The sequence below is a fragment of the Ostrinia furnacalis genome, unplaced genomic scaffold (assembly GCF_004193835.3).
Source record: "Ostrinia furnacalis isolate ACB-3 unplaced genomic scaffold, ASM419383v2 OfSCF5129, whole genome shotgun sequence".
NCBI lineage: Eukaryota > Metazoa > Arthropoda > Insecta > Lepidoptera > Crambidae > Ostrinia > Ostrinia furnacalis.
The window spans coordinates 293,817-582,174 of NW_021135368.1; the positions used below are offsets into that span (position 1 = coordinate 293,817).

General features: G+C 36.1%; 13 protein-coding genes across 27 annotated transcripts in view; 6 read left to right on the forward strand and 7 right to left on the reverse strand.

Annotated features, from left to right (window-relative positions):
* Positions 1–1,000, reverse strand: part of LOC114360719 (glutaryl-CoA dehydrogenase, mitochondrial) — a 1,645-nt gene extending 645 nt beyond the window's left edge. Inside the window, exon 1 of the mRNA XM_028315502.1 lies at positions 1–1,000. This exon is cut by the window's left edge and continues 645 nt beyond it. Coding sequence (XP_028171303.1) covers positions 1–729 — 729 coding nt within the window. The 5' untranslated portion in view covers positions 730–1,000.
* An 8,288-nt stretch (positions 1,001–9,288) lies between these two features.
* LOC114360717 (UDP-glucuronosyltransferase 2B20-like) lies at positions 9,289–14,300 on the reverse strand. The gene is made up of 4 exons (XM_028315500.1): positions 13,890–14,300; positions 12,914–13,512; positions 11,453–11,675; positions 9,289–11,129 (listed from the first exon to the last, which is right to left on the reverse strand). The coding sequence occupies exons 1-4, from the start codon at positions 14,122–14,124 to the stop codon at positions 10,618–10,620; spliced, it is 1,569 nt and encodes a 522-aa protein (XP_028171301.1). The 5' UTR covers positions 14,125–14,300; the 3' UTR covers positions 9,289–10,617.
* A 1,693-nt stretch (positions 14,301–15,993) lies between these two features.
* On the reverse strand, positions 15,994–20,797 carry LOC114360715 (UDP-glucuronosyltransferase-like). Its single transcript, XM_028315499.1, has 4 exons — positions 20,456–20,797; positions 17,578–18,176; positions 17,129–17,351; positions 15,994–16,609 (listed from the first exon to the last, which is right to left on the reverse strand). Exons 1-4 carry the CDS (start codon positions 20,694–20,696, stop codon positions 16,098–16,100), a joined length of 1,575 nt encoding a protein of 524 aa, XP_028171300.1. The 5' UTR covers positions 20,697–20,797; the 3' UTR covers positions 15,994–16,097.
* A 1,560-nt stretch (positions 20,798–22,357) lies between these two features.
* Positions 22,358–129,812, reverse strand: chas (chascon). 2 transcript variants are annotated; one of them, XM_028315458.1, is made up of 12 exons: positions 129,556–129,812; positions 108,886–108,991; positions 94,920–94,956; positions 94,657–94,826; positions 94,144–94,231; positions 92,382–92,572; positions 33,226–33,378; positions 32,729–32,830; positions 32,018–32,168; positions 31,473–31,559; positions 25,681–26,908; positions 22,358–23,975 (listed from the first exon to the last, which is right to left on the reverse strand). In XM_028315458.1, exons 2-12 carry the CDS (start codon positions 108,967–108,969, stop codon positions 22,787–22,789), a joined length of 3,480 nt encoding a protein of 1,159 aa, XP_028171259.1. In that variant the 5' UTR covers positions 108,970–108,991; positions 129,556–129,812; the 3' UTR covers positions 22,358–22,786. The 2 variants fall into 2 exon arrangements, with proteins under 2 accessions (XP_028171259.1, XP_028171258.1); XM_028315457.1 differs by lacking the exons at positions 108,886–108,991; positions 129,556–129,812 and adding an exon at positions 95,276–95,634.
* LOC114360689 (N-terminal Xaa-Pro-Lys N-methyltransferase 1) lies at positions 33,385–35,361 on the forward strand. The gene has a single exon (XM_028315461.1). The coding sequence runs from the start codon at positions 33,502–33,504 to the stop codon at positions 34,186–34,188; it is 687 nt and encodes a 228-aa protein (XP_028171262.1). The 5' UTR covers positions 33,385–33,501; the 3' UTR covers positions 34,189–35,361.
* On the forward strand, positions 72,718–77,206 carry LOC114360688 (THAP domain-containing protein 1-like). Of its 2 annotated transcripts, XM_028315459.1 has the most exons (6): positions 72,742–72,843; positions 74,760–74,952; positions 75,643–75,732; positions 75,841–75,930; positions 76,094–76,126; positions 76,825–77,206. In XM_028315459.1, the coding sequence occupies exons 1-6, from the start codon at positions 72,764–72,766 to the stop codon at positions 77,032–77,034; spliced, it is 696 nt and encodes a 231-aa protein (XP_028171260.1). In that variant the 5' UTR covers positions 72,742–72,763; the 3' UTR covers positions 77,035–77,206. The 2 variants fall into 2 exon arrangements, with proteins under 2 accessions (XP_028171261.1, XP_028171260.1); XM_028315460.1 differs by lacking the exon at positions 75,841–75,930 and having other exon boundaries at positions 72,718–72,843.
* A 12,367-nt stretch (positions 129,813–142,179) lies between the features above and the next one.
* Positions 142,180–150,462, reverse strand: Vkor (Vitamin-K epoxide reductase). Of its 2 annotated transcripts, none has more exons than XM_028315481.1 (4): positions 150,367–150,462; positions 145,828–146,023; positions 145,143–145,240; positions 142,180–142,838 (listed from the first exon to the last, which is right to left on the reverse strand). In XM_028315481.1, the coding sequence occupies exons 2-4, from the start codon at positions 145,992–145,994 to the stop codon at positions 142,636–142,638; spliced, it is 468 nt and encodes a 155-aa protein (XP_028171282.1). In that variant the 5' UTR covers positions 145,995–146,023; positions 150,367–150,462; the 3' UTR covers positions 142,180–142,635. The 2 variants fall into 2 exon arrangements, with proteins under 2 accessions (XP_028171282.1, XP_028171283.1); XM_028315482.1 differs by lacking the exon at positions 150,367–150,462 and adding an exon at positions 148,774–148,905 and having other exon boundaries at positions 142,189–142,838.
* A 66-nt stretch (positions 150,463–150,528) lies between these two features.
* On the forward strand, positions 150,529–211,594 carry tay (tay bridge kinase). 9 transcript variants are annotated; one of them, XM_028315475.1, is made up of 15 exons: positions 150,529–151,168; positions 162,963–163,085; positions 170,573–170,692; positions 172,618–172,644; positions 199,785–199,844; positions 200,012–200,034; positions 200,208–201,634; positions 201,765–201,928; positions 202,434–202,557; positions 202,962–203,152; positions 203,751–203,869; positions 206,010–206,251; positions 207,778–207,909; positions 209,371–209,430; positions 209,581–211,594. In XM_028315475.1, coding segments are annotated over exons 2-15 (3,651 nt in total). In that variant the 5' UTR covers positions 150,529–151,168; positions 162,963–163,083; the 3' UTR covers positions 210,541–211,594. The 9 variants fall into 9 exon arrangements, with proteins under 9 accessions (XP_028171276.1, XP_028171280.1, XP_028171272.1 ...); XM_028315479.1 differs by adding an exon at positions 171,197–171,232 and having other exon boundaries at positions 150,531–151,168; positions 199,785–199,851; positions 200,019–201,634; XM_028315471.1 differs by lacking the exon at positions 150,529–151,168 and adding an exon at positions 171,197–171,232.
* Positions 211,595–214,461: 2,867 nt separating this feature from the next.
* LOC114360702 (NADH-quinone oxidoreductase subunit B 2) lies at positions 214,462–217,833 on the reverse strand. Of its 3 annotated transcripts, none has more exons than XM_028315484.1 (4): positions 217,490–217,599; positions 217,083–217,393; positions 214,930–215,118; positions 214,462–214,712 (listed from the first exon to the last, which is right to left on the reverse strand). In XM_028315484.1, the coding sequence occupies exons 2-4, from the start codon at positions 217,385–217,387 to the stop codon at positions 214,574–214,576; spliced, it is 633 nt and encodes a 210-aa protein (XP_028171285.1). In that variant the 5' UTR covers positions 217,388–217,393; positions 217,490–217,599; the 3' UTR covers positions 214,462–214,573. The 3 variants fall into 3 exon arrangements, with proteins under 3 accessions (XP_028171285.1, XP_028171286.1, XP_028171287.1); XM_028315485.1 differs by lacking the exon at positions 217,490–217,599 and adding an exon at positions 217,725–217,833 and having other exon boundaries at positions 214,498–214,712; XM_028315486.1 differs by having other exon boundaries at positions 214,498–214,712; positions 217,546–217,622.
* A 272-nt stretch (positions 217,834–218,105) lies between these two features.
* On the forward strand, positions 218,106–221,799 carry Rad17 (Rad17 checkpoint clamp loader component). Its single transcript, XM_028315483.1, has 10 exons — positions 218,106–218,321; positions 218,465–218,575; positions 218,783–219,080; positions 219,162–219,327; positions 219,440–219,568; positions 219,651–219,832; positions 220,610–220,768; positions 220,850–221,040; positions 221,449–221,570; positions 221,651–221,799. Exons 1-10 carry the CDS (start codon positions 218,304–218,306, stop codon positions 221,754–221,756), a joined length of 1,482 nt encoding a protein of 493 aa, XP_028171284.1. The 5' UTR covers positions 218,106–218,303; the 3' UTR covers positions 221,757–221,799.
* Positions 221,800–222,372: 573 nt separating this feature from the next.
* LOC114360703 (RNA-binding protein with serine-rich domain 1-A) lies at positions 222,373–227,778 on the reverse strand. The gene is made up of 7 exons (XM_028315487.1): positions 227,667–227,778; positions 227,476–227,586; positions 226,831–226,968; positions 226,377–226,523; positions 225,897–226,138; positions 224,098–224,218; positions 222,373–222,804 (listed from the first exon to the last, which is right to left on the reverse strand). Coding segments are annotated over exons 1-7 (888 nt in total). The 5' UTR covers positions 227,669–227,778; the 3' UTR covers positions 222,373–222,677.
* A 5,166-nt stretch (positions 227,779–232,944) lies between these two features.
* On the forward strand, positions 232,945–240,210 carry LOC114360724 (Allatostatin double C). 2 transcript variants are annotated; one of them, XM_028315509.1, is made up of 5 exons: positions 232,945–233,071; positions 234,233–234,344; positions 236,574–236,723; positions 238,252–238,350; positions 239,882–240,210. In XM_028315509.1, the coding sequence occupies exons 2-5, from the start codon at positions 234,261–234,263 to the stop codon at positions 239,972–239,974; spliced, it is 426 nt and encodes a 141-aa protein (XP_028171310.1). In that variant the 5' UTR covers positions 232,945–233,071; positions 234,233–234,260; the 3' UTR covers positions 239,975–240,210. The 2 variants fall into 2 exon arrangements, with proteins under 2 accessions (XP_028171310.1, XP_028171311.1); XM_028315510.1 differs by lacking the exon at positions 238,252–238,350.
* Positions 240,211–260,704: 20,494 nt separating this feature from the next.
* Positions 260,705–283,669, forward strand: AST-C (allatostatin C). Its single transcript, XM_028315501.1, has 4 exons — positions 260,705–260,787; positions 273,431–273,528; positions 277,363–277,493; positions 282,784–283,669. The coding sequence occupies exons 2-4, from the start codon at positions 273,439–273,441 to the stop codon at positions 282,938–282,940; spliced, it is 378 nt and encodes a 125-aa protein (XP_028171302.1). The 5' UTR covers positions 260,705–260,787; positions 273,431–273,438; the 3' UTR covers positions 282,941–283,669.
* Positions 283,670–288,358: the final 4,689 nt, after the last annotated feature.

Genomic DNA, 288,358 nt, shown 5'->3' on the forward strand with positions numbered 1-288,358 from the left:
AAATTTCCCATGGATTTTGGGCGTGTCCAAACCTTTCTTAACTTGAGATCTTTCCACGATAAAACCTCTGATTTTACCTTCCTCATCCTTTGCCCAGATGACCATTACGTCAGCGATTGGTGCGTTAGTAATCCAAGTTTTAGAACCGGATAGAATGTAGCTTTTTGATTTAGAATCGTACTTAGCTCTGGTGACTAGCCCTCCTGCATCGCTGCCAAAATTGGGTTCAGTGAGCCCAAAGCATCCGACCAACTCGCCTTTAGCCATTTTAGGTAGAAATTTCTGCTTCTGCTCATCGCTGCCGTACATGTTAATTGCTCCCATTGCTAAGCTGCTCTGTACACTCATTGCCGATCTGAACGCTGAGTCTACTCTATCTAGCTCTCTCGTAAGCAGGCCATACGTAACGTATGAAACTCCCGCGCATCCGTAGCCCTTAATGGTGCACCCAAGGACTCCCAACTCACCCATTTCTTTGTAAATTCCCCTATCGAACTTTTCATGTCTGTTCGCTTCTATTATTCTCGGCAATAATTTCTCATTACAATAAGCCCTGAATGAGTCCCTGACCGCCTTTTCATCGTCCAGTAGCTGTCCTTCTAAATTCAATGGATCTTCCCAGTTGAACGCAACTTTGGCATTTCTTACGTTCGTAGTCGATAATGCTCTGATATTGTTGCTATTTTTGTACACAAATGAGAGAATTTTACTATTTACTGACACTGCCATGGTGTATCACTGTATAGCACTATCAATTGAGTCTGGTTGTTTGTGAACTTAAAACACTATCGCTCCTCTGAAATTATCAGTTGTTTACGTAGTTATCACTCGTCCAAATACGTTGTTACATACATTCATGTACAAAGAATATTATGAACTAGATTTTGTGTGACCTTCAGGCACTTTTCCTTTTATTCTTACGGGATATTATGTCACAAATGTTAGAAACACTTAACGTGTGTGCGACTAACCTCGTCAATGACCCAATGACAGCGGTCTAAAAGTATTTGCGGCTATGTTCACAGCACTACGTAATACCTTGTTTGTGCGATGATATCAATGTGGATTCAAAACTTGTGCGCCGATAGAATAAAGGTCAATTTCGCGTGTTATCTCTGACGGCGTATGATTTAAGTATGTTGCTATGTATTCGCGGCATTATCATAATAATAATATTCGTAGTAATGTAATGAAAATCCAATTCAATAAAGTAAAAAGATAAGGAAAATAAGTTAATGTATTTCTACGTGTTACCAAAGAGTGTCTTGAATCTTGATGTTCTTATGTTTCTTCCGAGTTCTCTTTCATGTGTTTTACTTATTTCATTTCCTAATTCGTAAATTACAGTAGTGTAACTTCCAAAATTAAATGCTTCTAAATTTTTCTTTTCAGCATTTGACACCACAAACTACCTTTACAGTAACATTTAATATCCTCATTAAAAACTAGCTCTGCAGTTTAATTTCGTGTAAAAATACCTCTAAACTTTTGTAGGTTAAAACAAAGTTTAAACAGCTTACTCGGTAGAGTATAGTTATTACATACTTACTTTGAAAGCGAACAGAACTTAGTTTTAAGTTTTGGTATAGACCATACTTGTTAAGTCTTGTAACTACATAGTTGTTTTTAGTGTGTATAGGTGTTTTATAAGCCGTATGTTGGAATTAAAGTGCTTAAATCATCATGTACTTATTACCCGACTGCGCCAGAAGGAGGGTTATGTTTTTCGAATGTATGTATGTATGTATGTATGTATGTATTATGTATGTATGTATTTTCTTTGGCACGGCCTACAGCCTAAACGGCGTGACCGATTTTCCATATGACTTACTCTATATTTAACTAAAAATATTGTTCATATTAAACTAAACAACACTGATATCTATGTTATCTTATCATATTGTGCCTCCGTAGATTTTTTATGATAAGATAGCAACATTATTTTGCAATACGAGTATAGTATTAAAAACGTATGCAAACATAAATGAATGTACGTTACTCAAAGTGAAATATTTCACGTTATTTCATTATTACGTTACTGAATATAATAAATATTCTTGAGTGGAACATAAACGGGCAACACGAAGAAACTTCAAACCGCATGCAGGTCCGACCCGCAACAAATTATACGTACATTACTTACACATGTAACGCTGGAAATGTCCGCAACAAAACTGGATCATAGAATACACAGCCGGAGAACTTACATTATTTTTTATCGTGCCTACCGTACTAACTTTCAATAAAATACTGTAGGTATATCAATCTGTATGGATATGTTTCATAGAAAAAAATGCTTTTGTTTCTTTACATGGAATTTTATTTTTTACAGTACATTAAACCAAGTTTATTTATTGCAAAATAGCCTGTATTACAAAGAAATAAGACGCCATTGTGTTTAGCTCAATGTGATCTTTAGAGTAATTACTCCAAAACTATGAGATTTTCAGGAAACGCGCCTTACTGTTTTAATTTACTAGCGCAATTTAACGTTTCTTCACTCAAAACAATAATGCTACCTTTATGGCATTTGAGAATATACCGCAATATCCAATAAGAATGTACCAAGTAAGTACACTGACTCTAATCAATGCAGGAAAAGTTCTTGCGGAAAACTGGTTAATTTTCCCGAAGGAAATTCATTCCACGAAATTAAGAAACACTCGATTTGTTTTTGTTTGAAACAGCAATTTTGTTCAAAGTTTTGAATCACGTGTACAGGTACAAGGTTTTGTGTTCTAGTCACATTTTCTGAGGCTGAGTTGCACCATCTTACTTTAACTTTAACAAACGTCAAAAGTCAGTTCAACTCCGTATAAAAACACCGGTTATTAGCTATGGCTAAAGTAAGTTGGTGCAACTCAGCCTAAGGAGTTTCTTTCCTTAGGTAGGTTACTCTCGTATGTTAGGAGTACAAACAATGAGTTCTGTTCTATTGTTATTCAATGCAGAACGAAACAAAAAATGCATGAAAAAGCGACGCAGTGAGCGAGGATTTAGCCAACGGACGGTATGTCCACTTATTTATGTCCTGGGGCAAATCCAACGCGTCATGAATGCGAACAAGGTTCCAACTGAAGCTGCAGTTTTTCTTTACAATGTTTTTTTAAAGACTAACTAATTGGCTGCGAAGACAAGCGGTGTTAGGAAAAGAAAAAGAAACGGTCGTCAGGAAGCGAAACAACGTTCACTTCTTTAGGTAGGCTCTTTAAATCAGAGCATAGTTATTTTTTTTTCTGTACTCAAAACATTATTTTAAGCGGGCCGTCAGCTCGTATCAAAGTTATTGAAAATTAATTAAAAACCTTTACAGACAAAATAAACAACATGATCGATACATGATTTAAAAAACTTACTTATACGTATGTTCCTACCTATAAGGTTACTTTCATATTTTTTATGCGTAAAAATTTTCAGTTTGGTTATTTTGCTATAGCAACAAAAGGGAAAACTATATTATATTTGGTAACACCATAAAGTCGATGGGAAGACTTCGTTAGGTCTTATCTAAAATTAATCATTCTTCAAACCTGTGTAGCAAAATCTGATTATCTGCAATCACAGTGGATATTGTCACTTACCGCGTCTCCCTCAACAATGTAATACTAGAGGGATGTCTCTAGTGTTGCCATTTTGATGAATTTTCCCCTACATCTGGTTATTTACTCCCTTTCTACGAAAAAAAATAGTATTTACTGATTTTGCCTCTGACAGTTAATCACAAACCGTAAGCTACTTTATTTCTGGAAAAGACACTAACTTACAACATTTATTATGATTGTCATCCCTAACGATTAGGCCAAAATGTCAACCGCACTTTTTTGTCTCAGGGTTTCTCTTGCAGCTCTTATACTCGTACATTACAGGAAGACCTTATTTTAATTTAACTGTCTGAATTAGGGTTCATTCATCTAGGAAACATTCCAATAAATTGATAAAGTGTTTTCGGGTAATATAGAGCAAATAACTGGCAACACTGAATCTCTCCTATAAATTATTCACTTTCTATTTGCATGATAAACGACAGAGCTCGAAGGTGTCACACCTTTAATGGCACTCCTCAACTGTTAACCGTTACCTTTGTCCTGGTCCCTACTGATAAAGGAATACACATTAACCCGCCGACAGCCGACTTGGTGTCGGCGGCTTTGTTCCAAAAGAATCATGTCGGCTACGTGAACCCGCGTCTGTTAGCCTAGGCACAGACCACCGACTTTTTTGGTTGATAGTTGGGACCGATTCTAATTTTATTAGGAATCGACCGATACCAAATCGGTATAATTTGTGCACTTTCATACTCGTACCCATACCTACTGATTAACAGCTAGACCCAACTATTATATCGGCCGACATGAAGTCTGTAGTCTGCGACTAGGCTTACCCAGCGACTTTTGACAACTTGTGAATTCTGTCAAAATTGACAAAATGTCCCTTTTGACATGTCAAAAAATCTCTTTTGACATGTCAAAAGTCGACGGGTCGACGGGACCTGCCCCCCTAGACAAAACGCACTTTTTGATCGAATCGAAAATCGACTCCGTCAAAACTCCATACAAAAAAGGGGCTTTTCGACCACTTTTCGACTGGTTTGCGATTATAATGTGCACTTTGTCTAGACCCACTGTAGACTAATACCTACTCTATCCTTTAGCACTTGTGGGTACACTCTTTAATGGCCCAGTGATTTTTCCCAGTCATATGCTAATGTCAGATTAGCATACATTTCGCTCGTACGTAGTGGCAAAAACGTTGATGGTATTAACAATGCGGTAGACGTAATTCTTTAAAGATTCGCTGAACCGAGGTTTCTATGTGGTAATGAAGAAATAAGTACATAATTAGAGGTACAGATGGTAAACGCTTTTAGACTTTATTTTCTAGCTTAAAGAGCTACATAATGCTGCAGCTCATGTGAAGTTCTCATAAAATAATGAAGGATTAACTAATAGAAAATATAAAACAATAAATGTTTTTTTTATATTCACCTTTTAAGGCTGAGGGCTCTAAATTGCAGAGCTTTATTTCTCAAAGTACGCATATGTAATTTATAAACAAACGCTTTCAATTTTCCCAACCCTCCCTTTCTAACACTTAAACAAACGCCAAGACTGAAATATTTAAAAGTCTAACGGTCGCTGGCACATCTCTAACCGTGTGACGTTTCCAAATTAGGACATCACGGTAACTCCCCCGAAATATAAATGGAATTGTCGTGTAGCTCGCCGCGTTGAGATGCGAGATAATCTGAGTAGTTACACCCTGTCTACTAACTCAAGTTTTGTCGCCACCGGAGGCGGGAAGCGAGTTTCAATGACGGCTTCAAGTAGTTTATAAATATTTAATGCAATTTATGCGCTTTGAGGGAAGTTTGCGAAGCTGTTTTGATAGTAAAAGTGATGTTGGCAAACTGTGACTGAGATATTTCGTTTNGTTAGTTCTTTTTGGAACAGTTTCATTTTTGAAAAATAAGAACCTGGGATTTATCAAACAGTCCTTGAACAAAAGTCCTCTCAGAATGAAAACTTAAGCATGGAATAATATTAATTTATTTCTTAGCATTAGTTTCCAGACACTTGTACCTAGACATGTTATTTTAGCACCTCTTATTCATAGTTTTACCACAAGTTTTCTCATTGAAACTTTGCCCGCAATGTGACTATGGTGATAAAATCATCGATGTTATAATATTCGAACTGTTCGAAGAGACGTGTCATCAGTCAAGATGTAACCTAAGTATACCTACAGATTACATTTTTCTCAGGAGATAAAAAACGAACTAAAATTAAAATTAATATCTTCAAACAGCCAAAAATGACTTGTACCTACATTATAAGAACTTCACTGAATACAATGTTCTTTGAATGTATTATCTGCTAGTCCTTAATATTACCTACTCGTAACATTTACTTCATAGACTTTACTTAACAATTAATTGACTTTACTCAACATAAATAAACGGTAAGTACTCAAGATTGAGCAAACGGCTTCCGAATAATAAAGTAATTTCGCATATGAGCTACTAAAAGTTATTTGGAAAGATAAATGACCTCTCTGCTGAGATCAATAAATCTTCATTAATTATCTTATTCAGCTTTCGTAATTAATTCATTAACAAGTTCAACTCACAAAAGTACAATAGCTCCTTAAAGGCCGTTCTTGGGACTGCTTTTCTAATTTAGAAGTTGGACTGCGAAACAAAATGACTGTTTTAAAAATAATAATTAAATTTAATTGCTTTTACATTAATTCTTAGAACCTTTAGGTATTAGTAGCTTTGCAAAGGGATAGACATGAAAAACTGAATTTTACCTTTTTTATATTACAGGGGGCAAACGAGCAGACGGATCACCTAATGGTAAGTTTTTACCTGGAATATAAAAGTCTATTCTCTGGAATAACAGAATCAAGTTTATAAAAATCAAAACATACCAATACCTTAAAAAGTCCAAACCCCCAATAGGTAATTGAAGCATTTTCTTTTTCATATAAAATACAGTCAGAGTCAAATAATTCGTGAAACCCAAAGTAGCCAAAAAGTTCGCGTCACGCTTCTTTGTTACAATCACAATAAGGTTGTGTGTAACTTTTTGGCCTCTTTGGCTAGCACGAACTATTTGACGATGATACCCAGGTAATTAAGTTACTAATAGAGCAACCAGGGCATTAACCTACACTACAGATACAGTGCAGTGGTACTATACTTACTTGTTTTTAACTACCACGTACAGGCAGATAACAAATGGGCACAATGCAAACTGCAAGCTTCCTCGGTTACTGTAACTCATACAATGCATTATGTGTTATGTGCGTGCACATTATCATTTGTTTTGCATTATGCTAGTTACTGAATAGAAAAAATGGTTATGATAATTTTAAACAAGTTTACTCCAGTCCGACTAATTTACCTTATGGTAATTTAATTTATCGTGTATTTCATTTCATTGCAGAAAAAATCAACGCCAATAGCCGAAGGAAGAGAAAAATAGAAAAAAAGAAAACATGGACACACAAATTACAATTTGAAATGTAAGCAATAAAATATAACATCAGACACCAGACCACGATTAACCATTATTTCCCAATGAGCACTAGCTTTCGCTTTTTTTTATCCAGCAATTTCCATAAATTGTAACAGATTAAAAATGGTGTAGGCCGGCTATCTTCGTCAGCATCTCTCAATGGAAAGTGATGATCAGGCCGAATCGACAACTTCTGAAATTGAAATAATGAAGCTTAATTTGTAACCTATAAATGCAGTCAAAAATATCCCGAGTATCATGTTCCTAAAACGATTCGACTTATTTAAATCACAAACACATACCGGCGTTATAACCAAATACGACACTACACTGCAAACACGGTTTTATTCAAAGCTTCATAAATTCAAAATTGTTTAGTCACCAGGTACACAGAATGGCTTTTGAAAAACATTTTCCATTGAATCCTCGATGCCGTTATGACGTGCCGCTGCGAACTTTTTGCGATGAAAAAGGCTGACCGTAGAGGGACGACTGTTGCGTTACACACAACGTCTGGGCATGCAACGTCGCATTGTTTGGAATTAATGAGTTTCAGGTTTATACTAACATAGTGAAACGTTGGCGGAACGGTTGGATTTGAAGGTACGCTCTTCGTTATTTAGATACAATTTAGACATGAAATAACTGTGACCGCTGAAAACGTGACACTCTTTTGAGATAGATATGACTTGGAGGATTTTATGGGAGAAAAATGAATAATTCTGTTGATATTCAAGCTGTGCATTATTATATTCAGATACTCTTCGGTAAGCCATAAACTTGACTGAAATATCTCAAAAGTATTAAAATTACAACACCAAAAGAATTAGCCTTTTGTCAATCTATGGCTAACGATTTGCTTGTCTTTCTTCGTTATCTAATTAATAGGATTCCATGACGTAGTGTAACATAGGAGAAGACCACACATCGCCTCACTTCATTACCTCGCTCGGATCAAGCCCTTGTTTAGCGCCCGCCGAAATTGTTTCCAAATTAATATGCCGGCTTAAAACATCAGCATTTTCCCCGAAAACAAATGAACTTACACAAGTATAATTGAAGTATCTTACGCAACACCAACTGTTATTATTAATCGCGGATCCGCGTCTCGGAATAATGTTTATTCAAGCAAACACGATACGCCTTATGAAAACGGGGGAGAATTACTGTGACGACGTTTTCGTACTGATTTTCATTTCCCGCTGCGCTTTGGCGTTAATACCGAACGATCCAGAAGTTTTAATTGCAAACTCTTAATGAGGTAGGTGACAGGCTTAAAATAGGCCACTGCCTACTGGCACATAAACAAAATGAACGCAACGGTTTATTAAATCTGAAGAATTTAAGTAGGCACGAGTAGGTAAGAATTTTCATTTCGTAAATATTGGTTCCCATTTTAATATGAAATGAGTTTGCCTGGTGAACAAACAGGGCGAATTTAAAGGAGGCTCTTTTTTAAAAAGCTTAACATATCTTTTGATTATTTTTGTGAGAGATATTTTTTTATGTAAAGTCAACAGAGAATAAAAGTTTTCGTTAAAAATCGCAGTTATTACAACTAAATCGGATTTACAGTGCTTATTTAGATGTGCTGTAGGTACATAAATCGATTGATTCAAAATTGAGTTCTCGCACACTGTGAAAGGTTCATCATTCATCAGAGCAATTCTACGAAGAATTCTCGTGTCAATTTTGCATATCGACTGGTGAGATTCCGTGTAAACCCGAATTTTTGGGTCTAAAACAAAAAGTTTGCTCCGAAAGGCCCGCATTGTCCCGTCGTGCCCGAACCCGTTCCACTGCAGGCTTGTCTCATAAATAAAGCAGGGCTAAAACGTCGCCTGGTGAAACGGTCTATGCGTCCACCGCGAATAATTAGACAAATATTTGAACGAAACAGTGCTGTTTGGACAGCGAGTATGGGCGGGCGCACCGCTTTTGTCCGCCGTGCTTGCGCGGTGACGACACGGCAAGACTTATGAATTCCAAATGCAGCCCTTGAATCCGTCCGTTCGTTTTGTNAGATGCGCCAGTGAGTACTAATCTGCGCGACTTGTGTCACCCCCTGATGCTTGGCACCCGGGGCGGACCGCCCCCACCGCCCCCCCCTTACGCCGCTACTGTCTGTGATACTAATCTTCAATAGCAAATGGGAAACAAGTGGAAAATAGCGTGAAAACTTTTATTTTCAAATACCAGCTTTTACAAGTTAAATTATACTTTATATGGCATATTCCTGCTGAGTAGGAGTAGGTAGCTTTTGCCAACTTTTTACTCGTATAACAAAAACATGAAATTATGAAATGCAGGTGATAAATCATTGTTCCATTGTTGTTCCAAATATCGATTTTTTTCATTGATACTGAAATTCCTATGATATAAATTAGTGGAAATCAATGGATTGGATAAATAGAAGTCTCTACTTATGTAGAGCGTTGTTACTCATACAGAGCATCGATTATACCGTATTCGTTTAGGTACATAATAAATCAGCAGCTGGTCTAGTTAGTTAGATAATTAGATATTTAATCATGACTAGACCATTTTAATAAATTACAGATGAATAGGCCATTTTTCGTGATAATGGGATTAGTAACTTATTGTTTAACAAATTAACGATAGTTGTTTTCACGTTTCATGACGCAGAAGCAAATTATTTCAGAAGTCAAATTTGTCTCTTAAACTAATTTTAATTTTCCAAGAGTTATTGAATTCGTACCAAACCCTTTGATTGTTATCAAACAAATGAGTGAAAAGTCGTTTAATATCTAAATCAAATTGACCTTTATCCTTCGGGTGTGAAGTCAAACAAAAGGCCTGGGTTTCGGGCCCGGAAGGCCACTAAGGCTGAGTTGCACCACCTAACTTTGACCGTAACTTTAACAATAACCGGTGTTTTTTGTATGGAGTTTGACAGATTTTTGACGTTTGTCCAAGTTAAAGTAAGATGGTGCAACCCAGCCTAAGAGTTATAACGAGCCCTCTCATAACTACAATTGTCGTTACGAGGGCAAAGGTTCCCGATTTGAATATTCTAAAGACCTACAATTGCCTTTGTAGAGCCTCTTATTAGTTATACGACGGCCATTAATTATCCAGCCGTAATACCGATTTATTCATACGCAACTAAAATAGTATACATGGAGGCAATTTTCATTTTAAACCCTGCTCGAATGAGTTATGGTTTCACCTGCAAAGGTTTTTAAATGTTAAAATAATTTTCTAATGAGAGAAAAATAATTATCTCCCTTTAACAGTTTAACGGACAGTAAGGTAAGTAAATTAAATTAACACACAGCTGATTTCTATTTATATGCATTAGAATTTATAATAAATGTAATTATAACGTAACGTTGTAGTTATAATTAAATATTCTTTCACAGGAAAAAATATTATGTAGGTATTTAAAAGTTCATTTTATATTCGAATTTAAAAAAACGCCATCTATGAAACTGAAAAAGAACTTTTCTGGCGCTGAAACGCTTTCACATTGTTTTACACTAAGGTTGTTGTTGTTTGCAAGTTAGTTCAGTGCCTTTATGTAAGATGGCTCTTGTGTAGACTGGTACTAATAAAATAAGTAAGTTTGTGATTTTTTTTATTTCGTCTTAATTTTTTTGCTTTTATTAGTACTAGAAGATTGTGCAATTATAATAAGTGCCCGTACAACAATAAAAACAACATACGCACTAACAATAAAGCTCAACAAAAGAAAAGCAAAAACATCAAGCATGTTGTTTGCGAACCAACTCAATTCATGAGCTGGATTTTTTATGAAATCGGCTCCTTTATTTCTTATAACATATTCTATCCAATACATCGCTGTATCTAGAGCTGGCATCGGTCTATCTTTGAACCGTTTAGACATTTCTTGTGCCTTGTTCTTATAAGTATCATCTTTTAGTACTTCATGGAGATTTTTCCTTAGCGTATCCTCATTGATGTCGCGGTACTGTAAGATTTTTCCGAAGCCTAACTTCTGGGCTTGGAGGAGATTGTTGTATTGATCGGCGTAGATAGGCACCCCTATGATAGGAACTCCGTGGAAGATGGCCTCTTGGGTCCCGATGAGACCCCCGTGTGATATAAACACTTTGACGTTTGGATGCGCTGTAACAGAAAAATAAAAAAGTTTTATTTAAAAATGCATTTACCTACCACACTCGATATTTTAAATGGAATTCTGTCGCTTTAATATGTTTAGTTATTTGTCACTGAAAAAAACAGGCAAATTGGAGGCTCTTTTGTAGTGGTACACCCCCGTACAATGTCCTGAAACATTGTAATTATACAAAGCTGACTGACACTTAAAATCACATGATTAGAAGAGCCATTGTTCTTGTTGGTTTTGTAATAAACTAGTTTACATAAAGTACTCACTGACAAATACATTCTAAATTTATGTTCACACATTTAATTACATTCATACTCACATAATACATCCTTTTGTGGGAACCATTTCCGTATCACTACATTATTGGTTTTGATATCAAAATTATCATCTTCCCATTTCCAAAAAACTGTTTGCTTCAGCTCTGAGAATATTTTCACAAACGCAAGTTTCTTTTCAGGGGGCATTTCAGAGCTGCGGACATTTGAACCGAAATTCACGTATACAACCCCATGCTTTGATTCGTCCAGGAGTTTTTGTAGATCCTGAAAAAAAATTGTTTTAGCATTAAAATATCGGAGCTTATTGTACCTCTAGAACGAACCCATTTTGTTGCTGTAATGAATTGATAGCACTTTATACAGGGTGTTTCTTGTAAGGTGTCAAGCCGAAGGCAAGTGATAGGTGAGGACTAGACCTATCGATTTCACCCCCATGNTAAACAATAATATTGTAAAGTTTCATCAAACTCCGTTCAGTGGTTTTTGCGTGAAAGAGTAACAAACATGTTAACATCCAGACATCCATACAAAGTTTCGCATATTAGTAGGATAGGATTACTGTCATATTACAGTCAAAAGGGCGCGTAATCCCCATCGTGCGTTGGTAGCTACTCGCTAATAACCAGCTTCGTGACTTGACGACTTGTGTCATGCCACAAAAGCGGGCGCCTTTTCAACATGCCTCAATTAAACTAAATATGTATGCACCTAAATGTTACATGCAGAATAAAGTAATTCTATTCTATTCTATACTATACTAGCTTTCCGCCCGCGACTTCGCCCGCGTGGAATTTTGTCTGTCACAGAACCACATCATCGCGCGCGTCCCTGTTTCAAAAACCGGGATAAAAACTATCCTATGTCCTTTCCCGGGACTCAAACTATCTCTTCTTTATTTTATCAAATTCAGTTATTTAGGCGTGAAAGCAAGACAGACAGAGTTACTTACGCATTTATAATATTAGTATAGATAGTATAGATTACTGGTCTTATTTATTACACTCTTTTGTAGTTTTTATGTCGTCGTTTATAAGATGCGTAATATTATGTCAGCGTTACGATATGACATTAATTAATTCTAAAGACGTATTGGAAACATGCAAAATCACGATGACAATCGATTATAAAACATTATCAAATAATTATCGCAGAACAGTAGTAATGTTCTAAATAAAGATCCATGAACAAAGCAGTCACATAATACACAACTCATTGGAGTTGATTGATAAATAGCTGTCTATTATACTAAACGCACAGGCAATTTAAACGATAACTCGCAATTTAAGATGTTGCCGAGTCTTTAAAAATGATAAGTTGCTTCAAAATGCCGTAAAAAAATTGTTTATAACATAAGATTATCATGATGATGCAAAAACACGTGCGTAATGCCCTTCAAGATACAAAATTAAATAAATAAATTTTTACGCGGTGTTATGCACATCTTGGGGTTTGATGGGCTAAAAAGGGTGCAAGGAAATAAAAATATAGTTTATATTATTTACCTGAGGTAACTTGCTTGTACTGCGTGTCAGATGTAAACCACCAACCTCCACAATATTCGGAAGGTAAGCAACCGGGCCGTCAAAACTGAAGTGACTGTTAATCAAGATCAACGCAGCATTTCTCTGCAGCTCATACAAACTTGGCACTGGTTGGGGTAAGTTAGGCAAGTACTTCCTCACAAATTCCTCCTGCTTCTCCAAATACCAGTACTTCCACCACACATACTCATAAACTGTGAAGTATAAGTTCCTGAGTCTCCCCCAGAAGCTGGTCGGGTCTTTAACATCCAAGAATTCTGATACGACAGTCGCCAGCTGCAAGGGATTTCGTGATACAATATTGTGCCTCATGCAGTTTCCATATGTTGTGATGAGCACTAGAGGAGCGTTGTACTTATGAGCTAACGTGAACATAGCTTCCTGGAAGAACTGCTCGCTTATCACCAGGTCGAATTTGTTGTCATTTGCCAAGAAATGCTTCACTTGAGGCGACTGTAAAGTCACTTCTGTGTGACCCAACCCTCCACGCCATAAGATGATATCGTGGAATTCTTCTGCCGAGATATCCACCATGGTAAATACGTTTGGACGTTTCATCCCTGTAAAGGTGATATGAAAATATTTAGCTGTATATTTTAAAATTAATTATAAATTATTTAATGTAATAATTTGACAAATATTTATTCATGTGAATAAATTTAATTTAATTAGTGCAGTCAAATAATTTTAATTATGTTAACATTCTATCTTTGCAGTTGAAATAAGTCTTCTGGGTCACAAAAAATATGTTATAACTGAAAATTATAATCTGGAAATAAGCCATTGTCTTTTCTATAAGTAAAATTTATTAATTCTACAGCCACTTCTAAATTAAAGACTGACAATTTTATATTTTGTTGTTCGTTAGAATTTCGTGCAGTACAAAATATATGTATAGTTTCCGTGGTTTAATAATATTAATCCATTTCTAACTTACCTGTTAATTCCCAGATTTCCTTGTCATCCACCATTACCTGATGGTAATTAGTGAGGTTTACGTCTGTTTTATGTCCAGTGATCACGGTTACATTGTGGCCTCTTTTAGCGAGTTCCAAACCAATTGGCTTCAACATAATATAATGAGATCTCGATGTAAACGGCACAACGTACAAGATATTTGCACACTCGGAACATATTGATAGAATAACCACTCCTATGCAATACCACAACATGTTTTATTAATTAAAAAATCCTTTACAACCACTTCCCGGCGACTAACACAGTACCATTCATCCGCGCGAATCAAACCGACTGGCCGCAGTTCAAACAATCATCTATTATAAGAAGCTACGTAAATATGTACTTAGACAGGGATTTTTTATTGCTTATGTAACTTATGTTACATAATTAAAGTACAGTTACAGAAAACATAATAGTATCCACGTTATATCCCTAGAGATCTAGCTATGAAATGGGCTAAAAAGTCACGATAAGCACTTTTAATCTACGAGTAGGTATAAAATTTAACTCACGATACGATCTACAAGTACCTACCTATCTATGATAGTTATTTCCATGATTTAGTAATACATATTAATTATTAGGTACAGATTTTTCCTTATTTTTTCTTTGAAAGGTAGGTATATTATGTTAATAAACGTAAGATGTAAAAGCTAATTAAGTATATATTATATTTACATGCTACGAAGATTACTTCGTAGACGTAGTTTACTAAATACCTCAGTCAAAACTAGTTTTAACTAGGGGAAACACGTTTTACCTAAAAACAGGTTTTAACTGTAACATAAACATCACGTTTTGAATTCACTTGGCAAGGACAAAGCCATGGTATTTCATGTTACTTATTATGGCAAATTGATAGTGTCTAACTTTTTATTTGAGTACAAGACAATTGATATTTACGAGAAACTTTTAAAATTGATGAAAAAGCTCGTACCTATGATAATTTAGCATAATGATGAAAGGTGAGAAATAAAATTGTGTGTGTAATTTAATAATAAACCTAATATTTTAATATTTAAATAATTTAATAAGTTTATTTATTTATTTATTTATTTATTTATTTTATAGAAACCAACAGCGATACATTGAAAATATTAGTTATAAGATTTAGACTGATAGTATAGTTACCCTTTGAAAATCAGGTATATACTTCTTTCTCGAAAACTACGGGACGGATAGATACAATTAATGTTATAGCATAATTATTTTAATGAAATATTATATGAAATATGTTAATCGAAACAGAATAGTGATGGCACGACAGAATCGATTATTATCGCGATTCAGAAATCGATAAATATTATATTTTAAATAATTTATTAAAATCAAAGCCACAAACAAGCAGATTACCAAGTATGTTTTATTGTACATACAATTTTAGACAACTTGGTTTGTAGGATGTTTTTGTAGCATAACAAAACAAGCACCGTTTTTACACACTCATAATAGCACAGCAACACAATATGAGTGGAGCTTTTTATATCGTCTAAAATACAGATTGTATTATATACCTACATTTTGTTGATATTAGTATTTTAGTTTATTATTATAGTTTTGTATATCTTTCCTAGACTAGATTATTATGTCAATATTAGATATTACTATATTTTGCTTCTCATTCAAGCTATGATTGTTTACATAGTATATTGACTGCCTACATTGTTTTCAAAGTAAACTATATCTGTCTGATATAAGATGGTATTTGTGTTCCAGTAATAATATAAAGATTATTAGATACCTAACTAGCTTTTGCCCACGGCTTCTGTGGCGACTGAATTTTGCGTGTGTTTCTAGATATACTTTCATGTCCTATTCCAGATACTAGGTATTAGGATACATAAGTAAGTAAGCACCTTCTTGTAGAAGAGCTCGTAGATTTTATGGGCGCTCATAGTGTGAGTCTTTGCTTTAAGTAAATTACCTACTTATCATCATCATCATTTCAGCCACAGGACGTCCTCATCATAGGCATCCCCCAATGATTTCCAGCCCGGTTGGTCGCGACCTGCATCCAGCACCTTCCTACTCCATGAGGTCGTCGATCCACATTGTGGGTGGACGCCGGTCTACGCTGCGTTTTCCGGTACTTCAATACAAAACCTTGTTGCCCTGCCCATTGCCACTTCAGGTTACTTATAGTTAACTCAAACCTTCAACTTCTCATGAAATAAAACAACGCTAACTAATTTTGCTTTATTTTGCCATTTCTAAAATCTTTTTTGGGTTCAACAAAACCTTTTAACACTCTCAATATCTTCAACGTCACAAATATGAACGAAAGTACAGTGAACAAGATAAAAGCATACACATCCAACATGTTGTATGCTATCCAGCTCATTTCTAGACCTGGATTCTTCATGTAATTTGCTCCTTTATTTCGGATGACGTATTCTATCCAATAAATTGCCGTATCTAATGCACTCATTGGTCTATCTTTGAACCTGATAGACATTTCTTTAGCCTTTACTGTGAAGGATTCACTGGTTAATACTTCGTTAAGCGTCTTTTCAAGTGTATATTCGTTGATGTCATGGAACTGCAGTAGTTTTCCTAAGCCTGCGTGTTGTATTTGCAGTAAATTGTTGAACTGATCGCCGTATATGGGCACGCCTATTATGGGAACGCCGTGGTAGAGGGCTTCTTGGGTTCCAATCAAACCCCCGTGAGATATGAACACCTTTACGTTGGGATGTGCTGAAAATATAAAAGGAAAGTTGTTAATAATATTTACCTATATTTTTAGGTGCAAGTAAAAGAAGTAGTTTCAGCTAAAATCTTTCGTTTTCTATGACTAAATATATATTTTCAAAGGTAGACTAAGGTAACGTCATACAAAACGGACCTCTCGCGTTTTAACAACTCGTAAAAATTATTTCAACCTAGTCATTAGTGGTATAATTTACTCTATTGATGTCAAATAATTACATAATAATACACAGCCTTCAGAAACAAGACAGTTAAAATAATTTTAGAGAAAAAAACTCATCATACATAATTTCAGCCTCAGGACGCTTACTGTTGAACATAGGCCTCCCCCAATGATTTCCACCGGTTGGTAGAGCTACGTAGCCTCCACTCCACTCCAGAACCTTGCGGCCCCATCGGGCATTCAAGCATCCAACAGTTCATTTTAAATGCATTATCAAAATTGCAGATAAACAATCATAGACAATTTTCTATCGATAGATACCACATTTTAAACGCTATGCTTACCTAGCACTTCGTTCTGCGGCAACCATTTTCTTGTTACAACGTTATCAGGCTTATCACTAAGCAGGTCGTCTTCCCATTTCCACAATACAGTCTGTTTTAGTCGTCTAAATACATTGAGGAACGCCTTTCTTTTTTCCTCAGGCAACATGGAGCTCTGAATGTTCGACCCAAAGGTCATGTACACCACACCATTGATTGACTCATCCAAAATTTTCTGCAGGTCCTGTAAGCATGAAGGTACTAGGTTAAACCGTCTGGAATACGTATGTCTGAATAATGTAAATATTTTGTGTAGGTGCACTGAGATGCATACGTTTGATTCTAATGTTCCTAAAGAACTCATGAAGTCTGACCTAGAGGATAGATGATAGGAGAAGGCCGCATGTATCGTCAAATTAAGTAACAACTGAAGCACAAAAATCCTTAGGTATTATCTATGTAAGACTCACCTGAGGAAGTTTTGGAACTCTTGGAGACAAATGAACTCCGCCAATTTCAACAATATTGGGCAGATAAGCAGTGGGTGGATCAAAGCTGAAGTGGCTGTTGATCAAAAACAATGACACATTCTGTTGTATTTCATACAGACTTGGCACTGGCTCTTTTAAATTTGGCACGTACTTCGTGGCCAGTTGATCCATCCTTGGTAAATACCAGAACCTCCACCAAACGTATTCGTATACTGTGAAGTATAAATTCCTCAGTCGTCCAAAGAAACTCCCTGGTTCTGGCACCACTAAAAATTCTGACACTACAGTGGCTAGTTGTAATGGATTTCTAGTAGCAATGTTGTGCCGCATACAATTTCCGTATGATGTGATTAAAACTAAAGGCGCTTCGTACTTATGAGCTAGAATGTACATCGCTTCTTGAAAAAACTGTTCACTGATGACAACATCGAACTTGTGATCAGCTGACAAAAACTCTCTAACTTGTGTGGAGTTTAAAACTACTTCTGTAAGTGTTAGGCCACCGTTCCAGAGGAATCTGTTGTGCCTTTCTTCAGCTGAAAGGTCTACTGAAGTGAAATGGCTCGGCCTTTTACCACCTGAAATAATCGGAGGAAAGTAAATAAAATAATCAGAGACACCCCATTCACTAAAACTAAGGCTGAGAAGCACGATCTAACTTTGACCCTAACTTTAACGATAGCCGGTCTTCCGATTCAAACTCGCACTTTCTTCAAATATTAACTTTATAGTCAAATATTCAATCTAATCTAAATTCACAGTAACGGTAGTTCTGATTATTATGTTACTCATTATCATTATCTTAATACTTTTACTGTCAGGAGTAATATTTACAACTATCTAACCACAGATTAACTTGATTATTGGTGCAATTAATTAATCAAATATGGGTCAATTTTAATCGGTTTATCACATCCTTAGCGTCGCCGCACGTGTAATATAAATAAGTATTTAAACTAAATGATTTACATCATTAAGTACCCATTACTCTAATTAAAAACACATTAACATTCTGAATCATATTTATACTCGTAGTTATAGATTGTATTATCTTGTGTTAACCAAAGACAATTTAAATCTAGTATTATCCAGATTATACCTGCTTCAAAAGCATAATGCCAGAAAATGTACATGTACCTACAGTCACCATAATATGTATACAGGATGGAATTTTGTAATGCCACCTGGAGGGAGTACTCTTAATATGATAGATAGAAAATTTATACTTAAAGAAAACATTCCTTTATTTTTGAAAAGAAAGAGAACTGCATTCAAAGATTTCTGAAAATGTTTCGAAAAACACCACCATACAATTTTCTGTAAATAATTAAAGATTTCATGGATTTCCTTTCATTTGATTTATCAAGTTTATTAGAGAGATTTCATCCTTATACTAAACCCTAAAGATCGATGCAATAAAAATACAGGGTTAAATTTTTAACAGATTAAGTTGGTTCGATTCCGGGGTGTAGCTAGAAAATTTTTGGAAATCTTTGAATGCAGTTCTATATCTTTTAAAAAATAAAGGAATGTTTTCTTTGAGTAAAATTTTTTATCTACAGTACTAAGAGTACTTTAATTCCAGGTGGCATTACAAAATTCCACCATGTGATGCTAATCTGGGTGGCACTGGCAATTGATTGACTAAAAGAGATTGTGATCAATCCTTTAGTACGGGACTATTCCCACTTCTCGTTCCCACGGCTGCAACTTCTGTGTAGCCAGGATCTACAGCTTGACCGCCAATAAAAACCCAACCCAGGTATTTGACCGCAATCGCACCTGGTGTTAAGTGAGATGAGTTCTGAACAGGTTAGTCTAGAAGAAACTTTGTGATCACACAAAAGAATCGTCCGTTACCCTATAAAGCATTTCCAGCAACCAAGACCAGAGTCAATTTCGTTGAGATCAAATTCTTTATTGTTTTCATTACAATATTAGACTTGAATACTTTTACTTTCAAAATGTGATAGTAGGTACTCCGGACAACGACACATCACGCTGAAAATTGTGACATCATTTAAAGTGAATAATGAACTTTTACTACCTAGCTCGCATCAATACTTATGACTATAATTTGTATATTTTAAAGACTGTAAACCCTTGAAATGGAGGGTGATAATAGTGACTGAGTTTCTTGCGCTGCTTCTTCTCAGCACTTGCCCATTTATTGTCCCGAAGCAGTGGTAGGGTTAATACTGGGACGTGTAAAAGTGCTATTTAAAATCCTATTTGCAAAAAGAAATGAGTTTTACAGAGTTTTTTTTACTATTACTTATAATAGTACTATAGTCTGCAATAACAATATGATGTGCTTTCAAAATTACCGCAATAAAAATAATACGTAATGTTGATAAAAACGTATTTTGCAACGCAATTAAAATAAGATAATCATTATGCAACCCAAATATTTACAGTGCAAATGGGTAATTAAATGTTTATTATGTAAACAAAATTAAACATACTACACTTACTATCAACTGCTACATACTTATATTAACCGTTTTAACGCTAAGTAAAGACCACAAAGAATAACTTATAATTGTAATCCCCCCAAAAGTCTCCATTCCTTAGAAGTTGTTTATATTCTAACAATCTTTAAAATCACCCTTAAACAAAAGACAACATTCTTTTGGCTATTCTGCAGTAAATTAGAGAGGATCATGTTCCTGCACTATCATCATCATCATCCATAGGACGTCCACTGCTGAACATAGGCCTTCCCCAAAGTCTTCCAAATTGCACGGTTCGTAGCGGCCTGCATCCAGCGCGTTCCTACTACCTTTATCAGGTCGTCGGTCCATCTCCTGCAGTATAACTAGACTAAATGACCTAACGATAATGATGTTAAACTTACCCATAGCATCCCAAATTTTGTCGTCAACTAAAACTTGATGGTAATTTGACGGCGGATCCGCTTCTTTGAACACTGTTATGACTGTCACATTGTGGCCCCTCCTGGCCAATTCCAAGCCTATGGGCTTCAGCATTATGTACTGTGATTTCCCAATATACGCCATCAGGTACAAAATATTCGCTGACTGGCAGCATATTACTATATTTAAAATTACACACAACTTAAGCACGTCCCGATACATTATTTAGCACTAAGCACTATTGTAAAACACTATCACAAATTCATATTATCGGTTAATTTATATCTGAACCAGTTATCTGGCTCTAGCGGTGCGGAGTAGAAGACAGCAAAACGCAGAATAGTTTTTTTTTCCTTAACACCTAGATTTTAATGACTTTTGTAATTATGATAACCTAAAGTGACCTCAGATGTACAGTTCTCATTCCAGTTGAGCGTGGTTTAAGTATATTATACGTTTATCGTGTGAAAATTCGATTGTGCGTTTAAATGTGTAACGTTTTGCTACATGGCACGATCAGGCGTTGCTAACGGATGCTTAATTTGAATGAATAAAACTTCATTAAGTTTTTGGAAATATTTTTCCATCATGATTTTCAGATACTCATGAAAGAAAAATCTGTTGTCTAATAAGAAAAATAGGATTTACCTAGTTCTTCCACTTTGAGATGTGAATTAAAACAATACGCGTGTACAGGTAACTTATTTAGAGCTACAATAATTTATGTAGAGCTTACAAATATTTTTTTAAATATTTATTATATTAAGTAGGCTTATGTTTTTAAACAATATCATTTTTTTTTACTTGATTAAAACAATAAAGTCTAATAGTTCCGTATATTCAAGACAATAGAGAATCAGTCTAATTTTTTTTCTATGCAGTTTCCATCGTAACATAGGTAAAAAACTGGCTGTTCTGACTAAGCAATCGCCGGTAAGTAATTACTCGTTAGTTGACCTTTAAAAATTATCTGAAACTTACAAAAAGTTCAATGACAGGCGATATGGACACTGATATGCCTATAACCGCGTGGATATTTATATCAGTGACAGATATAATAAATTACCTACGCTTTTTTGATATGCGTTTTGAAATTGTTTAACGCACGTATCAAATTTTTTGATAATCCAACGATTATTTCACAATTTTTAATCCTAATTAATTTTATTTCGTGCTGCAATTTTTAAAATACAAGCAAGAATTTACCTAATAACAATTAAATCTAGATCTACATTAGCGAGCTCTATTATTTTATGTTAAATTGCACGCATTAGGTAAACTGAAAGAGGCGTTGACTTCTCTATTATATCTCAATCTTACCCAAAATAGATTGTCTAATCTTACCAAATGGACTGTCAAACTTTATTAGCTGATAAATCGACGAAGATTTTGCTATATTTGGCCAATAGATACCTACCTATTTAGTTAGATACCAAATTACTAAAATAGACTTAGTCTGGGTTGCACCATCTTACTATAACTTTGACAAACGTCAAAAATCTGTCAAACTCCAGACAAAAAACACCGGTTATCGTCAAAAGTTACGGTCAAAGTTAGGTGGTGCAACTCAGCTTTAATAATAAAATTCTAGGCTAAGTTCATAAATAAGCCGGTTGTATAAGAAGTCATAAATTAATGTTGCCTTGAACTAACATTCGAAATCAGTTTTGATTTCGCGCCTTCCCTCAACGAAATGTTAGAATTGGTAAAAAAAGATAAAATATTTTTAAAGTATTTCTGAGATCACTTTGTAAGTAAAAAATGCGCCAGTTAAGTATATAGGTACCTTTCATATATTTCCTCTTATATTTACCTATATCTGTTTATAGTTACAGCAGTCAGCTTACATCAGAATGATAAGTATTAGAAATAAAACAAAATTATAGTGCGTATTAACACATTACATTTAATTGATACATTCGTTATATTTTTATAAAATATTAATATCATGGGTATCTATGACGTTTTAAACATAGATAAACTTACCTATTTTTATATCGAGGTTGTCAAAAATCAATTTAATATAAGTACATATACGTATAATAACAATTAATTTAAAATTATTACATTGGACGGATTTAGGCCAATATTATTAGAATTAAATTAGTAAAGCTATGACTTTTTACAAAATAACAAAAAGCAGCTTACTTACATCAAATTAACACTTGTTATTTTATTGTAATTTCACGTTAGACAACTTATCTCTAAAGCATACGACTCAGTCTGCATTATGACTCTTTATTCGTATAAGTACTTAATAGAAAAATATGGCATAAGGCGTTTGATAAGTCAGTGTTATTAATTTCAAATGTCTAATAATCTCGAATCTTCTCCAATACTTTATAGTTACTACTTCTCCGCTCTGAGTACAGCGGGGCTGATCCATTCTTGGTTTCGTACGAAAGAGGCGAGGGCCGTATTCCGTTTTCAATGTATTTTATGGACAAGGGATCTTTATAACCTCTGCTTTTAGTTACGGAATTTACTTCTCTTGATTCAATTATTTCCTTTGAACGGCCATCCCTTGAAGGAACAATTTTCTTGCTGACCGTTTCCACTGTGTCTGTGACACTGGGTCGTTCAGGGTCTCCCGATCTCGTTTGGTACCTATATGTCTCAGAATAGTTGTCGCTGCTATTGCTGCCTCGGCGGATCGCAGGAGACTTTAACCTCGTCTCCAAACGAGACACGAAAGGACTAGTTTCTCTGTTTAATGAATCTGTTTTATACAACGGTATCTTTCGCTCCTCCGATATGCGATCTTTGTAATGCGGAGACGGTGTGCCATATCGTGAAGACAACCGGCTGCCATCGGATTCGTCATCGGCGTGTAGGGTCTGGTAGAGTTCAGGTGCCCGTTCTCGTAGACCCTTTAGGAATATTTTCTTCTTGTCAGCTTCCTCGTGGGATTTGTATCCATTCGTATGGCCATTCGTTATCGGTGTGGTCTTGCCGTATCTCGCGCCGAAGAGCCCATCGCGTCTTCGTTCTGTTTCGCGAGACACTGCATCAGCAAGGTCTCGCTGACTCCTGTTGATTATAGACACGATGCCTGGACTCTTCAGTTGCTCCGGCGTCTCATCCAGACGGCTCAAGTGAGGGTTTGATTTATACATGGTTGAGTAGTTCCTGTTCATTCCTGAGACGTAACGCGGGTGTGTCTCCTGTTCGGGTGCTCCCATAGCAAAACTCTTACTCCTGTTGAGAGCCTTGTACGCCCGCGCCGGCTTAGCAGGTCCAGGCGGGTATCCGTTTATTTTACCGTCGGGTGAAGATGACACGTTGTTGGAAATATTCACTGCACTACTGGATCGTTTGTTAGGTGTGAGTTTGTGCCAGTACTTGTTTGAACTGGGCTTTTCGGTGGTTTTCTCTTTGCGTTCGTGCAACTTCCTCGGCAGAGTCTGGGCGCTGCGCGCGTAGTCCTCCTCTGTTTCACTGTTCGGGTTCAGTCGGCTTGTGGAGTGACTGAACCGACCCAAAGTGCTCGAAAACTGGCCCCTGAAAAGTTAAAAATATCACTTAGTTCTTCGCTCACCTAATCACGTTATTGCTGGGTCGTTATGGCTAAATAACCTGGTCCCACGTACGCTCATTGTTCTCTATTGCTGTATCATAAAAACTTGTAATCTCGTCTTTTAGTAATTGGATTCAATGGGGAATCTCGTCCCACACACCTAACGACCGGGTTTTGTTTACGCGCATTAAGATACAGGTAGATATAACATGCCTTTGATCTACAACAATTTAGCATGCCGCAGCGGTGTTCATTTGCGTCTTGATTTATTGTAAAAACAGCTAGATGTGGGCGCGCAATAATTAGACGGGAACAGAAAAGAGCGCTAGAAATACAAAATACAAATACGCCGTGCATTTTAATCTGCAAAGATAATTGTATCATACTAATTTGCATGAGGCGACCGCCAGCTAAGTACACACCTGTTGTTCTCAACATTTCCTTGCAGTGAGTCACAGAGTCTGGTGACAACAAATGCTAGTTAATGAAAGAGCGATCTGAGTCAGTGGCTGGTCTAAATAAGGGCTTCTTTGTAAGAGATATTTATGCCTCTATAAGGAGTCGCCACGGACGGCCGGTTGCAAAAGGCAAGATATGCCGGAAGGTTGGTAGTTGCCGCTTGATTGATGTGACATATTGCGCGGTTTTGATTGGCATTAAGTTAACGATTTATCTTTGTCTTTACCTAGCCATAAGGTTAATAAAATAATGGCAATTCAATTATAATGTGATTGTGATAAAATGATAGACTACCCAAATGTGAGCGATTTCGGTTTATTGGGAATCTAGCCCAACAAAATACTACTTTTTACTAGTTACATTAGTGCTATTGCAAGTTCTTTTAATATGAACAAAGGATTGTATGTATTGCGCAATGAATAGGTAGGTATAAATGTTTAAATCAATATTGTGTATTTTTAATCATATTCTATGGTATATGAACTATGAATCCTATTTTCTTATAAGAACTAGTTTATCAACAAGAATTTCTAACATATAAGATAAGATCAGAAAAATATGGGTTAAATCTAAAGATGGAATAAACTCGCATATCGTTTAGAGGCAGTTGACAAATTAAAACATTAAATTTACTTAGTTATCGGACACTAATAATTATTCCCCTAACACGAAAAACTTACTTTTTGTACCAAATGATATAGAATCATATTCAACAATCAATGTCTAAATATTGAGAAATATAGTAGGTGTATGTCTGTTATACTGGTAATACAACTTAGAGGCATCATCTGAACGCACCATATAAGTTTTGTTCAAATTATCTATTACACCCTGTATACCATTTTGTCTTTAATAAACTAAGTACACCAACAACACGCGTATCTTATACCAACAGAAACGAGCCATTCAATACACACAACATTATATCAACAGCACAATATTTATATTGAGCCCTAGAATATTACCTTAAGCTTATGATAATATTGGAACATGGAACATTAATTAAATTTTATGCCTCTAGCCTCAGTGTAGGCGGAGAACGGCTTCGTTGTACGACAAGATTCTATTTAAGGTCCATTCCGATTTTAATCACAATTCTATATCGATTAACGATTTGTACAACTTTAAAACGTAGTGCGAATGGTGTATTATCTTTTTTGGTATACAATAAAATGTTATGAGGATTGTGATTCGGTGTGGGTGGAATATAAAGGAGCAATGTCAACTTACCGGTCTCGGTGGTCGCGGGCGTCGCCAGCGGCCGCGCGTCTCGAACTGCCCTCGTACTTGTGCTCGCGGCCGTAGATGCTGGGGGCGAAGGGGTCCTCCCCGAGGTAGTAGCGGTGTGGAGGCGCGACCGGCGGCGCCAAGTCTCCACTATACTGCTTGTAAGTCCGCGAGGAGTGCTCCGGCGACGGCGAGCGCGAGTTCCGCCACCGCGCGCGCCTCTCCGCAGACGCCGAGCGAATCTTCCCCACCAACTTCCTGATCGAGTTCCCGATTGCCGAACCCATAGACTTCCGAGCCGGGGACGGGCGGCGACCGCTATCAGCGAAACGAGTTTTCTGATTTTGTTTCCGCTCGTCCCGATCGCGTCTACGAGGTGGGGTGCGATCCCTATCTGAACTGCCGCGACGCTCTCTCGGCGGGGAGTAATCGGGCGGAGGCTCTGTCGCTCCCTCTTCCCTGCTATCACGCGACCGTCCCGAGTTTTCGTTCCGTGACGAACTTCTGTAACCACTGTCGTAACGATGCTCCTCAGACAATCGCTGCTTCAGATGACGTTTTCGCTCAGGTGCTACAGGTCTGTAGTCGTCCTCGACTGACGGCTCGCGGAAGGAGCGGTCGGCTTCTAGTGGACGGAATGGGGAACCACGTGGTGGGCTGTGCATTGTCGACGAAGATACGTAGGCGGAGTCGTCGCGCGAGGGCGGGTGACGGCGGCTGATCGGCGATGACCTCCCTTGAGGCGATTCGCGTTTCCCGTATACGTGTCTAGGGGAGGAGCCGTTTAGCCGGTCGTCGCTGGCATATGGCGAGCGCACCGTCGGAGGTGACGGCGATGAGCTTCGTGGTTCCGGCATCCTGGGTTTACTTGCACGTCTTTGAGACCAATCTGCTACTCCCTTAAAGTATCCCCCTGTCCTGTTCACAGACGCTGGCACACGCTCGTCGGAGGGTGTCGACGATTTTGTTTTTCTTAAAACGCGGTCTCCGTACACTGGCGGCGGTGGCACTGAAGATGACGTTTTCCCGTAGTAGCCCTCGTCGTTAGCTGTTTTGTTCTTGACGTAAAACGTGGGTTCCGGGCGCTTTCCAATTTCTTCGGCAATGGAGTCGTGTGACGATCGGGAGTCGCTGCCGAAGTGGCTCTCGAGCCACTTGGAGGTTTCTTTCTTGCGCGTTTCCTCTTCGATGTCGAAGTCGAGGGGGCGTTTCGTGTAGTCCTTGTCGTGGTCTGAAAGAAGGTTAACACTTGAGGTTTCGGGTATATTAAGTATATTATGGAAATGCGATCGACACGGGCGCCCGCGACGCGCCGCACGCTCGAGTGCCCGCGCGACAGCATCTTAGCGCACACTTGCTATGGCGTAACCGTTCAGTCAATAAGTTTGCCAAACCACTGAAGGTCAATGCGTTGTAAACATCGAGACATCTTTACTTAACCGCGGTGAGACAGTAGCAGAGCAAATTATTCACTGAATATTAATTTTTGGGTCACTATTGCTTTACGATGTGTCTGTATTATACTCGTAGTATTATGTAACATACACACTGTACTAAGCTCTAAGAGAGTCTTGATTGTTGATTACTGATATTCAATACTATTTTTGTCTTTACTAAATTTCGTAATCAGGTTATCCAGTTGCATGAGTGCCATTAAAACAGAATTTATAGAACCGACGTATTTTTAGTTGTATTATGTTGAAATCGAGAGATGAGCACATGAAATCAGATGTGCAATAAAACAAGACAGACAAGTTGAGAAAGTTTACGTGAGCAGAAGTGGGTCCGGGCCATCGCTGCAATCATTAAACGACACACCCTTTTTTGCTCAATAAAATTAAAAACCACCAAAAATACGAAATCTCAAGCAATAGGTGCTCCCGAAGCCATGTTGTTGTGGCCAGCTTAGGTTCTTTTATTTTAATGGTAGCCATCATATCTTAGGATTTGTAAACTATAATTGGATGAGTATAAAAAGAAGAATACTTTCAAATAAAAATTAAACAACCGGAATGTGGTCTCGAATGTAGAATCAAAACATTTGCTTGATGTTATAAATATTTATTTACAAATATGGAAGGACCTCTAGCAAAGAAGTCTTGTCTTTGGTGCGCTTTTATAATTTTATGGTGCATTTATTCATAAGTATAACAAAAAAAACTGTATAATAATTGGCAAACGTATTTTTCAATATTCTCATTGCCAAATCCTGAAACCTTCATAACTCTACTTCATGGCTACCCATAATTCGACAGTTATATTTTCCATCGTATTTTAATTTGCCCTCATTAACAAAGGAATACCTTCAAGTTATGGGTCTGACCATACAAAAGCCGATGTAAATAGAGGATTCCGACACGTCGTGCCAAAGGCGACCTCTCGGTTTGCGTAGGCCCAATGACTAGCCATAACTGGCAATGGACGCTAGTATGAAGTTGTATGTTTATGCTGGCCAGTTTGAATACGCCACAACAATAAAAACAGTTGAATTCTATTTTTTGAAATTAGAACAGCTCTAGCTTTAGGAAACGTACACCTCTAACAGATTTACAAAAAACAGTTGAATTCTATTTTTTTTAATTAGAACAGCTCTAGGTTTAGGAAATGTTACAACTAACTCTGTTTACAAAAAACAGTTGAACTCTGTTATTTGAAATTAGAACAGCTCTAGGTTTTAGAAACGTCGAAAATACAGTACAAGCACCCTTTTATTATGAGAGAAAAAAAATGCTCTTGATGTTCGTTCTTAGCTTTTTTGGTCTAATTTGAGAGGTCGTCAAATCGTCCAAACTAGTTTGTCGCATTTTGCATAGTAAAATAAATGCGAAATTATGTGACTCCCTTCTGTCTAATACCTTTTATTTGGTAGAGATATACAGATCCCTTATATTTGTAGCTAATCCTTAATAAAGTTAATTTTAAATGGATTAACAGACATGTCTGTTTTACCAATTGATTCTGGAGCCAGAATCAATCAGGTATGCGAATTAATTACAGGTGGCAGCCAGTTTCCTTATAAGACACCTCGCTTAGCGCCGTGGGCAGTAAGTACCTGTTCACCTGCAGTGTCTATGGTTAATAGGAGACATAATTAAACAATTAGTTTGATTGGAAAAACACTAGTAACCTAACTGTAGTTTGTAGCTCTAACGAAGCGAATGAGTAATGACCAATGAAGAGTGAGAAACGAGTGTGATAGAACTTCATGAAAATGGTAAAAAAAATAATGAAAAATTCTACGTTCTAATAAAATTTTGCACTATTATCCGCATTAAATTTTTTTTTGCCATGAAAATTGCACGATAACAAGATATAAGTACTTGTCCGTTTCAAAAAAGTAGCATGTTATAAGTTCTATCAGACAGGGTTCGAAAATATCCGATATTTATTATAAATATCAAAATATCGGATATTTATGATATATATCCGATATATATCAACTTTGATAAAATATATATCAATTTTGTATGAAAGCCATATTATTATTTTATTGTATTATTCATGAATACTATTGCATATGTGCTACATAAACATGTTTTTAATGTTTTTAAACCTTAAAATCAGACAAATAAAGCAAAAACATAAAATATTATTTTAAATACGGCAAAATCAACAAAAAAATAAAAATCTTATGTCAAAAAGTACAAATACAGTAACAAATTTTAAAAGTTGATATATATCATCAAAACCGGCTTGATATATATCGGATATATATCCGATATATATCTTGATATATATCCCTTGATATATATCCTCGAACCCTGATCAGAACTTAGCTTGACCGCGAGAACTTTTAGGGAGACCATGGCAATCCTAAAGTTAAACGATTTAAAGTCGTTAGCTGAAAATTCATCATCATCATCATCATTACCTATTTCAGTAGTCTGACGTCCACTACTGAATATAATGCCTCCCCAAAGCCGATTGCAAAATGGTTTCGATGAAGGTAAATATCTAGTATCTTTTCTTCTAAAAATATTCCTAATTCAATGATTGAGAACGACCGTTTTATCGCAATCGATATGCAGAAATAAGCCCCAGCTACGAGTGTAGACTTGATAATATGACAACTATTGTGCATCTATTCAAGGCCCAAGTAAGTTTACAAGTTTGGACCCTGATTTATTTCATACTTGTTTGAGAATTACTGATAACGAAGTCTTTTTCAGGAATAGTAACCGAATAGAAGAAGAAATACCTACATAAATGACGTTATTGTGCTTTCCAAAATTAAGTCATATAATGATAGAGCCGGAAAACTGATTAAGAAGAAGCCTATTTTAAAAAAGCTTTGTGTATTGTCATCATGGTTTCATCATTTAGCCTTAATTTCTTAACAAAATGGTCATTCTGGTCAAGAAAGTTTGCAGTTATTACCAATTTAGGAAACCCTATATTGCGACTATCTTTACAGAGATAGTTGCGTTTGCTTAATTATGCCAGAGGATATGCCTTAACGATTATTGAGAGCGACGCGGAAGGCATCAAGGCCGACACTCAGCACTAAAATGGTCACATTCACGAGACCCATTAACATAATACTCGAATACTGACTAACATTTGAATATTTTAAATATCTCTTCTTATAGCGATGATACTGCGGTCAAATTTTCAAAACCTTTTGAATTTCATCAAACAAGACTAATGCTGAGTTGCACCAACTTACTTTAACTGTAACTTAACATAAATCGGTGTTTTTTGTATGGAGTTTGACAGATTTTTGATGTTTGCTCTAAGTAAATTTAGATAGTAGACGGGCAACATGGAAATCATTGGAGGAGGCCTATGTTGGTTCAGCAGTAGGACGTCCTGTGGCTGAAATGATGATGATGATGATAAATAACTATCTAGGCCTATAAGCTGTGCTATAAGTAAGAATGCAAGTGACAATTTTCTTTAAATTAACTACTTAGTACCTAACTACCTGTCCGAGTTCATCAAAATAACTTTTCAATAAAAAAATTACAATAAAAAGCTCTGAAAAATTTGCCGGTTCGGGTGAATTATTGTAAAATCGCATCTAAGTAGGTACCTATCAGCGTTGCCAGTTTTTTTTTTCGCCAAGTCGGGACTTTGGTACTTTTTGAGTGAAAATAGCGGGATTCTTCCGTCAAAAGCGGGACAAAGTAAAAAAAACGTATATAATCAAAGGTTTTCAAATATTTATCTTTTTATTTGACTTAAAATTACGTTTACGTGACAATAGATAGCAAAAGTAGCCATAGAAAATGTATTTCAACAAAAAAATAATATTTTAAATCAGATTTACTCTATCGTTAAATTCGCCTTTAGAATAAAAAAAGAAAAAAATTAAAAAAGTTTCATTTTTTAGAATAATATGGCGTTTCAAACAACAGTCTGGTGAAGTGAGTGTCTCTCTCCGAAAAGCGGGACAGAGCCTGTCCCGCGCGGGACATTTAAATTTGATTTAAAAATCGGGACGTCCCGCCAAAATCGGGACGTCTGGCAACGCTGGTACCTATGCTACTTACACGAAAATGAGAATATGAATGGATCTTATAATTGACCACTTCTACTGCACATAACACTTGATCGTGTAAAAGTAAAAATAGCGAGACAGTTTTATTTTTAAATTGTCTCGCAATTTTTATTACATTCATGTTTTTTTATAAAATTAAAAATAAGTGGCGACATCTCTCGATTTCAATTAATATTAAGTGTCTTCGCAACGCCATCTAGTGGCGAGTAGTAGAACCACCAGCTAAGTACAACATCGTGCTATAAAAAGCACAACAAAAAAAGCATATCAGAAACGATCTAGTTACACTACTCACCGCTGTGACGAAGACGGCGCTGTCGTCGCATGCGAACGGACAAACTATCCCAATCATCGTCCATGTTTGGTCTGCCTTCCCTCTCAGCTGTGAACAAATAATATAATTTTAGATAGGTACCTTATACTTAAAATATTCAGAATATTATTGAATGTATTGAAAATTAAAAAAAAAACTAAGCAGAACTTGCAAGAAAACGGAAACAACTTTTTACGACTGTTTAATACCGAAAAACAAAGTTAATAAAAAAGTATTATAACAATTTCGTAGATAAATGAAATCATCTAAATAACACAGTTTCAAGGAAGAAGCGCTGTTATTTTTTATTCTATGATTATTACAAAGTAGGTATGTTGTATCTTCTTTGCCTCAAAGGACACCGATTCCTGTATTCGAGACTTTCGAACCACCCCTTGAATAAGTATGGTTTCTTTTTTACACTCTGTGTCCTGCCTCAAAGGACGTCGGTTCCAATAAATTTATAGACCACACTCCGAACCCCTTGAATTATTTATCCATTTTATATAGTATTTTTCAGTTAATACCTTCCTCAGTCCGGGTGCGGGAGTGCAGGTGAGTGGCGACCCGCACGCCTCCCGCCATCAGGTCGGTGCTCCGCTCGAGGTCCACCCGCTTCCTCCGCTCCGTTCCACCAGTCTCTTCCACCACGCTCTCGTTGCTGCGGAGTGATTTGGCCTGATGGAGAAAAAAAAATCTTTTAAGTAGCACAGCTATGGTAAGAGCAGTCTCCTGTCTCCAGTTCGATTATTGAAGTGTTTCAAGTTATCTAAAAAATAACTCTGGACGTCCCACGGGCGTTCACTACAACTGTGGTGTACTCATAAAAAAATCTCATAAAACTCATTTTATTTTTAGGAGGCTTTTAAAAAGCACTTTTACTCGTCCTAGTATTCGTCCTAGCACTAGGCTAGCTTAATCTTAGTGCTTTTCCACCAAAAAATGTGAGTTGTTGGGGCTACTTAATATGTATATGAAAATTTATGAAAAAAACAACACTGCATTTCGTAGTATTTTCATAAGTTTACAAACAAATCATGTTTGTTTTATTATAAAAAAAACTATACATAAAATACTATTACAGGTGTTGAATTAAGGAATATGAATAACTACGAAAATAGGAAAAGAACGTAAGAAGCACCTGTCACATAGCGCCATAACCACCATATTATGTTAAATTAAAGATGATGATAATAACTATCATAATATACAATGAATATTTATAAAATGTTCCTTACTTCTTCTTTAGATAGTTCTTCGTCGCAGAGTCTTTCTTGCTCCTTGGTGTGTCGGGTTTCAGTTACAATGGTCCCATCAGGCCGCAGGGCACGTAACTCCTCCTAAATTAATAAAAATAAAACTAAGTATTAATGCACCAAAAAATGGTTGAGCGAGAGGAGTCTACAAGGAATCAGTGAAGAAAAAAAAGAAGAACATTTCGGTATCTACTTATTGTTTTATCTTAGATTGGTCTTCAGTAAAATTTTAGCTATGGTTAGATAAAAACGGTAAGTACCTATCTGATTTTCAAACCAGTTTTTAAATGGAAACCGTGTTAATTATACCTAGACGCTCAGTGTTCAGTGTCTAATTTTACATTTGGTTGGACTAACACAATAATTAATAGCTGCGAACCGGCCAATCTGGAAATCATTCGGGGAGACCGATGCCGTGATATTCATCAGTGGGCATCCCATGGCTGAAGTAATCTTAAAGTTGACTTTTTGTAACATACCGTATCATCAGTGTTGATGGTGGTGTTGTAAGCAATAGTGTCCCTGATGACTTTAGGCGCACGCGGCACGAGCGCCAACTGATGCTCCGTCTGCACCTTCAGAGCATCGCGGATGTCTTCCTCGGGTGTCTCATTCACGGCCGCAATCAACGCCTGCAACAAAAAGAGACAAAATATATTTTCACAGCTCACTAATAGAAACTCAAAATAGTAATAATACTGGCCGTAAAAACGAAAACACAATGACATGGCACAACCACGTCAACATGAGTTTTCATGACGTTAATAACAACAAACATGACCGAGACGGAGAGAACATTTTACAAGAAAGCCGCAAGTTACTGGGCCAATGTACCGGCGACGATCGACGGAGTACTCGGCGGTTTTGGCCACATATCAGACGCAGACCTCGACGGCTCAAAAGCCTTCCTAACTTACATTTTAAACCTCCCCAAACCGCCAAACACAAAACTGGCTTTGGATTGTGGTGCGGGCATAGGGCGAATTGCCAAAAACCTGCTGATCCCCAAATTTGAGAAGGTAGATTTGGTAGAACAAGACGAAAAGTTCGTTAGCACCGCAAAACAATTGATCGGCGAAGACAATGAGAAACTTGGAACAGTGTACCAAATCGGGCTCCAACAGTTCAAGCCGCAAAAAACTTACGACGTTATCTGGTGCCAATGGGTGCTCGGTCATCTGAACGATTACGATTTAATTGCTTTTTTGGAAAGATGCAGTGAGGCTTTGGCCGAGAACGGTGTTATTGTTATTAAGGAGAATATAACATCTTCTGACGAAATCGAATATGACGATGACGATTCGTCTGTGACACGCCCCGTCGGTTTGATGCAGAAAATATTTGAAGCAGCCAAATTAGAGATAATCAAGACTTCTGTTCAGGACAATTTCCCCGAAGAAATATATCCAGTGCATACATTTGCTTTGGTACCGATGGACTAAAACGGATAATGCAGGAAACATTATATTTTGTAGATAGAGTTACTCGTAAAATAAAGGTATGAACATTGTTTCTGCTATCTTTGATCTTAAAACAAAGTTCTAAATATACATAAGCGTGACCATATGGCATACGTTACCTTCGGACATACACAGCACAATAGACGTCATGTTCTGAACGAGTGAATGTTTATCTTTGATGAAGTGGCGAATCGTGTGCAGAATTCGTGATTGTGTCGTTGAATAAAGTAGGATCTGGGACGTGCTGCGCCGACGCAAATAAGATCACAAGTGCATTCACCGTTTTAGTAGGTACTGTAAGCTTATGAAATACTTACATCATGCTAAGATCTGAACTTTAGAGAATCTTACTGCGACAATTACTGTCGTAAGTTTAAATTATTATAATTGTTGTCTGTCTATTTCGTTTTGTCGGCATTTTCTCAGATAAGTAAATGTTGTTTCATGTCGCATTTAATAGACAGTTTAATGAAAATTTTCTCTGAATGACCTACTCTTGTGTGAGACGTGTAATTTACAAAGGTATATTGTCGTACAGAGATAGATGGATTAGTACGAAAAATTTTATTGCCTTACTAGAGCTTCAAAGCACGTGTCTGAACCACAGTTTACGAGGAAATTCAATGGGATTGAAAGCCGAAGCTTGCAATGATGGCGTATCGTCGATAATTAACGACAGAACGCTCGCTGATGTTCAATCAAAGAACAGTTAGTGATGGATATCGCACCGCAGTTGGTTATTAGGGCCGGGGCGTCAATCTTAGGCCGCGGCTGAGTCTCGCCCAGCAATTCAGAAGAACAGTTACAATCTCAAATTGATGGGGGTTCCAGCTTTTGTCTTGGAATGAGCCGACGTAACCGTTCCTAACATTTTAACGGTGGGCGGTTAGATGCTGTTCCATAGTTAGTTGTCTTAATGCCTGCTCTAAAATGTACTTCACTAATTAGGATTAAACATACAGTCCACTGTTAATAATATAAAACATAATGCGTTGTTGTAATCTGAAATAGATTAAGCTAAAATTAATGTCATTGGAACGCTACTTTAAAGATGCTACAATTGTTTGACCTCAACCGGACCTAAAAGGAAAAACGCAAGGAGAATCAAAAATGTCACGAGCTTTAGATTACGTAACTTATATTCGATGTTATTTGTAGCGATGACCGAATCGAGATAAGAATGTCCCGTTTGGCATTTCGCACGATTGCAAAAACTTCGTTACCCTTTCTGAAAATAATATTTTTTTGGGTGAATATCAAATGGTCAAAGGATACACAATAGTTCTTTATTTAATTGATTACAACTAGAGATTTATGCAAAATTTACGTTAATTGGACTTCAAAAACTTATTTAGGCCCGTTGCATTTGTAAGATTAAACAACTAAATTATGTCATTTCTTACATGATGTAAATTTTTCAGAAATTGAATTCTTAACTCGTTCTATGCCGGTATATTTATTATCTAATAAAACTTTGACACTAACTCGTCGACCTCGGCCTCTCAGACTTTGGTCCAGACAAAAATACGTTAAGACCTGTTGGACACTAAAGATTCCAAGTTTGGGGTCGTCGCCCTCATAAGAACCAGAAGTTCATTTAAATCGCTACAAGGTCATATCTCAAGACAGATCTCAGCGGCATGTTTCATGTATTTTATCATTTCACTTTATTTATTCTTCAACTGGTCCAGTTCCAAGTTTCCAGTATCTTACAGAATTAAAAACAATTTTGCAACACGTTTCGCCCGAAACGTGATAGGTTTCGGTACATTTCAAATTGTCTTTGTTACGCAGTGTTTTTGTGGGCGAACGTGACTGGTATGAAAAGAGATCGTCTTTGCTCGTTTGTGGGTACTCTTCCACGGATCACGCATGCACCCTACTTTTGCTACCGTCGTGACGTGCGCGTGGAGTTCAGACCAGAGACCTCGACTGTAGTTTTCTGTGTTTATGGTTAGGTCAACTGTTCCCTAGCGGTTTTCTTTCATAATTGGTATTTTCATACGTAAAATAGGAGCTGAAAAAAGTTTATACCAAAATCTAAACCACTTATATTTTATGACACGTTGGATCTGACCGAATTTTGGTTATTCTTGTCAAACTAACTTCAGAGTCTATTAGCATCACACAATAGTCTAGAAACCGAGTCACAATACCATTTTCTATGCACGATTACACGCCGAAAGAATTTTAGACACCTATTTTATGTAGTGCTCACCTGTTTTGACTGAAAAAGATTTTACTTGAAAAATGTGAAATAAGTAAAAGTTTGCATGTTAAAAGTGTGTCGGCACGATTCAATTGTCAACACAAAGGATCGAAGCTAAAATAAGACAAGTTACATGTTCTTCAGCCATATGAAACCATACTGTTCTACCTATACGTTAAATAAATAAATATGTCGATATTTCAGTTTGTCCATCCATCACTAACAACTGTCGGCGAACAGAGAGCACGTCCGCTGCGTTTGCGCATATAACGTCAAATTCCGCGACAGTACAGTCGGGTGAGACAGGAACAAATAAGTCTCTGAAGTTCTTACTTTGTTGGCAAACACAAACACGATTAGTGAATGAGAAAATTTAGATTCTATCATACTGGAGTCAGAATTTAAACAAGAGGAAGAAAGACAAGCATTCTATCTATAGTTTAGAGGCTGCCTCTTAATTGAGGGATAGCTAATGTATTGTGTAGGTTAGGGGTAGATATAGATTATTGAAAAAGCTCATTGAGCCGAATCTACGCAGAACCAAAAAAGGACATACGCTAATGCATCTGAGTGTACGCAGCTGTGATGAATATCTTAATAACGCTGTTTCTTTTTGTTTTTGCGATCGGTCTGTTATTACAAGAGCGTGCGAATTTTTTTGTGAAAGGTAACGACGTGTCGATGTTCTTGTCTTTTCATAAATATGCAGGCTCATTTATCTGTTCAATCAGTTGCCGCTTTTGTTTTTCTAATAATAGCTTTTACGGCGTATTCCGTTTATTTTAGTGAAAGCAATACAACAGCACATTAAGTTAATCGGTTGATGGTGCGATTAATTTTAAGGTCATCCCAGTGTTTTTTTCGTAATTATGAAGTTAAAAACATATAAAACATATTAGAATTTCAGGTAAGTAAGCCTAACATCCAATTTATTAAAATAAAATACTAATTGATTAAAATATGTTTGTAAGTAAGTAATGTACTTTCATAAAAGCCCTTATATCCGCCACTGACGGCAAATTCAGTGCCAAGCACTTCAGGCTAAGTTAAACCTTCATAGACCGTCATCATTGGGAATACTTTATAATTTGTAGGTATACTAAAGGTAATAAACCCTTTCCCCATAAATAAACACGTAAACGTCGTGTAATCGAGGTTGGTTAATTAAAACCAGAAATTAGTGGCAGATTTACGGCCGATATGAAAAGAGAAAATTGTGGAAAATTAACAAGGCCTTAAATGGAATTAAGCGCCTTTTCATCGCCATCTTGCATACAAATATCCCCTTACATTTTTGTTCAAATATTACAACGATACTTATTACAACGATATAAGATGCCACAGTATTTTTAACTTGATGTGCCGTCGTCTGTACTTAACACAGTCAGTTATAGATAGTCGGTAATTGATTTGTAATTACCGTATTTTACGTATAATACATAAAAATCGTAAATATTTATGCAATATTTTTTGCATATAAATATGAATAGAATAACTATTTACGATATTTAGCGAATTACGTGTTTGTAATAAATAGTTTTTAGTATGTATCGTTTATCACAATAATTGGCACTAATTCAAATAATATTACAAACAAAAATAAATATTTACCTTAAGAAGGTGTTTTCCATTTTACACGCCTGTTTATTTTAATTCATCTTCACCTGTCTATAAAATTTTACAAGAAGTTTTTGAGAAGAACTTTAGTGCAGGTGTGAGGTATTTAAACATTATGTTAAGTATTTTTGCAATATGTTGTTTGCTATAATCCATGTTTCTAACTACTAAAATAAGTATAAAACTTAAATGAACATGGTTTACCAAAAGTAAGTACAATCGTGATAAAAAAATACTAATGACAGAAATATGCTTTCTTATTCTGCACAAAATACGCGTAAACTCATTTTGGACTTGATGAAAGTTTGTTTATAACAACAATAAACTTATCTTTTCAAAATAAAAGTAACTTCAATTATTAATTAAATTACATTGGTAACATTTGATTTATTATAGAATTCCAACATAGAAAGTGTGGAAAGGATTGCAATTACTCTACGATTTGCTCATTGTAATAACAAAATTACTAGACCTCGAACTTTCTAGGAAAGTACATAACAATGATAATAATATCCATTACAATAACCATGAATGTCTGGCCATTCTATTTCTACATAATATAGGCACACGTCCCAATATATTTCTTGTAACCCACCACTGCTTTGAGATAAAAGTACTAAAAGAAAAAGAAGCGCAATTACTGAGTTTCAGTGACTTTTTTCAGACGAGATTACGCAGTTACAACATTCTAAAGTTTAGAATCTAAACAGTTTCATCTTTTTTTTTTAATAAATACCAACCTTTTTTTATTAAAAGTACCTAATAATTTAATTAGTTTGCTTGTCTGAATTTTCACAGCAAAAGTTTTCAGTACTTATTGATGAAGTTGAAAAATGACTGCGAGTTCTGTGATATTATTTATTTTGTCTCTAGATTATTCAATGACATAATTAAATCTGTTCGTTTTCAATCATACAGTTGGCATGAATGAATGAACTTAAATAGACTCAAAAGTAGGGCATAATTAAAATGTTATCACGCAGGGTTGTAAAGTGATAGTTTATTAAGATTGTGTGAAAACTGGACCTAGGGCATGGTCATAAGACATTACAGATAGTTGTGAAAAGTGGAACGCTTCTGCGATAAATATTTTATTTGCTTTTCATGATGTGGTGTGTCCCAGCGTTGGTTTAGAGCTGTTAGAAAGTAGGGAATTTTATGAGCTTGTACTATTCAATGGAAGTCCTAGCTGTAGTAATATTTTTCTCAACAAACAAAATATAATTGAGGTAGTCAGTCAAATCCCATCAAAACGGTCAAATATGTTTCCGAACCTACGTACTACGTAATAATTTTATGTTAGTGTCCGTGACTTCCACTTGGCATGGGGCACACTGAAAACCAGCGTCGTGGCCTTCCCCACTGTGGGCCACGGCACGGCATATGCTGAGTGGAGTCCCATTGCGATGGGCATCGCTGTCTGTTGCGACAGGATAGCACTGCTCAGTTCGCTTTTTATTTCCTTATAATATTTATGTGTTATTTCTGTCTTTTTTTTCCGTATACGTTCTCTGTCCTTAACTAAGTGATGTTCATCGTAATAAATGTTTCTTTCTTTTTTTACATCACTAAAATGTAAAAAAAAACCTCATGTCTTTTACCAATTTTATTATGATGTGAATGTGTAGAATAAAAATTTCTTCAAAATTATTCGAGTATAAAGTAAATAAAAAACACCATAATAAGAATTGTAAAAACTATACATATTTTAGGACCCAATGTACGTATGCATGGAAGCTCTTGAAGTTTTTAGATTTTTTTGTGTTTTAAATAACCATTTAAACACAAAGCAATTTAAGTTCAACTATATAGTTAGTGATATGTTTACCGCTTAGCCTTGTCTATAGCATCGGTGACTATGTCCCGGCGATTAACCGACTTACAAAATAAGAGCAAATCCCAACTGAAGTCGGCAATAAAATGCACAGTAGGAGAGAACACGACAATCCACTTAGCTCCATGTGACAGCCAGCACTGAGTTACCGACTGTTGGATCAATGTCGTTGCCGACGATTGAAAAAACTACAGTGAAAAAAGTTTGTTAATTTAGTTAACCATTAAGGACCTGCCACACTGGATGCGATCTGCGGCCAGGTCAACAAAGTGAACGCAGCTCGCACCATAATATATGACATTGTCGGTCTGGGCAAAACAATTTGTCAGCGATCGTGACAAGGCAATCTGTCAACAGTACGATTTGCGTAATTAAATATTTTGAATTCGACGTAGGCCTCTATTAGTAAGGGAATAAGGTGCGTAGTTTCCCAAAAAAGTTATCTCTGGTAGGTACTAATTTTTTATGCTGCTATTCATATTTTAATAAAATAATTTGTGTTCAAATCACAGCTCACAACACTTACAAAAACTCATATAAATATTCAGTTATTTATAAAACACATTGTAAACTAATATTTCCATGTCTCTACTAAAGAAAAACAATGCAAAATTCATTCGCATCGTAACTCATTCTCTGGCAAATGGCAAACCTGTTTAGTCCAAGAAACCTAATACTGAATACACTGTTGCATTTTATACAGGTTGATCTAGATTTGAAAACTCTAGGCTGAATCAAAACTCTTTCTCACGAAGCCCAACACCTTACCGAACCGAACCGAAGGACCTTAAACCCAGTTTTTACAAGGTTTACTAAAGAAGGAACTTGTAGCTAAATAACAACGGCGATGACTTTTCCGCCATTTCTTCTTTCAGTCTCTTAATCGAACTATTTTTTTTACAAACTTAGTTACCTACTATTTTACAAAAGCCATCAATACTACAAACGTAGCTACAACGACGGAAATATTTAACCCATAAATCGCTTAACTTGTAAACCATAAAACTGTCCATCTCCGGTTCCGATTGACATTAATCTTGCGGGCACCCTGTATAAAGCAGATGGCACGTTTCCGCACGTCGGACGGACGGTCATTATTTTATTAGGTGTCAACCCTCCGCGAGACTTGTCACGCTAACCGTAGACCAAGCAATTAAATGAAAAACTCACAGCAATAAATTACATCTTACAGAGAAATAGTGTGAATTTTAGATGGCAAAGACTTTTTAGTCGTATCCCAGACGCATTTATCTTGGGATAGGAATAAAATGTTGCCACAACGTTTTCTAAGCGAGAATAATTACGTCCTGTTGATGATTAATATTTTCACACTTTGTGGATAGCCATCTTGAAAGCTTCATTAAATGGGATTAGGTTGAAGTAATGTTATAGTTTGTAATAATAATAATCACATTTTAATCTTCAATGCAGATACATCTCATTAACCGACTTCAAAAAAGGAGGTGGTTCTATGTTCGGCTGTATGTATTTTTTAAGATGTCGTTTTATATTACGCGTCTTTGTTTTGGCTTCATTTTATTTTGCACTTTGTACCTAACCAAACTTCAGACACTCATGCCACAATAAAAAATCAATAATTAGGTAGGTCGCCTAACAAGGCCCATAATTAAAACTCACTCGTCGTTTTCATAATAAGATTTATTACGACAGCTTTTTAAATCAGGAACAGTGAGTGTAAAAGATAGTGCCTATTAGCAACCGGACCTTATTAGGCGTCGCTATCTCACATTTAATACGCTATCTTATCTAACGATGTAAGTATTGGCTAGCTTCCCGCAACACTAGATCCTCCTATCGATATCGGTGGGGATGAGTAATACACGCCACTACACCACGCGTACATAACATTAAAATTAAATGGCGTACTTGCAAAATCTAATAGTTTCTCATAGGCCGCAAAGCCATTAAGTAAATAGATGCGTTATTAACAAGCCTTGTCGTGTTTAGGGTTAACAAAATAGCGAATGAAAATAAGTGGATTTTAAATGAGGAAGAAAATGTTATTGCTCAATTAAAATTTACATTTTAATGGTGATCAATTACAAAACAGCGTTCAGCTGTTTACTCATTACATTGATGGACCCTGTATATAAATATTTACTTACCTGAAAAACATTATTTTTAAAAGAGTCATTGGCATATGCCAATTGTAATAAATTATGTCTAAAATTAAACACAATACAACACAATTTTGAAATTATACTGCTCGCAAAAACTGCTCAAATGTGGAAATCCTACATTTAAAGTATATTTAGTTTATTCCTGTAATAATATTTTACAACACACAAAGTAATGTAAAAAAAAGAAAATAATATGTCCATCTAAATTTCTAAAACGTATAAAAGTTAAAGTAATAAATATTGGAGGCTTGTTTGAATGGTAGGCAGCCGTAGCATCCACCTAACATGTTAGCCCACGCCCGCCATTCGATAGTAAGCAGGATTTCATTCATATCCACAGGTTAAACGCGATATTCTAACTGACAGATACACCTTACCAACCACTAGATAAAATTGATGTTTCCTCTATAACGATTTCTCTTGAAAGTTAAATACGAAATAAAATATCTTGGTAATTTGCAATATTATGTGTACTTTATGACTCATTTAGCGTGAACGTTTCCTTTGCTCATCAGTCTCAAGATTGTTTATGGTAACCATGTTTAACCTACTCGTATACTAATATGGCAATGTTTGTATACAGTTTGTTTGTAGGAGATAATGTGTAGAACCACTGAAGAAATCTGACACACTGAAAAAGCTGTATTTACGACAGTAAATAGTTTGATGTTTTGTATTAACATCACTTTAAACAGAGAAATAAAATTAATTTACCTTGACGTCTTAGTAAGAAACAAGAAGCGTATTCAAAAACTCCAAAAAAAGTGCACTAATTAGTAGAAAAAAAATATGATAAGAAAAACTGAGGAAAACATTGATGTTGACGGAGTCGGTACCAGACTGACAAAAGTGCTATGGTCAAGGTAAGGTATTTCGCACTGACTCTAAAAAATTGAAAATCGGTCCGCGTTTTCGAATAATCGGGGAATACATAAAAAAATATCATACCTAATTGAGAATTTCCTCCTTTTTTGAAGTCTGTTTATAAGAGAAAATGAACTTAACGACCATGCAACTAGGTATTCATCCATCGTGGAATGAATAAAATTCCTAGCCATCATCTGATAAACACAACAATATAGGTACTTCGTGGCAATGGCCGGCCTTGCCAACTCAAGGCAGCGTTTAAATAAAAGGGCAGACTTTAATTTATGCGTGCATTGTAAGTCATTATTGATATATTGCAAGAATAAACACTGAAACTGGAGTTTGTCGTCAGACTTTCCAAAGTATTTAACCTTGTCTCAGAGCAAGGTACATTAAACTCAACTTACACTTAATACAAACAGAATACAGGTAATTAAATACTTGTTAAAAATAATGACTTATGACGTTATTTGTATGTGTCACCGTAAAATTGTGAATTCCGTCAGATTATAATCTGACGTAGTTAAATTACAATCTAACCTAACCCACTGTTAGTTTACAATCTAACGCGTTATATTATAAACTGACAGAGTTCACAATTTCACGTTGACATATGCATGGCTAATTACACTAAATAGGCTTCCAGAAAGTTCCAGATTGATTTTATTACCCATAAAACATCGTAAAGAGGTAATTTTTAAGTAGGAAAGTATGACATTCCTATTCGAAAATAAGGTACTGTGGTACTGCTTTGTCATCTAAAAAGACAGATGGACAGAGTGGAGTCTTAGTAATAGGGTCCCGTTTCTACCCTTTGGGTACGGAACCCTAAAATAAGAAAAACAGTCATAAAACAAACCTATCCTATATGTTTGTAAATTGATGAATGTTGTCAACGCCTATCCAACCCAATAAAACAAAGTAAAAACAAAACACAATCATCAAATCCGGCAACACTAGTGTTGTTCCATAACTCGTGCATACAACGTTATCGATAAATAGCGCCGTCGAGTAGTCATAAACACAATTAACAAAGAATCCAAAAAGCCCGGCGTTTCCTTGGAATGCCGGCACAGGTGGGGTCGGCCACGATTCTGATATCTAACTTGTGCATCGGCCTTGAGGAAGCCGCTTGCTGCTCGAGTAGGGCTACCATGCACTAGTAGTGAATAGGACACTTTAAATAAATAAATATGATATACAAACACACCTTTATGACACCATGTTGTAGCATTGTCATCCAAAGTACGGTTGCCAGTTTATTATATTTTGTTGCAGCGATCTTGCATTTGACATGACAGAGAGTGTCACTTGATTATAGGTACAAAATTTAACCACCAAAACAAATGAAGCTGTAACTTTTTACAATTTTTCAATTCTCAATTCAGTATTTAAAACAAAATGATAATGTAATTTCAAAACTGCGTTCTTTTAATCACCCACACAAGTCCCAAATTAAGGAGGTTAGTACTTAAATGTAGGTGTAATTGGCAAACTTAATGAGCTCATTAGCCAATGTATAAAATACAAACAATGCTGTTTTGAAGATGTAACCATAGTGTTCCATAATAGGTCGAAGCAGAGTTGCTTTACCTACCTATATTGTTCCTTTGATATTAACTAATAAGTAGTACTTGTAAACATTTTTTTACATTTGACTTGACATTCTTAACTTAATAATTTTTACATGTAAAAAAAACTACATAATTATTATTATTGTGTTACAATATAGTAAGTTTCTGCATAAAGCACACCTAAACACTGGCCAATTAAAAAAAGGACTTAAAAAGAAGTCATAATAATCTATGACACTGCGCTGTGTGTTCTAAATTCAAAATGTTAAAAAACCTTTTTTTTTCTTTCTTGGCATTAAAAGAGTTCTAAATTCAAAAACTTTTTTAAAACCCGGTAGTAACCCTATGATGCGCGCGCTGACCTTTCCGCTCGACGCTGCAGCCCGCGTTATTTACGAGCAGCGAGCGCGTGATAAATCTTAGCATCGATGCCGCATCCGCGTTGTCCGCCGCAGTTTCAGCAGCCAGCGAAACGATTTGGCAATCGATTGTCGATACTTTTGTGAGTAATCGATTTTGACAGTGCATAGAAAGCTCGGTTCGTCTAAGGTTAAGGATGTTTCTTGATAATAATTATCCAGAGATCTATTGGTAAGAGAAAGTGTGTAAGAAAGAAATCTTCTGGTGTAGGATTTGATATATGTATTTAAAAATACTAGATCAATTCCTTTTTTTGATTACGCAAAGAAAAAGATTTGGAAACAAAAATGTAAGTAAGTATAATGAATAAATTTATTTTTTATATTTTTTATTTCGCGATTTAAAGTGTAACGAAAATCAATCGATATGTGTCTAAAACTTGACTTCTTAGCACGTATCTAGTAACCCTACACGTGGCGGTCGCCAAGATCTCCTATCACCCCTCAACTTTGTCCCGCTTAATTGTGACAGCGCGATTATCGACAATGAAACATTACCGCACCATTTGCGACCATGATTTATTGTTTCTAAACACGTACAGCCCTATTGAAACATGTTACTAAGCTCCTCCTTCTTGCATTGACTTAGAGGTGAATACCGAAAACAAACTAAGGTATACAGCTGGGAGTTCCACGATAGGGTGACATCGAACCAACGTGTTTAGAAAGGACCTGGCTAAAAGATACGTATCTGATTTATTGAAGCACGTACCGGTTATTAAAATCATGCAAATGACCAGGAACCGTGTAGCTAACCTTTATTAGTGAAGTAACTTGTGCCAGTAAATTGCCGGAACGAAAAGCGATCTTTGTATTGTACAAAGAAGAAATTCCCTTGGCAGATTCTGTGCTTTTGAACCTTTAGGATATCAGCGCAGATTTTAAAAGACCAGCGATCAATAAATAACTCAGTAAATTCTCGACTTCAATAAAATACAACAAACTTTAATACAGATGTTAATTAGTTAATTCAGAGATCCGTTAGACGTTCGTTCAGTATCCATAAAACATGTTTGAAAACGAATTTTCCATCTATTAATACCCATAAATAGAGATTTGAAAGTATAAGACAGCCTTGCAATGCAATCGCCTCTCATATTTTATGAAGCTGAAACCGCCTCAACCGGTCACAGCGTTCCATAGACAAGCTATAAGTCAACTGATCTCGTTTGGAACGTGCAATTTTATCAAACTCGAATAGAAGGGAAACCTCTCATTACTAGTAGCCTACTTATGTTGCGAAGAAAAGAAAATGTTGGGATACGAAGCCGAATAGCAGGAGAAATTACTTGGCCGGACAAGGTGAGCCAGTCGCGGGTATGGCCCGTGAAAGTTATCGCTTACAAGGCACACCGCCGCTTTGATTGGCGAACAAAAACCAGTAATGCTTCCTTGCGATTATTCATAACGGCAATTGAAGTTAACTTGTATTAGCTCCGCAACCGGGGTTGTGCCTCGTGAAACACAAACAAGAACAATATTTACTTACTCGTATATTGTATTTTCGCCAATATTTATGCTTGTTGAAAGCAATGATTATTGGAATATTAAATGGACGGTTACCTATGGAAATACTAATGATGTAATTAGGTATAATCGATTACTATAATAGAAGTAGGTAAAAGTTGCAGCAATTCTGATGTTCTACTCTCTTTACGAAGTTTTTTTTTGTTGTAACGTTTCCAAAGAGTAAATCAAATCAAATTTAACTTTTATTTCATTTATTTTTATAGGCATATACCTAGTAANCAAATTCAACTTTTATAATTATGCTTGCTGTCAGATCGCCGTAACGTGTGTCGTGATTGTTGATCAAAAACATTCCCACAGCGGCGACACAACAAAAACTGAAGAAGGCAAGTCCTTGACAATCGGCTGCCGATGACCGAGATGCAATTGATTAGATTTTAATTTCAAACACTCGACTTTCAATTTTACTATTTAAATTACATCACTTAAGCTTAGATGAGTGATGAAAGAATGAATTCTGACTGGCTGTTTAGATTAGAGCCGAGTTAGGAAGACGATTCATCAATCAAATTGTTTTGCTGCACATTCTTTACTCGAAAGTTACTACTAATTATTTAAATAAGCACTGGTGACTTTAAGTGGTAGCAAAAAATAAAAAACTACCGACTAATATTAATTTGTTTCCTTTTGATTTTATAAGAATGGAACTTTTGCATTTCCAGCGATTCGAATATGAATTTATATTCGAAACGCAACGCGATTGAGCATCGGATACTCACGTACGTTCCAAGAAAACGCTTGGCAATGCAATTTGTTTGAGAATCCCATAGATAAGTCAAGCTTATAGACGCCTCGTTATGGGAACTTTCCACCATGCTATGCCACTTGCACTGTTAGCATCTGCAAAAAGATCTTAACGTATTTTCTCTAGGTATTCGTTAAATTCTTCATAATTCATTTGCGTAAGAACGTGTGTCAAGTAGATTCTACTTCTGCGGTCTTAATCATAAGGGTCACACTTTATGTATGAGTCAATTTCCGTGGGACATGGCTCAATCAAACAGCCGGGTTATAGCGGTTTTCGATTAATTTTATCCTTACAACAACGATATGAATTCGCATGTCCACTATCCAGGTATAAAACAAGAGCTAGCAATGATACTAATTAGAAATTGAGCAATGCACCTGACTTATAAATTGCACCTTCTCATAGGCCTTCATCGAATTTTTACGCAGTTTTACAAAATCCAGATATCTTGAGACATGGGATTTTGACAGGAGTTCCTGCAGAGACACTNTTATTGACTGGACTATTAGAGCGGTTTTCGATTAATTTTGTCCTTACTAGGTACAACGATATGAATTTGCATGTCCACTATCCAGGTATAATAAGAGCGAACAATGATACTAATTAGAAATTGAGCAATGCACCTGACTTATAATTGCACTCTTGTAAAGATCTTCATCGAATTTTCACGCAGTTCTACAAAATCCAGATATTTGAGACATGGAATTTTGACAGGAGTTCCTGCAGAGACACTGTATGCAAATAGTGTTTAAGTAGGTCGAAAGCTTCCTGCATGAGGCATCTGAATGGTGAAGTTATCTGTGAAAAGTCAAACCTCTGGTACCTTGTATATTTAATGTGACATTTGTATTCGATCGTATGCGCCTGGATATGGATTCCACTGGCCGCTACATTATTGCGATGGCATAAATAAAATGAAATTTTAGGCCTCTTACTACTTGTATGATGAATGAATTTAACGATTTAATTTTCCCACATCATAGTGCTATAAAAAAACAAGTTATGATCGAAGTATGATATAATGAAGGTCTTATAACTTCTCATAGTTTAATAGCAATTAACTGTTCTTTATATGATGATCTGGCAGTGATGATTGACAACCAAGCAAAATTAATATAATTAAATATCACGAGATGCATCAAGCGCAACCTCTATTATTATAGGGCGATGTTCACACGCACCTTTCTTTCTTAGCTTTCATAAATAAGAATGTGCGAGAATTCGTACGAATTTATGGAGCTTAAACGCATTAATAACTGTATAATTTCAATTTAAAAAAATAAATAAAGTTTTTTTTAATTTAAGTATGCCTAGGGTATAGTATATTTACAGGGTATAGAAAAAGAGTGTAATAGAATGAAATGATTTCATTATAAAGTAAAAGTAAAAAGCTAAATACTCGTACGTTCTTTATTACAATAAGACACTACGTCATTCATTAAAGCAGTGTCAACTTTTTGCGTGTGACCAATATTATGAGGTTGACCTTTTTTGTCAAGTTAAGACACTGAATCTTATACAGTGGTAATTAGAGCTATTTTGCAGCATAAATGTGCCGTTGACTCCACAATTATTAACGTATATAGCAGCCAAACTAGCTATCAATTTGTCTTAGAAATTGCTCACAGTTAAGAGTAGCGATTATACGCAAAAGCAGTCGATGCGCCAGCGCCTATAACGCTCATAACCGTTGTAAAGGAAACACAATTACTCTACATTACCGTTATGAAGCTAGCTAGTTCACGTACCTACATAGGTATCTTCGTAGATGCGGGTTACTTTAGCCCTAGTGGACTAATTTGACTCAAAAAAGTATTGAAATGTAATCCAACTAAAAATAAATACCCTGTCAAATTATGGCGTTTATCAACATTGCGATGAAGAGGTTGGAAATTAAATCCTCTTTTGTTTGAGCTAAAGTTGCCGCCTTTTAACAAAACATTAACTAAACATATAAGAAGCTCTACCATCACGTATTTCGATTAATAAATAAATTGACTGACAAAAATAGTTTATTATACAAAAGTTATCATGAAATATAGAGCTAGTTTCAAATGTGTTTTCAATACAAAACAAAACGCTTTTTACCCTACTGCTACACAACCGAGTCATTTATTCAAGACATTTAACAAACAACAACAACAGCAATAATGGAGCTAATCGTACAGTAACATGAAACTTAGAGATTAGCTAGCGCATCATATCATGTAAAAAATCTCGACAAAAGATTTACAAATCCCGATAATTAGCTCGCTACAAAAGTAAATAGAGCTTATAATAGCTTCATCAATAAATCCATTCTGAATTTCCCATAATTGTTAAACGTAGAAGGGCATCCAATCACGCATAGAAAACTATGAGACTGATATGACATTACATTCAACAGCTAACATTTTTCTTCGTTTTTATTTTCAGTGTAAACAGTCACGAAATTATGTGCCATTGTCTTAGTGTCTATGTTGATTAACTAAGATTTCACGTAACAAAAGCACTTGACAGTTATACAGGGTGTTTATTAATGAATTTGCATATTGATGCTTTGTGTAGGCTTTTTTTTAATTGTAAACTATACATAAATCAGTGTCATGTCGATTTTATATGACTAGTTGAAGCCTGTGACTCTATTAGCCTGTAAGTTATTATTGAAAAATTTCATCAAAATCCATTTAGCGTAATTCCAATATTGGCGTATAGAGTAACTAAGATACATCATTCACTAAGTTCCTTCATTAAGATATAAAATATACTAATATCTAAAGTTTTATGTGTTAATTTTACTAGAATTACATGTTGCAAAACCATATTTTACAAGGTTTATTTAGCTATCATAGTTACCTAAATTGAAAACCAATAAACATAAAATATCCAAATAAAAAAATCGTTATGAACTTCCTGACCTAGTCAATCGTTTATATCCGTAGAACATAAACAAAATCGTTACAAAACCAATTGAAAATCATTTACTGTACAATAATACATGAATTAATAAAGTTCACACCCTGTATGATATGCTAATTACAAACGAACGGCGAATTCACAAGGAAGCTCTTTTAGAGTAACAGTACTTCCGATTATAAAACCTTGAGAGCAACTCGTGTGTTACCTATTCACCTATTGACGTTTTTTACGATTGTAAAGTGAATCGATTCGTATCATCGCATAATAACGGCATCGAGTAATTGAAAATAATTACTTGTTAATTAATTGATCAAATAATAAACTGTTTTATGAACAGATGTAAGTAATGATGTAAGCAAACTGTTTTTACTTGTTTACTTTCTTGAGTATAATTTTCTTTATTTATTGATCTTGTTAATCTTTAAAGTTATCTAAGTAAGCTTGCTTATGGACCTTGGATCATCATAATGACTAGCTATACGATTGTAAAAGTACATTGTCAATTTAAAACGAGTATCGATTTCGCACTGAATGGGCTTTCGATTACAATCTGAGTTATCGAACCGTGTTCTAACGCGGCATCGATAAACTCCTGCTCATAATGACGCACTTCTATTCGATTTTTATTTATTTTGATAAGCTTATTTATGATCAGCAGATCTTATGGCAGAACGAACAAACTTTCACTTTTCAATTGCGAAATCATTTATTTAAGAATATTAATTTGATACGTTGACAATTTGACGTTCGCGTACACGTAAATTAAATGAATTTGGATATCGCTGGTTACGTAAGTAAAAACAGTAAGTTTGAATTAGGTATGATTAAGTTTCATAAACAATCTGTGTTGAATTAAAATCTTTTAAACATCAGCTTTCTTTCTTCTTTTAAAGTTCAAGCATTATGACTTAAACTAGATTGCAACACCTTAAAGCTTATCATTAACAAGAACAGCATTTGAAAACCTGTGTCATAAAACGCTTTATTTATTCCACTGCGAATGACCTTTCAGAACAAGTTTGCTCAGTGATAAGCAATTAAGATGTCATTAAACCCTATCAAATGGAAAATGGCGGCATACGATTGCAAATTGTAATGGATAATTAAATCTATCAACTTTCTTAACGGTTCACAAGTATACGTGAATGACATGCGCTACTTTTACGCTGTAATTCTTTACTAGTGCGAGCTTCATTTTGCATTCCCACGTGACAGGCTCTGACAATGGCGCGCGCGCAGGTTGCTCACCTTATAGGCTAGGAGACAGGTATAAGTTTCATCTACGCAGAGCGTAACCTTCAACCAACAATAGACATGCATAAATTTAATCTGACTAATCGGATCTTGTTTCGTTTTGAAATCAATAACTAGTTTCATGCTTTTCGGTTTATTTGACGATATCATGAGTAGTTATGGTGTGCAACTCCTGAAATCGAAGTCAATATTTATTTACTGTACCTATTTGTTTTAAATGTAAACATAGCGTTACGAAAACTGCAGTTTCCCAAATATGAATAGGTACATTGACAGGACTTAGTACTTGAGCTTTCATATTCTCCGATCCTATAGTACGATAAATTAACATTTTTACAATTCCTACTAAGTTCATTATTTTAATTTCATTAATGTGTTATTATACTAACTCTAAACCAGAGTTCGATATCTCTTTTAGCAGTCTATATGACCTTATATGTCCCCCGTCTCCAGTCCTATAGCATTGTGTGATGCGCCCGCGCCGCCCCTCTAGCTGTGACGTCGCATAATTAGACTAGCGATCGCATCTGCCGAGCGTCATCTCTTTGTATTGATGTCTCGGCCCTGCACAGTGCAACGCAACAGGGAAGCAAATGTTACAAAGGCACGTTCTCATGGTACGACTTTATTGAGAAATATTTTTTTAATCCTATCGATAGAGCTTGGAGTTCATCTGATTATAATGAAGCTTTTCCTTCAGCGGTAGAAGTCTTATAAGCTGAAAATGTAACAATTTTGACACAGAATACAATTTGACACATTACGTTACTCGATACAAGACAACAATAGAACAATACATAACCTATAGTTCCAATAAAATGGTTTAAAACTGTACAATAGATTATAAAACTTTTTCGGTTTGTTAATAACTAACACTGAATTGTGTGATTGTGTGTCACATCTACGAATCAAGTAATTTCGGTATATTTTATGGTCGTAGTCTCTTTTTAAGATAAAATCAATGTTAATCTAGACATGCCATTTAGGTATTGACAATATTATTATTTGCCTCTCGGTGTCGGCTTCCTCAAAGTGAGAAAACTGCAATACTGAATACACCTTTAGGGTTAGTGCGTACCTACATGCGCTAGGCCTCAATCGACCGTGGGTGGCATTCAGTGAGGACTGAAGACTGATTGACGAGAGCACATTCTATGGGACTTTAATTGGCTCATTATAATCAAATGTCGAAGATGTCTAATTGTTAGAACTAACAATGGTCATTTGAGGTCACGTTTGTGAGCAACTTGAAAATTTCCCAGGGTCTTCCGCATTAAGCAAGTTCTGCTTTTGAAGACGTTGGGCAATGAAATAATGAATTGTAGCGTACAAATATACAATAATTTTCAGCCTTTACTATATTTCGTAACTACTAAACTATAATGAAAGCTAAAGTTTTCGAATGTGTAGAGTTAGGGCGTCTAGAGTTAGAAACTTGCCCCTACATGAGATCTGATAACTTTTTCACAGTGCGAGCCATATCTTATAACACTCATCTTAGCAACATTTTACACGAAAATGAAAACTCTTTAACAATCACAAAATCACATATGAACTGCGAAGGTATTTGCGCAGATAATAACAAAATCTCCATAAATCAAAATCACTTACCCACTATGTTATTTAAACAAGCCGCACGCGTCAGAATACATTAAAAATCGCCCATTGAGTAATCGTTCTCAATGAGTAAAGCCAAAACGGTGCAATGCATGACTAATGTGTGTAAATAGCCGCTATCTGCGCATCGGGGTGTGAGCGGCGTTTTTCCGAACACTGAGCCTAGCCGGCTCGCTTTCGGATCCACTGTGCGTGGCGAAGGGATATGGGTTACCATTGCGTTTATTTGTATCACTCACTTAACGCTTAACCTGCTTTTGTTTACTAGACAATTAAACACGACCCACTCATTTATTAAAAATGCGTTAAAATTTTGGCAGATTATAACGTCGTAACGTCAAGTATAGACTACAGAGAACGTTGTTATAGTTACCTACATTTTCGTAGTCGGTAACTATCTAGTAAAGAATAAAACACGTGATTTTTATTAGAGAAACTCGATTTGCATGATTTATAGACAAAGACTATTGGAGCAGAGTAAAATACGGAATCTCGACATACAAAACAGACGAATGCTAATACGGTACTACGAATTTGCGATGCACGTTACCGTTAAAGATCGACTTGTATGCGTGCGCGCAGGTCTCGGAAACGTAAGTAATCGAAGCATTTACGCGAAGTCCCGCGTATACGCCGAACAAAACACTTGGGTTAAATTAATATGTTTTTTTACAGATTTTATGTATTATATTAATTTAAAATTTAAATTGACCCAGCCTTTGTTTGATTAAAATAATATATTTTAGTGCAGTGACCTAAAATCGAAGACTGGGACAGTCAAATCAATGATCAATTTAAAAATTTTGTAGCCCCTTTTTCTTCGCCTTCGTAACTCTATTGTCTAATATCCAGACAAAAACTAGCCTCAAATAATAAATTGCAGTAATTGTGTAACAGTTATAATAGCAATTTCAATAAACTGTCGTCTAATGGACCTTTCTAAATTACGGTAGATCTAATTATTTGCAAAACAATGAGCCTTGGTCATTTTAGGGTATCTTTAAGATCCGCATTTGTGCAACTGCAAAGAGGATTTAATGTAATCTCATTATACAAATGGGCCCATTCAAAGAGGATAATACCACTTGAATAAGATTTGAACAAATACAAATAACAGATTGCACGAATATCGGCTCTACAACGGTAAAGGTCGTTAAAGCGCTGCATAAAATTTTTAAATGCTGAAGTTTGGTGTCGAGGTCATTCGTCCTAAACAAATGTCAGACAAACTTGGTTTAGAATTCTGAAATGGCTGCTTGGTAGTTCGCGTGACGAGCTACATCGTCTGCTGCAGTTGCAAATTCGAATCCCGCCGTGGGCGGATGATAATGTTTTTATAATCCTTTATCTACCTATGCAGTTGTTATTTCGAAAGGTTGCAAAAAAGTATAATTTAAATATGTTGGCAGCGCAAACTGTAACTTAAATGTGGTTATACATACAAAAGAGAAGATAGTAGCTGTGATAGTCAGAACAATTTAAATAATGTATTAAAGTTGGTGTGTTAGCCAAAACAATTTATTTATTATTCATTGAAATTGTAATATGTAAAATCTTACACAAGGGAACGTAAACATGAAAATTGTTATGATGTGAAATGACGAACGAGCCTTTTGTGGGGAACATTTTCATTACAGAACGTAATGGAAAACCGCGTTTCACGCATGTGAACGTACACTGAGCATAACATAGATTATAATAACGGAAAGTTACAACGATACATACGGCTATAGCACTAAGGCATCATGTACAATTGTACATATTATAGGCATTTGTAACATTAATGTATAGTCTAAAATATTTTTATTTATTTATTTTTATTTTTTTTTATTTATTTATTTGGAAACTCAACAGCTTGGTCGACAATTTACATGTTACAGAATAGTACAGTCGCGGAATGAAAAGGTTCGTCACCTTAGTGTCGGTTTTCGCTTGCACTGTAAGAGTCAAACCTGCCAACATAACCGTGCAAGAAACAGTGCTGCTAACATTTAAATAAATATGACGTTTGCTAACGAATAAGGTTTTGCTTAGTTATTAAATTTTTAGCGTTTAGAGTCGCATCTCAAACTAATTTGAAAATTATAAATAACTTGAAAAAATCGAACTGCCTAAGGCGGGAATTGAACCCACGACCTTCCGCTTGCCGGGCGACTGCTCTTCCAACTGAGCTACTTAGACACTGGATGAACCCGTCGAAATTTTCAAGTGTAATACGCTGTTACAGCCAGCGTTTGTTTCATCAATGTTAAGTATACCTACCCTACATCTAACAGAAATATTGTTGCAAATATTTAACTGTCAGTTAAGATGAAACAGCTCTTTTACATAGTTATTAAATTTTTAGCGTTTAGAGTCGCATCTCAAACTAATTTGAAAATTCGGTACCAGTTGGCATCAATACCCCTCGTATTTTTTTAATGCTCTTGCAGGATTCCTATGTGTCCTATCTGCATTTGCTTCTCCTGGATGGTAAGAAGGGTGTGAGGTTCAGGAGGTACTCCAACGACGCTTATGGAGTGGTTCTCATACATCCAAATGCAGCTATACTTGCAAGGCGTTACAGACTTTGAAGTGGGTTTTTTACTTTGTTTTCAGTTTTTTGTAAAATATACTTATTTTTTATTTCTCAAATAAGAAATAGCTTAAGGTTTTGTAGTAATTTTCATTTAAATAACTAATTTTTACTAACAATTAAACCATTTTTTAGTTTACTACAAAGCTGGCAATGTGCACTTAAAGATACATACTATATTTCCAAAACTACATACCTAAGATTTTTTTTCGTATTTTTTACATGATTTTTACTCGTCCTAAATCCAATATTTATAGTGTAAATCACAAATATTAACCAAAACCGTCTTTGCCAAGTATAGGGTTATATGAAGTTACAATACTGTATGATATTATTACCGTGGCAATGTTACAAAATGTAGTTTTTTTTATTTAATGGATAATGGCAGGTTGAACCAACAAGAAGGTTTTAGTTTATCAATCATAATAATCTTCTTGACAAGTTAAATCGTCAAACAACTTTGATCTGAATAATTTTGAACTTTACTGACAAACAGTTAAAGATTATTTTCTCTAACTTGAGATGATTCTGTAACATAGTTTCAAAAGGTAATATGTGCTCGCGATTAGTTGAAGGAATCAATTTGAAAACTGACGAACCTTTTCATTCCGTGACTGTACATTATATAACTCTAGCCAATTACAGAGTCTCACAGCTAATTTATTACCTATATTATACACCGCACACCGAGTTACGACCAATCTGGGTTATTTTAGCAGAATACATTATTCCTTAATTTTATAAAGCAGAAAATATAAATTATTTTCTATTAATAAATAAACTGTAGCCTTCACATCAACAGTTTGGAGACGACTTCTATGAAACTAATAGTTTAACACCGCTTTAAGTTTATGAAAATACACAGTAAACCCATAGAAGTGCACTTATTGCAATTTCTTGAATGTAAAAACGATATAAAACATTTGAATGGTGATTGCAATTTGTTACGACATCTAGGAGATTTGTAGGCACCTTATCATTTTCATGTTATGCGCCATGAAAACCACATTAGTTTATACATGTATTTTTGTCGCAAAATCGCACCTATTGCAACTACGTTAGAGGGTTAGTGGCTTGAAGTGCTGTCGTCGACCTGAGATAGATTCAAGCTTTAGTATTAATTACAATTAAATTAAATAGACCAAGTTACTCCGTTAGAGTTGAACTGATCGAGAGATTCTTGGTTAGATTTCCAGGCAGGGTATACCCACTTCCACTACTTCTTGTCTTCTTTGTTTGTATTTTTATCGTGTACTTCTTCCGTTGCATTGGTTTAGTTTTGTGTGTCGTACAATGTGTATTTTGTCGAATACTAACAACAATTCTACATTTTTATCGCCTGCCCTAGGTGTTAAGTAACAAACAGAATGGAATGCAATCAACTATTCATAAATATCCAGATATTGCGTACTTTCGTATCACAAAACATAGATTCGAATCTCCATGTGAAACTATCTTGTTTTGATAGTTATCTACAATATACCAAAGTAATTGCTATGACGTAACACACTGTTACTCGAACAAATCTTTTTAATGGAACCAATCAGCCTCTTTCTCTCGTACAGTTAGAAGTATTAATTGATACATAGACCGAATTTAATATATTTGACCTGTACATTCTTCGGATTCTGGGGCTTTCATCAATAGGTCAGTGATGGTTTTATTTTGAGATGTGCCACTTTTGTAAATGTTTGTCGATGAATTGTGATGAAAAAAAATTGTTTATCGCGAAGCTTTTTTAAGCAATAAAGCTTGGGTACCGTTACGAATCACTTTGAATTTAACAAAACGTATCTTTAGTTTGATAAATCCCAAAGTCATCTAATAAAAAGCTACGCACTTAAATGAAAAATTGTGTGTATAAAAAGTGTAGGTAATAGCATGTCGAACAAACAAAAGCATTCATCGATACAGGTATTTCGATTTCGTACGTGATAAATACGCGGGGTTCCTACAAATTAAATATTTGGTTACAGTTAACCTAACAGTTGATTAGAGGTCAGTAACGTGTAACGGTATCACTGAGACGTGATTCTGTAATAGTATATTCGCAACGTGATGTTATGGAAAACCCTAAGTAGCAATAGTATCGTATTTAATTGGTATTTTGCTAAAAAACTTTTATAATTATCATGTTATGATAAAATACATTGCTGATAATTCGCAGGATATTAGCTGCTCTAAGTATTACTTTATGATAGTCCATGCACAACATACATAATAGGTATGTATAGATAGATATGCACGTAGTTCACATCCTTTTGTTTTAGACACTCACATGTTTTGCGTCACCGTGGACAGTGAATGTTGTATTATTTGATCTAATTTCAACATTTCTTCTCAATCAATCAAGTAATTATCAAGTTTGTAATGTGTTTCATAACAAACAATTATCATAAAAATCTCCAATAAACTCGTTTAATCAAGCAATCTATGGTAAGAAATAATAAAACTCATGAGTAATTACTTTCTTCCGTTAATTATAGCTTTACAATAAATGCAACTAATAAATTTTGATAGCTCTATAATTTATTACGCTATCAAATCCGCACAAAAAGTTTGCATGTCTATTAAATTACATAATGAATGCGCTTTCTCTGACCTCCACTTTGTGCACATTTCAATTAGCATCCGAAAAGTAAGTTGCCAACAAATTACTACGTATTCTTTTCTATTTACAAAAGCTTATGTAACTCCGGTTCGACGAAAACGTCTACATGCTATTTACATAAACCGCGAAACTGCTCTGTGCTAGTTTCGTGACCCTATTTGGACACTGATATATTTATAAACATTGAAGAAATGAATTAAGGCTTTTTAAATTTTCATGGTCAAATAGCGATTGAATTAAGTTATCTTAGCAGGAATGATACTAGAACCATGCAACTCTTGATATTGAACATCTATCGTGTTATAGAACCTTTTAGATGTTAAACCGATGTTGCCACAAACACAATATTCAGCAGTATGAAAATAAATAAGAATCCTATAAAAATACAAATAGCCATTAGCAAATAGATATATTATGGTTCTTCAGAAAGCACAATGAAAGATACCTACGTAGAAAAATAACATGTAAAGTAAATTAAGTTATTTTTTCCATAATTTCCGAGAAAGACATAGAACTTGAGAAACCTACAGTTCAGACCTTTCTATAGTACTTTCTCTGATATAACACGGTCACAAAAAATAACCATTGTGTGAGTTCACCTGTTCAGTTGACATGGTCAGATGGCATCATAGCGATTACAGACCGATGAAGAAGATCGAAGACTACAAAAACCAGGAAAGAAAACCATGTGAAAACAGAATTTCTCCATAATTCAATTGAAGTCTCTACGCACCAGTAATAAGGACTACTGTTTTACTACAAGTTCAAAAACCTTTCGTCCAGCAACATTATAAGTAACATGAATTAGCTACTATAACTTAACAAAATGAAATACCGTAACTTTAGATAATGATTCTGACTCGTGAGAATTCAATAATAACCGTCTATTATGCTGGATTAACGGTACAAAATATGAAAGGCTTATGAACGAAAAATATATCAAATTGAGTAGCAAACTCAATCTGTCTGCCCATATCAAATGACCGGACTGAAAATAATAAAAGTACAATCAGCTTTGGGCCTTAATGACCACAAAACGTAGCCGTTCCGATCTATAATCGCAGTATCACAATTGCGTATTCGTTTTTAGCGTTTTGCTATGCGCCTGCGGTTGCCCCCCGCGTAGCAATTGTATAATGTTTTATGCCTGAGACAAATCCCAGTGCGCCGGACAAGGCGGTGAGAAGTGTGCATGTCATGATTTGTTGGAAAGTGTTGAGCATTGTAACTGGTTATGTGTGCAGTTTTGTTTTTTCTCTTGAGAATTACAGTGTCATGACTTGTCATTTGTTACATACGTTAAAAGTTAGTAGGATCTACGTAAAGCCACATTATCTTTTGTCAGAGGAACAGATAAAGTAATTTCTAAGAAAGCCTATGCACATAATTTGAATGCAATTGTCCAAAAAGTTAAAAATTATCAAAGACCCAATTCTACTCTAGCCTGCCAAACCCGTTTAAATCAGCTTAGCGACAAAAACCTCACAAAAATTTTCGAACAAGGATGTCATCGACGTAAAATCTAGTTGCGTACAAGCGAAACGAAAACAATACGGTTACGGTCTAACCACCGATACAGTCGCCGGCTGAAACAAAAGGCGTCGCGGTTAGACCGTGAATGCTCGCTTGATTAGCCCCGCTTGAGATTAGGGAAATGGAGTAAGCTGGTTGGATTAAAGTATAACCATTTACTTTATAATACACCTGCTTTAGAAGTTTAGAACCCTGTGAAACAATATTTGGTAATTCTACTACATGTCCGGGATTACAGGGGTTATGTAATTAAATGACCCGTCACCATCATCATCAGGTTATTGAATCTCCAATGCAGGAGCACGACTATCTCAAATTTAACAGAGGCAAATAATGTATGTAGTAGCTCGCACTAAGCGTTTCGATGACTCTTTTATAATGCGAACAGCTAGGGACTGGAATTCGCTGCCTGCTGCTGTCTTTCCCGAAGACTATAATCCAGGCCTTTTCAAGGCGAGAGTCAATAGGCACTTACAGGGCAGATATGTACCATCCTAGACTGCATCCCACTTAACATCAGGTGCGATTGTGGTCAAATATCTGCCTTGTTATGCATAAAAAACATATTTGGTAATTTGGTTAATGGCCTACTGGCACAAAATAGGCCTATGTACGTATACGAGTTATTGTCCCTTAGTCGCTTTTTAGATCCCTACGATATCTACGGGAAAAGTGGGAATTGTCCTATATTACTCTACTGCAAGGCAAGGGCAAGTCATCAAAACTAAATAACCCTGTCAACCTTTTCAAATACCAACATAAAAATATTGAATTAAACGTTTCAAATGATACTATCAGCGCAAGTGTTACTGGATAGGAATGTATAATTAATGATGCGATGACAGTGAAAGTGACACTTGTTAATCAATCTGAAATGTCTTCCATGATTAAGAATTCAGTTACTTCGTGATTGGAATCAGTGAAATGTTTACATTTAAAAAGTGTCAAGTGTAATCTTTAGTATCATTTAAATTCCAACTTCCCATTTTGGAAATCTTCTCAATATGGAAATTATATTTTTAAAAGCATGCTGGAATTCTTTACATTAATAAGTTTCTGTAATTCATTCTGTAATTTAAGAAATACTACTCTCTTGGCCAAAATATTTTATCAAAAAAGTACAGAAATACAAGGATCTCAGTAAGCATCTATTGCCTATCTCTCAATCAACTTATGCGATAAGTATTACCTATCTTAGTTTGCTCGCTAAATTTCTAAATTATGGACAAGAACATCCACGGCTTAGTTCGATCACTCTTTTATGCGTGATTAATGCGTAAGTAAGTTGTGTAAATAAATGATCTAATCTCTAATCTGTCACCTTAGCTTGAATAATTTGTGACACCAACCATAACGTTTGCTTAACTCCCATAACCAAGGCATAGCTGTAGGCAGTGGTCCAAATTAATTACATTTTGCTAAGGTTGGACACTATGGACAGTTAGCATGCATAATTACAAAATACCTATGTCTGGTATTATTTAGCTGTGGGCTAATATGGTTAAGTAACATAGACAAACGAATCGTGCTCGCATAAGATTTATGATTCCGCTCCTTTTGATTGGCATATGATAAGGCATTATAATTATATGCAATAGGTACTAATACTAGTTCCTTGTGCATTGTGGTTGATTTGAAGCAGGAAGATTAGAGGGAATGTTTCCTTATATTGATAAGAGACACCGATAAATAAATAATAGTGAAAAAGGCCAATGCGTTATGCGACAGTTAATTTTTTATGCGAAGTACATTTGTATAAAATTGCGTTTATTGTGTGTAGCTTTCACTAAATAAATATACAATGTATGTATATCCACAAAGTTAGGAGATCCTATAATTCAGTGGCTATAGTTAATTTCATAACAGTAATTAAGATACTATCACGTTTTCAAATCACCTGCCTACAACCAAACAATGATTGCCTATCTCAAAATAAACAGCGATTTAATTTAACACACCGAAACAACTCTAGATTGGTAATTACCAATAGTAAATACTCTTATAATAGTTACGTAAATAGCTATTAAGTTAAAGGAATGAGTCAATAACGATTCACATACAAGCGGCCATTTGTTACATAACAAGATCGATGTCTGTCCAAGCCTGAACTGAATAGAGAAACAACGATACAACATTGTTTTATCGATAAATTGTCAACCCTAAGTTTAGTATTATAAACTAATGTATTTATGTATGTAATTTTTAAATTTACTTTATGACTAGCTTTCCGCCCGCGGCTTCGCCCGCGTGGAATTTTGTCTGTCACAGAAAAACTTTATCGCGCGCGTCCCTGTTTCAAAAACCGGGATAAAAACTATCCTATGTTCTTTCCCGGGACTCAAACTATCTCTATGCCAAATTTCATCAAAATCGGTTGCGAGGTTTAAGCGGGAAAGCGTAACAGACAGACAGACAGACAGACAGAGTTACTTTCGCATTTATAATATTAGTTGGGATAACAATACATTATTAAAAAATATCATTATTAGACTAAATAATAGTGTCAAGAAAAATGATTTATTTGTAGCATAAAGGCTTTTTATTTGGTATGAATTATAATTACTTTGTAATTTTACTCGGCAATATCAATGCTATTATTTACAAAATTACTACGAGTATTAAGTAATACTTTCTCTCAATCTATCTAAGTACAAAAATGTAGTAACAAAACTAAAAAAAATATCGACGACACCGTTTATTCTTTGCCAAAAATCTATGTTGTGCTTTGAAAGTTAAGTTTTCTGTTGATTTTTCAATGTATTCAAAACTGACTTCGATACTGATAATCTAAATCTATATTTGGTATCGATATTATTTACTATTCGGCCATCTCTAGCAGCTGATAGTATCTCATTCAAGCACTCCTAACACCCACTGCGATGTCAATTCTATTGGAATCACTTTCACGTACGCCTACTTTTTGTAGAACAATATTGGTTTAAGCTTGTATTATGCAAAGTGGGACCTTTGTTCTTCGTCGCACAGAGATGTTACGGGCCATCAAGGATAACTATCAGTTAAGTAATGGATTAGCTAAGCGTGTTAACATCCAATTAATCTGAATAGGTTAACTGATACGACATGTTTTACTTAGGTATTTAGGGCACGAACTTTAATGAGTGATTTTATTGGTGAAATCGCTAGTAACTTAGGGAAATTGCGTGACGCTATTGTTCTGTAATTACTAATAAGTTACTCCAAGGCTCTAAATTGGACTTAATTACACAAAAGGTGTAGGTAGTGGGAACAAGAGGTAGGAATGGTCTCCTAACTGCACTCTACTTACAGCTCTATTTGTTTAGGTTTCTACATTTGACGACTTTAACTCAATTTCCTTGACATTTTTTAATACAAACATTACTAAATCTTTTGTACTTACTTCTACAAAAAGTTGTAAAACCGACAACAATACTACAAATTCTCTAAGGTTTAATCATATCTAGTTCAATTTAGCGCTGTACTTTAAAGAACTCCGTATTATTGGAATGGCACCATACTAAAATGGCGATGTTTATCTTGTCTTATATTCAATATTATGGGAGCGGATTCCCATAACAAGCGACAGCATTATGGATACCGATAATGCGTTATCTTCTTGCTGTCAGTAGGGGGGCTAAGTCTTGGGATAATTTAGGAATGTACTAAGTTATAATGTTTGTCTGTTTATTTATTCCGTTTTCACTCTTAGGCCATAAAGCCTCGCGGTAAGTTAACGGCAAAAAGGTTGTAAGTAATTAATAAAGTTAACACAATTAACTTTACAAAATTGCTTTGAACTTTAAACGAGCCGATCATAATACCACATATTAATTATCTAAACATTTTACTATCACATGATACTCGTAATTGACTATTATTTAGTGTGAGATACTTTCCACTCAGATTACTTTTCCCATCCCAAGGTGAGTAAGAAAATATCGAAAGTCTAATGTATTTCCGTAAAGCTCAAAGAAGTAAGTTAAAAAATAAGTTAATGTGTCAGAATTTTACGTTTTCTTTGTGATATGAGAGATGGAATAAGTATTAGACTCCCCGTAGACATTTAGACGGCCAATAGCACATACTTGTAGTTTGGTCGCCTTTTTATGAAGAATCGACAAAATTAAATAGATACCAAAGCGGTGTGCGGTGTAATGTGCGCACTTCCATGACTGATTAACAGCCCGGCCAAACAAACTATCGGCCGACAAAAAGTCTGCAATCTGCGGGATGTTCCAACTACTTCTAATTGAATTAAGCTAATGTAAGTTAAAGAAATAAACGTATTTTTACCATTCCTTCGTTCGTTTCAGCCAAATGACGTCCACAGCTGGTCAAAGGCCTCCAAAGGACAAAGGTATTTACCATTAAAGAGAGGGAATAAGCTTTAAACAATGTTTATGTGGTCACCCTAATCCTGGCAGGTAATCATGAGCAGCCCGCAGGATGAGTATCAATAAGCACCTCGGGCCTTCGATACATCAGCGATACAATCTGCGCCGGAGTCGCCTCCAACTAAACAGTGCAATTACGTGATACCATTCGCGTAACAATAATTCGTGAGCATTACGCCAAATAATAGCGAAGAAGTAAACGGATTTAACCTTTATGATTACTAGAAGTTATTACAAAAATGTATTAGGCTGAGTTGCACCACCTAACTTTGACGGTAACTACGAGTATAACGATAACCGATGTTTTTTGTATGGATTTTGACAGATTTATGACGTTTATTAAAGTAAAAATAAAATGATGCAACCCAACCTTAGTTATTAGCACATACCGTGCGGACTAACGAGTAGGAATTTCCTAAACAATTGATTGAAAATTGATATTCACGATCTAGATTCTTTTATCAAGGTATGGTTGACCGCATTTTATAGCCAAATGGCTAATGATTGGTATTTAGGCCTGATTCGACCAAACTTTTATCCGAGAATAACTCCTGGTATAAATAGCACATTGACAATTTCAGTACGGGAAATATGTGAAATGAAAATAACGAAGAACTGACGATTTATTCTGATATTAATATCCACCCTTAGTTAAGTTAGTAAATCGTTATTTTATGGCAGGTTGATGTGCTGTTAACTGTACAGTAAAGTACCATATAACTTGAATTAACTCTGTGTTGCAACGGTTTAGAAATCTGACCTCACTCACAACTTAGTAATTTGATTGCAATTATCTTATTCCGGCAGATCGAATTACATAAAGTAACCTATGTACCTGCTCGTATCTCTTTATTGTATGATTTCAATAAAAAAACAAACAAATTGCTGAATCACATAATGTCAGTTAGGCATACGGTACATCGAAAACTTATGAGTCACTCAGTACCTACATTTCAAATAATCTGAAGAATAGCTTCTTTATTAGCAAAAAAACTAAACGAGATCCACAAAAAACCTTTCACAATGAAGAGTACGTATTTGTAATCTACATTGATTTGATATTGATTACAATTAATTGGCTAATTGAACTATGTGTTGTTACTTTAATTATTTTATCTAATACCTACTTATTGGTACAGTGATACTTTTTATAGTTACTTTGCTTTGCTAGTTTTACAAAATAATAGCTTGTCAAGTGTTATACGTATACTTACTATTTTAATACTGATGGTAGAGATTTAATGTGTTAAGGTTCCGTAAATTCTAACCTCAGACAATAATTCTAGAATCTTCTTCTTTAGGAAAAATTGCTTTTATCGTCATCTAAGACCACCCATTTTTATGCAATAAAGTACATTATCTATCTATCCCGATCAATGTCTCCATAAACACGGCAGCAAGAACTTGCTGTAATCCTGTTCCTAATGAGCGGTCCAAGAGAATATTTTAATCTTCCAGCTTGTTTATTAAAGTTTACGTAATCCAGTGACTTCCTCGGTCGGCGACCGGCGTCAAGGTTAGTGCCGCCAAATAACAAAATAACAAGCAATGAGAATAACAACTAATTTAACAACTAATTCCAGATCAATGAATGGAAATTATTTTTCGCCGCGCGCGGAAATGTTACGAGTTCGTTGTTCTGAATGAGCACGCTCGATAATTTAGGTTGTTTTTCTGATAATTGCTGCGAAATAAGCATCGATAGAGCCTTCTTGTATAAAAATTGTATCATACAATTGTAGTGTTGAGTCCTTAGAAAAGCATGCTTATCAATCCGTACCATAAAGTTAATATTCCTTCGGAATAGAGCAACAAAGAATGAGCGAGCGAGATGTCACTATCTGCAACCCTGTGTGATAAAAAGAGATGTGTGATGCTATCATCGTCACGTCAATAGAACCATTTTTGCAAAAGATTTGACAGACAGTGACACATAGAGGCACAAAGAAAATTTTAAATTATAGTTTTTTATAAAAATATCGTAAAATCCTGTTTATTTTTGGAAAATTTGTTTTCTTATATAATGGTGACCTGTTCCGTCCTTGATTGTGATGTACACCAAAGGAATAATCCTGCAAAATATTCATTTCACAGGTAAATTTATTGAAATCGACACCTCCAAACTTTAGCTTTATTTTTGTGAATGCGCTTAGAATTTTAAGCACTAAGTGTGATAATTATGTTCTTTAAACATTAATTTAAGTTGTAAGCAAAGATTTCATGCTCATAATCCAGAATTTATGAATATTTTGTGTAAAGAAATAATTTTCGTTTTACACTAGGGTTGTACCACAATCGATAAATATATTTTCTGCGCTGTTTATCACAGTCACTGCTGATTATGTAGGTACATAAATGGCGTTTGTATGTGAATATAGAAAAGTATTATTTTGTAATTACCTGTTAGTTAATANAACTACTCTATTTTTAGTATTTCTCTTTTTATTATTGTTTTTTCCTTTTACTCGTATTTTCTAAGCCCCCGTGACCATTCTTCTCGATCAACACCTCAAGAGAAGTGGGGATGGCTGAAAACCAGCGCCGTCTAGGGCAAATAGTCCTTGGCAGCACAAGCTGAGCCACCTCCAGTTGCTTCCACCTTTTTAATATAAGTTTTTTTTGTAATTTCTTTTTTGTAAAGCAAGCAATAAACGATTTTTATTATTATTATTATTATCAATGAATGGAAATTATTTTTCGCCGCGCGCGGAAATGTTACGAGTTCGTTGTTCTGAATGAGCACGCTCGATAATTTAGGTTGTTTTTCTGATAATTGCTGCGAAATAAGCATCGATAGAGCCTTCTTGTATAAAAATTGTATCATACAATTGTAGTGTTGAGTCCTTAGAAAAGCATGCTTATCAATCCGTACCTAGGTAATTCCAATGTTGCCCACATGCTTGTCTTTCTCTAAATTTGATACGACGTAATAATTAAATTTATAGAGCTTCATCGACTAACTTAGAGCTTTTAAAGAAACTGAAACATTTACAGCCAACTGAATAATTAGGGCTTCAGGACTATAATAATGTTAAATTATTTAAAGAAGTTCTTTTTCAAAATAAGTATATTAAACCTCTATTTACAACTCTATCTAGCGTCAACTACGCAATTATTACGAAGGCGGTTATCACACTGCGCCGCGCTCCGCCGCGGAGCGCGTGATTTCATTTAAAAAATCCCGCGCGAAGACGCGTTTTCAGTGTGTTGTGCCGCGCGTGTTCTCTATACAAACTGAGGTACTTGCATACAATGATTAAATCTGTCGTCCCGCGTACCGCGGCGGAACGCGACGCAGTGTGATAACCGCCGAACAAACGTCTTCGAACAAATTTCCTTCGTAATCCTAGAAAAGCATGTGTACGAGTTTATCGTTTAGGTTGCGGTCAAGTTCAAACCCGATTTATAATGAAGAAAATCATCATCTCCCATCGCAGCCTCATCTTCGAGGGGCGTAAAATCTCAACAGTTTTTATAGCTAGCGTTGCGTAACGTAATTTCGGTGGCTCGTTAGGTTAGTTCGATCTTATCGGTGTTTTTGCTGGTAGTCGTCTGTTCGCACCGCGTTGTTGCGTCATCGTCCGTCACGATGCCCGACGGTCATTATCACGCTGATTCCATGTTAATGACGGCCGTCATCGATGGAGTGACGACGAATGAAAGTGCAGTGAAGCGGTGAGAAGTTTATTAGGACGTAAGCTGACGGTGAGCTGCTCATCAGTGTTGTAAAACACGGTTAATGTTTTGTATATTATTATGATGAAGTGTTGTAAAACATTGAACAAAAGAGCCACCACCAACTAAAGCGATTAAAGAGTCGCGAGCGCAAGATAAAATTGTAAAAAAATGTTCAAACTTGAATTGACTACAAAGAAATAAGCAGACCAGTGCTCAAAGTGTACAATACCGTTACAGGAGTGTCTAACTAGATTGATTTAATAAATCACTAAGTAACTACTCTATAAAAATGGATGTATCAATTAAACAACCCTATAAATTTGACGATGTTAAGGTTATGTATGTACTAACCCTGTAAATATTGCGATTTCATTATTTGCATGCGTCTATAATTTGAAATTTATTATTTCCTCTGCAATTGCTTGATTTTAGACCAATTAATACATAATTAGTATTTACCCGTTAGTTATCAATTACAATATCATGAAGGCCCGTACTTTTGCATAAATACCAATACAAAACGTATACTTATAACAAAACAGGTATTGCTTATTTTAAACCAAATAAGGGCCAAGTTGATCGAATATTCAAGATAATATTGTAGGTAGTTCACTTCACGATCATGCCATTCACGACTTGATTTAATGTAAATCAAAAGCAGGCCTTAATAATATTGTGTATGTAAGCATTTTACTATGAACACTTTTAGGATCGATCAAAACGAATCCAGGTAATTAAGAACTTAAACTGGAAAATTGGAGGTGCAGTTATGTATGATGAAGTTCAGGATTACAATTTTAATATTACGAGACTTTTAACTATACATTTTGGGTTCGTTCGTTCGTTTCAGCCGAAAGACGTTTTTGGGTACTTTTTCTTAATTTTCCAGCAATTACCACTTAATAACAATGAAATTAAGGAATTAGTAAAAATCACAGGAATTCGCTTTATCTCAAGATCTGATTTCATGAATTTTNTTTTGACGCGTTAAATGGGACCAGGTTGGCATCGCCCCAATCAGAGACATCCTGAAGGGCCAAATTTAAGCGTTCAATTAGGGACTCACGACAAGACTCGACCTCACGCCTGTCGGCTTTTGCGTTGGATATATATTTAATCATAATTAGGCCAAAATCACAGTCAATGATTTCCATCAGCTACTCGTATAACATGAATTGCAACTATTTTAATAAGTAATTAACTAATTATCAACCCCTAGATTCGATCTGAATCATTGACCATGATTTTCTTCACGTCAAGTTAACACAATCTCTGTCAGAGTCCTAATTCTTTGATGAGATATTCGAGTCCTACCTAACAAGAATCTTGGATGAGTTAATCTTTACATCATCATTAACATCTTAATTGGTTCCGTTTCTAATAAAACAGTTCCCATGATCAGCAAATCATCATCTCATCCGCTAACCTCGGTTTAGTAAACAGAAAGTGGTGAAATCCACCGGCATTTATGTTCAAACATGTTAATTACTATTGCCTTGCAATTTCCAATGCATTGGTGAGTCATTGTTACGTAACACACCATGAAATTTTGCCGGTGACATATTTGAATGGGAGTTTTATGAGTCGTTTGAATTGGAAATTATTTTCTGCTCACTGGAAAATTTTCAATCTTTATCGGTGTTATTTGGTAGAGATTGAGGATTGTGGTATACTGTATACCGTATACAAAAGATGTAACTTGGTGACAAAGATTTAAATTACCAAAAACTTACTTTCAAAAGTTTTCTTCTACTTTGCCTTCTTTATCAAACAAAGCATAACTTCTACTATGTAGAAATTTAGACTTAACGTTTAAAAATTGAATAAGTACCTACACTTAACATCTTGGTAGTTGCTCTACATTTACGTTAATTCTCATGATCATCACTCAAACGAGATTCAAACCCACAACCGTAGCTTGTAGACTAGCTACAAGTCCAATATTCAAAAATTGAAATTAAATTCAAAATTTCTGTATTCTCTTATAAGGCACATTTACAGGGGTTGGGAGTCTCCTTTTAAGTTTAAAAAACCTATATTAAGAGACAAACTACTAGATCAGCCGGCTTTCATACATGTAGTAAATTTGGCGTAAGCGCAGTCAGTTATAAGTCGCCATTTGTTCTTATTAGCGGGAGCGACGACTATTTTCAGCCAGCATTAAGTTTTTTAGTCGTACCCACTGCAAACTGACCTCTGGTAGCCCATTCAGCCGTCGGTGGTGTAGTGTGCGTGGACGGGAAGCAGGGATCTTTTAATGGTTGTCGGGAACCCCCGCACCCGCCGCGGCCGGTCTGACGACTTCGCACCAAGAATGCAGCGGAGTTGCAAGTGGTTTGCTTTCGAAACAGCGTACAGAACTACAGACGTCGCAAAGATTTTGTTATTGCCCATTATTAGGTATTACAAAGCGTTTGTTTTGCGTTTACGATGACAACCGCCGTATATGGTCAGAATGCACCGTTGAAATTTAAATGCGTTTGGCGTTTATGGTTTTGGAAGTTTATGTTCTTGAATATAATGCAAAGGTTGTGGAAACTGAAATTAACGGTAAGTGAGTAGTAAAACATTTTGTGTAATACTTTAAAATTACTTAGGACTGATTTACTCCATGAATGAAAATCGATCAGGGATGATACCTGTAACTTACTTCCTCCTAAATATAATTCCATATTTTTACATAAAAGAAATTGATACAAAAAGCCCAAACACAACCTTATAAAACCTACTAAATCTACAAGAATGCAAGAACTATAGCAGGTAGATGATGTGCAACAGGTAGCAAGCTCTAAACATAATCCACAACTTCCTAGAAACTGTAGATAATTTAGCAAAGGGTAGGACAGTTAACTTAGACCCATCCGGCCCTGCCGAGCGCAAATTACACGGCTGCAACTTATGACGGAACATTAGAAATACATTATCAGGAAACTATATTTTAGACTTATTAGATTACTTAAAACTTATAAAAGCTCACCTATTTAAAGTGTCACAATTCTTAAACCAGAACTGCAATATAAATGTCACAAATAACTATTGTTAGCACCATTAAAGCACCGTTCACTAAAGTGTGATAGTTTCGCACTAAAATGTTTCTCGGTCTTCAAAAAAGAGGAGTCCAGTGAGCGGCGCGGTGCGTTCGATCCGAACCGGCCGAGACGCGCTCTCACTGCGCTAGCTCGGCGTGCACTAACTCAAGCAAGGACCGAGGCCGCACACTATCTCCTCGAATAACTTAAAGCTCCTGATAACGCACACCGAGCCATCATCTCGATATTGCGACCTAAGAAAATAAACCTTAAAATTCGCCGCTCGTATTGAAAATTTCAAACTTATTTTTAGTATGAGCGACCGTCGTTTTTTTGCCGCGGACGCGCGGTCGCCAGGCATGCGGTCGATTGATACAATCATGGCGAAAAGTAAAATGGTTCTTAATAAACGACGCACCGCAAGTGCTCTAACTTAACCTTTTTATCGGGAGCTTTAGCTCGGCGGTGAGTTTAAATAAAGTGGTTTCTAAATATAAAACGCCGTATCTCGACACACCATTGGCAGGTGCGAGCCTACGCGTCTCGTTTTTTGCGAGCATCTTCCATTTTTTGTAGCGCTTTTTACTATTTTTTCAAGAGACAATTTTATAATTAAAGCTAGTGCGTTTATCGCTGTTTATCGTCGAGAGAAGTTTTACCGAGAAACTGCGGTCGCTGATATCTGTATCTATCCTATCCCACGGGGCTAGTGCTACAAAATAATAATTTGTTTTTGCCCCTCGCGTGCGTCGAGTTTATATTTTACAAACCGTGAACTTTTTTTAGGCGAGAGACGGGTGGAAATTACTCAAACGGAATACGCGGCAACAGACACGACAAGCGCTCTTGTGAATAATTAATGAAAAATAACTGTTCAAAATTATTACATCGAAAACCGATGTGAAGGAATTCCAGTTTGTTTACATTTGCTTTTCGCTACGGTCGATGCTGCACCGTGTCGTGATTGGATCATTTGCCTTTACAAATCGCAAACTATCGGGGAGGGTAATTACTTTTATTCAGGAAAGATTGTGTAAGGAATACCTACTATGAACCTTAGGTAGAAAACGAGAGAATCTTACAAAGATTTCGTGATAAGATTACGTATACATAAATTAATGAGTACTTATGTTAATTCGTGGAGAATTGGGTTGTCCAAGTGTAGAATAATAAAATGGCGGGCACAATTAAAGTTAACGTTCATTATCACCGTCCCACGGCCTGCGCGGGCGCACTTATGAAACGCAGCGAATGCACACTTTTGGGGTTTGTGGCGCAAGCTACAGGAAAAGTTACACAAAAGATGAACAGTGAACACGATTTTATTAGTTAAATATAGCTGTGCGAAGTAGTAAGGTCTACGTGGTTAGCAAGAGGTCTCTTCAAGTTTATAACCCTATGGGTTCAAGTCCCAGGATAGATTTAAAATACTTTATGCATTTTCCCCCAAGATATTTAAGATTTACTCCATCCGATTGTCCGAAAAATACTATTTTTATTTTAATGTCACATATTGGATTGGAAGCTTTTCAAATGATTACATCAGTTAGCAAATTCATCCATCTTATTTATGAAACAACGTCCTCATAAAAAGTTAAAACCAGCTTCCATAAAAAGCTTTATTGATAAAAAATAGAAGAGCTTTTATAACGCGAAAAGCTTACAATTGTACCAAACGAAATGTTTAAGTCATATCACCTTTTATCTAATCTTCTATTATGTCACTAACCTTTATTTGTGTCACCCTCAGATCATAGAAGGGAATAAAGATAACCTACACTGAACTGTCCCACCAAACACATTGACAGGGGGCGGGCGCCACCATCGTTCAACTATATTATAGTTTCCAACATGGTAAGAATCGGAACCAGCGATCCGGTATTGACGGTGGCGCCCCCTGTCAATGACTTTAGATATGAAACGGGGGCGTGGCGCGTCAGCGCGTGACTCCGCGNCCTCTGCGATACGACCAGAAACGAACATCGCTCGCGAAGCCAGGTTAGTCGCGATTCAGTCGTACTGAGGGAATGTTCTCTGATATTTTTTCATAATGCCGAACTGTTGTGTCGTTACGTGCAATAACAGAAGTGAAACGAAGAACTACAAGAACGATGGAGTCACTTACCACGTGTAAGTATTGCAAATCCATTGGTATTTTGCTTATAAATAAAAAAACTAAACATATTTACGAACAAATTCAGTGCCGTTATCGCAATAGTTAGTGATAAAATTTTACACACGTTCTACATTGACGATTTAGTTCAGCAACCACTTTATGTCATGTTTGACTACTGCGCAATGTATTATAATTCTTTCGATATCCACTGTCTTGTGAAAATACCATGGTACGGCCGCATGTGCCGATCGTCGTAAAATAGTGGAGGGCTCGTGTTCTAATGCGGTTTCCTATTATCGATAAATAGAAGTAGATTAATATTTTCTACTTTTTTGTTTATAAATACGGTTTTTTGTGATCCATGACTAAAATTTAATTGCTTAAGTCTGATTTTTAATTCGACGGAATTTTGACAGCTGTCATTTTTGGACAATTTATTCTGATGTATTAAACCTTTTTTGCTTTGAATTTTTAGAATAAAGTTAATAAAAATATGAAATAGAATAACATCAAGTACAACTTAAAAGTATGAATTATTGTTTGTTTTGTGCATTCAATGTACCTACACTAATATTAATTAATGTACATTTTAGAGATTATACAGGGTATTAGGTAAATGGGTATATGAGGCAATGAGCCGACACTAGCCCGTGTTAACTTAAGCATATAAATGGTATGGTGAAGTCAGAAATTTGATATCATCATTTTATTTTTTTAAATTTTAATACAAAATAAAATTTATAAAATCAGATTTGTATGAAAATTAAAATAATTAAAATGATGATATCATTTTTCTGACTTCACCATAATTAAAAATCAGACTTTAAATTATAATAATATAATATTTAGTGAGAATATTTAATTTTTAGAATGTGCACAAATAAGTATACAATGAAGAATGTTCACTAATTTTGTTTTTTAGCTTTCTGTATTCTCTGTTAAAAATAAAAAATACACGTGAAAGAATTATTTCGATACGTCAATTAGTTTCCAAGATATTGAATTTTAAAGTTGCGGGCGGCGGCCGGCCCGCCATTTTATGCGCGTGACGTCATATTATAGCGACTGGCTCCAATTTGTATGGGTGGAATCTTGCAAGCTGAATATAAGACCCACTTCCGGACCACCGATTAAGCTGAAATTTCGCATACACATGTAATTTAGATGACCATGCAATATTATGATGACATGGAGCTGATCTGATGATGGAGCTGGAAGGTGGCCATAGGAACTCCATAATAAAACGACTTAACTCCATCGAGTTTGGGCTCGTTCGTTTTGTATTGACGAGTACTTCAATTCTGTATAGTAATCAGGGTCTGATGATGGAGCTGGAAGGTACTTTGCAATAAAACGACACAATCGCATCAAGTTTGGATTTGGTACAATTTTAATTTCTGTGATGGGTCTGGGTGTTAATATGTATGTATTTACAAAAAAAAATGTATATAAGTATGTTTATATCCGTTTTCTAGTGAGCGGACACTGTGAATGTACGTCACGCGGGGTCACGTGACCGTCGGCGGGACTCGATATTTAAGCGAACTTTGAATGCCTATAAAATCATAACTACTTGGTATTTTTGAATGAAATAAAAACAAATGTATTTGTATATGTAAAAGCTTGAATGTAACAAAGGTTTCAAGTGATTTTGCATACCTAGTAACATTCTCAATTAGTTTGTATGTCACTTGTTCCTAGAATTTAATTTTTGTTTTGTAGTTTGGACATTAAAATAAGCTAACCTAAAGTTATTATGATCAAGGCTCGGGCGCTTGTTAATTTTTAAAACCATTATAGCCCTAAATTATTATTATTATTTATTATTATTAAATAAAATCGTTATCGTTCCTCGAAACCGGTATTCATAACTTTATTTTTCAGAACAAAGATTTCAAGAATTGATTAAACTACTTTGATCTTATTCCAGATTTCCAAAAAAATCGACTTTTAAAGAAAAATGGATGGACGCCACGGGCAGAGGTCCTAACTGGATTCCTGTCCAAAGAAGCGTGATATGTTCGGATCATTTTCAGGAAAAATGTTTTCAACCTCTTAATAAAAGCCGTAGACTTTTCGACTGGGCAATACCTACTTTGAAGATTTGTCATATTGTTTCATCGGTAAGTTTACCATTTATCAGGAGCTAGGAGTGTGCTTATTATTAAACAGTTTTATTTATTATTCTTCAATTATAACAAAGTTAGCTTTCGTATTCTGTAAAAATAAACAAGCAAAGTCATAAGTGAAGTGGCTAGTAAATTGTTGGTTTGTTGGTTTGTTGGTCGCATTGAAGTTGAAGAAATTTTTTTTTTCTGTATCATTGTAATTTTTCCGATTTTATTTACCATAATAAATGTATTAACATATTAAATATTTATATATTACTCTTTCCATTATTTTTGTAATAGGATTAATTACTTATAATATTAATATCGACACTACACTGTTGCAACACTACGCCTCCTCATAGGGCCAATAAGTGTGAAAGAGAGATACGTAACGTACGTAAGCGTTGTCGCAGTCCCACTAATGCCCCATCGGCAGCGTCTTTGTCACACACAAGTCACAACTATAGTCATACGCAGAGAAGCGCTGGACGCAGGCCGCTACCAATCGAACAACATGGAAAGCATTGTGGGAGGCCTGTGCTGATCTCATGGTTTTGAAGTTACAGTTTTGTAACATTTATATTCGTAATTGTTACTTAGGGCATGAAGCTGAATCATTTTAATAAATATATTTTATTACATTTTACATAAATGTATCTGTTACATTTTATTCGTTTCAATATTATACTCTTATGTTTTTAGGATTGTTCAAAGCCTATGTCTACAGGCTCAAAGGCAAATCAGACTCCCGAATCAAACACTGATAATAATTTAGCGAGGAAAAATAACACAGTAAGTTTCGAAGCTTTTTAATAATTTAATAAATATATTTTATTACATTTTACATAAATTTATCTGTTACATTTTATTCGTTTCAATATTATACTCTTATGTTTTTAGGATTGTTCAAAGTCTATGTCTACAGGCTCAAAGGCAAATCAGACTCCCGAATCAAACACTGATAATAATTTAGCGAGGAATAATATCACAGTAAGTTTTGAAGCTTTTTAATCAATTTTTTAACGAATAAATTGACGGCATTTCAAATAAGTAGTTATTAATAAAAAAGAAAAGCATTTGATAGTCATACACTTCTAATTACTTTACTAAGTTATGCGTTTTTTAGATTTTGAATTTACTTATTTTGTTTCAGCCGGACTTCACTTTCGTGACTTGCGATGATCAGGTACCATTTTAAACCTAGTTTTTATGTAGGTATGGTAGAAGTATAATTATGCTCTTTGACGACTTTGTGTAACTTATTAAAGCATTTTTCAGAGATTAATATTTTCGATGTAGAAAGTAGAACCTAAGGTTCTGTTGAGTTTGTTTTTATTGCGTTCAACTGTACACTTAAGTATTGTTGAATGTTTGAATTCATTACGGCTCTACTTGAGGCCCAAGTAAGGTAACTTGGACTTAATTAAGGATGAGGGAGATAAAATATATGAAAAATGGGCTTAAACTTGACAAAATGTATTTATTAACTTTTAGCAACTCGTAACCAAATACAGAACAACCGCCATGACAGTTAGAGAGAGAAGACGATATCTCTGTCTCACTCGCACCTAGACCATATTACATTGCACATTATTAACTTTTCATAACAGAGGGGGAATAAAGGTAAAGGGAAGCACAAAAGATCTGTCCCCAAACGATTTTACTCACTCGGAAATAAAACTAAAGTTCGTATTTTATTATATTACGATTTTAGTCTTTGAGACACCATACCATAATTTGTTGGTGATATGTATTTGATGCCTCTGACTGCATTTTATGTTTTAGTTCATTTTTACGCAGTTGGGTTTTTTGTTTATTCAATCATTATTTTAATAATTCAGTTTGTTAGAGTTGCGTAGGTATTTATTAATTGTTTTGTTTCAGCAACCGGACGATACTAGCGATATTTTTGAGACAGCCCTAAGATTTGAAATGCGACTGAAAATTGAAAAATATGAAAGCGTGATAAATAAACAGAGGACTAAAATTAGGACGCTTCAGAAGAAAAACCTCCGCTACCAGAAACGAATATCAGAACTTGAAGATAAAATGAAGAAACTCAATGAAAAAAAAGCAAAGAAATCCCTTCTATGATCCGAGGTGTCACCAAAGAATTTGACTGTCAAATATGCGGTGAACTTTCCAACCAACAATAATTAGTGCTTCAAATTATTCCAAACAACACCTAATTGTTACTAGACACGTGCAATTATGCTAAATAATTACATACATAAACAAACTTTTTAATATTTTATTGGTGCCTGTTTTATTAAAGTAGAATTAAATTAAATAGGTAAGGTAAGTTTAATAAGTCCTTTTAAAACATCATCTTACAAAGTTGACAGTTATTCAAACAAAAGAACGCAGACATTCCATTTCTGAACCACTTCAACCGCTTCGCCTCAAATTTTGACAGTTCATGCACAGTGGTTGCGCACAATCATCTCTCCGACAAAGAAAAGAAGAAAGGCAATATAGCGATATCAAAAGAAAGCTAGACTACCGTGACAGTTTCCACGACACATCGGGGTCAGCCATTGTGGCAAGCTCATTGTGAACTCTTTAATTGCACGCATTCAATTAAATTGGTGCTAATTTGAGCATTATAGCCGAGTAAGTTATTATAACAAAAAGTAGAAAACATAAGAAAATCACAGTAGTCTTGTAAGTTTACTTACATTTAAGGCTTTTTAGGTTTATGTAAAGTTCGGTTGATGCAGTATTATCTTTAAGGTACTTAATATACGAGTGTATAAACATGCCAAAAGGTAAGTAGTGGTACTACGAATAATAGAGTCTAAAATAAGCCGCGGATAGACATTCAACTTAGGACAGACAAAGGGCTTCTCAAACAGTTTCTTAATATTTTACCAGTGAACCCAGAAAACATAATACTTAATATTATCTTTCTAAGATTTCTTAACAGTTTTCTGTTTTAGTTTTATTAATTTTCAAAGTTGTCTCTACTATTCAGCAAAGCACCAAAGACCAAACAGAGCATTTTCCTGTTTATTTGATTACAGATTCTATGATTACAGACCATTATTCTCCCTAAGAGAAATGATTTAGGTATTGACCACTGCATGACGTAGATCGATCGCTTCCCCGACGACGGTAAGCGGCTAATGATCGTTATCGTATCGATCGTGGTGGGGATTTATTCTGGTTCTGGGTCGTAAATTATGTGGCTACTAGACCACTGTGGGTGTTGGGCCAACTTATTGCGGCCCTCCGGTTTAGCACTCTGGAAGAATTTTTAAAAATGTTGACAAAAAAAGGTTAGACCATTTACTTTAGAATAAGTAGTAGAGTCTACATTTATTTCGTGTGTTAGTCTTAAGGAATTTATATTTGTTGAATGAGAGTCAATTATTGGTTAAATGGGAAGGAATGCCTCAAGGCACTAGGACCGCCAGTTATTTCTTTTAATGGGAAATAATTAAGAATATCTCACAGTCAAAGCTAATAGGTAATGTTGTTAAATTAATTGCATAACAAATTTTATTACTCAAGATATCAAAAAATAATTCATTACGTACAATACTGGTCAACCTGTGTTACGATATCAAAATTCGTGCTGATAATAATTGTACTCGCAGTAAGTTAGTAATTGCAGATTTTTATCCTTTGAACTGAAAGCGCTGTCATAACATACCTATTACATGTATAAAATTACGTCAATTATTCACCTCTAGACATATTTCACATCAGTTAGATCATTAACTTTACATAATTTTAATCAAGTTTATAAAACCATAAATCATGTCGAGTTGAATCAACTAATCATTCCAAATACCGTTCCAAATCACATAAACTTACCGAAGACCAATTCAAATATTGGTTCACGTACGAAAACGGTTATGGATAATGTTTATTTGATTTGAAAAACACCTCAGCACATAGAATCTTGAACGTTTGGGTCTACAACACAAGTTTTTATGATCCAGTATCATAAAAAATATCACCACGTGTACAGACAATCATCAAGGTAAACAAAGCTATTTTGCAATTTATAGTTTGATGTGCTCTCGTCTGCACATTGTAATTTGAGATCGATTAAAATGGATCATGCTATTATTTAAAATTAGAATTTCCAGTGTACATGTTCAATTAAACATCTTTGCAGATGATATTACATTCGCTGATGTGCGCACACGCAACGACATCAGCAGGTGAGCCTATAATAATTCAAAAAAGCTCTAATGTAATACCAACATTATAAAATTACGAAATTTCATTGCACTAATGACGTCGAACTGATGCTTCGTGCGTTCTCTTTACGTTATAGCGACGCATAATGAAATAATAACCTGACCTAAGCCTCACAAATTAGGGTATTTATCATCGCAGAAATATTTCTTGGAACTGCTCCTAATACGAGGGAACACGTATTGGATAACGAGCATGGTAATGTGATACCAAGAAACAGTTTTGCCACGTTCGAATCGCACAACTACACTCAACATCAAATAAACCGCACCTTCCGCGACGCGAACTTTAAAGATTTTCTTTTGACACTATTATGGTACCCCAACAATATTGGTGTTATTTGTAAGCTCAATAAATATCCTTAAAGAAAAATACATTTCATTTCTAAATAAATGATTAACATATACCATAAATGTGACTTGAAAATAGACCGCACTTTGGGCTCACCTCTGGGATTAATTAGACCAATTTTTATGGTTATAAAACCAAATAAATATCTCACGCACGTGTTCTCTTTAACAGATGGATAGCGATTAATCCCAACTTAACAGTTTTATAGTCATAAAAAATGGCTATAGCGTAACTACCTATTTTTTGAAGAAGTGACTCTGGATCCTTGTAAAGACACATTTTTAAAACCTTTCCTTTAATGAAATGAAGTTTAGAACTAGGCTTTCAAATGGTACCAATGTTGATGGGAAGTGGGCATACGTTTGATAAGTGCTTGTCGCGGGAGGTGCGATTTATTTGATGCCGAGTGTACATTATTTCAGCTAATTTGTTTTCTCGGTCTGTTGGTTTAAGTCGTTTAGATAATAAACTTTGTAAGTTTTATATGTATAGTTAATAGCGGCTCATTTAATTTTGTGTGCTTGGAAAGAGCTGATTTTTTATATTTGAGATTTTCCAATAGTCAATTGGGAGATAAATCTACGGTTTTTTTTGCCACTTGTCGACAATTAAAGTTACGTTCTTGCTTAAAATACTACTAAAGTTACTATTTAACCACTACCCTATGCCTTTGATGCCCCTACACGATGAATGGACGAGCTTAAATTAAGGGGAGTAAGTAAATAAAAAAAATCGTGCTTTGGGACGCTCTTTAGGGAAAGCTCTTTATGTCCAGGAGCAGTGAATTGACATTAGCTGAAATATGATGATGAAGGGACCATCCCTCGCTCCTGTTACTCCATTGTATTTATTTGTAGTAGGTAGGTATACCATTAACAAATTATAAGTAAAATACAAAAATTACAAAATCATTATTCTTTGAACAAAACAGATACAAAATACATTGTTCTAACCCTGCAGATCATCGAAACGTTTCAAGTAGGCAGATCCGAGTAGTTGCGCACAAAATTGCCGCTTAGATCTCGGAAACGGCGATCGGCGCGTACGCACGGCACAAAGGAGCGGGCTGGACGCACAAACTATTGTACATCCTCACGGAATATATTGCCGGGGCACGCTTACGGGAGGCGTGGTTCTAGCACAGCACAGGTGAGCATTTTGCCGCTGCGTTTTTGTGAGATAATAATTTCGAGATTTCTGCTGCTTCCGCTTTGTGATATAATTTTAGATAAGGGATTAACTGTTTAACCCTTTTAAACTATAAAAAACCTTATAAAAACGCTTTTTATTTAAAAGTTAACCAGACATAGACTTCTAGTGTACTAGAAAATTCTTATTGCTTTAATAATATAGCATTTGAAGTGTCACACGCATACGGCATAAATAATTTGCCTTAGCCGTGCAGTGGTTTTCAGGTACTATTTTATTCAATGTTCATTCTTAACTAGGTACCAAAAGAATTAGATCCTGGCCATAATTTTAAATTCAAAGACCGCAAAAGGTAAACACCACTAAACTAAAAAACGATTAGCAATGTTCATGTTAACTACAGCAGTTAGCAAAACGGTTTTAATAGGCTCTACGCATCAAATTCAGCTGAATGCGACCCAGCGAGTCCGTGTGTGTGGTTGCAAGTCAGAGCCTATATTATTAAATAGACCATATCTTGCAATCTGTCGGTCCTGAATGGATAATAACGCAGGTCCAGTCGGCTTTTCTAACGCGAACGCGAGTCCGCCCCTGGCCTGCTAGCCAACGAGGATTTGAACCAGGGATGTTATGGATATCCGTAACCGAAACGGAAACTTTCGGATATCCGAAATAAAAAACTATCCGTAACCGTAACCGGTTCAAAAGTTTCGGCTAGTTTCGGATGTAGGCAGTTTAAATTATTTTTTGTATAGCCATTATAAGTAAAGGCATCAGCCTGATTTACCTTTATAATGCCATCTAGTATAAATTTTAATTTTTTTATTTCTTTTTATTCGATGTAAAGTGTGCGGCCATGAATGAACCGTGTTGGACAACTATTGCATGTTGCATTCTAGTGCACAGATATCCGTAACCGAAACTTTCGGATATCCGAAATAAAAAAAATCAGTAACCGTAAGCGAAACCGGTAGGTATTTAATATTATTCCTATATCCGTAACCGTATCCATAACCGAAACTACATATCCGTAACATCCCTAATTTGAACCCGGAGCTTTAACTTTAACTCTAATTGCTTACATGTTTTTGCGATTCGCCTCAATTCACGACTCGTACGCCAATGGGCGCACAGTAAAAAGTTTTATTGGAACAGGATTAGTTTAGGTCCAGGTTTAATTATATTTGATGGGAGGAAAAGACTGCTTTTAAAACGGAATTAAAGTGAGTTGAGATTAAAATTTAATAAAAATATACTAACTGGATGCATGCATATCAAGCTATTATTTTTATTGCACCATTCATGAAGTTTTATGAATGAAGTAGGTGTTGAATTAAACGAAAGATTTTATTGTAGACTGATGCCCGTTTTCACCATCAATAACTAATTTTTAAGTGACCCCTATGGTAATACATAACAGGCAATTTGTTTTCATAGGGGTCACTTAAAAATTAAGGATTGATGGTGAAAACGGGCGTGAGTCATTTTTAATAGCATCCGTGGCATTACCCGAAGATTAAAAGTACTTCAGCTAGATCATACTTTTTCACTTAACAAAGCTTCAAATGTTAATGATACAAGTGAATAGACATTTCAATACAGCTAGATAAATGTATACATTTGTTTGGAATGATCATTAATTATTCACTTTTAATTAAAAAGTTACATCGATTAGAGCTTAATTGATAAAGTGACAGTCGCAAGGGCAAATGTAACATACATACAAGATTGATAACTGAAATATCACAGTTCACAATAAGTTCTTCAATTAACCACCATCCGTGTTGCAAGGTCTAGGGGTGTCGGATACGGACCATTCATAATATTACTCTACACTGTTTTATCGATAAAATTCTAAATCTAAACTGCAGCTTCGCAAATGCAACGCAACGAACATCGATGACTTTGTTTTAAATGTTTAAAACGAAGTTTTTATTTATTATTTATTTATTATTTATTTATTAGTTATACACCAACAAAGTCGCATACAGTTCTTACATTTTAACATGGTTTTTAACCTAGTGTTTTGTGTAATGTAGCACAGTACAGCAAAATAGGATCTATTGTAACTACAACGAAGCTTTTTTTATTTGTGTCTTCAGATTGGCACTTTGAACAATTTTTGTTAATTAAATTAATTAATAATTGCTGATGCATTCTGTTTGATGACTGACTCTATCTATCTTGATGAATTAATCAATTTTTATGTTAAGGTGTTAAATTAAAAAGTAGTTAATTCAATTGACAGCAATATCAAAGTCACGGAATGCAACAAAATCGTGAGCATTGACTGACACTATCGATGGAAAGTATCGATATGGAATGAAAGCAGTATTTCGGCCATCCTTATTGTGCCGATTCGATAGATTCATCATCTTCACCTGAATGGTACACTAAATTGGCTCGGTCACGCGAATCACCTATTAATCTTATTTTTGCTTTTGTTCTTATCGACCGGAGCTGATGTGAACCGATTTTAGGCATGCTTAGCTATTTGCACTGTTGTATTAATAACTCTCTCTCTTTTATGAATGAGTACTATGACCTCTTTAAAATTAGTAAATCCATTTTTTTTATAAAATCATGGTTTGCAAAAATATAAATAATAATTCTTATGACTTGACTTCTTATTATTTGATACTTATAGACAAACGGCTCTCTTAATAATAAATAATGAAGAGAAAGAAGAATACATGCAACGACATTGATAATGTACAGTTATCTCTTTAAAATCATTTTGGTAAAATAAATTATTAAGCCTTCACTCAAGCTATAATAATTAATAATTGTGATCTAATTAAAGGCATAAATCAACATTTATTGGGTGGTAAGTTCTTGAATTAATACCAATTCCCAATAAAATAGTTACGCAGTCACCAATAAAATGAGAAATCGTGCCTCTTAAGATTTGATAGTTCCTGTCGGCAACAAATTCTTAGACCTGGCCGGTGAGAGGGCAATTATCAAGTTTATTGTTATTTCCGAAGGTAATCAGTAATTAATCACGTAATAATAATTAGGTAACTTACTTTTTTATATTTGAAATTTTTTTAGATATCTCAAGTTCGAAAGTTTAAAAATTCGGGTTTAGTAGGAATCTCAATTTTAGGATAAATTTAGTTAGTATGATGAAATCGTTTCATTAACTAAATAAGCAACTTTCATGTTAACTTTTAGTTCACTAAAAGTATTTCTTTACCTACGCAAATAGTGGCCTTATCGGAATCTTAAAATAAAGGTCAAGGGGACTAGACGCTTCCTGTGTACATTTAATCCGAAACTATAAAAGCTTGATTCAGTTCATACAAAAAAATACCTGTAACTCAAATAACGAGGACTCAATTTTAATTTATCCACTATGTTCTATTGTGTGAAATTATTAAGATACCTACTTAATCATGTTTGTAGGTAGACTAATGTAGAGCAATAACAAAAAAAAAGCTACAGTTCAGTTTCCCATTCTAAAGAGTTGAAACTTTTAGCTGAAACTAACACCCGTATTCACAACCGATGCTTGCTTAAGTGAAGCAGCAAATCGTTGAATAGAGCTCTGTGATATGCATCCACGCGCACTGAGTGACCTTATAGTTTGTGAATTTGGGCGTTAATCATGTAAAGCTATAACTTGAATGCAATACATAGTTATAAGTCATTTCAAATCTATTTCACACAGTATTTGTAAGAGTTGAACCCTTCAGCTTTAACAACGGATACCGAAAGTTAACTTTATGCTTTAACTTTAATTACAACAAAGCGCGTGCGCAATGAAATGAGCCGTTAATACAGATTACGACTGTCTCCACTCCCACTAAAGCACCTATAAACATTGATTTATAGTCCAAATGTTGCATAACATTACACTAATACACTCTAGCTAGATTATATTATGTAGAAGAAAAGTGTAGAGAGGAGACGATAGCACATCGATCGAGGTAAATACTATGGCATCGTAATCTAGTAGTAATAGAGGCTATTCTGCAACAAAAATACGAGTCTAATGTGCTGTCGACGGTACATTTTAGTTTTAATGACACGTTCAATTTATCAAAGCTGAATAATCCTACAAGAAACCTATTTGCGATAAATCTAACTAAACCTGACTCGCCTTATGATAAACAAGTAATGCATAACTATCATAATTATGACAAAACTGTATCACCTAAGTTACTACGACTCGAGTCTATAAATATTAGCCTACTAATAGACATCTGGACTAACACGCACAGAAAATTCATAATCTTTGACAGCGCGCAATGTACTAAAAAGTGGGGGATAATTTTTTGTAACATCACCTTGTAGAGGGTATATCTGAGATTGGATCTAAAGGTGATCACATGAATTCTTGGGCACACCGCTCGGGCTTGTAGATGCTATCTAAACATCTTAAATTATTGTCCGAAGCCTGGCTAGTGGCTACCATCTAGCTATACTAGCTGACTAGCAAATGACCCGACCACGCTTCTGGATGAGCCACATATTTCTTATCGATTTCAAATTTATTCAATGTTGTACTTTAGCGATATTTTATTTTCAGCTCGTTAACATTTTCTGCTTGTGTTTTTAAAAATATAATAAATTGGCAGGGATGTTATGCATGCTATTTGCGGTTGAAACAACCTATCTTTGTTTTGTAACAGATTTGTGCTTATATTTTTATTTGAGCACCATTCATAACCATATTTTATGGTCTTATCTTTATAATAGTCTATCATTTTTATTACCAAAATAACTTGGCGCATATTACCTAGAATGCCAAACGGCCGTTAGACTAATCAAAACCTGTCTCGACCATAGGTCAAGTGTCCACTATGACATCATTTTGACAAAAAGGTTATCCATGTTCATGCACTTCGCAAGTGTGAAACACATTCTGTGGTTCTTGGCATCTGCGTTGAAAGCTCGGCACACCTACTAATGCCGGCAAGATCAAATTACTGGCCAGCCCGTCGAGTGCTTAGAACCTTCGTGCTCAAATTGCGGTAAATAAAAATAATAACATCTCGATAGTGTTTTTTTTTCAATATACTTTTGTAATGGCCAGTGGAATTTTTATTTACGGAGGCGCATTCGATCTCATTTTGTTTTTTATTGACATGTTTTCTATGAAGGTTTGCGAACTATTGAGCAGTTCTTAAAAATACGAACCTCAAAGTACCTAAACAATAATAATACCTAATTGATTGATCGATTGATTAGTTTTCTATAAATAATTAATTCAAACAGGCTTTAACGCGATACGCGGTTAGGTAATACTGAATCCCATCAAAAACAATACTTGTCAAAAAAACCAAGTCTCGCAACTCAGTTGTTCTACGGTAAAAAGTTGTGAGATCCATGTAATACCAAGTCCAGGCCAGGAAATCTTTAACGTTTTACATAAATATATTGACTTGGCCATCGCACTAAATAATTTAATTTACACGTGTTTTCATGCGATGGCCAAGTCAATATATTTATGTAAAACGTTAAAGATTTCCTGGCCTGGACTTGGTATTACATGGATCTCACAACTTTTTACCGTAGAACAACTGAGTTGCGAGACTTGGTTTTTTTGACAAGTATTGTTTTTGATGGGATCTGCATGCTTATCTACTCTATTAAATTATATATGATTTTTTTAAAGATACGAGTATGTCTGTTATAAAGTAAATTATTCTGAACAACAACATTATGAGTTGAAGTATGTTCTTAGTAACAACATTATTAATTAAAACAATATGATCAATGAATGTTATGAAGAAAAAAGATCTGAAAATAAAAATTATGTATTTTAAATGGTTCTTGGTAGTAACAGTATTGATAAAAAAATTATGATCATTAACTGTTATGAGCTCCGATGGTAGTAATAAAAATGTATGAATAAAAAAAGTATGAAAAATAAAATTATGAAGAGAGATTATTATGAACACAAATCGGTAGTAAGACAAAGAATAGGATTTAGAATTTTATGTGAGCCAATATAGAACCAGTCTTCATACAAACGCATCGTCAAGAGTGAGGCAAAAATCTTATAAGTCTCGATTTCATAAAAAAGGAAGTGTATTTGTAGGGCGAACAATTGGGAAATAAATTTTCTTGTTACTGGTAACATTCCCGTATTTAATTTTTGAAAGCCAAATCAAGCAAAATACGCGTCGAATTGTAGTACTTACTTATGAAATGTAACACTGGTCACACCCTTTCACAGCCCAAACCGTCATAATTAATTAAAATTCGTCGGACGTGTTTACCAATTTTTCACTTTGACAGTTCATGTGACGTTTACGGGTGAGCCATTCTGGGTCACTAAAAGCTGCCTCACCTTTCGTGCACTGACTATCTATCTAGGTTTTATTAATCTAAGCGAACCTCAAAGTACCTAAACAATAATAATACCTAATTGATTGATTGATTAGTTTTCTATAAATAATTAATTTAAACAGGCTTTAACGCGATACGCGGTTAGGTAATACTGAAAATTACTGTATCTGCCTGACATTCCTATAAATTGTCATTTCTGCGAAGAAAATCACAAAATAGGAGTGCAAAATTAGAAAAATGTTTAAATTGGAATTCAAAAAAGAAAAATCCAGTTCGTTCTTAGAGCAGGGAATAGTTATCCTCTCATCACTATAATGCCGCCTGCAGCAAATGTCTATATAAACAGAGGAAGGCATCCGCAAGGAATTATTAAGGCAGTTATGTAGCGTTCGAGAGAGGGGCTTAATTAGATCTTCAGCGGTCATTCAGCTACATTAGTTTTATGAATCTACTTTATAAATATAACGAGTCGTACAATGTATTCAATATTAGCAAGTATTAGCTCTATTCGCTTGGACTTAATTAGTTTGGTTCGATTGTAAGAAAAATAGTTAACAACAGGTACTGTCTCTATAAGCTCTGAAAATTATGAACTCTCATTTTGGAGATATAGGCAATAAGTTTATTAATTTACATCACCATCATTTTTGAAAATGACCTAAAAATAATGTTGGAATGGTCTCTATTTATGTGTAAACTCTTTATGTATGAAATATGGTATTTCTTGTTAGTAATACTTATTTAAAACTAGCCCAACCCTAAAATTGGAGGACATTCTAATTACCAAACGAACGTGTCTATCGACCTATACAGAGCATACCAGCACCTCTAGGCTATGATACGATAATTAATTTCAGATCTGTTTATTAACTCGTTGTCAAGACCCAGGCAGACACAGGCACGGAACAGGTTCCAAGGCGAGTGTACCTAAGCTTAGATAATGATATAAACACACTAAGGAGTGGCGCGGGAAAATTTGATCAACCCAGCTTGCAAGGTGCTGCGCGCGAGTGATCGCAATGCCTTAGAAGTTAGAACGCAAACGCAACGGCAGCTTTGCAGCGCTTAAATCGCTTCAAGGTTACACAAATTCGACAATACACTCGGGGTGTTAGGTATAATATACCGGATATTATCCGGTCAAACAATCGTAACCTTGACTGATGCATTGTTGAACTTAAAGCAACATGATTTAGCACTTGAGTGTACTTGTTTGCATTGCGTAGTTACATCTCGTAAGCTCCGTATCAGAATACCTACTACTTATTTTTTTGCTGCTGTCTTTGTTGTCGCCATCGAGATTGAAATTAGATTTGAGATTTAGAGGATTACAAGCAAGATTACTCTATGATATTCTACATGATTGACAAGAAAGCGCTGGTAGCGCAAATATCCTTGCCCACTTGCGACACACCTGAGCCTCGCAAGAAAATATTTTTCCGCTACATAACAAATAAACAAAATATGAATTCTGAAGTTGCGTCTGCAAAAAGCTTAGCGTACACTATTGCCTAATTAAAGACTCTAATTACAAAAAAAAAACAAATGAATTCTGAAGTTGCGTCTGCAAAAAGCGTGCACTACATACACGCAGCGCTTTCAGAGCGATGCAGCGCCCCGCGAGCCGCGTGGGCGAGGCGCCCGCGGCGTCCTATCTCCGTGAACAAATTATAATTTCAAAATCACCATCGATTTATGTGAGCGCTCATCTGAATAAAGCGCTGCCCCATTTTACGCTGTTTATCTTACTGTTGTTTCTCGATAAGAGTGTTTCGCATTTATGCGTCCGCCGTTCGGTTGTCAATTTGTAAGGTACGAGTGAGCATTATTTTATTTCTTATACTTTTTGCTATGGGTTAAATTGGACTCTATTGCGCGTCTCGGTTTGTTATTGTCGAGTAAATACAAAGTTTTAAAGCAAGAGATGATTTGAAACAAACGTTGCGAACTAAATCATGCTGTAGGTACTTTCAAGGGTGCCTACTTCTATTTTATACAAGGTACTGTTAAATACTGTTTGATTTACGAGCACTAATAGGGTATCACTTCCGCGATTTTAGCGTAACAATAGATAAAAAGAATGGAAAATCCATTACCATTCAATGTCATAAGTGTTGTTCACTGAGCCATGACATCTACAAGAAAAAGATGCACTTGAAGTGCGTGCATCAAACAAAGGGAAACAGCAAGCTTGTTGTTACAGTTTTTAAATACCGTACTAAAATATCTTGTGTGAAATCATAACTACATTCTAGACGATTGAATCCTTTGTTACAACAGATTTACTTTGAAAGTTCTACAAACAGTGCAACGCTTTGTCTAAATAAAGACAGATAAAATATCTAAATCTGTATTTTTTACCCGACCGCGCCAGAAGGAGGGTTATTTTTAGATTGATCTTGAATCTTAAGCTTCATAATGTCATTCTTATAATTTAGGTTTCAGACCGAGTTCAGAATGTATTGAAACAGTCTATGTAACATTTTGGCTTTTGTGGTAGAATTATATAACACTGCCGCGCTGCTGGCTGCAGGTCGTCCTTGGTTTTTACACCATTTGTTTGTACAAATGTGTCAATAAAACCATTTTTTTTCTACACATATTTTTGCAAATCTATTATGTTATTGCCAAATAAATATTTCGCTAACAAATCACTTAATAACATTAGTAAGGGCTCATAATTTATTAATGGAAAAAACCGACATAGCGGCGCCCGCGCATGCCATAATTTGGAATATCGTCCAAGTTTTAAAATTTTATAACGACGCACTTTGTTAAAACGTATTTGATATTATCAGGTCTAATTTTATTAATAATTTTAGACTGGTTTTATTAATCTTAGATTACCATGACCTTCAGTTGCCTAACAATTGAAATGTCAAGGGCATTCATGGAGTGTTTGAGTAGTTCCTGAACTAGATCCTTATGATGTATACTTATTACTGTACTTAGTTTAAAAAAATGTTGATAAATCTGTTCTGATTTAGTCAATCCGATGAGCAACAAGGAGGGTTTTCAAGTCCGAATCATTGACAACAGCCTTCTATACATTTTACATAAAATTTTGCCTTACTGAAATCGCTGAAAGAGAACTCAAATGTAATTGAATTGATTTTAGTTAGATATTTTTTTCATCTACATTACAAACATTAGCTACTTTAATGTTATTCAAATCATCAGTCAATTCAATCCCGGAAAATCTATTGCACTTCAAACAATTGCTCAAGCCCCCGGTCTTTCGATTCTACCATTTAAGCGTTGCGTTTAACCGCTGGGTCACATAATTTCGCGCTCGAATTCAAAATGCCAGCCACTTGCCTTCACCTCAGTGTACGACCTCCGCGTACGGAACTAAGCCACCAGAGTACACACCAACTGCACTTGATACAATCATCTGGCCTACATTAATCGTCAGGTACAATATTTGGTGAGGCAATGACAGGAAAGTCGGTGTCAGGAGACGGAAACGCTAAATGTATTAGCAACCACAAGCTTTTTTGGCAATCAAGGTCTGTGTGAAGAATTTTTGTGGTCGCAATAGAAACGACTAGTAAGTACCTAAGTCAGATCTTGAGAAAAAAAATTTTTGATATATTTTTACATAGTCTCACAGATATGCCTTCGAAATACTGTTTTAAGATATCAAGTCATTAGTTCAACCATTGTTGGTGAAAATATGAAACAATAAAGTAATAAGCTCCGCACCTATTTACTAAAGTCTATTGAAAGTGGACGTGCCAAATACCAATTTATACATAACTAGCTGACCCGGCGAACTTTGTTCCGCCTTAATGGCAATAAATAAACAGACTTTTTTTTTAATTTCGAACGGAATAAAAAGTATCCTATGTCCTTCTCCTGGCTCTAAACTACCTCCCTGACAATTTTCAGCTAAATCGGTTCAGCCATTCTTGAGTTATAAGTGGAGTAACTAACACGACTTTCTTTTATATATGTATATAGATTATATCTGACAGCTCATTTCCTATACCTTCGAAATGCTCTTGCAAAGCTATTGATTAATTACAAACTAAATTGGACACACGACACAGTATCTAAACATGATCGATTTTGAAACGTAATAATGTAGCAATAAGTTGTTACGATTACGTTCAAAACCAGCTATTACAGTGAATCAATGTATTGATGTAACGACGTTTTAGAGCACTCCTGTTAATACGATTGTAATAAAGGTACCGTTTTCAATTTCCTTATTGAATTCCAGAACCGTACAAACCAAACCCTCTAACTAAACGAGTTTGTAAGCTGTTCATAGTAAGCGTTTAAAGACACGTATCATTTAGCAACGATAACACTTACTATTGAGAATGATTAGGATTTGAGGTTAAGTATAGAGATAGCCTCGCTTAAAATGTATCCCGGTGCCACAGATATTTTACCATCCGAGGCGGCTCGTTCATATGTATTGCCTTATTATAAAACGCGTGCAGTTAAAAATACTTTATCTAAGTCTAGGAATAGCTCAACAATCTAGACGAGTTACGGGGAGGAACGCAATTCCCAGCCCTCCATTAGCGTCTATCATTCCCTATCTATGGCGAACGAAACCAACCTCTGACAATCAACGCGTCGTCACACCTTATGGCGAGCGATAAGTTCCGTCATGCATACTATGGAGTTAAAAGCATTCGTAAATTGCAAACAACTATTGACCTGACATTGGTTATAGAATTAATGGCTTATAGTTATGATACGTTATAGGTTTTAGTGGAACTCTACATGGAGATCGTGATTCATCCGCACTGAGGAGGCAATATACCTGCGTCTTTCTTGTAAGTCATATAGTTGAAAGTGTTTGATACGGGTTCAACGCACTAAACTGTTTTCTAGATAGTTTGCTGCTAATTTTGTTATTTAGACATTGAAGAATTGGGCGAAATACACGTAAAAAACTAATTTGCATTCAATGGATACGGTAGTATATAATATTGGATAAATGGTTGTCTCTACATGCTAAGTTAGTACGAAAATTAATGTAACAGTAAAACAACCAACAAAATGAGCGGTCAAACTTTCGATGCAATTTAAACCTGAAAATGTTATCATGATTGATTCGACGAAATAAATAAGGCTATCTGTTACATATTAATCAAAATACAATGTTGTAATATCAGTAAATCTGCTGCTAATAACCTGTGTGTAATAATATATAAATAATATGGTAATTATAAATACCTGTATTTTAACTGTCACACTGTGGTTATGTTCTAGGTAACTTCTATGAATCGAACCACAGCATGAACAGTGGTAAGTCCAATTTGTGCTAAAATAAAGAAATGAATAACGAAACAAGTGACTTTACCTATGCATTCAAAATTGAAAATTGTGTTTTAAATTTCGAAAAAAGAGAAAATGTCTTGTCAGCCAGCTCTTTTTGTGTTGCGTAGTTTTATAAAAAAAAAAGTACTCACGTCATGTGTAGTGTCTCCTCGGTGGAACCGTTCTTCGGTCTCTCGGACGTGATCGGTGACGTTTCTAGTGAGGACCCGATGGTCCTTGCTCTCCCGCACCTTCCCATCTGGGTTCGCCACCACGCGTGAGGAGACCAGCACCTTGGTGCCGGCTGGGGCGATCACACCGTCCAGGTCTAAGCCATCGGGTTCTATTAGGTATAAAAGATATCATCATCATCATTTTGTTTGCACTGCACTAAGACGATCTTCTCTAATTTACCAGAAGCAAAAGTATTTGGCTTACACTCCCTATCCTGGACAAACTGATTACATACTTAGGAAGAGTAGGATAGGTAGGACCACCCTCGCAATCTTTCCGGTAATGTCGTAAGATGCGACTTGAGAAATATATTTACAAAATTTAAAAGTAATTTTTAAGTCTCTTAAAAACTTGGTATAACGTGTATATTTGATTGCAAACTAAAATAACTTTAAGGTCATTCAAAATTACCAAATTCTATTAGCACTGACTATTTTTAGTAACCCAGTCAGTTAGCAAGAATCTGTACCAATAAAAAGTTCATCATCATTCATCTTCGCGCTATACTCATTTTTAATTGCATTAGGCTCCCGGAAAACAAACCAAGAACCTTGCGTATAAATTACTTTTTGTTTCATATCTGTTACAAATTGCTTGTCGGGCTTAAAATTACTAATGGCTTTTTAATGATGAAGATAACAACACACAGAAATAAGTATCACACATGATACAAAGCAATATTGACTAATGAGATGGAATGATCCATAAATAAAGGTAGAATTCGGTGTACAGTTAATGTTAACCATTTACATGATTGAACTGCTAATAACCAGTGTTTAACAGTTGAAGTTAATTAGCCGTCACGATTGTTTAATTAACTGAAGTAAGTAGGTAAATACAATATTAACTAAGTATAGATTTATCACATCAGTACCTCTAGTACGAAAAACTTTCGAGTTCGTTTCGTTTGCGTATTCAAAGTGTCATCGAAAAATTTTGTATGAAAAATTAAACAGCGCCCCCTATATTATAGCCGCCCTAGGGGGCGCTGTTTAAATTTTCATACAAAATTTTTCGATGACACTTTGAATACGCAAACGAAACGAACTCGAAAGTTTTTCGTACTAGAGGTACAGCACAGTGTAGTAATACTGTAATGATAAAATTCAACACAAACATTTGTAAGTTGCACCACCTTAACTTTAACCGTAACTGCAACTATAACCGGTGTTTTTGTATGGAATTTGACAGGTTTTTCGTGTTTGTCATAGAGTACAAAAGATTTTTTTTTTGTCGCGGTGGAAATGCTTTGCGCACCGTCACCACTGCCGGGGGACAGGGTGGTGTGTGGGACTCCCGGCGCCCTGACAAAAGTAAAGATGGTGCAACCCCGAGTTAAAGTAAATTCGTCACAACCGTGAATAAATACGTAAATTTTTCACGAGTAATATTGTAGAGACGATGGCCGTTGGGGCAGAAAAGTTCTCGAGTGGCGACCACGGGCTGGAAGACGTAGCGTGGGCAGGCCTCCTACTAGGTGGACCGACGATCTCGTAAAGGTCGCGGGAAGAGCCTGGATGCGGGCAGCGCAGGACCGTGCATTGTGGAAAACCTTGGAGGAGGCCTTTGTCCAGCAGTGGACGTCATTTGGCTGAAACGAACGAACGAACGAACGAATATTGTAAAATGTGATGAATTTTCTTTACTAAGTGACCTAAAAATCAATGTAGATATTATTACCGTCTATCGGAGCTCCTATGGCACCGCCCACCGCACCAGAGATCGCAGCAGGCTCATCCTTAGAGACCGGATCATCGGGTACCCGGTGCTGAAAACATTAAAACTAGTTAAAAAATCTCTCACTGTGTTGATGAATCGTCTTGAAAGACGGTTTGTGATGACTGAAGAAAATCGGAATTTCGGAAGGAAATAAATATTTTTGATATAGGTACTTACCTAGGTTTAGTTTATAAAAAAAATGTGACATAGATTTAAACTATACTTTATACTTTTTAGAATACAAATATTTCTGGAGTTCAGCTAAATAAATATAGGTCTAGGTATTCTTGGGAGTGTTAGGAGTGGGTTCAACACAATAGTCCAGTGTTCGACGGAAATTGAAGTTACCATGATTCAAGAGGACAAACCTGAATTTCAGGAACCATAAGTAGATGCAAATACATAAATAGTCTAAATTAATTTCGTAAGGCAGCAGATTTCAACAGAACCTCTAATAAATCTGATATTGCTTGCCTCAGTTTGCTGCAGATTGGTGGTGTGAGTATCCTCATTGACTGAAGTGGATATCTTGGGCCCGGAGTCCTTCAGGATCCTGCCATCTTCCAGAAGCAGCTCACGCTTGACCCGCGTCGCGATCTGACGAGTCGTCGTCACCTCGCTCGTCTTGCGAGTCACCCATTCTTCTGCAAAATAAAATAAAATATGAATAAGGAAAGCCAATTTATATCTAAATAATAATAATAATTACATAAGGACTTAATAAAATGAGGTCTCACCTTCTTTGGTTGTTGCTATCGTATCCCCAGGCTCTGCCTGCGAACAAAGAAGAATTTCATTGAAAAACTGAGTCATAATTATTTTTCCAGCGTGGAATAATGTCCAATGTGTAGGTAGGTACATAGGTTCCGAATTTTTAACCGACTTCATTATTTTACAAGAATTTTACTTTTCACTTCGTTTAGGAACCTAAATTCAGTTTGATAGTGATGACAAATAAGAAAATGGTGAAAACCTAATTAAAATTTATAAAAACAATTAAATTTTTTTTAATCTGAAAAACTTAATGTTTTCCGACCATCCAACAAAAATGTGACTAGGCTGTTTATTTTGCAATAACAACGCCATCTCTTACCGGGTAGTCAAATCTTTCAAGCGTGCTTTGAACGTGCTCTGACGGTTCGGACATGAAACGAAGTAGTACCCGCGGCCGCCGCTTGATGGCGCCATGATTACCGAGCGGGAAAACTGTCACCATGAAAATACATAAAACACTGCGCTAGGCGGGAAATTTTCACGTTATCACACGTTTGTAAAAAATATCCATTGCACTTTTTATACACTCATTTTTAGTTTTTTCATTAAGTATATTACACTTAACACACACACGCGTCACACATTTAACTGATAGTTATTGATATATTGATGTACTTCATAATATCGCAGGAAATAGTCATTAAATTGAAAATCGTGCGCTCTAACTCCTTGTTGGTAATTGACTGAAGGAAAATGAATAGTTGGCTGTAATATAAGTAATGATTGGTCGGATTATCATTGCGTTTTGGTTTGCGTTACTGTAATAACTCGATGAGTATTCTGATTGTATGCCGAGGCTTCCGCTGGGACCGTAAGTCCGACACAAAGCAAGGGTAGGTACGTAGTACAAAGAACTCTACATAAAACTTTATATACTCAAGAATATAAACAGTAATACTGTATATAAAACTGACTGATTAATTTCTTAAAATCAATAACCTTAGGCAAGCAATTTTAACCGCCCACCGTTACGAGTTTTTTAAAAACGCCGTTGGACACTACATATTCGTTTTATTTCCAAATATTTTCACTTTATTAACATATTTTCCTAGTCAATAAATCTGAGGAATTCAAAGTTATTATTACTAAATTCCACTGAGGCATGCATAAATCACATTTGTTATACAAACTGTAGGAAAGTTTTCCATTTTACGTGCGCTCCCGAGGGGGGAGAAAACCTAAACGTGATTGTTCGACCGATTCCGTTATGTAAGTGTAGGTATTAGTTGCCGGTTTACTATGTGGTTTTTATCGATTTACTGAAGATTAAATGATTTATCGTTTCAAATCGATTTCAAATATTCATTTAGGTATTACAACTTCAACTAAGTGTTACTCTCAGTTATGGCCTGCACAAACTCACGCCCGTATTCACAACATTACTATGAGGTCTCACAGTGCGCGTGGACGCACAGGGGTACACACGAACCAGTCACAGAACTCTATTCAACGCTGTGCGTTCGATTTGTTGCTTCACTTAAGCAAGCATCGTTTGTGAATACGGGCGTCAAAATACCTAAATCAAATAAATAAGCTAAGTAACTTACGATAATTTAAATCAATGATTGATTTCCAAAAAATTAGGTAAATTACTCAGAAGCATTATAATAGTCATTAGTGTCTGTTCATAAGAAATATATTATTTTTNCGACTTAATAGCATAGAATATTGCATAACATTGTATTAGTAAACTTACGAGTATAAAATTCAAATTAATAGCATAGCTACTCGCAAAAAAAAGTGCTTCGGTTAATTAAAAAATGAAGACCCAGCAATTCCACAGCCGTATAACCCTAAAAAGTCAGTCACCTGTTCCACTTGTCACATTGGAACACTCCTCACGCAGTCGTGAGTGACAAATTGTTGCGTTACACGGATTTATCGCCATGATGTCATGTGTTGACGTTATCGGATCAAGCGAGGCACATCTAACGCTAGGGATGCTGAGAATTTACTCTTTACTCCACGAAAAACTTGCGTAATATCAATTTACGCTGGTGTCACCACTGTTGTAGCTGTTGTTATGACATTTATTTTCTATTTCGTGTCACAACCCTACGCCATAGAAGAATTCTTTATTCATTTATAATTTTGATAACACTTTATAATCTAAAGATTTGACTATAAAAGCTTGTGTAAGAGACTGCAAGACTTCATTGTAAAAGCGCTTTTTAAAAGCTTAGGCTGGATTGCACAATTTTACTTTAACTTTAACAAACGTCAAAAATCTATCAAACTCCATACAAAAAACATCGGATATAGTTATATGTAGTTACGGTTAAAGTTAGGTGGGCTACTTAGCCTAAATATACAGTATGTTTGGGATAGGGCTAGCGATAATTTAAGACGATGTTGTGATGTCAATTTTATCGACAAAAATGCCCCCATATGTGGGCCTACCCCCTCCTCTTGGAATGGGGCTTAATTTTTTTGTGACTCTACATAAAAATTGTTTGTATTGCTTATGTGCCCGTCTTACAGATAAATAAAATATTGCATTTGTAATCCAAAAATATGTGTTATTAAAAAAACACAAAATTTAAAAATAATGACCAAAAGACTTAAAAAAAAATAATGAAGAATCGATAAAATTGACATAATAACATCGCCTTAAATTATCACAAGCCCTATCCCAAATACACTGTATAGCAAACAGTAAGTTACTTTCAAGACTTTTTTAAGAGATACCTACTTACTTTTTACTTAGGTATCAAATATAGTGTAAGTAAACCATTTTTAGTTTTGACTTTTCCGACCCAGCATGTGCACATCACTATTGCCGCGAGAGGGCGCCGCAAAAACAGACGACTTGATCGATGGTTGATTGATTGGCATGATGTTCTCTGTGGTGTAGAGAAAAAACTTAACAATGACAAATTATAATCTTCATCTTTGTGTCATGACACAAAGTCACATGTAATAGCTCATGAGCTAAACATATTTTACCTTAACTCTACCACTCAAAAACCATTTTTGCGCGAAATTGTGAACAGCTGCGCCAGATAAAGTTTTTAATCAAAGGAATAAATCTATCTATATTTATAAAAGCGAGAGCTCACTGATTGACTGACTGACTCACTCATCACGAAATCTCAGAAACTACAAGTGCTAGGAGCTTAAATTTTGCAATGTAGGTGTTCACCAAGAACAGATTTTACGAAACTCCACCCCTAAAACGGGATCTACGCGTACGAAGTCGCGGGCTGCCGCTAGTTATTCAATATATTCAAGACTTATACCACAGTCTAAATAAACTGGTGAAGGTTTAAACAAATAGGTAGGTATATTGCGCAGGTATGTTTATGGATCATTTATTCTGAATTGCTTCCGATCAAAAAATAATACTAGTGTTGGATGCCTGATAAGATGTTAAATGCTCTATTAGTGCTCTAAATTACAAAATTATTACACATTATGCGCTCGGCACGATAATTAAAAGCGCACTTTGTAGTTTTGTACACAGTATGCCATCAAAAGGGCGCGACCTTGTAAGCGACACGAGGCCGGTCGTTGTACAAAGTACTGCAAAGCGCGAATGCAGCGATTTAATTTGCATGTGGTAGTGACATTACTAGAATAAATACTCTTAATACGAAAAAAACTTTTGCTATCAGAGATATGGAGGTCACATGCGGTCAAAACTCTTTGGCCAGGCCACTAAGATTTTTTCTTTTTTCTCGTTCAGTTTCGATTGTCTTTTGTTTTTACTTGTAAGGCTGGGTTGCACCATCTTACTTTAACATTGGCAAACGTCAAAAATCTGTCAAACTCCATACAAAAAGCACCGGTTATTGTTACTGTCACGGTTAAAATAAGGTGGTGCAACTCAGCCTAAGTATTGTGAACTAATTCAGTAATGTAGGTACCTATATTTACAATATTTAATAATCATTATGTATTATAAAACCTGGACACAATATTATGTGACAGTCAACAGCACCTCAACCAATAGTTTATTTCTTCTTACATTTTTGTTAATAAGTATAATATTTTGAGATGTTACAGAATTATAGAGATTACCTGATGCTATGTCCACTTTCAAAATGCGGTAAATACACCCCAATATAAAGTAGGCACTAGCTTTACCCATCCAGCTTGATCGGAAGATGATGACAATGATAATGATCTTAATGGTACACAAGCCAAGACATGTCATATCAGTAATTACTAATTATGTTCCCTATACACAAAGGGCGCGCCCTTGCAACCGACGCGAGGCCACTGCAAGCGATGCACACCGATGTGCATCGCTAATCGGGTCACGGCTATCGAACAATTGGCTCAGTTACAGATGAACACAATATACGACGTATCTGCATTATCTTAAAGCTGTTCACTCAGCCTTCACAACCGTGACCACTGAAAATCCGGCCTGAACTAACACAACTGTTTTAAAATAGGGTTATTTTCATCCAAACACATAGAAGGAAATTGTGTGTGTTTTAATTTGTAAAGGACTTCGCTTTCGCAAACGAAACAAGGTTAAATTAAGCTTACATTGTTTGTAAACCATCATTGTAATCGTTCGTTAATATAAAATCACATAGTCCAAACCAATGGTCTGTTTTCCCTATACCCATGCAATAAGGGTCAAAATAGCCATCAGTGTACTTGGCAGTTATAGCCTGGGGCCAGTGCAAAAGCTTTCAATATTACCCGCCCAATTATGCGAGCTATTCAATTAATATCCCAATGTTAAGCGAAACAACGGACCTTGGCTATTAAACACCAGCGCCGCTCGCGGCGGAATCAGGAACTATCTATGTTGCACATCAATTTCGACCACACATCTAGGGCTACCACAAAATAATAATGTCCTGGACAATTTAACAGAGCAACTCAAAATTTCACTTCATATTCTGTAATCATTATGCGTAACGAACGCAAAAGAAGAGAACTACCGAAGAATTACCGCTGATACAACTATTTAATTCAGTTAATAGCAGGCTAACAATGATTCAAACTTTTCAAAATAATATTAGCTCGCTTCAGAATCCGCTGAACGAATTTAAAGTTGTGGATTGAATTAAACCACTGCATGTCTGTTTGCGCTCTACATTTCCAGCTCATAACATTATTTGTGGTTAACCTACATGGTGAGTCTGAAACAATGCGATGTTTTAGGACGGAGTTCACGTACAATACAATATTTAGACGTCCACTAATAGGGAGTATCGCCTTGTATGAACCGTTCACAATGGACGCTATCGGCCCATCTCGCCGGAGTCAGGCCTGATAGGGCCTTCGTCTACATGCTTGCTAGCAATATACACTGTTAAGGTGAAATTCTTGTCAAATAACTGTAAAATTATGTGAGAAAGGCAGAATAAAATATTACAAACACTCTTTAGAGCGTTTTGTAGTCATAAAAGAAGTGCCAAGGACATTACAGTATCAATATGTGGGAAAAATATTCTAGCGTGAACTACAAAAGGTGATGAAATAAGGTGAAAGTGCCTCTATTTCTATTGATCATTTCCATTAGTTAACAGATGCAAACAAATGCAGCGAGCAAAATTAACGCATTCGTAGCGTAGTTAACATAAACGTAGATGCGTAGCGTTTAAAATCGACTACGAATCTGCTACGAGTTTGACGTGTGTCAATCACACGCGCTACATTCATCTACGAAAAATTACGATTGCATCAAACGTTTTTAAGATACCGTTTGTTACCACTTTGTAGTTAATAGATCGTATGATATCTTGTGAAGTAGTGGACAATAGGCCTAATTTAATACACCGGAGGAGGCGTTACAGCCCACAAACATCGGATCATGAGCTGACAAGCTTTTTTCATACAAGTCAATCGGGTACAGCAAACAATATAGAGTGACAAATGGATTTATGCAAGACATGACATAAGAATGAACTGACAGGTTTGGTGGGACGGATCTTCGGTCTGATCGCACATCACGCGTCAATAAGATGAATACATTGTAAAGAATAATGGATCGAGTATCCTTATCATGTATCTACAGCAAACACTTGGGGCAAAGGTTTGAACCCAGGTAAATGAACCTTTATGTATTGCTAAGTAAAGTCCGTCGGTGATCTTACTCTACAAATTCTGACCAATCATTGTTCGTCGCTTTGATGATATAATTTCTCGGAAACTAACAAAACAAAACGTTAAAGAATTTAACACTTATGTTTAACACTTACTGTTTACTTCACAAAAAATAGATTGATGTGATGTAACAAATAATTAAATTACTTATTTTTTTGGCTCGGGTATATTTTGCTAAAAAGATACTGATATTTTTTATTATTAATACATCATCGGTAGTGTAAGGCGATAATTAATGTGACACACCGAACATATTTTTGTAACAGTAAAAAGTTGTTCGATTAACGAGTGTATCTCTTCCGTAAGTATTTGAAACGGCGATTTATTTTGCTTTTTTCTTCCAAAAAAACAAAGTGAAATGGCCGTACGTTCCAGTACCAGTCTAGGCCGAAAATAATATCATTTACAAAACTTGCCCCAAAGGTCGCGTACAAATATGGCCGGGTGGATGACCATAAAAGATAGCGGCAAAACGAAACTGAAATTAGCTCTGCCTTGACTGGCAAAGGTCGAGAACTTGCTCCATTAACTCTGAAGTCATGGGTGGGTATATTTCATTTCATAACTTTATTTAAGTATCAATCGGCACGAACCAACGATCATAAGTATATAATTTTCTTATCAAGATAATTGATTTATGTGTCGAAGCTGAATAATATAATAACTACACATCAATAATAATCATGTTAATCTTTGTGACCCTATTATAGGACCAAGTCGATTCAAGAAGCTTTTTTCTCACTAGATAATATTTCTTTAGGTACCTATTAATTCCCTGTACGAAATATGATCGTTTTATGATATGTAGTTTTACAGGATTAATGAAAAATATGTACACGCATGTACCCACTTAGAGGTACTTGTACTACGGAACCCTTCAAGTGTAGGTAGGATTCGAACTTGGTGTTTTAATGTTGCTATAATTTAGAATCCAATTAGGGAAAAACAAATCGCCGACCAGTATAATTGTATAAATAAAGTGTTCCATTTACAAGCATCAAGCCAATTTCTAGCTTCAAATTTTTCAGAGCGTATTAGTGACTTGTTGGCGGACAACAAATATGGAAAATGAATAAGGAAATAATGATCAAAAGAAATCAATTCAATAATAATAGAATCGTTGACATCGTGGGTGGACGAACTGTTGGCAGTTCGGTTACATATAGGTATTATTTTATTGTTATAATATTTCATACATGTTCATTTTTATTTCGTGATTATTATTTCAAACATCAATCATTAAAAAACAATGATTACGTCTCAACATATTATCCAAAGAGAAACTGATTAGAAAAGAAATCGTGTCACTCAGAATCACAATAACAATAGAGCAGAAGTGCCTAAAATAACTTCAAATCACATACAAAATGCTCGCGTTAATAAAAACGTTTTATCAGTCTCATTAATAAACCAAACCAGTATTAGTTTGACGACTACGACCTTAGCAGGCCCCCCGAGGGCCCCGATACATCTGCTCTTCTTACTTGCTCGCAATCAACTAAATGAGGTTGTGATAGGAACAACATTTAGGTACCTACTTCCCCGTTGTCTAATTGAGATTTTAAATTGAGCGCGCTCAAGCTAAAATTATAAGCCTATAAAATAGGCATACGTAGAAAATGAGCATGCTCAAGCTAAAACCGAGTACCTATTAGTGAATAGTATGTTAGTTCAAGACAGCACGATAGTACAAAACATCAGCCTTAGAAATAAAAACATTAAATATTTATTAATATTCCATATCGTTTGTTATTGTTTATATTGGAAATGGTTTCTATTGCATAACAAAACGGCGTCATTTCTAACCGCGCTCGAAACTGAGAGTTCTGAGGAGTAGTAACTGGCCCATTGACCGGCGGCCGACCCTTCGCGCAAGGCCGTTCACTTGCCGTACTCTACTGCTCCGTCATAGACCAGATATTGGTAGTACAGAATATACAGTCAATAAAAGATGCTTTAACTGGTAGAATACCAGTTGCGGCAATTCTTAACGCGTAAATTTTAACAACCGCAAATTATCAGACATTACGCGTCTGATTAGGACTATAACCACAGCTAGTTAGTATGCTTAATTTCAAAACGTAAAATTCAAGTCTGCAATGTACATTCCGTGAGTTCTGAAAATCGAATTTAGACTTCCAAATTAACGAAATAATTATAGCCCCAAATAACTCTATGTTGGAACTCTACTTATAACTTACTCGCAACTTATTTTTTAAATATCTAGTAATTTCAATCAACACGCCGGACTAACAGCAAAGAATATAGTATGTCATCAACCTCAAACGCTTCACTTTCACAATCCTCAGTATTGAGGAAAAGAGAACTAGTAATTACTTCAAAAAGCGATTTGATAACGAACTCTACATTAAGCACCGCTGTCAGGGTCTGCGGACTTTCTTGCCTAAGATCTACGTTATCCTATATCCTTCTGAATTTAGGTACTCTACTGCATTGAGAGGTGCACTAACCAAAGTACTACCCAACTTTCGAGTACCCTGAACCGGCTTAAACGTACTTATGAATTCAATACTTCTAATCTCTACAAGTAAATTGGTCTTAGAATGATTAAATCTAAATCAAAACTAATGCAACCACTAGCAGAACGATGAAAATATTCGCATACAAAATTAAACGACTAAAGACTAAAAAGTAATCAAAGCTAAGAAAAAAGAATCTCACGATATAAACAATTAAATAAAATGCCTGTACAAATTATCCAGGAAAATAAAAATAATTACCTACAATTAATCGCACATGACGAATGATATAAATCAAATAAATTTCTCTTCGTGTTGCAAAGAATAAATCTAGAAATCAACCAATTACACTAATAATAGTAATGTACCTACTACATATTAATAGCAAAAAGACGAGTTTGCCAATCAAAATTGGGCATATCAAAAAGAAATAAAAATTACTGTTATTAGCGAACATTACATAATTTGATTGATTACATAAAAACCGCGTAAATACTTTAGCGAGGAACGAAGCATGATTTCATTTTAGCTATTCACTAGACTTGTAGAAATCATAAATAGATTAATAGATTTGCCGTAAATCATTCAGAGTTAATGACTTTGGAACTCATAAATATCATTTATTCTCAAGGAAAATCATTCGTTAAAAAAATACAAAAAAAACTGCATTCTCTGAAAGGCACTCAAAATATGATCAAATTCCAGGAATCAGTTCAAATACAATGATCATACAGACATAAAGAAAAATATACCGAATAAACAGTAGAAAGGATAGTCGTCGGACTTGAGTCCGACTCGACTCGTAAAGAAAGTGGTGCTATGTGGAGCGGTGACCGACCGTTTGACCCGGGCAAGGTCGCCGGTGTTTACCACGATGGGCCGGGTCGTGTCGTGTCCACTTGCTAAGACCCTGGCTGTACAAGCCACACACTTTTAGTTGTTTATGTACAGACGATAGGACAGCATACCCCTACACTGTAGCATCTTACGCCCGTATTCACTAACATTACTATGAGGTCTCACAGTGCACGTGGACGCACAGGGTGACACAGGAATCAATCACAGAGCTCTATCCAATGCTGTGCGTTTGATTTGCCGCTTCACCTAGGCAAGCATCGTTTGTGAATACGGGCGTTATACGAATATATCACTGGTTTTTACGCCGTAATTAAAGATGGTAACCAAATTATTTGAGTTTGATGCTAAAAATTATAGTTGATGATTACGAATTAAGATGATGAATCGATAATACAATCTAACATGCAGTTAATGAATTACACATTCATGATTTATGTAATTTCATTTGCGATAAATAAGTAGGTAAATACGTATCAGCTATTATTTAAAATAATAACTAGTTTGCTCCGCATTAGTGAGTGATGATTACTAAAAATGTAGGTTAGTTATTTATCAAACTAAATAAAATCTTGTTTGGACCAATTCTGATTAATTAAGTGAGATTGAAAAATTTCTTAGCACTAATTTTAAAAAGCTGAACCTTGATTAATGTTCCAGCCAATTTAAAAACAGTGGAAACTCTTGCATCATTATTACCAATAACTTATCAAGCAATGTATAAAAATAAGTAGAGCAGACCGGGTGCAGTCTTATACAATTTGGAAGCGGTTATACAGAGCTCGCGGGCTTGTATATTACTTCAAGTCCTCAAGTATGAATCATTGTCCATCTTATACGAAAACTCAATTACGAGTACATTAAGATCTGCCAAGCCGTATTGGACACAATAAAACGACCTTCCCTTTTCAGCGTTATCAAGCTGGCAAGGATCGTGCGCAAACGCATGGCGTCCAGCCCGCAACGGCAACAATGCTTTATAATGTGTTATTGTGCGCATATTATAAATAGACCCGATACGTGTCCGATCAAGCATGCTTTGTTTGATCCACGTAACGTATGCGTATGCGTGCAATGGTTACGTTTGCCCACCTCCTTTTTTTGTTTCAACATTTCCTGGTGGAGTCGATATGATCCTGTCCAGTTTGTATGAAAAAGACACTATTTTGACGAAGCTTATTGTTTGTTAATTATGAAAAACTGTGAATAACGGACTTGTAAACATTTGGCTTTTTGAATAAATAAATAAAATAACATCAGTTAATAATGTTTTCAGAATAATTTTGTTTAGATCTCCAAAATATGACTACTTATACGGTGACCAAAAAAGTTCCTAAGCATACAAATTTAAAACAATCATAACTCGAAACATGGAGGTGATTCGGGAAGCCCTAGTGATGCTACGGCTTGACACTATTTAATCATTTTTGGGACATCCTGTATAATCATAGGTTCCTATTCAAAAGTTCTACAATGACCTACGCAGTCAATCAACATCGTTACACGTACTGAATGCTGTTATTAAATTGAAGTCATAGTATGGTAACTTGGTAACATATCTACAGTTGCTGAGCGACCGCGTCCAGTCGGGTCGGGTGACACGGCCGGTGAGTCAGGCAAGGCGATCCCACTTACAAGGCCCCAAACATACAGGGTGTATAATGATAGACGAAAAATCAAAATAAATCATTATTAAGATTCTTGGGTTCTGTTAAAAATAAAAGATAAATAACTAGTCTAGTAGTTAGCGAACTTGATGATATAAGAATCTTGATTTCGTTGTTCACTCGTAAATGTAGAGACGTCGCCATATCAATCTAAGATATCATCATAACTGTAGCATTCTATGTTGTTGGAATAGGTAATTTTTTAGCCTGATGTACTGGCAACTAAACAAACAGATTCCGAAGTGCCAAAATGATTGAGGCTTATAGGCTCTTCTTGAAAGAATAATCAAAACTGATTGACCTTCAAAATACGCAAATAGAAACAGAATATTTAAAATCATCTCAATCGCTTTGATTTGATCTGCACAACACACCAAATGAAGTCCTTTCATGAATCTTAAAATATTTTTACAAATACGTTTGTAAAACCGCCGCGAAGGGGAATGACCACTTTGACGGAGATATGACATCTGTGTCAATAAAAATGCCACCAACTTCGAAGATATCGAATATCGATTGAACACAGACACAAAAACTCAAGACAAAAACCAACAAGATTTAATGAAAAGCAATTATGTCGAGACCAATTTAAAATTTAAGTAGCCAGAATTATAAATAAACATATCGATTATTTTGTTCGTGTAAAGGTAAATCTTTTTAAAGATAGAGTGAAACTAATAACAGAATGTCGCGGGGTAACTCGTAAAGTAAATCTTAATTTAACGATAGCGACGAGATGTCGTTATCCATTGCTCTATATTCCAAGGGACAACAAGAGTGCTACTCGGATCTATCTCAATCCGAATCCAAGCTTTCGCTGATCGGTTCAGCCATGTGTTACTAGGAGCCCTTTGCCAGCAGCAAGCAGTATAAGTATTATGACTTTCCTCATTACTACGCAGCTACGGCTTACTACCATTTGAGTTCTGTCCCTTTTGGTGAAGAATTTTAAAATCAATTTATATCTACATATCTCCCGACTCTATATAATCTGAAACAGTTTATTCCCTTTGGAATAGAAGAAACTGCTATAACAGGAAAAATCACAAATTCATGTTTGAACGTCTAGTTCATAATAACATTCATAATCATCACTTCATTTTAGCCTTGACTGCAGGAGGGAAACCCTTTCAGGTATTTCCCCACGCTAGAAAAGCATGATTTTTGCATAATCATTTTTACGCCATCCACAGGAAGAATAGAGATTTTGAAGAAAGTATAGACGGTATAAACTAACCAGAAGTCTCCTAGTGAGATTTCTAAGCCCTTTACCATAAAGGACGGCCGCAGCGTAGAAATGCGGTAGTTCGGAATTCACATAACGCTCCCACGACGCAAGGTGAACCGGCTATTCTTAAATCGTCGTTGTACCGAACAGTGAACCTTACGTAACGATCCGACGACAATTACTATGTGTGTACAAAAACCAAGGCACTGTTAATGAGAAAATTCAATGGAAAAACATAGAACATGCACAATAATGACACCATGACACTTCGGTTCTGCAGGGAATTCAGAATTTTATTACGTGTTTTATATTACTTATTCACTTTCCTTTCACATTACATTCAGATTCTGTTTTCACAAAAAAAATACATTTGGTAAGTATTGTCTATTCCTAGTGGATTTGAATAGAGCCCATCCAAAATGTTAATTGTAATGTAGAGACAATTAGTTTAAATGGGTTTTAAAGTCTTTAGTAGTTTTGAGTTAATGACAGGTCAAACGTAATGGTAGCACTTAGTTCAGTTTTGTTTCACCAGTTAAGTTTTGTTGCTCTTTTTTGAGTTTCCCTACGTTTCTAACCACTCTAATTCACCTATCGTGAGAAAAATCGCGCTGAAACATCGGATATTCAATCGACTTTAATTAGATCGTTCTCAATAATATAATCAAGGTCTTCACACAAAGAGAACCGTTTTACTAGATAATGATTTACCGTTTTTCTACTATTGTTAAAAATCGCGTATTAATCGGTTTCGAAAATCGTTTTCGTTTCGTTTATTTCATTTTATCTGCAGAAGACACTGTAAAAATTAACAACACAATTTTTATCACTGTATCACGAACGTGTAATCACTCGAAACTAACACAAAATTTCACACTTTTGTCATTTACACAAAACGTGTACTGCGTCGGATTTGTTCACTTTTTAAATTGCTTTTTTTATACGAATATCGTATCAAATGCATTCGCTAGAAGGCCGGTCCGTCGGATGCTGGGAATCGCGTTACACTACCAAGCTATTGTATGCAGGTGGATTGTACTATACGTCCATTTGGCTTATTATGGCCATTTTCCATTCACGCAGTGGGGCAATAGCAGCGGCGAGTCTGCGTGATGCTGTGCTGAAGGTACGAATAGTTTCGGCAACGTACGCGCAAATCCCGTGTCAAGGCGATAATGAATTAGCATAACAAATCGATGTTGATCGTTAGAGATGCGCCTAAACTAACCGTTTTGAAATTAGAAACGTTTTCACGCATTGTTGTTTCTTCATATAACTGAAACATGAATATTTCACGCCCGATCGTGTTGAAATCAACTGTTGAAACATGCATTGAACAAAATAGTGTTTAAATTAACTAACCATAAAGAATTCAAGCCAAATAATTGCAAAATAACGGAAAATGCACTTTAATTTTGTTTGAGTAACTTCACGGAATTTGAGCAATTATTTTGTCTTAGTACTTACACTGAATTTTTTTATACTACTTAAACGATTGTAGCGATCTGTGGTAGCGATGATATTATCTCATTAGACATTTTTCCACTTTTATAAGAGTATACCACACCTCTACAATTTTGTCAAAGATAAAGACTCAAACTGTGTACAGATAAATCAAATAGGTACTTACAGAAGCAAGTGCTTCTTGGTATGTAGCGGGCTGTAGCGGGGGCGACGCGGGGGGCGTCTCACGGGATAGAGCGGCTGCCGGCATGTCAACACATCACTACACGACACTGTAAATAAATAAAAGAAAATTAATATTTACATACAAAATCATACTGGTTACTACTGAGATCTGTAACTAAAACCGAAGAGAGGAGAATGAATCTGAATAGTTATTTTATGCAGCTTTAAATGTCTAACATGGCTTATGGCTTAATGAACACCTAACAAAATCTCTTTAACAAGGGCTTTTGACTTTTTCACTAGGTAGTTACTCTCATAAATTGAAAAAATTAGATGAAAGTTAGTAAGCATTGGGGAAAAACCTAGATCTTTCAGGTCAAATCCTTACCTAAATCTCACTGAGACTTCAAATATATTAACACCTTCAAAGATTGTTTACGAGAAAGTAACGTTTTCTTTGATTCTTCTGCATCTTATTTATTCTTTCACTATTAACCTCAAGCAATTCAAACTAATCTAAGCCCTATCAACACATTAATATTTCATAATTTCAATCATCGGATTTATCTGTTTAATACGAAACCTGTTTCAAGCCAGTTCCTTCACTTATAAGTTGTTTCTCGTCATAAAAATCTGAATTCATCTCGAAAGAAGGACAGGTGTGTCATAAAGATTTAGATGTGATATGTGAGAGATTGCCTACAAGTGCAAACATCCGATTGTCTTGTAGAAAGTTCGCAGCTTAGAGAAAGGTAAGGTGTGAAAAGCCACGAAGGTTGGTACTCTAATTATATTATCATAATATTTGGACTGTTGGTTCTGAGCAACACTTAATAGAGCTCTATACCAAAATACAATTGACTGTAAGGCACTTGAAAGGTACATACATAGGCATGACATTATCATACTATTAATAGAAATATTTAGGCCAAAACAACAAAAAAAAAACAACAAAAAGTTACCTATTAGGCCGCAATATTATTTTAATTAGACCATCATAATTTTCAAAGAAAACTAGGTATACAAGAAGACAAGGAAAAATTATCTCTTGGCATGAATGAAGTGATACGAACGAATCATGTTAGTTTACGAACCCAGCAAATTCAGACAGTTTCACGTTTTACCGTGCCGTGGTAAAATGGCGTGAGTTGCTTTATGAAAATGTTGGAATGCCAAGTCATTTTTTGATTGAGAGAAGACGAATCTATTCAGCGGTTAGAATAGAGTAAGATAGCAGAAAATATGTATTTTCCTGTGCATGATAAAAATATGCATTTTCTATTTATATTTTTCATAGAGTACACTACGGTCCAGTGGCCCGCACTACGCTACATCGCGTCATCCAGCAATAAAAACAATTTTATCGACACGTCCTACTTACTAACAGTAATCTAACGACATTCAGGTATGTTTTTCACGTGTGTGGTATATTTTATGAGTTATAATGTGATCGTAAGCGTAACCGTGCAGCACAGATTTTATGATAATAGTAAATAAACATTTCTTTTTAATAAAAACATCGAAATATAACCCACCGTTAATGTTAAAGACTCGTATAACTATTTTTAGTATTCTAACTCTTAAAAGGATCGACTGAAATAAGAAATAAATGTCTATGTTCTTTTTAAAGCTAAGCCGCCATAGTTAAATGATAGAATAATGACGAGCGCTATTATTCGTAATTTATGTCGAATAAGCAGGTAATCCCATTCGGAATGTGGGCCACCCACTGTGTAGAGACGCTCAATGGACAAGTATCGAAATAATATCGATAGATTAATGCGTAGCATAAACACTGATAACAAAGGCAGAGGCAAAATCTCAGAGTTACACTTCATTTGCAAAGTGAATTAACGTAATTAAGATTAATGAGATTATCATAGTAGAGTTTGAACGTCTCGATAAGATACGGTTAGCACTCCACCCGTATTTATAAGATTACCATCATTTTACCTCAGTTTACAAACGAATGGATAAACAGAAAAAATATTTAGATCTGGATTACCCAAGCAATTCCAGCATTCAACTCCATTTTACTTGCCAATTACATTTATTTTATCGATACCAACGTTTATCGATAGTTTATCGCCATACAGTGACGATTAGACAGCTTGAAGTTGTAGCGACCATGTTTACAATAATCAGTAGCAGTTATTACGTAATAACGTGGTATTACTGTGGCATTATGAGGCCCGTACAGTTTTATGAGACAGAAAAGGATTGTATGATCGAGAATATAATCGATAAAGGCCCACCTACCTCTATAGGTACTATCATTTCCAATTTAAATTATTTTTATAAAAACAATAACAACTCAGTTACTTTAGATGAAATACTGCACAGCAGTTTGGCAGACAAATACCTATGTGTAAATAATGTATTATTTTATATCTTTTATTAAAAAAAATCCCACATAAACATAGAGGCTATGTAAATCTATAGATGTGCTCTAATTCATAACAATAACTTGAAAGAATTATGTTTTTGTCCCAGATCAAAGAAAAGTAATTTTCGTTGTGTTTTTCATACATACGAGTTTTGAGTTTTGACAGTAATAGAACCTTTAAATTCGTTTGTATAGAGTTTGACAGACTTGAAGTTTGTTAAAGTAGATAGTGCAACCCAGCCTTAATGTGGTCTAATTGCAATCTCCATCGTAATCTTCATCTTTGTCTATAAGTTGGCCAAACATTGGCGTGTTGGCACTTAGCACGACATAGTACGGCGACCTTGGCAAGCGTGGCGTCTATGTGTCGGTTGTTCAAACATTACCATACTGGACGGTACCGTGACTAACCTGGGTTGACACCGTGCGCTGTTATTCTCGACTCCATTTAAGTACACTCCACACAAATAACGAAGAACAATAAAATAACACGACAATCTTACTACGAGACTGTCAGCTGGTCGCTTTAGGAAATCCAATGCCATATATCATATACATATGTATTTTTATTTTATTTTTATTTTACAAGGAAAACAATACTAACTATAAAATACTAATAAACTTATAACCATTAACATGTTTTCACATTTAGAGCCTGAGTAATGCTTGTTTATCAATAAACAAAAATAGAAAAGAAGTTACCAAGCCAAAGTTACCTACTACTAATTAAATTAGGCATGTATTTAAATGATCTTTTTAAATTAGCAAAAACGGCAAATAAAAAAATCTAAATGGTCATCTATTTTAATGATTGATCCTCTTTCTTTGAGACATAAAATAAATTAAATCGATCGATATTTTAATCTCTTTTGAACTACGCAAAAAATTATTGAGATGTAAAAATTATATCTGATCGTTACTTGTTGGTCCTCAAAAATAAAAGAAATGAGCACCAATTATTCAATATTGTGATACTTTTTTAAATAATTCGATTTGTATAAATTATTTTTTGTCTTTATCAAATAATCTTCAAAATAATTATGTTATGGTACTTATTTTTATTAAGTTGTAGTCAAAGGATGGAAACTATTTAAAGGCACTTGATGTTCAAAGATTTATTTTTTTATTAAAAAAGCATACCTACTTAACACGTTCACACTCACACGACGCGTTATCGGGTCGAATTGACCTTAGGTACTGGATGCGTTGGTGCGGGATGGAAATATTCGGTCTTTTCAGTAGTACGAAAGATACATTATTGTTTTGCAATTGTTTCGTCAAACACAGTAAATATTTGGAAAAAAAACCTTATCAGGTCCTTACGACACGATGTCGTACTAAAAGTAAACAAATATCGTTTAGTGCTTTTATCGTGTCTAATCGACCCGTTGACAGATGACTTTATGGTCACTGATCACGGTCGAGATCGGTATACTAAGAGAAAATCAACCTTGCGATTTGAAAAAAAATAAAGAGGTAAAAANAAATAACTAGCTTTCCGCCCGCGGCTTCGCCCGCGTGGAATTTTGTCTGTCACAGAAAAACTTTATCGCGCGCGTCCCTGTTTCAAAAACCGGGATAAAAACTATCCTATGTTCTTTCCCGGGACTCAAACTATCTCTATGCCAAATTTCATCAAAATCGGTTGCGAGGTTTAAGCGGGAAAGCGTAACAGACAGACAGACAGACAGACAGACAGACAGACAGAGTTACTTTCGCATTTATAATATTAGTTGGGATTGGGATTGCTTGAACGGTATGTGCATATTTCAACAATTATAATCAATTTACTGTTATAAGAATTAATAAAAAAAAGCTCTACACAAAAAGCTCATATTCCTATGTGTCCAATCCAACCAAAACTTAATTGGTGTCGGTTTTACGAAGCAATTCATTTAATTTGTGCATCACAGGTTTAGGAAGTGACACGTCGTGCCCAATTTTAGCATTCATATGTCTTGTTCAATTTACATATACACGGAATTCGAAAATCTATTATCACAAACTGGACACTGACCTGAAGGTCACAAACGGTACGTTTGGTGTACAAATAGATATAACGTGATTTTTAACTTTTGTAGAACGATGGAATATTGAAAGATGCGAACTCTTATGAGAGAAAAGGGACTTGGTTTATATGTAGATTTCTCAATACCTGAGTTTAAAGCTTCTGAAAAGCAGTTAATTTAACATAAAATTCGTTTTGAAAACCATTTAACATATACGGTAGTATGTATTTAAAACATGTAGGCAGTGCGTTTGTGTGACAAATAAAATTACAAGAGCTCTCATAAAACCACAAATGAATTGGTAACTTGAAACTAGTCATAACTACATATTTTTTATAAATTAATATTTATTTCTACTCGGTTATTACGTAAAGGTATGTACCGCTATAATCTAGAATTATTTACTAGATAAATACGATTATAAAGCTCAAGGTAATGTAATTACATAAAATGCTGTTTTTGCAACGCTAGCGCCTATTAAGGTCCTGATACAAACAAGACTCCGAGTAACTATTACACCTAACAAAACTGTGAATGAACATTAATTTAGCTAGGTATGTTATTTTAAAACCATTATAAGTTATTTCAAAGCCAATAAGGTTGAAATCTATTTCTGTTGCTCATTGTACAGTACTAAAATAAACATATTCTCGCGTGCACTCCGTGCTACGACTTTAAAGAAGCTTTCGACAATAAGCAATGAACAGCAGGGTTACTCCCAAAAACGTAATCGTAAAAACGAAGTTTGAATGTTGCCATTCCTCTCACGCAAAGCGAGATTCCAGCATGAGCGACAGTGACAGATATACCAAAAACTAAGTAAGCAGAGTTTTAGAATAGCTCCTGCTCTGCTAAGCACCTTTGCCATATAGACATTCCTTGACGTATAATTTCCTACTTGCATTACACTCACGCGCCGACTTACTNGTAAAATAAATCTCGGAGGCGAAAGCAGGATAATTATTTTTGTTTACCAAATATTAAAAGAGTATGTTAAACATAAATATTATGTTACCTTAAATGAAGATCATTCATAATTTATCCGTAGATCAACTAATATAGACCCAATAATTAATATAAAGATAAAATATAATAAAATACATCATTTATTTTTAAAAGTGCACATACAAAAAAGATCAATTAGTTTTTAGAGGATCAAATAATATTGTCCCATTAAATTAAAGCTTAATACAAAAAAAAGCACCTTTCAAGAATGCACATCAAACCAGTCTTTGAAGAGATTTCGTTTAACACTATTTATGCTGGAATTGAATAAATCAATATCGGAATCGCCAGCCATAAGGTTAAAGACATTAGCAGCTCGAATAAAAAATGAGTTCTTCCTGTAATTGCTATTACTATGAGGAACAGAAAGAGTAATGGGTCGTCTTAAAGTCCTGCTAGGAGCACGTAGATTTATTAAAGAAAGGAGATGTGGGGAATCTTACAATATTCCTCAAATCTTTGGAGATCATCTTGCAGTTTCTGGCAGTCATTTGTGTTTTGTATTTGTTTATATATTTTCATATCGTCTGCATATAATAAGTAACTTGAATGTAAAAAACAGCAAGATATATCATTTATGAAAATATTAAACAGTAGAGGGCCAAGCAGTGAACCCTGGGGCACACCAGAAGGCACAGTACACACATATGTAGATAATATCGTCACTTAAATGGCATTGGTTTCACAAGATGTGTTGTTTAAATCGTAGTAACCTATTTAGGGAAATCAACTTTAATAAACAAATGCAAAAAATATTGTTTTTAAATAAATTAAAATTTTGTAGGAACTTAATGCATGGAACGATTCCTACGCATCGAATACTAAATATGTATATCCGGACAATTTTCAAATAATTGAAAATGTATGTGCAATTGTGCATTGTGCAAACTTCGACAATTAAAATCAATTTACTGCTATAACAATTAATAAAAAAAGCTCTACACAAAAAGCTCATAATATTCCTACGTGTCCAATCCAACCAAAAATTTAATTGGTGTCGTTTTTACGAAGCAATTCATTTAATTTGTGCATCACAGGTTTAGGAAGTAACACGTCGTGCCCAATTTTAGCATTCATATGTCTTGTTCAATTTACATATACATGGAATTCGAAAATCTATTATCACAAACTGGACACTGACCTGAAGGTCACAAACGGTATTTTTGGTGTACAAATATAACGTGATTTTTAACTTTTGTAGAACGTTGGAAGACTTAGATGTGAACTCTTATCAGGGAAAAGGGACTTGGTTTATAGATTTCTCAAAACCTGAGTTTAAAGCTCCTGAAAAGTAGTTAATCTTCTTCTTCTTCTTTTCAGCCAAATGACGTCCACTGCTGGACAAATCTATATATATAAAAATGAAACCCGTTTTCCGTTGTCACGACATAACATGAAAACGGCTTGACCGATTTGGCTGATTTTTTTTTGTAGTTTTCTAATACTCTGTACAAGGTTTTTACGGAAAAAAATATAAAGAAAATCTCTACGCTAAGGCGGTACGAAGTTCGCCGGGTCAGCTAGTTTAACATAAAAGTCGTATTGAAAACCCTTTAACACCTAAACGGAGTAGTATGTATTTAAAACATGTACAATTTTAAACAGTAGATACGTTTGTGTGGTAAATAAAATGACAAAAACTTTCGTAAAACCACAAATGAATTAGTAACTTAGATATTAGTGATAACTTAACTTTTATGCACATATTTTTATAAATAAATGTTTATTTCTACTTAGTTATTACGTAAAGGTATATATCGCTATAATCTGGAATTATTTACTAGATAAATACGATTATAAAGCTCAAGGTAACGTAATTACACAAAATGCCGTTTTTGCAACGCTAGCTCCTATTAAGGTTCTGATACAAACAAGACTCCGAGTAACTATTACACCTAACAAAATTGTGAATGAACATTAATTTAGCTATGTTATTTTAAAACCATTATTATCAAAGCCAATAAGGTTGAAATCTATTTCTGTTGCTCATTGTACAGTACTAAAATAAACATATTCTCGCGTGCTACGACTTTAAAGAAGCTTTCGACAATAAGCTAGGAACTCTAGGGTTACTCCCAAAAACGTAATGCGAAGTTCGAATGTTGCCATTCCTCTCACGGAAAGCGAGATTCCAGCATGAGCGACAGTGACAGATACACCGAAAACTAAGTAAGCAGAGTTTCAGAATAGCTCCTGCTCTGCTAGGCACGTTTGCAATAGACATTCCTTGACGTATAATTTCCTACTTGCATTACACTCACGCGCAGACTTACTATAATCCCTTGGAATATCTAATTAACTAAATATAACCATAAACGGGCTGCAATCACGTGCATCTTTGAGTTATATCGACGTAGTTTCCGGAGTTTGAGGCATTATTTAACACCTTATATGGACGTATGTAATATGCAAGCGTGGGTTGGGTTATCAATTCTACATGAACATGAGACGTGATTATATTCTAGTCCTTGGTTGTAATGTTTATGGTTAATATAATAGCGTGAAAAGTGTAGCTTATTAATTACATTTTTGTAAGGACTAACAGTTTTAGAAACATTTTATGTAGGTACGTAGCGTGTGTCTTTCTCCTCTGTATAGTAAAAATACGCCAAATTCAAATATTTCCCATTAGCCCCAAAACCAGCGTTTGACCAACATAAAACTACTGACTATGATGACTGTCCATAATCTGACATGATTATTATTGGTACGAATCGATACGATACGGCATCATTAAAGTCAGCCAAAAAGCATATTTATTTTACATTAACATCGAAATTATATCCAGAATGGGCGCTGTCCTCCATACACGACTTGGCCAAGAGTGCGCGAGTCTGAGTCACCAAGCGACGCGTGCGCATCTAAGGAAACTTGAAAGCTTTCTTTGTGGATTGCGATATGTTTGACATACATGGACACAGGTATTTCTGGCGGCATCAATTTGGAAGAGTGGCTTCGATTGTCTTATAATCAATTAATAAATCTTTATTAACCTGTCCTTTTCTGACATAGATGTAAGATTAATAAAGTGCTGATTACTGAACAATAATTAAAATCAAACATGCATGTAATAGTTTTTGTGTTTGCTATTTAATTATTTCGAAAGTTGTGCTTAATCATTGTGTAGATCTTTTCATCATCTTGATTGCATTATTATTTACGAATTGTTAAATACATAGTTTAAACAAAACAATCTGCAAATCATTGAGATATTTATTGACAAACTACTCGTATGTAGCTTAATACGAGTATAAGGTTTAAAAATATTATCTACTGAACTAAATTTGTAGACTCCACGCGATATTACAACCTAATACTCATCATAGATCCTTTGGAAATGTGCCAATGCATGTACAGTTAACCAAAGTCAGACTTTAGATTGTTTCTGCAATGTCGCTCTTATTACCACTACAGACATGGTGTCTAGCTTAACGTGCCGTTACCTGTTCATATGAAGTTATGGTAACTTAATGCTTGTCAACAGACGGAAGCACGTGACCCCATTACCGACCGGGACCAACTGTACCAATTGCATTTACTTTTAAATAGTGTCGGTACTGCATATGCTTATTGATTTACAAGACTGTTTGTGGATGTTTCAAAATCATTGTACCTAATTAAGGTAATCATTTAGGTGCAATTTAGAATTATCAATCTGATATACCTAGGTACAGCTACCATCTTTAGAGCTATAAAGTCGACTCTACCAAATGCTTAGACTATGCCAGAGACAAAAACCAACTCAAGCAGATAATTACAGCTCATAGGAGAGTTTGGGAACTGGAAAACCAATTTGTTTAGGTAATTACCTACTTTTTATTAATTTCATGATTATAATATAACTCCATCGCTATCTTAACCTGAGACTGGTATTTTATTGGTAATTTTAAACGCGAATATTACATATGATGTGGTTTTATTAATTGTAAAACAACTTCTTACGCGCATACTTAAAAGTAATTTCGAAATGAGGATTGCCGGCTTTCCGCTAAGTTGTTTACCTGCCTCATAATAAATATGACTACAATTTATGTAACCTAGAATTAACAAACAAGTTTCCAGTAACTCAACAATTTGCAACTGTTATGAAGAAACCTTAAAAATAAGTACTCACAACTCCGAAGGATAACCTATAAATTCTTCAACTTTACAATTTCCAAGTGATTGCACTCACTTCACAAGTTTACGAGTATGAACATCGGATTTCACAATGAGTGTTCAGGTGTTGCATCAATTATGGACCAGACTGTCCCACGACTGGCGGGATACTCCGAAAAACGTTACCCAAAGTTTTAAATTCTTATATCTCTCTCACGCACAGCGAGATGCCAGCACGAGCGAAAATGACAGATAGATCTGAAACCACGTAAACAGCATTTCAGAGTAGCCCCTGCTGGTTCTCACTTCCCACCGTGCGTAGGAGTGACTACCGAACGTGCGATTGCGCAAACCGAATGGTATCCTCCCGTAAACGCAACGTTAATTGCACGATTCGACTAACTAATTAACCGTGAAGGCTGAACGTTCTGTTTAATTTTGTACCGATTTTAAACAGCTTAAACGAATTATGTTATTACGAGTTTATCCGAATGCAAATTGATGGTCGGGAGTTGATATGTTAAAGAGATTGTTGATTCCAATTGAGAACTTCATTTACCTACGCAGTTCAAAGGTCGTCGATGCAATCGTTAGATTCATTGATGACTGCTTCATAACACTTTCCATATGGTAAGTACATTGGTCAGTTGGTTTGGTATACAACTTTACAACACCTTTCATGTATTGCGCAGTGGTTTGAACTCTTGAATCAATCACGCTAAAATAATAATCATATAGACAAATTGATATCTTAAGATGACTGATTGATTTATATCCAATTGAAGCTGAATAGATATTGAAATGANCGAAGTGATCATAATAAATATGCAATATTGGGCGTTGACCGACCTGAAGCATATTGGTGGCGCAATTGTGGCGCTTAAAAGATAAATCGGCATTCATCTACACCTCTAATTACGTATGCCGACTCAACATTCGTAAGTGCCCGATCAGTTTTCGAAATCTCGCCAAACTCGTCGATATCAGATTCTCAATCGATAAATTATTCATGAGCATTCGATCGCACAATAGGGTTTGCGGAATCAATATTTATGGACACTGGTATGAGAAAAAAATCGAAACGAGATACAGGATTGGGCGCTCTGCCCAAATTAGAGAACCCTCTAGTGGGGAACACGAAAAACCTGATTCCATGACTAAATTTAGTAGGTTTAACTATGTTAATTGGCAAGAAAGAACCTGTTGTTTGACGGGACAATACCATGGCCCCTGGACAAATATTTAGATAATGAGCCCAAAGAGATGGTCAACGTAAATATTCGGGTCAAGTTGATTGATGAGGCTCTTATTTTGTCCATATTTTGCTGTTGTATTTAAATCATTGTTAATGAAGATGTAAATTTCCCTAAAAAGTTAGATAACTAATGTTAAAGATTAGCATAATGGCGTCAAGCGCTTTAAATAAATCAAACAATACTCATTTGTAACTTGTATATCTAAATATATTTCACTCCAAAAAGTTTAACAATGAAAAAGTACAGTAACCGGTGCCAAACATTGCTGCAGTAAGTATTAGTTATTCACAGTCTAATGACACGTTAAACTCGAACAATGAAACCACAATAACAACGAGTGATATGCAGAGTGGGTGTCATCTTTTTTGCATCCAGTAACTGATTGCAAAGTGGGACAATTATGAATAAAATTTACAGCGGTAATGTGGCTCCTATAAATATGTACCGGACCAGTTGAACTAGTTTTGTTCTCAGTAATAAATCGCTACATCCTTCTGTGGTTTTGTCCAATCACTCAGTTGTATGAGTGCAGCCTCACGACTCTATTGTATGCATCCACCTGATGCGTTTTGCGTGTGGTCCTCAATGAACAACCATTATGCTTATGTAATTCGTGTTCTCGGTGAGCTGTTTTGTTTTACTTAGGGACAGAAGTACCTTCTTTGAGGTTTTATAATGTGCATAATTTTACCACAATGTACGAGTATAATCGAATTGGTTTTTTAACTAGTGGCATAGAAAATTAAATAAGTGTCTGACTTGTCAATTACCTAGGGTTAGCCATTCAATATGAGTAGGTACTTATTATTAATACAAAATAACACATAATAATTTTGCCTTCATTTGTTTGATTCAGATATGCGCGTGTGAACATCTGCCAGTAGAGAGGATATCAAGAAACCAGTCGCCATCATTCATCAATAATAAAGATATAAACATACGTACGAGTATATAGGTACGTACGAGTATAATACGTTGCATATCGTTTTTCATAGTTTATTTCCTAACACAAAGTATGTACAAACGACTAACTTTCATAACATTCTCTGTCAATTTCCCCGTCCAAGTTATTAAGATCATAATTTTATAAAGATGAGTCATTACCTCTTAAAGCAACCATTCTCAAACTATAATCCCACTGCGCTGGGCTGGTTGGGTGAAGGGTCTACGTCTGACATTTGGTCCCTTGGTTACATAACTCGAACCTCGTGACCCGTTCATCTGCCTGTCATTATCTTGTCAGTGCCGCACCACAATCGTCATCGCCGCTGCCGGTAAATTATCAGAAAATATTCTGTTTGACAATGAGCTTAATCTAAATTCTTCACGGATTAGATCGAATACCTGTCGCTTGACGAAATCTTTCTACGATCTCCAAAGATGAAGTACCTACCTTACTTCTTGTGTTGTCTATACACAGTATTTGGATTAGAAATTCAGCCGCACGAAAATAAAATGACTCGTTTATATTCATGTTCTCGTAATTTTCACACAACAATACCTACTTACCTAAATTATGAAATGCTACAACAAAGTCTATTCTTGGATGGCTGAGCATTTATTAATTGCATACAGGTATGGCCGGATGCCTGACTTCGTTAGCCTATGTATTATTATAACAACCAGTAAAGTTTTACCAAAATCCGTGAAATGATACTGTTTCAGGAAGAAATTATCACGAGTACGTCGATCGTTTGCGGTTATAATATTCAAAGGAATTTCCTTAAACATACCTACTACTACACAATGCAAACATTTAAAATAGTTTATTCTAATTTCATGAGATTTTTTGTTGAGTTCCTCATGGTTTATTTACAAATACTCGAGCCATTTTAAATCGCTAAACATTCCTTAAAAGTTTCGTCATGCTATTATGCAAACATTTTGACAAGTAGAGTCGTCATGTCGTATCTATTAATACACACAAAACCAGCCTAATTTGACCTCCCTTATGCTTAAACTTATTAACACAAAGCGTTACTTCGCGGTTCTATTTAAAGTAGCCTTTAAACATTTAAGACCGCCGTGGGAAAGACTTTGAAAAAGACAGATACCATTTGTTTGTATCGGTTTTCTGACCTACTTAATGGTCAATGGTGAGTATGTAGGTCAGTAGTACTATAGAATAAGAACTAGTACTTCGGTACTTTTCGGTAAACCTTGGTATTATGTAGTACGAACACATAAACGGGAATTCACAATAAAAATAACTTAAGTCCTAACAGCAACTAATTCCTTGATTATTATGACCAAAATGCTCATGAAAAAAACTATGTAGGTATACCAATATTAAACACGAATGAATGAATATAAGAATACTTAAGTATATGTAATTGTTTGTTCTGAATGTTACATTTTCAGGCCTGAAATATGATCCAACTTTGATAATTTTTGTATAGAAATAAGTAGAAGAACAATCTCGAAGGACAAAATAGTTACATGAATTAAGCTAGTGGCAGAAGCTTTTTATCAACTTTCGTGTTACATTTGTAACTGTACCTTAATCGACGAACGTAAAAGGCAAGATTACAACCAATTGAAACTGATTATGTCACAAATGCTTTTATAATTAATTTTTCATTATAAAGTAAAAAGTTCAAGGAACTCCGTTAATTATATCAATAAAAACGATAAGACCAAACAAAGAGAATCGTGTATGGTCACATCGTCCTTTGTTGTCTCACATACAAATGTGATCAATTTATTTAAGTCTCCCGAAACTTAAATGCTATTTTTTCTGTTATCAGTGACTCAGACCAATGTAATGGGAATTCATTGCCTGAGCTTTTTGTTTTGTAAATCGGATATAATTTAACTTGTCTTCCTTGGTCAGCCATGTCGATTCAGTAAAACGAACGGTAGCTTTATTCAAGCTTCAAGTAAATCCGCCTTTAAATATTTATACTTCTAAGATTTAATGACTTTAATTGACTAACCTCATTACGACTTAGGTCACCTGTTTGTAATTCCTGTGACATTCCGTCATTGCCTTGTCAACATCGGCCTCCGTGTCGTGGAGATCTAATCCTTAATGGGTAATGTTTAAGATGTGTTTATGTTTGTGCGTGGAATTCGCGAAAAGCGTGGGTATTCTTAGGGGTCATAGTCGCAGGCGCAGCCTCGACACTGGTGCGTGACGCGCGACGAGTGTCGGACGCGAATGGTGCGTGATGCGAATATAGAACTCTGACACCTCAATGCCAAGTTAATACACGTATCCTTCATTTCTTATTCAAAAGTCTGCATCCAAAGCATGGGACTTTTCGATTCAAGGTAACACGTATGGGCCTTACAAATGACAGAATGGTACTACCTACGTGTAGTTATGATGTACGAGGTACAGTGAGAACTATATGATTCTAGAGTGTTCGTTTAACTCGATCTCTTCGACTCAATCTATAAGAATTTTTTGTAGAGTATAAGTACTCCAAAAAAATATTGTCTAGACCCTTTAGAAAGTTACACATAATACGATAGCTATAGAGGTGTCGTGACACCGTGATTGTGACATAATATGATGCGATACGAAATATCTTTTGCAGAAATGTATAAAATATCTTAAGTTAAGAGTCGATTAACTACATGATGTAGTAGCTTTACATTACCCTGATAACGTAAACACCTACAAAACTACATATTTGTTAAACACAAAAGACATCATCATAAACAATTTGGCCATATTATTATGTATGAAATAACACACAAAAGCAGTCAAGAATATTACGCAAAAATATGCTATTATGGAACATCGATCGAATCGAGTCCAAATGAGTGGGTTGAGTCCATAACCCTCAGATTACATCGACAGTGCGCCATTATAAACCAAGAATGATCAGGGAGTCCATTGAAATTAAGTAACAAATTCTTGAAAGCGGTTTAAAATTATCGAATTTCCCGAATCCAGTAGTACCTATGTACTATAATTTTGGTACCATCAATTATTTAATTTTGCTCCGCGTACTGAGTAACAAGAACTCGTTCGAGTAACAGTGAGTTAATGTTTAGTGGTACCGTCGTCAACGTTGTATTTTAAGTAGGGTAGATAGATCAGTCCCAGATATACCCACAGCCATTTGCTTCAGTTTATCCGTGATCATGGCGCTTTTGACAGCTGGGTGCGCATGAGTAGCGCAGCAGCAAAAACAAAGACAAGGCTACAGCGCGGTCGTCTGATTGACGAAGGTCCTACCTACAATTATTAACCAGATTTTTTAAATTGACCAGTCATGTTGCCAAGTCTATTTTACTGTGACACGTAAACAAATGCTCCAAATACGAGTAGTATAAAGCTAACAACGAATCTAGTCTAGTCAATCTAGTGAAGGTCGCTGGAAGCCCCTGGATGCGGGCAGCGCAGGATCGGTCATTGTGAAAATCCAAACGTCCAGTATTGAACGTGCTTTGGTTGAAACGTGAAAGCTAAGCTACTATACTAACCATAATGGTTGTTGTCACCAACGAAGGTATCAATTACCTACCGTCATTTTTAATGTTTACTCTGCTTACCGCAAAGGCAGCAGCAATTATTTGATATGCCAAAATGTGTAAACAAGTCAAGTAAAGATCTTGAAACTGCCGACCACATTCTTATTCGGTTTGTCACCAACTTGTGATTATGAACTGTTTTGGGCATGATCACATTTTATTTATAAGATTATCTCAATCCACTACGACCTGCTGGTGTCGATATTATCAGTGGGGTGGTCCTTCAGCAACAAGGAAAGATGCCATACTACTCCATCAACTCCATGCAGTACGTATTGAGGGTAATCTGAGATCGGGCTCAGTGGCATTCGTTAATGGGAGGCCTAAGTGTTGCAGTAGATTAAGGTAAGTTTGCTCTACGATCTACGATTAGTACTACAATCATCTTATGATAATAAATAAAACTCATAGAATTTAATAGTGTCCTACCTAAATTACTATAACCTATAAAGTTAATGTACACAAGAATAGGTCCACAGGATAATCGTCCTACAATACACTTAAATACCTAAGGGCTAAAGTGTTATTGGCTCACTGTAATCACGTCGCCTCGGCCTGGCGCGGAATGCGAACGCCAACAAACCTATTCCAGATTGTAAATAATTAACATACAGGCCATTTTGTGGCTAATTTACAACCTATTAAGATACTGTAGCTTGCGTTTTATTAAGTTATAAGTAGCGTTGATGAACTTAATTTATGTCTTTCAGGTTTAACTTTGTTCTTTGAGATGCAGTTTTATTACGCACTGTTTTTACTTACTTAGGTACCTAAATGCTTGAACTGACTATGTTTTAAATACAATGATCTTTTATTTATTTAGAAGATACAATAAGATTCACTATTTATGTAAAATAATACTAAACGTGTAATTATAATTATACACACACCGTTTATAATTTGTAGAAGTGTTTTCAGAAAAATATTTGTTTGAATTTAAATAAAATGAAGGTGAAATGCAAATTAGTAACTGATGGTGTATTAAATTACGAGTACAATAAGTATAGTTAATAAGTTCCCAAAAAATCGTGCAGACTCATGTAAGTACACACATAGAAGGAAAACTATACGCTTCGTTTGCACTTTGTAGGAGATTTGTCGGTCAAAATATTTGACTCCAAATTAGACGGAGGCGGAATGTATAAAAACACAACAATACTGTAATAAAATTAAATACAGATTGATGTTTATAGATAAGTTCATAGTACAGACTCTTACATTGTTGTCCAATCCGTAATTAATGTAAATGAATAATACAAAATCGTTTAGATAAATTGTTTTCTTTATAGTATAGGTAATATCTTAAAGAAATCTGTTGTCCCTCACCACATTATACAAAGAAGTAATTCATTCACTATTTTCAATTTGTCTCTACAAATGAAAAGGCAAATACGTAGTATTCTATCAGATCAACGAGCATTGATGTATTTCGGCCTGTTAAATATGAAATGAAATATTATGTTAAATACACCGCGTATCTTACGATCAAAAACACTTTATTTCTACCAGTGGCATGTATGGCATCATATTCCTAACATAATAAAATACTTCGCAATTTAATTATTGTCACTGTTTGTTTATGTTTTTCGCGACATAAAGTGACAAAAGAGCTTTACTACACTTCCCAGGTTCGATCTATCTGTTACTAAAATCAAATGATCTTTGTTTAAAAGGTTAGGGCGTGAAAACATAACAAACTAAACAACCAGATTTACATTCGCGTGTATAATATTTATAGTAGACAATATTGTAATTCTTGGAACATTGTTTATTTACTTCATACTCCTAATTTATTGTCGATATTGAACATTACTTGTCTCCATAGAGTTCAAAGAACTATAATCCCCAGTAAATACATGTTTCTTGGTATTTGTATTGTCATTGTACAATCGTTTGGTAACAGGTAACTAAACAGTCAGTCGTAGTCACATAGCTTTACCTGGAAGCGAGGCTTATCACGCGCGGATATGACTAAGGTAAACCAAGTGACAAGTATAGTTTTTGCCCAAATTAGCCCAGTCCGGCTCTACCAAAGCTCAACTGCGAAACGATGAGTTTAACGGATGCTTGGGTTAATCACGGGTTTTTATAATACGATTGGCTAATTCGTTCTGCGGAAAAAAAAACTGTTTATGCAACTTTGCATTGAATAATAACAGAATTACTCACTGTTATGGACCAATATAGTAAATACAATGCATTTTAGATCCAGTGTGTCTTCGCTTATTATTATTATTACCTACCTGTATACTACAACCCAGTTAAATTTTTATTACATTTGAGCACAATAATACTCGTAATAACGATTATAAATAAATCATAGAGTAGTAATAGCCTATAAAATCTTATCATAAATTGCTCAGAGAAACTTAACTCGGCCAAAAAAAGATAATGTCTTTACAACAGCTCTATCTCAATAATATGAAGTCTCATAAAAATAACTAAAGGTAAATTAAATTAGAGCGCAATTCTCACTATAAATAAACTTTAACGACTGTATTACTTAATGAAGCTTTTGATATTTATGATTGAGATTTTATAATACAAGGTAAAATACCAAACACTTATTTTTTGCCCACAGAAACTTGTTTCAAAATTCAAGTATCGAGATGTTTAATTTAAAATTAACTTTAGCTCGTGTTCGACAGTTAATGAGTTGTAAATAACATTAATTTATCAAGTCATAAACCGGCAAACCAGTTAAGAAAAATGGCGGCCATAACAAACTTTATTTAATGTGTTTATGGCGGTCCCTAATTCACAGTGCCTCTACCATGAGTTTACCTACCGAGCATCTCGCTATCGAGGGCGTAAAAAAATGTATGGCAAATTGTACAGCGCCTCTAGCGGTTAGTAGCTGAACCACAGCAAAACTAAAAACACTACCATGAGTTCATCTCAAATCGTTAGGTAAAAAACCTATCTAAATGAATACGATAGCGACTAAAGTTTTTATTTAGTTTCATACAAATAACTTACCATGAGTTGCAATTTTCAAAGACGTCATCGAAAAATACCTTAGCTGTCACAGTAACGTAACTCACTGGCTTATTGACACGTGAAAAGCAAAATAAAATTGTGGTTTTAGGTCATTTTCGAAGATGTCTAGCTGTGCTGTGAAAATGTGTGCGGGTTTCCACCAAAGCTGTGCGAGGAAAATGTGTCGTACGAGAATGTGTAGCATTTGAAAATGCTCATTAGTGTTGTACAGCCTGAGCCTTTTCTACCAGAGATGTGCTGACCGAGGCGAGGTAAATGAAGCGATTCTATTGGTTCTTTACAAACACATCCTTCGCTACGCATCCTCGCACATCTCTGGTGGAAACGCAGCCTTACGAGATCATGATAGAAAGCTAATCCGACAATGAATATGTATTTTCATAAGTTGAAATTTACTTTTGTTTTTAATCAGTCTGTGTATTATGTATTAGGTTTTGTGAAATAAATAGTCAATAAATATTAATAATTTTATTTTCAACTAGCTTTTGCCCGTGGCTTCGTCCGCGTGAAATTTAGTTTGTCACAGATCGTCATAATTATAGTCTATATGTTAATCTGGGTTATAAACAATAATACTGTAAAGTTTCATCAAAATCCGTTTAGTAGTTTTTGCGTGAAAGAGTAACAAACATCCAGACATCCAAACTTTCGCATTTTTAATATTAAGTAGGATATTAGTATGTAGGTATTAGGTATTGACTTAATTATTATTACTGACGAGATTGCTACCATGTATGTTTAGTGACCATGAAAGATTAAAACAATATAATNCATTACTAAGTTTAAGAGTAATAGTAATTTGACTCATGTATTATACATTTCTTAACCAGTAAAAATTCCTTAGAAGAAAATATGAAAAGTGACTTTAGATGAAGTACCTAATTGCTTGCTTCTGAAATATATTGTGGTAACGACAGACAACTACGGAACCCTACACTGCGCGTGGCACGACACGCACTTGGCCAATTTTTTACGCAATAGTGATGCCGATGACGTTTTTTTTTAATATCGAATTTTCTTAATTTCGACATTTATTCTGCATCTTTAGTGTTCACAAATGCAGATGGAGGCATTTTTAGTTTAATTTGATTAGACGGTTTAGAATAAATTGTCATTATCATCATAAAAAAATCTACTTCAATAACCCAGTTTTCTGGCAATTTTACTCTATTTCTTGCGGGAAAAATTACGTGATATTTTTCGAAACCCCCCCTCTCCCCCACGTGAGATTTAGTGAGGTTTTCGTTGACCCCCTCCCCCCCCTAAAAGTCTCACGTAATTTATGGACGCCCCCTAATGTGTTGTACTGTAAGTACCTACATTTTCTAGTCCTTTTGATTCTTAGGAGACTTTGAGACTTGAAAAGTACTAATTACCTAGAAATTAATTAAACTAGAAAAAAAATCACAGTAAACCCATTTTAGTTATGATGATGCTTATGCCTAAGTTATTTCAAATGCCTAACTACGTGACGTGCCTGAACTGCTAGAGAGCTGCCTGAATCCTGTGATAAGGAATATTGTAGCACAAACATTGTTACAGCGTAACGCCGTAAACCCTCTATAAAATGTTTTAATCTTAAATGTTGTTACTTTATTGATGCAGTTTCTAAAAATTCCTTTTTATTATAAATATAATCTGATTTGACCTTGAAACATAAATAATGTGATGAGGTCTTAGATATAGCACGTGTTCTTAGATTCTGATACAAGTATCCTTAATTTACTTGGTTTTTACGACACCGGCCTATAAAACTCTTCAATGTCGTTAAATTCTCTAACCTTCTCACACAGGAAATAATTACTGCAAATAATTATGCAAATATGTATGATAATTCGGTTTGTCCAACCTTCCAGTATGGCCACTTACTTCTTAACTATGAGGGGACACCTACATGCGTCAACAGAATTTGCATTACTTATGAGTTATGTCATTGTTATCCAAAAGTGCCGGAAAAAAGGCAAGCAAACAAACATTTGAGTATTTATGACATCATTCAGGCGTATTCTCAATCAAATATTTGGTCACATTTTATTTTGGAAGGTCATAGGTAAAATAACTTATTATTGATAGTGCTTACTTGATTTGCATATGTGATCATCAAAGTGCGAATAAATATTACTTATGTAAGTTTTAAAATTATTAATATTGTACAAAATGAAAACATTGCATGAAAAGCCTATCTTATCGAAAGCTTCTGTGGAGCTTTGCGCGGGAAAAGTTTAAATAAGTTAAGCAATTTCCTAGGCTCATAACATTACCTACATATTACTATGTATCACTAAAACATTAACTTTAAAAAATTACTCAAATCCATGTAATTTCGGTTTCGTAAAAGTTTTTCAAAAATCTTCTACAATTACAATAATATGTTACACAACATTATTCCAAATTATAATTGCAAAATATTATGAGAAAAACACTTCACTAACCTCTGAATATGAACTATCAGCCTTCAGGCTGAATGACACTGAAGGATGCACGTGTTTGTTTACTTTAACTTCCAGCCACTGAAACACCTGTTAATCACTAAACTTCGGTCGATAAATTATTAAACTATATGGCACAGTCACACACACTTTAAATCTCGGATACGTCAACTTTTCATTCAGAAAAGCGAGAAAAATGTAACGGAAATAGTTTAGTGACGGAGTGGTAGGCACACGCGGTCACGAGAGAGACAGAAGACTAAACTATGTTATGGCTCGGAAACGCCGCGCGTGCGCTGGAGTGGGGCGAGGATCAACATGGAAAACCGCGTCCACGCAACCTCAGGCGGCGACCAAATTTATTTTATTCAAATTATAACCGACTATGTAACTAAAGTCCATTTCACGTAAGTCTCTAAGTCCTTATCTCAAACTGGTTTGCGTTTAGAAAATAAATTAGTGAAGTGAAGTCATCTCGAGGATCTAACGACGCGCGACGTCCGCTCCTTACGATTTAAATGGATGTTAGAGTTAACGAGTTGTAGGTAAATACTGAATCATCATTAAATATAGACTCGATTTCCTCAATACGCTGAGATTGTAAAGATATATCGTATTGATGTGGAATGTGTCATTGCTACGGCTATGACTTGTAAAGTAGTAGAAATACCTATAATAGCTACAGATGTTTCTGTACGTCATGCACACTATACATAGTCATTACTGCGCGTCGCCGACAATGTCAAGCGAAGAATTAAATTAAATACCTACATAAAGTAATTCCAACTTTATTTACGCTGTACGGAAGCATATTTAAATAGCTAGTTAATATGAGTAATAAACCAAACAGGTAATAAAATAGATAAATTATGAAGTTTCTAAAGTATCAATAGGTAAAATTTCGAAGTTCGTAAATCTGCCTTATTATCCAACGTAGCATTCTCTAAGCGACTATTATTATTTGTTAATTATTAGATATTATTGATTTAACATTGCATATGAATTATGTTTAATAGTGGTAACCCAAAAACTATAGGAAGATAACCAAATCTCATCACAAACCGCATATCAGCCCGACATTATTGATGATCAATCGAATAATACTGAAAACTGAAAATCACTTAAACAAATAAATTGTTTTACATATAAGTTTGTTTGCAATATGTTTTTTACCTCATCTCCTCGCATCTGCACATTTATGAAGTTGCTGAAATATACCTGAGCTTGAAATATCTATCACTGAAGCATGCAGTTTCAAAGAGGCTAATTTCACATTTTACCATACAATAGCCTTTATAAAACTGTTAATGTCTCTTGCATTCCAATAACATTAATGCAGTTCCCTGAGGATAAGCGTATGCAGCGCAAAAACGTTTAGAAGCGAGGTATGTAATCTAGAGCCCCCTCGACAAATCGGTGGGAGGACCGGCTAGACAGGGCTGGCAAAACTTATTTTGATTCAGAAATGAAACTTTATTATGAAACCTCTTGCTGAACCAGAGTTCGATGAGGAATATCTTTGCCGATAAAACATTGTGAGCTGAGAATCTTTCTCTCCGATATGTAATTAAATCTGCATGCCTGTGTTGGCAATTGTAATAAAGCACTAAATATATGTAGGTATACTAAAAAAACACAATTCAAACTTGTAAGTAGTTTTTAAAGTCTAACACAACCAATAAAAATATAAAATTATTGTTGAGGTACAGTTAAGAAGAGGAAAATTCTCATTTTAAAGAGGAAAATTTTCAGACATTATGGCATAGTAATTTCAGTGTTTTAGGTTTATACTTTAAACTACGATCAGTGTGATCAACCCTGGCTACCCATACCCGATCTTGTTTATTATCGCCGGACCCAGATGCATGTCAATGATGCGTAGGCGCAGCAGACACCACCGATGTCATAATCCAGGTGCTGCCAATAAAGTGATCCGCGATACAATCTGCTTTAAGCTACCTCTTTTATCTGACATTTTGTCACATAGGTGCATTAGGTGGGATTCTACAACAAAGTGAAACAAAAAAAGGTACATACCTATATTTCTCAGAAGTCGCACTTGGTTTCAAGCAGCAGTATTTATTTATTATCGAAATTGAACAACGTCTATGATGTACATTACATACAGCATTGGATATGGTATCCTGAAATAAAGTTACATGTACGAGTACGTACTTTAAAGAAGCATTTAGAAAAAATGTTTTCCTATACAGTCCTGTCTTTATCATATTATAAGTGTACGTTAAAAGGAACTGATGGGACTTAATAAATCTTATTATTATGACTCTACCACGAAATATACGTGTAAAAGTGCTTTTAAAGCCTCCTTGCACAAAGAAAATAAGTTTTTTGAGTTTTTATATTTGAAAAGATAACTCTCTGATCTCCCTGAGTCTTACGAGAATTATTGGTTATGTCTTATTTTATCGTGTAATGATCGCGTATGTTAGTCACAACCAAGTGTCAGTCTTTTCGAGACACCAATGGCACCATAGATTAATCCAACCAGTTTTACGAAAAATAAAGAGCATACTTTTTAAATTATTAAATGTCACACAGAAATCAATAGAGCTAGTGTGAATTGGGGTTAATATTAGAAAATTATTATCAATGCACGAATTTATTTATGTAGGCGATCACACCAACGCTCCAAAATACGTGGTGTAGGTAAGGACATTAATAACTCACTATGACGTGGGCGAAACAAGATTGGGCCAAATAATTAACTTAGTATCTATTCAGATTAATTGTAAACTGTTCACAGAATAATGAAGGAAATAACGTCATATCGTATGTACTAAGCCTATGTAGTTGAATAAAATTATTTTCTCCCTAATCAAATCAAATCACTTTTATTTCAATACTAACTTTAATTCAATAGAAAATGGGCGTTTTTCCATTCGCGAATGCAAAAGCGACGAAAGCTCTTGACAAACTAATATATGCAAAATCTGATATTCTAATAAGACAATCATACAAATAAACCTATAGATGTTTTAATTATCATCATTTAATTGTCGTAATGTAGTGTCTAAGTAATCATAATTAAGAAGTAGTAGTAACTATTATAATCTATATTACTTATAATAAATCTGTAGAGAGGTCAATTCTGTACATGAAATATATTTTCAAAATAACTATCAGGGGGTGATTAGTGATCGATACTGATGCCAAAAATGCAATCAGTAAAATTTTTGTCTGTCTGTCTGTCTGTATGTTCCTTATAGAAACAAAAACTACTCGACGGATTTTAACGAAACTTGGTACAATTCTTCTTCATACTCCTAGGCAGGTTATAGGATACTTAGGTATTCCCACGGGAACGGGAATTAGCGGGAAAATCCATTTGTATGAAAAATCCAAACCGCTTAAGTTAGACCCTTGAAATTTGGCATGCAGGTACCTTAGTAAACTTAAAGCTTAGTTGAAACAGGATATTGCAAAATTCCCACGGGAACGGGAGTTACCGGGAAAAAACATTTGTATGAAAAATCTAAACCGCTTACGTTAGACGCTTGAAATTTGGCATGCAGGTACCTTAGTAAACTTGAAGCTTAGTTACAACAGGATATTACAAAATTCCCACGGGAACGGGAGTTAGTGGGAAAAAACATTTGTATGTAAAAATCTAAACCGCGTAAGATAGACTCTTGAAATTTGGCATGCAGGTATCTTAGTAAACTTAAAGCTTAGTTACAACAGGATATTGCAAAATTCCCACGGGATCGGGAGTTAGCGGGAAAAAACATTTGTATGAAAAAATCTAAACCGCGTAAGATAGACGCTTGAAATTTGGCATGCAGGTATCTTAGTAAACTTAAAGCTTAGTTACAACAGGATATTGCAAAATTCCCACGGGAACGGGAGTTAGCGGGAAAAAATAATGTATGAAAAAATCTGAACCGCGTAAGATAGATGAAGGGGGGGTAAAACGAGATCCACGCGTACGAAGTCGCGGGCGGCCGCTAGTTACTAATAAGATTACCTTCAGTTAATATGAGTAAGTCATACCTAATCAGAACAGCATAAAAAGGATGGAAAAATACTCGCTGATTCAAAGTAAACTTTAGTAAATATTTTATGATGACTGATCGTGGAATAAACACAGGATTTGATCTAAAGTGAACCATCGGTCACAACAAAGCCTGACATTACCTGCGGTGGCCGGGAGTCACCAGTGAGTCAGTAAGGCTCCGCGCATACGGCCACCTACCACAGCCACCGGCGACTGGCGACAAGCTGTTAACATGATTTTTAATTTAACGTTTTGTAAGGAAATGTGGCGAGTAGTGTCCACTAGCGACTCAGTGTCCACGACACAAGCCGGTGCCACTTTTGTGGGCACGATGAAAATGCCTACAACTTTATTAGACTGTAACGTCACATTTTCACGGTATATTCAGATCCAAAAACTGGGGTATTCTACTCTTGAGTGATTTTATCGGTTGTATCGGTGTACCGGCGAGGCCATTAAATACAAATCTATCAAAATCTATAAAATTGTAGCGCTCTCCAGCAACCACCATCGTCATCTTTGCACAGTACCAAAGGAAGTGGCGCGTGCGTGACAGCCATCAGTGGCTGTGACCGGGTGATCCGTTTACGCCGAGCCTTACTGCTAGCTATGGTCATTTCGCGGCGTCCTGCCAATCTTGATGATCTGTTGCCAGCGATAAGCATGAGAAAACATTTCATTTGCAATTTAACGATGCGCGTGTACATTTCCATGCTGATGAGAGGATATGATATTTTTAATGAAATGCTGAGCCGAGCCCAAGTAAAATATGTAAACTCTATATTTACTTAAGATTTTTATCTAATTCTTCAACATAGTAAGCAGCCGTAAGTTTCAAAGAAACCATTTTATTTTGCATCGAAGTTAGTACTAAAATGTTGTGTTTTGAACTGCGTGCAAAATAACTATAAATAAAATAAATATTTTATTTATTAGCAAATAAAATCACGAATACTGTAAGGAGGTAGGAACCATGTCTAATAAATAAGTAATGATTACAATGCCAAATACCTCTATCTAATTGCGCATGCTGATGATTCACAATAAAAAACTTAATTTTGGCACACGATCCGAGGTCTACCACCTACTGGGGTGTGGGTGGTATTTTTACACCCACACTGATACTATAGATTGTTTATAACAATATAATTTAACTTTTGAGTCATGCTTTTGGCAAAAAAGACGGGTCAAGTGCGAGTTATATTAATGTTCAGGTGGTTTTGCAAATTATAGTCGTATTACACGCATATTTCAGTAAAAACATTCCATGAACCCGTATAATTTTAAATAGATACTGAAAAAGTATATGTATAGTTACCTACTATTATTTCTATTCACTTAACGTTTCCAAATATCTCAAATTTCAAATTTCACATCTTTAAAGTATACAAAGTTTGTGTCAAGAAAACCTTTTCTGTGATCTTCTTTTTTCACAAGTCTTACGGAACCCTAAAAGCTAGCATTGTTTAGGATCTATTATTCGGTTCATGAAAACAGACATTGAACCTATCCATCGTGTCGACTTACCGCCAACATACGTAATTAATATTTATTTACTACATATTACAGTACTACTGAAATACAGAATACTGAAGTTCTTTGGTCACGTCTCTAGAAATGAGAACTCGATGGAGATATCAGGGCCAGGTGGAAGGCAAGAGAGCACGCAGTCGATCGCCAATCCGCTGGATAGACGCCATCACAAAGGCTACTGAGTCCACCATGGTTCTGTGCACTCGCTTTAACCGTCAGAAATGGAAGCACATCGCCAGGAGAGCTACCCTCGGAGATGATATCGAACACCCCACCGTGTACCTCGTCAGTGCAACCACGACCACTCTGACAAGAGTGCCCGACTAAGAAGAGAGCAGTTATTAGTCACTAAAACTATGATTTAGTAGGGATTTATTAATAAAAAAGTTCGTTAGCCTTTTGTACATTTTCACGAAATGTAATGACCAATTGAATTTAATGCAGACTAAAACAAACAGTAAAAGATGTAGAGTCTATTTAGGACACTCAATGCCAAATATGCCTGCACCACTTGGGGACAATAAAATTGTTTAATACTGATACCGATTAATTCTCACTTTTGCTGTTTTTTTCACGAAGATTAAATACGTTCTCGTGAATTTTCAAAAATAATGCATTTTTTATTAAACCATCCCACCCGTTCTCTACCTTTAACAAATCAAACCATTGATGAATTCATTTGAATTATAAACGCTGATAAATTAGTGGTAATAATTAATCGACGCGCAAAGACACCCACGCAACTGAACGGTCGAACTTCAATGACCTTTTATCATTAATTATTGTTAAACGGCATAAAATTACAGTTAACTGGCTAGTAATTACCACCATTATAGATACATCATCGGTTACCCGCAGCCTCTGGGCAAATAGTGTTCTTTTGTTGCGCCACGTTCGACCACTTGGTATATTGGATGGTTAAATAATTCTTGTAGCTATTATGCTATTACATCGTAGTCCTTATCGTTTTGTGAACAGAGACGAAATTCGTAAGTTGTGTAACGTTGTAGTTGCACATACCTACGGATAAATGATATTTATCGGTTATTGTGCTGATGTTTGGTCAGCTGACGAAAGTGAGAACTTGACAGCACACACTTGTAGATACGTGGCGAACTGAAGCTGTCGGATTTTGTAACCTTTGCATTATTGAAATAATATTTAATTTATTAGTCTGTAATCATTATCATTTATAAAATATGAGAAAAATTTTTTTTGATATCTTTTAAGTTTTTCTTCCTTGTGTGTGAACAAGGAAGACATCTATTTATTTTTTTCAACAACGATTTTATACCCTACGTTTTATGTCTCCCAAATAATACTTAAAAGTTGTCAAAAACAAAAGAAGTGCTAACATCCAGAAACCAGAAATACCGAAGTTTTTAATTAAGTGTAACTACAAATCGTTGTTTACACGTGACATAAGCGGTTATCGGTGTTACAAATGTTACAATAACAAACTACCATGATTCGGTAATCCAGCTGTAAGCGTTGTAATGATCAAGCGCACGCAATGCGTTAATAACCGTCTTCCTGATCATCAATCCGAGACATTTGCCGTCAGCAAGCTTCGATAGCAATTAACATCATGTAGGTAATCATCAACTTGTATTAAAGTTCATGGTTTGATCAATAATGTAAATACAATTACTTAAAATTGCTACTTGAGTAGTTACTTATTTTGTGAAGATTTTGAAATGCTTTAATTGTTGCCTTAATACAGCTGAGTATTGTAATTATTTCTTATTTATAAACATGTGTTCATCTGTCTCTACAGGGTGTTAGGTAAATAGGTATGTTAGGTAAATAAGTATATGAGCCGACACTAGCCCATGTTAACATAATAATATGCATATAAATGGTATTGTGAAGTCGGAAAATTGATATTATCATTTTAATTATGTATTTTAATTTTCATACAAATCTGATTTTATAAATTTTATTTTGTATGAACATTTAAAAAATTTAAATGATGATATCAAATTTCTGACTTCACCATACCATTTATATGCATAATTATGTTAACATGGGCTAGTGTCCTGTACCTAACACCCTGTATACTCTATACTTAAATATTCATAAATAAAAGAAGAAAAAGTTCCACTTATAAGTTCATCACAGCGAAAGGCTTAAAAATCAGCTAAAAAATTTTTAGTATCCATAAATCTCTAGTCAACAGAACGTACTACTCACAAGGTAAGGAAAGTTCGTAGAGCCTTATAAGCTCAGGTAGCATAGTGTTAAGTGGCCGGCTACCAAAACAGATTTCTGAAAAAGGCCAAGGCCTATCTGAGCACAATCACGTCGCCTACGGGCGCCAATTATAGTTTATTAGGTTTTCGCAGTCTGTTTTCATGTTTGAAATAGCAGCATAGTGGTCACACAAGGACATACTAAACAGTAGTTGTAGAAATTGTGTAGGTACTACAGTTTGTGCTAATCACAGAAAACAACGCTTAAAACTATGGTGAAGTAAATCCGAGAATTTTATTTGAGACGAATAAAAATGAAGGAGAATTTTGTGAACCCCTATCCACCACGAGTTTACGGTTATTATCCAAGTCCTAGTAAGATAGACATGAGTTAACCATAAAATAAGCATGAAAAGTACAGGCTACTATAATGCAAAGGCTGACCACGCGTGCCCAATGCGAATTAATGGAGGTACGTGACGATCCTTTCGTTCTGATGTAATCGAGCTGACCTCTGACTGGGGTTAACTCATTTAAGTGCCTTTAAATGTGTGTGTAAATGAATAACTTAATAAATTCTATAGTTTTGGTATTTTGAAATTTTCACCCTTCCATTCAAGCGTTGTTTTGGACTACAAACTTAAACATATTTATCCCGTCGCCCTATTTTCTTTCCTCTTATCAGCCATTGTTATCCACAGGTCAACATAGACCTTTCTCTATACACTAGACTTTTCTTTTCCAACAGCTGCTTTACTTTTATCGTCACATCTTGCTGCAGGGCGTCTCACGCTCCGCAAGACACCACTAACCGACAGAGAACAAAGGTAATCGATATTGCCCAAAGGATCAACAAGTTGAGGTGGCAGTGGGCTGGTCACAGTTGCCGTAGTACTGAAATACAGAATATGATGGCTGATACGACAAGTGCCTGAGATTTTCCCTGAAAATTCTGACCTAAAAATGATCTTCGGTAGATACTCGTAGCGCTAAACAATGAGTTTACAATTTTATATTAAAACAAATAGACCAACATTGTTTTGCGATTTTATGCCCAACTCTCAACATTTATGGAGTGGACTATAAAATTATAGCCCTTTTGTTTCCTAATAAAAACAATGTGACGTTGCGCGCTACAACGATGTGACAATTATTACAGGACATAGGTACAATATTAAATCAATTACCCACATTGAATTTATGCATTGNCATCTCATATATTACTCCAACCCAAAATAAGTAGCTAAGGCATTTGTGTTATGGAAATCGGGAACGACGAACCACAACACACCCAAACTAGAGACAATGTGAAAAGATAGTTTTCTATATTGTCCCGGCCGGGAATCGAACCCGGGACCTCAGGATGGGCCCGGCACACCTTGAAAACCGGTGTGTGCGCCTCTCCGCCACGGAGGTTGTCAAAAATGTTACCTAAATGTAAAATAAAATAAAATATTAAAACTTTATTTTCTCAATATTCCCATATAAGAGAGAAAAAAGAAATGCACGGAAATTCATTGGATATTAGTATGTATCATCTGTGATAGGTTTCGTTTGTGTCCGCTACTTTTCGAAAAGTGGGGCAAAAAGTTCCCAATGTCATTTTCCACGTGAGTCAATTTGGAAACCGCGCGCAGCGGATGAAAATAATTAAATATGGAAAAAAAAGTTTTGTTTTCTTTACGTAAATCAATTAAGTTGCTGATTCTGAGTCGATCCTGAAAATTTAAATACTGATACAAAAATCACCCTGTATGTTAAAACAAGTAAACCAACATTGTTTTGCGATTTTATGCCCAACTCTCAACATTTATGGAGTGGACATAATAAATTGTAGTCCTTTTGTTTCTTAATAAAAACAACGTGACGCTGCGCGCTACGATGTGACAATTATTACAGGACATACAATATTAAATCAATTACCCACATTGAATTAATGCATTGTAGTCCATAGCGAAAATAATTACAACAAACCCGTTACCAATTAGAAGACGACAGTTTTTGCTATAAATCAAAAAAAGATTAATTTAACGACCATTTGATTTACATGCATCGTAATTGTTGGCAATTAAGTCTCTCTATTTATGGGTATCGGCCATATTATTTAGAACTCTTGTTAATCTTCGTAGAGCTATTAAAACTACACGTATATGAGTAATTAATACGTGTTTAGCTTATATGGAAGGTGGAATGCATTGGTTGATTTGTATAATAGATATCCAGCTAGATTGGGTCTAGTCCGGTATTACCATACTGGCGTTGTAAACAAGTCAACAGTGACAGCAAATTGGAGTTCAGCTGCGGCTGGTAAAAAGGCAAAAATGAGAAAGCTACAGTATTACACGGGCCATTAAGTTGAACTTGCTGTATTCTTATGCACAATAATTGAAAACTTGATCGATTTCACGGTCACATGGTGTTAATATTCACTTAAACAATAGGCGCAGTGATCTCATTACATCCCACGCTCGTAACAACAAATATGACATAAATATCATTGAATTCTTAAGTTGCTCCTACCGTATGCATCCTAATATAGTCTGTCATAGTTGATATTAACTGTACGAAGGTCGTAGAACATGGTTAAGAATTAAAGATTTAATCTTACGCAGAATAATGTCAATTCATCCAAATTCTTACAGCCAAAATACTTAAAAAATATGCTGCAAATTGAAAACACAATATGAATCCCAACTAATATTATAAATGCGAAAGTAACTCTGTCTGTCTGTCTGTCTGTTACGCTTTCCCGCTTAAACCTCGCAACCGATTTTGATGAAATTTGGCATAGAGATAGTTTGAGTCCCGGGAAAGAACATAGGATAGTTTTTATCCCGGTTTTTGAAACAGGGACGCGCGCGATAAAGTTTTTCTGTGACAGACAAAATTCCACGCGGGCGAAGCCGCGGGCGGAAAGCTAGTTAGATTATATTCGTAAAATAATATTGTAATATTGAGATAATATTACATTAATTTAATTTTATATAATATTGAGATAATATTACATTAATTTAATTTTGTTTTTACGAATCTAATGTAACCCGTAATAGTCCTACTCGTATTAGGTGCGACGTGGGACGCAACATGACCATAGAAGTTTCCTAAAATGTTCAATAAGCTTACTATAGCTATGACTAGTGGGACAGGTGCTCTATTTGATTTAATATCCATTTTATTAAAAGTTAAAAGTTATCAAGAATTATTGGTTATAACATTTTTGTTAATTAGTTTTTCATCGGCGTTACGGTATTGTAGAGTCGTTCTTGTTAAGTATACTCATAAAACTTAATCAAATGAAAAATTTAATAAAGCGGCTATCTATTTCGGTAGTTACAAAACAATTACATAAGTCCAGCGTTACATAAGCGTGGGATATTCGGCGATGGCTGAGCCATTCATGCATACCTCGCATATTTATTGTTCTCACTCCCACATTGTCAAGTTTACGGCCGAAATCGCGGAGGTAATGTTATGAAGTGCGTTATTTAATAAGAACGTTAAACGTTAGTAATTATTTGTTTAAAAAAATATAGGATTTACACGTTTTCTATCATGTTATTTTTGTCAAATTCATAGGTATGTGTTTGTAATAGGGATTTACCGCCTCCGAATAAATTACAAACGAGTTAAGAGATGTAGTTAGTAACTATAATCTCAAATTAGAATAAATAATGAAGTTAATGTAAACTTATTTCTAGTGCCATGCTCTAAAATAACTGCCTACTTATTCAATGCCATATTCGTTGTTAATTTATAAAATTACTTGCAAAAGGCCTATCCAACTTGGACCTACGTCCATTCTTGTTTTTGAATAGCTCGTAACTGTACTTGCCCACTCTTACAATTGCAAGACTAATCGCGGTAGGATCGCAGGACATTTCGCGTTGGCGTGAATGCATGACTGATATGGACATCACGTCCTCGGCAAGAGTTGATACGCAATAAAGGCTTGACGAGGAAATGCCGGCTAAAGCTTTTATGGGGCAACAACGCTAGCAATTTCTGCCCTTATACAGTGCCTGTTTGTAATGGAGGGAATGAGTCAAATAAATAGCACATTCAGAAAAATAGTAATACATTAAATAAATAATAATACATATCTAATAAAATATATTATCTAACGCTCCTATAACGTTAGTAAAATCATTTTATTGAATAGCAAGTATTTAAGGAAATATTTTGCTTTTGTGAAAATAGGTACTTTAGCGACAGAAAATAATTAAATTAAAATTTTAAAGAGATCAGTGCTTTTCTCAAACAGCGCCATCTAGGAAATATAAATTATTACTTAGTATTTCTACTCAACGCTAGATGGCAGTGTGCCTTGAAATGAACAGCGACATCTATCAGAGTAATAAATAAACTTGTTGTTTGATTTCAAAGATAGATGGCGCTACCTATTATATTAGTTTCAAAAACCGTCGCTAGATGGTAGCACACTGAACTTTTTAATATTTCATAGGAGTATTTCTAACAATCTCTCCCAGTAATTTCACTGGTATTCAACCTAAACGATACACACAACACTTATCACATTTTGAAAGAAAGAAAGAAAAAAGTTTGTTGTTGTTGTTTTATTTCTATGATTTTAATAGATTTTAATATAATAAAAAAAAAATTAAAAAAAAATGTTTATTCCCAATAAATCTTAATACAAAATATTCTTATAACTAGCGGCTTCTGCACTAAGCATAGCTTGTATCGCAGTAGCCTTTTTAAGTTTTTACATATGTATTGATATCTTTACTTTGAGGTCTGGGAACACAAATTCAGGTAATTTATTACTGTAGTATGTCAGTACTTAGGGTACACAGACAAACTCGAAAAATTTCATTCCTGTTATTAGTTTCATTTAAGAATCGGGTTATCATAATAAAACTCATCGTGGCACCAACAACAAAATATTTATTTAACAAAGATAGATTTAATAATTTCAATCATATAAACTTAAAAAAATATACCCCATGAGTTCGTAAATAAAGGCGCGTGCGCACGGGTGACTTTTTTGTCGCCAAGGCAGTATTCTGTGTTATCCGTGATACATAGTATAATAAATTATTAACTGTTTCTTTTAAACATTTTTAAAGATAAAAATAGAGACATATCTACTGCACCCTACTGCCAGAGTGACAAAAATCACCCGCGCGCGCCATAATTATTGTGACATAAAAATCTATAAAACTAGCATAAGTGTAGGAGGTAGATAAATTCAGATAATTTTTTTAACCCGTTTTAGCTACCGTAAAAAATATATAAAAATGAGTACCGCTTTAAGACACCAATTTATTCATAAATGCAATTTTATATTATTATTTTACAATTTTAAGTTTAATGCATCTTTGTTTACTTATTTTTAACAGTTAGAAATTTGTTTTTCTTGTAAACAAATGAGAACAACATGGCATTGATAAAATAAGTCGACACACAAACGATGCAGAAATCGTGGAGGACAAAGGCAAGCAGATACGCCAAGTACACACTCGATAAACACGATGCGAAAGCCAATAGAAGTTGCAACCGGGCCACTCCTACATGATCGTAAGTACCTGAAACAAACAAACTTTTGCGTTGGAATATGCATTAAGCAATTTATCTTCTATCTGTGCCCGTAACTTAAAAAGATTTAGGACGCTATTTGGATCAAATATGTAATTGCTCAATAATGAATAATAAATAAAAATAAAATAAATAAAACTTCGTGCGAGTGGAAATCATTTTACCAGTTAAGTGGTCTAGTCCACCGATACCTAGTATCTATTTCAGACAACATCCAGTATAGGTCAAGCTACATCTAGCTAGGATCTCTATTCATCTGACACTTTATGACACTAATTTGTTCCTTAAACAGTCATTAATTAATTACATTATGCTGTTAGAGCTCTTATGAAGCAATTGCTAAATTAACCAGAAGCACTTAATAAATGTCAATAATGTATCTCGTTAACTATCAACAAAATAACTAGGTTAAACAAAGCTCCGCTGTTAACAAACGCTGGAAATATCGATATGAGGTATCGGGATTAAATTATGAAACTAAATATTGAACGGATTATGAACCGTCGAGTTACAGAGCGGATCAAACGGCGGTTGCGGCTTATTTCAATATCGGACTGAAATAACACAATGGCCACTAACAATCCGAACCGTTTACGAGCGTGTTCCATGGAATTAACATTTTAGCGGAGCAATAAAAGATCACGCAAACCTTCTGCATATTCTAAACAGCGAACGTTTTATTGGAATCAAATGTTATTACGACTTTAAAGACCATATAAAGACAATAAATGCTGTTATTTTGTTGTAGTGCATAAATAAAAAAATAAAACAGGTGTACCATAATTTTGATTTTATTTAAGCTATGCGTCTTTTTAACGACTCCCGTTACTAAGTATCTACTTAGATAAAATTATTTTATAGAAGTATATGTATACTATCGGGTCTAAATAATTACGAACACAAAACTAATTTGCAACAAATACTTGCAAATTAAAAAACACATTACGTCATTCGGAGATGTTGTAATACACGAGAAAACAAAGTAAGCAACTGTAAGTACCTACGTACAATTTGCAAATAGAATCGAACTTGTAAATTACATTCACATGTTTGAATCGTACCGACATTTCGCACTTCTCAAGAGTACAAATGTTAGCCTATTACGATAACAGTTATTCAGCTCGTGAGCTACCAAATAAGCGTAGAGGTGTAAGCTATAGGAGTTTCGCAATATTTTTCTCGTGGTGCAGTCACGACGGCCACGACTCGCAATGATGTGCGAATTGCAATTTAGAAACTAGGGTTGCTTTCACGGCAACTAGGTACTTAGGTAGTACATAGTTATTTTCTTTAAATACTTAGGTACCTTTTCCATTATCAAGTAATTCTAAGTGTGCTTAAAGTCTGAAACTAGGTTAAATAAGTCATCGTAACACAAAAGATAATTTAATTTACCATCTAACTCTACATTTTGAGAAATCTTACTCAAAGGATTTATACATAACTCTTTCTTGCTGTTTGACGAACGATGTACCTACTTACCGCAGTTGTCTAGAAACTTATGCAGCTGTAGAAACTAAACTTTTCGAAGTGCTTGCAGTTAAAAAGTTTTGTACCTTACTCAGACGGCAGCCAGTATTTTTTATTAGAGTGCGTCTTAATAATACTGCACAGATGGAATTTTGGATTCCTTCTTTTGTGTATTTTTTTTTGTACATATTTTATACCTTTTAATATAAAATTTTGATATTGCTTGCATACTATTGTAACAGCCCTAAGAGTGCGGTGTGCAGTAATGCGGTGTCGTTTATTGGCATTGCAATTTGTAATCGCCTTTATAAGACACATAGTAAAGGATAATCTCTTACTAAATTCGCGGCAAAATTGAAGAACATGCCTAATTTACATGATTATATTATTATTAAGTCTTAAAACACATTCGTAATAATATCATTTTAACATTCGTGTAAGTAAACACATGAAACATACTTTTAAGTGTTTATGACTCGAAGTTTTGTTTTTTATCAGAAAAATAATAATAGATAAGGTATGTGTAACTTTTTTAAATAAATATAGTTATGCAATGCAACTGTTATCTCGTTGCAGCAATAATACCTAATATTTGCAGAATTCCTATTCTTAACTCTACCTACTATCAAATTCGTTCAATGCAGCCGATTTATCTAAAGCATTGCATAGGGACTTTCATGTATTTAAGTTGTATAGGTAGGTACCTAGTCTTCTTTATTTCTCTTTGTTTTTAGACCTTACATTATTTTTAGATCTTATTTTACTATAAATATAGAACTTACTTTGTAACATAGACTTATTTCAAAATCAACAAACCAACTCACCTAAGAATATCATCAGACAATAGAACATTATTCCGTAAATGCAATTCGGTACTTCCAGCGCAGACTCTTTTGGAATGATCCCAAATCCCTTAGAATACCTGCGAAAAAAAATAAGCCGAATACAAAGAGCCCAGTAGATTAAAACTCATAACCGAGCTGTAAAGGTTTTTTAAAAAAGGTGTTGCTCCCATCTACAAAACCGTACAAAATACTCGTAGTAACAACTTCTGGGCCATAAAATTAATATTTATGAACTTATTCTTGTACTAAATTCAAACGAACTAAAGCAATTTTAAGACGAAACGTTTGCGGGAGCCAAAAATCCTTGTACCTACACGTAGTAATATCAGAGTTCTATACAACAGTTGTTTAAAATGTAAATTAACGTCTGTATTAAATTTTCTTTCACAACTTAGAGCAGACTTTTTTGGAGCGAGCTTATGAAGGCAGGATTACATAATCCATAAAGGCTTGCGGTGTTTGCCTTTGAAATGCATATTTTATGAGGAAAGCTGGCGCGAACAATATCTGCATGAAGTGACTCTTTATCGAGTTTCAGGTAAAATGTAGAGTCATCTCTTGATAAGTTTTCGAACATTTACTACCTAGGTATACTTTTTGTTTGAATAGGCGGTTTTACAGTAAAATTTAGACGATCTACTTAGGTTCTTATTTAAATACTAACTCTGAAGTCAAGACTCTGGAACAGCTGGCATACTCCGAGAAGTCACACATGGCTTTGTACCCCGGCCGGGCCTCGGCTGCCATCTCTACATAGAGGGCGTAGGTAGACACCAGCACGCCCATGATCCCTGCTGCTATGATAGCTCGGCTGTAACCCTTAGTCGACATCTTAAAGTATTTTCCAAATATGAGGCAACCTGAAATTAAATAATATTATTAATAAAAGCTCTGTTAACTCACATTATGCATCTTCATCATCAGAACAGAGCAGCATTTCCTACCTAGCAGGGATAGCATGTAAATAACTCGTAATATCAAAAGAATCAAACATTTAATTACACATAAATAAAAAGCACTGTTTAATCTGCAATGTAATTAAGTCAGCGGTAATTGTTTAAGAATCTACAGCGAGCAGCGATTTTAAGTTTTCATTCTACCACGTTCTTATTTAATTATTATTGAGACATTTTTCTCATGAAAGCTTCGGTCGGTTTTCCATCCTTTGTAAAATAAATTTTCTCGTTTAGTCTAGAAGTTTGTTTTTGTTCGAGTAAATACTTATATCTTCATTTGATACTTAACATTCAACTTAACACTTAATACTTAGGCAAAGCGCAATTAATACAAAGGCTTAGCAAAGCGCATCCGCATTTATGAATAATTAGATAGATTTAGATTCAACAAATAAAGTTGTGAGTCCGTAAACTCACTCAATAAAGCTCTTGCTTGTATCAGCACTTATAATATGTATTTACGACGAAGTACTCTAACTTATAACAAATCGATAACGATCGAGTAAGTAATAGAGCTTCCAAAGCAGATTTAAAAAACTGAATCCGACATGATTGCCCTCTCGAATGGAAGCTTCTCGGAAACATGCATGCAATGTGTGCTTACGAGTTATTACTTTATTTATACTGAAACGCCACTTACAGCAATAATCCTAAGCTTAGAGCGAGCTTAATATCTGTATATTGCGTCGGTTGAATGTGAAAATGGTATAAGAGAAAATCTGCCAACTACTTCATCATAATCATAACTTATCATTAATATTAAAAGTGTCTGGTCACCGATGAAGTCCGAGATATTTATAAAAAGGCTGCTATACAAGTGTAATCAGTATTAGTTAGCTTTCCCAGTTTTCCCGGTACTAAAAGTAAGTAGAGCGTCTGTGTTATTATTTTAGTTTTCTATTCCATTATTAAATATTACGTTTCCGCTATGTCAATTTGTTTTGACCAACATCCACATGTCAGTACAAAAATTAAAAAAAGTCCCTTATGAATGTTTTATCCGCGATATAATTCCAGTGCTTTTGTATTCGGAACCAATGTATGAATGTTATGATTATTGCCTTTCATACTAAAGACCATAATTATGTGATATCTACGTACTACTACTATTTTTATAAAGTTTCTATGGATGTACCTACCTATCTCTAATGCGCCACGTATTTAATAGGGGAAACCTATGAAATCTAGATCTAATGACTTGCCTACTGTTTCGACGTNCCTACATAATAGAGTTTTCCGACACTTAAGCTATGTGTGTGTACTATGAAATTGTTAAAGGTAAGTAGATTACTTAATTCGACAATGGACCACGCCTGTACAACATTGTACAGTAGGATATAACAAAGGATTTCATTTTAATTAATAACTTTACTGTAAAACACCACCTTGTAGAGATAGCAAACAAATACCAAATTACCAAACGTAAATGACTTTCAATATTAAATTATTACGAAATTGCTCATGGATATTACAACGCGATTAATTATGCATTACCTACTAATTAAAACATCGAAATGGAATTATTGTGAATATTGGAAAATTAACGCGCAGTAAACAGAATTCACACAAAGCTCGTCAATTTACATTTAAAACGTTCGGACATTCAATTTAAGTTAATAATGATTTTACAGCGCTAGCCAGATATTGTTTATTAATTTCTGTTGATACTGCTTTTACACGATCTGTCCAAATGGAATTTACTGCACAATTAATGAATTCTCTGCTTCGTGGTTTATTAAAAACAATACATCGGCAGATAGTTAAAAAACTTATTACTGGAAAGAGATGTTGACAAATGACTGTTTCATTGGTATTTATTGATTATAGATGCAGTAAATAACGATTGTTTATGAAACTTGATGCCAGCATTTTTGTTATTCAGTTCTAATCCACAAATTATAACATGTTAAATCTTATTTTCAAATCNTCCAAAGATAATATAATCCTAACACAAATCACTTCGCACGCTCTCTCTATAAATCAATTTTATTTTGAAGGGGAGCCGTACGTTCGTAGACAGCCCACAAAGAAAAAAAAGTATGTATAAAAAGTCGCTCAGCGCCTACCTACTTCGTTACCCACCCCTTCGTGTACACTCGGCATTTGCTGTTTAAAATTAAAAAGAAAACAAACAGCTAGCTCGCGGTCTCCGTTTTATTAGCACATGCCAGTAAAAATAATCGTATTAGCACTCGACGCCGTCCAAACATTGCAATGCACTAATAGGGTACTATTATACTTATGGTAGTTTTGTTTATGACCGTAACTTTAATAAAGCTTACTTTTATTAGCTTTTGACCGGCGTGGTCCCACCAATTTTGGTTTTGCTTCATAATAAAAATTCTTGAGACATTTGGGAAAAGTTTCTTGCCTATAAGCGTTAATTAAGAATTTTAATTTTATAAATAATTCAGAAATAATTATAGTCCTTAAAACTAAAACCGAAAGAAAAAAAAAAGACAAAAAGCCCTACGGCAGAATAAATTAAATTAGATTGTGCAGTAAGTTCTTTACATACGAGTAACTAGGCACTTATTAAATGGAAACGTGGTAACTGTAATCGTGCTTTTATCGGTCGGAAATTTTAATCAAGTACAAAGCTGCTTACACATACTTTATAATATTATTACACTTAAAAGTAATAAACATCTCACCTTTAACACCGTGTGGAACTTATTGATAAAATAAATGCTGAGTGATACGAGGAACGCGTCTATTGATTAATTACTTTAGCGCTGATAAGAACTTAATTACCGTAAAGGTGGTGCACACACACGTTCATTCTGGAAGATTCTGCGCTCTACTGATCTTATTTGTCCTCACGTCCTACGCAGATTTTACCGAATTATTTATTCATGATCGATAGCTAAGAGATAAGTGAGATGGTGGAAAGATGTGTTCATGAGTTCACCACATTAGTCCAAGTCACTGCACCTGTTTGTAACAATATTGTTACTAACTCTTAATTTATACCTACACTTCCTGTTCGTCATGCAACTCTTTAAAACAAATCTTCTAAATTTTAATTTTGTATCATTTGAATACATTCAGTAATGGAAGTTTAGTAATTAAATATCAGCTTTGGTTCGTTCTTTTCATTCAATTAAATGATGTCCACTGCTGGACAACACCCACCCGACCCGTCACAGAAATTAAAATTCATCATTTCAATTTTGCCCGACCGGGAATAGAATCCGGGCCCTCTTAGCATAATAGTCAGTTTCTAAATAAACCACTACAGCAAACAGTCGACTTTATTATTATTATGAACGCATGTAACTTTTATTATTCAAAATTCGTTCCGTACTTTTGCGTGATAGAATAACAAACAGTCGCACATAAATTAGCGCCAAATTAAGCGGAAATTAATTAAATCTCTCTATTATACCTACCACATGAGCTGAGCAAAGCATGATTTGGTAAAAAATTAGGTACAGCACACGAGATGTGCTGTATAAGGTAAAATTAATATGAAACTAGACTTAAGTTAATCAAACTAATTAATGCCCAATTATTCAAAACATTTCCTATGTTTAAATTATGTTACATAACATCCAGTCTAATCTGTGTCATTAAGTAAGGCACCTATGTACTACGTGGTATTTAATTATGCGTAATTAAATATTATTTATCTTCCTTGCAATGAACTTGTGTGTGTAACTTACATACACATACTTTTTAAAATATTTTTTAGAAACATTATTATGTCCATCCATTTAATAATAGCTGTGCCTACACTGGTAATTTAATTATTATATCAATCAATAATGACGATGACTGTATTGATATGATTTGATTCCGCTAGAAGTTAAATTTTTGTGACCCACTGATTCAAGAGTGAAATTACCTAAATATTAAACACATGAACGTATCTACATACTTCAACAATTAAATTTTAAAATAATTGAACGCAACTTTATACTAAATGTCAGATTCAATCCGTTCAAACTTCATTTCATAGAAATCAAAATGCTCTTTTCTGTAATTTTTGATGCACTGTGTCATTTTTCGTACTCGCAGTGTACTTTGACACCAACGAACACAGGCGCAGCTGGAAAACATACTTTAAAACGAGAACAAAGTCATCACAATACGGTGCCAACATAAGAATTTAAACTCAGCAATATTTTATCTCTAAAACAATTTTATTTTTCTTAAAATACAAGTACTTTACTTATTTTAATTAAATGCACGATATTTTAATACTTTAATGAAGTTATTTTACTTTAAATAAAAAATCTACTTACCTAAATAAAACTACGGGCAATCCTGAATTGAACGATGATAAAACGAGACGGCGTTATTTGTTAGAGCAGTAAGAGCGAGCGCCACATTGCCAATGACGCCCCATATCGCGGAATGTAGGTTTCGTTGTGTTGGTAGCACTGGTTTAGTTCACCATCGCGACCGCAACGTAGCGTTAGCGTCGTGCAACACCTTTCATTGTATTGACTATTGACTGATTCTGAACACTGAGAATAATGTATAAAGTTAATTTATCATATTATTGCCTTAGTTCTTGTTGAAATCTATCTTACTATGTTTTAGTTTAAGTGTAATCATGCCTCCGTTTACGAGAATGTGAAAGAAGACAGCCAGTCGGGTGCTACGCGGCCATTTTACTTGCAATGCGGCAACGGTGTACGATCCGCCATTGGAAACGGCCTGTGTCTTTTTCTGTGTGCAAGATTTTTATTTTGTCGAATATCGTGGCATAGAAACAACGGATAACCATGTGTGATAAAAGTGTTGTGCGGACTTTTGTGTAGTGAAGCACGGTGGTCGGGTGATTCGAATAATGTGCGAACGATGGAAAACGAAGTGAAGCAGCGCAATCAGAGAAATAGGCGAAGGGAGCGGGCACAGCGCATGCAAGCACAGCGAGAGAGCAAAGTTAAGGATGGGGACAGTGGCGAGGACGAGTCTCCGGCGAGAGAGAAGCCGCCTCGTCCTCCGGCCAGGCGGAAGAAGTCGCGGGAGCCGCTGGGAGAAGAGGATATCATTGATGGTTTCGCCATAATGGCATTTCGCACCTACGAAGATCTAGAGGTGAGCAGTAACCGTAGCACTACCAGCATGCAGTTATTTAAACGATTATTATTACATTGTAGACCGTATTACCACATCCCATAAACTATGTTGTTTACAATATCCTATTATTGTGTAGTCCCGTTGAACGGCATCAATATCAGACTCATTTAAGAAAAAACGGGAAAGATTATGTTCATTATAATTATGCACCATTCAAGCCAAGGTTATTTCGAAACGAAATCCGAAGAGTAGGTGTTATTACTTTACTGCACAGCATGTTACATAGTACCTACCTAGTACGGTAAACGTACATAACTTACTAATACCTAATTAGATTCTATGAATTATAGTGCTTTCATATATTTAATTACGCTTTGAAGTTAGTTTCTTCTTTACTTAATACCTACTCATTACAAAAACGGCGCTCTATAATCGCTTTGGACGTCGCCTCGGAAGTGCATTGACCCATCGAATGAACCCTGAGCAAATGGCTTAAAAAATCAGTGATAATAATAATGAATTATATTATTTTTCTGTGTGAAACTAATAGTATGTTATTAGTAAATTAAGCAGCACTTCCTAGTTACACGTTAGTATTATGTGCGGTAGGTATTGTTAGCGCGTATTGTATAGGTATTATGTAGTGAGCAGCTGACGACGGGCGCGCCGAGCGCGGGCCGCTCGCCGCACCGAGTGCAGTCGCGGTCTCCCACAAAGTGTAAATTTGGTCTAAGTGGCTTTCGCTCGTTTGTGCTCATTTATTGCTCCGTCCTCAAATGGCAATATGTTGTGCACGTTGAAGTCTCGTATGTGCACAATAAAACTACATTCTGCGCTATCGTTTTAAATTATGGCGACAGGCTTGCCGTTTGTGGCTCGTTGGTGCGGCGGTCGCGTATATTATAGGTCCGAACAGGTTCCTTTGCTCCTATTTAATTCACAACATGCGGTCTGCAACGCTTATGCAATTTCTATTTACTTACAATGGCTGAAAGTTAATTTCTACGCGAAACAGGTTTTTTGTAGCAATGACGACATATGGTGACTGATGAATTGAATGGCGTAAATAAACTAAAGTTACTATCATCCACAGACCACAGAGTAGCTTCACCAAAATGTGGTGGTGTGTGGGTCTACTACACACATTTTAGTTTCGTTGATTAACTGGTGATTTAAGTAACAATGCAAAATATTTATGCAGCCTAATAAATAATCACATCCACTCGACTTTGGTCCTACTTACTTACTTCAAAGTAATCTGAGAACAGAGATTAAGCTTCTAGGAGTAGCAGATAGGTGTAAAACGGTGATACGACAAGAAATATTATAGTTCTCCACTAATTAAGCCTTTATGTTTCAAAAATAATGAGGTTCGGCGTAAAAACAGGAAAAGTAGGTTGGTATGTTATTATGAAACTGTAAAATAGTTACTCTAAAAAGTATATTTATTTTATGAATAAATAAAATACGCAAGTGATTCATAAAATACAAAATACATATTTATGAAACAGTTATTTTTCGTCCATAGTTTGTTTTGTAGTATTTATTCCAATACAATAATTTTAGCTATGTAGTATAGTATTCCATACAATAATTTAGCTATGTTCCTTAAACTGTATCCTTGTTGTATGATTATTTCTTTGCCTTATAATCAGATAAATCAGTGTTAGTACACAAACACAGTGAAGCATAACGTAGCCCCGCCATTTGACACCCGCGGGGCTGTGAACACTATCGGCAGTATTTTATTTACGGTGTTTGACGTTTTTCCCACGGTGCATTCGTCCATCCGTGTCTCTTCCGCTCGGTGACCAGTGACCACTCTAAAATAATACTTTTCATAATACAATAATTTTACAGTTAAAATAATAATTATGTAATTTAATAAACGCGATAAACAGCGTTATTCTTAGCTTATCCAAAATACCGCGTTATGACGCTGTACGAAAAAAATAATAAAGTATGCTCAACTTAATTTGAAAAGTTTGACAAGGCCCCTTCTACCTGATAAGCGTCCGAAAAAGATTGGATGTGGCATTTAGAAGTTAGCGAGCGTGAAATATTGCGGACATCAGATTTTGGAGCAGTGAATCCAAAATGAATAATATTTTTACCTATCTTGTATCCTGTTATAAAGAAGTTAAGGTTAGATACAAGTCTTACTACTAAACAAATAGGATTAACTTTTATTAACACGATTTACGAAAAGAATCTTTACAAAGTAGCTAAGATAAATATTGTGTAAAATAAAACGCATCTATCCAAAACGCCGCAATATAAAATATGGAACGGCTAGCGAAACAATTTCACATAATGTAGAGACTCGAAGATCAACGATTAAGTGTGTAAATAAACCACCCTAGACACCAGACACCCCTATGACTATGGCCCATTCCGTCGGCTTCTCCCCAGAGCACGTTGTTAGCACGTCGTGACATAAATACTTACCTGACCTAACTTTAAACCACTTCGTTTCGCTTCTACTACAGTTACTTTCCGAATTTTATTACGCCACTTAGATTTTCAACGCCCAAGTAGGCGTCGAAAGTTGAAGAGTTATGAGTAATACTTTTGCGCTACATTTAGGAAGTACTCAAAGTTTGAAACTGTCAGATGTTTTACTTTATATACTCAATCAATATTATGTTTCGGTTTTCATTTTTTGCTTCTCACTTCAGGAACTAACGCAACTTGTAATCGTGGTTGGTACAGGTACAGGCACACACATGTAATTACAATGACGATAACTGCGTATGCGTAATATAAATATTTATTGAAATAACAAAGTTGCATATCTATTCTAATTTGAGGTGGATTAAGTATTTAAATTTATTTAAAAACTTTACTTTCAATAATAAAAAAAGAATTAAATTGAGATCACACGATCAGCTAATGATGCACAAAAGACGCTACATTTTCCTTATTTTCATCCATATAAATTTACTTACGTACAGACATAAAATACGATCTTATTACAAAACACGTGGAGAAAATAATGGAATATTTACATACGGGAAATCTCTCTGTCACCAGAGCTTCAACTAACACTTCTGTCTGGTGCATTTACTCAAAGAATATTGTAGAAAATTTGCTTTTGTCTTGGCGGTTACGCTCGCCTCGCCCGCCGGGGCCGCACTTTCGCCCGCAGGGTAAAGTTTTGTTTACCATATGGTTTAAAACACGTTCTTCTGGCTTTGGGTCTTTAAAAAAAACTTGCTGTCGGTAAGGATTATATTTTTAAGCTGAATATTTGCTCATCTACTTAGAGTTTCAAAAAACAAATCTCTTTCTCATTAAAAATAAATGACGAACAGGCAATTTTTATCCTCGCTAATTACCTGTACCTATTTGATTAATTAAAAGATAATGTTTGTTTGACGAACTAATGAGTGTTGTTCTTTTTCAAAGGATAGTTAAATAACCTTTTTTCACTTTAAACTTCAGAATTAATTTGCTTTTCAATCAGTTAAAAAAACAAAACTTAATAAGTTCTTGAAATGTAGAGCACACATTTCAGTCAACTACTGTACACACTACATAATAAATTGCATGGAAGAAAATCTAGTTTATACTTACTTGTCTACACCGTTTTATTGACTTTTATTTCTTATTCCACCACATCCCGCTCCATTTTCCTTGGCGCCGGAGTTAAGCTTCGATGTTCAATGCATTTGACAGCAATATTTACTTGAGGCGGATCTTTACCGCTATCGTGAACTCCGCTTCCTTTGATAAAGTCCCTGCAAATGCGAACTTGCTTAGCTGGTTGGAAAACTTCTTACCGTAATTGATTTACCTGAAAAATAGCAAGAAGCGACTGTAACATTGTTTTATTTTTTATAGGTCAATCTTCCTTTATTTTGGAAGTGGTGTTCACGATACAATGTTTTGTATATCTGCAGTTTGAATTGCATCCAATGATCATCATGATCAATCAATCGATATTCGTCTTGTAAGAATTACTCCCGAGATTATCCATGTTCCATAAAGCTATGGTCTATTTAACTGACTCGCAACAAATACTTGGGTTACACTGTGTAACTTAACTTACACATACAAATCTAAGCAAAGGAATAAAAAGATTTACGAATCAATTTAAGCTTGCAGTCCATATCCAATTGATTACTTTTTAAATTCAAAATAAACCATATTCGACCATAATATCTACGCTAAATACTTGGCATAAAGTGCTTGCAAAATGCTACCAAAATATTTATGTACACACTAATGGATAACAACAACAAATAAATCCTTCAGTGGCAAAGAAAAAAATACCTACTTACAAAAAGACGAAATACAAATAATGATCTTGTTATTGCCAATAAAAGGTATCTCAGTCATAATAATAACTGAAGAAATAGATTCGGGGGAGAAACCTATTCAAGAATATTCTGCAAACCAAGTTATTCGGTTTCCAATTCAGATGGGGTGAAAATGATTACAAAGCCCTTCAAATAGCACTTTATCGTTATCGAATTCTGATTACCTACCCATTATGGTTGTTTTAAATTCTGATAATATGCCGCTTCTTTATTGAATAAAATCATTTGTTTTATTCTTTCCATTACGAATTACATATTACGGACTATGCAGTAGCATTAATACTATTTTGTTTGATAACGAACAATATTAACATCGTTGAGGATAAAGTGCTTCGTATTACGAAATGTACCGATATAATCTATAAATGTAGGCATATATAATCAATTCGTGTTTTAATAAATAAAATAGTACATTGATCCTCGGAACAAGGCACTACAATAAGATTTGTTTACCTACGTTTTTATTAAATTTTATAAGTAAGGTTGCAGATCGTAGTAGAGTCGTGGTAACCTATATTTTGGCCTGTAATTAAAACATAGGTAACTAAGAAAAAAAAAACTCGTTTTAACAAATAAAAGAATCTTATTGCCGTTCTGATTTTACTGTTAAATGTATTACCCACTTCAGAAGCTCGTTACAAGATGTGCCAAGTGCCCCAAGTGGCGAAAATCGCGATGTCGGTGGAGAGCGGCGCCCGACGTCAGGGATAGGTTGTGGGGCGCTCGCGGCGTATCTCGGCGATCTGCCCACGATCGACCGAGGTGCCCTCTACTCCTCGGCCATCGCGATCAAACAATCTGATGAGAGCCCCTCAGAATTAAATGTGAACATGTCCCAGTAGCCGTCTCCCTTCCATACTCAATTCTCAATGACGTGACGAGAGAGCACTCAACAACCTCTTATCGGATTTAACGTTTTTTAAGCGTAACTAATATCATACAACGTTTCGACCTCTTATCGCCGGAGGCAATAATAATAGCATTGTGTTTTTACAACGAAAGGGAAACGTTACTAATTCGCTACATACATACTATGAAGTAAGATGTTTTGATTTAACAAAAGCTAATGTAATTTTTTATGATTTTAGGAAATATCGATGTTATTAATTTACTGCATTTCTTATCCTATTTCGTGAATATGTAGAGATCCTTGTTACATTTTTCAATGGAAATTAGACAGGGTACAACATAATATTTGTAAAATTTTCTATGCAATCCTTATGGCCTCAATAACATCTTCAATTTTATTTTTATCACTCGAAATCTAATTTTGTTCTAGAAATCTACTTCTGTAATATATTTCTGCTATCACAACATTTCTTCTAATATATCAGGCGGCCTTAATATATTATTTGATTCACGAAGAAGTAACTGCATATTAGCGAACATTAGTGTTCGTTGCGGGGACATAACATAAACATTAGTAATATTACTCCATTAAAGTTGAATACTCGCCGAGCCGCTGCAAATTTTACCGAGAAGTTAGCGGCAAGTATTATGGATTATAAAATTAAGCATTTCCGTTCCTATACCGTATATCTTTCTATGAATAGTAATTATTGTTTTTAAAAATACATTTATTAAAACGATAAATATTAATAAGTCTATTAGCGACGTTATTAACGTCTCTGTTACGACGCCACCACTCTCGCGTCTAATATTCAAGATATTGAATGATTGACAGTGAAAGTTATGTTTAAAGCTAGTATACGTCCTTATTACAGCGGAGGCATAATTGCATAACCATCAGCTAGCAGTAGCAGCTAGTTTTAAAGTTAATTCAATCATTATTCCGGCCGCGAATCTAGTCTCACGAGAATTAACTGCAGTTCCGAGGAATGTTAAATAATTGCCTCATTTTACTTACGGCTACCGCTATTGAATTAGAAATTATTCTAACTTAGCCTTTAATAGTCACGATTTAAACAAATTATACATGTTTGTATTTCGTTATTAATAGTCAGATGATATGGATACTTAACGCCCGTAAACATATTATGATGTTGGTGTTAAATACAGATGTAACAATTAATTAATAATTAATGCATTTACTAATCTTTAATTTATTAATTTCGAAACACCTAGAGTTAATATTTTGATCGAATGTGTGATAATATGAGTTTGTTTAGGCCAATATAAAGAAAACTGAAAGTGTTTACAAGTAACATTACGTAGGTATATTATTATTATTGGAAATACTTTCATTTCTGACACGCTACGATTTTAGTTAATAATATACTTACAATACTACAACACACTTGTGTATTATTGCTACGTTAAGTTTGTTGTAAAAATTAAATTCAGTTTATTTGAATGTAGTTTTTAGGCTATTNGTCTCTTACTTAAAACAATAGCCTAACTATTGTTTTAAGTAAGAGACAAGAGTTAAACTTTTAAATATTTCGGCACCAAAACAAAACATTAGTTATAAGAAAATAGTAATTGTATTCATGGAACGCAGACGTTCAGAATACGACGTTTGTTTTTCATTTAGTCTCACCAAAATTTATTCATTTTACAAAATCACTCAGTCAAAATATTAACTTGGCCGACATGTACCAAACTAAATAGAAAAAACCTTAGCGCATAAAACTATTGAAAAGTTGAAAAGTAGTTTTAACGCTGGCATGTTGGAGCAAATGTTTGTGTGGATACAGCCTTACCCCCACCGCGTGGGGTGGGCGAGGAGACAGGTAATCGGTTCGTGACACGCGACGAGCGCCGCGACAGCCGTTTACAAACATTTCGATTACGTCCCTCATATTTGTTTCCACGCGCCACTATTTTTCCCTCGCTCAATTAAATTGTAAGTTGTCATGAGACTTACTTAATTGCTTTTACGTTTTCTTCGCTCTATGATTTATGGTCGACTTTAAGTATTAATCTACTTTGAGAACTTTCAGAAGCTTTTATTGGAAAAGTATTTTTAGAACTGTGGACTAAATGAATGAATAATTGTTGTAATTATTATTACCACAAAATAAATAATGGTTGTTATTACTGACAACTGTGTTGTATTGTAAGCTCTTGAGTGTATTTTTTGCTTTACCTGCAAGCAGTTAAACTGGCCTTTATAAGACTCTTTTGTTGATAAGTTTTTGTCAAGAGTTTTTGCTGTGCGCCGACAGAAGTATTGTTTTTTATAATGCTTTTTTGCTATCTTGTTTCTGAACTTTAATTTTCTCATGCTTGCCATAATTGTTTTTGAATAACATTTGTTTCTTCTGTTTTCCATTTTTTTATTTTATAATGTTCATTAAGAGTCTTTTTAGGTTAATAAAGTTATAACGGGTTAGTAGTAGTTTCGCACGATTTTCCTTCGCACGAATGTGCGAAACGTCCCCTTTCAATAATATGTTTTTTAGTAGGCGTTTCGCCCGGATGTATTAAAAGTATTCAAATCGCGTGCGAATCGACTCTTTTTTGAACTAGTAGTATGCGATTACTAGTTCTCAAAGGGGTCGATTCGCACCCGTTTTTATTACTTTTGATAAAACCGGGCGAAACGCGTACTAAAAAAAAATATTATTGAAAGGGGACGTTTCGCACATTCGTGCGAAACTGTTATAACGATACAGCACTTGACGGCTGTAATATTTTAAAGAATGAATACATATTACAATATACTAATTTATATTTATGAGATGCTATAACTATGACAGTAACAGTTATACTATCACGTCAGATTAATGCGCAGGCAAATTAATTTAACCGCTCTGAGATCACTTGGTGCAGGATAATCGTTCATTACTATGCAGTTCAGTGTTCTAATCCTCAGCGCGCTAACCTCGCTAGCTTGTCTGATGACTTAATTAATGACCCGCCGTGTCGTTAATTAAACAGCTCAGGCAAATTGAAGTTCACGCCTGCGCCTGCGGCTGCCTCCAGATTAAAAACAAAATGCAATTTGGAACGCGTCGTCCTCGTTCAAACTTTACTGGGATTTTAGCTCACATTACCGGCTGTAGAGCGTTAATTCCATAAATAATAGGACAGGCGTAACGATAAAGAACATAGGTAATGTGGAATGCAGTACAGGACTACAGGTACAATGGCTAAACAGAAACAGTTAATTCATTCAGTTGTTGTTTATAAAATATGACAACTAAATTCATAGTATTTTTCTGTGTAAGTTATTGTTGATAANATTACAGCATTAATTGCATACTAATCAAGCATTGGATGATTATAAATTAGTCGAAGGGATTCTGCTGAATCACTGAGGTCATTGAATGCCCTTGCATTCCGTTGTAATAACGGAGATTCACATAGCCGCTGCATTAAATGTTTCCGTATTGAAGCGATATAGAGTGGACTTATAATGACAAATTGCTTGAACAACCTATTATGACGTTATTACTCTTATAATAGTGGTATCAATGCTGTCACATTAGTGATTAATTCGTTGTTGGTGAAGCAATTACACCAAATGACCGACCGTTGTCGGCGGGCCGAGCGCCGAGGTGTGACCACTTTGTGGCGTAGGTAGACGATTATTACCTCGCGGCCCACTGAGTTATTGACCGATGCTAATTATTTGACGGCGTCTTGTAAACATACGTCGTGAGGTTATACCGCGATAATATGTTAATCGATTCACTTAAAGTCACGACTCATTCCTACAGCAATAATTGCCTTTTCTGTTAATTGTACAACATTGATTTGTTTGCCCTTAATCTAGTTGGGTGGTGTCCTTCAATAAAGTTAATGAGGCGCATGTTACAGTCAAAACAATGTTATGCACCTAGAATTAGTTTCCTTTTTCCTACGGGACGCTGCCCGCCCACCGAGCCACGCGCCGTCGGCAGAAAAATAGCTCGCCAGATTCTGTGAATTCGTGATAACTTTTTTATGAGACTGAAATGAATTGTATAAATATAATATAAATATAAATCTTCGGTGAAAATCACATAAACTCGAGAGAATTTGCTTTCGTCGCAGTCCGAAAGTGATTTATTCGTTGTTTCCTTTTATTTATTTCGGCAGTCATATTCTCTGTTGTTTTTAGTAATGGGTTTTGTATTTGTTTGTATGCTATTGTAACAATAAGGTATCAAAAAAGATGGTGACGAACAAATTGTAATTTTGTAATTGTAATATCCGAATAATAAAGCTTTCGATTGTAATCAAAAGCAACGCATCAAATAATTATTTAATGCGTGCATGTTATTTTAGACCGGAAACTCGTGTTCACACAAAGTTCTTCCGTGAATAATACTGAACAAAATTGTATTTTTTAACATCTTTCCTGAGCGGCATGCTTTTATTTCACCTCTTGTCTATTAATATGTCGTTAATGTTTACAAATCGTGTGAGTTATCGCTTGTGCGGCGCGGGACATGGTTTATTGTTATTATTTATTCACATTAGGCGGCGGTCACGGCAACACGTGTACTGGCACGGGCCACTTAACTCCTGATTGTATCTTACTAATTTGTTTAGTCAATAACATTTTCGCCTTGATCTATTGCCCTTTTCCGATTACGCTTTCCATCTTTATATGCCTTGACTGTCATGTTACTTACTCTATTGTTTATGAACGCGATTTCGTGAAAATGCATGGTGATTATCGTTTTGTTTTATTTTTTGAAACCTCCCAGTCATAAAACTGTTCAAGTTCCTTTTATTTGATAGCCCTCTCGATCGATTGATAAATCGAGCATTTAGCTGATTGAATATTTGTCAAAGGTACCGGAATCAGTTTTTATTGCACGATCTTACAAGCGGCAGCATCTGCCGTTTAGTTCAGTCACCGTGTCGGTGGCATGGAATATCGCATAATGGTTATGGTAATGGCACCCCTGTTCATCCCCGGGGCGTTGAGCCACCCCGCGCCCTCGCCCCAAGCGAACGCTGGACATTTTTTTGTACTGATTCAAAAATGTGTCAGTGGGGACCCTTGTTTGCGCTACTCCCTTGGTGGTCACGTGTTATCATCACCCCTCTAAAATTTAATTGGGATCTTTTAAGCCAACCGGCTACTGATTGTAGGGTAAAAGGTTGAAATCTATTTTCCGGATCCATCAGGCTTAACCACTTATTAAATCATGTTTACATTTTTATCAGATTTGTTTCTTTTCTTTTATGATTCTTTATTAAAGATACGTCTACTTAGGTAAAGAGGTTTTTTTCTGTGGCTTTATTAGAATAAAGCTCCGAGGTGTGTGTTGCTATTTGAGGTAAATTACATTTTTGTTTCACCAAGAAAATATCCTCATGCGTGAAACGTTGGCATTTACGTCAGGCCTGATTTTTTATTCATTATGTAATGTTATTTTACTTTTTAATGTCAATGTGTATCATTTAGTACCAAATAAATATTTTTTCTTTCTTTCTTTCTTTCTTTCTTTCTTTATTTCGGCTAAACACCACTTACTTGATGAGGGTGAGGGTTGTGTTCCTATGATTACGCAATTTCGGCGTTGTCACGTAAAATGGCTCGTTAAAGTCTCTTGAGTGCGCAAGACTTAACGAAACCTCGATACAATAGAATTAATTACGTTGCTGAGCATTGTATGTAATAAGAATTTCAATTGTTGACACCGTGAAGAAATTGAATCTATTTTATTTATTAAAACTACAATTTTAAAAGAAACTTAACATCCGCATTATAAAAAAATATGTAATATGTTATAATTTAATAAGGTGCAAAACTTGTTTTGAAAGTTTCGTTGTATTTTATTAAAAAAAAAAGTTTCATGAGTAACACCACTTCACTCAGTTAAATTAGTTTCCTTAATCCCCGACTTATCTCTAGCGTGTTTACAAGATTCAATCGCTATAAATATTATAACATGAAAGACAAGCTTAAGTAAGTATTAATTAGTGGTATTATTTAGTATTAATTGACAAACATTTCACTGAATTTTAAATATTTGTATCTGTTTAGTGTTTACCGATTGATTTATTGATATAAGACTTTCTTTCAACGAAGTTATTTATTGCTGGCGAATGTTTCTTTATCTAGTCAAGTAGTCGGCGAGGTTTACAAGTTCTTTACGGCTCCGTAACATGCAAAGCTCCTAAACGAGAAGCTAGTTAGGTACTTAGTACGTTCTCGCGTCTCGAGTCTCATGCATAGTCAGCCAAACGGACGGGACTAAGTATGATTAAGTGGGACCATAATATCACAAACTTAGACTGGAAAATTCGTGCGGTTCTCAACGACCCTAGAATGCTAGCAAGTTTATAGTGGAAGTAGATGAGTTAGTCGGCCGCCACTCTCAGTTCATTTAGCTAAATTATCGTGTTGCTGAAGAAATCGTTTCGAGACGGGATGAAAATGTAGAGACATTTCTCACGTTTCTAACAGCTTATTCCCTCTGGTCTTTACAAATGCATTTAACTGCGATGTTTACAGCTAAATTAAATGTGAAGTAACTGTAGTAGCTGTTTAATGTTCATCTTAATTTATCTCATTCCCTGTGCTCTAGTAGGATATTAAAACATTTTGAGGCATAATTTTAATATCATTTCTTTGTTGTTTACAGGCTGCAGTAAAATGTGCTTCTTCACCTCGTACCAACGCGCTGTCAACAAAGCCTCGGCTGCCATTGGCAGCTTTGGCGGCAGACGCGGCACGCATACACCCGCCAAACAACGTCAACTCTCATGTAAGTATCGTAGAATGAGTCAAACACTCACATTAAGAGAGCATGCTTTAGAAAATTAAGTTAGCTATCAAAAGTAATTAAAACAGGAAAATACACTATCAAATAAATCACCAATGACATAAAGGAAATCAGACGTTATTTTTCCATTCTCAGCCTTTGTATAGAAAATAAGGTTATTCCTAAAGTTGCATATTGTCACCAATCTCGAAAATGAAGAAAATGAATTAAGAGTACTTAAGTATATTTCCAAAATAATGCTTTTAAAGCACCCGTAACAGACTGTCGTGATGTTCAGTCGGTAAATATTTGCGTGTCTGGATGGAGGCGTAACAAAAACGTTCCACCGCACGTTCCATCAGTACTAAACGTTAATGCGCCGGGTGATCTCACACGTCTAAATGCAGCTAGTCTAAATCCGTGAGCCATCGCCGTACCTACCTCTTCCGGGCTTTGCTTTCTCGCATAAAATGTACGCAAACTGCCAGTCGGTTGTCAACGCGCCTCGGCTCATCTCTGAACAGGCTGCTAAAACAACACGCGTGAAATCAAACTGTTTGCTCATCTCGAGCCGTTTACCGCAAACCATGAACCGCTTTAGAACAAAGACGAAAGTAATCAATCCCTCATTTTAACAAACACAAGAGCTTAAAGAGTTAATTATGGAACCAATTATACCTAGTACCGGCCATCATTATTGCTGGAATTATTTATAGGGATTATAATTTCTCGCGAAACATGGATTTAAACGCAATCAGTGAACTGGTACATACACATATTTACCGCAAATGCATTTAATTTTCAATTATACCAGTTCGATCATTAGCTGCGTGAATGCTTAAACTGTATAAACAGTTGACTGTAAACTTTAAAACAACAAAACTGAGTATTTCCGCAAGTGTCCTTTTAATAGTTAGCGAGTTAAAAGTAGAACTTAACTGTGAAGTATTCTGAACAAGCGGGTCGTTGTTTTAATACGACTCCTTGATTGCGGCGAAAGTAGTAAGACGGAAGTGAATCACAATGCACTCGGATCTCGCAAAGCCGGCGAGGACGAGATGCGGATAGCCGGAGCGTGCACTCGACGCGATATTAAAGCAAAATGCGGGAGAGCACGACTCGAGGTGGTGCCGTTATTTATCCTCTGCCTTTTAAAATTTTCGCAAAACCTTAAACGCAAAGAGTTTTTACAAAACGACGTCGTAGCCTATTATAGGATTGATTTGTGAATTATTTTAATGTTCAGACTGCTTCATACAGTCCCATTTAAAATTATCAAGTCAAAACACTAGTGCAATTATTTTCAATTTGTTATTCAGTATGGCCGTAGAGAGCTTTAAAATTCCTCCGAGAAAGAACTCTGTTCGAGCGATATGAATCTAAATTTTTTATGCATAAATATCTTTATTATTTACATTATGCACGCTCTGACCTAGTCATGCTCAGAATCTAATTTCCTCTTTTCACCATGCACAAGGTTAATATTTAAATTATAGCATGTTGTAAATTAGATTTTTATTAATTTCAAGCTTTTATAAATAACTTTGCGATCTAACAAATCAGATAACGTCTATCCTCATCGGATCATCGGATTACGGAGATTGTAAAATTAGAATAAGAATAAGAATAATAAGAATAAACTTCTTCCTATCACATCGCGGAATTATTAAACGAGCGGCGGACCGTGTGCGGCCAGCGGATTTCAGTCCAATATTGGCCGTCATGAAAGCTTTATTTGGTTAACACGTCGCCTATGGCGCGGCATCCTCTGACATTAATTCACTTTTTCAAGCCGGATATTTTTAGCTTCGATGTTTTTTCAGCTCTGAAAAACCATTGAAAAACGGAAACCTTATAAACTCACTCACATGCCTGCGTGCAAATATTAGTTAAAGAAAATTCTACAGAATATTTTCAAACAGATTTCATTCCTTATTCATTTTTATTGAGATTTGGATAGCGAAAGGAAGCATACATGAAAACTTTTATGTAAACATTCTCTTTAGATCGCACCTGCTCACTAAAATATGACACCATCCTCCCTCTGTATTACTTTATCGCCCGTTTTATATCTCTCTTCTCATCACAAACTCGTAAAAGGAAATCGGAAGATGTTAAGAATATCCAAAATATAATATTATTCGCTTGAGCAGTTCTGTTTTGTGAAGTGTACGCTCAACTCTAAATAGGTTCACATTTCTTCCCAATGCGAAAGGAGCACTCTTGGCGGAATGCGAGCAGTTTACCCTCTGTGCTCCCCCGTGCATTTCGACAGTTCGCCGCCAGCCAAGATATGTCGCAATCCCATCCAATTTGCCTCCCGCCGCTCCTACTGCTCGAATAAAGCGGAAAATCTTGCTCCGACGACGAAAGAATAAATTATGCCGACTTCAATATCAAACGGTCTAACCGAAGAGCACATGTGTTCAATGTTTACTTGTATCTACCTCAATTGCAAATCGATGCTGGTGTTCAAAAGCAATTTAATTTGTTTTCTATCGAGCTTTCATCTTTTGAAAGCTTAATGATAGAATTGTATTCTTGTTGTAAGAACTATTTATTAGTCTAAACAAATAAATAAATTTTGACTTTGACTTTGTTACCTCGTGTTATTCGAAAGTCTGTTTGAAATGAAAGGTGAGCACTGAGCCACAACTGAGCATAGAGCTAAGCTTTAACATCAAACCTAAAGCTGTGAGGCGTGGCGTTCACTTACTTCCCACTCTTGTTCGGCACTTGTTCGGTATGGTATGGATTCCTTACATTCACCAACTGAATCGCACCTTAAACAATATAAGGCAAGGAATGAGCACGATCGTTTGGCACGCGCTGGGAGCCCGCCGCCACTGCGGTGTCGGCTAATAGCTCTTCGCAGATTCAATTTGCCGTCGAATAGAATATAGCCTCCCGGTGCGCCGTACGCGATCATTAAGTTACGCCCTCGTCTCCAGGAGCGGGTGAAATTCGCTTCAAACATCTACCGCAACTAATTCAAGAAGCAGATACTGCTCGGGAGTTCTATTCAAATATTATGAACCATTTTAATAATCATGCAACTGACTTAATATTTGCTGTGATTTCGTAAAGTAAAATTACATAGAACAGTATATAGAATTTTCGCCGGCGACGGTGTTGAAAAAAATATGTTTACTTATACGTTGATTGCTACCTTGCTATAAAAGTGGTTGTGGTAAACACAGATTGCTTTCGACAGAAGCCGCATCCTTATTGTGTCTGCGGAAAAGCTGGCGTGTCGCCACAGAACCGACACTGCTGCCGCCGCCAAATGTTTTTTATTCCTCTGCTCGGGCCGATATTGCCGTTTGCTTACGTCTCCCTAGACTTACATGTCTATAGAGCGGGAAACGCCACCCTCCTCGGTGACCAGACAGACGGACCTCCGAGGTCTTTTATTTTTACCTGTCCCATTGAAATATCGCTTAGTGTTTTGTTGGTAGATTTGTTTGCCATTTATTGTTGGAGATCAACAAAAGTAAAATTATTACGTACTGGGTGAACATCACTTCTTGGTCTTTGTACGTTACGTTTTGTTAAATGTTTATAATTATGAACATTTTCAATTTGCATATTAATGTACAAAATTGTTACCTGCTCTGTGAACTATTGATATTGTTCATTGAGGGTAGGCTAATTGAAATGAAAGCAATACGCAGCTCCCATTAAATTCTCTTTGTTCTCAGTAAATGAAATTCATTAATATTATGAACTTTCGAATCGCTATCGTTTCGAATAAATTCACTTATTTGTTAATTAATACTGCCTGTAATTATAAAATAGTATTCATTCACTACGACGAAAATGAAGTGAACGCAATGTTGATAGTAATGAATACTTTATTTATTGCTCGGTACCTATACGTACTTGCGTGCAACCAAATCGACTATGACAAATTGCTTCATAAAATCAGGACTGGTGAAATAAATTTATATTGGAAACGTTGATAAACTACATTATTCGTAATACAGTACGGCCATGTAATACAAGAGGGCGCTACAAGTAGTCGAACGTCTTGCTCGTAGCTTCTGTGGAAAATCCTAAAACCGCGATAAAAGAAATCCTTGAGTTCTTAGCACAACACATTTCAGTACATGTAACTTCGTTTTAAAACAACTGAAAAAAATTGTTAACATTTCCAAAGAAATAAAGAATTATTTAAAAGCATTTCATAATAATAAACTTCACGCATAACAACCGGTAAATTATCGTGTTTAGTTACAATACGTGTTGTGAAATTAGCGTAGCCAACTGAAGTTTGTAGGTACGCAAATGACATTATTTACTACACGTAGTGTTGATACTCAGTACTAACTATGTAGTCTGCATGCAGTCGTGACGGAGGCACTAATGCAATAATGCTTAGTTTACCATGTGTTGCACTTAAGTAGTAGTAACTAATTTTTGCATCATCTTTGATAATTGTAAATCTTTTTCCATTTTTATTTGTGCATGTGTTTTTAATAAAAGTAAGATCTTCAAGAGGAAACTAGATACTTTAAGCTGCCAAAACAGACATATCATATGCCAAGATGTGCAGGTTATTAGTAAGAGTGTTTAACTCACAATTTTATTTTGCTGTCCCCAAATTAGCCCCTTCTAAGGAACTAGTAACCAAAACAAAATTTTTGGTCATAGGAAAGCGAGACATAAGGCAGCATACCTACTAATTGATAATCGGTACGAGAACGTGACCAGTGGTACGCTGTGGAAATGTTAATTCAATCACAGTTCCATTCGTTCGACGTTGCAGCACCATATTAATCCGAGAGCGGTCTGTCGCGAAATTCCATTTGGAAATGCCGCGAGCTAACGTCGCTTGATGTTGGAGCTGAATCAGATTGATCTACTGTGATTGTATGCGCTCAGTTTACGGGAATACCTGACATTTATTTTTGGAATCCGTATTCCGGTATAGCTCACCCCTCCAATTCATCATTTTAAAAATTCATTCCTGCTTAAAAATTCATCGAACGGAAGAATTAACCTCTCCTCGGTAATTACACATTCCCGGTTCATGTTAACCATAGTAATTCAGTGCCCAGTAATTAGAACAAGGCTCTGGCATCGCTGACAACTTCCAACAAGGGAGTAACGTGCCATGACATAAATAAATTATGCAACGCGCCACTTAACGCCACCGCACCCTGTCTGCCACCTCGCTGCCGCGCTCCTCGCCGCGATCTACGTCTCTAACGATACTGATAAATAATCGCCTAGATTGCGCCACTTATCTCCTCCCGTAAGATTTATCACCGGTTGTAAATAAATAAGCGATAGGAACACTGAAATCTTAACATAAACTAACCGGATAGACTGGCCGGTGCGCGGCGCTGCAATATACAGATAATTGCGGTACATAAATGTCTTTGATTGCATGAAAATTATCATTCCACACCGTATCGATATTCAGCTTCTTTCGCATGGAGTATACCTGTATTCATGAAAAATGTAATTGAATGATTTATCTGGTCGGTCACGTTTCGTTGCCATATGGAGTTCTCATGAATAAGTAATGTTCGGCCGCGGTCGTTGTTTCAATTAGCGGTTGTGTCGCCAGTCGGGCACGCCGCACGACCGCCCCCGCCCGCCTGTGCTCCGACATCGAGCAACCCGCCAGCAGCGCTATTGTCATAAAGGAACGATTCACTGGCCCGCACAATGCACCACGATGACCCAATATTAGCCACTGATGTGACAAAAAACAATTTGATGATAATAGCCACCGATAATATCAAGTTCTATAAAAATCCAATTACAGCTTTTGCCTAAAATAATTGTATGTAGAACTTTAATAAAACTTTTGAAATGAGTAAACATTTCATGACTTCTACAGAATCATTAAAAAAAAACTTAATAAAAACAACTAGCATCTGACTGCCAGTCGTCGCGGAGACGTTTGTAGTTTGCCTCTGAAATGTATTTAGGCGGTGGGACAAAGCTCATTAGCAAGCGTCCCGTATTTGGCGAGAAAGTCCCACGAAAGTCCATTATAATTGGAGCGAACTGTAATGAGCGAAAGTAATTATGTGGTAACATCCGGCCTTACAACCCTGCGCGGCACAACCCGTGCCGGATTAGAGGGATCTTGCTCGCCTACACGCCACGGATTAAATTGATATGTGCGACTCCGATCCACTCGTTTATCTATGTAAAGGGTCGGAAAGCGATCCCTTTTATTAGAAACGGGGACATAATCGTACGCGTATGTCTTATTGTAGTCTATTAGAGGGTTACGGAAGCATTCAACTTTTATTGTCTCTTCAAGTCGTCTACTTATGATGACAGCATAACAGGGGATTGTTATTGTGTCTTTATAGAGTTACAACTGCGGCACTCTCCCGAAAAAAAGACATTACTTAATTCACTTTAAAAGAAGCTCAACATTCAATGCAAGCGTGATAAAATCGCTGTTTAAGTGTGCGGATCGCAGGGCTTTTCGAGATTTGGTTCCGGTCGACGACCACTCCCGGAACCAACGCCATTTATTTAAATCTAAACTGGCTTCGAATAATGGCCCCTACCAGTCATAGAGCGACTTGACCGGAATTTTTAAATTGTTGGGCCATGCCGAGTCGCACGTTTTGTAATGGAATCAAGACTCTATTTTATAGACATGCATCGGTATTTGGCAATGTAAGTACGACATGTTAAAACTATCAAAACATTATTTAAAAATAGAGACTCGACCTGTGTAAATAAAATACTTAAAGCACACCATAAAAATGTGCTACGTTGCGGCATACTAATAAAAATGGATTTAGCTAGGTAGCAAATATGCTAGGTACGAAGTAGTTATTAAAATTCATGACAGCATCAATGATAGATACTTCAACATCTAAATCACAGATTACCTAATAGCTCTTACGTCTGAATGTTGAATTATTGATATAATCATTCACATAAATTTGACTTGTCTTGTGATTCATTTTTATTATCCATAAAATGAATGCCAAATCAAATTGGACGCGAAGTTCTCTCAAGTAATAATAACGTGGAAGTTCATTGAGCGAGGGCGGTGGGAGAGTTATCCATTTACAGAGAAGTTATACTCGTTTTATTTTCCTTTACCCGTCCAAAGAGCGCTCATCGCTGAGCATCACAGCCGCTTCCCCCGCTTGAGCGCTCCGTTCGAACCCTACCGTAAAATAGACGCGAAATGTGATAAATGGAAAACTCTTTTTATTGTCGGGCCCCGGGCATGTTACGTTATGGGTCGGCTCTTTTCGCCCCGCTCGCCCTTACTTTCCCAGCCTGTCTTATCAAGTTTTCTTATATCCTAGTTACCGCTCAATTTTGGGAGCCCTGTGTAAAAGCTTTTTCTCATCTTTTGTCTATTGCAATAGAATTTGACTTAAGTAAGCACTACGCGCTCCTAACAATTCTTTACCTACAACGAAGAGTTTGGATACATTACGTGTAGGTATTCGCGTAAAAAAATTACTAAATAATGGTGTATTTATTTCCTTTCGTAGGGCATTACGCTGCTTCAAGACGCTGGCACGTCGGATGATAGTGGACGGGCATCAGAAAGGCTCACGGGGAGTTCGGTCGCACCTCGCGATCCTGACTCTTCCCGTGATCGCCTTAGCGACGTAAGTGCCGCTTACATTTTATTTCATACTCTTCGATAGTATTATCACCTATCACAAACCCTTCTTCAAAAATAAAAGCTTTAGCTTTAACTGGACCTATGATGACGAATGTTTGTAACTAAGACGAAATGTGCTTTTTGACACTTACTGTGCATTAAACTGCCTTTCAGTTATTTCTGTATTCATTCATTTAAAAAAAAATCAATGTTATGTCATACCCCAATCCCTGACACACTGAGGTGCATGTGTTAAAATGTCACTTAATGTTGTATTTATTTGTAATGGTTGTTAGATAGAAAAACAACGCGCAAGAATGTTGTCTTCTATTTCGTTGCTACTTTTCCCGCCTCACCCGTCGGTCTATTTGAAGCAGATTATAATAATCTGTTCGAATATAATGTTTGTTTACTTACAAAACAAATCTTGACTCGAGGGCAAGGCGGGATAGTCTTCACCTCCCTAGTCACTCCACTCATGTGTTCGCTTTCTCTCTCCTGCCTACAGGCCAGTAGCCGCTGTAGTTCCGGAAAAGGCTATATCGTGAGTATACTCATTGTTGTCCTTGTCTAGAGTGCGACTTCCTCCGGCATGTCTCCCACGACCGCTTACTCTCTCTTGAACGTCAGGCACTGCATGGCCCGGATTTTGTTTATTCTTCATATTAACATTATAACTGTCTATAGGTGATTTGTGTAATGGCTATAATTTTCGATTACCGTGTGCAAATTTACTCTGATCACGAAACACACAGACCCTGTTCGATATTCGGCGCGTATCGCAGCTAAATCACGAGATTTGTCGAGGCGGTGCCGCTCCGTACTACATAAAATTACCTGAGCCCGCCCTGAATACTTCATGTTCTGTATTTATTTGAAATTGTAATATCTCAGCCGGATCCCTTGTTGTTTCCCTCGGCGCGAACTTGCCTCGTAAATATCTTGTAACGTATTCGTCGATTTATGATACGATGATAGTCTTTTTCTCCCACATGAATTGGACATTGCTTTAGATTGTTTACGGTATTATAATGTTTTATCCATGAGCATATTTGATATGAACAAATTACTTTCCTGTGTATGTTTATCTCTCCTTATCATGTCAGTTTTTTCGGTGTGATAAGAAGAGTATTTCTTTATTACAACTTGGACCTCATGTTAGTTTTCAAAATTTGCAGTAAGCGGTATTCCATTTATTACTTATTATTTACCTACATATTTCAAATTGTTTGTCTATTGTATAGATAGTTTAAACTAATTATGTTTTTAATTAAGTCGATGAAATCTAAAATCTATTCGTGCGAAGAACATAATTCAGACATTTTTTTAAAATACACTTTACCTGTAAGAATTCGAGATTGGTGTACAGTTGAATGCATTTTTATTAATTTGTCTTGCTAAATCTCTTGTAATTTTACAGCAGTAATAAAAATATATGAACACAAATCAACGTATAATTATAACACGACAGAAGTCAGTCCACATAATTAATAACAAAGACTTAAGACGGATGTGAATAGTATTTTACAATTACATATTGCGATTCTTCTACTTGTCTAATTTTTCGGCATTATAAAATAATAAACATTTATCTTTGATCTGACTCAGTTCGAAAATAATCGGCCTTTGAAACTGAGCATGCGACATCTGTCGGTCGTACTTTATGAGCATATAAAACATTTAAAAAGTATGATACAAGTAGTCGTTCAAAAGCTTGGAATTACATGAATTTTGCTTCACCCGGTGTGGGCCCATTAATTTATCAACTTGCATTATCACTAGAAACAATAATAACATTATACAGATCTAACATTTTAGCGATTTATTCATCGTAGTTAATTGCATGCAAATGATGATGCAAATACTTATACTTACCATTTTTATCGAATGTGTTCAATTTAATTAATCTGTGGCTTTCTTCTTTTGCAGTGTGATAGTGAAGGCGACGACGATAAGGCAAGTATTTTTATCAAATTAGTATTACTTTGCTTCTCATGCAGGCATTGTTTAAAGATTTGCGTCATAAGTTCAAAAATATACAAGTTCAAAGTGCAAAATTCTTCAATCTCTAATATCAGCGGTATGTTTCCCACACGATATACGATTCGCGTAAATTAATTAAAGCCAGTCCCCGACTCCTCGGCTCTTTGTGAGTTGGAAAAGTTGAAACAGAGCGTTGGAAATAAATGTCCGTGTAATGTAAGTGGCGAAGTTGTTCGTTCCCGGTTTATTACCGACCGGACTAGCTCGCAGTCGCAGTGATTAATCTCGCGGGGGAGACGCGCTGTCCTCCGCACCTGTTTACAAATTGTTTAGTTAGCCTAGTCTATCTCTAATTGGATTGTATCTGCCCGTGCGCTTAACAGCTCGAAACGTTCATTAAACGGATCTATTATCTACGGGCATCTGCCTCGTTTATTGCTATTTATTGTATTGCTGCTGAATACGCTTAGTAATTTACTGATTCCTAACGAATGGTTGTTCATTTTATGTAGGTAATGTATAACTTATACATCGCAAATAATCATTAACTTTCATGTAGAGTTATTTAATTATTCTCAGTGAGTATTCTTTATATCATATTTTTTATTCCGATTATTATGAGCCTCGGATTTTTAAAACTAATATTTGTTACAAAAGGCAACTGCTGGTTTAATATGGATTTAGCTAGAGATAAAATGAACACGGTTGAAGTGTACGAATAGGAGTCTCTTTGTGCTCGGACTGTACACGCTGGAGGGGGGCTTAACTAACTCGTCAACAGGTTGTGAAATGCGAGTCAAAAGCCGCCGGAGTTGAGCTTGCAGCGCTCTGGCGCGTGCAGCAAAGAGCTCTGATTACGCGCTGCCCCTCTGTTCCTTAATTACTAGATTGGCGCAGTCTGCAAGTGCCCGTAATTAAATACATTACACCGCCTTTGCCGTGCCTAACAACTTGAAAGTCGACGCTAAACCTAGATGATTTTCTTACCGTATATGTCACAGTACTCATTATGTAAATAACTAGCTACACTTACAAGTTCTAGTAATTGAAATAAGTGCCCTCACTATAAAGAGATGATAGAGTATTAATAAGAAGTGATAAAAGTGCAGTCTTAAGCAAACTTGAGTACAATCACTGGCAGCAGTCGTGCAAATCCAAAAGCTTTAAAGACTGATAGCATTGTTCGGGAGCACCCGCAACCCGAGCTCGTCCACGTTCCCCTTAATCTAATTATCTGGCCGCTTCGCTGCCGACTCCGTCTGAAACACCCCACCCTCTATCTCACAATTTCTCCCCGCCGAGAAAACGTTTAAGTATAAAAGTATTTTATTAAGCAATCCATCCCGCAATGTTGAATGGAATACCAGATTTTAAATGAGTTTCAGACGTCAAAGTTTTCGTATGTAAATGCTTTTACCTTACTCGCTATGGATAAGGAAATTGTGCCTCGCATCTCGTGGGAAATCGCGATAAACTCCGCAATAATTTTACATTTCACGCGTTAGTACCAAAACCAAAGATCAGACAGCTAAACGAGATTAGAGGCGTCTTTGATGATAAACACGTTAATATAATGGTAATTCTGTATCGTTAGGCGCTTTGGATATGCTTACGCTTATTTTAATTACCATGTCGGTTCTGTCGGTGACTTGAAATAATAATGGTGATAATGTTATAACAATATTGTTTAGGTTTTCCCCGAAATGTTATCCCGTTTGTACACCGCTACACGCCTCTGTAGTTTGATAAATTTACAAATGTTTAATAGAACATTGATCCTTAAATATAATTGAATTAGAAGTTGAGTAGCACAATAATGCCAGTAAATGGATATCTGAGGAGGAAATCAGTCTCAGCTCCGCTGTTATACCGTAGTCGATTAATTAAATTACTCCGGGAGAGCTTGGCGAGAGGCGCTGAGCGATTCGCAACTACCTAGAGTTGAGCGGAAGCGGGCAATCCTGACTTGTTAGAGATAATTTAAACTCCCAAGGAATTTCACCTACACGTATTTCGCCGTTAAACAAGATCACTTGCATTGCCTCTGCATAGTTTTCGACGATATTTTCCAGCTGTCGAAAGTCAGTGAATTGCTCTTTTGATCGTCACTCGTCAGTGTACTACGTTCGTAATATCCTTTAAAGTGCAAACGTGTGAGCTACAGCTCGCTACATTCAGAGAGCGCTACACTAACTCGATCCTATTCCACTTGGGCTATTTGCACTCCGGGTTCAATTATGCCTCCACTTTGATATGCAAATCCGGTCGCTTTCGGCTAATTACGTAGACGCTTCCGTTGCACTGCACTTGACAACGTCAACCTGGCGTGTTTCACATTGGATTACTTACCATAATAACCAAAACATCAGTCATTTTTTGCATTTGTGATAAGTTACTTTAGTATTTGTGTCTGAAAACTTGTACATATTCTTACTTACTATTCAATGTTAAATGTCACCGTTTTTTTCAGAGCTTCACAAACCAAAATTGGTGCCGGAAATAGTGTAATACTTTGTCATTTCCGTAAGATTTGTTTATGCAAATTAAGCACGAACCGTCTTTTGCATATTGCATTGATGTGGCACTCTGAAAACAGTGGTGTTTATGAATAGTAAAACATGAATCTCGGCAAACTTCCCGGGCACAGTAAACTCTGTTATTAGCTTAGCAGTAACGGGAGTCAGCAACTGGCAATGCAGCCACTCAAACGTCCCACCCCTGAGTAGGGCTATCTTCTAAGTAAATTTTAGTATTCGCTGGCATAATATTTGCACAAGCATTTCAATCTGTACTCAATTTTAAAAGCCGTCTACGAAGTTTGTGGAACCTGCCTACTAGGCCAGTAGAATTAAACACAAAAATTGATTAAATCGNTACACAAAGACTGCTTTTCTCTGTTCAGCCCACAATTTGGTCTTACTATATTATGTAAAAACTTAACTTGTTCAGCTAGTTCTATTTTAGTACAACGCTGCTTTTGTAACAGGCTGCATGCAAACAAAAATGATAAACATCCAAACGGTAACCCTTACCGCAGCCGCATTCTGTCCGAGGCCCGGGAAGCGCACTCGTAACTCGCAGCTTACGGCGAGTGCAACTAGCATGCCCACGTTATTTATTGGACTCGCCGCGATAACAGCGCACGCGTCATTATAACACCTCGCTTTAAGCTCTCTCGACGCCATAACTTTATCGCGCATTTTTCCTGCGTAAACACGCATTAGTAAACACGTATATATTTTCAAGAGCTTTTTAAAATGCTAAAAGCTTCGGGGCTTGGTGACTTTTAAACGCTTGACATGTGATTTTTCTTCGCTTGAGATAATTCGTAGTATAGAACTGACTCTACCATCTGACTGTGTGGGTAATAACATGGCGGGTATATTCTAGATAAATCTGTCCGATTAAGCATATTTTTCGATATTTGACCCGGATTGAAGGTTGTGTGTAAATGCTCATCATCATTCATCTGGTAGGCATATCACTTCTGGTCGATTAGAGCGGGGGCGGCGGGAGCACAATCTGTGCGCATTCGGCGCCCAGGGTTAGGGGGAGGCTCCTCGCGGCACATTAATAAGCTCATGAATACTGATCGGGTGCCAAGCCCCTATCAACACCGGCTAGTGCTACACACAATTTTATGTCGAACATTGTAAAAAAAAATCAACAACATTACAGAAGCAAATATCATTTTATTCACAAACAATTCTTCTCTACATAAAAGGGATACAAAATGAAATAAAAGATTGAAATTTTAAAAATGTAGTGTCAGTACTAACAAGAAAAATTACAACCTCGGCTAAAATATTTTCCAAAGCTGCAATGTCGGGCGCCTCTTGCTTGGCAAGGTTTACCTTACGTAAACCTGCCTCGGTTAATTGAAAGAGCTTCTTTCGTTTGGCGTAATATTTTATGGCACGGAGTCTGTCGGCCGCGCCGCGGTGGAAGTATTTCTTCTCTCTCAAACACGCACTAATTTTCCCGTAGCACCCTCTCACTCCACTGGCGCTTACGACTCTTTATAGAACTCGTTTCGAAAGCAACAAGAAAATAATTTAATCTACTTCACGGAATCGGAATATAAATTTGTTTTCAACATTATCTTAATCGCTACTTCTATTTTATCATCTTTCGGTGTTGGCTTATTTCTCGGAATGGTATTCTTTTTGTTTCATTTCTTTCAAATGAAAAAATCTTATTTGGATAAAAGTTAAATTAGCATTCATACGATTTTGGAGTAGCTTTTATATCTTCGTTCGTATTTAATATAACAATGATTACCCAAAGGATAACGACGTAGACATAGATGCGTTGTTTGTATTATTGTACAAGTTAAGAGGGTATAATAATTAGCGTTAAAGTCAGAGGGTCGAGTGTGTGGTATAGCGTACCCACGTGAACCGCAATAAATCGCTCGCACCCACGGGCCACGACGCTGCGGCACGCAAGATAAGGGACACCGCAACACCATTAACTACTACAATGTCACAGCTCCACCGATCAACCGCGTAAACCCTCCCACGACACGCTTTATGACTTCTCGCACCTACTAACTAGCGCTTTAATCCAATACTGTTGGCGCTAACTGCTACGGTATCGTCGTACAACTTGTTTTGGTTTACCTAAGCATCCCATAAACCACAAGTAGATATGAACAATTATAATAAACTAACATAACTACGTGATTAACATAATGTTTCTGGAATGTTCCACTTTTGTCTTGTAAACGAGCATAAAGTGAAAGAACAAATTGCGAGTTTCCCCAGTATTTTCCTCGCTCGGAAAAATATATGTTTTATTAAAGCTCGGCATTTCCGAGAGCGAGGCAACCCTCTTGGCGGGTGGCGCCGGGCGCGGGGATGGGGCCGCGGCGGCACGCCAGTGTATAACAGACAGTAGAGGGATATAAAACATATTTACGCGCCTATAAAGTACTCTCGTACGCTCGCTCTCCACCATTTTCTTTTGTTCCTCGCTCGCAGCCAATGATAATGCTTTCTCCCGTTCGGTTAAACTTATTTCTCCGCCGTCTTATCTGGCTTTTCTTCGGCACTTTTATTTATAACCGAAGTGGTGAAATGTAACAACGTGAAATAAACGATTACGGTATCCTTTTGCCTTTTGACACTTTGTCTTTTTGTTGCGGTGTCGTGTGGTTGCTTTACGTGAATGTTTGATTTACTAAGTTAGGGATTGAGTTATTGTGGCACTCTGTTTTGTTACGAATAATAAAACTTTATCAGTTGATAGTCATAATAATCTGAAAATTGTGTTTTACAAATTATTATGAGCTTTGTGATTCTTGGAGCTTTCAAAAGCCCGTTAACCTTTAAATATTTTACAGTTAATCTGAAGATCTGAAAATTAGCGTTTAATATTATTTATTTGGCGGAAACCAATATATTTTTCACGAATTTCATGGCTGGAGAGCTTTCGGGCCGCTTCCACGTAAAATGGAATTAGCCATAAAACTTTTCAAAAGAGGGATTTCCGAAAACGTGGAATTTTCAGTTCCAGCAAAATAAATTGAACAGTTCAGGCGTGAGTGAACGAGCATACAATCCAAACATTTCTTCAAACTTCCAAATATTAAATCGGATGAAAGACGTAAACTGCTCTGCTTTGCTCTAGGTTTTTTCTTTGTTTATGTTCAAACATAACTAAGAATGTACTACTAATAAAGCTGTCTTGCAGCTCTATTTAAAAGAAGTCAATGCATTTTCTTTTTTATAAAACTAATACAAAAATTTGAATGATCCATCCACCACAAAAACTGTAATATTTCATTTGCTCGGAGTGGTTTAATATCAAATTGAGCGCCACGATAAGTACTGGATTGCTGTAGTAAAAAGTCAAGGACGTACTTAACGCTTTTTAGAGCGAGTAGAACGGAAACCAGAGCGTTAACAGCAAAGCGAGGAGCGTCTTAATCTTGTGCGACAGTACGGCTCGGAGCTGAAACTCCTTGCGTAGGTGAGAGGGTGTAATAACAAGAGGACGGGATCGTCTCCGCCCGCCGCGCCTCCTCCCGTCATCCCGTCGTCGCCCGCAGGCTTACCCGCTTGCAAACTTCTACGGAGATTCGTATTACTCCACTCTTGAGCTCTACTCTAACCGGCTTGACTCGCATAAAACCTAACACGCCACGATGCAAACTGAACCTTAAACACACACGCTTACAACTTCAGCTTATTGTTTACGAGATATTTAGCTGTTTGTGTCCTTTAAGTGAAATATTTAGTCTTACGAACCGGGACAGGATAGCAGAATGGTCCACAGCTCCATTTAAAGAAGAATGCTTCCGTTGCATTCACGAGATAATCTCTCGTTTATTTGACTCGCAAAAGTCCTATGCTTTTTGTAGATGACACAAACATTGTGAGAGCTAAAAACATTGTTGCCACTTTCGCAGCGTGTAGGACAAAGGCGCGACGTCAAAGGGCCGTAATTATCCGTAGGCGGGCGAGTGTTAGCACTCGACGCCGAGGTCGAGATATCTCTCGACGGATCAGCAGCTCACTGGGATGCACTCTGCGATTCCGTTTGTCAGTGCACAGTGCGCCCGGTTGCGGTCTGAGCTCTCGCTCTGATAAACGCATGTCAACGTGCCTTGAATACGGAGCGCATTTAACCACTGTGGCAGCTCAGGCTCAGTGCACAACATGCCTTGAGGATTTACGAAATGAAACCCTGTCCATGCTTAAGCCGATCGATTGCACGCGGCTTTGGATATTAATTGATGGAGTTGTTTCAAGTAGGATTTACGTCAATCATTTACGTTGAAGCTTCTGATTTACTAGTTAACTCTGTCGCTACTGCGCGAATATCACAAGTTTTGGATAAGACCAGCATAAAAACATGTAAGGACACTTATCTTTAGAAAAACAGTTATTATAAAAATATTCAATTTTATTCTTTACTAGCTGACCCAGCGAACTCTGTTCCGCCTTAAAGGCAATAAATAAGCCATCGCAATTTTTCCTTATTTGCTCACCGTTTAGACCTACCCTGGACTACGACAAACATTTTAAAACCAAAATCAGCTCAATTCATTCGGCTAATATCCTCTTGATAAATAACAGTAATATTAAAAGGGCCTCTAACGATAATTTTCTTCATAAAAGATGTTAACTAAAAATATCCAGCAAGAAATATCACGACATAGGCGGGCATAGAATAAATTAAATCAGCATTAGATATGAAATATTTAAAGCATGTAATAGGTTTGGTAATGATGATGGAGGGCGGGCGGCGCATGCGACGCGATATGTAGATAAGCCAGCCGGCTATTTGCACATCGTCGTCGACCGCGCGCGCGACCCGGGCCCGTAATTAGCCGCCCGCAAAGTTAGCCGGAATGTTACACGAACACCCCACGATTCCACCGATACACATACCGTACATAATTTATACAAGTCCCAACGGGCGGCAGGCTTTGTTCGTTTTGCTCCAGCCACTTAAATAGCATTTTCACCGAGGGAACAAGCGAGTCATTTACTGAAAAAATGCTCCGTCGGACGATCTCTGTTCCGGAGAAGGAATGGACCGCTTTTTATACTAATCTGACTGGACCGCGCTGAATTAGAGTCAATAAGGCATTGCTCTACTTATTCGAGAGCTTCAAAACTAACTCGTGTTCTTAACCAGACTCATTACATGTTTGTATAAACAACTTTGTTCAAACTTGAACGTATGGTATTTATTTACCATCCGGATAGTTGAACAACAAGTTGAGGTTTTGTGGGCAGCACCCGCCACCCGAGCAGGTGTTAGTGCAAAGTTGTTGGCGAGCGTGCCGTCCCTCACTGATTACTTCTCGACTTCCGATTGCCTCTTTCTTAGTTTCGATTGCCTCGAGTATCATTGCACGTTTTCCTATTAGCAAAAAGGTTTTATTCACTCTCAGGTTTGTGATCACGAACAAGGGTCGGTTTCGGTTGCTTGTTAAACGTAAAAGGATCTGTTCTGTAATGTTTGTTTTTTCTTTTGTGTACGGGTGCCTGTTGTCGAAGTTTGATTTTAAGTAGCATTAACAAAGATTTGAAAAGGTTTTGTTTGGCTGTTTTTGTTGCCTTTTTATTAAAACGATACAATGATTGGGTACTTGTGTGTGGTATCTTATTATTGTATTGTTGACAAATTATGCAGCTTTATTTATAAGCAATTCAACCATACTAAATAATTATCTGCCATTCCGTAACTTCTACCGCTCTGGTGTCATTAATTATTCGCGGACCTTGCGACAACAACCAATTTATATATTCCGTCTGGAGTGAAATTGCAGGGGATTATTATAAAGTAATCTAAGTTAGGCGACCCGCAGTGAGGGAGTTGACAGGTGTTTGAGTACACCGCTTGAGTCGTTCCGCATTCAACCCGCAAAGTGTAAGACGGACTCGGTGGAGCGTGTGGTTTCGGGAGCTCTTTGAACTTGCCCATTAATTGCACACTACGATGTGATTATCTTGCCTTATTTAATCTGCCGATACTGACGCTAACCGGCTGCTTTAAAAAGAAGCTGATTTAATTTTATTGTTGTTATAAATATTTAACACTACTGCGCTATGATAGATATCTATTTACTGGCTTATTAAACATAGAGCTAGTTATACGAATCCATGTAAAAATATTTTTACCATTCTGTACAATTTGCTCATAATCCGTATTTTTCGTTGTATATTTATGTGATACGGTCATGTTTTATTTATCAATATTTTGTAGTCTAAATCTAGTTAGACTAACATTCTATAAATAAAATCAGTAACATCGATTAAATCATTACATTACAACTTTCAAATAATTACATATTATTATATTACCGTAAAGTTTATGATGCATACTTCTTAGACACGCAATCATAAAATCGTCTAACTAAATAACAATCGTCCGTTGAAGTAAGTGCAATAAATGCATTCAGTAATTATAGTCCCGCTCCTTAACTGGCAGAATCTAGTAAAAAGTAAACGGTTTCAGTCTTGGCTACAGGGCTGACTAGCTGTTAATGGCGGCTTAACTCGTCGTAATAATAGGCTGTGTAAATAAAGCACGGTATCGTATGAAAGTCGCAAGTGTCCCGAAGCCGTCTGCCAGTCGGTCTCTAATTGGTTATCGGCGCACGCCTCGCACCTCGGCCGTCGCCGTCACTTCGCTCCTGTCATAATAAATAAGTAATCTGTCCGGTAATGCTTCCCAGTCTGCGCACGCTCTATAATTTACTCCATCATTTCACATTGGTCAGCTACGGATTTTTATGTTGTCTATCGTGATTGGAAAAGGAGTTAAGAACTATTTCAAGCTTTTTAAACTCGTTTAACCACACGTTTTCAGGGTTAACAAATATAAAAAGGCATAATTTCTTATGTACATTTTAAATTGCATGCTTGAAGTGATTAGTAAAACATGCACATAAAATGGTGCATTTAAATTCATTCTGTGAGTTAATTAATTTAAATGAAGTTGGCTAATTTAAAATTATCTGAATATTTATTTCAATTAGACTTTAGTTGCACTTAGTGACGTTCATTTTATTGATTTAAAACTTATTTGCACTTTGAATAGAGCACTAAAGACGAACTTAATTCCATAATATGGAATTAAATGATATTCTCTCCCAGTCCACCTTAATTAATTTTCTATAATATCGTAAAGATCATAACCAGAGCGGTTGATCTAATTCAATTAGTTGTCGAAAATGCATAAAGATATTAAAATGGGCTTTTAATGGATATCGGAGCGAGCGGAACCGGTTCTGGAGGCGCAAGCGATCATGTAATATCGGCGGAGAACATTCCCGCGAGCTCATTGAAGAGGTTTTTGTCCCCTTCTCATGTTTATCTTTTTGCCGTACTGCTATTGAACCGGAGCCTATCGCTTACATCGCCACCTTGTGTATCGAATTATCGAATATATTAAGCGAGCGGGTTACCTGTCTACTTTCCATATCTATAATCTCAATTAAGGTGTCCTTGCTGTAATGTGCTAGCCATTTTATACCTACCTTTTCATAATTTTAAAGTGCGTATCTGAATAACTGAATTTGAAATATTAACTATTACAGTACCTTAGAGCACTTCTGGAGATGGGCCACCCTAAATGTACGTGAATTAGTCTGATCCTCAGCTATTCCAACTGCTGCTACCGGCAAACCTTGGGTATATTTCCAATCCAGAGGATGTCCTAAGACTGACTGTCTCACTTGCCTTTTGCTATACCGATTACTTCATTTCGGATAACTTCAGGAATACCGAGAAAATTCATCGTCAGCGTTCTTAGCTTACTGTTTATTTATTTCATCAAAATTGTACAAATTAATTGTAACTGAATTATGTGCGTCAATCCTCACTTCGGTATCCGTAAATGTCGGTAAATTAAACCTGGGCTTTTTCTTTGAGTGTGGCGATAAATAACTTTCCTTATCGATGCTGACACGCCGCTATCGCTCCCATCTCCTCCGACACCTACGCCTACGAACACAACTGCCATTTAAGGCAATTTGTCGCCACCAAATTGTTAATCCACAACATGTTTCTAATCCGATTACTATTTGGTTTACTGTTTCGTCAAATTAAATAGCTATTAACAACTCCATGTCTGTTTCTAATTTTGTTTTATGACTGCTCGTAAACTGTACGCGAATAACGTGTAAGAAGACAGATCATTATTTTATATGGACCCTAAAGTACTATTCTACGGCACTTTAGCGTTCGTCGTGTTGGATTATTCCCCTCTTTATACCCGCGAGAGATGCGTCGACCACTTTGTTGTTTTATACTTCGTCTCGCAGCGACTTTATGCATCGCCTCATTGCTCTTGGTCGTTTCGCTTAGTTTCCCCTCTATTTTAGACTCACGTTACTATGTAAATTTATTTTCGAACAAGCGATCCGTTAGCGACTATCTATCCTCGGTCCCTGCCTTCTACTCGACTGTGAAAAAGGCACTGTAAAACAGAGAAAATTGCTTGTTTCAAATCATGAAAGCTCTTAAATTTGAATAAGCGATCTTTTTATATCAAGAAGCTTATGAATAATAAAACATGAATCTTGATTTGCTCCGTACTCTACTAAGCTGATGCACTGATGGAAATTACATCTAAATCTTAAAAACTCTTCCACCACTTTTATCAAAAGAAACCCCTAAACTGAAATATACCGCTTCCCTCCGAAATCATCTTACTTAACAATTTAGAATCATCGTTCCATTTGCGACTACAGAATAATGAAACCGACAAATCCTATTCAGTGTGTAAATAAATAAAGTCCTAAGTCGCATAAACAGAGCAATTTGTTTGATTATTCGGCACAAGCAACGGCCATTGTGAGAAACGTAGTAATAACGCGAACCAAAGTCGGCGCCCTCGACAAACGCTCAGAAACAAACTACATTTTTATACAGGGAGCAAACAAAATGAGTTAGCGGTACCGTTGCGTCGCTTTCCCTGTATTCCTAGCGAGAGAGCTCGAAAATTCGCTTTAATACCTTTGTTCTACAGCGCTTTACAGCTCTCATGTTGCTCGGAAATATTTTCAGAGCTCAGATTTACTTTATGTGTGAATATTTTCCGCTTCATTCTTTTAGAGATTGAGTAGGTACAATATAGCTTTACGTTATTTATTCGTTTCAGGAAACAGATTATTTTCAGACCGTGTGTCTTTTGTATGCTTTGAATAAAAAGCAAATAAACACTGGCATAGAAGTATTTAAGGGGATTGTATTATATTATCATTATTATTATCAAAACCTCTTTTAATACGCCTGATATACGAGTAGTAAGTAGTTATCCGTTTAGTGATCTTAGGTTTACGATACACTGAAGTCTGAACATAATGAAATTAAACTTTCATAATACACTGTCACACACCAGTTTAATTAGCACCTGTGTTAACAGAAATCATAATAACATTAACCATAAAGTCTGCAAACAAAAGGCAAATTAATGAATTCAATAAATCAAGTTCACTAAGTGTTAAAAGATGGGCATGATCATTTTCATTGTGAAATTAAATAAAATAGGTAGAAATTCCCGGTCGAGTTTATTCATTACTTTCCGCCGCAGGCAGGGGTGGTAACCCACCCCACTCCACTCGCTTTATGGATATAACCTCGACAAAATACCCCTAAAATTGCAGTGTTTTTATTACGTTCCCTCTTTATCTTTTTCGGTTTGTTGCTCGTTTTTTATGACGTTATTTTTATTAACGGAATTAGGTATGTAATAGTCAAATCTAAGTTGATGACGATGACAACAACCACTTTCTACTTGATTTTTGCTCTCTATAGTTTCTAAGGGCATGGGTTTCCAACTTAACCAATCATATAACAACCAAGGTAAATTGCTGCCTACTGGGTCTTATTGCCTATTAGACAATAGGCTGTTGTTGTTTTTAATAGAATGTTAAAAAATTTGAAAAAAATTGGCATCCTCATTTACCAAAACGCTTGAGTATCCAGATAAATCACCATAGAGTTTGTATTTCCTCTCTAAATCCTCAAATAAGCAAAGTATTGTGATCCCATAGGATAAATAATGCTCATCCAAAAAGACGAGAAGCAGTAGCACATGTTCCGATGGACAGACCTCCGACATGCTCGAGGGCGAGAGTTTAAAATACGATGTAGATAAAATACAAGTTGCCGGTAGTCGTGTCGGCAGCTCCCCGAACAACTTGTAATTAATTATGGCTTATTATGACGCTCACTTTTGTTTATCTTTGATTATAAACTCTACTTTTTATCGTGCTTGTAGCATACTCTACAAGTTTATTAGTCGAATAAATAAAATGCTGATATTTATTTGATTTGAATTAATATGTTTCTTTTCCTACATTTCAAAGCTCAGTCATAAAAACTGCTGTCTACTAGTATTTTGCCTACATTTATAAACTATTGCTAATCACCACTTAAAACAGTTAGCGATGACACATTGAAATATCTGGTGTGATTTTTCTGTATCATTAAATGAAAACATTGTTTAGATGCCAAATAGTTTGCGAGAGCGATAAAACAAAGCGGCTGGCAAACAACCAAGTCGCGCCGTGCGACACGAGTGGATGGGCGCGCGATTTGCGACACGAACGCTGGCTGCGGCCGCTGCGCATCGCACCTAGGGTATGCNAATCGCACCGCAACCGCGCGACGCTCTTGCGCGAATCGTGCGATGCGACCGCGTGCTTAGCGCAGATTTGCACGGATACATTTTAAATGGAGCCGACAGATCGCTATTACACTCCCTTTGAGAGCACGGAATGCGTTATGTATGACGCGCAATTCAATTTCATGCACAAAGCTCGCGTCGAAACTCTGCCTCTTTGACCGAATCCACTTATGTAATATCGCTTTGTTGCCGTGAGTTTCAAGTTAACAACCTATGCGAGTTGATATTTGGAAACAGATGGCATGATGATGACACGTCCGCTCGCTACAAGTGTCGGAATACGAAAAGTCAATTGCATAAATGCGTGCCAAATGTTTGACATCTTGTCTTTGCAATGTTTATGACTTTCTACTGTAAAAATGTGACGCGTTAGAGATTTAATGCAACCAGCGCGTGACATGTGACAGATAAATCGCATGTCAGCAAGTAGTTTGGTCGTGGTAGGAACAGGATTGTTGGCAAAGTGTGCGCACATGCCGCGGAATGTCGAGACCTGTCCACCTGGCTCGTGGCTCGTGGGCGCGCTCGTCACCGGCCACCCTTTGATGTCAGCCCGGAACGCGCCGATGATACAAGCAACTGATAAATAAACAAAAACAACACGAGCCGGAATGCAATTAACCTACATAATTAAGTGTTGCCGCTAATTGTTTTCTCTACTCTGTATTGTATTGACTGCGTTACGTGTATTCACACATCAGTTGTCAGTACACAGCAGGCTGATTCACAATTCGATTTATTTATACTGTGGCCTAAATGCCGGTTTTATTTTACTAATATACAGGGTGTTACTTTGCATTCTTGCCATATTTACAGAGGTTACTATATTACTGATACTGAACACAAATCCGTAAAAAAATGATGCCCGAAAAAAATTTTTTTTTAACTTGATTATTTTAATTTATCGACAATCTGTTAAACACACCACTAATTTATCGTAACGCATGCACATCACTTGTTGGCGATGGCGATGGAGACTTTTTTACTTTTTATTGTATTTTTAAATATCTATTGCAATCGATTGTCTTTAAAATGTCTTTTTGACACTTGTAAAAAATTGAGAAATCCATCAATCACAAATCACGTTATAAATAATACAAAAATGTCTGAAGCGTATTCAAACAACGAATAATTTAATCAAAATGGTGCTTGGAGTGTCTGCAAGACGTCTTAGACGAAATGCTTGATGACGTACCCTTAGCGTTACACCAAATGCTCTACTACCAGCAGGATGGTGCTCCCCCACAATAAGGACGTCAAGTGCGCGAATAATACGTTTGGTCAGTAGTGGATTGGACGAGGGGTCCAGTAGCTTGGCCACCACGATCCTCGGACCTGACACCAATGGATTTTTGGAGTGACTTAAAACGACTGGTATGCGCAGAAGAGATAAACAGTGTAAACGCGTTACATGAAAGGATTGTTTTAGTGAAACTGTGAGACAAAACGTTTATGTGTTGCGAAAACTAAAGCGAAAAACCTACGCTTCGCCGTGCTAGACTGTGCCTTCATCAGAACGGAGGACACTTTGAACACTTGCTTCGCAGTACGTAAACTTTGTAAGTAGGAACTTATAAATAAATAATTAATTGTGAATAAGGTGATTTCATTTCATACTTAATTTATTAATTTGTAAAAATAGGGTACAATGTTATAAATTAATTAAAACCCTAATAATTATTACGTATTTTTGACGGTCCTAAGCCCGTAAAGTAGAAAGGAAAATCTGAAATCAACTGAAGAGTATTTTAAAATAATTATTATGACTGGATAAAAAGGCTGGTACCCAGAGCCATAAAACAACAGATTATTAAGAACTAGGCCACGCCCACTAGGTTTATTTCACTTGCACCTGTAGAACGTGCGAGACAAAATTGGTTTATTCCAATTTGTACTGAAAAACCAAATTTACTAAAATCTTAGTGTACTTTCTTTATGTGAGTCTCTTGTTTATCTTAAATAATAGGTATTGTTCCCTACTTTTATCTCTGTGAATATGGCAAGAATGCAAAGTAACACGGTGTATTTTAAACCTTGCATCATTAACTTTTAGCAGCCTTACAAAGCGTAAATTATATCTTAAAGCCAAAAACAGCTCGTAATACATAACAAATATAAAAGCTCTTATTGTAATTTCCCACATGATGTGAGACCAAAACCTGCACGTACAAATTTAGAAGTATATTTAGTGCGGCGGGTTAAGTTTATTAATTAATTAAAGCCGGAGTAGGTGAGGCTCGATTAGCAGAATAAATTGCGCTTGCGGTGGACTCAATCCCGGCGCGCCGCGCTCGCGACAACAAAGCGATCGCCCTCGTCCGCCGTAATGCTAACTCATTATTTATTCACATCTATAACGAGATTGTCAGTGCTGTGCACCCTGCACCAACCGCTCCTCCAAACCCGCTTATTTCGTCTCGTTACTCGACGACCGACGCTATATTTGCTTCCACTAGCTATTTTTACTCGAATTATACTTTTTGCCGCGCAAGTTCTAAAGTTATTATGGTTTCCTTTTAAGCTCTCTTTAAAATTACGAAACTTGTTCGACTCGATGCGTCTTGCTGCTTTGATGCACTTTAATAGTGGTAAAGTGGCTTTGATAAATGAAATTACTCATTCTTTAAAAATATGCTGTAGGTAAGCGACGTCTGTAAATTAGTGTGATTCAATTCAAGACCTTTTAAAAGATGAATGTGAACTAGTGGACACAAAATGTAGAGACTCTCCCATCTTATATTTTGCTTTCATACTTATTTGTTCCTATTTCTATGATAACATAACTAATAGTACTTTACCAGTAGGTATCAAATTTATAGTGAACAGGCGATAAAAAGATGTTCCCACTAAACACGTTGTAAAATCGTCACATTGCACTCGCAAAAAGCCACATGAAAACAATGTTACACTAGAGAATTTTTATTCAAAAGATATGAAAAGCGGCAGAGCACTTGCAAACGGCTAGATAATGCCGTCAGATACTCGGCGCAGTCGTTGAAAATTTTATGTCGCCTCTCGCTGCATCCTCGACTGCATCACCCCCCCCGCATCCGTAATTCTGCACCCTCTTTAAGTGCTGTTGCCATCGACTTGTGTTATGCAATATTCATATGCTCGCGGTTATTACCTTACATTAATTTCGTAATTTGCTTGTGGATGTAGTTTAAATATTTACACCATACGTTTAAATTTATGTAGAGTCTGTAATAGATTTGTAAAATAAATGTACCCGACAGTTCAAAAATTTTCAACTTGATATAGCATGTTACAGCCATTTTCGAAAACTTTAAAAGCTGAACAAATTCCTTCAAATCTGTCGCGCACGCTAAGTGAGATTACTACAGCTTTGTAGAGCGCGAGAGCAGCGGGCTCCCTTTGTGCCGTTGACGCTCCTCCATTTTTCCGCCTTCCCTCACTTCTTTGCCACAAATACTGATTGCGACTCGCACGCCGCACTATTATGGTGAACCTATGGTACTTCATAGCTCTTTTTATTCAAATGTTTGTGTGACAGCTGTAACGGGCGTTAGATTTGAATACAATAAGGTAGAACGTATTTTAGGTATATCTCTATTCATTAATGCTGACCCCGAGTCTTGACAAAAAGTTTACTAACTTTTTATCGATTTCTTAGCACATGTCGTTTATTTTCCTACTAAAATTCCTAAAAAAACTAAAAGCGATACTTATTTATTTATAAAAAACTTAAAAACAATATTTTGTTTTTGGTAGGTCCCCAAATCTCCTCAACGGAACAGAAAATGTGACTGCATCATCCTCATTACAATTCAACCTTTGTAGACACGAGTCAGAAATACATTAGTATGTCTTTTGCGTTACTCGTTGCCTTTTTGTTTGTGGGTACATGTATGCTCTCAGTCATTCGTAAGTGACACTTTCGGGTGCTTTCTCTTTTTGTAGACATTTAAAGTATAATTTAACCAATACTACATTTCCAGAGGGTATGTTTATATGTGAAAGCTTATACAATATACATTTACATAAAACGCCGCCGCAATATTTGCAAAATGAACGCAAGCAATACAAAAACGCAATCCAACAATACGTTTACCACAAATTGAATGAGGCTCGAAATAAATCCTGCGGTCGTTGTCTGACTCCCAATATCTCCCTTTCGTATTTCACCCCTGTTTGGCAATTCAGCTGACAAAAATTGTCCAAACGTTCCAATATTTGTACACTTTCCTCTTACCATTATCGAGTGCTTCAATATGACAACAAATGCCTAATAGTTTAATTGACCGATCAATTAATGTGTATGGAAAATATGGATAATATGTATTATGTATGTTTTGTTGCTTCAGTGACTCTACCTAACATTTTATTAGGTACTTTAACCAAAATCGAAAAAGTGCCGAAAAAAAAAAAAAAAAAAAAAACATTTGTTTTATATTTTGGTCTATTAAATTCATCTTAATGGCATTTATTTCTTATAGTCGTCATCATTAATTGGAATAATTAGAATTCCCAGGTCATAGATTCTTCTACAAGTACTTAGTCAGTTCCTCTACTGATTTGAGGGTGGAAAGCCCAGCACTGTAGTGTATCGTGTTAATTACTTTAGTCACTCCACAGGCGGGATGGTTAACAAATCTTGTCGTTACTTAATTTCAATGAAAGACTGACGACGCTGTTTGGATAATAAATTATTATGCCTTTGAGCGTTCTTAACGGGCGACTAAATCGATAAGCGTCGTTTTTATTGCATCATTAACAAGCAACGCGAGGGCGAGCCGATTTCAATCTGCGTAATCAACGCCGGGAGCACCTACCTGTATTGTATTGCGCTCAACGAAACCTAATTGGTGCTAGAAATATTAAAAGTACTACGACATCGTAACTCGGCTCATTGTTGACATAACAAATCTATAAAAGCCATGCACGCCATGCCGACGAAACTAGTTGCACCATTAATCATATTTCTGGATTCTAGGTCAGCGAAAAAATATGTATGAAACTGTGCAAATTAAATGCATATAAAATAACGTACACAATAAAATACAGACGGTACAATGGAATTGCCAGAATTGTTTCAATTTAAAATAATAGCTTTACATAGCTGTACGTGAAAAATCATATTTTATTTATTAGTTTTAAAAATTCCCCACTCATTTTTATTGCTTTTGCTACCGAAAGTGGGAAAACGAGAGAAAAAAATAAACAGTGCACTGACGCTCGCTAGCATATTTCCGGCTCGCTGCCGCTCGGAACGTTTCAATTTTACAAAATAACTTTTACTCTCCAACTCCTGACAAACGATCAACTCTGTGTTTTAGTTTCAAAATTAAAATCAATTGAAGTCCTCCGCTGTGGCTGTCTGCCTTGAATTGTGTGCGACTGTATCAACACAAAGGTACTTAAGGATTTTAATACGGTTTTCAATCATTAATAAATAAACATTTCGTGGCAAAAGATAATTTATTTATTTAATGAATGACAATCTTAGCTCTAACATTACAGGTTACCCCAATGCGATAATGTACACAAATAGTCAAATATAATTTAAACTAAATAAATATTTAAGCCCTTGTGTAATTTATTTTCTTAATTTATATTAAGTAGGTATATCGATAAATATTAAAATATACGTTACCTTGGGATGAGTTGATTAAGTTTAAACAGATCTGCTATCAATTTACTGCCTTAATTAATTTTAATGTTATCAAATTTCCCTTAAAATGACGGCGCGATACGGTTCTGGAATACTAATTTCATATCCAATATTCAGTTCGACTCGTGATGCCTCCTTAATACAACTAATTGGCTGTTAACATAAGATTAACACGATTAAATTCAAATGGATTACGGCTGTTTCAATGCCAAGTAAAATAATACCACTTCCATGCTCAACCGAGTTTAATTGGTAATTACTGAAAACTTCAAAGCATCTCATAACACAGAAGTGAAGTGAATCTTCTTTTTGAAATCGGATGAAATTATGTTAAATGCTAATAAATAAAACGAGATTATCCTGTTTTAAAATGTACATCGTATTTTCGCGCTCGTACAAAAAGATCTCGCAAGAGAGTTCTTACAGCAAAATATCGAGTCTTGTAAACGTCGAGCCCGAGCTCTTGAGCTCTCTTTGATCCGGGACTTTTTGTCACTGTTTGTACAAAAAGATTCATATCGTTTTAATTTCCCCTCGGTATTACACGTTAATATTTTACGTGAGATCACAATTCGTCGCAGAATAATCAGCTCCTCTTTGGAAAAAATCACATAAATTCGCTCTTTGTATTTGTGAAGATTCTTATAGACGTGTAGAGTCTGTCTCCGAAGACAGGGCAGGATTTATCTTGCTATCTCTACCGCTTCACTGTTACCCTCCGAAAATAAGGGGTTGTCTTTTATCCGATCTTTTTTTCCTTTCTGAATAAACGATTCCAAATTAATATTTCTGTAGGGAGCGTTTTTATTGCCATTCTTTTGTAATTCTATTGTTCATTTATTGCACATATGATTTATTTCAAGACGGTTGTTGTGTTTCGTTACTTGAACGTTACTTTTTGTTTTATAAATTATGGAGGATGTTTTCTTATCTTTGCTCGCGTGTGTAATACAGATTTCTGTAAAAAAGAGCCTATGTTCGGTACTAAAATNACAGACAGACAGACAGACAGACAGACAGAGTTACTTTCGCATTTATAATATTAGTTGGGATGGAGGATGTTTTCTTATCTTTGCTCGCGTGTGTAATACAGATTTCTGTAAAAAAGAGCCTATGTTCGGTACTAAAATAAAGTAGCTTTTTTCAGTAATAAAAATCGTATCAATGTAAGAAATACTATCGTACATTCTTGCAATCACTATTTAATATTAATTATTTATTAATGTGCTGACAGAGGTAAATAAAGGATTAGCTTATGTTTGAATTGTTTAACGAACGTAAGGCCAGTGTTGGTTTTGTAATTAATTTAGTGGGGGCAACAAAGAGCCGATGTTTGCGCAAACGTAACTGAACGTGGCCTGTTTACTGCTCGCCCAGCTTGTAATGGTTACCGTACAACGGCTGCATTTATCGCAGTCGTAAAGCAATAAGTTATAAAACGAATATAAATAAATCGCTTTATGACGCTTTTACTGCTTTTCACAAATGTGTTATTGCTACAAACGGACGCTGCCAATAGTATACATGCTTATAAATGGAAACACATTATGAGTAACGGCCAACTTATAAGTTTTGATAGAGATGTTGACCTTTCTTTCTTTAGCAAATGAAACACGTAGGCTGATTATGCCTATTAACGACGACTGTTATAAATATCAGCACTCCAATGTTAATAATTTAGCCTTTTGGAATATTGAAATAATCAAATAGCTTGTTAGCATTTCACAATCATTAGTGTTTTATTGTTAGCTGTTAATTATGTCTTAATAACTCGCGGCGCTGCGGGCGCTCTACGCAGCCCACTTGAAAATTGAAACGCTCAGATATTTTACATAATATTCATTACCAGTTTGTTCAGAACAGCCACCGTTTATTGCTGTTATTTATTGCTCACTATAATGTGAATTGGATGAAATATTTTATCTAGAATTTGATATTGACATGTATTTTAGGATTTGCTCTGTGAGTAAATCGCGACCTGCGACTAAGGTTACTACTAAGTTGAGCAAAAAAAAAATTTGGGTAAAACAAATCAAATGAAGTCCAAATCTCTAAAATTTTAATACACGTACATTTAAACTTTAAACACTACACATTAAATTATTCGGTAGAGACTTTTAAAATACTTTAACAACAGATCGCCCAGTTACAAGCCTTGTTTGATGACTTTCGCGTTTAGCCATATCAGGCACATCGCTCTACATGTATTAGCTTTCAAAATCCGTTGCATCAAGAAATACTCAACAAGGCGTTTCGTTGGGCGGGCGGCGCGTGCGCGAGAGGGGGCCGGCGGCAGCGGGCGACGACCGCGCGGCGCGGCACTCTCGCCACGGCCGCTGGGCCGGTCACTGCGTTATTCGTCTCTATCGCATTCTTTGTCTTTACGATCGTCCCGCGATCTTTCGTTATTTTTGTTTCGCGCGAACACGCTTGCGGACCCGGTCGACCTGGATTACAGTGCACTAGGATTGCAGTGTATGACATCTGGATACATACAAACATACGAAAAAGTGAACAACAACAGTTTTGTGACCATTTGTATTCAATAAACAAAAGTGTTACATTTTGTTGTGAACGTTGCTGAGTGTGCGCATATTGCCTGTGTTGAATGTTTATGTGGGACTGTCGCTACTGCTACGAAAGTGAAATAGTTTTAATACAGGAAAAAAGTTAGTTACCATAGTGAGGATCAAAGATTCGCCTAAAAGCAATGCTGAAGGTAACAACAAGAAAGAAAGCAAGAAAAAAAGTTCAAAACAAAAGACGGAGAATACCGCTACGGTGACAAACAAAAATGAAAAAACCTCCAGTGCCCCAAAAGGAGATAAGGAGGTTCAGAAGCGATCACCAGCGAAACCTCAGTCAGAACAACAGGTACTGGCAAAAGTATAGTTTCTGGTTGTATTACACCTACTTTTTATTTTGAAATGTACCTAACGCATGTCGGACTATAACCAAGAACAATTTCTCAATATGAAGTTCCTTGTTTATCCTACCAACCAAAAAGGTTAGAATTAAAATTGACAAACTGTCTGATTATTTGGCGAGCTTATGAATCTTATCAATGTGCATTTGTGCAACCTAACCTAGTCGGGATAAAGTTGTGCATACGTTCTATTGACTCAAATCCTCCTGTCACGGATCCTGAAAATGCGAATTTGGCTGAACCCGGCATAGCCATTTTTGAGCACGTGTCTTCCCGGCTCCTGCTGTCAGAGTTATGAAAATTATATTCTGTCTAGTAGTCGATTATTTTATAATCAAAATTTATGCGTGATACATGCCAAATATGTATATTACATCTAATTAAATCACACAGATACCTATTTAAATCATGTTAAACATAACTTTGCCAAGCGTGTTTCATAAAAATTAAGAGGTCAATGTATTTATCTATACTAATATTATAAATGCGAAAGTAACTCTGTCTGTCTATCTCGCTTTCACGCCTAAACCACTGAACCGATTTTGATTAAATTTGGCATAGAGAAATACCACTGGTATTAGATGTTGGGATTGGATCGGAATAGATCGATAGTTTGAATCCCGATAAAGGACATAGGATAGTTTTTATCCCGGTTTTTGAGACAGGGACGCGCGCGATAAAGTTTTTCTGTGACACAAAATTCCACGCGGTCGAAGCCGCGGGCGGAATGCTAGTTATTTAATATTTTTGAAAAAGAGCTTAAACAGGTACTAGTTTCATGGAAGTTTGTGCTACCTCTCTCTAAATGTGAAATAAACTAGAGCATTACGACAAAGCACATTGACTGATACGCTTGTGTACACACTGTGGATACAGGTACCATTGTAGATCGTAAAGGAGTATAATTTACACGTACTCACATTAAAAAGTAATGGAATCATTATAGCGCTCGGTCACGATACATATCCGAAACGCAACACGCGTCGCTTTTACTGCTAATACACTACAATTCAGTTCCAATGTTTATGGAGGCAATGCAAACGGCGTAATAGTTTCTATTCTAACACCCGGTTGTTAACTTTATTTTTATTACACGTCATATCTGGGTAAATAAGCGCTTTTCAACTGTTGCTAGAAGGTTTTAGCTGCGTTAAAGCAAATAACACATAACAATCCATTATATTCATTCACTTACGAAGTTTACTCGTATGTTGCAAAGCAACATTACTTCACATTTCAGTAAGAAAATTATATTTCTGCAAATATTATAAAACTAGTAAACTCACTTGAACTGTACGTATTGATTAATCACATAATAAAAACTATTTTTTTATTTCCAATCAATATGCTTAGAAACAATATAAGTACATAACTGATAAATAGTATGTAATCTGAAAAACCCCAAAACAAATTGATTAATCATGATAAATTATTGATATTTTTTATTCCATTCATTATTTTACGATAAATTAAAATCTATTGGTAGATAAATTAAACTATATTTTAAACCTGCCATATTTTGCTATTCTTAACATAATGCTGTCGATACATAAATGTTATTTATGATAATTTTATGTAAGCTACGGAGTTATCCGTTAATTCTATTAAAATATACACGAAGCCGGTCCAAGTAAGTAATTATGAATATTATAAGCAATTAATCTGATAAGATTATCGTAGGTATCGTTAATTCTTAAAATTATAGACTAATTAGGTAGATATTTAGTTCTCACGACTGCCGTGATAATACAAGATAAATATCTACAGCCATCGCCTCTACAATTACATACGCGCTATCAATATAAAAGAAAAATGAGGAAAATTTTAAATGTGTATGTATATCATCTGCCGTGAAATATGCACGAACTAGAAACTTCAACGCGTTAGACAACATTAAAATTATGTTTCTGTTGTCGACATTGCGAACTCCACTCGAGAAAATAAAATATCGTTTTGTCATGTTCTTATGTCACCATGATGTCAACGTGGAACAAAAAATTCAGGTCATGATAATACATATTATAATCGCGACCCAAACTTTAAATAATAAAGAAAATATTTATGTAATTTCCTAACTATTCATAAACTTAATTATACGTATGTGAATTTAAGAATACAATTATTATTTTTTGCATGCATAGTTTGTCTGATGTAAAAAGCAAAATAATTTTGTTTAGTTAATTGTTAGTTATCAACAGTATAATAAAATCATTAATCATAATTACTTATTCCGTTTAGTGAGATGCCTAACTGACTGACGACTGAATGTTAAAACGGAATTCTACTAATATATTACAGTAGCGCCATAAATAATTCATGACATACGACGAAGCTGATGTGATAATATACTCACATGACTTCACGCATTATTATAACCCCTTACACAAACCTCGAAATATGATGTTGCTATTTGATAGTACTTTATTTTATTTATTAGGACAACCAACAAGACAAACACGCATACATGAAATTACTATAACTAAAACTACTTATCTTCAGTATTGTTAGAAGTAAACTACATCTGTGATCTGGCTAGTGTCAAACGACTAGTGAAAAAGAGATTTTAATTAAATTTGTGTAGTTAATTTAATAACCCAGTTTTTGTAACAGAAAAACCTGCCTTGTTACAAAATCACCGCGGGCTATGATCGGGACGTCGTCGTTTGAACTTTACTTCTGGACGAAAGTCTCCTTGAATTTTAAGACCGATCCTATTAAAAGTTTGTGGGAGTATTAGAATTTCGAATGAGGGGCGAAAAGCTATCACGCCATTTTTTCCGGATCTCCCCGCTTCTCTACGGGGTGGACGCGGAGGTGGGCCCCGAGGCGCGGATCTCGAGATTATGCTTCGCTATCTGTTTTGAATTCGTAATTTCAACATAATTAATTCTGAATTTTTTAACTTAATTTATTTTAAAGTTATTAACTGCTACTAAATGCTCAGACATAAATAAGAATGGCACAAAGCTGTTACGACGGAAATCCCAAATAATTTTATTACCAACAGAACTGTAAAATGCTTTACATTCTCATGAATAATGGCCTGAACCGAAATACTACTAGTCAAAGCCTATGTTGTTTTGAAAATAAACGTTTTGTTTTGTGTTAATATTCTTAGTCTTATTTTGACACCGTTGACTAATGCGGTCGTTTATTTTTATAGCTAGATTATTTATTTAGAGACGTGCGTTTCTGGTCGGAGGTGGGCTCAAACGTACTATTATTACTTGCCGACACGACATCAGTCATCGCGCTAATATCTCACTGATTATTATCCATTTTATGTAACGATGTTTTGACCTGCTGCCAACACACATTGGCGATGATTGACTTCTCCTATTTTCTGTGCGGAAACGGTAGCCCCCTCCAAGTCCTCGTTAAAAAAGTAGCACTTGTTAACAAAATGATTCAGTTACATGATACTCAATGTAATCTTGTCAGGTAACGTCTGTTATCAAAAGAAAAAAAACATTCCGTGTCCGCGGCACCTTTGAATGTCCTTTATGCATCGTGGACCGGACGCGAAGCCGCCGCTTGGTCGGCACGCGCGGTCCATACTTGATTTATCACTCCATTGTTGCGGAGCGACGACCCACCCCCACCGGATAAGGCTAAACATTCAATTGCCGGAACGCTCCCAAAACGATTTGTTCCTTCAATACGATCGATTGACTATTTCATCCGGTCACTTCGGTATTTCGATTCCTGAATTTGATTGTTTGATCCAATCTGTTAGACAGTAATCAATCACCTTTACGAGTAACTTCAAACTATATCTACTCTAAACATTATTACTCACTGAAAGCAAAACAAAGTTTTACACTTTTAACATTCAAAATAGAATTAGGTACTTTAAAACAAAATATGTGACAGCACCTTGGCCTCAGTCCGGTTAGGATTGGAGAGACAATGCTACTTAAACTGCTCGTCGTAAACGGTGCGGTTCCCCGGCTAGTTTTATTGAGCTATTCTCTCGCTCGCTCGTAAATATTTCCAAGTAATTACTTACCATTCCCCTTCAAACACTTGGGAGTCTATTGCAGTAAAATGAATAAAAAAATACTCTGCTTCTTGCTTTCTCGCGTTAATTTTTTTCCTCCTTTGTCAAGATATATTGCTATCGAGGAATGTTAATTGTGCATACGTTACACGTGTAGTGTTTGTTTTTACATTTTACATCACTCGTTTATAACATCCAAGACTTCAAGAGTATTTAGGAATTATTGAAAACATTTTACTGAAATAGTTCGTTTCTTTGTAGTGACACCAATATGTCAACGCTTCCTTGTTACGGGTACCTACCTACTAGTATGTTGTTTCCTACGTTTCATTTGAACACCTATTAGTCAACACTTTGACGTGTGACCCTCGGGTTTCGACAAATGTTAGCAACTTGTCATAACGTTGTTAACTGCCATGATGGATAATGGATCAATCTGTCATGATTGAGGATAATAGGTTTGATAAACTAAGCTTTGGTTATCAAGGCTTTTATATTTATTAGCATGAAATTTTTGGTAGATCGGACCACGGCTACATTATGGGGAAACATGGAAAACTTTTTTACCCTTCGCCCTCTTTTTCCTGTAATCTTATTCTTGTAAACAAATGTACAAATGGGAAAGTATCATCACGGAATGAATAGTGAAGTCATTTATTTTATTTTCGATGTTACACTTTACACAGTATTTTATTTAAGCGCTATTCGGTGCTAATTTGTAATTAACACAATAATGGCAACACTAATCGATTAATCGCACTGTTATATTTACGACTGTTTCCATTTGCAGACGATCATTAAGTATTCACCCTCCGCCCGCAGTGTATATTATCTACGAAGCGCATTTACGATTTAATGAACCTATCGAGAACTTATTAGTAAAGCCTTCACATTCTGCTAACACTTATAACTATAAGAATGATGGCATCCCACTATAGTTCGGTTATAATTCTCTTTGGCAATGGTTTATGTGTCGGACGCGATTTCATCTTCCATCTGTTGAATACTAAAAACCTGTGGGTGGTTATTGTGTTAGGTTTGAACAATAGACACATACCTATTTAGAATGTTAATAAGTACACAATACAAGCCGGTCGGTACTGCCGGTACTATACACGATTTACAGTTAAAAAATTTCACGCTCATCAATATTTTAAACATATTCAAGTGTCATTAATGTACAAAAGCATACCGCAAAGCTATTTTGAATTTATCTATCCGGCCCCTTGCTTTGTAGAAAATATTATTTCTTTACATTGAACATGGTCACAAATTCTTAATAATATGTATGTATGCTATGATATTGGTAAATCTATTGAAATAAATACAAAAAGTTCAAGCTACAGCTCTGATCAAAATCTCCAGAAATAAGCTTAACTAAAAATATTTTTTCTTTGTTTCAGGCGAGTCCAGAGAGCAGTAGAAATGCCTCACCAAGATATCATGACGCGTCCATGGATGATGTAAGTGGTTTATTAATTTATTGTTATTATGCAATTATTATTCATTAATTTCTTCATAGTAATTGGAATTTTCGCAAGATATTTTTTATCAATGTGAAATAACATAATATGAATTAGATACCGCCAGGAAATGACATTCCTTGATGCCCGTCTTCATCACGTTTCAGGCGTCAGACGCAGGTTCTTTGTTCCGGGTGGCGGGCGCGGGCGGTGGTGGCGGCGGCAAAAACGAACTGGTGGCGCGGGGCGGCAGCGGCGGCGCGCTAGCCCTGTCGCGCGCGCCGGTCGGCGGCAGCGCCAGCCCCGCGCCCGCGCCGCTCCCCCAGCCCGCGCCCTCGCCGGCGCCCGCCGCCTTGCCGCCGCCCGCGCTTCCACCGCCGCCGTTCCGGGCCGACACGCCGCTGAGGCCCAACGGTGCTCACATACCCGCGATCGATGGTCAGGCCGCCACGCAAATACCGGCGCGGCCGGTCGGCGCCGCCGGGCCCGACACGCCCGAACGTCCCGCGAGCAACAACAAGCTGCAGCCCGGCGCCCGCGCCGCTGCCGACAGCCCGACGCCGGCGCCGCCCGCGCCTCCGGCTCCGTCGCCGCTCTTCCCCTCGCATTCAGCGTATCAGTCGCACGCCGCAGCGGCGATGCCCGACTACCGGCTCACGAACCACGAGACGCGGACCGGGCCGCCGGAGCAGCCGCCGGCGCCGCTGGACCTGATCGCTCACCACGCGGCGCGGCCGCCGCCCGGCGCGCCCGCCTCAGCGCAGGCGGCGCATCCTAGTCTTCAGAGTCGAGTGCCCCACTCGCAGCCTCACCCCTTGATGCCCGGCCACGACGTCCGAAACGCGGCGACGGCGGCCCCGGCTCACACCTCCGTTCCTACCTCCTATTCCAACCGCGTCAATGGAGTGCCTCAAAGTGTCCCTCCGCATTCGCTCTCCACGCCGCCCTCCAACACCAGCTGTCTTCCTATTCAATCCATGCCCGGACGGGCCATTTCTCCGGCCGCGCCCACCTCTCGCCCCTATCCAACTCCGTCGATCGGGTCTAGTCATATAAACACAAGTATGAGTTCCAATATTCACGGTCATCCGATGCCTTATCAGAGCCAGCCGAGCTTACAGAAACATTCCGTTCAGTCGGCGTACACGAATAGGCCTCCGCATCTCGCACCGTTCAGTGTTGCGAGCCACCTAACGTCCAGTCATATTCAATCTTCGACGTCGAGCCAAACGACTGTTGCGCAAATAAGCCACCCTCTTAGTAGCCATTCCATTTTGAACCATACGAGCCATCTCTCTATGAGTAACTCCAGTCCGCTGATGGCAACGTCTACACCAAACCATATCGGTCCGCCTCTTTCTTTGTCTTCTACCACTAGTACAATTTCAAGTTACACCACGAGCCTTAAACACCCAGGTCTAAGTATGCCGCCTCATGCGGCTCCCCTGGCGCCCCCTGCGTCCATACACACACCAATTAATCACGTGGAAACAACACCCGCTGTCAGTATCGCTCCTGCGATAATTCCTCCCGTGTCTAGTAGTAGTAATAGTACCCATACGTTAGCTCCCCCTGTAGTAGATTCTAGGCAACCTGTCGTGTCTTCGAGTGAACTGCCGTCTCGGACTGAAAGTCCTGCGGTCAGTTCAACTCTCGCTTCTAATGGATTCCCGCCTCCCGTTGTCTATTCTGGAACTACTTACCCGCCACTCTACGCGCCTTATGCCACCACACTTCAACACAGTCCCTACCTCCCACCCGCAGCGGCTTCCCCAAGGAACACAGATACGGTGAGCTTTTATTTTTTTATGACATAATTTAATTTTCCTTTACTTAATCACCCATGTATTAATATTATGTAGTTCTTTAATGTGCTGCAAATTTAAAAAGAAAATTAAATATTCTTTTCTTTTTTTTCAGCGAACAAGTTTATCAGCATCGCCTCTTGTGGCGCCGAAGACGCCGAAAGGCGTGCGACCGCACACTCCGGGCTCTACCGGCGGCGCTGGCTCCGCCCCTGCGCACGCGCCGCTCTCCTACTCGCCCCGCGGACACAGCCCTAATAGGGAACGAGAAAGTTTCAGGTTAGTACTCCGACTGCTCCACTTGCAAACTCCTTATTATTCATCACTCATTAACATTTCCGACAGGCATCGAAAGACGGTATGATTTACAGATTGCTATTGTTTCAATTTGATTGACACTCCAATGACATGTTCAAGGAAAAATATCCGATCTTGAAAGTTTTACATGAACTAAAAACATTGACAGCTTCTTTCGTCCATTGAGGAATAACTTATATTTTCACTCTTAATACTGATGAGTGATGACAGTCCTATTATCAGATACATGACACAATTCACAATTTCTAATTGGAAAATTCTTAAATTCGAGTTTTTAGGCATTGTGTGAAATGATAACAAATTCGAATCGCAATTGCATTAAAAATTTTGTGCATCAGCGCTGTGCTTCAGCAAACGGCAAACAATATTACATAGATTCAGATTGCAAACAAGACAGAAATAAAATTGAAAGGGTTGGGAGCCGCTGATGTATTGGGACGGTAGTAAAAACCCAGCTTGATTCCAGCAGCAACATCAGCAGTCTGTCGCGCAGCACGTCCGCATCGGCCGCGAGCGCGCCGGCGCCGCAGCAGTCGCACGCGCCCGCGCTCGTCGCGCCGCTGTCCGCGCCGCTCGCCGCGCCGCTCGCGGTCAGTCTCTTACTCTATACTCTAGCTGGCGTCGCCTGCGCTGTAACGAACGGTGCGTTGCATCGCCGTTTATTTAACGCTTGACCACTGAACACTGGATAACCTTGTTACAAAAATAAATTCTTTCCCGGAATGGAAAGATTAAAAAAACGACCCATGTTTTATAATGTTTAGACTTTTTCAATATTGCTTTCAAGCTTTTTTTGTAATAAGGTTTAACTTTTTTAATATCACAGATTTTAAAAACTGACACTTTTGTGTTGAAAAAATCTTCGTTTCTTAGTCCTGCACTGCATGAGTGATCATTGAAATAGTGCGGAACAGGAAAAAACGATCAGTCAGTTTTAGATATATCAAGTTCATAGCTAATCATAAATTAAAAATACCGTTACCATTGTTTTCAGGCACCTTTGTCATCAGGGCTGAGCGCGCCTCTCAGCAGTTCCCTAGTCCCACCGCTGGGCGCTCCGCTGGCGGCGCCCACGCCCACGCCGGCTGCGCCCACGCCCACTCACCTGACGCATTCCCTCGCGCCGGTGCCCACGGTGCCAAGCATCAGCTCCAGTGCCAAACCGCCCGCCCACTGGGGGGTAACGTGAGTATACGATCGGATACAGCTACTGTTTGACATTGATGTATGTCAATGTCAAACAATTATCGCCTTTTTACGTGCAAATTGTTGTTCAATATTTTTTTCATTACTACATACTACAAAGTTGAAGCAAGTCGAAACGATTTAAACTTTGTTTCACTTAGAATAGGCGCACACCGTTGATTTTTCGTCGGCCGATAGTTTAGTCGGGCAGTTAATCAGTATGGGCATGTATGGGAGTGCGCACACTACGCCGATTCAATTTGGCCGATTCTTCATACAAATTAAAATCGGGCACAACTATCGGCCAACTAAAAATCAACGGTGTGCGCCTACTCTTAGGCGAGTAATATATTACTTCGACTCAAAGATTTGCAACAAGCTTGACTAACATAAGTTTTCCTATTCGACAAACATATCTACTAGAGTTTACAAAGGCCAAAAGTTGTAAGATATGGCTATGATTATGCTGGGCATGTTCTTTCAAGCAAGGCATGTCATAGAATAGAATGAATTTGCATTAAAAGGGGTAACAATAATAGCCATTTAACAGTTTAGGAAGTTCTTTTACACGGTTATGTGATGGGCATGTTCCTTTCAGCAGGCCCGCAGGCCCGGAGCGATCGAGCAGCGGGTTCGCGCCTGCGCCGCCGTTGTTCGGCGCGCCGCTCGCGCCGCCTAACCCTAACCCCTTCTCGGCGGAGTCGCTCTTCCAATCTAGTGAGTATTATACATTGTTATGGCGAGGTTACATTATGCCGAAAATTGATCGAGACTTCGGCTAAGTTGCACCACCTAACTATAACGATAGCCGGTGCTTTTTGTATGGAGTTTGACAGACTTTTGTTACAGTAAGAATGTGCAACCCAGCCATAGTGTAAAGACGCACTTCAGTTAGTTTCGCCGTGAATCCGTTCATATTTCGTTGTACGTGCTCGGGCTTCTTGGTCAATTTCCCGCGTAGTGTAACTAAGTCATTATACGAGATACGATAAGCTCAATACATTATTTGACAACCAAGAACCATACATAGATGCTAAAACTAAATAAGAGAGAATAACCATGATGACTCGTCGCACAATGTAATTTAATATGGTCTACATTTCAAAGATAACTTAAACAATAATTACATTTTTACTACATAACTCATAATTTGAATTGCCCTTCACTAAATCAACCAATATTGCTATAGTCTTTGGATATTTATGAGACAAGGAATATTTACACCTACTAAATTATTTTTACAACCTTTGTTTCCATGACCTCTTCACGTGTCTACACGTGTTGCAAATTAGCATTTGTATTCGCATTGCCTTGATAATTGAAACAGTCCCAAGTCCCAACTCCTAATAGAAAGATAAATAAATATGAGCTGTCTCTTTTTATCACAACTAAGAGCTCTTACACACGAGCAGCACATTGACGACAGCAAAGGCGACCGCAGTCGCCGTCACTTGTCGGCAGCTAGCCGTCGACGTGCCCGCAGCAAGCTGTCGACGAGTCGACAGCTTGCTGTTGACAAAATGCTGTTCGTGGGTAAGAACCCTTAGGGAATTGCTAAAAAATTAGTGCTGTCAAAAACAATGAAATAATATGGAACTCGAATTTAGAAGGCTACCATAATAAAACATTAAAAAATAGAGCATGGGCGTCGGTGTGTGTAGTCTCGTTCTCTATTCAATAACATTTCTTAAACCCACAATGACCGGTTCTTTCTCTTTCGTCGACGACGACGGGTAAATGCAACAACAGTGTTTCTTCAATGAAATCCATTTTCAACTGGCTGGCTCCTGTACAAAGACGTACGCCGACACGGTCGTCGCAGCAAGCTGTCGACTCGTCGACGGCAGACGTCGACGTGTCGACAGCTTGCTGCGGGTACGTCGACGGCTAGCTGCCGACAAGTGACGGCGACTGCGGTCGCCTTTGCTGTCGTCAATGTGCTGCTCGTGTGTAAGAGCTCTAAAGCAGTCAATTGAAATTGTCAAAACGTTTATTAGCTAGCCCGTTTTCACCATCATTCCCTAATTTTTAAGTGACTCCTATGGTAACACATTACAGGAATTTTGTTTTTATAAGCATCACTAAAAAATTAAGAAGAAAACGGGCATATGACTCCTTGAAACCTTTTTCGGTAATTGGTTGAAGGATAATAAACTTAGGACTGATTTTTCAATCGTCAGATATCTTTTAATTGAAGAATAAACTTGACATATCTCCCATACTGAAATTGTCAATGTGCAAAATTATCCTTCAGTTAAAAGTCAGCCCTTATTATCCAAACGCCAAATAAAACGATTCATAAAACACACCACTGGCTGGTTTTAGAGTCACACTGACGCACGCTGACCGTCAGCGATGACAGCCGAAATGTATGGAGCGTCGGCGCCGAGCGATCAGCGTCACTCAGAAACGTTCCCTTCAATGAGGGTTTTCGCGAATGAAAAATCCGCCAGATGGCAATACGTAGATGCGAGGTCCAAATGCTGCATGATTATTTATTTTTGACATGACATTGACAGATATGTCAAAATCCACCAATCACGCAGCAGTCAGACCCCACATCCACGTCCCGCCATCTAGCGGATCTTTCAGTCGCGAAAACCCTCATTATACAAGGTGTTATGTAAATGGGTATATGAGCCGACACTAGCCCATGTTAACATGGGCATATAAATGGTATGGTGAAGTCAGAAATTTGATATCATCATTTTATTTTTTTTAATTTTCATACAAAATCCGATTTGTATGAAAATTAAAATAATGAAAATATTATAATAATATTGATCTGTCAGCGCCGACGATCAGCGAGCGGTGAGCGCGATTCTAAAACCCGCCTAAAACTCGTGCCTCTCCCCAGGCCCGGGCGCAGACCTGCTGCGGCGCGAGCTCGACAACCGTTTCCTGGCGGCGGCGGGCGCGGCGGGCGGCGTGCGCACCGAGCTGCACCACCACCAGCACCAGCACACGCACGTGCACCAGCACCCGCCGCACGCGCCCCACCAGCCCCACCAGCCCCACCCGCCCCACGCGCCCCATGCGCCCCACGCGCCGCCGCCGCCCCACCCGCATCACCAGCTGTTAGTGCCGCATGCGCCACTCGTGAGTTCTTTTTGTCTTTTCGAAAATGAATGTGTTATGCAGCGACACAAAACAACATCAAGAAGATAACACAAAAAACTAATTTATGCATTTACTAGCTTTCCGCCCGCGGCTTCGCCCGCGTGGAATTTTGTCTGTCACAGAAAAACTATTGCGCGCGTCCCTGTTTCAAAAACCGGGATAAAAACTATCCTATGTCCTTTCCCGGGACTCGAAACTATCTCTATGCCAAATTTCATCAAAATGGGTTCAGTGGTTTAGGCGTGAAAACGAGACAGACAGAGTTACTTTGGCATTTATAATATTAGTATAGATAGAAACCAACAGAGATACATAAAAAATATTAGTTATTACATTTAAACTGATAGTATAGCCAAAAATAGGGTTTTCCCTCTTTATAAAAGTATTATTATTGTTGTTGAAAAAAAAAGGAGTAATAGATATTTAAAAATTAAAATTTTCAAAATTTTACTGTGAATTGCGTCATCAACAAGCCCGGACAAAGCTCTTCAAAAGTGTGAAACAGAAATCAATGGTTTCTAAGTGCCTTAATGACGTCCCTTTTAACTGTCAATGTAGTCTTCTAAAGTATGAAGTGTATGAGATCCATCACAAAAACTATGTATTATGTTTTGTTTCGTATTCACATAAAAATACTTCAAATGTTAAAGGCATTGTTAGTTATTTGACCTTGTGTTTGGTGCGTGCAAAGTAATATCAATACGCAGCCCGTGAAATTGGTGGTATGTTAACATGCTCAGAGACTTAAATAAGAAATGTGGCCTTCCATGACCTACTTTACAACGTGTATGTGACAATTTTAATGGCACTTGTTGGCCCACTTACACAAATTGAATCATATTTTATATACAGGTAGATTTCTAATTGCTTGAAATAATATTTATGTAATTCCAATGTGTACTTGGACAGGCTTGTTCTAGAGTTTTAATTAAGTTTAGGCTGAAGACTATTATAGAACTAATTGGTGAAAGCGATAAAACAATTTAGCGGTGCCTTTTTAAATTGTAATTTTAACAGTTTGATGGCAATTAGTTTAAAAGTATTGACATGCAATTAGATACTTCGTTATCCGTACGCACGCTGATGGGTTATTTATTTGTTTTTTTTTGTGATTCGAAAGTAGACTTGTGTGTGCTACTAAAACGATGATAAATAATTATGCTGTTTCTTCATTGTTAATTACTTTACACCTCGATACGATGAATAAATGGGTCGAATCATACTTTTTATCAGAGCACCAATTAACTAGAACTTCGTAAAGAGATAGATTAGAACAGTAGTAAATACTGTACAAATAGGTAATTCACTCGTCTCTAATCAATAAATATAAAATGGGTTGTCAAAACGCGATTTCCCCTCATAGATTTTAGAAAGCGATAGGAACTTACAGTATCATTTTACAGTTAATTGAGAACTAAATGGGTTATCCAAGGTAAATAACAGTGAATCGAGGCAACTATTAATTTATATATCTAAGAAACTAACCAACTATATTCGTGTTTCAGTTCAAAGACATGGGCAAGATGCCGTCGCTATACCGCACGGGGCTAGGGCTCGGCTACCCGTACTCGTCCAGCCTGCTGCATCCCGCGGCGCCCTATGTGCCGCCCGCGCCGCTGTCCAGCTACGCGCCTAAGGTACGACTTGACTGGATATCACCTTTAACTATCCACAATACAGGGTGGAAACGATAAGTGATCTCACTCGATTATTTCTAAACTAATCTATATATATAAAAATGAAACCCGTTTCGCGTTGTCACGGCATCACGTGTGAACGGCTGAACCGATTTCGATAATTCTTTTTTTTAAATGTTTGTGGAAGTCCAAGGATGGTTCTTACGGAAAAAAAGATTAAGAAAATCTCTACGCTAAGGCGGTACGAAGTTCGCCGGATCAGCTAGTACAAGATATAAAAAAACTAGTTACTGATCCTGAAAGTGCTTCATTAGCTCTATCAAACGATGTCAATAATAGGTTACAGAATAAACTGGCTCTATATGAAAATTCAATGTTTGCAGCTTCCATACATTTGGTACAGCCACATAATATTAAAAACTACAGAAGATATCGTAAAACTGGTTACTGATCCTCACTTGACTGATTACTGAGATCACTTATCATTTCCACCCTGTACAATTACACTAATAAAAACAAAACTACAATTATACTACTTGAGGTAAAGTCAACGTCAAATAGTTCGCGACACCCAAAGTAGCCAAAAAGTTCGCAATAATTTGTTACAATTGGAATAAGGTTGTATTGTCAACTTTTTGGCAACTTTGGGTGTTACGAACTATTTGACACTGCCTGTGCCTTCCTAACTGAGGCCCGGTTCCCACCAATGTGGACAGGAGGGGAGATCTGTTTCAACCACTAATCAGACTTCGTTAATTCCACTAAACCTCTCCTCTAAGCTTTGGTTCGGAAATCTAACGTTAATAAAAATCTTATACCAACAATAATGTAATCCAACCAGGTGCCACGAATTAATAAGTAATTTACAATAACTATACTACAACACGATTCAAACTCGTGATAATGTGGTGTGGAACTCTATTCAACAGCTTACAGATTTAAGCTTGGATTAGATTGTTCTATTCGTGCCAGCTTGTTGTATTTATCATCTCGTCTTTTTCTCTCTTTCTCTTCATGTAAAATTTGTTAAAATTAGGGGGTTCCTTCGCCTTCGCCTAAATTTATGAGCATAGAGCGCGTTGAAGGACTTCTAACTGATATCTATCCTGTTATGTCTGATTAGTAGATATAGCAATGTAGACTTAGAATTCATTGTCCCATCATTTTATGACAATATTTAGTTCTAATACTATATTTTTGTGAGTCAGCTAAATTGAATTCAGGTATTCTTGCATGAGGTCTTATAATTTCTAATACAATATCGCNATATTTTAAAAAATAATGCAACTTCCTGCAATTTTACTTAGTTGACTTCAATATTAATGGTTATAGCTAATTCATTCTGTGTAAAAAAATCTTGCTCTCTCATGTTACTTTAACTTAGACTGTCTAGCTTTTAGCTTATAATACCTATGTTTTATGTTGCACTTTCATTAACCCTGCAACGCATCATGTTAACAGCCCGTAGTGTCAGCAGCAAGCGACTCCGCCACTAAACCACCACCACGCCCCGCTACCGCGGTAGGTTTCCTCTTCAGCATTAAGTCCGTAATGCATGCCCATTATTGAATTATTAATATTTTGTTAAACTATTAAACGGATCGATCGAATTTAAATCATAGCAGTCGCGAGACGAGACAAACGATAACAACAAACATTTCGTCACCACAGAAAACCGGAAAATGGAACGCCATGCACGTCAGGATCGCGTGGGAGATCTACAACCACCAGCAGAAGGAGAAGTCGGGGACGAGCACCGCGCCCGGCGCCGCCGCCGACAAGGAGAAGCTGCGCGCCTTCCCCGCGCCCGCGCCGCCGCCGCCCGCCTACCGCTCGCCCTACGACCTGCCGCCCGCGCCCTACCTGCACCACCCGCACCTCGGCGTGCGCTACGACGAGCGCGCCGGGCTCGTGGGCGCGCCGCCCGCGCCCGACCGCCTGCGCGTCTCCGGCGTGTCGCCCTTCGGCCGCTACGCGCCCGCCTTCCCCGCCGCGCCCGCCTTCCCGCTGCCCTACGGCCGCGACCTGGCGCTGTCCTCCTCGCTGCACGCCGTGCACCACCCGCCGCTGCCGCTGCACGACGCCTGGCGCCCGCGCGCGCCCGTCTCCGCCGCCGCCGCCGCCGAGGCGCGCCGCGAGCACGAGGAGCGCGAGCGCGCGCGCCGCGAGCGGGACGAGCGCGAGCGCCGGGACCGCGACGAGCGCGAGCGCCGCAAGGCCCGCGAGCGGGAGCGCGACCTGGAGCGCGCGCGCACGCGCTCGCCGCTGCGCAACGGCGCGCCCGAGCCCGAGCGCAAGGACGAGCGCAAGGAGCCGCCACGGCCGCCGCCCGCGCTGCCGGCGTACGCGCCGCCGCCGTGGGACCCGTACCGGCCGTTCGACCCGCTGCAGCACATGCGCTTCGCGCCGCTGGTGGAGGCGGCCATCCGCGCGGAGGAGGACCGCGCCAAGATGCTGAGCGCGTACGCGCACCACCAGCAGCTGAAGGCGGGCCCGCTGCTGCACCGCGGGCTGCACGCGGGGCTGCCGCTGGCGCACGGCGCGCTGTCGCACGCGCCGCTGGCGCCGCCGCTGGCGCCGCTGGCCCCGCTGGCGCCGCTGGACCTGCTCAAGAAGGAGGAGCCGCGATGATAGCGCCCGCCGCGAGCGCCGTCTCCGTCTGTACATAGAGTAGTGTAAACGACGTCGCGAGTGAGAGTACGACTAAAGTAATGTATATCGTTTCGCATTATCGGTTTAGAGAATTATTTATTGTAAGTCGCTCGCCGCACGACGCTCGCTAGTCTGCCCGGGCGCGGCATGTGCAATATCGGCGAGGACTGGGCGCGTCGCCGCCGGCCTGTACACTACTGCTTGTTTATTTACTTGAAAATATCTATCGAGTTGTTATTGTGACCATTATTAGTTAATTATACATCAAATTGCTGATTATGTGAAGGATAGGATTATCAGAATCGCTATCGATATAATTATACATATTTATATATACTTATAAATAAATGTAAATATTAGTATGTAAATTAGTGTTATAATATAGAATTGGTTTATTTAACGTCAATACAAAAGAAAAATCCCATAAATTATTATTGTATCGGGAGTTATAATTTACACTTCCGTTAAAAATCTCATAATGGTTTTTCGATTGTACCAGTGGAGTTTTATTTATTTATTTATACTCCTTAAATAGTGAAAGTGATCAGTTAAACTAAAAGAATACAATCTGTTATAAATAGTGGTTGATATTTCATTTTAATGCATTTAAAGTATGTGATATTATTGTAACATGAAATACATTTTGTCTGACTTCAAAGTAGTGTCTGTTGTCAAGTATTATAGATCTAATTATTACGACAGTATGTTGAAATTTTAATAAAAAATATCCGTATATTAGCTACATTTATTTTAAAATGTGAGCAATAAAAATCTAAAATTAACTAAGTTTGGCTATTGATTTAAAAAGTTGTTATTTACTCTTATGTGCCATTAAATTCCTATTGAAACCGTTGAGTCAGACAAAATTGAATTAGAATCAGTTGTAATAAGGCACATCAAGATGATTGTCATTTAAATCTCGAAAAGGATGTCAGAAAATTGTATCATAGTTTACAAAATCATTCTGTATACTAAAAGGTAATGAAAGCTTGGTGCGATTCAGAAAATACCATTAAAACTTTTGATTTTTATACCAATAAGATTTTTTTTCACATCCATTCCCTTCGTTAGTTACGTTTATCTTAGGGGTTGCATCGTGAGAACGTTTTAGCGCCCACCAGTTGGCGCCAACACGGTAATCCGTGGCGCCAATGTAGAGTAGGGTCAATTTCATTTGCTAGTGGCGCCAACTGGTGAGCGCTAAAATGATCTCTGAAGCAGTAGGAAGAAAATTGAATTTGCACTCTCCAGGATGGCACCACTGTACACACACGACCACACGTTAACTATCCATTTCCGTTTTTGCTCTCGCTCTCATCAAAAGGTGATTCTTTGCAATAGAACGAGATGACATGACAGTTAACACTGTTGCCGATGGACGATGGTACAGTAGGGTCATGTCAATCGCCAGTGGTACAGTCAGCGTCAAATAGTTCGTGACACCCAGTGGCCAAAAAGTTGACAACACTAGTTCACAACCTTAGGCCCCGGCATAACACGGACCGCTTGAAGCAGTCAGGGTCGACAGCTTCAAGCTGCGACTGCAGTGCACAGTGAACTGCTGAGTTCTATAGACGCACATACACGAACCGCTCGAGCAGTTGCAACTGATTCGGGCGGTCGACAGCACGGTGAATTTTCATCGTGCGGTCAAGCAGTCTCCAGCCATACACTGACTGCTCGAGCTGTCGACAGCTCTCGCGCAGTTACCTCCGCCCACTTTCTTCATTCCACGGCGCGCGCGCTTGTGATTTGTTGAGCAGTTATCACTGGCAGCTTTAAGCTGTTAACTCTTGACTGCAAGAGCGGTCCGTGTATGTTGATCACTGACTAACTGCTCGAGCTGTCCGTGTATTGCCGGCCTAAGAATGTTCAAAACTCCTGGAAAACTTTCCAAGACTCCCAAATGACTGGACAATTAGGAGTAGTGTTTGGGGGTTCACCACAATAGATACACTCGCGAGCAAAACTATGGAATCACTTACATGAAGTTGTTTCCACGCGATCTTGTGTACTAACGAATTTGTAAGTAACAAAAAAAGTGGCACCATTTTAAAGATTAAACTTTTACCTTTAAATTGATATCAAATTCATTTAAATCACACCGGTATTTAAAAAGATATCCCGGCTGATGTGAAGAAGTAAGGAAAATGATATGTATCAACTGTTTTATACGTCGCGAGTTGCGGCCTACTTACCCCCTACAAAAACACGAGTTTTCGGATTTTTGCTTTCACACGTTGATCCATACACATCTCCGCTTTTTTGACACTTTACCTGGGATTCTACACCTTCAGAAGCAGCACAAATCGTTGCACTATTGCAAGAAGGGCTCAGCCAGCGGGCTGTCGCACGTCAGCTCCACATAAGCCAGTCCTGGGTTTCGAAAGTTTTAAGACGCTTTCGGGAGACTGGTGGCTTTATCCCGAGACCAAGTTCTGAACAGCGCCGGTGCATATCGCAGAGGGATGACCGTTTTTTCATGTCAACCTCTCTATGAAATCATCATTTGAGTGGTATCGACGTCCAGCAAGAGCTCAGAAATGTTCGTAGGATAGCTGTTAGCGTGTGGACAGCTCGTCTAAGATATAAGCTATAGAATTTGACTCCAAAAAGGCCTGCCACAGGCTCGAAACTGACGGCAGGTCACCGACGAGCACGCTTTCAATTAACTCGCACTTATTTTGATGGGTAGGCGAGTAATGGAGGCGAGTTTTGTTCTCCGATGAATGCAGACTGTGTTTGCAGTGCAGCAGTTGAAGAGGTCGGGTCTATAGGCAGCCTGGGGAGCGATTTGTGCAGTGCTGGTTCGCTGAAACAGTGGCTTATGGGGGTGGCTTGCTCGACTTCCCATCGAGATGTGTACGAGCAAATTGAAAGTTTGCTTATCGGTGACCTACCGTCAGTTTCGAGCCTGTGGCAGGCCTGTTTGGAGTCAAATTCTATTGCTTATATCTTAGACGAGCTGTCCACACGCTAACAGCTATCCTACGAACATTTCTGAGCTCTTGCTAGACGTCGATACCAGTTAAATGACGATTTCATAGAGAGGTTGACATGAAAAAACGGTCATCCTTCTGCGATGTGCACTGGCACTGTTCAGAACTTGGTCTCGGGATAAAGCCACTAGTCTCCTGAAAGCGTCTTAAAACTTTCGAAACCCAGGACTGGCTTATGTGGAGCTGACATGCGACAGCCCGCTGGCTGAGCCCTTCTTGCATAGTGCAAGGATTTGTGCTGCTTCTGAAGGTGTAGAATCCCAGCTAAAGTGTCAAAAGAAGCTGAGATGTGTATGGATCAACGTGTGAAAGCAAAAATCTGAAAACACGTGCTTTTATAGGGGGTAAATGGGCCGCAACTCGCGACGTATCAAACAGTTGATACATGTCTTTTTCCTTACTTCTTCACATCAGCCGCGATATCTTTTTAAATAGAGGTGTGATTTAAATGAATTTGGTATCAATTTAAAGGTAAAAGTTTATTCTTTAAAATGGTGCCACTTTTTTTGTTACTAACAAATTCGTTAGTACACAAGATCGCGTGGAAACAACTTCATGTAAGTGATTCCATAGTTTTGCTCGCGAGTGTAGTTTGAAATAGGTAGTCTGGATATACAAAGGCGCATTATCTCCTAAAGACGTTATGCATCCTTATAAAGAATTTAGAAAAAACTCAGATTTGGTCGAAAGAACAAAAAATGGCTATTACAGCCAAACTGGAGTTTATTAATTAATTGTTCCAAGCTCATCACAACTTTTCTAAACATGTGCTTATCTTAGTATCAAGTGACGTAAGGAATCTTATGGTCCCCTCATACTATGAGTGTCATGTGGTGCATAAATTGTTGCCTACTATTATAGCATAAGTAAAAGCTATTTTAGACATAAAATAAAACAGTAGTGATGCTTAAATTACATTATATTTCTATTGCTTTAGGGATATTGAGACATTACTAATATAAATAATGAAAGAAGAGCTACTCATTTTACTTGATTTATTTCCATTTGAATTATTACTTCCTGTACCAGATTTGTATAGTCTTCATTCTTTTGACCTTTTTCTGTAGTTGGAGAACACCATAAAGCAAAGCTTCAGCTGTTGGTGGACAGCCTGGTACATAAATATCAACTGGTACGATTCGATCACAACCCCTGAAACAAATGTACAGAAATTATATTTCGAGTAGCAAAGCAGTAGTCAAAGAATAATAAGTCTTATTTTCAATATCCAGGATATGTTTTTTTGAAGCCAAGGCTGTGGACATAACAACATGGTACTTTTCTATCAAACTTAGTTTATTTTTTTTTATTTGAGAAACTGATCAGAATCTTGTCTAATGGGTTGGGTAAAAGGAAGAAAGTGGCTTACCTTACAACTGAATAAGAGTAATGATAGTAACCACCACCATTTGCACAGCTACCCATAGATATAACCCATCGTGGATCAGGCATTTGGTCATATACTTTTCTGAGAGCAGGAGCCATTTTGTTGGTAAGTGTGCCAGCAACAATCATTACATCTGATTGACGGGGAGATGCACGGAAAACTACACCATATCTGTAAAAAATGTATACTTTGTATTTCAGTCTTCATCACATGTTGCTTTATTCGCATTGGGGTTTGGGTGTGTGAAATAATAGCAGTACTCATATTTTTCACACACAATACTGGCTACATATCAAATATGGACCTTTACATAATAAATAATTAGTTGGAGCCTCTATTTGTAGTACTCAAAATCAATAATATCACAATAATAGTATCACAGTCCTAGTGTTTTTCTTGCAATGCCTATAAAATTAAGGTTCTAGCCAGCGTTGCCAGACGTCCCGATTTTGGCGGGACGTCCCGATTTTCAGAGAGAGACACTTACTTCACCAAACTATTGTTTGAAACGCCATATTATTCTAACCCTTTCGGACCGCTCCAATACAATTGTGCGGGTTACAAAATCGAGATTATCTCATTAGTTTTACATCGGAAGTGGATGGGCTGAGTATCGTACGATTGTGCGGGATGCGTCCTATCACCTCACGTGCAAATTTTGTCCGAAGCGCAGTTGGTGAGCAGGTTACAACCTGAGCCCCGATTACGGTAACTTTTAACGTCAACAATCCAGACACGCTTCTCGATTCTGCGATACGATTGGTCAAAACAGCTGACGTACGCTGTTGAACGACTGAACGACCAATCGTATCGCAGAATCGAGAAGCGTGTCTGGATTGTTGACGTTAAAAGTTACCGTAATCGGGGCTCAGTACAGTTCATGACTGATTGCGCTCCCCGACTTGGCGAAAGAAAGTACCTACTATGGTTTTATTTTGTAATTGTAGTAATATACAAGTTATTGATTAGACAAATAGTTAAAAATAGCATCTTTTTGTGATAACAGTAACTACTTGTAAGCAAAGGCTTTGGCGTAACGGCCTAACGAACTTTACTGACACAATTGTATCGACGTGGGCCCTACAATACCTTATGCGTATTTGAAGTTTCTCATAATTATTAATTTTTCATGGTTTCCGCACCATGTTTCCGATCTTAAACGACGCTACTATCGCAGAGATGCTCAATGCATCTGGGGATGAGAGCGATGACAACGACAAAAGCTAGTTTCGGCTACTTCAGATAAACTACTCCTCTTCTTCTGATGAAGGCTCAGACAATCATGACGATACATACCTCTGAGTATGCAAGCGGCATAGCAGACAAGCTCTTCAATTGTCAACATCTTCCAGGAGATGCTGTTCATGTTCCAGGAGATATTAAAACTCCATAGTAATATTTCGAGCCCTATATTTACTGTTGAGCTCATGGAACAGATGTTTTTGCCCACAAATCAATATTAAATGGCAAATACTGGTATACAAATCAAATCTGTTTATTTCTTACTGGTTATAAATACGTTTTTCGGAATACATGCCATTGATAAAATTTCCAAAACCCTTACAATATTGACCCTCACAATTGTACGTGGGAAGTGAAGGGCCCAGTTTGATACAATTGTTGGTATATGAATTTTCCAAGATGGCGGCGGAAAATCTGGAAAATTATACCATATTCGTAATCTGCGGCCCTAAATTACCTAAAATTCACGTTCAAAATTACAAATTTCTTTCTAGTTTAAGCGCGGGTCCGAAAGGGCTAAAGAATAAAACATTTTTAATTTTATTCTTTTTTTATTCTAGACGAATTTAATGATAGAGTAAATCTGATTTAAAATATTATTTTTTTGTTAAATATATAGCAAAAGTAGCCATAGAAAAAGTTTCTATGGCTACTTTTGCTATATATTGTCACGTAAACGTAATTTTAAGTCAAATAAAAAGATAAATATTTGAAAACCTTTGATTGTATACGTTTTTTTACTATGTCCCGCTTCTGACGGAAGAGTCCCGCTATTTTCACTCAAAAAGTATCAAAGTCCCGACTTGGCGAAAAAAAAAACTGACAACGCTGGTTCTAGCACTAGTTGTGTTTACTTTAGAACTTAGATTTAAGTGTTTGTACTTACTACCCACCTGTCCATGTCGTAACGTGGAGCAGCAAAGTGCATCATCTCTACGGCACAACAAGCAAGCCCAAAGGTCATAGGCCACATAGAACCTTTTCTTCCCCAATTCAGTAAATCATCAAGACGCGCAACAGCATATTCAGCCATATTTGTGGCATCTTGAAAAGGAGAGTACAAGCGCTTTTCGTTGGGCTTTGGTGCAGGCAAATGTGTTTGCCTCACTTGATCTAATACCGGGGCAAATGCTCCTTTCTTTAACACCGAGAGCGCAGTGCTAGGAACCGCAGCTCCTAAGGTTTTGATTGCCAACATTTTAACCTGCAAGAAAATTTAAGTCAATAATAACAACTGCGTATGTTTTAATAAAATTATTTACCAGGTATTCACAAAACACAATTTAGAAGAGACACTTACAAACTTACACTTGCATTTAAGGGGAAGAAAATGATTAAAATACACTTAAAACTTACGGCAAAACGTATTTGTAAAATTTACGTAATTGTGAGGACATTTACGAAGATATTTTTTTATTTGACACATACAATACAAACTACAGTAAATTATTTTAATAAACAACCAGTGAACTATTACAATACGTTTATGAATAATTAAATTGATTTATTAAAGCTTTGAAAATAATTAAAATTACCTTGCAATATGCCAAAGTTTATCAGATCCTACAAAATTTTACTATCGTCACAAACAGTCACAAAAGCATGTCTACAATCTGTGCACAAAAAGGAAAGGCCCTATTGACCTTCTTAAAAGATTTCATACAAGATCGACACATTCTGGCAAAATTTTCATGCCAACTACCTATCTAAAGCGTGCTCGGTAAATACACGATTTGGAAAAGAAACATGACTGCAATAAAGGAAGCTTTTTAGAATATCTCGAGTAAAAAAACATACGGCCATGCTCTTTTCCCAAATCGTGTGTATGTGCCAAGCACGTTTATTTTATAGGTATGCCCGGCCCATGGTATTTAATGAATGACTGACATCTGCATTCTGCTGTCCTGTCAAGCAAGAGATGTCATTTTTGACAATAATCAGCTGTGGTGAAGTGTGGTGTTGTTGTTGCACAGCAGGTTGTTTGTTTGTTGGTTTCTGTGCCTCGTCCTCAGCCCGTGCTTTGTGCGTCAACCACGATTTGCGTTCAAACAACTCAAATAATAGCTAACAAAACAATAAAAAAAACACGACAATCGTATTTCCATAAGACTGATATGTCCAATTTGAAAAAGGTAAGTAGGTACATACATTTAATAAAATGACCTCTTGTTTGTGTATTAAGTACAAAATATTCTGTGATTAAAACTCAATGTAGCAGATAGGAGTGTTGTTAATCTGATATGCACTTGCTTCCTTAAAACATTTTCATTTACAGGAACGAAAGTGGTTCAAGCCTACATTTGATTTCGATGAAAATGAGCCACCTCAGCGTAAGAAACCTCGCAAAGAAACTTCAAAATCATCCCAATCACCTTCGAAAAATGTGGTAAGACATAAGTTTGCTGAATCATTGTAATCAATAAGTTGCACTGCAGACAGTTTACTTCACAGATATGGATTATCCATATCTGGTTTACTTACATCACTTGACCCTTGTAGTACAAGTTAATTCTTCTACTTGCAGTAGAATTTTTGAAATATGGCGTTACATATACATTTTAAAATTTAATAAATTCGTTTTATTTTGCTGCAGAACACTTTCATTTCAACTACTAACAACAATACCAACTTATTGCAAGTGAACCACAAAGATTGGATGAAAAACTTTGATCCAGTATTACCTGAAGATTTGGCTGTTCACAATAAAAAAGTACAAGAAGTCGAAGAGTGGCTAAGAGCTGCTTGTGCCCATAATAACAGTGATGTGTTACTTCTAACTGGTCCTGTGGGTTGTGGGAAAACAATAACTGTCCATACTATAGCAAAGAAAAATAATATTAAAGTAACAGAATGGATAACTCCTCTTGATATTGATATACCTTCAGACAATGGTTTGTGATAATATTAATAATGATAAACAACATTTAAATTATCAACTACCTAAACACTACTCTGATGTATTTATTTTTCAGGAGAATTTGAATACAGAGAGAAGCAGTCCACAAAGTTTCTAGACTTCATTATTAATGCTGCCAATTTTACGTCTCTATTAGATAATAATCAGAATAAGCTAGTTTTGGTAGAGGACTTTCCAAACACATTTTTAAGAACTCCTACAGAATTCTCAGATGTACTCCTGTAAGTCATATAAGAAATTTTATTTACAGAATTATTTAAAATTTGTTTGGATGCTGCTTCTGTAAGTAGTAAGTTTTTCTCATCTCATAATCATGAAATTATTTTCTTTCAGGCAATATAAACACAGAGCGAAGTCACCTCTAGTGCTGATATGTTCTGAATCCCATACAGATGGCAAAAATACTTCAATCAGTTTATTTACACCAAGTCTTAAAGAACAATTTCAAATCAATCATATATCGTAAGTATACAAGTTAACATACTAATTTATGACTTAAAATTGATCAACATCTTTCCACTTTAACTTAATATTTATATTTTAGGTTCAACAGTGTCTCGGTGACAGGATTAAGGTCAGCTCTTAAAAGAGTGTCAGAAATAATAAGCAAAAAGTACACTTCAGTTTACAATGTACCAACAGCAGACATGATTGAGTGTGTAGTCAACTCTTCAGCTGGAGATGTCAGATCTGCAGTTTTAAATTTACATTTTGCATCTCTAAAAGGTAATGAAAATTAATAAAACAGAATTAAATATATTATAATAAATAAATATCCTTGGACATTTTACACTGCGCCGCTAGCCCCAAACTAAGCAAAGCTTGTACTATGGGTACTAGACAACGGATATAAACATACTTAAATACTTTTTTTTTGTGAATACATACATATTATACATAGAAAACACCCAGACCCGTCACAGAAATTAAAATTCATCATTTCAATTTCTGCTCGGCCGGGAATCGAACCCGGGACCTCTCGGCATAGTAGTCCGTTCTGAACCACTACACCAAACGGCCGACGAAATATAGAATGCCTACTCTTTCAATCTCCATTGGGTTTTAGTCCAGTCATTTAAGCTTAAATTAGGTAAGAATCTCGGAATTAGAGATACCCAGCTGTAAGTCTGTAAATACTTGTATATTGACACCCTAAAAGTTGTCTCAAAACCTACATATGGTAGGGTGTAAGCAACTATTAAATTTTAAGGTCAAAGGTCACAAAAATCGGTTTTTTGCGCTTTTTTTGGAAATATCTCATTTCCTATGGGTTTTTTGCTATTTGTATTTATTATCAATATTGTAGAATACTAAATTCTCTACAAATTTTGTTTAAAAACTTTTTTTATACGGTGAACCGTTTTCGAGATAGAGGGCGGAGAGCGCGCGGTCACTGCATCACTTCAGGTCAACTTAAGCGGTTTAGGTTTTTCATACAAAAGGATTTTCCNGTTCATATGTACAGTGAAGTAAACTAATTAATGAATTAATTTTATTTTACAGGAAGTAGTTGTAAGTTAGAAACTAGCATGATTATTGAGAAGGAAAGTAAAAGTAAAGCACCTAAGAAGAAAAAAACAGCTTCCAGTAAATTTATGTCCTTGGGCAAAGACCAAACAGTAAGCATTTTACATGGTGTTGGAAGAGTGTTAAATCCTAAAGGTAACAAGAAAAATATCTCATGTATGAAGTATTTTTCAATACCAATTTTCCAAATGTCTAATCATTTACCTTTTATTTCAGTTGTTGTAGATAACGGTAAACAACGGCTGTCTCATTCACCGTGCGACGTTGTTGAGCAGTTCTTGAGCAATCCAATTTCGTTTGTTAATTTCCTAGAAGAAAACTACCTACCGCACTTTTCCAGCGCAGATCAGGTGGAAAAAGCTGCATCTATTCTCAGTGATTCTGACTACATGCTTGCTGAGTGGAGGGTATAGTATTTTTTTTTTTCTTGAATTTTGTAGAATTCGATAAAAGTAGAAATTATATTCTAACTATATCATTGTTGTTTATCAAAATCCGTCCAGTAGTTTTGTGTAAAGTTAAGTACATAATTATGTTCTCAAACAATAAATGTAAACAACCAGTTGAGTGTATTGCTTGTGGGTTGTTTGTGTATGCTTCACTACATCATTTCTTCAGTCTCATTCTTTATGCAGTGGACTCCAGGCGACACTTTGGTATTCTTTGATCGGTCTACTCCACTTTGATCACCCATGGATGAATGAATTCTTATCTATGGGTGATCAAAGGACACCAAGTGTCGCTTGGAATCCACTTTAATCACCTGGGTGATCAAAGTGGGATAAACCTTCAATATCACTTTTGTTTGTTTACAGGAAAAGATGTGTCAAGAATATGGCTTATACACAGCAGTAGCTGGGCTAATGTTGGCCAACAAAAATCCAGTGTCTGCTTGGAATCCAGTCAGAGGACCAAAGAATATGAAAATTCAGTATCCGTAAGTCATATCTTTCAAAGAATTCTGTTTGATTGGCATATTTAATTGGAAATTAACATGTATATTTGTATGATTTTCAGAACACATCAAGAATTTCCTTCATTAGATCAAAACTTTCTTCATAAAGGAAAAGTGTTGGTTACAGACTATCAAACATACTGTAAGATTATTGGTGATAAAACATAATTTTGTTAAGCATTTTCTATTGTTATTATTTATAGTGTAAAATGTTTTTGAAATAGATTCTTCAAAGTAACTACATGTGTTTTTATGCTTATTAGAATAACTTAAATATGAATATTAATTATAATAATAAAGGGGACAGGATTTTGTGATCTGGGATTGAAATAAAAAGATAAAGTTATCATTACAATTATTTATTAACAAAGTCAGTGTCCATAAGACTACAAATGGAATCGTGTGACGTTTACAAAGCACTTCACTGTTCGGTCTATCGCCGGACTCGCGTCCGCGTCACTCCGCACCACTCAGTTCCCGTTTTGCAAGCTTTTATAACAAGAAACATCTCGTTAGATCACGGTATTCAACATCTCTTTAGATCACGGTATTCGGGTTAGGCTAGATGACAAAATTTCAATTTTCTGTCTGTGTGACAGATAATTTAAAAATTTTAGACACGTATTTTTAATTTTGGTTTTCATAATTAATAATAACAGTGCTACATCGAGTTGAAATGGCGCGTTACGTCACGCCTATGTAGATTTTTTACTTAGAAGTGACGTCACGCGACATTTCAACTCAATATAAAATTCTGTAATAATTATTCGATTATGAAAAAAATAAAAAATACGTGTCCAATATTTTTTTATTATCTGTCCGACGGACTAAATAGAATTTCGATTTCATTGCGCAGTCATCATCCTCTACAAAAGTATACTCACCTGGCCAAAGCGCTAAGTACTAAGTTTAGGAAACGGGGGTCGGTCATACTTACCTCCCGTGGTTTCCGGAACGTGTAACGTGTATGTGTGTGAGCGTGAGTGCGTGAGGTGTAGTGTGTAGCGTGTGCGGCGGGGGCTGGAACGTGTAACGTGTATGTGTGTGTGCGTGAGTGCGTGAGGTGTAGTGTAGCGTGTGCGGCGGGGCTTAGCGGGAAGAGGAGGAGGAGGACCTGGACCTGCGGCGGCGCGGCGCGGCGCGCGGGGAGCGCGAGCGCGAGCGGCGGCGGCGCGGCGGCGAGCGGCGGCGCGGCGGCGGGCTGCGCCGCCGGTACCTGCACAACAAAAAAATAATAATATCCTTGGACATTTTTACACTGCGCCGCTAGCCCCAAACTAAGCAAAGCTTGTACTATGGGTACTAGAAAATGGATATAAACAATTAAACATACATCAATACTTTTTGTTTGTAAATACAGACATATTATATATAGAAAACACCCAGACCCGTCACAGAAATTAAAATTCATCATTTCAATTTCTGCCCGACCGGGAATCAGTTCAGCAGGACGTCCAATGGCTGAGATGNGAACACATTAGCACCATCCTTGAGGCGTAGCGTAGTGTGTTTACATCAAACGCATTCGATATCGACTGCGTTAATAAATATATGAGGGCTTATTGAAAGTTTACATCAAACGTCGTCACTAGCAAGCGCGTAAAAAATATAATGAAGATTTTAGTTCTTGAAAGTTTCCGCTAGGGGCGCTGCATAATCCGTCTATAGTTCCAAAATACTGAACTGTCCTATCCATGACATTGACAGTGGGGCGCCACCGTCAATACCGGAGTTTCCGCTAGGGGCGCTACATAATCCGTCTATAGTTCCAAAATACTGAACTGTCCTATCCATGACATTGACAGCGGGGCGCCACCGTCAATACCGGATCGCTGGTTCCGATTTTTGCCATGTTGAAAACCATATAGTTGAACGATGGTAGCGCCCCCCTGTCATTGAGTTTGGTGGGACAGTTCAACGTGGGTCATCTATATTTTAATTGTCACTTTTTTACGCAGTAGATAACACGAATGCGTTTGACGTAATTACACACTATGCCCCCTTGTCTATTGATAATACGGCTGGGCCCATCTTGAAGAATTCGAGTCTAAAATTAAATTCGTAAATAGTAAGACACAATATCTTGTGCAGACCCAAGCCTAGGCGTAGTGCACGTCGATCCATTGGGATTTTTTGTCCTTTACCTTTATTCCCTATCATCTGCAAAAATCCTATCCAGAACACACTAAATGGTAACACAAGAACTAAAATGTGTGACAGCAAAAACAAAATAAATAAAATTGCAATTTGGTAACGCAAAATCCGACGCGTAGGCGCATAGCCTAGACTACTGGGGGAATCATTCACATTATAGACATTTTTTATTTAAAACGTACTAAAAAATATTTAAAACATGTCACGGGCGTCAGTCAAGCCGTTTATGCAATACCCCTAGTATTGCTTATACGCCCTTATGGCTTGACGCCCGCGATGTATGTTAAGAAGATAGGCTTTTTCAATTAGCACGAACTTAAAAGCCTATTTATGAAACTTAAAGCAGTTTATTTACCGTGGCGGCGAGTGGCGACGAGGCGGCGCGTGTCGCGGCGGCGGCGGGCGCGGCGACGGCCGGCGCGGCCGCGACGGCACCAGCACGGGCGCCGCCGTGATCTCCTGCCCGTCGATTTGACCTGGCGATAATCAAACATCTATATATACAGTGTGAGTCACGTTAAAGTGTACATATGAAAATAGATGAAACTAGACCTATTTTTATCGACAAAAAAGAGGTCAAAAAAATTTTGAGATTTTTTTTAAATATTTTATAGAATTTTTTTTCTTCAAATTACTTATTGTAAAGAAAACGTAATAACTTTTAAACTAAGCGGCATATCCTGATAAAATAAAAACAGTAATAATGCTAAATAACAGGCGATCCTAAAAAAATACATAAAATACACAAAAAAGGCCAACAAATAATAAAAAATGATACTTTTTGAAAAAAATCTGCTTTTAAATTCGTGTTTTTTTGATTATTTGATAAATTTCTCCAAAAAATGCCCCTATAACCGGTGGTTTTTATTATGTTGTATTATTTTCTATCGTATTACCTTTGTAAAACCAAAAATCGCATGTCTCTATCCCTATCACAACATTTGCTATGATCGTTTGAACAAAGGCCTGCCACAACATTATTCTCCGCTACAGGTAGAGACAATTTTAATTTTAACTAAAATGCTTATTTTACTTCAAAATCTTTTGTTTTTATTTGAAATCTAACTTGTCTTTATCAAAATTACAAATCTAGAGCCATTTTCAGTTTCGTTGTTAATGAAGCATTGAATGGCGCACCCGGAGAGGCTTAGTTCAAACGATCATTGCAAACGTTGTGATAGGGATAGAGACATGCGATTTTTGGTTTCACGAAGGTAATACGATAGAAAATAATACAACGTAATAAAAACCACCGGTTATAGGGGCATTTTTTGGAGAAATTTATCAAATAATAAAAAAAACACGAATTTATAAGCAGATTTTTTTCAAAAAGTATCATTTTTTAATATTTGTTGGCCTTTTTTGTGTATTTTATGTATTTTTTTAGGATCGCCTGTTATTTAGCATTATTACTGTTTTTATTTTATCAGGATTATATTATTATACCGCTTAGTTTAAAAGTTATTACGTTTTCTTTACAATAAGTAATTTGAAGAAAAAAAATTCTATAAAAAAATTCAAAATTTTTTTGACCTCTTTTTTGTCGATAAAAATAGGTCTAGTTTCATCTATTTTCATATGTACACTTTAACGTGACTCACACTGTATAAAAGAAAGTCGTGTTAGTTACACCACATATAACTCAAGAACGGCTGAACCGATTTAGCTGAAAATTGTCAGGGAGGAATTTAGAGCCAGGAGAAGGACATAGGATACTTTATATCCCGTTCGAAATTAAAAAAAAGTCTGCTTATTTATTGCCATTAAGGCGTAAAGCTAGTATTAAATAAAGCTTTTTACAACAGATACCAGCGAAACTTCTTAAAAATAGTTGCAGTTTCACACTTCCACATTCCACATCCGAAAGAAATGTTACAAAACAAAATGTCCTGGAAAGGCAACTTAGCAATAGTTGTCAATACCAAGAATGTAATGTTGGGTTATGATGTGTAAAAAGCAAAAACCCTGCACATCTTAAAGGAGAGTTTTGAGTGGGACTAAAAAAATGCTTTTTTAACCAGACATTATTATGCTGAGATTCCAGACAACAATGTGAAAGTCATTGTCTCATGCCTCATTAGGATGACCTAATCAGTACTTAGGCGTACAAAGGTTAAAATAAATATTATTATACTGCAGTTATTGTCTACATACCTCCATCCATGTGCTTCATGGCATTTTCTGCTTCATCCGGATTAGTGAACTCCACATATGCATGTCCACGTCCATTATGTGGATGCAGTCTGTCCATAGGGAACTCCACAGTTTTCACTGTGCCGTAAGTTGAGAATATTTCATGTATATGGTCTCTTGTTACATTTAGCGTCAAACGACCAATGTGTATACGTGTAGGGCGTGGTGGCGGTGAGCGTTCACGTTTCTTTCTGCCCGGAGACCTGGAAAGTTATTTTTATAAGATTAGATGGGTTGAATAAATTCAAAAGCATATACATTTGAAATGGTTAATAACTGCGTATCTGTTAAATCATGTTGTCTTGGAACAATATTTAATTAAAGATAAATAGAAACTGCAACCAATTTGACAACACAGATAAAGACAACCATAGCATGAGGGAAAAGACACTTATTGAATAAATAATTATTAAATTGATTCAATTAAGCTGTCATAATTACCTTTCATGTTTGTCCTTGCTCTTGGCATCATTAGATGGTGCTGATATTTTCTTTTTGTCATTCAATGGTGAGCGATCCCTTAGCTTTTCCCTGTCCTTGTCAGGTTCCCCGCGGCGATCCTTGAGTGGACTTTTGTGTGGAGATAGCCTAAAAATTTATAAACATAGGAGCTTACATATTATCAGAGTTCTAATGTTGACACATACAAAATTATATTATTACACAGAAAAGATTAATTTTATACTTAGTTCGAGTCAAGATAAATTAAGAGCTTAAAAATCTGTGATTTATATTTTATAAATTAGACATTTTACAATTGACTGAAACAACACCTAATTTGGTAATAATATAGTTTAATCCCCACAGGGACCAGTCGGGTTGGGGAATTTATTTATTTATTGGTTAAATAACTGAAACATAAAAATATAGTATGAAACACTTGAATGGTACGTACTTCTTCTTCAACCTGGAGCGATCGTTGTTGCTGCTGCTGGAACTCGATGAGCTGGACGACGACGACGAGCGCGACGAGCTGCCTGAGCTGCTTGATGACGAGCGCGACGAAGACCGCGAGGAACTACTCTCCGATGAGCTGTGATTGATACAATAAAGAACATAGCATGATAATTAATCGATGAAATGGTGAGATTTCCGATACACCCCAAAACTATTACGCCTAGTGTCATGACGGGCACATAGTTCAATAGTGGTGATCGAATATGATTTAGGCGAAACTGTAAAAATATTTGAAAGAAATAATTTTTTTACATAAATTTGTGTACAATTCTTCTTGATAATATAATGTGAAAGTGTATGACTCATGAATAAATCGTTTGTGAAGTTTATTGTTTACACATTACTAAATCATAGAATTAACAATAGGATATAATTAAAAATAAAAAAAAACATAAAACCCATAATAATATAGAGTTAAAACAGAAATCGCTATTGTTGGACTATTAGTGAAGTAAGGGATAAACAAATCAATATGATAATACCACGGTACAGGATAGTAGCAGCTCGACGGTAATGGCTGTACGCGGTATAACCTATACGTGGTGTTTTAGACTTGATTTCATAATAAAACTTAGATAATTACCTGCCACTGGTATCGCTACTACTTGATCCCGAGTCTCCTTTCTTCTTTTTTGCCTCCTTTGGCTTCTTTTTATCCTTATCCGATGTCGCAGTAGGCGACTTATTCCGAGCCCTGGAATAAGATAATTTAACAATTATTGTAACTTCACAACACGGAAATAACACCATTTTTATATTGAACACGACATTTACATTTTAAACTCTTTTCTTGTAACAAATACGTATTAAATTATATCTTTTAATACAATACAAGTCTTGCGGCGTCCTTTTTCGCGAGCGAGCGAGCATTATAAAACCATAGACAAATCCTTAGCTCGTTACGTCATTTTTGACAGCAACACAGTACTACCAACACACCGAAAAAAAAATAGGGTTGTGCCGTTGAGTGAGCAGTGCCCACTTAATCACACTAAATTGCAATCGTAATATAATCGTATCATTTTCTTATTTTAAACATGGTTTAGTAAAAAGTGAATGTTTTTCAGTGATAACTCCGAAGACTCATGAATCTAGACTTATAAAAATGTGTAAGATAAAAAGATCTATATTACAAATTTCGAAACGATATTTGCGTGTTGAACTTTTATTGCATTTAATTCAAGTTCGGCAAATATACAGGGTGGAAACGATAAGTGATCTCACTCGATTATTTCTAAACTATACAAGATATCAAAAAACTAGTTACTAATCCTGAAAGTGCTTCATGAGCTCTATTCAACGGTACTAATAATAGGTTACATAATAAACTGGATCTATCCGAAAATTCAATGTTTCCAGTTTCCATACATTTGGTAAATTCACATTATTTTAAAAACTACACATGATATCGTAAAACTGATTACTGATTCTTAAAGTGCTTCACAAGCTCTATCCAATGGTATCAATAATAGGTTACAGAATAAACTGGATCTACCAGAATTATTTTAATGTTTCCTAAATTTCAATGTTTCCTTCTTCCATACATTTAGCCTACTACTACCACAGTCATGACACTCATCTCTTGACAATATTATAGCAAGTAAAAAGCCTAAAAACCAATGTTTTCCAAGAATAATTTTAAATAAGAATACAATTTACGAGTTTATTTTAAGAGCTTATTATTCAATAAAAAAAAATACACTTCTAATATTGTGTGTCTGGCATAATTTTAGTATGGAGGCTGGAAACATTGAATTTTCAGATAGATCCAGTTTATTCTGTAACCTATTATTGGTAACATTTGAAAGAGCTTATGAAGCACTTTCAGGATCAGTAACCAGTTTTTCAATATCTTGTATAGTTTAGAAATAATTGAATGAGATCACTTAACGTTTCCACCCTGTATACCAACTTTGTGGCATTAAAGTACTTAACTACAATAAATATGATGCTTAAATTGTGTAAGCACTTACGAACGCAAATTACCAGAAGTTATTTGTTTAATTTGCTTCAGACTTGCAGCCTAATACAAAAATAGGAGAACTACTTAGAAGTTACAATATTGTATTTTTATTTACCTATTTATTATGTATAAACGCAAACCGTGAAAGACAAGAAACTATGCAAGAAACCCTAGAAACTTTACAAGAAACAAATACTTAATTTTTGTTTTACAACCTTTTTAGTCTTCATAGATTTAAAAACCTTCCACACTACTTGTTTTTTCGCGCGCTTTATAGCTATAGCCAACATTATAAAAAATAGCCCGCGTTTTATTCGTGTTGCTGAAAAGTCGCCAATGTATAGAAAATGAGTAATTTTTTATTTACCTAGTAGGTATAACAATCTGTGATGAACAATAAACATTATTGAATTGATATTATTGCGATGGAAAAAAAAACTTTCTCCAATGTGTCCATAACACACAGGGAATGTGTAGTAAGTGTAATTTGATTCTGTTCATAATAGTAAAATAGAATAATTATAATTAATTGTGCCTACACATTATGTGTAACACTACACATACCTAACAAAGGTTCGTTGAAATACGTATAAATCAACAGAGTTGTGTATTGGCCTAATGAATGATATCCCTTCTTTACATACCTACTTAGTTGGTTATCTAGGTGTGACCAGATTAATATTCATATACGAGTAGAATACTAGTATATGAATACTTACGTACTAACTAATTTGTATTTCCCAAATAACAGGTCATGAGTCAAATCTGTTGGTGTGGCTGGTGTGGCGCCGCGGGCACGGGTATACTTAGCTGTCTAATCAGCCTCCCTTCAAATGTTTATGCAACAAATACTTAAAGTTGTACAATTTTAGAAGCCTTGCACGAAGCAGGTGCAAGAAGCTAACCGGCTAGGTAAATATTTATGTAAATAATGTAAAACACTAAAGTAAGATAAATACTTAATATATTTTTTAAGAAAGCTTGAATATTCATGATAATTTAAGTTCTTTGTAAGTAGGTACGAGCGACTCCAATTATTTGGTTGGTAGAGAAGTATGTAATTTTCAGAACTGACGGCCGATGGGGCAACAAGGTTCTGGAATGGAGGCCGCGTACCGGAAAACGCAGCGTGGTACGTCCACCTACAAGGTGGACCGACGACATCGTAAAGGTAGCAGGGAAGCGCTGGACACAGACCGCTACCAATCGATCAACATGGAAAGCATTGGGGGAGGCCTATGTTCAGCAGTGGCTGAAATGATGATGATGATGATGAATATTGAGGACACTTGCAATCCTCTTAAGTAGGTACATAGGTACGGACATAATATAGTTTTGACGCTGGTTTTTATATTCTTGGGCATTTATAGTATGCGCCATTTAGTCCCAAACTAAGCAAAGCTTTTATTATGGGTACTATGTACTTTCATTTATAAACCACCCAGAACAATACAAATATCTAGATATCATGCACACAAATGTTTTATTATGGGAAAATCGAACTCGCGACCTCTATAGAATGGTTCCCTAGTCAGGTGCGCGAACCGCTACGCGAAAAGGCCGTTGATTTATAACTTACCAGCCTTCTGTATCTTGATCCATTGTTGCAATTACTATGTTGGGTTTGTAACCAACATAGTAATTAACATAACTATCTCAATTAACGTTAACAATCTTCTAATGTTAAAAGTCAAAGCGTGATACAATTTAAAAGTTTTTAACCAAAACAAAGATCTTTAAGTTTATCCTTCTACAGGATGTCCTGACGTTATTAGCACATGCTAATAATAACATTAATTTTGAATGGCGTCTAAAGTACTTCATAAACCTAGGTACCTACTATTAACTATTTGAGGAAAGTTGATTGAAACAACATACAATGCTCGTTAATAGGGTACAATCACCGTAAATGTGCAACCTGTATCACCACTTACTCGCAAGCACAAGAATTACTGGCAAGAACAGAAAATCACTCGTCACAGGCAGCGGTTGAGTGGCCGAAATGATATCCATAAGCACCATGCTGCGCGACACAGCCGCCGCATTACCACCACTGGGCCGCGCTTGTCGCTTTACGACGGCCCTCCCGGCCCTCACCGACCTTTTCGCTTCCTATAAACTGAAATAACTACGTCACACACCACTCAACTCCAAGAATTACCCAGTCAACTTCGTCCTTGCTTAGGCATTACGTTTTAAGGACAAAGTGTTAAACAATAAACTGGTTACATTGACGCCCGTCACTAATAGAACTCTCTAAAGAGGGATAAAAGGAAAGCTTTGTTACATTTTCAAATACCTACATACTATACTTTCTTTTCATAAGTATCTTAAATATTTTAAAATCAAAGTAGCAGTAATAAAACGATATAAAACGCATTTGTTTTACGATTACATAGCAATCTTGCTGTGTCGCTAGGGGTGCATTATGTTACTTAAAATCTTCCCTTCTCTTCTTTAGGTATTACTTACAATGAAAAGTTGGGCAACAACTAATATAATTTCATCACGACTCTACTTTTGAAATAACAAGCAGGTAATTAGGTATGTACTTTCATAATAGGAATTAGGATCCTAACTCTCGCACTTAGCCTAGGCGCAGACCACCGATTTTTAGTTGGCCGATAGTTGGATATCGGGCTGTTGATCAGTATGGAGATGTATGAAAGTGCGCACATTACACCGATTTGGTATCGGCCGATTCTTCATACAAATAAGAATCGGGCCCAACTATCGGCCAACCAAAAGTCGGTGGTCTGCGCCTAGGCTTACAGTTATTCTCAATAAGGCACATGACACAAAATATTTTGTAATTTACTACAGCGAAATAGATAACAAAGGGTTATAAGTTTATTTTACTAGGCATCTAATGAGGGAAACATGTCTATTCACACGGTATTACTTACCCACGCATGTCGGCCTGATTGTTCTAATCCTTGATAGCGGACATTTATGGTTTTATATTAGCTATGAAAGTTCATAAAGTATTTTATAGATAGTCAGCTTAATATCACCGCGCGTGGAAAACATCAAATATTTATACATTTCATTGGTAACGCTACCTACGAGTAATGGAACTGCAAAAACTGTTTTTTACAGTTCCAATTGATGCAGTCACAGACCACAGTATGTGCTTCCTATTTATTGGCTATAAAAATGTATTGTTACATTAAGACCATAAAAGGTTTTATGAGAAGAAATATTTAACCTAACAGCTTTAGGTGACAAGATAACGCCCCGAAAATATATATTAATTTCCACCACGTTTTCTTGATATAAAGAAGAGTGGGTTAGCTACTTGTACCTACTAAAATAGGTATTAAATAGGCCGAATTCGCATGCGGCTAGTTTAATGGCGCAACCCACGTGTGTACTTCGATTTGTGGGTGTATGTCATTGTGAGGATAAAAAATGGTTTTATAATCACTCAAGCCTGTAGCAAGTGAAAGTTTGGAGCTTCAATGGGCAGTGGGCACAGCAGGGATGCCGCCCTCCCGTCTAAAAATTGTTAGAATGAACTTTTATCAAAATGGTTTGCATGTGTAAGATAAAATTAAACTAAAAATGATTCTAAGTATTCGGGTCAAATCATTATACCTTCAGGGTGGTCGTTTAAAATCTTAAAAGTGGTGGATCTTACGTTTAACCTATTTTCTGACGATTTTCTACGGGATATAACTTGAGAATATTAATTTATTGGCTGTTAAGCCTTTGAAAGTGCCTTAGCTCACGTACTTATTAGGTACATATTTTAGGTTTCAGTATTGCTATTTTGGTAATATTATGGTACCTAAGCTAGAAATATCTCGAATTTATTATTAGCCTTTAAAAATTAATACATTTTATAGGTTTTAAAAAATAAAGCTTCTCTTCAGTCTCTCTCTATCCTATACAAACTTTACTCTATCACTTGAATTTAAATTGCAAAAAGAGTTTTCATTTCATTATTTAGATGATAAATATTTATAAGTTGCACGACCGTGTTATTGTATTGTTATTTCATGAACAAAACTTACGTCAAGTATCGGTGGAAGGCTAGCACATGTTGGGCGGCAAGTATAAAGGCTAGGGCGGATCGCCGCCCGCCCTAAACATCCTTCAGTATTCGCGCGCGAAACTACTCTCCAGAACTCAGGTCAAATTATTAGTTTGAAATAAATTAGAAAAGTGCATTTTAATATCGAAATTGAAATCGTGAATTTTGTAATTATATTTGGTAAGTTAAAAAAAATAATGGTGGTTATATGTATTATTTCTTAGTCTTTTTTAATTAATTATTTTGGTTAATATAATATATGCTTAGTTAATTTACGTTTTTACAAGAAATTCAAGATTAAATTCAAATTAAAATATTTAAATAAGTTCTGCAATATTACAAAATGTAGATGACAATAATGATAGGAACCAATTTCTTAAATTTCAATCATCTCTTCCAATCTCAGTTCCCTTTAGGATTAATTAAGATAAATATAGAGATTTATTTAAAGTACTAGCGGCCGCCCGCGACTTCGTACGCGTGAATCCCGTTTTTCCCGCTAATTCCCGTTCCCGTGGGAATTTCGGGAATTCCTTTCTTAGTGCACCTCTACGGTACCTAAGCTACGTCCCTTCCAAATTTCAAGTGCCTACGTTTAGCCGTTTAGGCTGTTCGTTGATCTGTCAGTCAGTCAGTCAGTTTCTCCTTTTATATATTTAGATTATGTTTAAGTTTTTAGCAGGAAGAATAATGCGATTGTTTTCTTTCTCCGAGATAAGTAATCTGTCATCTGTCTGTTGATAGGGCAAGGCTTATAGGATGAAAGGAAATAGACACACTCAATTCTCTAAATCCCTTAAAATGTTATACGAGTATCATTTTAACAGTAAATGTGTAGGTATATTGGAACCTGCGTTATACGTATTCGAATCATTTATTGCGTTTCAAGTTATTGGACAGTGCTTATAACTCGTTTCAAACATAAATATAAAAAATGCCAATTTAAAAGTAAAGTTTCGTTCTCTAAAAGTACACAACATAAAAAATAGCACATTCCTATTTCTGTAGTCCTATTAGAGACTTTTTATTCCACATAGTATATCACACATGATCGATAGTCACAAAAAAACAGTAAGTTTAAATGTTACAATAATTGAGAAGTTATTCCTACAAGCCTTTAGCTATAATTGTTAATTATTGCAACATAGGAGATAAACTTAATTGAAGTGGTATCCTTCAGCATGCTGTTTTCCCGGCCGAGGACATATCGAGATTAGCTAATGTTTTAGACCACTTTATAAACCTTTCTTTTAAAAGCATAGAAGTGTTTACGTATAGAATTTTGTAGATTTTAGTATGTCTTTTATATCAGGCAGATTAATCACCAATGTACATTCACAGCTGCTGATCGTGTGATGTTCAAAGGAAGATGATGTGTCGGCCCGTCCCTCTGATGTTGGTGGCGCTTACCACCGCGCTCGCCGCCCCCGCCACTATGTATGATGACTATCCAGTAAGTACAATAAGTAGCCTGTTTCTGAATTCTAAAAATCTCAGGGCATAATACATGGTTTTTTTTACCTTTATCCTTTAGGAAATGAAGGTGCCTACACTTTTATACAGGGTGTTAGGCAAATGGGTATATGAGCCGACACTAGCCCATGTTAACATATGCATATAACTGGTATGGTGAAGTCAGAAATTTGATATCATCATTTTAATTTTTTAATTGTTCATACAAAATAAAATTTATAAAATCAGATTTGTATGAAAATTAAAATAATTAAAATGATGATATCAGTTTTCTGACTTCATGCATAAGTATGTTAACATGGGCTAGTGTCGGCTCATATACCCATTTACCTAACACCCTGTATACCTACTTGGCGGCTTAACTGGACACGCTACTAGTATATTTACGAATAATGATTAGTTAGTCTTGTTAGTATATAGTTTGTATACTTTCAGGTTAAAATAAGGATGAATAATTGTTATTCATTTAAAACGTACCTACCTATACAGGGTGTTAGGTAAATGGGTATATGAGCCGACACTAGCCCATGTTAACATGGTCATATAAATGGTATGGTGAAGTCAGAAAATTGATATCATCATTTTAATTTTTTTAATTTTCATACAAAATAAATTTTATAAAATCCGATTTGTATGAAAATAAAAATAATTAAAATGAAGATATCAATTTTCTGACTTCACCATACCATTTATATGACCATGTTAACATGGGCTAGTGTCGGCTCATATACCCATTTACCTAACACCCTGTATATTCCTGTTAAGCCCGTAAGTCAAACTTACCCAAATGCCAACGAACTAGGCATCAATGTTAAATCTAATAAACCCGATATGTAAATATTCTGTTATTTCACGTGTTTAGGACAGACGGACGTTGTTATGATGGCTTACTGAAACTTTGTGGAACTCCGCAGAACTTCTATAGTTGTAATCTCTGCGTTGCCCACGCTTTATTCCTAAATGAAAGTATCGCACCCTATCCAAACGACCATAGTTCGTCAATTCACCATTTCTTAAGATTGTGGCTAAGTAGGTAGGCACTCCGTAACACGAGGCCCATATTTTTTTGACTCTATTCGTTTTTTGTCCAATTTCACGAGCTAAAGTGACAACCAGTTTAGAGGATAATATGAAGTTTGATGAAAGTTTAAAGAAAATAAATAATGATTTTTTGATTTGCTCAATTTCCAAAAAAAAAATACATTTTCTTAGTAGGAACCAGTGTAGAGGTCAGGGACCAATAACACAACTTAGGGAATTGGCACGTGTTACAGCATGTGCGAGAGACGCATGTTTGTTTAGGAAACTAAGCATATATTTAAAAGTTGTGGTTTAATATCTTATTAATAGGGAAAACGTGACGATGGTAGTAGAGCTAGGTACTTTCTTATTGTCTACTCTGTTTTTAACTTTTGTGGTTATTCACCCCTACGGCCCTTGAATATCTTTTTATGGTCACACATAGGCATACTAAGGCCCGTATTCACAAACGATGCTTGGTTAAGTGAAGCAGCAAATCGAACGCACGGCGTTGAATAGAGCTCTATGATTGGTTCGTGTGTCACCCTGTGCGTCCACGCGCACTGTGAGACCTCATAGTAATGTTTGTGAATACGGGCGTAAGATATTGTTGATAAGTAGGCGTAAGATGTTGGAGCAATATCGGCATTGGACAAACATTAGATTTATCGTAACCTCCTAGTTCTTCTTTTGTTCAGTACCTACCCAACGCCAACAAGACCAATTGTGTGAATCATATTAAGTACCTTAATAAAATTAAAAGTAAGATTATTTTGTGGATAAGAACACTCAAAGACCAAAACAAACGCCATGCAGCGCAGATGGCATAATAATGACCTCTTCATTCGTGATAATCTTAATGGCAGTGACGTTATGACCTCTTATGAGACGGGCCTAGAAACAGTGAACTTGTTGCAGAAAATATTGCGAGACATCAAATAATTATTTGTGACACCAACTAGAAAAAGCTATCTTTACGAAATTGAATATGTACTCGTATGCGTACAACAGTTTTGTTTTAAATAAATAAAGAATTATGGTTATAAATGTTTAATGGGTTATTGAAATAAATCCATTCATTGTTTATTTTAAGGAAATCTTTGTTTCATTATCATGCGTGTTACGACTCGCGTACCCACTATTATTAAAACATCATCGACATACCTACCTATATTTTCTTCTTTCACAGGTAGTAGTCCCACAGAAGAGAGCAGCCCTAGTGTTGGACAGACTCCTGATCGCGCTACAGAAGGCTCTACACGACAGCCCGCCGCGCTACGAGCGGCCGATCGTAGAAGGGCCCCGCACTGCAGCGTTGCGCATCGCCGATGATGAAATGGTGAATATTACAAAAATCATAAATCTTTATCTGTCATGATATTTTTCAATTGTTTATTATTAAGTACTGTCTTCTTCTTGTCCTTCTTTCGTTCTGGTCTTTTTGCTTTTATAATATTTTATCCCTGACACCTTAAAATATTTTTGAGAAACTACAACTCAAAATTAAAATGGTTCAATGATTGATACCATACTTAATCTAATCATAATTAAATAAACATAATGATATTACAATATTCACTTGTTGTAGAGCTTGTAAGGCAAATAGACCAAAGAAATCTATTGAAGTGAACTCGAAGTTTGTTTTTATATGGTTACTACGACCTCCTCATTTATGAAGCTTATTTGGTTGCATTCAATATTTGCAATATAGAGGTTGTAGAGACAGGTTGGCGAAAACAGAGAATTGTTAGTACAATAGGTAGTACAGTTATAAAACCAGAGGCGTTTCCAGAAAATTTTGAAATAACACTAGCCACTGTAATTCAGATAGGGACAATGACATTTCCCATTGACCAATAAAAAATAAAAATCATTTAGTATTATCAAACAATGCAGTCCATATTTTGGTTAGTAACAATGATCTTAGAAGTATGTAGGTAGGTTAAACTACGAACTGACACGAAATAACGATAAACCGTTACTGACAAAACGGCGCGTAGTCCACGTCGTGCGTTGGTACCCGCTGAAAACCAGCTTCCTGACTTGACGACTTGCCTTTTCAGCATCCCTCAATAAAATTAAATATGTATACGCACCTAAATGTTGCTACATGCTGAATAAAGTAACTCTTTGTTAGTGAAATAAAAACTAAATAAAAGCCTACATCCTACATTTTCAGGAAAAAAGCACGATGAGTTTATTGGTATTTTTTTTGCCAACATGTTCCTTAAATGCTTTATATTTTTATTTGGCTACCTCCTAATGCTATACCTAAGCCTCAAGTATACGACTAAACTCACAAACTCACATTTTATCCATTTCACATTAATAAAACTTTCGTTTTCAAAGGTAGCATATTTTTTCGGTAAGTTTGGGAAAATAAAATTTGGATTCACATCGCAGCAACTTTAATCTGTTTGTTAATAAGTAAGAGCCAGCAGTGATGTTAAGTGTGCGCATAAGCTGAGACGCAGACGATTTAGCAGTAACTATTCTTTCTATAATCCAGAAAACGATCGAGTGCCTGCCTAAACCTGAATTAAAGATCAGTGCGTTTTATACCCTCTACCCTTTTTTTAAAGATTATTAGTAATTTGTTATTACACAAATTACTAATACTCCCGTTAGCTCCTGTACTAAGCTATATGTGCTTGTATCAGAGTGAGCTCACCACAATAGTCGAGCGGCGGCGGGGACCGAACCCGCATTCCCCGGATCACGAATCGGCCAGTTCGACCCCTTCACCGTTCGGCTATCGTGGCTTCACATTTGCATTCACTCTGGGATCATATTTTCTTGATGCTCTTCTTTCTGATTATTGTCGCCTCTCGCTTGCCTGTGAGCTTACGCCGATGGTCGCTTTGCAGACCGGGGCCAGCGCAGGCGACGAGCGCAATGAGTGGTTGGGGCCCGAGGATCTGCGCGTTGCGCCGCTGCGTGTGCCCGCACACGACTACAGCGATATGGTAATTATTGTTGGAAATGAGAAATTAAACACCACCCTTCCTTTTTCCCCTACCACCCATCGCCAGCATTAAACTTAGGCTTAGGCGGACTGTCACGATCACCGGATAAACTAAGGGCGCTTTCGAATTGGGCGTTTTTAACGGACGTTTATCGTTCGTTCGAAAATTGTATGACAACAGCTTTGCAATAAAAATGTCAATCACCTACCAACAGTTATAGTGCGCGGTCTTCCAAACGCACGACTACGTCCGTTTCAAAACGCCTAATTTGGAAGCGCCCTAACTTATGGTACTGTGCCCGCCAGAACGATGCGTCTCGCTTCCCTTGATTGATATTTATGTTGCATAGTTGCCTTATATGCAGCGTTCTGAACGAATTCGGGTGTCTGTTATCAGTAGTCCCTTATAAATAAGAAATTAAATTTTAAGATATCCAGTTACATTGGTCACGGAGAAATTGGTATTTTTAGGTTAGACTGAGTTGCACCTTAACCTTACTATAACCATAAAACCGGTGTTTTTGTTTGAGTTTGACAGACTTTTAACGTTCATTATAGTCAAAGTAAGATGGTGCAACCCAGCCTTAGTGTGAAAAACTTAATAAGCCGCTGAAAAGGTCATAGATGAAAAGAATGTACCTAGTTACATTTAATTTATGAGTTACTACAGCAACGATGGCATGGTAACCGGAGCAGGCATTGTAATAAATGGCGCGAGAATACTAGCGATAATCACTTTGAGTAAGATTATGTTTTTTAAAACATCTTTATTCTGCAGAACGAAAAGTGATTCTCATTTAGGTAAATTCTGACGAAATAAAATTGGTGGTCAATAGTAGGTAATAGTAATTTGAAATTTATAACAACGGGGTTTGTTGAGTTGCGTGATATCTATGATGATTAGGGTTGCCGCCAGATTATTGACAGTTTGACGGACACGCATTCTGATTGAATACATATGATAGGCATTACCATTTCATAAAAATATGTCATATTCCCGAAATAGACGAATACTTACATAGGTAATGTAAAGTTATAAGTTTGATCAATTTTAAATTGCAATTTTATATTTGTTAGGTCAATGTACCATCTATACAAAGAATAATTGATTTGATAAATTGCTTAAAGAGCCCCGTAGTTCAGGCAGAGTAGAATAGGCCCACCTATATGCTGTAAGGCCTCGCCAACCCAATCTCGCCAGCGCAGAGATGGGTCGGCCAAATCCTTGATTCGCCTGTAGTCAATTAGAGTACTCCTACAGTAAAGACTAACGCCCGTATTCACAAACATTACTATGAGGTCTCACAGTGCGCGTAGACGCACAGGGTGACACACGAACCAATCACAGAGCTCTATTCAACGCTGTGCGTCCGATTTGCTGCTTCACTTAAGCAAGTATCGTTTGTGAATACGGGCGTAAATGACCTGATGATGAGTTTCTTCTACAAACCAGCCTGCAAATTCAGGTAAATTAGAGTTTTACAGTGGAAACTAAACGACTTGTTTGATGAATTAAAATTGTTTGTTGATAGACCGGCTTGCAAAGACGCGGGCAGTCCGGCGGCGCGCCCGGCGTCCGAGGCAGGGTGCTGCGGTGCTACTTCAACGCCATCACCTGCTTCTAACACACGTCCAAGTGTAGTTCCTACTTTATATTCATTATTGTATTTACCAATAAACATGTATTGCAAAGAGACGTATAGTGTTTATGTAACTTTTTCATCGGAGATTAAATGTTATTTACGTATACTCTGTATTTGACATACCAAATTATACAAATAAATTACAGTTAAGGTAAGAGTTCATTTCTATCCTTCTATCCGATATAAAGTTAAAAAAAAAACACGAGCGAGATGATGAAAATTATATTACCTAACACCACATCTCCATTACTATTAATTTATGAATAAGGTTACGTTTTATTATTGTTGTTATTAAAATGTTTCGCCACTTAATAATGTTTTATTCGCCATATTTGTTTGCTTAATCAGGCCTGTTCATCTCCGCGAGTTTACATCGAAAACAAAACACGCACGATGGCCCACCTACAGGATACTATTCGACAAGACCTCACATACGAGCGAACATTGACTCACGCACGCGTATTCTTGTGTATGATGGAAGAAAATGGTGTAATAAATACTGTGCAGTATTTAGCTGCCTAAATAATAATAAAAACACAGAATGTACTTTTTTAAGTTGCCTCAAGACACTGAGAGGTAAATAAGTAGTTAATATTATTCATGATAATTCATGCTAAATAATGTATTTCCTCCGCCATTTTCCGCAGTTTGGCACCTCACGTCACATCATTTTACCAAAGTCAGCCCTATAGCTTCGGCGCAGTGCCGATCACTGACGTTTGTCAACAAAATGGTGCTTGACTCTTGAGACAGGCTAAATTACACCATATTGTTAATGACATTGAGCATACATTTTTTTAAATACCTTCGCGAAGTAAAACTTCTGTACGTAGTACTTATTATTATTCTGTGGTATAATTCAATGAATTCATTCGTTGCAACATTTTATGTGACACAATGTTGATCGTGCGATACAATATCCGGCTTCCCTCTCACAAATGTAGGAAATCAAAGCGGATGTTAGTTACGGTGTGCAAGCACGACATATTTTCAATTTTAAAGCTTTTAATAAAAAGTTCTTTAAATGCAAAGCAATTACGAAGTAAGACAAAAAAGTAATGATGAATATTATTACGACCCAGAGATGCATGATAAAAATCCAAGATTCGCAGTTAAATTAGAAAGTTAACATTGATGAAAACGACATTAAATTCATGTGAAAATTTACGTAATTATGTACATTTTTTTATCGGAATAAAAACAGCATCAAAATGTCGTTAAATATTAAAATCCTTTATTTTATCTAGACGTAGATACACGAACTTTAACAAGTAAATAAATAACGACATAAAGTCATAGTTTGTTAAAATAGGGGTTGATTTAGTAGATCCTAAGATATATTTTACACTTAACGCGTATCTTACGGAGATATACAACAAAGCGAAGTTTCTCTATAAATAATGAGTGCTCGTTTACCATAGCATATATTATGATTTCTACCTAGCTGTTGCTTTAGGTCCGGTAATGAAAATTCATGAAGGGAACTTTGTTATTATAAATATTATTAAATACCTGTACCCCTGAAGCCACATGATACTAATATTAGACACAACATACAACAAGTTTAATGTTATTGTTGATTGATACCTAAGCTATAAATTAAGGAAATGGAATATTAATTATAAACTTTTTTATTTATTTACTTTAGTTCTGTGTCAGTAAACAGGTCAGAATGCTTACATGTAATTTCCGTGTATACCTACAATCAAATTCAATAAAAAGTAACGTATCTACCTAGTTAGGAAAGTTTGGCTTAATAACAAAAGGAAAGTTTATAGAGTCAGTCAGAATAACTATCGTAGAGATATTTTTATTTTTACGAATAATAATAAAAATACAGGAAGGTTCTCATTTATTTGCGCGTGTGTTCCATATGCTTTTCGAAATGAAAAAGGTACAACGTTACGCCGACCGGTGGCTCTGTACCCTGATATTATGATACAACTGTCTCGTATCCTATATTTTCAGTAATTTTTCAGAATAATATTTTTGTAAAGTGATATATATTTTTTTGGAATACAAGCCTGTCTACACCAGAATTTTATTCTGCTTGTTTTTAAGATAGGGTGGTTATAGCGGACAGTTTTGCTTGGTACTCGCAGTCACAGAATGTAAGTTTCAGCATTACGGACAGATGGCAGTATGTAATACTCGAATATTTGAAATACGTAATATCGTCATACCATCAAGTAAAAGGATAGAAAAGCATGGAGAGAACATATTATGCCTTTTTTTATGAGGTTAGAGCTTTAGAGTTGTAGCATGTAGAATTAGAAGCTTTGCTCTACCTGAGATCTGATAAAGCATTGGATGTATCATATTGATGACGTGTCTATGCGCCCTGAAAAGCGCCTACTTATTATAAAGAATTTGTTTTCCATTTTTCTTGTATTTTTCATACCAACTTATCTATTAATCATTCAGTTAATAAACCATTTTTATAATTACAGAGTTCAATTATAAAAATATCGTAAAGCCAGTTTACAACCAATTTTAGAATGTTCTAAAAATAGATAAAACGGGATCACCTGGGATCACTCGTAATCAAATCCACGTGCGCAAATGTTTCAGCATTCTTACTTTGTATGTGATAAGCCATGGATAAAATTAAAAACTCAGTTTCCCGTTGATTTTCTCATAAATCAATGCAAATTTTCGTTAAATTATTCATCACTGGAGTATCGATTTTCAAATAGGCATTTTAATGGAGGCCTCTTTGTGTAGGACAATGTGGTAATCTGCAAGTTGTCACGCGGCCGCGCGGCTCGACAGGCTTTCTGCGCGAACAAAAGTGGTCGGCGGAACAGCGCAGGCACAGAGCCATTCTATTGGACACGCCTTTTATTTGAAAACTTATAAAGAAACGGTTTGTTGCATACCTAAATGGATACTGGGAAGTACGCAGAAAGAGTTAGGCTGAGTTGCACCACCTAACTTTGACCGTAAGTATGACGATAACCGGTGTTTTTTGTATGGAGTTTGACAGATTTTTGACGTTTGTCAAAGTTAAAGTAAGATGGTGCAACCCACCCTTAATGTGCAAAAAAATTGGTTACAATAATAAATTAAACAGATGATTCCAACATTCAAATGGAAAGAAAGCCACTTAGTTAATCGAACGAATTAATGAAATGGAAAATAAAACATTTCAAGTTTCAGAATCAAGTTGATTAATAAATACTATGTTGAATTTGAAAACGAATGAATACGAACGAAGGTTCATTAATTATTTCGCACTAGAAAGTAACTGTACAGTAAATAATTTGGTCTCGGCTGTACTAAAGGAAAACTCGGTGAATAGCTAATTACAGGCCAAAATAGCTGCAGCTAGACGAAATTGTAGTCTACGCTTGCATTTTCAACTAGCGTGTAACTCTATACGAGTACTGTACTTAATAATTAACCTCATGATAATAATTGCTTTAGTTACAACTGTTTAAATGGGAATTGACAACATTTATATTACGAGTATGTCTAATATATTCCACGCTAAAACGTGTTAAGTAAGATAAACTAATGACGTACCTTCTTCAGGAGATTGATTAGGGTATTTCATCTCAGGAATCGTGTTCCAATTTATATCATATATTTAGTATATTAATGTAGATGTTCAAAACCAAAAATAATATACAACATTGTTGGCAAGTCTTCCTAATGTATTCATCCTAATAGAATTACGTACAGTGATTGATTAGTACCCACATCCACACCCTCAGTGTAAAAGTTTGGAGAAAAGAATTGACAGTAATGGGTTTTTCATTAGCACATAAAGCCTTCAAATAAGTAAGATAATGTACTTACTTATATCCATTTTCTAAGTTTGCCTTTGTACCGTAATCGGTGCGTGTTATATCTAACATTTTTGGCTCTATCAAGAGATTGTAGCAACCTCGTAGGCGTCTGACAAGACTCAATCGAACCGACATAATAATTAATAATTCTCGTTTGTCTATTTCGGGATTGATATTTAAATGTGCGCTATATAAATAGCCTTCTTTCCTTCCCAATAATGCTAAAGATGATACACTAGGTACTTATTTAGCAAAAGGTTGCTGATGAATGGCGACTTTAAGTATGCTAGGAATGATCTCTTCTTTCCGAATCAAACCAAAAGTAGCAGTTTATTTGAAAGTTATATTCCTATAGTACTTTTACTTTAGGAAACTTTGTCAGCAAGCGATACCTACTGTTATAAAAAGCCTAATTGCATGAATTCAACTAGTCTAACTAGAATTATCTTTGAAGAACAGACCTAATATAATATACAAGATAAATGAGGCAAGCCCTGAAATACGAAAAAAGCATTTAGTTTCGTTAGATATTTGAAACTTTCCCAGTCACGATCCTGGAGCAGTAGTTGACAGTTTGTGGGAAGAAGTTCCTCGATTATGCCTTTTGTATGGTGCCCAAATCAAGGATAATAAGGTTAATTAATGGCGATGTTACTCGTATGAAAGAGAGGCTGGTGCGTGACGCTACACCAACGCGAATATGAATAAAGTCTTGAATAGACAGCTGCAGTAATTTATATTTTAAAAATATAAATTATGGAGCTCAAAATAAATGCAATTTAAATTAAATTTGGGTTCAGTACGCCTCCTGCTGAAAATATTACAACTATTTTTATTTAAAATTAAATAAAAATCGTCTGTACCTACAGAGTTAAAACGTACAAACGCTGGTCTTAATGCCCTGCCACGTTCCTTAGCAGTCCTATTTAAATTAATTTAAAAAGTCTCAAATGTGTACGCAGCTTTAATCTGACCTTTGTAGTTCGTAACATGTAACAAAGTTGTACCACAGTATATATATGAGCTAAAGCAGTACGGAAACTTAGCCCTTTCGGCGAGTTAAATACCTACACTTCAACTGAGTGTTAGGGTTGGCACTCTTAATCTTTATAAAATTAATAAGGTTCTTACTTACTTATTTATTAAAACGTTTATTTAGGTTTTTTAATTATCAAATACCTAATGGAATAAATTAATTGACTAAGTAGTTAACAAAAAAATAAAACGTTAATTAGGTTCTATAATGATCCAATACATAATCGAATAAATTGATTAAGTACTTTATTAGATGCCGGTAGAAGATCTATTCTCATAAAATAAAATATCGGATACTTACTTTCACATACCTATTGCCTCATTTTAAATACAGTTCATCACTTAGTAAAAAAGCACGCGGAGCAAATTACTTTATCAAATAGAACACATCAATTTTTAAAAAGCGTAATTACGTAATTTACAAAATCAGATGTAAGCACTTTATTTAAAAAGTAATATTTAATCATTTTTACAATTCAGAATTATTACGAAGTTTAAAAAATGAAAGTTCTGGTTTTGTAGATGCTGAGTTCAAGCAGCCGTATACTACGCAATACACTCGTGGCATGTTTTTAAAAATACAGCGGACAGCGCATGCAATAAAATTATTATTAACAACACAACGCGCGCGACACTCGCGACGGATGGACTGCGAGGTTCGCTTAGAGCTCGTGTAAAGCGTGCGTCTGTGTGCGTGAGTCTGATTTCGAGCGTTTGTATGAAGCTTCCGTACTGTTTAATTTATCTACTGTGGTTGTACCGTGCATTTATCAACTTTTAGGGTTATTATATCGCTCTATAAGTCAATTTGAAATAATTTGTAACATTAATAACATTATGAAACATACATAACAATATTCATTCCCTGGTTTACCCTCTCTGGAATAGAATCTATTATTATTCAAATTGTTTAGGTAAGTAATGCTATTCCAATTGGCTATGTCGTAACAAACATCTGTCTGGAAGTGCTAATTAAGGTATACCTTTTATAACTAACAAGTTGGATGACATAATGAGAGCATTTACTATCAATTGCTTGTTAAATGTCTCCTGAAATTTCAGTCGACTGCTCTGTTCTGCACAAAGTGCAATTTGCAAACGCTAAGTTTGTTTGCTGTCTAGCCTTCGAACTCCGGAAAATATGATTAACGTAGTTCCTACTTCTGCGTAATAATAAAATTCGATTGTAGGTCGTGGTAGATTTAATTCAATTTAAATTTTAAGTAGGCCTACCTGTAAACTTTGATGATTACCTTATTAATGATCAAAAATGCACAGTCAAAGGTTTTTGCGAATCAGAAACTAATTCATGAGTTTAAGCTGTAAAATATTTAGAAGACACTACTTATTTTTCATTTATACAACCGCTAAAGGACTTGTCTTTAGATTCTCAAACTTATTCATTTGGTTAATTTGTGATACTTAAATCCTATCTCTACCTACGACTCATTCACCATTCATTATAAGCCCTCATGCAAGCTCAGCGGAGTAATTCCGCAGCGTTCACAAATTGTGCTTGCTCCTGGTGTGATCTGCCTAAACAGGCTGGGTGCGAGTGGCGTCCCGCTGGCATGCCAAATATAATCAGGCCAAGGGCACCTTCCCGTCATTTGATGGTGTTTGTTGTGGCACTTTCACGTGGATATAATTTTGCAAAATATTACTAAAAAATTTTCTTCCCCATCTTAATTTCACACATATTCAGAAATGAATCCTTTCTTCTACGACCGTCGCATTTCTGACTCAATAGCCATTGGGAAAATCGTGTAAAGTAAATATTAAAGCAAATTTTTTTTCTAGATGTTTTCGTGGTTTAAGATTATTTAGACAATTAATACTGGTAGTTTATGCAGGATAAAAGATTTTGATTTCAGCCATGAGGATTATGTTCCTGCAAAAATATGATTTACTGGAACATAACAAACAATAATATGGAATTTCCCAAAATACACGAAGATATTTACGAGAGTTCGCGCACGTGTTTTGTTTCCACATTTACATAATCCGATTGTTCTGGAGATAGTGATCACAAGGCAGGTGTTACTGTAAGGAACGTTGACTAAATGTTAATGATACTCATGTTAGTATATGTCATATATAGTTTGTTATGTATTCCAAAGGTGTTTATCAATGTAGAAGCATATACCATTGATGAAAATTAAATGTAACTCGTATAGTTATGTCTGGTAGTTTCTTGTATGCTATGTATAATTAATACGAATGCGAATGTAATAAAGATACAAAACACCTGCAATTATACAAGTAGATACCTACTTTCGTGTGAAATGATGAGTTAGAAAAGGGTAAATCTTAATGCCCAAAGCCAAACCTAAATCTTGATCGGATACCATCAGCAGATACATTTCTTTCTTTCTTTGCTAGTACCTACTACAAAGGATTTAAAAGCAGACAAACAAAAACCGGACATCCGGAAAACTGAAAGTTCAGTAAACATTCGCTGTGATTTCTAGGAACTGGTCGGATTACCATCGTTTATTCAGCTAACGAGGAAAAGCTCGCGTAATTTCAGTGCAATTGAGAATGTAACGAAACGTGAATACCATTGCCTTTGATGTTCGTCAGTTGTTACAGACTACTCGTATAAGAGAGAAATTAGTAAACTTTTATTCTCATTTCTAAGTACTACCTTACTTATTGGTTTTAATTTTAGGCTAGTATTCTGAAACAAGAATTAAAACTCGCTCTGGGCTCGAGGTATAAATAAAACTGTTCATTGGTATAATGGTGTGGTACAGTTATTATAGGCAGTTTCTACTCCGTTCTGTAATTTAGTCATTTTATTTCGTAAATGAATATAGTCCTATAGTAAGTAGGTACTAAGGTATATGAAAGTACTAAATCAGTTAAATTATGTATATCGTATTACCGCTATGTTTTATTAATAACAGAAACCTCGCCGAACAAACAAACCACAGGAGGTCAATAAAAATTGCCGACATCAAAAAGCCCCATTTATGTATTTGATTGCCATAAAATATTATTTCATTATATAATGTGATTTGTTCCTTTTTATGTTACCTACTTATGTTTATCCTATCAAAAACATTTTCATGTACAATGTTATCAAGACTAACCGTAATGGCTCGAATCTCGCACTACGAAAATAACTAAATCTCATATATGTATGTATAGCCAAGCTTCTATACTCTACACGCCCTAACTATACACTTTAGTAAATTTCAGCTTTTTAGTGACTAACTAGCCATATTTTTTTTAATTACCATTATTTTGCAAGACAAGGTTCATTAGATTGTAATTAATTTATGGCGTAAGCTCAGTTACGAGACGACCAGCGAATCGGTTATCAATTATCCAGGTAAGGGAACCTGTAAGGGCGACACTGGATCGCAGCGCTGATTGAGTGAGGCGATACTGCGTCGCTGCACCGTGCAACGTGACGCTTTAGGCCACGGCTACACAGACCTAGACAGGACAGGGTAAAAAAGGTTTTTTTTTGTGGTCTCTGGTAAGTGCAAGTGATTGGTCTTTGAAGGATGGTAAACGGACACCATACTTTGTAGAATCTGGATTAGATCTGAGTTCTTGCAAAAAAATAAGGCGGTCGTGTACCGCCTTATTTTTTTGACACGAAAACTATAACCTATAATGATGTGGAGATAAGTATTGTCCATCTTTAAATTCCTAACAACAGTGCTTCTTTCTCAAGAGGTCACATAATTACTAAGGTCTAACTCTGGTATAATAAAATGCAATAGATAAATTGAAAGAAAAGAAAACTCCGAAAAATGACAAAAGTGTGATTTTTTACATTATGGGTAGAGCTGCAATAAAAACGAGAAGTTATAATGGAAATGGTTAAGTGATAAGAAACTAATGTCTTACGCATGTTACGGAAAGATTTGCGGCTTTGACCCAAGTAATTTAACATTCTTTCTGTAAATCACTTGAGTCCTTTTGCGTGCGATGTGTCCTACAGGGCAGTGCGAACTGAATAAAAAGTAGTAAAACTTTTAATCAGACCCGAAACTACTTAATATTCGCAGCAGTTTATGTAACCTTTTGTATTTTCTTTCCTGCAGTGTAGATGAGTAAATGACACACGTAGATACATTAAAATAAAAAAAAAACTTACGGATAAACGGAAAGCTAAGAGAGCCTCCTATTCTATGGACTAGGTACTAACGTATAATAAAACTTTGATGAATCAAAAATAAATCTCCCATCATATAATGTGTACAAAAACGGCTCTAAATCCAGTATTACGTTACGAGCACAAGGGTATGTTACAAAAATATAACGGCCCAATTAAAATTTTCCATTGGCAAATAGGTACCTGGTGACGTGTTATTTGGTGCGTACGAACAAATATATTTGTTGTTTGATTTAGTTATTCCGACTAACACGTTTGTGAATAATACTACAGAAAATTGTAATGTTGGTTTGTGAACATAATACCGCTTTGTTTAATCGTAGGGAACTACTTTAACGACTGTAGGCTAGGGTAGCTACAGGAAATCGTACATATTGACAATGTTTTGTGTTTTGTAGAAAAGTCTTGATTGCCGCTTCTAATGCAACGTTTTGTAATTCTGCTCTAGGTACTTATACTCGCAGCTGTAATACAATATGATTATAATAGTTCGCACATTCTAAAAACTTCAAAATAATTTTCTTCACAGAAATTAAAGGCTGTGGGCTTATCTAGTATGTTATCATAATTACTGTGTAATGCCCAAGGGGTGTCAGTTTAAACAAGTTCCATTGCGTGCCAATGCTTCTGGATTGGGTTTCTGCCAAACCTAAATATTCGACCTTCGTTTCGTAATTGACTCCAATCCCAATGGGAAACTTTGATTATCCTTTTCTTTGAAGACAGCTGAGGTGTTTGATCAATAGGATCGGTTGCCAATTCGTTTGGATAACTAACTAGATGATTTCTGAGTAGTGCTTTGATACCTTTTGAGTGGACGATTAACGAGTTAATAATTAGGAGTGAGGAGGATAAATGGTGAAATATTAATCATACATTAAAGCTGAAATATTTAGACATCATTACTTTCTTTTACGATAAAGATGTACGCATGTTATGTTTTTCATTAGTGTGCGAAATGCGATAAAACCGCGAACCCTAATCGACATCTCCCAGAAATCCCACCAATAATATTGGCTGTTAACGTTTTCAACGGGAACGCGAGGAGATCCCGTCCACGCACATATTAAACACAATTTCAGTTACAATAAGTAACTTATATTGTAAAAATACGATCACTGCACATATTTAGCATCGGCAACTTGTACCTTTAAATTTTTTTCTACAGCGAAATCTGAAGTAGAACCACTTGTTTTATCGAAGTACTAAATTGATTTCGAAAATTCTTTCACACGTGCTACATTATTCCAAGTGTCATATTTTTCCACAACATAGTGAAATTCATATGGCAGAAGCCGTAAACAATAGCTAGTTGGTGTTATACAGACTCTACCTAAAGCACTTACTTGTAATGATTTTCAGTGATAAATAATATCTATAGTACTGATTTATCGATATTGGTTTTGAAAATTGAAGAATATCTGCGATTGTCGAGACGAAGCGGGTAAATGTTGAAGCAAGTGTGAAGATTGCCATAGCAACGCCGCGCTCGCACATCGCTGCTCGCGCCCTACCCACACGATGCATATTATGCGATCCGCCCGCCCTCGACGTAGCTTAGATAACCGCACGAGTGCCTTTACACTTCCAATGCTATACTCTACCTGTAGCGTTATTTTTAATTTCGTTATATAGTTATCAATAAACACGACTGAAAATGATCATACATTTTTAAGAGGCATTTAATATCTCCTGAAAAAGTGAAAAAGGTAGGTAGTTCAATTCTAGCTTCTTTCAATAGAAAGCTAATATTACACGGCTACATTTGAATCTTATGATCAAGAACAGTATTGAAAAATACAAAAACGAACAGGAGTAAAGGCGGATGTCAAATGTTACAGCAGCTAACTCATATATTGAATCCTGAACGTAATAAAGATTCTTATGATGGGCAAAGAAAATACGTAATACTAAGTTAAAATTCTGTGCTAATAGCACCAAAGAGCCATAAAAAAGTAGATATAAATCACTTTTTTCAATCAACATTTCAATTTAAATGACACTAATTATTAAATATTGTATTAAGTTATATCACAACAGCATTCGAGCGTCATTTTTATTGTTTTGGAATGGGTATGAATTAGGTATGTCTTATCTAGCGAGATCAGTCTGTAATAATTTAAGTACTGTATATTTCTAAGTTAAAAATTCTTGGTGTTATATTTTCCTTTGCCCTATAGCACCCAATTTAGAAAATTTTGTATAACCATAAATTAAATACTAGTACCTAATCTAAAACTGAAAAGCTTAGGGTATTGTAGAGATTTCAACTGAAATGATCCGTGAGAAGATTAGACATTGTGATAGTCTCGTTTCATCGTAGATTTCTACCTTCGCTTTATTCCGGTGACTGAATTTGAGTCAAATTGAAATTCTATTTTCAAGGAGCTCCTGCATCTCGCGCACATTTATGAGTATAGATCGTAGGTAATACGCAACAAATAGAAATGTAAAAAATATAAGAAAGTTAAATTCCGTAGTTTCATTCTTTTAATTAAATAATGCAACATTCTGAATTTGCATTCATAATGTCGATTGAACTTTTTTTTATATTTGAAATGCTCGTTGGCTCCTCTGTGGTACATTTATGTAGAGATTTTATATTCCCAATAATAAAAATCCTGTTTCACCTCATCAGCTATTCCTTTGTAATCAGCACCAGACATACTAATCAAGCGATACTAAATTCAAAGTTCAATAGATTTCCAATTTGGCTTACCTACTTATTATTCTAAAGCGTTACGGTATTCGGATTTTTGTTACAATAATAATATACGGGTACTTCTCATTTACACTCAAATTTGATGGTCACACAATAATAGTTCATAAACGGTATAAGTTAGAACAATAACTTTGAAATCAGATGATAAAATATCTATTTAGCTACATACAAAATAAATTTTATCGTAAAAAAAGCAAAAATAATACGAAAAAATCACATGAAACGATAAAAAACGGGGTCATTTTTCGCGTTCTCATCGTGTCACACCTTCGGTTTCAATGAAACATTTGGTTACTGCATTCACAATTTTCATTCAATTTGTGTGTAGCATATACTAAAATCATCGTAATTAAATATAGGTACTTTCCACACAATAGTCAAAAAAACATCTTCTTATAATTATTTTGAATTGAGAAAGCGAAATACGTTGGTCACACGATTTTAGGTACCTAAAATTTTGAGTAATAATACAAGATTGCCGTTAAACCGAACACCAGCAACCAATCACAGCGTTCTATTCGGTTAACGTCAGTCGTGCTTCGATTAGTGGGGAAGTGAGCTAGGTCGATCGTAGCTCCGCGAAAAAAATACGTAGCTTTTTGTGATTATCCATAGACATACCGTCGCTTGCTTGAACAATATTTTCTACCTCTAAAATTTAAACAATTTAATTGAAACTTTGCCATTGAAAACTTAACATGTTAGACTTATTTGTGTAGTATTCAACTTGGACCGTTAAATTCAAATTTAAGGATAATTCATAAAAAACTAAAATTTTCGACACCTTCGTGGCATCACCTTCGTGGTGTTTTATACACGAAGGTGATTTTAGGCCACGAAAGTGATTTCTTGCTTTGGTTTATTTTAAAATATAGTGACTGGTGTTTATGTTTTTACAATATTTTAATAACTAATAAATTATACGTGGTACCTAAGTAGAGATCAGTACATCAATAAATGAATAAGGCCTCGTATTTTTGTTGTCTGTCTGTATGACTGTATGTATGTCTGTATATGTGACTGTGTATCTGTTTGTAAGATAAATTTAATCTGAAGTTTGAGTTAAAAGTTGTACAACAAAAATACGAGGCCTTCTGGCCTAAATAAAAAATATATTTTTGTTGAGGGACTGATAATCAGTTAGAGTTCTTTTTTATTGAGGTACTGATAATCCGTTTTTTGTTTCTTTTAGCATTTCAGAATGCCACCAGTGTCACCCTTAAAACCAATTGCGTAGAATCTTGTAACTTAGTAGGTGACGTAATCGGTAAAATTTTATTTTGTATTTAAGTAGGTACCTATTTATATTATGTTATTGCTATTTATCTATGAAAATAAGACAAAATATATGTTTTATAAACACTTACGATTCATTTACAGTAGGAAAGTTTGAAAAAATTATTGCTGTGAAGTACAGAATCACTTTCGTGGCATCAAAAAATTCAAAACGTTAAAGCTTCCAAACGAGACTCACTATTTGCCTGATTTACTGGGAATACAATCTTCACATCAAGCGCTACAATTTTTGTTTACAAAAAGATGAAATAAGTTAGAAATAAAATTCGCCACGAAGGTGACGATGAGAACCGTGGCGATGAGAAATACCCATACATTTCTGATAAATATGTAAATTTTTAAATAGACCACCTTCACCTTTGCTCTTAATGAAAGTTAAAAAAAAAGCTATTGAAATAAAAATTACCCTCACTCAACCACCAAGCTTCCCTTAGTTTGGCAGCAATGAGGAGCAATACGGATGATTATAATTACAACTCCTACTCTATACTCATATCAAGGGTGCCATAAAGGCGTGTATTATGATGAATGTAGAGGGAACGTAAACCTCCTTGCGGTGAAACGGCATCAAGCTGTGTAGTTTTAGATGTGTGCACCCTTTTAAAGCACTTAGTAAAACCCATTATAAATTATTGCGGTTGCTGTTTGTAACTGTTAGTGCTTTGTTTTATTGCTGTACAGACAAATAAGTGCTGTGTGAGTTGTAAAATACATTAGAGATATTTTTTACAATTACCTACTTTTAATAAAAATATTGAATTAGGTTTAAACTAACTAGTAGAAAAGCAATACATACTAGGAATATAATACCTGAATCTACATTACATGAATATGTGCCTACTTATTAGGTTTCATATCATGAGCTTTTATTACTTCACATAGATTCTTGCAGGAAACAATCTGCTTTACTTCATATTTTCAATAACCGTTACAAACATAGTGTGTAGGTATACCTTACTATATACTTATTACGTATTCAATATACGCAACGTGTAGGTATCATAAAAGTAATCTTAGAGAGAATTTCACGTAACGCCGAACAGCAAATTCTTGTGGTTGTAGTTAACTTCGTAATTCCAATAGATAAAATACTTTTAATGCATTATACATATAAGACGCTTTTGATCAACGTCAGGAAAAGAGAAATAAGGAAACTCAAGAATCTCAATGTTTACCAAAAAAGTTCCCTAAACTAACACAGACCCGTATTTAGAAATGACACTAAAGTATGAAGCTGTTTATTATTTAAAACTTAACATAAAAAAAATTAAAAATGGTATCTTAAATGGCATTTTCTCACAGTCAACATTTCGGGAAAACAAAACTTAAGGTAAGGAGTGCGTTTAAATTTATAGTTTTGTAGGTAAGAGTAGATTAAATGCTCCAAATTTTAACGTTCAGCCACTTCACTTTACTGCATGTAATTTGGTGCCAAATAAAAAACTTTTCTTTCTTTCTTTCGCTAATTTTAATTTATGCTCGAGATTTGAATGTTGAGCTTCGTTTTGCAGTGTGTCATTAGGTAATCTTCAATGATCTAACAGGTAGGTGAGCGTTAGAATTGTGTGCCGAAAATTCCGAACACTACTCCTTCACATCTCTACTCCCACTTCTACATAACGTTCATAATTTTGTACTTATTTGTAAGTGCTTTTTGTACCTACATTTTTATTACACTGACAATAAAAGTATATTCTAACTAATGTCGCACCCTACCATAATGGTATAAAAATATGAATAATGGGCCAGTAAATAAAATAAAATATATTAATGAGAGTGTAAAGACAGTGTTAGTTATGTCTTTTCCAATTTTATACAACATTCGTAGGCTGCAATGCTTTTAGTCTAACATCTTTCAGGTGTGTTTAAAATAGTATCTAATAGGTATGTTTCCTTTCAAAATTGACTCTTTTTCACTGGATCCCAATTTGGTATCAAACAAGGAATCTCTGAGTCTAGAGAGATAAATGCTAATCATTCGACCATAGAGTCGTTACGACGTAGAGTGTATGGCAATATCATGTTTCCACAAACCCATTACTAAATATGACATAGACAAATTTTATAATGCTTTGTCAGTGAGTTTAGTGAAGGACCTCAAGTAAATTCACAACCCGTTAAACATGGGTTTATAGGAATTTTCTGAAGTATTTACAGGAATTTTCGATTTTTCCGAAGAATTGGTACTTATGTAATTTGTTACCTAGCAACGTAATTTTTTGGTAATAAGCTGTATTTAATCAAAAATTTAAACAAGGCCCGTATTATGTCAACATTAAATCTGTGATTGGTCAATTTTCAATATATAGACAAATCACAGATCTAAATATATTCTTGAGTGTAGATTGATACTTTAGCGTTTACGTGCGTACGGAGCTTAGGCTTTCACTTCTATCTACATTTCACTTACCGATCCGTAGTTTATCTCCAATCACTTGACATTGTAGTCAAACTAAGATCTACGCTTGTGGAAAATTCATCAGAACGTATTAAGATGTTGATGTTTGAATAACACGCAAACTTTGCCTTATAGACAAGCGCAGAGCAATGAACTACCAGTCATTTCTTGTAAAAGGTTCGTTACCTTTCAAGTCGGTAATCTCATCGGTTGGACGATTATTCTTCGAAATGATGTAGATGTTTACAGAGTTTACATTATAAATGAGTGCTTAATTCGTGTTAAGTTCAAACGTATTTGAATCAAAAGCTTAATATATTTTTAACAGGATAATTAGTCTGATATTATCACATCACATATGTATAATACGGAATAAAAATTAAAATCTGATATTTTAGTATAGATCTCGGCTCTAGCTAACAGAAGGATAATGGAAATAGTAAGTCCAACAGATAGCCTATAACGACATATTAAATAAATATAGCCTTCAATGTGGCACGTGTATCGCTCAGGCACTGAAGACCACATGAAATGGATTAAAACGCAAACCAATCAGCTCGTGGTTGACTCAAAGGATATTTTTTCATCTTAAACCTGGGTGTACCTTCATTATCGAACGTCCGGGGTACTTGACAGCAAACGATGTCCGGCTTGCGAGCGATAAATTTTACTTTTACTCAAATTAATTTACTTTGTATCTTAAGATTTATATTTAAATTCAAATTTCATTTTAACGAACCCACTAAAACAAAAACAGTCATTGCAAAAATTCTGACGTAATATCTGTATACCTTAGTAAATTGGAATTTTAGGGTATTCTTTTCGAATAAATGAGAAAAACCAATACACCGAAGTAGGTAATTTAATTTAAATGCAAATTATCCTTTTTGCAAAAATACAAAGATACAACACCAAAAAATGTAACCTTCCCTTTCCGGTAAAACAATTTTATATTTTATGCATAATTTCCGGTTTCATGAATTTGTAAGCACAAGTTACATTCTGAGAAACGTTAATGCCGTGGTTTTGGTTATAAAGTAATAAGGATGTGAGGATGTAAGTACCTCTATCTATAAATATGTATGAAAAATTAAACAGCGCCCCCTATATTATAGCCGCCCTAGGGGGCGCTGTTTAATTTTTCATACAAAATTTTTCGATGGCACTTTGAATACGCAAACGAAACGAACTCGAAAGTTTTTCGTAATAGAGGTACTGATAGTTTAAATTTAAAAATGTAGTTTACAGAACCGTCATGACTAAGCAGAGCAACTTCTCCGCGTAGAAGTCGAAAATCGTATGCGCCTATTAATTTTTAAATTCGAAAGTTTGTGAGTAACTATGGATGCAGGATGTATGTATGTTTGTTACATTGTGACGCTTTCACGCAAAAGCTGCTGACCGAATTTTAATGATACTTGTATCGCGGCAAAACATTTGTATAGACTAACTTTGGTGGCGACGCGGGCTACAAAAGCTATATATGTATAGATTTAATATGTTATCACTCAAACAAAATGGCAATTGCGTTCTTCAGCCGTATCGGAAGTGACGAGGATTGGTAGCTCTTTGACCCACGTAGTCGTTGACGTTTTTACGACGCAGTTACATGGAATTTTCCGGCATAAAACGATGTAATAAAAAAAACATATCGATACCTNGATCGACATCAGATAGAATTGACATGTCCTAGTACTGGCTGGGGATCTATGAATAATTTTAGTGAGGCAAGAATTTATGATCTACATTGTTAATTACAAATCGCATCAAGTAACGCTTGCCTCTTCCTTCATACAAAATAACATTATTTCAAAATAGCTGTATGTACCTATAATGCCTACGTACGAAATTAATTGTACCGACTCGTTGGCCTAAAAACGTTGGCGTATCGTATTATGGTGTTTTTAGCTTTGCGAGTCAGGAATTAGTAAAAATATCAAGCTTAAAAATGATATAAGTACAATATACATGTACATACAATGTACAGCTTGCAAGATCGCAGACAACTCTTGGATAATATACTTCTGCACAAGATCATAAACGGCGCGGTGGACTGTCCAAAGTTGTTGGAATCCATCAACCTAAATGTTCAAGTTACCTCGACGCAAACAAGATACGTACCCTTTTTTGTGCAGGGTTCCAAGAGCAACCTGGGTCACCATGCCACCATGAATAGGCTTCAGAGGCAATATAATAGGTACAGCAAGGAGGGAGATATAGATATCTTTTCTGACTCGCTGGGGAAATTTAAGAAAAAAATACAACTCTCATTTGCACATGTGTCCGTTTAGCCAAGATCTGCCAGTTAAATTTGAGGTTTAAAATTGTTCTGAATAGAAATAAATTAAATTGAATATTGTGTCAAAATCAGCTGTACGTTTATGTTTCACATTCTGTCAAAGTCCACTTTTGCATGCCGTGGCAGCCTGTAATTAAGATAGTACCTAGTCCTAAGACAAAATTATGTATGTAAACCCCTTTGCTTGAATTTGTGCCTGTCTTGTTGGTTGTCCTAATTAAATAAATAAATATAAAAATTACAGATATAAACAATTTACTTAGACGAGAGTCAGCATAAAAGATTTATTATTATTTTTAATTTCACAAATGTGAATGTTTAGTTGTAAATAAAAATGTCAATAAACTTGTATCGCGTACTACAAAATTTCGTCAAGACATGTGCTCCACTCTACTGTACTGCAAAAACAATTAACAGATAAATATTCATTATATTCGGAATCTATTAACATAATAATCTTAATACGCACGTACGAGTATGTTACACAGTATATTATTTATTCGTAATACAGCAATCTGCTACCGTATTTGCCGTAAGTGTTATTATCCCCATCAGTCAATCGTAGTATCAGTCTGTAACACATTTTCCATGAAATTAATCACACAAGTGATTGTGCAAACGATGAGGGATTACTGGAAGCAATAATATTGCTTATATTTGTCATCGTTATCTAAATTGTTTGCTGAAGCTAATCGTCCGCCATTCGTATCCTGGTTGTTACTAAAATTATCTTGACGGTGATATGGTCCAAAACTGTTGATCTATTGTTAACATACAAGCTGGTTAATGGACTAACCTTGTATTAATGTCAGTTTAGGAAGTAAGCTAATAAAAAAGTATGAACTTCCATAGCAGGTACATACATAAATGTAATTTCAGCCTACATAGAATAAAATGTAAAAGACGGGTTGCATTAAAAAATCTGAAAATATGATTCAAAATACAGGGTGCAAGAGACAGATCCTTACAGATCGCAAAAAGAAATATCAAAAATATAGATTTATATCCAAACCTATCACCAAACTCTATAATTCACGTCAACATACATACTCGTATTATGCGTCGGCCGTTTGGTGTAGTGGTTCAGAGCGGACTACTATGCCGAGAGGTCCCGGGTTCGATTCCCGGCCGGGCAGAAATTGAAATGATGAATTTTAATTTCTGTGACGGGTCTGGGTGTTACTATGTATAATATGTATGTATTTAAAAAAAAAAGTATATAAGTAGTATATCCGTTAAGCTAGCAACACAAGCATTAAGTTGCTTAATTTGGGGCTAGCTGGCGCTGTGTGAAATTGTCCAAAGATTTATTTATTTATTTATTTATTATGGTGCCAAAGTGACTTACAATGCCCAGTTTATGAGTTCGGTCATAAAAAGTTAATGTACTTACTGTCACCAACCGTATTTGCATTACTACGCTAGGACACTCCAAGGAAAATTAAAAATATTGTCTTAAAACGCGGGAACAGCGTGATTTTTCTGAATTATCTTAGAATAATAGTCTTAATTAGAGTTAATTAGAGGTAACACGGTCCCTTTTACCCTACATTTATTTTTTATTCGTTGTGTCAACATGAAAAATATTTTCACAAAAATTTACGCGTGAATCCGTGTGTGCTTCAAATAGCTCAAAATGCTGCATGAATTTGGATGTGCTGTGCCTGCTGTGTGACCTAATTGTATGCATTGTCATGCTTCCCACATACGAAACAGTTCCTGAAGGTCTGACCACACGTTGTTTTACAATACAAATGTATGAGCATTCGAGTTCACCTTGATAGAAAATAGTACCTATAAACTTCTACTTTTGCACTAATGTAAGGATGTAAAATTATTATTAAAGCTGAACTAAATTGATAAATATCTTATTTGAAAATAGCGATGTAATATTTCGTATTGTGATAATTTAAGTAGGTAGCTCGGTTTACTACAATGAAGATGGTTAAATGTAAGCGCGGGCGTCAAATTTAGTTTGTCACATGAAGACCGACTTAATTGACACTTTTCGTAATTTGGTCAATTAACTCATGTTTACATACCTAATGTGTAAATAATAATACTGTAAAGTTTAATCAAAATCCATTCAATAGTTTTTGTGTGACAGGATAACTAACATCCATCCGTCGATTCTTTCACATTTCGAATATAAAGTAGGAAGTAGGTATGGAAGATAGAAATGAGATTAAACTAACACAGCTCGATGCTAACTAAGGAAAGCTCGGAAACTTAACGCATATAAAGTTGAACAAATAAAATGTTTCTACTTTGTTTGTATACAAAGATTATTGTATCTACGTGGACAAGATAAACATATTTCGTAATTTTCATTCTGATCGACATTATTTTTTAGAAAATTAAAGGTTTAAAAAATACTTATCTCAAATTAATATCACATCAAAGTAACAGAACATAAGGCTTTTTTTTCATTTTCACAACAATGCCTTACCTAAATAGAAAATCTAAATGAAGGGAAAGCTTAAAAAGTCTCCGTATAAGTACACGTTTTGCCGGTAAAATGTATAATATTCTGCCGATATGACCTATAAATTTAATGTAATGTAAAACAATATGTTGGGCGCATTCATTATTTTCTTTTTGTTGGAAAACAAATTCTTTATAAACTAAGTATTCTGCATTTTTATTTTACATCGTGTGATACCTACCTAACCCTATTTTTTGTAAGAAATCGATAAAGAAGTATATTTTAATGACTCATTTATTGTAACCGAAATTTTAACATAACGATTACTGACGGGAATTTTTTAAATGAATGTGACCAAAAGTACTCGTAACTTTTATATAAGTAAATAAACATAAATAAAATGCTTTGAAATATTAACGCAACGTTTACGGTAGCGTTTATAACGCCTCAATAATATTGCTACGAATTTCGTAGCACGTAGCACGTAACGCGTAGGGCGGGCGTAGCGGGGTTTCGTAGAAGCCGTCAGCGTCACCTACGCGCTACGGAGTCTATAGCTCGCTGAGGCTCGCGCGGTCAGGTATATAAGCAGCGGCGGTCCATACAACCGCTCATTTGCTTTCGAAAAGCATCAGCAGAGGGCACAGAAGCTTAGCTGAGCTGTCAGAGACTTCGCGCTTTCACAACCACAAATAAGGTAAGGTATAAGTCATTATTTTATTATTTTATAAAGAAAATAAACACATAAACATTAATTTCAAAAAATTAAGATATCTTATTTTATTCATAAGGTGCAAGGTGGTTTAAATGAAAAGAGCTTTCAAGTTATTACATTTAATTTGAAAAAATGTTGGTAACGATATTACTTATTGTATTTCTACCAATATAGGTAAATACTAATGTCAGTTGTTAAAGTAAAATTTATAGAAATCAGAACTTTTTAATCGTCTATGATTGACTTTTATGCTCTTCTAGCTAAACCTTTTTCAAATAAGTTGACGTGCGCTTTTTTCGCCAAGTCACGGCAATATTGATATTTAATTAATTAACTTCTTAGTCATAGGTGAGGCAAATATGAAGAGTATATTTACTAATTTCCGCAGTACCCTTGACTCAACAGAATTGGCGGTCATTGCCAATAAGGCCTGTACGAACAGCTACTTATTTTATTTGATACCAACGCTATGAAAGTATCATCATTTAATAAAAAAAATCTTGATATTTGGTTATTTACACATAATGTGATTAGTGTGTGTGTTTTNTTTTGAGTCATGATTTTTATCGGCAGAAAAACAAATTTAAAACCGATTTCTTAAATACCTCAAAATTTTATATTACTCATTTACTAATGAAAACGTCATGATCCTAAATACACATTAATAAATTAGGTCCCTTGGGTGATTCTGCCGCCATACCACTCCAAACTTATACGCAGGATGTCCGGAGCATGTTTAATGCGTTTGCGGGGCTACTTGTTGAGTGAAACTCAAGTGGACTAGTCTAGCTCTAACACAAACTTTCTCGCTACTTTAGATTGTGTTTTATTTTCAACAACCAATCAATATTACTTATTCATACTCTTATCTTGTAACCACCAGATCTTCCTTATATGACCTCATTCTAAGAAGTTGTTCGTTTTACGTGACAGTTAGGAGAAACTTTTAGGTCGAACCATTTGGATACCAAACTGTGTTTCGATCAATAAATTCTATAAAAACTTCTTTGTGTAAACAAATTGGGACAAAAGATTTTGATTTAAAAAAGTATTTTTAAGTATGTTTATATCCGTTGTCTAGTGCCCAAAGCTTTTCAAATTCAAATTCAAATTCAAAACGTTTATTTGCTAAAAACACAGTAATACAGGGTGACAATATTAAATAGGATCATGTGTTTAGTCTGATCGCGACGTGCAAAAATTATAGGATTCAATAATATAAAATTCACAACATTTTTTAAATTGAAACTACGAAACTGTGTGTTAAGAAATATTGTTTCTTCCTATATTGCGGCCATTCTCAGATGAGCTAGTTTTTGCGTGTCCGGGCTGTTAAATCGTTAAAAATGACAAATTAGAGACATGCAAGTATTTTTATATGTTACTTAATAACCCTATCCAGTTGTGCATTAAATCATAGGCCTCTATTTCAAGTATTTGTGACTAAATTAATTTCATGAACCTCTGTTCTCTAATTACCGTGACGCGTCCGCACACCGACTTAATGTTAAAAGTTGGCTGTAATTTTTATGTCGTATAGATTTGGTTTACTCCATTCAACATTTTAAAGAGTAGAAAAGATTGTCTTATGCATAGCAAAATATCTATTCAATAGAACCATTCTGTAAATAATTAGAATTAAAAAACTGCTTGTCCGAGCGAAAGTCCTAATTCCCGTAACGTTTTCTGTTTTTGGGCACACAAGCCTAAATAATAATATTTGACACATCATTTACGCGCGCGGCGCGAGCCCTTAGTTAGTTCTAAGACATGTTAGCAAGTAGACGTCTATTGCGTTGGCGTACCGTCGATGAATTGCGTAAGAGTATAATTACCATATCTTTGGTTTTCAATTTTTCTATTTACCATGTCCTTATTTTTATAGTAGATTTTTAAAGGTAGATCCACGTTGTTAATTTAAATAGAATCAGTACTCTGGCCTCCATACGTTGTAGTAAGACAGTATTTGCTTACCCTGCAGATTTTGGAAATTTTGAAGAAAAACTATCGTTTTATAATTTCCATGTACTAATTACCATATATTTATAATCACCGTTGTATGAAATTATTACCTACAAATTGCACTCACGATTGAATCAGGATGATGATAAAATATGAAATATACCTAGACTTTCGTATAACAACTTTACGGACTTTTCTTCCAATCTGACATCAAAATTTTGAAAAGCGTTCGAGTAACCTCAAAATAGATTCGATTTCATGACGAATGTTCAGCTTCAGTTGCTGCATGGTTGTTGGATTTTAGAGTATATTTTAACCCATAAGGTAAACCCACAAAAAGAAGTTAGCTGGAGTGAAATCGGGGCTTCCTGATGGCCAGGAGATGTCACCCCTGAGTGAAACATGTCTTTAACCAGATATTTATTTTCACTATTAATATCATTAAAATTAACATGTTAAATCATTAATTAATTCTAATATAATACCATTGAAATCTAGCCATATTACCTTTGCCCTAAGAAGATGAATTGTCCAACAGTAACACCTACCTGGCGTGATCACATTAAGAACAAAAGGGAACAAATGAACAGACAATGGGCATTTTCAAGACGAGAGTGTATAGGCACTTTGTACCATCCTAGACTGCATCCTACCTGCTTTGTTATGCATATAAAAAACTTCGTGATATGCAATGGATACTGGGCAGAAGTAACTTGGAGAACAAACTATATACAAATGCATCCTAAGACCCATGTAGACATATGGCATTGACTTAGCCTGGCAAATATAGAAATACTTTAACGTTTTCAAAATAAAGTATTAAAAATCTTGAGCTGTGCACCTTGGTTTACAAAGTCCACTGAAGTGATACCAAACGTCAAAGGGGGTGTAGAAAATTCCTGTAAAGCTTACAAACAAAGACTAGACCGTCATGAAATCTATTTGCTACATCCCTTCTAAATTCTGAGAGTTTTGCATTCAGGCTCAGGAGAAAGCGAAAAGCGTCAATCTGAAAACTTATTGGTAAAAGAATCGAGGTAACAAATCATGGGATATGCAGAGCTGGAACTGTCATTATTACAAATTCAATTTAATCTGATAATGTGTGATCGCTGATCGCAGATATATTAAAAAGAGGAAAAAACGCTGATATCATTAATTAATTTTTCGATATATGCATAATATCCGAAAAGTCAAATTTGTGAGACCTCCCGATCCATTATCTGTATCCATCGTTTGTACCACATTTAAAGCAAATAAACGATGATTCAGATTCTGATTCAGCTAAATGCTCTCATTTAAAATGTGACACGTAGCCCCTTCTTGCTGAAACAGTTGCAGTATACTGAAAATATCCTGAACAATAAATAGTAGAAATAGTGTTTTTCTTTTTGCAAAGGGCTATTAAGAGTACCTACAGCGTTTTTTATGACGCTATATATTTGTGTACAGCAATCAATGCAAGATGTTGTTTTTTGCTATTTTACGTATCTTTTCTAATTACCGTTAGATTAAGTACTAGCCTTATCTAATTACCGTGACCAGAAAATTTTTGGGTCTCATTTACGCGAAAACCACTTTGAATAATTTGACGCCTATACGATACTTAAATTCGTACTTTTCATGTGTTTGATATTTAAATGAGTTTAAGTCAATTAAGCCAAATTTCAAAAATGATATGGTAATTAGGCTGAGAACGCCTAATCGTGAGAATGACCGATTGAGATTTATAAATAATGGAAAGCATCTCTAATCCATTAATTATAATTTTTAATGACTTGCTTCAGCCACAAACATGCGGAAAGCCTCATAGTAAACAAAAATCGAATCAAATACATACGCAACGTATTGAACTTTTTGAACTCGTTTCAAATATAAATAAAATCATCTGAAAACACGAACCAACCGATTGCAAAGGCAGTGTTAATCCAATTTACATTTGGAAAGTAATTTATACGGTATTTACTCAAATGTTAGATGGGAAAAGATACACTCAAACGAATTACGTTCAGAGCAAGACTTCAAAGTTTGTCACACATACACTCGCATGTATACTCGGTACACATATCAAGTATCAAATACTTTCCGGCAATGATTACTGATTTGAGATGATTAAAAAAAATCTTTATTTGATTGAAACAAAAAATATACCTAATTTATGAGTAAGCCCTTACTTTGCTTGTCTTTATTAAGTACTTATACCATTTTGTAAACGAATAAAATCAGTGAAGAATCTACATTACACTAATAGATTACATTGTCTTATAGACGTAAAGTATTTATTTGGCAATAGTAAGCCTTCGCCTAAGTTCAATATTAAGTTAAGTAATATTTAAGTGAAAGTTACTTAGTAGAGTCGAAAATTTACCGCGATCAACCACAGCACTCTAACACTAATGCGTTAAAATGCGTTATAGTAAATAAATAATTAGTAAAATTACAACATTAAAAAGACGTAGGTACTTAACTTATTAAAAGGTAGCGCTTTACTAAGTTATCGAAGATAAGCTACTTATTGCGGTCAGCAGGAAGGTATCCATTTCCAAGCTCATTCCCTATTGGAACTCCTTTGTAGCTAATATATTTCTGGCTAACAAATGGTTATTACATTTATTGAAATTTAGGAAAAATGATATGCAACCAAAAAAGTACGGGAGGCTCGAATTCTAAAAGTAAGTATAGGGTGCCAAATACATATTTCATTTGAAGCTAAGGTTCCGATGTCAATAAAGATTCGACAGGACGTTGGTTCGATCCCTTTCGATCGCTTGACTTTTGCGTTGGTTATACACTATATTACCACAAAATACATTATACTTGTTTCCATGAATATTGTAACTACGTGGACCTATGTATGAACCTTTCAGGACTCGCGGAAGTTGTTTTTAATTACTTGACAAGAGTATACGAGTATTACTTATTTCAGGCAAATACAGTCACTGAAACGTATAATTAACACGATCAAAACATAAAAAAGCAATATGGCAACTAGTAAATTCATATAGCAAGTAGTTACTCATAAATGCATTATTGAGAATATTAATTAGCCGTTAAACGGCAAGGCTAACTTTATTAATAATAACTAAAAGTTAGTTCACTGGGAGTCTACTGCTCTTTCAAACAAGCATGAAATATGCAGTAAACTTAGATTTCAATCTCCATTGAATAAGCTGCAATCTCTAAAGACTAAATATTATAAATTCTGAAGCTTATTTAAATAACACTGAATGGTTCTCAATTACAACAGAAATTATTATTACTCTCATTGAAAATGAACTCCAATGAAAATAGTAGCTCCACGTAAAATATTGTACACTCGAAACATAGTCAAGTATTTTAATTTAATAGTTAATTTTCAAATGTACCTACTAGTATCTATACAACATAGGTAGGTACTTCATCTTCTAGATCATATCGTACATGTCTTTGCAACTCTGAAGTTTAAAGTAAAAGCTCTGAAAAACTTCTAAAAGCCCTGACAGAGAACAAAGAGCCTTGTACAATTTTACAGTAGGAAACCTGTATTTTAACATTCCTTAAACTCTATTTAAAATAATGGCAACTGAAGAATAGGAAACAATTCATTATACTAAACAGCTTTTAACATTGGTTGCGAAGTAAGCAATGTTACACCACGTCATTAGCGATCTATTTGAGAACGCATTGAATGGACGCATATTTGACGTTAACTTGGTTACCTTGCGATCTGTTTCGCTCTCTAGTTCTAAATGTAACGCAAAATTGTTTGTGACGGTTTGGTTTGGAGTTCAAAACTCTCCTACTCCTTTAGAAAAAATATATAAATATGTTACCTAGTTTGATTCCGTATATGTATAACTTAAAAGGTACCAAGCATACTCCAGGCCAGAAAGTTGTAACCAATAAATAAAAATACAACATAGTAAAGACCTAAATAAACTTTCATGACGGTAAAGAAAACGAAATAATATAAATTCAACGCCACAAAAAAGGAGCCTTATTCGGAACAACAATATTAAATCGGCACTTACAAAGTCAATAATGTGTTAAAATCGTGGGACAGACGTGTTTTTCTTTATTTCATTGAATTTGTTACGGCCTAAAATAGCACTATGTTCTAAAGTTTAGGCTTAAATTTTAATTTATGGAGGTACCGAACGGTAAAATATTTATGTTAACGAGTATCCTATAATTTTTACAGCACATTGAATATGTATAATTTACGCCCAATAAATATGAATAGAAAAGTGAAATTTAAGGCAGATTTTCTTCTACACTAAAATATTTATAGTTTATGCCAGAATGATATATCGATTGTTACTTCCTTGCTTTCTCTGCTTCGTTCGGTTTAGTAAAGTTATCCACAACTTATAAAATGTAGCTATAGGTATTTCAAGAGATTATGTAAACTTATTGTGGTGTTATGCGCCTTGTTTGCAATAGTTCTTTTTGTCTGTTCGAAGTCTTATTAAAGAAAAATCAAGGAAATCAAAACGAACTAGTTGGGTAAGAAGGCTCTATCTCATCATCATCATCATCATCATCATCATCTCAACCATAGGACGTCCACTGCTGAACATAGGCCTCCCCCAATGCTTTCCATGTTGCCCGGTTGATAGCGGCCTGCGTCCAGCGCTTTCCTGCTACCTTTATGACGTCGTCGGTCCACTTTGTGGGTGAACGTCCCACGCTGCGTTTTCCGCTCTACCTAAAGAGGTATTAAAATCAGATAGGAACTCTAAAAGCATAACGAGATTGAAAATCCAATGAGCTTTGTCACTTTGATAATAATCAATTTTTGTTAAAGCCACTTGTAATTAGTTGTTTTAACTTCAGAACTTGAACCTACGGTAAAGTTTGTCCCATTAAAAAACGTTGCATCAAGATGGAGTAGTTTGAGCGAGACGGGTATTACTTTATGCATCCAATTCGTTCGGCTGATCGCCTTTGCATATTAATAGTGTGTACCCCGCCCCTTACATATTATGAAAGCGTGTCATGTCTGCCGCGTGTCAGGCTAACGCGTGTTCGATGAAGACGCTGACAAGTGAAATAAAATTGTATCCTCTTATATCGACGAGAGAAAGCTTAACAGATTACATACAATTTTCTGAAATCGCACTTAAAGATCTTTTGCAAGATTGTAAGAATAATGAGCCCAGTAAAGGTTGCTATGAATCACATAATTAATGTAAACAGTGTGTCTACCATGAGTTTACGTTAGGTGTGCTCGCTAGCGAAAACGTCAAAAATCTCTATGGAGATTTTGTTTCTTGAAAGTAGCCGCTAGGGGCGCTGCACAATATGTCATACAATTAATGTCATTTTTTTACGCAGTCGCTAGTGAGCACACGTAACGTAAACTCATGGTAAGCACACAGTTCTAATTAACCTCGTTACGTGTCTGTCTGTCAGTCAAAAGTGTCTACCTACTAGGAGGTAGTTTGTAATTAGTTCTTGCGGAATTCTTTGGCAACTGAATCGTCTTTTTCGGAACACTTACAATTTGCTAAAGTTTACTTATTAATAAAGAACTAATATTTTAGTAAATACCAACCTAGTTAAAATAATTTTGTTAAGCTAATTTATTATCATAATTGAGAATTCTTTTGTTATTCAACACACAAAACTTGATTTTGAGGAATGCTTTATAATGTCACCAACACAGATTCTGTTTCTGAATACTGATTCAAACATTAGGCACTTTTTGTGTTTAAAATACTGTCGCGACGAGTCGACAATGTATACTTATTAGAGATAAATAATCTAATACCTACTCCAAATTTTGTACAATATATTTGAAATCAATTATTTCCGCTATAATATCAGTTTTCCATAAATGGGATATTGGAAAGTGGAAACGTTACGGCGTTAGGAATTTGTATTTCACTAAAGTACTCGTAGTAATATTTCAATATGAAAGTAGCCCTATTGTTAAACTTTTCCGACATCCTGAATCAATGTCCTGAGTCCCCGACCCTTGGTCAATTGGTTTGGGTAAACACGTATAAATAACAGCTCGTATATCAAATTATTGTCAAGGCGATTCTTAACCCTGAGGCATGATTCGCGAGTTTTATACACAGTCCGCTGGGACCTCGTGAAGATATACAACGATGAAAGCCCACAGCTTTACCTCCTACATTCAACGTTTTGGAAGTGTAAATATAACAGTAAATGGGATATTCCTGTTGGGAAAATTATTAGAAAGAAAACTTTTGATTGATGTTGGATTGATGAATGATGATTAAACATATTTATGTTATGTACGTATGTATGTATAGCAGAAAAAAAAGGTTTTAACAAATGTTTGACCTTTATCATTTTGAATAATTTTTAAATCAGCTATGTTACACAGTAACTTATTTTATAATACTAATTCTTTTGGTTATTATGAGTTTTTTTGAATTTTGAATACCTACCTACCTATAATATAAAATATGGTCTGATAAACTCCTTGAATTTAGTAAACCAGGCTCCGATAATATGTGGAAGCTTTCAAAAGTGTTTTAAATGAAGATAGAATATTTACGAACAAAAATATGAATGATAAACTACAGAAGTCAGAAAAAGCACAAAGGAGCTTAATGAAATTAATACTGAAATTAATTGTTATAAGCAATAATTTATTTCCGAGAACAATAAATTTTAAATAAGTTAGATAAAAGTAGCTCTATTTACGAGTATAGTTCCAAAATATAGTTCCAAAATACTGAACTGTCCTATCGATGACATTGACAGCGGGGCGCCACCGTCAATACCGAATGGCTGGTTCCGATTTTTGCCATGTTGGAAACCATAAAGTTGAACGATGGTAGCGCCCCCCTGTCATTGAGTTTGGCGGGACAGTTCAGCGTGGGTCATCTATACTGAACTGTCCTATGCATGACATTGACAGTGGGACGCCACCGTCAATACCGGATCGCTGGTTCCGATTTTTGCCATGTAGTTGAACGATGGTAGCGCCCCCCTGTCATTGAGTTTGGTGGGACAGTTCAGCGTGGGTCATCTATATAAGGCGATCCGACCGTTGATGTTGCTTAATCCTCGATCGGGCCCACTAGAGTGAGCCCGCCGTAGGCTGGACTTTGGTCCAACACCGCGGTGGGCAATCCTCTAGTTGGGTTCGCCACTGATCGGGCGCCTTATGCGCTCGATACGGCCCGATCGCGAACGTCGGTCTGCGACCGACGCGGACGAGCCTGGGCTTCGCTAAGCGAAGCCCACACTCGGCCTCGTCGGCACGCGCACCGACGATCGCCAAACGGCTAGAGTACCTTCTGTACTCGCCACTCTGCCCGGTGAAGCTGGAAAAGCTCCTCAAGCTACCAGCGCGCGTCCCTTCAAAAAAAAAAAAAAAAAAAAATGTTGCTTAATTTAGAAACTACGTGTCAATCATAACAGGCGCACCTCTGACGCCTACTCGCAATAATAACTAAACACAAAGCAGTCATTATTGTTGATTATGGCGTATGATTCGAGGAATTGACTGCCACAAACATATTCTCTATATCCAACTATTGGCAAAGTACGAGTAAACCAACAAACAATACGCGTCGCCATCATTGAGGCTCTATACTCGTAAAAACCCCATTAACGTTAATTAATTAATACTCTGACAAAACAAAACTCACAAACCCTTGCTAAGGACTGCCAGTTAATTTCTGGTACCGAATGAGTCTTCCGTCTATTGTTATTAAAATTTCAAATACAAATAAAATAACCCTAGACATACTCTCAACTGAAATTCAACATCCTGAACCTTTTGACTCGTACTCACGAGAGTTTTGTATAAAATAAGGGAATCAAATTGAATAATTAAGGCAAATTTCGGAATAAGTATGTGCACTAAAAGGTTGCGAATTATGAAGATCTTTTCCGAATATCTACACAACTCTGGGGAATTTGCTTACTGAAATTTTAATAAATCAATGAGATCTTGTTTTTCCTAATACGTCGTTGATAAAATTAGTCAATAAAATACACGTACCTAATAAGTAACAAAAACATTATGTGTGCCTACCATGAGTTTACGTTAGGTGTGCTCGCTAGCGACTGCGTAAAAAAATGACATTTAAATGTATGACATATTGTGCAGCGCCCCTAGCGGCTACTTTCAAGAAATAAAATCTTCATATAATTTTTTGACGTATTCGCTAGCGAGCTCACCTAACGTAAACTCATGGTAGGCACACAGGTCCTAGTAAAAGTATAATTTAGGCTCTCGCATGACCCAGTACCTAACAAACCTTAAACTTACCGTCCAGAAATATAGAATACTAGCTTTCCGCCCGCGGCTTCGCCCGCGTGGAATTTTGTCTGTCACAGAAAAACTTTATCGCGCGCGTCCCTGTTTCAAAAACCGGGATAAAAACTATCCTATGTTCTTTCCCGGGACTCAAACTATCTCTATGCCAAATTTCATCAAAATCGGTTGCGAGGTTTAAGCGGGAAAGCGTAACAGACAGACAGACAGACAGACAGACAGACAGACAGACAGACAGAGTTACTTTCGCATTTATAATATTAAGTTGGGATTTGATCTTGTAGTTTTATCTGTAGACATTATAATAATATTTTCCAACAATGAAGCGGCTCAGTTGAGTAGATTGATAATTCAATTATATTAGCTCTAAAAAGCATTCAGTAAAAACACATTTTAACAAAGAGTTAAAGGGTTAGTTAAATACAACATTTGAGATGAGGCATCCCAACTATCCCAACTAATATTATAAATGCGAAAGTAACTCTGTCTGTCTGTCTGTCTGTCTGTCTGTCTGTCTGTCTGTCTGTTACGCTTTCCCGCTTAAACCTCGCAACCGATTTTGATGAAATTTGGCATAGAGATAGTTTGAGTCCCGGGAAAGAACATAGGATAGTTTTTATACCGGTTTTTGAAACAGGGACGCGCGCGATAAAGTTTTTCTGTGACAGACAAAATTCCACGCGGGCGAAGCCGCGGGCGGAAAGCTAGTNTGAGGCATTCTATAAATATTTATAAAAATACTCACTAAGCGATCACATTAATTTCAAGTTTAAATGAATTTTACAAACGGTATTCTAAGCTTGTTTTCCTGTGTTCAGTAATTTATTTTGCCGTGTAAATGACACCTTGACACCGCCAAAGGAGATGTGGCGAAATAAAACCATGCGGGGGTCGTTGCGCCTGTCGCCAGCAGGGCCTGGCCCCCGCGAATGTCCACATAAGGCCTTACGCACGACATTTATTGAGTCACACGCACGTGTTCCCTTGACTTTTGTTTGAACCTGTAAGTGTTAGCATCGGGTTCACTTGTATAAATGGTTCAGCAGCAGCAGAACGACCCTTGGATCAGGAGTCCATGGTACTGAAATCTTTAGACTACTTATTGCCTGTTTTCACCATCAATGCCTATTTTTAAGTGACCCATAGGGTAACACATAGTGGGAATTTTGTTTTCATAGGGGTCACTTAAAAATTAGGGATTGATGGTGAAAACGGGCATATGTCACTTTATTTTAGTTCAACATAGCGCGTGTTATGTAATGCCACAATCGCGAAATCTTATGCGTAGTACGTATACATCGATGATATTTTGTATGTAAATAATTCAAAACAAAACTCTTTTTTTCTCTTAACTCCTAAGGGATAGATTTCAGTGCGCTTCGGTTTACACATTAGTACAGGCCTGAGGATCAAAATGCACTTTGTGTTGATTCTGGGCAACACTTGGTCCAGACCCTGGCACTATCCTTTCACTTAGATGTTGCTCGCTTCATAAGTGAACAATTCCATTTGTCAAATTTTTGTAGCTTAATTATTTTAGTGCTTTATATTAAAATGACCTCATTAAAGTTAAGATCTACAAGCGGTTAATTAAACTTAAATTTTAAAAAGCGGTTCGTGACGTCAATGCGTGAGCCAAAGGGTTCGGACGGGTCCATGTAATCAAAAGGCAACTAAACGGGTTACCAACACACCAATTAAGTTATTAAGTTGATATTAGACGATTAGAATATGTTATTACAGGATTAACTATTACAAATAGGTATTGTTATGAGTGTCATTTCTAAAATTACATGGGAATTAAGAGATTGTTTAATCGTAAATTCCCGGTCAGCGTGGGGAGTTTAGGCAAAATCCTCAATTTGTCTCTGCTAAATTGAGAGGGTTGTGCTCCTTCAGTGGAGACCAAATGAACTGATGACGTTAAATGATGATGATCGTAGAGCTTTTTATAAAAGTTTATTTTTGACAAACAAGAGCCAAAATTACATTTTATATTTACATAATTAGTCCATTTCTTCTCGACCGGTGTATTAACAAAAACATTCAGGTCCTAGTAAAAGTATAATTTAGACTCTCGCATGACCCAGTACCTAACAGACCTTAAACTTACCGTCCAGAAATAAAGAATATTTATATTTACATAATTAGTCCATTTCTTCTCGACGGGTGTATTAACCCGTTTATATTTCACGAGACTTAATTTTTCTTTCTCCTTATTAACCGTTTTTATGTTTCAGCTAATGAAATTATAGTCAAGTAGGCATAACCCTTAAACCTACAAAAAAGAATTATGAAGATACTTTCAGCGCGTAAACGGTGTTTTAAGTTTTTTTTAATGAAGAACATGGCTTGGTTTTTAGGGTTACACAAAAGGTGTTGCGAGGGTCCGCCGTTAATATCAATTTGTTTTTACAGCCGCCACAATGAAAGTCTCCGCGCCCTACACTACCAGCGCCGTGTTGATGATAGCCACCCTCGCATTGCTGTTTGTGTCAGTTTTCGCTGCCCCTATGGTAAGAGCTAAAACTTATTAAGTGAGTATATCTGGCAACGCACAAACCGTGTTATGCCAAATAAGAGAAAAAAGTAAAAAAAACTACATTAAAAAAGTTCTTTTTTCAATTTTTTTTTTCGCTACTTTCTTCGTCACCTGCTTTATTCAAGGAATATTCGGCTGTTCTAAATAGATTAAAACCTTTTTTAAACACAGTTATGCAAACGTATTTCACGATGACACATTAATTTATAGACGAGAAGAAGTTCTAAGCGTGCCTGTCTGTCTTAGTTTGCAACTCTTTGTCTATTTACCTTATTGGCAGCACAATAAAATTGTCTTCAGCAGCTGTTTGCCTTTTCTTTAAGCAGGCTGATGGAAAGAAGATCTAGTTACCTACTGAGAAAAAAACAGAACATAATACAAATTGAACTAAATAAATCGACCATTCAACATAGTTTTTTTTAGTAATATAAAACATCCAGTAAGTACTTAGCGTGATCGAATCAGAAATGAGGAGAAATATGCTTTTTTTGGTTCAAAGTAGTCATGTCACTAGGACGCATAGTTTCCGAGGATTAAGCGAAAAACCGAAAAGTGGCACCTTTAAACTCCCCGCCGGCTCAAGGGCTAAGGGCGGGGACTTTTGCTATGTTCACCTCCTAACTAGTCTAAATAAAGTCCTGAAGTCAGAAATTGTGTTCTACAGTTTTCCATCTATAATGCTTTATTGACTGGACTATAAATAGATAAAAACTTTTTGATAATGAACTGTTGTAAATAAACACAGTTATGCAAACGTATTTCACGATGTCACATTAATTTAAAGATGAGAAGAAGTTCTAAGCGTCCTGTCTGTCTTAGTTTGCAACTCTTTGTCTATGTACCTCATTGGCAGCACAATAAAATTGTCTTCAGCAGCTGTTTGCCTTTTCTTTATACAGGATGATGGAAAGAAGGTCTAGTTACCTAGTGAGAAAAAAACAGAACATAATACAAATTGAACTAAATAAATCGACCATTCTACATAGTTTTTTTTTTGTAATATAAAACATCCAGTAAGTACTAAGTACGTAAGCCACAACTAAAAATATTTTCAATCAATCAATCAATTGTTTATTGAGTTTATAACAAAAATAAATAGAAAATGTAAACTATAATACACATGTAATTTTGGTAACTTAATTAGTTGTTGAAAATAATTCGGCTGGTAAAAGGCTGTTGTTGATTAATTATCTGGTTGACCGAAATTAGCATTTCAAACAAATTCAGTGGCTTAGAACAATGCGTTAAATAGAGTCACTCTGTATATTAACTATTCAACGCCAAAATACTTAGGTCGCTAGTGCCTCAGTGACCTTAGTGACACTCTTAATTAAATACAGAGTTGTGAAAAATCTTTCATGACCTGCTCAACTTTCTTTCATGTCGACCGACTATTATTAATCATAGGTTTTATCAACAGTCAATGTAGTTACTTAATAATTAATTACATATGCTGATATGCTCTTTCATCAGGTTTTTTTTTATTTTGTTGAAATATTTAGTAAACGAGGCGAATGCTACTTGACTTTTGTGAGCAACATAAATTAACTGAAAGTATGTAGGTACATTGAGCTTGAGAAAATAAATTAAAATGTATGATGGTAAGGGTAATTAATTAATGATATTAAGATAATTAAAACAAGTTTCTTTAGATTTCATACTAACTTTTCTTTATAGCTATGATTTAGAGTAGGTATTGAAGAAACGGGGAAATGTATTACCATATTTAACAAAATACCAAACAACCTTGTCGAATTGCCAATAAACAAATTTAAGATACATATAAAAAATACCCTTATGTCCAAAGGGTACTACAAGGTTCGAGACTACACTCGCGAGCAAAAGTATGGAATCACTTACATGAAGTTGTTTCCACGCGATCTTGTGTACTAACGAATGTGTTAGTAACAAAAAAAGTGACACCATTTTAAAGACTAAACTTTTAACTTTAAATTGATACCAAATTCATTTAAATCACACCAGTATTTAAAAAGATATCCCGGCTGAAATGAAGAAGTAAGGAAAAAGACATGTATCAATTGTTTGATACGTCGCGAGTTGCGGCCTATTTACGCCCTATAAAAGCACGTGTTTTCGGATTTTTGCTTTCACACATTAATCCATACACATCTTCGCTTCTTTTGACACTTTACCTGGGATTCTACACCTTCAGAAGCAGCACAAATCGTTGCAATATTGCAAGAAGGGCTCAGCCAGTGGGCTGTCGCACGTCAGCTCCACATAAGCCAGTCCTGGGTTTCGAAAGTTCTAAGACGCTTTCGGGAGACTGGTGGCTTTATCCCGAGACCAAGTTCTGAACAGCGCCGGTGCACATCGCAGAGGGATGACCGTTTTTTCATGTCAACCTCTCTATGAAATCGTCATTTGACTGGTATCGACGTCCAGCAAGAGCTCAGAAATGTTCGTAGGATAGCTGTTAGTAAGTGGACAGTTCGTCTAAGATATAAGCTATAGAATTTGACTCCAAAAAGGCCTGCCACAGGGTCGAAACTGACGGCAGGTCACCGATAAGCACGCTTTCAATTTGCTCTAACACATCTCTATGGGAAGTCGATGCAAGCCACCCCCATAAGTCACTGTTTCAGCGAACCAGCACTGCACAAATCGCTCCCTAGGCCGCCTAGAGACCCGACCTCTTCGACTGCTGCACTGCAAACACAGTCTGCATTCATCGGAGAACAAAACTCGCCTCCATTACTCGCCTTCCCATCAAAATAAGTGCGAGCTAATTGAAAGCGTGCTTATNAGTACCTGGATGCAAGCGGCGCAGGACCGGTCTTTGTGGAAATCCTTGGGGGAGGCCTTTGTCCAGCAGTGGACGTCTTTCGGCTGAAACGAACGAACGAACGAACGAAGTACTTACGTAAGCCACAACTAAAAATATTTTCAATCAATCAATCAATCATGCTGAGTGGATACCTTTTCAGTATCATTGTAATTACCTTCTCATTAAATAATGTTAAGTATTGCAAGTGTATTGTCGATGATACTGAATAAACATTTTTTCTTTCTTTCTTTCTTTCTTCTTTCAATTGTTTATTGAGTTTATAACAAAAATAAATAGAAAATGTAAACTAATAATACACATGTATTTTGGTAACTTAATTAGTTGCTGAAAATAATTCGACTGGTAAAAGACTGTTGTTGATTAATTGTCTGGTTGACCGAAATTAGCATTTCAAACAAATTCAGTGGCTTAGAACAATGCGTTAAATAGAGTCGCTCTGTATATTAACTATTCAACGCCAAAATACGTAGGTAGCTAGTGCCTCAGTGACCTTAGTGACACTCTTAATTAAATACAGAGTTGTGAAAAATCTTTTATACTCGTAACCTGCTCAACTTTCTTTCACGTCTACAGACTATTATTAATCATAGGTTTTATCAATAGTCAGTGTAATTACTTAATAATTAATTATATGTGCTCTTTCATCTGGTTTTTTTGATTTTGTTGAAATATTTAGTAAACGAGGCGAATGCTACTTGACTCTTGTGAGCAACATAAATTAACAGAAAGTATATTGAGCTTGAGAAAATAAATTAAAATGTATAATGGTAAGGGTAATTAATTAACTAATAAGATTTTATACTAACTTTTCTTTATAGCTATGATTTAGAGCATTTAGCAGGTATTGAAGAAACGGTTTCTTTTTCTATTTTCTATACCCTTTAGTACTTTTTCTCGTTTATCGAAGACTATGTCGAACAACTCGAACTCTTTTCATTTTCGATTATGAATCTCTCACATAATTTATTTTCCGGCTTCAAAAATATATTTTCATAACAGGAATCAGAGGAAGAGCAATCAGAAAATTCTTTGGTCCGTGCGGATAACGACGGAGGCCTGTCAGCCCCCTGGGACGCCATCGACGCCGCGGCACTACGCAAGCTCCTCATGCAACTCGACGCTGAAGACAGGTAAAAAAACATACAACAATACTTTCTTCAATAACAACAGACTGTCCTGAGAGAAACTCGCAATCTTCCGCTAAGTTTGTCAACGTTTAGAAGAGACGTGGTAAAAATCTCCCAAAAAAAAACCGAGAAATTACTAAGGAAACTGTAAGCCTAACCAGCCCAAACTCTAGTTCTACAAAAGCCAAGTACTTAGACCATAAAAAACTATGTTTTTGTTTTTATTGTGTGTACTCAATCTGTACACCTATAGATGAACAAAATTCTAACTTACTGATTCTTCCTTCACCGCGCCTACAAAACTCGTAGGATGTTGCTTTCGAGCGGGCTCCCTTCGATGAGCTAACAATAGGGTAAGAGAATGAAATAAATAAGAAGGAAAAGAAAACTACAAATACTTATTTCGAACTTTAAGATTTGTTTCGATTTATTTTTGCCTTTCTATGGATCCATTACTTGCAAATTCGCAATGTTATCAAGTTACATATCTCATCAACTATTCAACATATCGAACGCCAACTCAGTACATGAAAACCCTATTACACCTTATCGATGCCCTTATCTGGCTTGTCATCCCCATAATCTTTGAAACTGTCTCAAAATAGGATTCCTGTTATTAGATAATTGTGGCTGTGTCATATAGAGTCGGTAGTTAGGTATACTTAGTGCAAAATTTAGTAACCTTATTTAAAACACGTAATACATATTATGTATTTCTAGAAACAGTTACAGGAAAAAGATCTCGATTCGAATTTGAATACTTTTAACAAAAACCGCCAGAAGATTGTTAAACTAAACTGACCATTGATGTACTTAAAATAAGCTGTCTTTAGGTTCTTATTGTTTCATTATATTTTAGTCAAAAGTTGCTTTGAGAAACCTTTTTCAAGAACAATGGAGCGTGTACTTTATTGGTTTGGACAAACCATTTTTAATTAGCTCCTTTTATATTATAAAAAAATGCTTAAACTAATAGGTCTGGAACCGCTGATCCGATTCTGAAATTTTTCTGAACAAGGTCCTCGTACATTTTCAGATGGAATTAGTTTGCTTGCTAACAATACCGCGAAAAACAACAAAAGCTATTTTCTTTTGTCTTAAACGAATCTCATTTTTTGACTACACTGCCCACTTTTACGTCGCAAAGTTCTTTTTCAGAGTTCCGTAGGTAACTAAGCCAAAGTACCCTTTTCTAAGAGTCCAATGTCTGACCATTTTACCGTCTGTCTACTTATGTAAAAATATTAAGTAGAGACTTGAAATTTTCACACAATGGCCGATATGAGAAAAAATAAACATAAATGTGTTCATGGGTATTTTTACGGAACCCTTAATATGAAAATCTGATTCGCACTGGGACTGATTCATACGTAGGTATTACACGTAATTTCTTGTGTTACACATAAAGTAAATGTATCCATTAGCTTTCTTTACGCAGATTGGAAAGAGTGATCCCACAGATAAACCAATTTACAGCAGAATGCTTCTAAAGACTCGATGACATAAAGTAACAAACGTATGTTAAGACGGTTTTAACGGACGACGGTAAGGTTGTTACCGTTAGAACTTCTACTTAGCTAATACTGGAGGTGACACCTACTTACATGTACAGTCCGATTATACCCTCCACGCAGCCGGCGAGAACTTATAAACCGATCCTGATTTTGCTAACAACTAAACTTTAGATTGTTTTTGTTAAAGAAGTTTCACGTCTGTAAGTTATTTGAATATTATTCTACTTGTATATTACTACAAAACGTCTTCTCTATGCACGACTTTACACAGTTTTATCTACTTATCATCCAGTATACAGATAGTTGAGCTTCTTACACATATAGGCGAGAGCTAGATTTAGGTTGGATTTTGTTAATAAGCATTTTAGTTCAAGACTTAATTTTGGATGCGTTTATCAATGTGCACTAAGTCCCTTGGCTCATACCAGCTTACTACAAAATCGCACGCTTGGGGTGTAGCTTGGGGCAACTAACTGCATTTGTTACAACGGTTTAACTGCTGGTATTAGTACATTATATGGTATTATATGGCTTGTTAGTTTCCTCTGGAAACCCTGCTTTAACGAAATTACAAATGATTATTCTTTCACGAAGGTAGGTTTAATATGCTTCTAAATAACTTATTTGGAGTTACTTTATTTACGTATTTTTTATTTTTAACCACAAAACGGTGTCAAAAACACTTACTGAATATCCTCCCTCTATTTAGATCTGTTAAAAATACAAAATTTTATAAACTGAATCATTCATAGACTGAAATTGATATTATATTCAATATCTTCGATATTATATTCGTAGCAATGCAGCTACATTGCTCGCTACGAGATTGTACTCGTAGCTACGAGATGCTACGAAATTCGCTACGTTTCGTAGCACAGTCATTTTATTTACAATCTGTAGTAATATTTACTGAGATATTGCGACGAAGAACCACTATATTACCTACTGGCTGGATCCTTAAAGTACAAAAAAGGATACGAAGGGTCACCCAAAATCAAATCATCCCTTAAGAGGTACGCATAGGTATAAAAGTGAAGAGATTACCCTTGCATGCATTCACTCGCCGACTTTTATGAAGTTGAAACTTCAAATAGATTATTAAGTTATCAAAATAAATATTTTAGGCTACTTATAATAATTTGTAATGAAAAAATATTACACCAACATTCCCCAAACACCACTTGTTTATTTCCAAGTGCGTATTAACAAATAGCTACGGCATTCGTAACCAATTTTAGTAAATTGTACATAGTGCAGTTAATAATACCTGTAAGTACAGTGGTGGGAGCCCGAGTTGACAGTAGCGAAGCTGACACCTCGGTTAAACTGGCTCTGTGATTAGCTCCGGAGCCGGAGGTGGCACAATTACAAACTAACTAGACAGTGTGCCTTGTGCCTTACTTTCAGCCTAATTTATCTGTCTACCTACTGGACAGTTTATTTATCTTAGTTGGGAAACTGCCGAACTTGAATAATTGGTGACGTGTCTATCGTTTTACCTTATTTAACCAGTCATTTAGAGTCCTAGTCTACAGCTATGTTCTACTTTTCTATTCACTAGGGAGAAAAAACTTTACGAAAATCTACATAATAAATGGCGACACAAGTATTTCAGAACTGTATACAATAAAATACCCACGGTGTCTTAAGTGCAGCTATAAACTTGTAAGGGTAAAAGTTTTATGGGATCGACAACATAAAACAAAAGGGTTTTCAGTCACTTTAAGAAAGCACTCTAACGAAGGCTAAGCCGCTCTTTGTTTGGTACATGCAGATACAGAGAATATGCGATATTCGCAGAATCCAGTTTCTATTTTGTGGATAGATGCAAAATTAGAAAAGAACTTTTATTTGGTTTCGTATAAAGATTTTATAGGTTACAGCGAAATCGGAATCATTAAACTTGTGATTATCATGAAAATAAACATTTAAAGAATCCAAAAACTAAGACTGTGCTACTAGATATATGTCACGTGAGATTACAATCACAAAGCTTGAAATATTGTTACGTTTGAGATAGTGTACATGAAAGCTTTCTTGATTACGATCCATGTACCTGTGTACCAACTTTCGCCAACTAGGGAAGGTACCTTCGTAGAAAATGTCGATCAAATTACTAACATTATAATAATAATTATTAAATACGTATAATAGCTATACAAATTCATATTCGTAGTAAAACTAAAGCACGATTGGTTCCATAATTAACTTACAAGGGCCGGGAACATTCGAGGCCGTTGTACGGATTGCAAACTACGTGCGATTTCAATTTTAACGAGTTTCATTCGGGTTTGTTCCGCTATGCTCATAGTTCATAAATTTAAACGTGTCCTTTGATAAATAATAACTTTGGTGCGGAGCTTTTAATTAATTTTCTACATAAACATATTTTGTTTTTGACATTCAATAATGAGTCAGGTGTACCATCAGATGCATTAAAGGTATGAATTCACCTGATAAAACCACTTCTAGGGAAGACTACCGTGATTCCTACAGCTTAATATTTTTAAATTAGCCTTTAACCAAGATAATTAAAATACACAAGTAAAAATACTACAATGGAATTTTCGCATAAATAGATAATTATAATGATATTATGACTATTTATTATTAAAAATAGATAAAATATTACGAAGGTACTCGTATGTAACACTCGGACAACAAAGTAGAACAATCCTTCATTTGCACGGTGCTGTGTAGTAGCGAAAGCGCTATACTCATGTTTTTATTGCACAACATGTTACCTAATTCAAACTAATTAAGGTAAAGTTCAGCTTTTTAGTTTCCTTTCCTCTAATTTGCTTACACTCTAGATTTATCTATATCTATACTTATAACAAATCTGTAGAGAGGTCAATTCTGTACATGAAATATATTTTCAAAATAACTATCAGGGGGTGATTAGTGATCGATACTGATGCCAAAAATGCAATCAGTAAAATTTTTGTCTGTCTGTCTGTCTGTATGTTCCTTATAGAAACAAAAACTACTCAAAAACTAACCGCTTAAGTTAGACGCTTGAAATTTGGCATGCAGGTATCTTAGTAAAATTAAAGCTTATTTACAACAGGATATTGCAAAATTCCCACGGGAACGGGAGTTAGCGGGAAAAAACATTTGTATGAAAAAATCTAAACCGCTTAAGTTAGACGCTTGAAATTTGGCATGCAGGTATTTTAGTAAACTTAAAGCTTAGTTACAACAGGATATTGCAAAATTCCCACGGGAACGGGAGTTAGCGGGAAAAACATTTGTATGAAAATATCTAAACCCCGTAAGATACATGAAGGGGGTAAAACGGGATCCACGCGTACGAAGTCTGGGCGGCTGCTAGTATTAAATATAATGGCAGCCAATTCGTTTAACTCACGAATCAGTGAATAAAAATACATGAAGTGAAATCAGAACCCTTCAAATTATTTGCGGTGCATAATCTGTATTGTAGCCGCTACATCATTATCAGGTCGTTTAGTTTTCATTACAGAAGCACCCTCTAATTAACCAGAGGCAAATACACACTACACACTGTGGCCAGGTTGGGGAAGCCTGATACATTATAAGTACAATGTAAAGTCCGCTCCAATCCGCGCAGAAGCTTTCAATGTTTCTATCAAATTGAGTCAAATATGTAACGATAATGAATCTATTAATTTATTTCTTGAAATGACACAAGGACACAGACTCTGATTGAGTCCATTTTAGTTTTATTATTTCACTCTTTCAACGCGAATGCTCTACATAATGTTGTAATGGTAGTTTTACTATTTCAATGTCTCCAGGATGAGCCGCGTGAGCCGCTCGTGGCCACAGGCGGAGCCGCGCGGCTGGGGCCTGCGGACGCTGGACGGGCGGCTGGCGCGCCCCTGGCGGGCCGACAAGCGCCAGGTGCGCTTCCGCCAGTGCTACTTCAACCCCATCTCGTGCTTCCGCAAGTGAACGCCTCGACGACCCCAGCTCACTCCACAATAGCGGATTGTTTTCGTTCAGCTAGTCAGGACTGCAATTGATTCCTCAACCTTGTTCTTCAATAAACTTAGTGCTTGGTTATTTTCTACTTATTGAAACTAGCAATAATCATGCGACAGTTCAACAATTTCAATTCGCAACACAAAGATCTCTTATTTTATAATCGGTAATTAAGTTTCTTATACCAATATGTGTATTAATTGTGTAAATAAATTGACTTAAAACTCTACCCAAGAAATTTTCTCTACTCAACCTCATGAAAGACTTCTCTCGCTTAACAATTAAAGTATTTGTGTAGGGTTTAAATTATGATAATAAGTAATATTACTCAANAATAGTAAGTAATCTTACTCTACGACACGTACATATTTGTATAGACCTAATTAGACTCACGGTTAGTTATTATAGAGTTTCACGCTATACTTTCACTTATATTCAATACAATTTTCCAGTTCAAGAAGTTCATTTTTGTTACACGAATTAACTATTTAACTGCCTTATAAGTATTTTTAATTTTAATATCAGTTTCTGTAAGTACTAAAAGAAAAGAAAATATTTTATTAATCTAATGTTATGTATAACTAGCACACATCCTAGAAAATGTAGTAAAATATATTATAATAAACGTCGTAAAGTATTATCATACCATAATACCTAAAAAATAGATGATGATATGGATTGTCATTATAGATAAGCGTTATAACGTTTAAAGACATTGATTTAAACGAAGTTATCAATGAATAAAACTAATTGTTTGTCTAAATCTGTAGTTTTATTTATTCCCAGAAGAAAACCAAAAAAAGGTAGTACACGACTGATACACAACTTGAACCTAATTTTGTTGAAGAGTTATATTAACTACTACGAGTATGTTTAAATGTTTTCGCTCAATTTCTTTTTAAGACAATTACACCAAATAAGGGTTTAAAGGTTTAATTTTTCTAATCCTAAACAAATTCATTTGTCGAAACACCGTTCTACGATGTTTAGTGGTCTCACTTAGCGGTCTGCCATTATTAAATTAGATTTTCTGAAATGAAGAGAGTTTATCTTACTACTACCTACGAGAATTAATCTAGGTAAATTAGGTAATCTCCATATAATCACGAGGTAAACTAGGTAGTGCTCCATAATCATTGCAACAAGATCTATTTTGGAATATTTTTATATTTAAAAGTAAGGCAATGTAAGGAAATAAAGAATAAGAGAGAATACCGCATTCTTATTCTCCGACGACTTACCACTTGAAGTACGCTTTGTCGACCTCTTACATCTTACAGTCGTTGCAGAAGGCTTTGTTCAGCTGACGGAATAGTTCCTCCAATAGACTATGACATAGTAAGTATGTATTTATTCTTGCAAAAATAAGCTCATTCTAATATGGACACCGAATAGTCTATTTACCTGTCATTGAGTGAGTTAATTCAGTCTGATGGATGGATAGTAGTGGATTAGGTAGGGATAGATTTTAAAGTGACAAATAATTTAGGTTTAATGGCAATGCTACTAGGTCTTTGGGCACTATTACAGATGACAGCGCTTGGGTTGACATTATTTTTATCTTGTAAATAATACTATGTAGTTTATTATGGATATATTTAACCGACTTCGAGAAAAGGAGGTTTTCAATCTTTTTTTAATTATAAGGTTCCTGTTGTACAGACACTGCTTCCTGATATCTTTCTGATCCATTAATAGCAATGTGATCTCATGCCACTAACGATAATTGCAAATATTGTGCAACGAAGCTTGCAAGCTAGCTGATTCAATAGATAGTTGGTAGGTACTTAAATTGTGACGAGAGCTTTCAAAGACATGTGTGTATTTCCGCTGGAAGATTTCCTTTGATATTTGGCATTTCTTGAACTCACATTTTTAAGTAGAGTAGATACATACACCTGCACATATTATGAGAGAATACAAAAATATACAGGTATGTTAAGTAGATAGATCTTTATTGCGAAGAATTACTATTTCATACTGACATAGGTACAATACCTAAAACTTTTTAGATTAAAATGCGATATAGGTAAATACGAAACTAAAATTGATTAATTTAAAAACAATTTATCTTGCACCGTTTTACTATAAATGCAAATGATCCAATCACCTTGGGTAACCAGCATAAAAGGCAGGATAACATTAGCAACACAAATGGCGCCATTGAGCCAGTTAGTAAAACCAGTAAGCCACCGAATACAGATTACGCGAACGGCTGCAAAATTACGCGTGAACCTTGAAGAAATCCCTAAGGAAACGTGGTTACGTATATGCAATTTTAATATTACTATCTTTACCTTATTTAAGTGGATACTTATCCTAAAAATACAATATCCCTTAACGTCCTTAGCCTACTAAATGACTGATTGATTGGTAGGCTTTAGGTAGAGCCGTCATTTTGTTGTAAAAATACTTACTGTAAATCAAAACTTTTAGGGTATTACATGTCCCAGAGGTGGATGTGTTTTGTCCCACAAGATAACCACAGGAAGTGAATATCAAAGCGCCATAAACATAAAAAACATATCCCCTGTTTCTTTTCCCGTAATGAAGTTAATGGAGACTCAAGGTTAGTGGCGCGTTCCCCATAACAGTATAAACTATAGTAATGTGGGCCCTTTGAGAGTTAATCTTATTTTGCACGACGAAGGACCATGCATCTATACGTGTTTATTTGCTTTCAATATAAATAAAAAATAAGGCTTTAAGTTAAAACTTTAAATAGTCCCTGTGAAGCTTTTACAGCATAGTACGTTATTACCAGATGATTGTGATGTATTTTTTTATTAGTCGGGTAAGTAGGTTTGTAATAGATATTATTTCTGCAACAATATCTAAAATAGCTAAAATAATCCTGGATTTATGTTACTAAACTCATTAGCCAAAGTCGGCCAAGAAAACTTGCTAATGAATAGCTCTTTCAGATTTCATGACTGAAAATAATGTTCATTGTTATTGAATTAACACTCCATGCTTTTACCGGTCCGAGGGGCGATGGCTTAATTTCCTGTGTATTGGTTAATGGTGATAAATAGTTATATAGTTTCGACATTATTTATTTAAGTAGGTACCTAACAGGTATTGGTAATTAATGTATTTAATTAAAAAGGGTTTGAAGTTAAAATTAACTCTACACTTTCTGTTCAATGAAAAACATACATACACTCGAAAACATAACCCTCCTTCTGGCGCAGTCGGGTAAATATAAGCCAAAAATATGATAAGTTAAACCATTTTAAGATTTTTTCAGTCCGACGATCTTTAATTTAAGCTAACCATAATGATTTATGGTGTGTGTGGACGCACGTGAGCTCAAACGGTTGGTTGATTGATAGGTACTTTTATTACTAACTAGCGGCCGCCCGCGACTTCGTACGCGTGGACTCCGTTTTACCCTTAGGGGTGAAGTTTCGAGTTTTTCAGGGTTTACCCGGAAATTATTCAAACTTTTCTCGCTGTAAAAACCATCCTTGGACTTCAACAAACATTTAAAAAAAAGAATTGGTAAAATTGGTCCAGGCGTTGTTGAGTTATGCGCTTACCAACACATTTTGCGATTCATTTTTATATTATAGAAGATATTCTAATCACAAAGGATCTAATAAGAGATCACAAAACAAAAGGCAAGTGTATAATCCGTATGAATATCTTTTCACAATTTATTTAGTTTGCCTACAAATTAATCTTTTAATTAATAGGTAGCTGCTATCTAAATGTACAGAAACATTAGGCAAATTGAGAGTTACAAGACAGTGTTAAAAGCATTAACATAATGGAACCACGATCAGCCTGCGGGGAATGAAACAGATACTTACTTACTCATATTCATATAATATAGATTTATATTCATAGGAGTATACTTAATTCTGTATTGTACTGACTAGATGTATGCATTTGTTTTTTCAGAGATCTAATATGATACTTAGGTATATTGCAAATAGAACCTTCAAAACTATAAAGATGAAAGATGAATGATCACATAAATAAGCAAGTTAAGAATATTGTTCGGTAATTGCCCGTAAGTAGGTACATGACATGACCTTTCCAAAAATTCACCCTTATAATTCTCCGATCGAACAAGGGCATCAAGACAAGCCAATTTCCAATTCTTGTCCGTCAAATGTGAACTCCTTTGTTCATTTATTTGATCAATTGGAGCGAGTATACAGGTAATAAAATATAAAACAAAAGTACCCCGGTAATGCAGCGATAATACCGGTCAACCGGTGGTAAATACGAGTATAAGTTAATTTTAAGGCTTAGGAAACTCTTCAAGCGTACTTTCGTATAGCCTCCTCCTTTAAGACATTAATGAATTGTCTTTTGAGAACATACAAATTTTGTATGTTCCCTACAGTACTGTTACAAAAACGGGCGATGGTTACAAATACCCAAATGTATTGTTTGTTTAGTCAAAACAGACTTTATTGTCCTTTATTTCAGCATGATCTAGTAACCTACATTTACGTGCATGTCTACCATTAAGTAAGTATACCGTATCTTTGTCTTGTATATTACAGTCATTTGCAGCATCCCGGGCGCAGTTACGCTGGTCTTAGTGGTCTCAGGCGACAGCAGCAACATGAACCTCGGCAGAAGTTAATAAACTCTTTCACCTTCCTTGAACTTAAGTACAATTTTATTTTCCTTGACTTAGAATAGGCAGGCTGCAGCTCTATGGTTCATTTCTACATTACTACTACCTACTTACTACAATATAGAGTTAAGTTATATTATGCAATTTCGAGGAATAAGTAGCAAGTCAAAATTCAATATTTACTAAATAGTTAGCAAAGTTCACATTTGATTATTTCAGAAAAATGGGGTGCGATTTTTTTCAAATTTTTTATAGCATTTTAAACATTTCTCCCTACTTGCGTACGAAATTCCACGTCCCATATAAGGTAGGTAGGTATTACAGTTATTATTTCAAATTAGCTGGCATGAGTATCAGTATAAACCAAAAGATGATTATGTCGTTTTCTCAGCGGGTTAGAATCATTTCAATGGCGTAGCTTCTTAGGTAAACAAATTATTTTCTTATTACAAAGTAAATATTTCTTCTTGTGTAACGAGGCAACAACAGACAAGGAATTTTTGCGGTTATCCTAAGAACGCCTAGTCAGACGGAAGCCAATTAACAACACAGACGCTATCGTGCGTGCTATAAAGATCAGTAGTTAATTAGTTAGGTACCTACTTATGTAAGTATTCATAATTGCATTAAATCACAAAATATCTGAAAATAATAGCAAATCCTAAAATAGTAGCATTTACTTATGTTTTTGTTGAATGTTTGCAATAGGTAGCAAAATACCATCACCGCAAGTAAATTAATAAGTAAATTGAAATCCCCCGCTGCGATTCTTTGTCATCTTGCCTTTATTG

Coding starts and splice junctions, on each gene's coding strand:
- LOC114360724 (XM_028315509.1), top strand. CDS start 234,261: ATGATGTGTCGGCCCGTCCCTCTGATGTTGGTGGCGCTTACCACCGCG. Junction 236,724..238,251: donor GCATCGCCGATGATGAAATG/GTGAATATTACA, acceptor GTCGCTTTGCAG/ACCGGGGCCAGCGCAGGCGA. Junction 238,351..239,881: donor CACACGACTACAGCGATATG/GTAATTATTGTT, acceptor GTTTGTTGATAG/ACCGGCTTGCAAAGACGCGG.
- Rad17 (XM_028315483.1), top strand. Junction 219,328..219,439: donor GAATTCTCAGATGTACTCCT/GTAAGTCATATA, acceptor ATTTTCTTTCAG/GCAATATAAACACAGAGCGA. Junction 219,569..219,650: donor TTTCAAATCAATCATATATC/GTAAGTATACAA, acceptor TTTATATTTTAG/GTTCAACAGTGTCTCGGTGA.
- tay (XM_028315479.1), top strand. CDS start 150,929: ATGGAAAACGAAGTGAAGCAGCGCAATCAGAGAAATAGGCGAAGGGAG. Junction 199,852..200,018: donor GTCCATGGATGATGTAAGTG/GTTTATTAATTT, acceptor TTCAGGCGTCAG/ACGCAGGTTCTTTGTTCCGG. Junction 203,153..203,750: donor CCCGCCCACTGGGGGGTAAC/GTGAGTATACGA, acceptor TGTTCCTTTCAG/CAGGCCCGCAGGCCCGGAGC.
- LOC114360703 (XM_028315487.1), bottom strand. Junction 226,969..227,475: donor AGTAGCGATACCAGTGGCAG/GTAATTATCTAA, acceptor TATCAATCACAG/CTCATCGGAGAGTAGTTCCT. Junction 224,219..225,896: donor CATGAAGCACATGGATGGAG/GTATGTAGACAA, acceptor GATTATCGCCAG/GTCAAATCGACGGGCAGGAG.
- chas (XM_028315457.1), bottom strand. CDS start 95,398: ATGGTGACAGTTTTCCCGCTCGGTAATCATGGCGCCATCAAGCGGCGG. Junction 32,831..33,225: donor CCATCAACACTGATGATACG/GTATGTTACAAA, acceptor TTATTAATTTAG/GAGGAGTTACGTGCCCTGCG. Junction 26,909..31,472: donor GCGCCGTCTTCGTCACAGCG/GTGAGTAGTGTA, acceptor ACCTTCTTTCAG/ACCACGACAAGGACTACACG.
- LOC114360715 (XM_028315499.1), bottom strand. CDS start 20,696: ATGTATCGGGACGTGCTTAAGTTGTGTGTAATTTTAAATATAGTAATA. Junction 17,352..17,577: donor GAGTTCCAAAACTTCCTCAG/GTGAGTCTTACA, acceptor TCATGCTTACAG/GACCTGCAGAAAATTTTGGA. Junction 16,610..17,128: donor GCCGCAGAACGAAGTGCTAG/GTAAGCATAGCG, acceptor TTATATTTTCAG/CACATCCCAACGTAAAGGTG.
- LOC114360689 (XM_028315461.1), top strand. CDS start 33,502: ATGACGTTAATAACAACAAACATGACCGAGACGGAGAGAACATTTTAC.
- Vkor (XM_028315481.1), bottom strand. CDS start 145,994: ATGTCGACTAAGGGTTACAGCCGAGCTATCATAGCAGCAGGGATCATG. Junction 145,241..145,827: donor TCCAGAGTCTTGACTTCAGA/GTTAGTATTTAA, acceptor TTTTTTTCGCAG/GTATTCTAAGGGATTTGGGA. Junction 142,839..145,142: donor TTGTCTGATGATATTCTTAG/GTGAGTTGGTTT, acceptor TGTTTGTTTCAG/GTACTTACGATCATGTAGGA.
- LOC114360702 (XM_028315484.1), bottom strand. CDS start 217,387: ATGTTGGCAATCAAAACCTTAGGAGCTGCGGTTCCTAGCACTGCGCTC. Junction 215,119..217,082: donor CCACGTTACGACATGGACAG/GTGGGTAGTAAG, acceptor CATTTTTTACAG/ATATGGTGTAGTTTTCCGTG. Junction 214,713..214,929: donor TACTCTTATTCAGTTGTAAG/GTAAGCCACTTT, acceptor CATTTGTTTCAG/GGGTTGTGATCGAATCGTAC.
- AST-C (XM_028315501.1), top strand. CDS start 273,439: ATGAAAGTCTCCGCGCCCTACACTACCAGCGCCGTGTTGATGATAGCC. Junction 273,529..277,362: donor CAGTTTTCGCTGCCCCTATG/GTAAGAGCTAAA, acceptor TTTTCATAACAG/GAATCAGAGGAAGAGCAATC. Junction 277,494..282,783: donor CAACTCGACGCTGAAGACAG/GTAAAAAAACAT, acceptor CAATGTCTCCAG/GATGAGCCGCGTGAGCCGCT.
- LOC114360688 (XM_028315459.1), top strand. CDS start 72,764: ATGCCGAACTGTTGTGTCGTTACGTGCAATAACAGAAGTGAAACGAAG. Junction 72,844..74,759: donor GATGGAGTCACTTACCACGT/GTAAGTATTGCA, acceptor ATCTTATTCCAG/ATTTCCAAAAAAATCGACTT. Junction 75,931..76,093: donor TAGCGAGGAATAATATCACA/GTAAGTTTTGAA, acceptor ATTTTGTTTCAG/CCGGACTTCACTTTCGTGAC.
- LOC114360717 (XM_028315500.1), bottom strand. CDS start 14,124: ATGTTGTGGTATTGCATAGGAGTGGTTATTCTATCAATATGTTCCGAG. Junction 13,513..13,889: donor GGAAATCTGGGAATTAACAG/GTAAGTTAGAAA, acceptor TCACCTTTACAG/GGATGAAACGTCCAAACGTA. Junction 11,130..11,452: donor CCCACAAAAGGATGTATTAT/GTGAGTATGAAT, acceptor TTTCTGTTACAG/CGCATCCAAACGTCAAAGTG.